Source organism: Tinamus guttatus, unplaced genomic scaffold (assembly GCF_059628265.1).
Source record: "Tinamus guttatus ecotype Peru unplaced genomic scaffold, ASM5962826v1 Tinamus_guttatus_pri_ptg000383l, whole genome shotgun sequence".
Taxonomy (NCBI): domain Eukaryota; kingdom Metazoa; phylum Chordata; class Aves; order Tinamiformes; family Tinamidae; genus Tinamus; species Tinamus guttatus.
The window spans coordinates 6,485,888-6,735,637 of record NW_028288917.1 but is presented as its reverse complement, the minus strand read 5'-3'; the positions used below and the strand labels follow the sequence as shown (position 1 = coordinate 6,735,637).

At 41.5% G+C, this 249,750-nt stretch overlaps 4 protein-coding genes across 7 annotated transcripts; 2 read left to right on the top strand and 2 right to left on the bottom strand.

Moving 5' to 3' along the window:
• Positions 1 to 16,351: 16,351 nt before the first annotated feature.
• On the bottom strand, positions 16,352 to 112,691 carry LRRC1 (leucine rich repeat containing 1). 3 transcript variants are annotated; one of them, XM_088530610.1, is made up of 19 exons: positions 112,499 to 112,691; positions 97,995 to 98,112; positions 84,343 to 84,421; positions 81,786 to 81,875; positions 68,996 to 69,052; positions 67,350 to 67,413; positions 66,306 to 66,380; positions 64,453 to 64,597; positions 61,420 to 61,538; positions 60,388 to 60,471; positions 51,007 to 51,122; positions 50,157 to 50,329; positions 48,571 to 48,707; positions 35,274 to 35,480; positions 32,483 to 32,707; positions 30,192 to 30,281; positions 29,438 to 29,515; positions 27,470 to 27,565; positions 16,352 to 16,523 (listed from the first exon to the last, which is right to left on the bottom strand). In XM_088530610.1, exons 1-19 carry the CDS (start codon positions 112,655 to 112,657, stop codon positions 16,371 to 16,373), a joined length of 2,265 nt encoding a protein of 754 aa, XP_088386736.1. In that variant the 5' UTR covers positions 112,658 to 112,691; the 3' UTR covers positions 16,352 to 16,370. The 3 variants fall into 3 exon arrangements, with proteins under 3 accessions (XP_088386736.1, XP_088386737.1, XP_088386738.1); XM_088530611.1 differs by lacking the exon at positions 30,192 to 30,281; XM_088530612.1 differs by lacking the exons at positions 16,352 to 16,523; positions 27,470 to 27,565; positions 29,438 to 29,515; ... (1 more) ...; positions 32,483 to 32,707; positions 35,274 to 35,480 and adding an exon at positions 44,964 to 46,255.
• A 22,539-nt stretch (positions 112,692 to 135,230) lies between these two features.
• Positions 135,231 to 152,741, bottom strand: LOC104568061 (elongin-A-like). The gene is made up of 11 exons (XM_088530551.1): positions 152,664 to 152,741; positions 146,434 to 146,490; positions 144,045 to 144,157; positions 142,323 to 142,977; positions 140,782 to 140,881; positions 139,801 to 139,965; positions 139,379 to 139,476; positions 138,634 to 138,814; positions 138,113 to 138,236; positions 135,485 to 135,603; positions 135,231 to 135,354 (listed from the first exon to the last, which is right to left on the bottom strand). Exons 1-11 carry the CDS (start codon positions 152,739 to 152,741, stop codon positions 135,293 to 135,295), a joined length of 1,752 nt encoding a protein of 583 aa, XP_088386677.1. The 3' UTR covers positions 135,231 to 135,292.
• An 11,508-nt stretch (positions 152,742 to 164,249) lies between these two features.
• On the top strand, positions 164,250 to 168,004 carry KLHL31 (kelch like family member 31). Its single transcript, XM_010214940.2, has 2 exons — positions 164,250 to 165,421; positions 167,272 to 168,004. Exons 1-2 carry the CDS (start codon positions 164,250 to 164,252, stop codon positions 168,002 to 168,004), a joined length of 1,905 nt encoding a protein of 634 aa, XP_010213242.1.
• Positions 168,005 to 194,636: 26,632 nt separating this feature from the next.
• Positions 194,637 to 226,925, top strand: GCLC (glutamate-cysteine ligase catalytic subunit). 2 transcript variants are annotated; one of them, XM_088530608.1, is made up of 16 exons: positions 194,637 to 194,797; positions 207,357 to 207,469; positions 208,426 to 208,613; positions 211,510 to 211,618; positions 212,349 to 212,407; positions 212,485 to 212,621; positions 215,773 to 215,847; positions 216,715 to 216,831; positions 217,733 to 217,871; positions 218,400 to 218,512; positions 219,200 to 219,292; positions 220,027 to 220,131; positions 223,102 to 223,183; positions 223,271 to 223,368; positions 223,470 to 223,590; positions 226,332 to 226,925. In XM_088530608.1, exons 1-16 carry the CDS (start codon positions 194,648 to 194,650, stop codon positions 226,535 to 226,537), a joined length of 1,905 nt encoding a protein of 634 aa, XP_088386734.1. In that variant the 5' UTR covers positions 194,637 to 194,647; the 3' UTR covers positions 226,538 to 226,925. The 2 variants fall into 2 exon arrangements, with proteins under 2 accessions (XP_088386734.1, XP_088386735.1); XM_088530609.1 differs by lacking the exons at positions 217,733 to 217,871; positions 218,400 to 218,512.
• The last annotated feature ends 22,825 nt before the right edge of the window (positions 226,926 to 249,750 follow it).

Here is a 249,750-nt window from a genome sequence, read left to right as displayed (position 1 = left end):
TTTTCATCTAAATTCAGCAAATCTACTTTTGTCTCTTTCATTAAGATGGGTCTTAATTAGTTCAACTTATATTTAATTAATCCTTTTAAGCCTATCAGAAAGGAGGATAGGGAAGAACACAGTGAAAAAGCACCATTAGAAAGTATATTGCAGTACGTACTGCCTATCACCATCAGCTCTTTGCTACCAGTTAGCACTCAAGAATGAAATATTTAATGTGGAAAGGTTTTCAGAAGAACCATTACATTCAGACAGTCAATCTTGCCTTACAGCCTTAAGGCAAGGCTAGGTCTTGCCTTGACCTAGTCTGAAATCTGATTACGCTGCTATATGATGCAGTTTTTGCTACTGAATAGGACATCTGATAGTTTGGCCAGTTGTCTCATGATAAAATAAACACACAAAAAAAAATTGAACAAAAAATTCTGACCAAAACTCAGGAGTATCATGGAAAGTTTGCTTTTTCTGAATAGACTTTGGCCTGCAGATTTGGCTATGCAATATGCTCGTATGATTTTTGCAGAGTGCTTACTACAGCATTTACCTTGCAATATAGAGGGTTGATAAGCTAGCACATCTTTTTCTTCTTGTCATACATAGCCTCTGGACAGCTTTCTGATCAAAGCCACAAAGCCAGCGTCAGTCAAACTGAAAAAATAAGTGTCTTTGCAATATTTTTGAAAAAAAGAAAAAAAGAACATTCACTGGAACCTGCTGTGTCAGTGAAGTCACCATTTTGCTTGAACTCATGCAAGTTTCTATGCTAACTTCACAAGAAGAAAAGGGGAGGCTTTCCTCTGTTTTGTCTTTTGCAGAAGGCAAGGAGACAAAGAAACCGTGCAGGTCCAGTTCCATGTTCTGCTCCATTCTGCAATGACCAGAAGTGATGATCTTTTTCCTTCATGCGGCTATATGCTAGACACCTTGCACCACAGGTGGCTTCACTACAGCACTCACACTTAGTTTCAGCCTGAATCATCTCTTTGCAATCACAGAGGTGAAAATATTGTGTTTTTTTTTTTTAACTGATGTTGACATTCTTGCAGTATTAAGTGATTCTAGGATGTATAATACCGTAACAGATACCTGTGTTACAGGGATGACAGGGATGATGTTACTGGCCTATAGAAGACCATCCTAACAGTACTATGGGTTGATAATAGCACAAAAAGAGAATGACAGTACTTGCCTTTTTGCTCAATTTTTATGCTTTAATTCACAGATAATAAATTAGTAATGGCTATATAATGACATCCTATTACAGACTCTGATTCAGCTGCAAGGACAACCGCAAAAGCATAACAACATTCCCTAGGCTTTCTTCAAATTTTCATCCAAGCAAAAGATCATAACTTCCTCATCAGTGAATAGAATGGCCTCCACAGCAGATGTCTAACAGACCACTCAGGAAAGAGGAGATATGATTCTGCTCGCTTCATACAGCAGAATTTAGGCAATGAGAGTAGTGCCCACTCACTGTGTGGAGAAACTACAGTGGTCAAAGGTCTTAGATTGGCCGAGCAACTGAGAACTACCAGAAGTTGCTGTACTTGTAATCCTGCTAGGAGGTGGTGGGTACTTGGACAGGGTCTCATTAGTGGCCTCGTAATTTGTCAGCAGCCCGAACACATTCCACACACAGGTCGTGTTTCTCTAACAGAAATGTGCAGCAGCATAGTACAACTGCTGGACAAACAAATCAGTTTACTTGCTTTTCTCTCCTCATCTGATAGAATCCTCTTCTTATGAAGAGATGGGAAAAAAGACAAGCATTACCTAGCAGAGATTTGATGCATTATTCAGAGTTCCTTTAATAGTTGTCAATACAATGTGAGGAAAAAAAAAACAAAAAAACAAACAAAAAATTACTCACTGCCTTCCTTGGGAGATTTGTCATAGACTTTCTTGGTAAAGTTAATCCATTCACTTTTTGGAGAAACATCAATCAAGTTACTGCATCACCACTGCCACAAAATCAGCATTACTTCAGAGACAACCAGAAAAAAGAGAAAAAAAAAAAAACAGATGCCTTGATATTTCAATCTTTTACTTCTAGAAAAGACTTCATTTTCTCAAAAAGTCAGTCCATAAGGAGTTTAGACTCACATTCTAAAATTAATTTAGAAAACTTATTTTGAGAAGTAGTCATTAACTCTTGGTCTTTAAAGATAATCTAATGCTGTCTTGTCTATCCAAAGAGCACAATATGGGCAAAATGGACTGAAATATTACACATCTCACAGTTGATACAAAGTAAACATGAAAATATCTTTATTTCTCATCTGCTTTTTGCCCTTGTAGTTCATTTAAGGCCCACCTTCTTTCTCCCTTTCTCATTAATCACGACTTTCCTTTTCTCTTGTTCGTTGTCAACTAGCTCTGTTTCCAAGAATCCATATAAAAATAGCACACCTAATGCCACTGCTGTACTGCTCAGTGCTTTTAGAATTCAAAGGGCAGCAAATTGAAGGCAGCAGCTTTTTTAAGAAAGAAAGAGAAATGATGTATCAATGTTAAATATGTTGAAAGGATCTTGCAGATAGAAAAAGGGACTTGCCATCTTTCTTATGAAATGCAGTAGTTCAGCTTGAAAGTCAAAGAATGGCAGAAAATTTGATTGGAAGGTTGTCCTCTGGAGGTGCAATATGCCACATAAAGGAAGACTCTATCCACCATAAGGTCATCTATGGCCTTCTCTAGCTGAGTCTGAAAACCTCCAAGAAAGGAGATTCCAGAAATTCCCTGGTTGTTCCAATGTTCCACTATTCTTCTCATGAAAAAGTTTTTCCTACTGTCCCACTTGAGCTTAAGTGTAATTATCATCAGCGGATCTTCCCAAGCATCACTTATACCTCCCTCTCACACAGCTGAGGAATATCTTTTGAAACTACTTTTTTTTTCTCTATAAAGGTATCTGTATCCAGACTGATTCCTGGGAAGTGTATCTGGCCCCTCAAATTCTCAAATGACACCTGAGTAAAATCTAGGCAAGCACCAAATCAGTGTCATGCTACAGATCGCTCTTACAATTTAACTGGAAACAAGAGAGCTACAGCTCCTGAAAACATTCTCCAGAACTGTTGTAATTCATCAGCACAGCAAAGACTGATACTTATCCCTTTGCCACCTCTCCCAGAATGGAGTCATTTGAATTGTTCTGCATAGCTTTGCTGCAGGAGATGACACAGATTTTATGGTGACTCTAATCCTTCTTTACCTAAAAGAGTTAAAATTTGCAACTGTTACTTGTTCCTAAAAAGTCTCTTTTGCTATCACATACAATTCCCCGTAAGGATCTGCTGCTCTCCCCTTTTGAATCATTGTATAATATTAGGTAGCAATGTTTCAAATAACCTCCTGCCAAAAATATGGCAATGACATCTCTCCAAAATATCTTTTTGACTGGAACAACTGAAAACTACCTCAAACATCACAACAAAACAAGAGCTATGTGTGACAGTTTTTAGGTTAAAGAAGAGTTAGCATAAACTCAGGTGAGGCAAGAAGTGATGGGGAACAAAAAGGAGGCCAAAAGGAGGACCACTTGCAGTGATCCTGTTTAATGTTACATCAATAGTAATACAAATACTCTGCTACTTGCAGCTTCCTTGCAGCTTCCAAGTTTATTCCTCCCTCTTTGGTGATCTTATCAGTCCCTTCCTGTAGCCGCTACAAAGAGATCACTTCAGTCCTGATCTTCAAAGCCCAGGGATATTTGAAAGTGACTCTTATGGCATTTCTTTTTAATTTAGACTGTGTAATTTAGAACAAAGTAGTTCAAAAAGCCTTCAGTATAGGAAGAGATTTCAGTTGTATAACAAAAGCTCCCAAGTAAGGTCATGTTTAGAACAAGAAACCAAGTTTCCCTCTTATGTAAACAGGAATTATTTAAACCGATATACACACAAAACCTTCTCTGATCCTGTAGTACACACTCATTTAGTTTCACATACTATGCTGGAGGTAGGCATGATGCTTATGCTTAACTAAAACTATCAAACTGAGGACCAGATATAGGCAGGCAGCACATTTCTAGGAACTTCTCTGTCCCAGAAGATAGGCATAGAAAGGTCAGAGAAAAAAAATGAACCACCTAAGAAGGAGGATTTCAACAATTTCCTCACTTTATGTCTCACCTTTACCCTCTTATCTGAATTTCAGCAGTAGCCAGCCTGTCCCCTCATAGGGGAGAGAGACCAGATGAAGGGCGCAAAGGTTTTGTATGTGATAACCTGTTTCACATGCTATAGCACCTATGTGTTCTACACTGCCAGCTATATTTCTGTATGTATAATGAAATACATTCTGAATCTTTGCCATTTGCAGAGATTTTCCCGTCATGGGAAAAAGCCTGGGCCTAGCTGACCTCAGCAGTGCTGCTCTGTGATTTTACGTTCATCTTACATAGTCATCCAGACCAGACAAGCACAAGCATATAGGCCCAGAACCAAACACATCCATGAGACACCTAATACACAAGGGAGCCACGGGCCTGTCCCTCTTACTGACTCAAAACTATCTGCTTTCTTGGAGCAGCAATCCCCTCCCTCCTGTCCTGACTTTCCCAGCCTGGCTTCCCCAGCTGTCACCGTGGTCCCAAAGGGTGGTTATTTGCTGATACCTGCCAAGAGAGGCTCCAAGGCTGGAATTACGCACTAAAGGCACGACTCCTCTCTAGCACTGTGGCCTGGAGTTCCTCTCTACTCTGTGGAAGACACTACTGCTGTTGTCTAAGGTGATTCTGCTGTCTCGGCACCCTGAGTCCATGGGGTTAGTTTGGAAAAGGACTTCTCTGAGCATCAAAAAAACACATAAAAGTAGCTGTGCTGGGACTGCTCGGGATCAGTCACTAGCTGTGGGCAAGAGTCCTTCCCTCCACACATGGTCCTTTCCCTCTACTTTGTACCAAGAGCTTTCACTGTGTGTCTTCAAGCTGTGCTGTTGCCCCATTGCTCACTAGGTTGCCTGTCATCACCGTATAATCCCCTCCTTATTTACCATTCTTTCTGCAGTTTGGGTTCCTTTAGGTGACAGACTTCAGAAAATGGGTTGCCTTTTCAGAGTAATTTGTCACAGCACTTACTGCAGGGCCTCACCTTGACAGGAGCCTTGATCTTACTACCACTGAGGAAAGATGAATCATTGTTTTACTTTGGTGGGTTTGACTTCAGCTGTCTCAATTTGTATGAGCTGGCTTCCACAAATTATTTGCGAACAGCAAACAGTAATTCCCTGAATTAAATCCTGCAGTGCTTTCTTACAGAGTACATCCTGTCATCTGAAAATTATTCTCAATACCATTTCAATCAATACACAGCATTTTTTTCTGACCCATATGTTCATTTGGTTTAATTTATTTTCTCTTGATGACTGTTCTTTACCATTATTTCATGCAACAAGAAAGTAAAAATACCTTATAATACTAACCAAAGCAAGAGACTGAGCATTCCTGATAAAGATACCAATGTAAAATTACTTTAAATGCCATGCTTCATGTGCTGTATTTTCCTACAAAACAGAGGAGAGCAGAGATCAAATAGGAAAAAGACATGTACGAAATATAATAAAAAATATTTCAACCAACAGAGGCAATAGCATCAGTGAATGAAGACTTCAGAACATAAACACCCTATTTTGAGCACAGCCATCATTTCAATAAGGAAATGTTAGAAATACAGTCTCCTTCTGAGCTCTTCTAAAATCAAAACTATAAAAAGAAAATTCTGCTTAGTTCAATCTATTTTATATTAAGAGTAATTTTTTTTTTCCATCACAAAATGGGACCTCCATTATCTTCCATTTCTACAACCGGCTCAACAGAAAGCACTTTTAGAGGATTCTTAACACCAGAAAGTCTTACTTCAATAAGCAAAGACAAGGATTTTTTATTAGTAAATTTGACAACATTTAAGTGAAATATCCTGATGTGCTAGAGAATTTTTTATTACTTAACCAACATTAAGCAGTGAACTTAGGGAAGCATACAGTACCTTCTGCCAACAAGACTGCTAGTGAGGATATAACTTGAGCGTGAATGGTCTCTATTTAATGAGACAAACAGAATGTTTCCAGAATTTCACAGGCTGGGTGAGAACACATGAGTCAAGGTCAGAGAACAGACTAGTGCCGATGGCATTATGGCATTATGGCATTATGGTTAAAGGTTGTTACAAAGCACTGGAATAAGGAAGTAGATGAAATTTTCTTCAAATAGCTCAAAGCTTCTGGGTCACAAACCTGATTCTAATAGGAGACTTTAATCTCCCTGACATATACTGGTAGGGCAACATAGTAATAGAGATTTCTGTCAGGAATTGCCTTTTGATACAGGTGATACATTAGTCACAAAAATAGGAAGAAGTGCCTGAGGATGTGATAGTGGCAGACTTGACTGTACTGACCACAAAATAGCAGAAATGCAAATACTGTGAGGTGTGAGGAAGGCAAGTACCACAGTATGAATCCTGGACTTCAGGAGAACAAAATTTGGCTTATCAAGGAGCTGGAATCCCGTGGGAAGCAGCTCTGAGGGGCAAAGGAGCACAGTAGAGCTGGCATATCTGTAAGTATAAACTCCTCCAACCACAAAGATTCTCTATCCTGATATTCAGGAGACCAGCAGACTTATATGGAGACCATCTTGGATAAACAAACAGTTCATGACTGAGCTCCAGCATGAAAATGCAGTATAGGAGGCAGAAGCAGGGAGAGGTAAAAGAAGGAGGAATTTAGATGCAGAAATGATGGCATTTGCAAAGCTCACCTAAAGCTATTGTGTTCAAGGGATGTTCAAGGGCGACAAAAGATTTTTCCGCAACTTTAGTAAAGACTTGACAAGGAAAAAGTGGGTCCTTTGCCAAATGATTATCAAGGCATCATTTAGTGATGCAAGGCCATGATTTAGCATCAGCAGGCACAGATAAGGCTGTTGGCCATCTTCGCCTCAGTCTTCACCAACAAAATCTTCCAGGTCTCTGCTAGTGGCAAGCATCAAACAGGAGGAGAATGAGCAAGAGTGTGTAAGGTTCAAGGCAGAAATGACTTGAGGGAACATGACCCATACACATCCATGGGACCAGATGGGCTGCATCTGAGGGAGAGAGTTAGCTCAAGCCCGTACAACCAAATGCATTTTTGGCACACCGAAGAGAAGGGTAACTCATAACCGACCAACCTAATCGCCTTTTATGATAAAATGACTGGTTTTGGGAAGGAGGGGAGGGCAGTTAATGTCATTTATCTTGATTTACCTTGATTCCATAATACTCTTGTACCCAACTTAAGACTTTACAGCCTGAGTGTCTGGACAAGTAGGTTGTTAAAAAGCTGACTGGACTCAGAGAGTCATGGTTAAGGGATTATGCTCTACTTGGAGGACTGTAACAAGTGGCGTACTGCAGGGCTCTGTCCTGGGATCAATCCTGTTTAACATCTTCATCAATGACCTGAGGAGAGCACTCTCCTCGGCTGTTCGGGTGACATCAAACTAGGAGGAACAATTGACCTGTTTGAGGGCAGGGGTGTCATTCAGAGGGACCTAGACAGGCTGGAGGAAACAACAGGGTCTACAGAAAACACGAGAAACAACAAAAAAACAAGAAAAATATGGAGTCCTGCATGTGGGAGCTAAAAATTGACACTTCTCCCATATAATATTTAAATACTGAACTGACCAGCACATAGCAAAAAGGTCGTGACTTAAAAAGGCAAAGCAGTGTAAAAGAAAGAGGGAATGGAGGCCAGGATAAAATTAGGACAAAAGGAGACAAAGGCGCCGATAGCACAAGCATGGCCACTGAGACTGGCATGGGACAAAGCTGTCAGAGCCACAGCAATCATCCACTGTCACCGGAGAGCTGCAAAACCCACCAAAGACTGAGCACATCTCCTCCATGCCAAATCCACCTGTGGAAGCGGCCTGTACCGCTCTCAGCGGTCTCTCAGCTCCATAGGTTACAAGTTTTGAAGCAACTGACCAACTCCAAGGGTGACCTGGCATGGTTGCTGATATGGATCCAACCAGTGGAGTTCCTGTTTTCTCCAGTTTTCTGTTCTAAATTCAGAAAATTACACATACACAGAGATCTCATGGTCCCAAATGAAGTGCTCTGCATTTTGGGTAAAACCTTAATTAACATTGCACACTCAGTTCTTAATGCAGTCTCCAATTACATAGTCATACTATTTAATGACATTGTTATGCATTTTCCCCATGCAGGAACTAGAACAAAACTTCAAAGATTTTTTTTGACACTTTTCTTTAAGCCTTATTGAATAATTGCTGTTACTTTTGACAAGTTTTTCTTATATTTTACCTATCCGCCACAAATTAATTCAGAACAAGATCTTTTTCATTGTCTGAAGAACTAATTTATTAATGAGAATATGAACACATAAAATGTTAGATAACATTCACTTTATGACTCCATGCTGAAGCTTAAGCAATACTGTCTCAGATTGTTCTTTAAATAAATACATCCTTTCTTAAAAGAGAAAAAGTATTTTAAGACCAACTCTTTTTTGTTGTTGCTATTTCAGAACTTCTTGGAGTTCCTTCCTAAAGCACATAACCTTAGCTGGTTATATTTAAAACTATTATCTAACACATAAGCTTCCCAAAAGCGTCGCTTAAATGAGGCTACTAGTGTTATATGCCACCACTCTACAAGAGTAAATGCCACAAAACCAAAACAATGCAGTTACACCATTACTTAAGATAAGTGCTAAAAATATCAATGCTAATTTGTTTCTTAACAAAAATGATGGTCACCTTTCCACACAGCTTTGCAAAGTCAAGACTAAACTGCTCTTTGCACAATGTAAGTAAAATAACCTTGTTATTTAACGTAAGGCACATCAGAAATTCTGTTTCAAGCCTATGTTAATTACTAATAAGCTTGCTTGACTGCTTTCATTTTCTGTTAATAACATGGTATGGTTACATCTATTTTCAGTGAGTTCCAAACACTGGGCAAATAATTTCCAAGGGTGATCTTCTGTTTCCTGATTTAAACTTATGAAAAATAAGGTACAAGGACACAAACACTCCCTCAAAATAAACCAAGGAAAATACAGACTATTAGCTAGAGATCAGGGTAATGATTAAAAAAACGCCATTGAACTGGATCTTTCCTTTTGCATTTCATATGTACATAAATTTAACAAAATTCTGTCATTTCCACTGAAAGATATCACTATAATTAATTTAACATACATGAATGAAGTGTTAATCTTCAAGGTCACTGGTTAAAGGAAGTATGGAAATATTCTTATAAGGTGCTCAGCTGATGTGCCCTTCCTTCTTATCATAAAATTAATAAAAGAAGTCTAACATTTCTCAGCATATCTTACCGTTTGCTCTTCTTTTATGCCTTCTCTTCCTGAGACTTTTACTTGGTGTTTTCCTAACTCCATTTCCCAAGGGAACAAAAAAATATCCCTCAAGTCCTGCGCAGAAGTGATTTAATCTGGCTACATGTTAGATATCACTGTACTTTTCACGTTGTGAGGCAGAAGTGTCAGGCAGGGCTGGTGATAATTTCTGGTTAGCTTGTGTTTCCATTTATAGCCCTCGAAAACTCACAAATAGAAGCCTGGAAAGAAGGCAGGCAGCTGGCCTCAGATAACAATAAACCTTATTTTGGCATCAAAGCAAATTGTTTAATATGGATTTTGTTACTGCCTTCCTGCCGCCACCCCCGTTTCCCCCGCCTCCAAAAAGTTGTGTTTTAAAACTCCATGAAAAGTAATAGCCAACTATCACCTGTGGCTATGTCACGTTTGCACTAACCCATGTTCAGAGAGGTTATTAAGCAAGAGAAGTGGTTTAGTTTGTACCACCTGACATTACACAGACAGAAAACACACTGAACACTATTTTAAAATAGATATTGATCTTTCTCTGTCGAGGGTTTGGAACTGAACAATCCGAATTTATCCTCAAGCAGTGTATAGTCTCCTTTTCTAAAACAGGACGTCATATTTCAGTATGTTTTGCTCTTTTTCTTTTTTTTCTCTTCAAATATTGAAAGAATTGCAAAGCTTCCAGTCAGTGGAAGCACCCATAAAAAACAGAAGTGACCACGGGGCACCTAAAATGCAACTACAAGCCGCAAAGACGATGGTTGCGACGTTTGGCTGTTAGTTACCCGCAGAAGAATAACCCATCTCTGGCTCGTAAGATAAAGTCAGGCATCCCGTATTAGCAACCACAGCGGGAGGGAGCCGCTCCTGGCCCGGCTGCAAATTCCAGGCTTGTTTCCCACCCACTGGTGCCACCTCCACTGGACAATGTTATCCTAGGAGTGATTCGCACACACGGCGCCTTCTGTGCTTACCAGCAAGGCACAGGAAAAAGCTCACTACGGAATTACACAGAAAACATCTGCTACTCTTAAATGACAAGTGCTCTTTTCTCCATCTCTTCAGGCTATTGCTCAGTTTATTATGAAATGCATATTCATTTAGAAAGCTGGCAGCTTAAGCATCTTGTTAAACCCCAGAAAATTTCCCCCGCTCCTAAAGACACTCCCCTTCCCTCTCTTCCTCCCAGCACACTGGGACTTTTTCATTTATTGTTTTTCAACTGCATATGGAAATGACAGTCCAAACTAGGCACACTCCTTTCTGCTCCACATGGCTTTTTGATAAACACTCCACTCAGGTGATCTTCACAGCCCCAAAGAGGAAGAAAAAGTAACTGAAGATGCCATCATACAACAGCCAAAGCAATTTATATATGAAAAGCTGACGAAAAACAAACATCTTGTGTTGCCCCTACTGGGACTTTGCTTAGAACAAAGAAAAAGTTACTCCAGGGATGATGTTTTTTTTTCCTTGGCCTCTGTTCTGCCTCTCTTTGTAACAATTTAAATCAGACAGCAGAAGAGAGGAGTGGCAAATATAAAGAACCAGTCAAATCTACAAGGGCTGCAATAGCAGAAGTAATAAAAATGTGTTTGATGTCACAAGAGGAAAAAGGCAGCTCACTGAGTCTCCTAGAAATGTTGCAGAAAAAAAAAAAAAAAAGAAAAAAAAAAAGAAAAGAAAAGAAACAAGAAAAGGGACATAATACCCAGAGGAAAGGTACAGCACTACTTTGCTCTTCAGTAGGGACCTAAACAGTAGTAAGAAGTTCCTATCTCCAAAATGTCCCGAGAGGCTGAAATATACCCGTGCAGTGAGGGGGGAAGGCTTACATAATGCCTTTGTACCATTGTGCTCTCAAAATCTGTCTGAAGTGGGATTCAAGCAGCAGCTTACATTGCCCTGCTGCCCAGGGTGAGCGGCATTAGCCCTGCGGCTTCCCCGAGGGGGTGCGAGAACAAAGATGTCCCCTGTTCTCCTCCAAGCCCTCCCGCACCCTAAGCAGGCACAAACCAGGAGGATTAGGAACGTGTGCCACCTGGTTGTTGACGATTAGTATAGCGCTCCTGTGAAACCAGAGCGCTAGCGAAAACCTGCTGCTTCTGCAGCCGTTTTAAATTGCCAGAAAGCACTAAAATGCCTTGGGTGGAAACACACAGCTGTGTTGCACGGAAAATGAATGTGTAGCAATTTACTATAAGATCTTCCTGAGACTGGAATTGACCATGCTGCAGCATTCTCAGTATTGCAGTGGAAGCTAGGAACGCGTTCAAAACCCAACCTGTCTGCATATGGAGATAGCATGAATTGATAGAGACAGAAAGGCTGACACCCTTCTGCTGCTCCCCACACCTTACACAGCATGACACTTGAACATGAAACCTGAAGGAAGACCACAGTACTAACCATATGAGAATATGGGATTAAATCATTTTAGGAGGACACTTTTTATTCCCACACAGAATTAATGAAGGTTATTTTATTCAGAGGACCCTCTAGTACATTGTTTGTAACTTTTTATTTGCTATTTTATTTTGCAAGGAAAAAAAAAACATAGTAAATGAATGCTAAGTAAAATACATGCTATAAACAGTTCATTGCCGAAGCTACTGTGCTATTTTCAATGATTTCCTCATATTACAGGCACTGGTCTCTTCACACCTGTTTTTCTTTTCAGAGCAAGACCTAACAAGAGGCCAAGAGATGAAGTCAATAGGGGGATTGTTTTGCAATTTTTTTCAGTAAGTAGAAAGTGTTGAAAATCCAAAATAGTAGCTTGTGTAAAGAAGTAATTAAGCAGATATATTTTCTATGCGCATTTAGCCTCCTATCCTTGCAAAAAAAAGAAACAAGCAATAGCATAAAGGTTGTGGGTTACTCTAAGATATTTTTTCACTCACGCTACTGCAATTCTTTAGCTTCACACATTTTCATTCTCAAAATGATATCGCTGTAACCCTAGCTGACATATCACGTGATAGATCCACACTGCCTCTCTGTTAAGTCAGTATCTTTCATTTGCTCAGTGTCAAACAATTCATAAGTACTAAAGAGAAGTTGGGCATACAAATTCTGAACATGAGGTCTTCAACTTTAGTTTACTCAGTTGAAAGCCACCTACTTAAATCACAGGTATCAATTAAAAGGACTATGACCACTACAGAAATTACACCTGTAATACTTTTCTGTCACATATGTGAAAGAACAAATGAAAAAAAAAAAGATTTTTTTTTTAAAAAAAGAAGAGCCCAGAAGATGCAGGGTCTCTCACTGCTTTGTAACTGCCAGCCATGAAGAAAATACAGGTTAAGTTTTCCAGCTTCTCTCTGATGCCCACCCTTATCTCAGCCCCAGAACGACAAACCAGCCAGGCCCTGAGCGCTACTCCAGCACATCTCTCCAAGGTCACCTGCACATGTCTGGAAACGTCAGGACTTCAGCAGCTTTTCTAGCTGATATTTCAGAGCATGTTCAGAGCAGAAACGAAAAGCATGCTGGAATCGCTGCCCTTATGTCTTAAGATCGCTTACCTCTCAAACGACACGGATCTGGGAGTGGGAAGCTGATCCCGTCGGGAGGTCAGTCCACATTCCTGCTGCGGCGCCCAGCAGCTGCTGCTGTCACTTCTGGGTCCACCCAGCTTACCCGGTAAATACGCGAGGAGCAGGAGATTACAGGCGTGGAAAAGAGGGAAACGTTACATCAGGGCAAGCTGCTGCTTAGTATAACGGGCAGCAATTATCCAAGGCCTATATGACATGTACTGGCACAGGAGTTTCCTGCACAAACCTTCCAGATGGACAACTTTGAATGCATTAATTGCAGGACAACCCAAGGAAAGTCATTTTTAGCATTATGCTATGATACTGGCACCCTCTCTGACATTGAATTTCATGGAAATTGCAAGCAGTTTCTTCTTTTAAGGGTCTTTTCAGTCAACTGCATTGTGCTGGCAAGATGGAAGATCTGCTATTCTCCACCAGTAAAGACAGCTTGGGTGCAACTGAAGTCTTATTTTGCTCTTGCTAAATATCTATTCCTTCAAGCATATAAATATGTTATGTCCCTAGAATAATCCTGCTATACTTTAGTAATCCACATTATTCCATAGTGTAATTTATATTTCAATAGACACACCACAAAACAATCTCCACTCCCATCTTCAGTGGTGCTGTCTACCTTGCCTTCCTCCACAGTCGTGAATTCATGACAATGATTTCTGGATAAGGACACACAATCTCAGGAAAGCATTAAATGCCCTTTTAACACTTGTGGGTTTTTTTCTTTTTTTTTTTTTTTTAAATGTGGTGGCTGTGAACAAGAAGGCAATTTCTCACAGAAATCAAATAACTTCTCCACAGTCAATGGGCCATTTCTAGGTATCTCTACATGAGTCACCTGGGAGATAAAAGAACAGGATTTGATTTATGGCTAATAGAGCAACTCCCATAGTGCCTTTATTCAAATTCTGTCTCTGGCCATTCCTATCTATATATGTACAAAAAAAAAATAAAGAAAAAAAAATAAAGAGGCATTACTCAGCACAGATAAGGGCATCAGAACATGACTTCCACCTACGTCACCCTTGTGACGAGCAAACATGAAACGTCATCATGGACACAAGGAACATGCATTGAAATAGGCAGAATTAGTTGTCCGTGTAAAGCTGTAACGTGAACATAAGTTTAGTAGAGCATTTAGGTGATATATTTTGTAGAAGGGCATGCCCTTCTATGGAGGTACTCAATAAAAACAAACCACTGTTATTTTTTCCGCTGTCCAGGGTTCATTTGTCAACTCGTGTTAATGGCCTTTTGCCTCTACACAATTTATTTGCTGTTAATACACAGCAAAATCTCTATTTTGCAATATGAATTTTGTTTTTAAAACAAAATCGTTTGAAATGGACAGATAGGGATCTAAATTTTAAAAACTTTTCTGAATACTGACTGCATTCAGTTAGGAGCGCACATTTTTGACAGCAAAGTTCTGAATTCCACGACACACACCGAAAGCTCCAAACCAACAGATACAGGCTTGCCAAGTAGCTCTAAAAGCAACAATTAAACTCTAAAGCCTCATCAAAACATGACTAGACACATGCAATATACTTTAACACAGCCCTGTGTCTCTTCTCAAGAATTTTGGAAGCTAAGAGATTACCTAATGAAGAACCTAAAACTCACCATATTCATACATGAAATGGAAAAAGAACTAAAATCTAAAGTTCTCAATAGTATTGTTACTTTATTTCACTTTAAGTCTCAACTATAACTTATTCTGTAACCAATGACTGGTTTACTGGTTTTCTGCTATCTAGTAAGAGATAATTCAGTGTTAAAGAACTGCATATAATACTACTGCTGGATTGCCAAGGCATTTAAGGGTTGAGCTTGATAATACTTTTGCAGTATTCATTGACCTAACATTATGATGGGGAAACATTGTTCATTTTGGAGGAGGAGAAAGGATGGGAAGCATATTTTCTTAACGGAAGTCTTTTATTGATGTCATCTAAGAGAATTCAGACTGGAATGTTTACACACGTAACAGTCTATTATGATAGCAATAAAACATTCTAAAGTAATGTTAATTTTGCAAAATGAATGAAAATTAGTCTAATCATTTTCTCCAATTAAGTGAAGGAAAAAGCTACGGCAGACACAGTTGAATCAAGAAAAATCTTGATATCATCAAGTGTTATTGCAAACCTTCCCTCCCTTTCCCCCAAAACCAAAATCTCCCTTTTATCTGTAAGAGATACTGCTCCAACTATGTGACAACTACACTCTCCCAGGGGCTTCCTAATTACTGACAAGCCAGTTACCATCATTCAGTTAAGTCATACGTGAATGATTATCTGAGAAATCACTCAGAATTTGAATAATGAGATGAGGCTCCCCTCCTACCCCCCCCCCCAAGATTATTAAATTTTATTATATTTACAGGGAAAGATACACATGGCAAAAAAAAGAAAAAAGTAATCATCTCCCAGTCTAGCAGGACAAGACTCTCTATGAACTAAGGCAGAAATGTAAAACCCCAAATAAAGTCCAAAATGCTATTCTGAAGTACCTTAAAAGATGTTAGAATCCAAAAGAGCAGTGAAAAGAACTAACGGTTTTATTGAACATGTAAGAACATTTGCTCTTAAAATCCTTAGCTTCGGTATATATTTATACATGAAATATTGATATGTCCCAGTAAGGCAGTTAAGGTGTTCTGTTTAATTCAAGTCAGGAGGAGAAATAAAAATGCTTCAGACAACAACTGAGTATAAGAAATAACTTCTCACCTCATTCTCAGGTGCCTAGCTACATAAGATGCCGTCTGCATCTTAGTAGTTTGGATCTAATCAAATGTAACTTACAAGCCCTATTCCAATTCAGCTGATGCTTGCAGAACTTGTTCCTTACTACACAGAACTGTGTAGCTCATTCCAATGTAAACAGTATTTCTCAGTGGAAAAAAAAAATACCAGAACGATTTATAAGACAGAAAAGGAATTTTTATTCTGATAGAAAACATAATGAAATGGAGCAATTCAAAGGAAGCCACCAGTAGAACAAAGGGTAGGCTCTATTGACAAAACATGGACACCAGATTAAAAAAAAAAAAAAAAAGGAGATCTTGTAAAATTGTTTTCACCATGGTGCCAAATGGGTAGAGTACCCTCTGAAAAAAGAAAGAAAAAAAAAAAAGAAAAAAATTGTTTCCTCCATCATTGCATTTAGCTGCTGTAAAATGCACTTAAGAGTGGATATTAAACCATTTGATGACATTCTCAGAACATTGCATTTCAAGTGCACAAGGTGAAGGAAAGCTCAAGGCAAATTAATGTGATCATGGGTTCTGTTCCCCTCACCCCCCCATTCAAAATGCATCCTCTGTGTAATAGTTTTTACCTACAAATAAGGCATAGTGGTTCAAGGACTATATTAAATTTAATTGAACAGAAGAAAAAGAATAACAAAAAAAAAACCTCTTTCCAGAAATGTACTTTATTAAGGAGGGTAAAAAGCATTGTTCAGACAGTCCAAATAGGCAGGGCCCTCTGCGCTGTCGGCTTCCTCGGGTTCGAAGTCCTCTGGATCTGGTGGCAACTGGTCAGTATCTTCATCGGAAGTTGATGGGCGTGTGAGGATTATTCGAGGTATCTTTGGGAAGATGTAAGAAATTGCAGAGACAAGACCGAGGTCAAGAATAGGAAGTGTTTAAAAAAAGTATTTTGAAGGCACAGAGAAAGCAGACAAAAGTAAAAGCATGCAATGGATGTAACACTAAAGAGCCTTCAACCAGGTGAACTGCTCTATACCAAAAAATATATCGCTAATTAAACCAAGATTTAAACAATCTGCTTTCCTCCTTATTAGCTAAACTGTTTAAAACTTGCATAGCTTTTAAAACTCACAAAATATAACGAAAATATTTAACAAAATAAAGACAAGTAAATATGGAAAATATACACATTATACAAGTACCATTTTTTTTAAGTAAGTTCACTATTTACAAAATGCATGCCCTTTAAAGAGACACAAATTAATTGAGGACCATAAAACCTCAGCACTTAAGGAAGTGCAAACAGCATTTACGATAGCATAATAATTACTTGGCTCTGAAAATGATAGATTTTAGCCTTGCTATGCTATTGACCAAATGTTTTAAAATGAAATGTTAAGAAAAAAGATCAATGTTTCAATTCATTAGCTTAATAAATATTCTGCATGGAGTTGATTAATACGATCAATGTCTTTGCCAGGACCTTTGTATTCTTTGGGAATTATGTTGCAGTGTCCTTAAACTAATACAAAGTTGTAAATGATAAAAGAACAGAATGTCAGCATACTAAAATAATGCAGCAAGAAGGATTTGCATTGGCCAGTGACTTACTGCAAATTTAACTCTGATGTGCAAGTCCTACTTTTCCCAATACTCTCAAATCTAGGACATAACAATAGTAATAATAATAATAATAATAAATTGATATATCTAACAAGTACATAGCGACATGCAACAGACAGTCCATTTTCCTAGCAGTTTGAAAAAAATAAAGAAAAATGGTATTTCTTATGTACTAGAGATAATGGTGTTTTGTTGTATTTCTTCAGCTTTTTAAGAATGTTTAACGTTGACACCATACAAATCAATTGCTTATAATACTGTTTCCTTGTTTCAAGTTGCTTGATTTTGGGAGTAATACAAATGCAGGGGGATGTTTCCTAGTTGCTCAGCCAGCCAGCCACTAAGTTTCTACACTTAAGTATCCTCCAGGCTCCCCAGACAAAATAAGGTAAAACTCCATTGATCAGAAGGGGAGCCCAAACCCTAGATCACAGGGGGTGAAGATGTTCAGGCTCCATGAAGATATTGACAGGAAGGTGTCAGTCTGCAGCTGATTCTCACACCCAAAAAACTGTAATCTTTTAAAATGAGGATTAAAAAAAAAAAAGCTTAACAAGCTTAACAAATAGACATTGTTAGAAGCTTTAGATAGGCTATATTGGAAGTACTGGCCAGACTAATGTTTCTGTCCTGCACACCTGACTATTTTTATGCTCTCCACACATCAGATCTTTATCTGAACTCCATTCATTGCTAAAGACGCCTCTATCTTAACCGCAGCCATCAGAGAAGTGCTTTGTACTGCAGCAAATGCATATATTGTACATATAAGCAGAACTTCAAAACACTACCTGTCACAACTACAACCTGAAAAGATGGAACTGAGGTCTCTGCCCTACCTCAAGTTTCTTGCAAAAATAACCGGGCCAAGTTTCGCATCGCTTTGAGCTAGCTTCAAAGCTGAAGGAAGGTCTGTCCTGGCACTTCCCAAGCCTGCCGTGTGTTTCATTACAGGCTCTGAAGGAAGATCTTCTGGTGCCTGGCCCTTAGCCATTCTGACTGTCAGTTACTGAAATGCTCTGTATGAGCATGGTTTGTACTCCCCAGCCATCCCACTTGCAAGGGATCAAATCTGATTTTCTAACAGAGCTTTTATTTAAAAAAATAACTGCTTTTGAAACCATTTTCTTGCAGTTTCATGATCAACTTGTCATCCAAAGATTCACATTGCCTGACCTTCCACGCTGCCACAAACGGAGAGAAACCTACACGGTAAGACCAGTTTGCCTTCTACAGCCCAGACTGAACAGCTGCTTTCATCATGGCTGCCTCAGAGGTGTCACTGAATTGACAATTCTTGCTTGTGGACGGGGCCACCTACACAACAGCTAATTGAGGGCAAACACAATTCAGAAACGGAGTTTGCATTTTCCAAGATCTGTTACAGGGAAAGGAGACTCAAGCCTCTACTTTTCAGGAAGTTACTGTTTATGTCAAAAAAAAAAAGAAAAAAAAAAAAGTGAAGACCGTGATAGAGAGTACTGGATTGTTAAGGGAGAGTGAATAAGGAAAGATGCTCTAGTTAGAACTATGATGTGCACGTTTCTTCCATTCCATTCCTTTCATGACTGTCTTCATATTGAGATTGGTTGCAAGAAAATCAGCATTTAGGTTTTGCTGACTTTTTTTCATGTTCCATGTTCCCCCTTTTTTTCATCCCAAACAAGAAAACTCAACATCTCTGAATTTCCATTATGTTCTTTTGTCTGTTCCACAGTTGCTCAGCCCTTATCTGCACTTTCTGATTTTTATGTTTATCGTTATTGTCCACAGCTATGTAATAGGTGAGTCCTTTTGGAGTACTTTTCAGGATACATATTTGAATCCATACTGCTCAAATAAAACAAGTCACAGCAAAGAGTAAACTATATTCATAGCCTAACATGCATGGGGCAAAAAAGAGACACTTCGTATGGAAATCATAGAATCATAGAATTGTTAAGGTTGGAAAGGACCTCTGGAGATCATATCGTCCAACCCCCCTGCACACGCAGGGTCACCTAGAGCACGTGGCACAGGACTGCGTCCAAGCAGGTTTTGAAGATCTCCAGAGAAGGAGACTCCACAACCTCTCTGGGCAGCCTGTTCCAGGGCTCTGTCACCCTCACTGTTAAAAAAAATTTCCTTAAGTTCCTGTGGAACTTTTGGTGCTTCAGTTTGTGGCCATTTCCTCTAGTTCTGTTGGTGGTCACCACTGAAAAGAGGTCGGCCCCATCCTCTTCACTCCCTCCCTTAAGGTATTTATATACACTGATTAGTTCCCCTCTCAGCGTTCTCCAGGCTGAACAGGTCTTTCTCTACAGAGCTGCTCTCCAGATGGTCAGTCCCCAGCCTGTACTGGTGTCTGGGGTTATTCCTCCCCAGGTGCAGGACCTTGCACTTGGCCGTGTTGAATTTCATGAGGTTTTTCACCGCCCAGTCGTCCAGTCTGTCCAGGTCCCTCTGGATGGCAGCGCAGCCCTCTGGGGTATCAGCTACTCCTCCCAGTTTGGTGTCATCAGCAAACTTGCTGAGGGAGCACTCTGTGCCTTCATCCAGGTCATTGATGAATAAATTGAACAGGACTGGACCAAGGACTGACCCCTGGGGGAGCCTGCTAGCTACAGGCCTCCAACTAGACTCTGCACGGCTGATCACCACTCTCTGAGCTCTGCCATCCAGCCAGTTCCTAATCCACCTCACTCATCTGTCCCACACTTCCGGAGCTTGCTCAGGAGGATGTTGTGAGGGATGGTGTCAAAAGCCTTGGTGAAGTCGAGATAGACGACATCCACCGCTCTCCCCTCATCTATCCAGTCGGTCATTCCATCATAGAAGGCTATCAGGTTAGTCAAGCATGATTTCCCCTTGGTGAATCCATGCTGACTACTTGAGCACGTTCTTATCTTGTTTGGAGACAAACAAGAAGAAGAAATAAAAAAGAAGAAATAAGAAGAAGAAATAAGAAAAGTCTTTCTAACATGGGCAGCTGAGCTCTAGAACAGTGTTCCTAAACAATGTGTGGGTTTTCCTTCTACCAGCTACTTTTTTAGAAATGTTCATTTCAGTGTAGGAGGACAGATTATTTAGGACTCTGTGTTGCTTCATGCTAATACTTTACTACATCAGTTTTAAAAAATAATGTCTAAACTTTGTTGAAATTCCAGAGTCCTCCTACTCACTTTCCATCATCAGGAAGTCATTATTAAAATAACACCCAAAGCATCAGTCAATATAAAACCATCAAAATATGTTTTTTTTTTCAGAAAAATGATAATATATAATCTGAAATAGGTTATTATTTTCCCTTTTCACTGAGAATATATTTTCAATGCTTAAAACAACCTTTAAAAAAACCTTTAAAATTTTCTTTAGTACAAGAATTTCCCTTATTATTCTATTTGCTTATTTCTTACATTTTGTCATCATAAACACTAAGACATCAAATAGTAAAAAGAGATCTATTTCATTTCTGTTTATAATTTGGCATAGCTATAAATCAGATGATTTCAGAGCACCCCATTTTATAGTTATCCCCCTCCTTTGAAAACCGAAGTCCTTCAGCTGAAGCATAGTCCCGGGCTGTGTGCACGTCTGGTCCACCAAGGGCAGTAAAACTAACTAGGCGATACCTTGTTAAAACATGGTAATTGAAATGACCTGCAAATATGCTAAAATTTGCTTAGTTTTTAACTTCTAACTGTGCATGTGCACTTTCTTTTTCTGCTTCTAATTAAATGTTTGTCCAAAAGGTTACAGAACAGTCCATAAATCCAGTTCACGGGCTTTTTCTAATCTTTAAGAAACAAAATAGAACAAAGCTCCTCATCTTTATTCTCTTTCAGAAGCCTGCTTTCCTCTGACCTCCTCCTCCAGGTTTCCATACTCCAGTCTTAGCAGGATGAAAAAGCCACAAAGACAAGGGTCACGGCCAAAACACAAGTCTCACATGAAAGATTTAATCAGAAGTGATAGGTCAAGGAAAAGCAGAGAGCCAGGCCAGCCTTTGGGGAGACACGCTACAAATTGCAAAGTGGCAGGTCATATGAAGGGCTAAAATTTGGAAGTACAGGGGCAAGGAAAAGGGATTCGGATTAGCCTTTTGAAAGAAAAACAGGCGTACTTTTAACCCAAGTTCAAAGAGATCACTTTTTAAAGAAAATATCCCCCAGCTAGGAAACAGCTCTAGGAAGAAAATCTGCTTAGCTGGACTCCAGATGTTTAAACAGTATAATATTTTTAAACTTTGGATCAACAACAGATCTTCCCTGACACCAATGTACAGTCAGGCTGTGATTTCTATATTTCAGCTAATGAAAACAGCTCCCCCCTCCCCCCCCCCCCCCCCCACAAAAAAAAAGCTGCCTAGCTGAGAGTATTTGTAGGGATTTGTATGAACCTCATGAATTACTTTGCTATTTCATACCTAAATTATTACTACTACTACTATTCTTTACAATCACTGGTGACAACAATAGTGTTTTAGACTTTAAGGGAAGGAAATTTGGATTTCTCACTAAACAGAGAAAACATGTCATTGCTGGATGTAAAAGGTTGCTTCTGATAGTGACTATATTTATAAGAGGAACTCTCTAAATCAGATTTCCTTCCTTGGCTCTCAGTGAAGGACAGCATTTAGTCATTTTTAAAAAACAATACACAAAGTTGGATTTTTAAATAAGAGTTTTAAAAGATGCCAAAATATATCCAGTAAGAAAAGCAGAAAAGAGGCTAATCATCACACTTTCGCTCTGTTTAGACAAATTTACAATCTGCTGTTTTCTTAATTAAAGAAATACAGTGCTTTGTTAATGAAGATAGAGACATCATTGTGTGCACGAAAGCAGCCTTCTCTGCAAAAGAAAGCATTAGGGAATAACAACGAAAGACGAAATAAAGATCTAACTAATGCATTTTTGAATTTGTTACTCCGCAGTAATTTCACCTTCCCAACTGAAACAGGTAAGAAAATGGCTGCAGCAGAAAATACAGTGGCTAGAGCAGACCAGCCCGACACCTGCTGCCTTCCAGATAATGAAAACCAGCTAATGTGCAACTGGGTTTACAAAACCATATGAATTTGCAAATGTAATCTATGCATCCAACACAGCCTCCCTTTCATATAGTGTTATTGAGAACACTATGCTCAAGCATGGCTCTGGCCCTGTATTTTTGAGCTCGCTATATCGTTTTTGCTTGAGCAGGCTGGTGAGGGCCCCATGCAGATGCTGTGGCGTGAACCTGTCCCTCTTCCATGAGCCCATCCTTCACCCCACACTGTGCTTGATGCTTTGCTCTAAAATCTAATTTAGCTCAGCATGGTTTCCTGTAGGGCTGATGCACCAGACAAGTGCTCACTCCAGTTCACTTTCCCCTAAAATTTACTCTGTGGGAATTTTCTAAAGATCGATATCTCTTAGAGCCCAGTTTCAGAAGGCGACTATTTTCTTCACTTGTTATTGGGATAGTAAGAGAACACTTTGAATGTTTTATCTATCTCTCAGTGTGAGTGTCACATTATTTGGGCCTGCCATATTTAAAGCTAAGCTCCTTTCTCTTCTTTTTCTATGGTATTCTAGTGCCTCCCAAGGGCAAAAGACAAAGAAGTGAAGTCAAAGTTACCATCACATTCTGCAACAGACAAAAATGAAAGAAAGATGCATCATTGTAGCTCTACTTCCCTTGGACACAAAAGACCTCTATTTTTCTCAAACTGAAAACTGTCCTCATTCCATTTCTTTCATCTTTTGGTGTGCCACTGCATGCTGACTTCTCTGATAAATAGGAAAAAAAAAAGTCAAGTTCCAAAGGATTACATTTACTTGCTTCCCATATAAACATTTATGGACAGGTGCTGTAAAAATCTTTAAGAAAATTCATAGCCCTGACCACACTAGGAGACCAAGTAACTGAAAAGATACTGCCTACATGAGCAATGATACATTCGAACCCATATCCCAAGTTACCAATTCTTCTGTTTTTGAAGATAAGGTTATCAACACAGTGGAGCAAGGTTGTCACACCTGAACATCTGCAGCAACTCATCAACAGTCTCTTTTCCTGCTGAATTCCCACAAAATCCATGAAGACAACTAGTACAAAATCGTCCATTTTTCAAGAAGGGAGATACTGCTAATCATTTGTGTTAGTGTGGTAGGTCAAACAGCTACATGTGTATGTCCTATTTTATTCTCAAATCATATGCTAAGTCCTACCACATCAGTCTTGGTGCCCTGCTGAGTCTGTTTATCTCTTATCTCTGTTTTTGCTTATATTGCCTTCTATGTGATAATTTCATTTTGTACATCTTTTTACCTGTAATACTTACATATGCAAATATGGCATCTTGAAAAGATCAGTTAATGATTTTTTAAAAAGGGTATGCTATTTGGCTAGCATATTCAGTTATATAAAAGTAGAACTTCAATGGCAGGAGAAATTGAGAATGACATCACATATCAAGTAGAAGGGTGACATCAGAACTGAGATGGCATTGCTCATTCCTCCTACTCCAAACTTATTAGTTTAGACAGCAGATAATTATGATTTTAGAAAACCAGTGTTATTTTAGCACCATATTTAAATCTCCTGAAGTTTACATCATCAGAGCAGGTTTAGCTCAACCACAAAGGTTCCACATCGGCTACTTAGCATGAAGGTAGCACAAGGTAGATACTTAGCAAGAAGGTTTGCACAAGGTGCAAGGCAATGGGGAATCCCACACCAACTTCTAAAACTACTTTACTAAAACAAGATGGAAAAAAACCTTATCTGACAAAATCAAGAGTACTACCTGTAAACATTTTTTATTGTTTGAACGGTTTTAGCAAGAAATCTGTCTAATCTGTCTTTTAAGATGACATAGACAACTGTCTTCTCTTACAATGTTTCTCTGAGCTATTATTCTACTATTTTGCTTTCATATTCAAATGGGATAAGACAATAACTAACGAAAGAAGATGATTTATCACCTTCTATATGATCAGAACTTATGATCACTATAAACTACATGATCAAAATTTTCTGATATGGCTAGAACAAAAATACTCAGCTGCATAGAGAAAGGTTTTGATACTTACATTGCAGAAGATTCTTAACTGGAAGAAATGCACCAGACTTTTTCCCTGGAAAGCCTATGTCAACTGGGAATTAAGATGATATATCTATTTTGATTCTCACCCATTTAAGGTCTTTCATGACTTGCATCTAAACCATGAAGGCAGAAAAGTGCCTGCCTATTTATTCTGGGGTTACAGTGTTTGCTTATCAATCTACTGCAGACACTGGGACATTTCACTGCACAAACTTTCATATATATTATAGGTTCTGTTAGTGCTGAAGTATTTCTTCTGTTTTTTTTTTTTTTTTTTTTTTTTCTCACCAGAATCAGGAAAACTTCATAGCTCTGTACTTTCAACATCAGAACGAAACAATTTGCTTTGTAGTTTGAAGAAATTCTTCAGATTGTTAATTACAGTGCAGCTGTGCTACACATTCAGTTTTCATTGATAACTCTTTGTTTAAGCATCCTTTAAAAAGTCTGCATAAGGAAATTCACAGGTTAAAGACACAAAATTACAGGAACTAGTATGATGGTAAGACTTAAGGTGAACTATTATATTATTTAATAGATGCCTAATTTCCTTGTGATATCTATAGGCCCAAAACAGATCAGAGAAGATGTAATGATACATTTCATGAAGTGATAGGAGATGGAGAAACATGCTGACACCCTCCACTCAATACTGGATGAAGTCCACGAGGAATCCAAGTTTATAGCTGGAAATACTAATCAGCAGATCCTGGTGGAAGAGTCAGAGCTTTAAACAAATAACAAATGGAGAAGGGTTGTATCTGGGCAGTTCTACGTTTGAAAAGAAGAGCAGGAAATAACAAGGAGAGGGCAGAATAATAGAAAAAATGAGAACTTGCAATAGACTCCAAAATCCAAGGTAGAGTAACATGTTAAAGTCAACACAAGGCGCTAAGAATAACATTCAGTTGTCCGCATTTTAAACTTTTTTTTCTTCAGTTAGACATAAAAGACAAAACAATGAATATAAATAGCTATACCTGTTTTCGCTTTAGTCCCTTCTATTTTGATGCATGTCTTTATGTAAATACTCTAATTTTTAAGATTATCATTTTAAAATCTAAAGACTACCTTTAAATCTAAATGATTTTATTTTGAAAGAAGAAGTTGCAGGCTATATACACTGATGCTGACATGTGACTAATATAACTGGCATAAGTCTGTAAAATATGATAATTAGAATATATGTAATTACAGTTAAGAGTTTTGGGTCCTTTGCATTCCAATAAATGCTCAGCCATAATTAAAAGTGAGGGTGATTCTAATTTTTCCCTTGTAAAACAATGACTTGGACTGAAAGAATTTTTCCTTATTTGTCCAACTAATTACTGCTCATTCAAACTGTCATGAAATCTTCATGAAACCTTAAGGCTGGCACAAAGGATCAGGATTTTGATTTAGCTGGACTAATTAACAATTCAAATGAGGCTTTCAAAGGGATCTGGAGCAATCAGGCCTGTGAAAACAGAGAAGAAAACCAAAATAAGGCAGCGACATCATCCTCTGACACCACTTGGAGACAGTATGACCCAGGGCAAAAGCTGGCTAGAGGTCCATGGCTGGCAAGTAAGAGAGAAATCATCGCAAATAGCACGTGCAAAGAAGATGTTTATTAAAATTCAATAAAAATAAATAGATGAAGAAAGATTCCCTGGAAGGAATCATGAGATGGAAGAGGGGAGAAGGAAGATGCGCACTGCAGCACACAGTTCAGCTTGTGCAGGAAGCAGAAATCAGACACCTCCTTTTCCATCATGCCTTCCTCCTGCCCTTCCCACTCTCCCTTCAGGCAGATGCACCCACCTTCTCCTGAAGTCTAGTCAGAAGTATAAATTAAACTATTTTTCTAGATTTTTAGTAAAGGAGAAAATTCTGTCCTGCAAATAAATTCTTGTTAAAAACAGAAAAACAAACAAACAAACAAAAAACACTCTATTTTTGTATTTTTGCACTGGCTCCTGTCAACGCTTGAAACCTTCAGCCACTTGATGCCATCTCTATGTCTTGCTCAAGGTAACATTCGCTTGGTCTGATCTGTCTCCTTCTCACAGCTGAAGAGATTTGGAGGGAGGCAGGGAAACCAGCTGCCTTAATCTGCAAGAATACCTCATAGAAAATGGTCATTTCCTCTTTTTGGAAGGAAAACACCAGAAGTCAGATACTCAAGCAAAAGATTCAGGCTCCTAGAACTAGTACTAATCAACCTTTTCAACAGCAGTCCACCTGTGGGAAGCCTCATGTTTCCTGAAATATGGCTCAAAATCATAAAGAAAACAAAGTAGAACAAAATGAAATAGGAAAAAAAAAAAAAAAAGAAATCAATTGAGTCATTTTCAACAGGAAAATTCAGCTTATCAAAATGGTTCACAAGAGGGTGTTGGTGACCAGAGGTCTCAAAAACAAGTTTACTTAAGCTTCATGCAAATAAGTAATTGGCTAGAGAAAAACATTATTAATCTCCCACTTGGAAAAAAACCTGCAGCTTAATTCCCCCCTTCTTAAACAGCAACCCACAAGGTACAACGTCACAGGAAATTAGACTCACATGGTCACTTGCTTGTTTTCAGTTAACTAACCAATCATATTATTTTTTAAAAAACAGATGGTTAAAAGAAACCGAATGTGGTCTTACAATTAAAGCCATACAACATACACTAATGTATTGAACCTTCATTTTTTGCCATTGAGTTGTGAGTGACTATTCTTGGAAAATTAAAACTGTCCCAACTGCCTGGTACACCTGCCAGAACTGCAGATGTGCAGGCAGACACCCATGACTGGGGCAGATCTTGGGAAAGTTTCTTTTTACAGAAGCACATAGAGGTGGACCAGCATTCTTAAAAATACTCTGCAAGTTCAGCCACTGCCTTTTACAACCTCTATGTGAGGCTTCACCTTGTCTGACATCAGTCACCTATAGCATGGATGTGCCTTTTTAGCCTGTCATGGCCCTTCCCTCCCAAGTCAAAAGGAAAAGACTATCACTCCCAGATAGCAGTTCACACCTTCAAACCCTCCATCCTAAAAGATATGTCCATTAGCTGAGTGCTCTTCGAAAGATGTGAGGTCCTAGACTGGTGCAGGATACAGCTAGGAATGACTCCTTACGTGCTTGGCCATCTTACTTACCGTTATGGCATGGCTTGCTGTCGGGAAGGTGCTGCTCTTAGGGGAAGCTTCAGCAGGACCAGCATCAGGGATGTTTGGTTCTGAAATGAGGGACCCCTTTAAAAACAAAGGAGCATAAGTGCTTTTTTTTTGCTTATTCAGAATACTGCTTTAAAAAAGAAAAGAAAAGAAAAGAAAAGAAAAGAAAAGAAAAGAAAAGAAAAGAAAAGAAAAGAAAAGAAAAGAAAAGAAAAGAAAAGAAAAGAAAAGAAAAGAAAAGAAAAGAAAAGAAAAGAAAAGAAAAGAAAAGAAAAGAAAAGAAAAGGAGAGAGAAAGAGCGATTCTCTCCCTCTTAGGTGAGTTGAATGAATGTCTAGCCCTATTGCTGTATAAGGTTGCATGAGGTGGCAGCAAACAGACAGCTGCTCCTCTCCCTGTTCCTCATTTTTGCCAAATACAGTGTGTATTTAAACTGTTGAAATTGTCCGTTCTGGAATAAGAACTCATAATACTTAATATCTAGGGATGATAATGGTTATTTGTACACAGATCAGTCCTATGGTCCAAGCACCAAAGCTCCTGCCGCCCATCTGAGCGCAGTAGTTCCTCCTCAGCCCCCAGCCATACACCTGCACCCGCGGCTTCCACATCCTTTCAGTAGATGAATGATTCTGCCATCTTGTGGGAGAAGGAAAAAACAGATCTATTCCCTGGCAACAACAGCATGACTGAACAGTCCCGAAATTTGTTCTCTTTTTACTTTTCTCACATATTTGTTAAACTAACGGCCCCTAGCAGCAAATATTTTTCAGATAACTCTAGAAACAGGAATAAATTGCAGTTTCATGAGAGAGCACAGGAGCAAATTGTTTGATTTCTGAGATACCGCTCAACAACCAGAAATCCTGACTTTTTATTTAGTTTTTGCAGATAATCTAGTGATATGAAATATTTAATGTCTCCCTTACATTTGTTAAAAAAAGGTATCTGTCGGCCTTTATTAAAAGGAAAAAAGTAAAATCCTACATAATTTAATGAGTAATTACCCTTTCTTTTTTAAAAAATTAACTTGCATATGTGAATGTAGGTTCATAATCCTTTTTTATTATGTCTATAGCAGAGTTTAAAAAAAGTTATTCAATTATAGCGAATTTGGCTTTGTCCAAAATATGCTACAAGAAGTATGCCAGAGTAAATGTCATTAATTCTAACAGAGCGACAGTTTAAGAGAACAAGAGCTGGACAGAAAAAAAACAATTATTGACCCATTTCATCTCCAAATAAATGTAAAGGCTCTCCTCCCATTTTACCTTTTCCAGTAGGTGAAAAACAAACGAACAACAACAAACAGTCAAAGAGTAGGTCACAGGGGCACAAAGCCACCTGTGATCTCCACAGCTGCAGAGAACCTCTTGGGAACCATCAGACTCACTGGGAAGGATCGTGCTGGAAGACATTAGGTCTGTAGTGGAATAGCACAAGAGACCCCTTTGTTCCTTGGCACTGTAAGCCTCCATCCAAGTGGATTTATGCTGAGCTGTTCCTTCCCTTACCAAAATTATCTTGGAGAAACAAGCTGATGGAATTCATATTTCTTTGTAACAGCTGCAATGAGCTTGTCTAGTAAATCTAAGGCAATGCCACAGGTCACCTTCCTTGACCAAATACAGCCAAGTTATTGCTTGCAGAACTGCTTACTAAGACCATTATTTTCATTTATAAACCAGACATTAAAGTGCAGGCTATTTTAAAAAGCACTTTAAAAAAGATCTGAAAACCGGAATATAATAAAAAAAGAATACAAAGATTTAATGTCACTGTATTTTATATATATATTTATACAGAGGGAGAGAGAGAGAAAACGAATGTGGTTTGGTAACTATCTAAATAGCTAAGCTTAAATATAGATCCCAGACTCCAAACATCTCAAATTTGGATGAAAGATTTTAATGAGGAAACAGACTTTGTGTTAACAGACAAAGCACCCACCTCCACGCCTCTGTCTCCTGCTTGTACCCCAGCCAAGTCTGTGGGGCCATCCCTCGGTAGCCGTGCAATCAAAATCCCCTGGAAACATAAAACACAAGCTGCAGACCTAACGCAGTTTCTGTTATTGTCCTCAGATGTAAAAAGCACAGGGGAAGTAATTAAGTTTCAAAACTTGTTGTTCTGCTGCCTCTATTAAAATAAAAATTAAGCGTCTTAGCACATTAGCAGGAGAAAGGGCCCCTTGGCTGACTGACACGTACAACAATGACCATAAGCCATTAATTGTTTACACTGTGCCATAGGGAGCAGACTGGGAAATAAGGTTTTATTTAAAGGATAATTAAAGGAGAAGATGTGAGAAATGCTTCCTGCAAGTCCAGTGAGCTCCTGGGAATGAGCAAATGGGACAGAAGGGGCATGAGGATTGTGAGGACTGAAAATGGAGTGACCTTGAATGCAGGTGGAAAATGAAAGCTAGCCAGTGGTGCTTCAGCCACACAGCTGTCGCTGGGAAATCATCTGGTTTGCTTTTCAAAATCATTCCTTGAGGAGCTTCTCCATTAAAATCTACTGCCAATATCTATTTTGGGAAATAAGGTACCCATTTTTCTCCCTTGCAACTCTATTAGTAATGCAGTGACATTACATTGAGGACAACCTCAAAAAGAAAACAACAAAGCATAATATCCTCAAAGAACTGCTCGTCAGTCTCTGTCTAATGGTTACTAGATAAGTTTTGAGTAATGAAATGCACCTCATCATTGTCTTTATATGGAGATGAGCCCTTTCCACCAGCAATGCTAATACCAAGACTCCCCATTTGACTGCACACAGTAATGGTTATCTGGAAGAGAATTATAATAAATGGGCTGATTAATCAACATGAGTAACGAAAGTCTATCTCCCGTTCTGAACACCAGCACATTTTCCCCCTATACAGCTCACACAGAGAAAAACAGTGCTATTCTTAAATACTACGGCATGCAAGACTAGGCTTTACTCTTTGCTAACAGTTAGAATGCACTTTTTCTAAACTACAGGTTTTATAGTCATGCCAAAGCTCTAAAAGGCTGTTTATCATGTGCACTTTATTTTGCCCAACTTCCTCTTCCTGAGTTTTGCCTCTGACCAGCTTCATTGTTTTTAAAGGAAACAAACTGGGAGCCAGCTACTACCAGTGGGTGTATTCAAGCCATAAGGCAGTGGCAAAACTCCAGCTAGACCCAGCAATGTCACCACTCCAGCCAGTGCCACAGAACCTCCTGGCTCCACACTGGCAGCACCAAGTGCATATGCTGGAAAAATAAGTGAACAAATCAGATAGATAGTTCATAAAACCCATCGTTAACTGAGCATTTGTCACGGCAAAACCAGTATACATCAGGAGTGAAAAGCAATTATTTTTGGATAAGCTTAGTACATTTGTTTTCAAACTTCAGGAAGAACTTTTTTAAGACCAGATAGCTGAACTTGCGCAACATTATAGTAGCTTTTTTAAAAAAACACTTTTTACAATTTTTTATTTCTGTCTCTGCGTATGCACTGCTCTGTCAAAACACTTGACAGCACTGCAACCATTGACTTAAGAGTAAAAAAGCCAGGAAGTCTTTTTAAAAAAAATAAATAGAAATTGGAAGCCATCTAATTTGTTTTCTTTACTAGTATTGCCAAAAATTTAGTTCATCTGCTCAGCATCTTGGATAATCCTTTGAATTTACATACTGTATAGCATAAGCAAACTGAAATTATTTTCAAGTTCTGAAGAAGGTTTACATTTAAGAATTTTTTAATATATATTCTTACTCTTTTCTTACATTATTTATATATTTTTATTTCTTATATTCTTGTTATATTCTTGCTATTAAATTTAACTAATTTGCAAATACATAAAATAATAATCACACAGAATTTAAGGAACATGTTGCAGTGCAGTTATATTTGAATGCAAAGCACATTTCATGTGATCACATAAGGAAAATGCTGTTACTTTTATTGATTTGGTTCACATCTCTAAGATTATTCATGTCTGAATAACTTTGGATATTTTCCATTAAGAACATTTTGGTATGGCTGGTGTTTCACAACCTGACAAATACCTGCAGTTACTCTTAGCACATTGATCCGAAATTCCTGATTTCTATATAGGCATGAAAATACCGTATTACCCAAATGAAAACTACTGCAAAATTTAGCTTATATTTAACATTACCTGCAAGCCAAAGAATTCACAGGCCTGTTCTTACAAGCAGTGCTTTAGTGACAGGGTCCCAGCACGGGTGCCACGCCAGGTGAGCCATCCCCTCCCATGCAGTACCCCAAGCAAGCCACACAACTTGGCATTTCTGCTCTTCTCTCTCTCTAAACACGCTAATGATGGAGCCTGTCCAAACACTCCCTGCCTGCCCCACTGCTGGCCACTTGCACAGAGATGTGAACTGGGATTTGCTACTGGTGTGGACCAGGGCTCTGGGGAGCCCGCCCGTAAGGCACATTTCACCATGTGCTGCAAAGTGTACCAGGATGTGATTTATCCATCGAATTCAGGGAGTAGCTTCCTTTTAAAAACTCATTCCAAATCCTGCAATTCTCACTAATAAATTTTCACCTGAACATTCATTTTCATTGAGCTTTTTCTTGAGCTCTAAGGCCATACATATGATGATACATATGATAATACGACTAAAGGCCATAGTCCTAAATCACAACTTACACATTTATATGTAGAAACTGAGTGCCCTCCTGCATAGATTTTTGGTGAACTTTATGACCTTCCAAAGCCCAGTACAGCAAACAAGAAAAAAATGAAAGGAAACAGCTAACAAGAGGTGTCTTTTTTGTTTTTTTTTCCCCCTTAAGGAGCAAATTCTATTTCTATTTCCATAGAAGCCAGTGGGGCAGGGACAACCCTCATCTTGCGTTCTGTAACATTAAATCCCATAACAGCTACTGTGTGATGTTCTCCTTTATATCTTTTATAAATTGCCCTGCACGAGAGGCAGAATTTCTCATAAGCATGCAGATCTCATGTGCGTGGTGTTTCATTACCTTCAGCGGGGGCTGCACCACATCTGCAGCTCTTGTGTCCTCCGGAAACCTATTGGTCTCTGTCGCAGTGGAGACAGGTGGCTGCATCCTACTGTTCATCCTTGGGAAAGTTTTCCCTTTCACTGCTGCTTTGTGCTTTTCTTGAAGGACTGCTCTAATATTTCTTTGATCCCTTATGTTCTCATCAGTATCAAAAAGACTGCCAGAAAACTTGGAAATAGGTTCCTAGGGGTTAAAGATAGGAAAGGTAAACAAGGCAATGGCAATCAGAATATCTATACGACACTTTGTGCCGTAAATTGATTTGTTTCTCTCTAACAAACCGCTATATATTAGGATTTATTTCACTCAAGACACTGGACCAATCTGCAATGTGAAACCATATGTACAAAATAATATTAACTTTTTTAATAGTTCTTTCTCTGGCATGGACTATCACAGTGGTGGCGATTCATGGGAACAGGGAGAGCCTTGGGATGTGGTATAGCCTTCCTCTATGTCCCCTGACACGCACAAGCACTTCTAACACTCATCCCCATCTTTCTTCACAGAATACCACGATATCCTGTGACTTTGCATGGAGTGTGGAATGAGGTTGTTTTGGACAATCGGTAGTAGCTCAGTGGCACTGAATTCACCATCTTAGGGAAGGGAAGGGAACCTTACACATTTGGCAAAGGAAAGGGCTTCCCATGTAGAAAATAATACTATTGTCATGCTTTCTTAAGGATGATCTATACTTGGGAGCTTGGGTGTAAGATGGAAAGCTAGCCCCTACTTCATACACATATGTCTAAGAGAAGATTTCATTTAAGTATTTTATTGAAAAAAAATAATTTGACTTTATTTAGCTGCAAGTGGCAGCAAGAGGAGACTTGCAAACTTCATAACAATCTCATGGTTTTGAGGTTCACTGGAACTGGAGACTCAGAGGTGGCATGTCCTTAACAGTAGTCTGAAGCCTGGTCTAAGATTCACAAGAATCCATGTAGTTATTCAGTAGATAGGCAGTTCTGGGTTCCTCAGTACAAAAGGGATGTGGAACTTCAAGAGAGGGTCCAGCGTAGAGCAACAAAGATGATTAAGGGACTGGAGCATCTATCTTATGAGGAGAGACTAAGCTGGGCCTGTTTAGCCTGGAGAAGATTGATTGGATTGAGAGAGGATCTGATCAATATGTATAAATACCAGAGGGGAGAATGTAAAGAGAATGGGAGTAAAGTGTTCTTGGTCATGGCCAGTGACAGGACAAGGAGTAATGGGTACAAATTGAAACACAGTAAGTTCCATCTCCATGTGAGGAAGAACTTCTTTCCTGTGAGGGTGACAGAGCCCTGGAACAGGCTGCCCAGAGAGGTTGTGGAGTCTCCTTCTCTGGAGATCTTCCAAGCTTGCCTGGACACCACCCTGTGCCATGTGGTCTGGGTGTCCCTGCTGGAGCAGGGGCGTTGGAGTAGATGATTTCTACAGGTCCCTTCCAACCTCAACCATTTTGTGATATAGGGGGCACAGGGAGTGACAGTGTGTCACCTTATTCTTAGCTAACTCAAAGGGCTTGTGAAGAGAAATATGGAATTAACACATCTACCAAATAATCTGAGCTTCAGAAGGGTTTGACTGTAAAACAAAAAGACTTTTCCGGTTTCCATTTTTGCTTGGCAGAATGGTTAAATGAAACTCAGCCATGATCTCTCCTAAATCTACTAGTACTTTATGGAGCTGCTTTTTTTCCTCTTTAATTTGGTATGAAAGGTTGAATCAAAGCAAATCTTCTAATCTTTTATCTTCTGTTGGCAGTAAAATGATGCATCAAACAAAGGTCAGCGCCTTGGAATATAAACCCTATAAATGTCTTCTCAAAGCCTGGAAGTCTAATAGCAATAATACAAAAGCAATGGCTGTTATTATGAACAGCTGTCCAGAAATCCCATGGGACACTTTGTTTTTAAGATTAAATTGGAGCTTCTTCACAATCTCTCTCTGGTGGAGATGGAAAGAAGCATCCAGGGAGAGCAAACAAGCCACGATTGCCTTCTATTCTCATTTAAAATTAAAGGGGAATTTAACTAGCAACAAATTATAACCCAATCCCAGACAATTAACCTCCCTGGCTGAGGAGCAATGAGCAAGAATAACTGCCTTAGTGCACAGGTCATAAAAAGCAAACGTGCCCAGGGAGGCACAGCAAAGAGCAGCCTCGCCCTAAACAGAACCATACTGCAAATCCTATAAACACCGCAGAACAGATAGCAAGGGCACATATGGATTTTAAAAGTGAGCAACTCCCCAGATTCTCATATCCTCAGAGTGGCAAAGCAGAGGCCTAGCCATGTGATGGGGACTATTAAATTCACATTAGGCACGAGTGCTGCTGCAGGCCTGGCGAGTTCTACAAAGCCTGAAGTTGGTGTTAGAGCCACCATTTGCTCAGTTCACAGCTTTTGGAGCCGGTTGCGCCAGCTACGCACTGGGATTTGCGTCACCCCGTCAATGGGGACGTTCGCTGTCCCTCGCTGTCCAAGAGGCCAGTCTCCGTAATAGCTCATCCTCCTCAATTTGACTCATCCTTGTGGATTAGCCGGGGGGCACAGGGCCCAGCTCGGGCAGGTCCCCGAGGAGGCCACAGTCCTCGCAGCCAGCGCTGGGCAGGCGCCGAGCTCTGGGTCTGCTGACAAACCACTTACCTGAACGTGCGCGAGAGATGTTGCTCGTTGGAGGTAGGAGAAGTAAAAATAAAAATAATAATGATTAAACCACATTGTCTCTCCTGGCTGCAAAGGAAACTACCTACGTCCTCATCAGGATCCTCCAGCTCTTCTGCCTCTTGCTCAGGGCTGATCCTTCCTTCCCTCCACTTTCCATTAGCGGAGCTGAGCTTGAAGAGGTGGCCACTGTGGAAACCTTCCTTCCCTTTTAACGAGGCCCAGCGAGAGCCCTGTGAGCCCCACGCATGGCCACCATACAGTTTGGGAGACTTGGGAAGCCACTTAACAGAGTCCTGAGAAGAAGATGACAAAAAAAAAAAAAAAATAGTAGGCAATGATTTTAAGTAAGTGCATGAAGTACATACATGCTGAATTTGCCTGGCAAGTTCTGCAAGGTTTTTTATCACCTCAAAAATACAGGGATTCCCCATTTTACCTTGGGAGGTACCTTTATTCCCAGAGAGGCATTTTGCTAGTTAATGGACAGACGACGCAAAGCACGTGCTAAGATGCTGAAGTTAATGGGAATCTTCAGCAAGATTTGCGCTCGGAAGCGACGCCGCCTTGGAGGAAGGAGCCTGGCCAGCTACCATCTTCATTAATGATCTACTCAGTGCTATTAAGAAAATAACCACGAGCACTTAGACTTGGTGACTGTTTCATGTCACATCTTGAATTAAATAACCTATCAATAATTACTTCTGCATTTTCGTTATTCTTTGCACAGTATTTTCTGCTGAATGGTACTGATATAATCTACAATGCTAAATTACAGATTACAATTTGATAAATTGATCTTTTAAGGGTTTGCTGATTTTCAAAACAGGAAGAAAAAGGTAAGACTGGAGAAAAGAGTAATTTACTGCATTTTATCTTCCTGCATGCAATTATAGTCCAATTTTCTCAAAGTGTCTGTTACTTATTTACATCTGAAAAACAAACAAACAAAAATCCCTACCTCTCCCCCTTCACACATAGAGCTTATGCATTTCTGAGAGCCTTTCAGGTAAACAAAACACAAGATATTTAAAAAAATATCACAAGTAAAGAGGAGAGGTCCACGGGCTGTTGTTAACCTCTGTTTCTTTGAATGAACTCTTCATAGTATTATTACTGATTTGATGCTGCAAAGGACAAAAGCTTGTGAACAATGCAAGACTGTTATCGAGATTTGATGAAGGGCTTCAGGACTGGATCCCCCACCCCTACTGCCTTCTTTGCCAGAACCTGTAACAATTCATAATCAACATTTCATTATAAGGGAGCTAAAATCTAGATTAACCCAAAAGCAAAAACAAACAAACAAACAAAAAGCAAAGGACTATTTCCAGAAGTGATGTGCAACTTCTGGATAAACAACCTGAGACATGCAAAGGCTGCCAATATCAAGAGCACAGGGACTGAGCATTTTCTGGATATCACTCCAGATACTCATCTTGAGACAGCATATATTTCCGAATAGAAGGTAGAGCAAAAATACCTCTAAACTTTTTCAAGAAACGTCCAACATCCCATGCTCCCAAACCCATAAGAGTGCACTACAGAATTAAGCTGGTACATTCAACATACATGGTTAAAAGCAAAATGTCTTATGAAGCAAAATCACCTAACATTCAAATTCTTCTGTTATTCTTCAATTACCTGCAGCTTCAAATAATCTTGCTCAAATATACCCATTACCAGGCAAGATTACCCACAGTACTTTCACACATAGTACCAATATTTTCTATTTATCATTTCACTGTTTCTCACTTATCTTTTTCTCTGTATACCGTATTTTACCATTCTGCTTAGTAAGATCTTAATTTGCTTCAGACACAGGAAGAAGGAATTTTCAGAAACTTGATTCAAGGTTGTGGGTATACCTTAGCTACAGTGAACCTCAGGGGTCATTTTGCACAGTAATCTTTCTTTCAAGCTTTCTTTTAAACTTGCTTTTAAAATTTCCTAAGGTGATGTAAAACCAAGAGCACAAAACAGTCTTATATCAATAGGTATGTTAAGGCACATGATCCGGCAAGCAAAGAGAATGGAGAAACAAAGAAACGAACAAAAAGTATCATCAAACTTACAGTGGACCCATCAGCAGCTCATTCACATGGTTTAAACATACGTTTGATTTTGATTTTGTAATTCTTTAATCCTATGTTTTCCCTTTTAATGAGAAACGGTTACGTTCACATCAACGCACAAAGTTCCCACTAGTGTTAACACCAAAGGTATCAGCGCCCCATTAAATCTAAAGATGAGAAAGACAGGAAGATCAGACAAGCTTGCACAGGCTGCCAGTCTCTTGTTCCTGAAGCAGGTCCCCTTGGGATTCTTCATTTGCTTTATTTATTTATTTAAAGTATGGTTGAACAGACTGGAAATGTGCAAGGATTATTTCAGTACCTTTCTGTGAGTTTTAAAAAGATCATAGCTCACAGTATAATTTGTATGTAGAATATATGCTTTGTCTCTGTAAGAAGTCAGCTGTTAAATCACATTTTGAACCGCACTGAGAGTCACCAGCGCCACCAGCTGCTGTTAAACAGCCAGGATTTCTGGTTGCTCTAAACCATGTATCTCAGTCCACTCATGCTGCCTGTAGGTTCGGTTCATCAACAAACTGAATGCAAAAGCAGCACAAACATTAAACGTTGCATTAGTGGTTCCCATTCCCGAGAGCTCACGAAGCAGAAGGCGGGATAGGGCTTGGTACTTCCATGCTACTTCCCTCCAGTAAGGAAATACAGGCACTCTCTGAAACTTCGCTTCCTATTCAGGGTTAACTAAGAAGATAAAAATTCTAATCAACATGCTATCTAAAATTGCTTTTGATTGTTTTATTTTGGATAGCTGATATGCTGGGTGGTCTCCCAGCATTCAGGCTTTTTCCGTATGTGGTTCAAATCCTTCTCACTATATAAACTCAGTAGAAACTCACTCTATAAATATCCATAGATACATTTAGCTTTTACCAAGGAATTGCCTCATCCCGTTTGACCCTGAGCTTCAACCCTAAGCAACAGCCTCCCAAACACAGTTTGACCAATTCTTGTCCCATAAGACAAGAGGCTATAAGACAAGACAGAAACAGCATGACAATTCTGAGTAAGAATTGTCACCTTCTCATTAGGTCTACACTATATGTAACCAAATAGTGAAACTGCTTTTATAAGAGCCCCCTATACAGGGGAGCCAGAGTGTTAGGGAACCAGGGTCCTACAATCCTCTCTGAGAAGGCAATATGCAAAGATTGTGCTAAAATGTAGGTAAAAGGTTCAGGTTTATTGTTTGCTGGGCTAGAATATAAAGCAAACAATCATTCTGTTTATTCAATTCATACATATATATTAAAAAAACATTATTCTGACTTACCACTGAAACTATTAACTTGTGCATCATTTGCCCATGGCCACTGACAGTGTTAAAACCTGAGGTCATCCCTCGTAGTAGAAACTACCACAGTTCAGCTAACAAGCAGTAGATTTGTGCTCTTTATAAAGCCATCCTAAAAAGCCTCCAGTAATTTGTTAACTCACGTCTCATTAGGCTCAATATGCTAGGACCATACTCTCAAAGACAAAAAGGTTGACTGGAAAATATATTCGAAGGGATAAATCTGTCCTCCTTACAAAATTTTGCAGACAATATGATTGTTGTCTTACTATTGTGAGGTAGGTAGAAAGGGTTTTTTCTGTGTTCTATGCATGGCAAAGCTGAAATGCAAAAAGATTAACATGGTCCATGTTATTAGTAGCAAACACAGAGTGTCTAAAGACTGTTTAAAATATCTGGAATAAAATAAAGAGAGAAGGGGGAATTCAGTGCTTTTTAAAACTGGACATTTGCACTCGTGATTCCACTGTTTTGTAGGTATAGAAGAAATCTTTGGGAAAAAAGTATTTATAGGCCTCAACATTTGTTAAGTTGCATGGAAATACACTTTTCATCTCCATTAACAGTGATCCCATCTCACAGGTAAACAGATTGTTTTCCTTTGATACTTCACCAACACGTCAGGTAGGCTCCCTTTTTACGTCCTTCCAATCTATTTTTCATGTTTTCAAAGGCACTCTCTTCAGAGCAGAAATACTCTTCTGTATCATAGCCCTGTATGTTAAGAGGACAAATTGTTCTCATAAAGTACAAGGTGTCTATTCTGATAAGATCTCACTAATAAATCCTCTACAGAATGAATTTCCTTCAGGCAACAAAGGTTTGCAAATGCTGTGTATCTCCCTAGATAGTTCTGGCAAATGAAAAAGAAACCAAAAAGCTCAAACACTAAAAGCTAAGAATGAAAACCACTCATGTTTCTTGAGTTACCGTACTGAAACCCTACTGCGACACCACAACACAGCACTTAAGCGATACGTGGTAACCATCGGCACATCCAAGCCAAGGTAAAACTGGCAAATTTCCGGTTACCTAGAATACTTCGTTTGCAATATTCCTGCTGCAATATTACCTAGCTCAAACTCACAAATGCACATTCTAGTCGATTTGCTTACTAAAAAGGTATTTAATAGCTGATGTGATTAGTAAATAAGGGAACTACAAAATGTCTTTAAAAAGGTATTTCCTAGGATAGAAACGCTCCCTTTTATGAACAGTCATTCATAACATGGTGTTCTATCAGCTGCAAATTGTTTCGGACTCATTCCCTTCTGAAAGAACAAAGAGCTTTCTTTGAAAGAGCTTTGCATGATTCACATGAAATAGGAATGAAAGCTAAACAAAACGCTGCAAAAACAAAGGCATACTTGAAGACGCTTTCACTTCAGAAGCAGCAGCATAAAAGTTGCCTGAACAGATTATTGAAGCAAGTTTCCCACAGGGAAGGTTTGCTAGTGGTAAATACATGACTTAATTTTAAACTTTGATGTTCAAGTATTAATTGGCCAGAATACATTTTTTGAATTTTCCAAATATACGATTTTAGAAAAAATCTGAAAGGTTGGGTTAAAATCATCCATTGTGCGAATGCTCTTCCAACTTGCTCTTTTCTCACCTTCTGATTGGAAAAAGACCAACAGTAGCATTCAAATAAGCAGTCTTTTGTTAGTTTCTTTAAATTTTGTTTTGGAGTTGCTTGCTGGAAGCACACGATATCATCAACAAGCTATAGAGAGAGATAAATTCAGTGATTTCCATAGGCAAGTAGTACTTTGTTTAATCTTCCAGAAACATAGGACAATCATATCTGCTATAAGCTATTTTGAAAGTTTAATGGAACTCATTTATTCTGGGTTTGGGTAAAACTGTCAAAGAACTGGGAGAGATCTGTACCAGAAACTGTTTGGTTCATTAGAGTACATTGCAGGAATATGCTAGAGTGCCTCAGAACCAAAGGAAGCTAGTTAAGAGCTCTGGTCTGATATAAAATTAATTTACAGGAGTTCAGCACTATATCTGCCTTCTTTTATGGATACTTACAAAACTAAATCCAAGATCACAGAATCACAGAATGGTTGAGGTTGGAAGGGACCCCTGGAGATCATCTAGTCCAACCCCCTGGAGCATGTGGCACAGGTGGCATCCAGGCAGGTTTGGAAGATCTCCAGGGAAGGATATTGTTTATTTGGCTGTATTTGCAAACTGTGCTCCTCGCCATGGATTTTGTAGAAAGGTATCACATTCAGTGCTTGTCTACTGCCAAGAGCGTTGCTAACATTTTGATGATGTCTGTTACAATGCCCACAGCTGCAAATCCAGAGATTTGGGTCAGGACAACATTTCATAACAACAGATGATCACTAAGAGAAAAGTGTCAAAGGTTACTGGACATGAGTTGTAAACTTCCTAGTATTAACAGCAAGATGCAATATGCGTAATCCTGTCTCTGAAGCACCAGTGAACTGCTGCAGCCCACGGTAAGGACAGCACCAATGCGGAGCCGTGAGGAGAGGACAAGTCTCTATGAAGGTCTCAGTTAACACTGATGGCGTTACTCTATTAAGAAGCAAACTGCAAGAAGCAACAAGTTCCTGATTCCAAACCAGAAGGCTACGATTCCTTGCTCTTCAGGTCATCCGAGTGCCAGCCCAGGCACATGCACTCAGCTCTTCCCAAGGGATGCAAAAGTTGTGCTTCTGTGGCCATAAAACCACACAACAGGCCGTAAGATGCCCAGTCTCCCCAGCATCCATCAACAGCTCCTGCAAAAGAGCCCACAAAGCTGTCCTGACATTATATACCTGCTCCCCAGTCCCAAATCACACTTTTCAATGATAACTTTTGTTTTGGATGAAGCGGGAAGGCAACATCTCCCTGAAAATTTCACAAACCGTTCAGAAGGAAGGAAACACCCAAAACATTTATTGATAGCCAAGACCAGCCCACTGTGTTTTTCTTTTTCATCTCCTCTCATGCCCCGCTAACTATTGAAACAGCCTACTGGGTTTGACAGGAACTGGAGATAGGAGACAACATACCAAGCCAACTGAAAAATACATATAACTCATGCACTTGAGACTGTACTTCAAAACTTAAATTCTTGGGGTCACTGCTGTCTTCTCAAACTTTCAAGCCCTTTCAAGCAGCAAGTAGTGAAATGTGTTAAGCAGCAAAACAGCTAAAATGCCTCATCCAGTTCTGTTTAAAGCACTTAATGATAAACAAAAAGACAGCCTGACCAGCTTGTCTTGGAAAACAAACAAGTCAGTTGTAGGCTGGAAAGTACAGGCACATGCAAGTTTCCAGCACTCGTTTTCCCACAACACACTGATTACCAGAAAAATGGCATTCAAACCAGAAAAATAGTCTCAATGTATCATTTATGTGAGGAACTAGAAAAAGCCTATAGCAATAGAGGGAAAAAAAATCTGTTGCTAGCAATGACACAAAGATAGTGCTTTTGTTCCCCCTCTGAGACTACAGAACTGTGACTTTCCGTAAGTCAATCCACATGTAGTAACTGAGCTGTTAATATTAAATCTACTCCCTGACTGTGGTCAATTGGTTTTCCCTGGTTACCTGTCAGCTATTAAGCCATGGGCAAGTGTTTCCTTGGCCTGCATCATAACCATGCCCAAAGAGAGTTACAGAGGAATTAAAGAAAGCAGAAAAACTTGAAAGAGAAAGAAAAAGTTACACTTTAAAAACCCCAGTTATATTCATTACTCAGGCTCCTCAAAGCATCACACAAAGTAAAGGAGCCAAAACAGAGGCTGGGAAGAAAAGCTCATGCTCTCATGTGTGAGGTGCATGTTGCTTCAGCGTAATAAACAACTGGCTTTTTTTCTGCCTGTAGAATCGAGTTAAAATTACCTGGACCCTTATCAGCACTGTTAGGATAACAAGGGTACCCAAAGCAGCCAAAAAGAGCAAGCCCAGGGGCTGCAGCCATTAAGACGGTCACTTTTTGTCACCTCATTTACTGTAATTCTCACAAATCAAAACAAGTCCTGCTAGCAACCATGACTTTACAAATGGTTACCACCACTTTCCAAGGGAAGCATCTAGGTATTTCTCCCCAGAATTCATGGTGGGCATCTTTCAGGTTGCTTCTGCAGCTCTCAGGTGAGAGCTCAGGACTGTTTTTCGGCAGCTGCAGTTTTGATAAGCTGGAGTGACATGTAAAGCACCTCTTTCACGGCAGAGGCTGTGGAGCAAACACTCAGGATTTAGGGGAGAGGCTGTGGAGCAAACACTCAGGATTTAGGGGAGAGAGAGGGTAGCCACCTTGTCACTGTTTGAACATGGGCTATCCATGAGAATAAATGACATCCCGACTGCTATTTCTCCACACTTCCAGTAGCTGTTGCTCAAGTTTTTATTAGCCTGGAAAAAACGTACAGACTGCCAGTTTCTCCAAACATTCTTCATCAGATAGGTTAAACCGCTGAACTACTGGTAGTGCTGGTAGAGCAGCACCTCAAACTGCCTTACACCAGGAGTATAAACAAGACTTACCAAGACAAAGTGCGATAGTTTTAGCTTAGATGAAAAAATACACTTCTTCCTCAGATCCTCATTAAAGAAAAATAATGAACATTCAGACTTTCATCACACAGATTCACACAATGAGGACAGACTTCTAAATGCACGAAAATTTGGGAACTGTCTCTCAGGGACAGCAGCAGGACGCTCTGGTAAGGCACTTCCCCAGTCTCCAGTCACACAAACGCTGGATTCCTTTCTGAATTTAGTTACTTTCTTCTAGGAAGCAAGAGAGAGAAATAGATGTCTTCAATAAGCAATTCAAGCCTCTTCTCTTAGGCTAGGGTTTCTACAGTCTAAACCAGCCACCCAGCTTCTACAGGGCTAGGGTGAAAGGCCGTGCAAGGGAACAGTGCTCCCGCACAGCTTCCATGCCAGGACCAAAACACACATTCCTCACACTGTGAAATCAAAAGTTGATTTCTTGGCAACCGTTTCATGTCAACATTGATGCAACTGGTGTATATTGGTATAGATGCCTGTCTTAGGACTTGTGTTTGGTCTCCTCCACAGTTCCTGCAAGCTTGCCTGTGGGTAAAAAACACAACTGCTTAATGACAAAGCACCCACCATAAAGCTACAACAGGTTATGGATTGAGTTCAGCAGGGTGGAATAAGTGCACAAGGACAGTTAATTATTCTCTTTTCATGACAGGGTCAAAATCCAAGCTTCACACATTCCCTTCACGCTACTGCTTGATCTCACTTATTTAGTTCTTGAGCACACGCACCCACACCCCAACTGGCAAACACTGTAGTCGTCACTGCAGAGCGCACAGTCTTGCTGTCTTTGCTTCAATCTGCCTTCTCTGAAGGACTCATTTTCATCTCAGATGGATTTACTGACATTTATTTGTGCTCTAGTTATACAGTCCAAGTACTTTCCACTTTTATTTGTGAGTACTTTAAAGGAAAATTCTACTCAAGGTTACAGTCAACTATACCAAAATCTCATCTTATTTCTGGTTTTATTTTAATAGCAGCTTACCAAGTACAACTAGGAAAAGTCTACTTTGGAAAGAGTGAAATTCATTATCCTAAACTAACATAATACCTATCGAACTGCATCTGTTCCAGGTAAGTCTCAAAGTTTACATCAGGATGAGAAATATTTGGCAGTGCTTTAAATTACCTACTAGTTCAATGCCAAAAAGACAGCAATAGTTTTTGTTACAGCTTCACAAAGACATAAACTGAAAATTTATAATCTTCAGCATTTGATAATTTTAACAAAGAAATTATTAGTGTTCCGCAACCTCCTCCTTCCCCATCATCTCCCAGAATCCCCCATAAAACCAACATATACTGGAGAAAATACTAAGCGCAAGGAAGGAAGTGGTTAGGTCCATCATAGAGGCAGAAGTGTTGTGGTCTTTCACTTTATGGAAGCTTGGGTTAATTGCATCAGCTCACACTACATATTTCAAATCTTTGCTCTGAAGTGAGGCTGCTCAGGACCTACATGGAAAGAGTCAGTGGTCTCTGCACACACAGCATCCCGAGACACCAAAGAGTCATTAATTTTTCAAGTCTCAGAAGCAGCCTCTGCATCAGGAGCCTATGGATAGAGCCTATGGATAGAGTGGATGTGACACCACTTTCTCCACCTCCCTCCTCCCAGGCCAGACCACGGGCAGGAGCAATACAGGACACTTCTCAGTGCAACTCTGCATTGCATTACCTATGCCTTAAAACAGTTTTTGTCAACCCTTTTCACAACAGTTATTTACTGAATTAATCTCAGATAAGGGTTACCCTTATAAGCAAACCAGAACTCAAAGATTTAATAACGGCCTGAAATCCACACTGAACCACTGGAAGTGCAACTCAGTAACACTGATAATGGATTTCAGCATTATTCCATACGCACTTTAATTGCTATTATAATGATACAATAGATCTAGTGAGGGTTTTAAAGGGTTTTTTTTTTCTTTATTTTGGTTTTATATACTTATATAAAACCACCAAAGCACTTTAAAGAATCATGCTTTCTTGTGTTATACATAAAACTAGTTTTATACTGTGCTTTTGAAAGTCTATTGTGCTGTTTTTCAAGTTATTTGACAGATGGCACATTTAAAAACATGGAAGCATGAATTTCTATTGACTGCAATTCAACACCACATCCAAAACAAGACATTTCATTACAGCTAAGTTAAAGTGTGAGTGCATTATGTAATAAACAATAGCAGTTTGGTCTTTTTATCTTAACCCTGTATACAACAAAACTAACATTTGTGCTTCACAAACTAAAATCCCATGCTATAAACATAAGTTCTGTTGTGTGAAAGTCCCAACAAATTTATGTCTGAAATTTAGACCATATCTAAACCAGGACACCAAGTTTAAATCTACTCAAATTTCTCAAGGTTTGATAGTTCTCTTAAGACTAATACAACATATAAAACACATTAAGGCACAATGGGTGGTACAAATAAATGAATACAGTTGTCCATGTAATCTGTTCTCTTCCACAAATACTAAAATATGTACCGCTTAAGACAAATTTTCTCTTAAAAATGAAATACACCATTTTGTTATGAAACTCCTATACAAAATTTTAAAATTTACACCATCTGAGCTGCCAAAAAAATAAAAAACTGTATCAATTTTCCACAAAACTATATTTCTCACCAGCACATCCAGCCACTGGGAAAAGGGTATCCCAGCACTCTGAAAAGAAAAGCATTATTTCCCCAGTACTTGAGACAAAAATAATGTATTCTGTTTACAGTAGTGTGCTATACTTTTTTAAAAAAACCTAGCACTATTAAAATTACAATATTGATTTGGAAATTACTGGTTCACTGCCTGGATGAAATAAGGCACTTCCTTCCAGCGGGCAGCACTGTTCACATACATGGAGACGATGAATCGGATTCTGGTTAAAGACAAGAGGGGCTCAGTGAGGTCCCAGAAGGTGACAGGAACATTTCAACAGCAGGGGAAGACACAGGAGGTAAAACCTGGAGATGAAATTCTACACAGAAGTGGTCACTCTGTCAATGGCATTATTGACCTCGTTTTTGTTTGAATCCAGTCCTTTAGCAGCATTCATATCATTCCGTAAATTCTCCACTGTCTTTTTCATGTTCTTTAATTCTCCAGGGTGTGGAGTGGCTCGCCTTAGAAGTGTTCTCTAAAAATAAACAGCGCAATGAGTGGTTTTGCCTTCATCTCTTTGAAAAACAACACACTTTCAAGGCTTTAGCATTTACATACAGAATATTAGCTGTCAATTGCATTTTTTCCCTTTTCCTTTTTAAGCTATGTTTTATTTTGGATGTTATTTCATAGCTGCTTGTTGATGAAGACAGTGAAAGATGTTTTAAGAACTGCCTAGAAGTAAAATTTCTCCTTGCTTGACTACCAGTCTGAAAACCACTCCAGTGAAGTAAAATTACAGGTTACAAAGTAAAGATTCTTTCATAAATATAGCCGGGTTTGGCTTTTTTTTTTTTTTCCCAAACCCATGCAAGTGATTTAAGATCACATTTCAAAACAAAACAAAATCCATCTGTCTTTGAAAGTATCCCTCAAGATCTCTCTCTCAAGTCAATTACATGTTTGTATGGAAATCTATGTGCCTTCCAGCCCCACCAGACAGTTTGATTCTCTCGTCAATTGAAAGCAAAGATCTTGAAGGGAAGGAGAGGGAGCATTTTTATTGCATATTAGATACAAGGATGTAACATCATTTTGTTGAGACCTTTGAGGAAAACAAAAATTATAAAAACTTCAGATTAGAGGCCATTAGTTCACTAAGAATAATTGCACAAATATGCATCGGTGTTATATATATATATACATATATATATATATATATATATATATATATGCAATCATTTTTTAGTGTTACACATTTAAATTATTTAGATTACAGTGGAACTGATGACCCAGAAATGGGAATAGCGATCAAGACCACTTTAAAAATTTCCCTCTCCCTCCACTAGGATTATAGGCTTCTGTTTTCCTCCCAAAAACAGTTCTTGCCTCAATTCAGGATGTAATATCATGACTTCAAGCAGCCATGATGCTGCATGAGCCCTGGTAACTTACTGGACATTCCCAGTCTGGCACAGGTCTTAGGAAGCATCAGCATTTGGGAGCTATGGGGACTCACAGTACACCCCAGCCAAAGGCCAAGTGCAGCTGACGAGTAACAGGCTGTTACATCCCTGAATCTTGTGGCCATATCCAAAGGAGATGGGAATGGAGAGGCACGAGGAAGGAGAGGAGGATAAAACAACTACAAATTCCCATTCAAATGCTCTGGTTTTCAGCTAAGAAGCCCCATTACCTTAAAAGGTCTATTTCTGCATCACTGTAGATGGAATCAACAAGGCAGAAAAAGTTAGGAATATATTTGGCTACAGAGGCTTTGCACTTTTTTCATTTGGAAAACATTAAAATAAGTTTTATTCTGGCAAACTGTGAACATGAAACCTCCCTATAAAAAGAGAGAGGGTTCTTGGAATTCTGGATTCTGTTTTTTAAATGTTCAGATCTCAAACTGTCATTAGTACCCTATATATATACATCACACAAAGTAAGTGAACAGACCACATTCTATCTGTGCAAAGACTATTTACTGAGCCTACACTAGCACGGCCCTGTTGCAGTTCGCTGACAGTAACCAAGCGGACACACGGAGCCCATACCTAGAGGCTAGACCCCCTTGTTAGGCTATCAGGCTTCACCAAAACTTAGTTTCTAACCTGCTGAAAATCTTATTCAAGCAGTCTTATACTTTAGAACACTGTTTAGTTGTTAATGAAAGTTGGAGAAGTTAAGTTAAATAAGTAGAATATCAAAATGCAACTCGGTCTTTAAGTGTCCAACTTAATGGAGGTCTTATAAATACCGTGACAGATGTTCCCACATTCTTTCCTCATGTAGGAAACTAATGAGCAACATTCTTGCTGTTCATGGACACTATGGTTGTTTCCATGCAAATAGTGAAAAAAAAAAAAAAAAAAAAAAAAAAAAAAAGAAGGAAAAGAAAGACAGAATGGAAAAGGAAGCAAGACAAACTCTGTAACAGCGTAGCAAACTTAATAGAGACACATGCCAGAGTGCTGCAATTCTATGTTAGGCCCTATCTAGTTTCACGCAGTAAAGCTTCACAGACGCAGGAGGAAGATCCTATCTGGTTTCTGGAAAGCTGGAAGGAAAACATCTTAAGGAGACCCAGGAAAACAATGCAAAGCAAACATTTGTCTTGCATCAGAACTGAAAAATATGTTCAGAGAAGAAAAAAAACAGAAGAAAAGACATTTTAAGTCAATATGAAAAGTTTTGGCAGGTAATAAGAAAAGTTTCTGCTATAAACATGCATATAAGAAGTGTGCAGTCACAGCTGAAATGTTTATAGAAAGACAGCTCAGACATTTTTTTACACTTTTGCAAGAAGGAGACAGTGTCTGTGGGTGTCGAACGGCTTGCAAAACGTACCATTTCATTATCCTCTTCATCTTTTTCATCTTCTAAGAAGCGAATTGCACTGACTCTATTTACTGCCCGCTCATTCCATGTCTCATCTGACATTTCATTTACCAAGCTCTCCAATGCACCACATCGTGGCAGGTTATCTGTTAGAACAGCAAACACGACTGAAGATTTACAGAAAGTCTAAACCCTCAAAACATTTATTTTTATTAATTGTAATAACCAAACAACCACTCATCTGGGTTTACAATAGCCTAGTTCTGTATTTTGGAAAGAAAGCAGAACTAGTGTTAATTTTCTGTTACCAAGCATACACATTCAGTCACAGTTCCTACATAAATGAGAAGTTTTTGTATTTGTACAGTTTTGGGTTTGCTGAAGTTTTAATGATATGATGATTTAACAATATAATTTAATATATTTGCCAAAAATACATGCTCTTCTTTCAAATTAGAGATGCAATGGAGGGATGCTAGGGAGGCCAGTTCCCTAGATGACATCCCCCCAACCCACTATCACTGCTTTTACTAACATCATCCTTCTACTACTGCTAACTCAAGGGCTCCTACTCTTGAAGCCATGAGATTCATCGGGGAAGAGGGTACCACTCTTGAGCTAGTTTTGTTTTCTTCTGTTAAATCTTATGAGTTAATTACTTATTTAATATAAACTGTATTCTCTTAAAATCCAGAAACTGACACAGAACTGAATCGGTCCTACTGTTCCTAATGGTTTCTATCCCCTGCTTTGCTCCAGCTTGTTAGAACCTGCAAACAGAACTACACTGACCTCCACAGTGAGTGGAGAGCAATCCCTAGGGACTCTTTGCAAGGGCTGTCCTGGGAGGGGAAGAATTACTCCCCAGTGATTACAGAGTGAGTTTAAATGATCAGCTCAGATAAATCACCTTGAACAAACTGCTGTAAAAGCTCTGGGGAGATAAATAGTACCCAGAAGTTACTGGAGCATCAGGCCAGCAACTGAAGAACAAGAGTTTAAGGTTTGAGCTAAGACAAGTTTAGGCACAAAGGATAAAAACACCCTCCCCTAGTGCAGCTCTAAAATTACTGTACAGCATCTATGCTTGAAAGAAGTATAATGTGCTAAAAAGTTAAGTGCTTACTGCTTAATATCGGCTATTCAATTGTTTTTCCAGTAAAGAGATTGTAGTTGGAAAGGCACCAGTTGTCACCACATATATCTACTTTAAATGTACACAAATATGTACATGAATTGTACACAAATATGGGCACCACTACTCAACCCAGTGGAAAACTTCCTATGATGACACAATTATGCGCTCTTTTTCCAGCTCTTCATGCATTTCATCTATTGTATTTGGCTTTGCATATTCAGTAGTACTTACAGCCATATTTTGAAAAGTTCTGAAAGCTAGCATGTTTAAATATATATATGTGTGTGTGTGTGTGTGTGTGTATATATTTTTTTATTAGGTAAAAATGTGAAAAAACAGAGCTCTGCTTATTAGGGCTAACGCACAGGTTTCAAAAACCTGTTAACCAACTTTTAGGTAACAGGCAACACACTAAAGGAAGAAGTATTTATATGGAAAGCAAAACTAAAGTATTTACCTTGGCAACCAGGCTCAGAAGGCATTTGAGGAAGTAATACACACGTTAAAATTTTTTCCCCTGTTTCAGGGTCTGTATCAGTCTGAAACGTCAGCAAAGGTTGGGACTGGTTATCAGACAACCACAGAGCCTTCAGCTTTAAGGTAGTCAGTGAGAGGGGAAGATACATCAACCTAGATGAAAAAAAGAAAAGATGCAGGCAAATATCTAGGAGGCTTAAGAGTCAACTTCATGAGCATTTGTTCAGCATAGATTGCTGAGTGGGAACCAACAGAGAAGTGGTGTCAGCAAACAAGGCATTGTGGTATCCATCAACTCAAGCTATTCCAGTCTTATAAGAACCTGCAGCTTAACTTTATATCATAAGTGCACGTAGCAGTGGGTACCAGATAAAGCAAGGCTGATAAAATAATGTTTCTTCAACTGCAGTTAATTATGCTAGAAGATTGACTGCTCTTTCTTCCTTATGGCTTTGTATGTACAATTGCCAGAACAGAAGCATGTAAGTGCTTATGAAAGAATTACACTGCATAAATTGGATGCCCTGTGCTTTTCCTCTAGTTGTTCACATTACCTTATGTAACGTTACGTTATTTTGATTTCTGAACCACATCAGTTAAGATTCATGAAAACAACACAAAGTCAGAGTTACAATATTCATTACTTGCATTATATTTTGCCAAGATAAGGTACTTAGTACTAAAATTTTTATTTCACAGTCAACTTCTGCTGTGAAGTTATTTTTCATTAAGGCAGATAGCTTCAAGTGAAGTTATACCTGAAGTTTTTGTTGTTAAGAGAGAATTAAGTAAAACCAGGAGAAGGATGTGACAATACAAAAATCTCCTACCTGTTTCCAGCAACATCCAGAACATGAAGTTCAGTGGCTTGTGAAATTTCAGGGGGAATTCGAGATAATCTGTTGTCACGTACAGAAAAGACGTTGAGACTGCAGCACCCCCCGATCTACATTAGAAAAGAGAGAAAAAAAAAAGAAAAAAGAAAAAACCCCAAGGTCTATTTTTGTTGCAGTACTATAACCCAAGCAAAGGCATGCAGTGCAGGTCACACAATATGTCAGAGCACATCCAAGTTACAACAGCCACAAGACACTTCACCCTTCTGGGCACAGTCTGCAAACGAGTGTTAACTTAAATGGAGCCTGGCCTGAAGCGAGAGCTGTAGTAGCTTCCTGAACAGCTTTAGTTGTGAATAACATATAGGTTTTCATAAAGAAGGCAAGTTCTACCTACCTTTTACAACCTCCAAAGCTAGGAAGAGATGAGTAACCTTATACAGATGTCACTTTGTAGACCTCTCTCAAAGTACTATTTTTAACTTCCAATATTCTGTATTTATATATTAATCCTTCCCCCTCCCTTCCATACTAACCATATAGAAACAAGTTCAATGGGGCCTCATGCAACACAAAATGCTGAATAAACCAATTAACTCCTGACATTTATCAAATTAGCAAAGAGTAATGAAGGGATAACAAAAAGTAAAAGACTTTATGAGCAACGTCTTTGGTGTCCTGATTTATTAGAAGCATCTGATTTCATAATGATTCCCATCTCAGGGGCCAATTTAACCTAATATTCTCTCACATTTTAACCAAATATGAGCATCTGCTTTCCCAAACTAGTTTCTGGGTACAACAGATGAGATTTTTCAGGCCAGGTACATATTTTCAGAAAAATAAAACCCCTACATTTAATTAAAGAATCATTCAGCTTTTTGTTCCAGATGGCAATTACTACTCCTATAAACACTGAGATTATTAATTTTAACAACTTGTAAGCTGCTTCAAGTAACTCTTTGTTCCCAGTCACAAAAGAAGTTTGCCTTTGCCTGCTTATCTTATGTAGGTTCAAAAAGCACTGCTGCTTGCTTTCCAATTCCCAAACTCACCATGAGAGACAAACAAACAAAAAACAACAACAATACAAGAAAAAAAAAAAACACGCTTTCTTCCCTTACTCCAAATATTAGGGGCAAAATATCTTCTGAAGTTTTCAAGTTAAGCACACTTAGAATTGAACTGCATTCAGCAAACCTACTGAAAATTAGTAGTTCAAAGACAGGACTTCTAAACTTACACATATGTAAATATGCAAACAAAATATTTCATACATCTATACTTCCAGATAAACGCATATAATTCTATTATAGCTGATGCTTCTTTAAGCATCACTTACAACAGAATTGTATGCATTTATATCTTCATATATATCTTCAGAGGAGTTAAAAATGTGTCTCTGCCACAAGCTATATCAACTACTGAAAGGACAACTCCCTTTTAAGGAGGAATGCTCTTTTACCATGACATAGCCAACATCTCTCACTTAACCTTGCTCAAAAGTCCCCAAATCCAAACAGAAATTACTTCCTTATGTGTTCTAGTTAACTGTCAGTTCTGAAGTCAATCAAAATGTAACAAAAACATCCAGAACTTTGACCATTTAACCCACACCATTTTCCAAGGAGAAGGGGATTTCAGAAAGGATGCAACTATGACTTTGAAAACAAACCAAGCAAATGGAACACCCACTCACCTTCCTCTGTATTACACAGGCATCTTAACAGAAGACAGCAGCTATCAGCATCAGCTGCTCAAGGCTTCTGATTCACAAGCTATTTACAGTGCAAAGTTACATCACAGCTTTATGTTGACAAAGCAAAATGTGGGATGGTTTCCCATAAATCACTGAACTCACTGCAAGCTGCAGCTGCTTCACAAAAGCGTGAGCTTTTCAGGCCCTGGGTGTACACCAGGACCTGCACTCTCGTTGGTCACTTTAGCTCATGAATCAAAGGCCCCAGAAATTTGCATTCAAACCATAAGTGAACATTTTTAGGACAATAATTCTGCTAAGCACTTTAAAGTATATCTAGATGCTTAAATAATGTGCCTCGACATGTTCACAGAATATGGAGTGCCATATCAAAAAATATATATATATACACACACACACACACTAAGTGTCTAGTTGGTGCATCTAACATGAGGCGGCGTGAGAAGCAAGAGATACAGTTAGTGAATGTTGGATGAACTGGCAAGTGATGCCCTACCTGTACACAAAGTGTCTGTTTTTCTAGGAATGAAGTTCAAGTTCTCCAGTCTCGGAGCACAGAGATCCACACAGTTTAGGCAGACAGACGAGGCAAGCCATGCAGCCCTGATGAGACCGAGACCTCCACGCTTTGGGCAATGAAAAATGCAGCAGCGGAAGCAGCCAGCTTCAGTCATCATGCACTTAAAGCAGTTTAATGAAAGGTAAGAGTGGAGCTGTGGACTGAAGAATACTTACAGGGTTGCCAATTTACCTGACCCATAATTTTCCAAGCGGCTAACAATTAAGAAAATATAAGAGATGTTCAATTTATTTTTCTTTATCCACACTGGACAAGAGCATGCCAACAAATGGAGACAGAACATACATTCTTTTACTGCTACAAAGAACTCCTATGTTGTTGCTATCAATTATTTTAACTTTGCAGTTTCAGTCAACAAATAATGGTTAAAAGTTGTGTTTGAATTCAGAGGTAAATAAGACTTTTGAAAGAAGGGACTGGGGGAAGATATCAGAGAAGATATAAAAATCTCTTTATAAAACTGTCTTTATAAAATGCAGGCAGCCTCTATCAAGCAGTTCACATCAGGTGAGACATCACAGAAAAACAGATAAGCTGGCAGTTACAAAAAAATAAAAACTGCGTCATTTCAAAAAAGATTACACCCATCCAGCGCTAGACAGACATTTGGTCCAACATCTGGAAAAACCTCAGCACAAAGGGGTACCAGTGAGGCAAATGGCATGCTGAAAGAAAACGGTCATTGCAACCAGCTGTGAAGTTCTAACCCCACCAGAACTTTGCTGGTTTGGCCGAGAGTCACTAAGTGAGGAAGCGCCAGGTGCTCTGCTCATGCGTTCCCTGGGGTTGCTCACATGCTTACACCAGGCCTTGCCAAACCACCACATATGCACCAAGGACACGTTTCAGACTGCAAGCCCATTTAACAGGTAAGCACACAGGTCATTTTGAGCACAGAGTTCAGTTAACAGGACAAGCATGTGCTTAGTTGTAGGCACATGGATAACTGTTCCAAAGACTCTGGGCTTAAAGCCCTCCTCACATTCTTCTTTAACAAGACAGACAGCAGGAAAATGTCTCAACTCAAAAATGAGGTGTGTATGTGTAAGTCATACACAACACTTCTGAGACTTATTTTATTCCAGCAATTTTAAGTTAGAAGTTATTCACTTGCCTGATCTCACCACCCCCCAAAATAACCAGCCCAGATTAAACAAAAGCCATTAGTCAGAATGAATCCGAGGAGAAAAACAATTCCTACAAGCTATTCATTTTGAGATCAGCAATTCTACAGCTGTAACAGCTGAAAAAAATTGTTTATTTGTAGGTGGACTTGCATCAGAGTATGGGTGTCATCGAGATTCCTCTAGGTTTCATATAAACGTCTACCCTTACAGAGTCTTCTTGCTCTTCAGTCTCAGACTGAGACTGCTCTTTCTAAGAGCTTCCTCATTCTGGAGAGAGGGCAAGACTTGGGTGTGCACCGAGAACGTGCCAACCTGGCTGCTAAAAGTTCCCTCTATGACCATGTCCACTCCTTCAGCCTTCCACTCTTCGGATACCCACCCAGACCGTGCCAGTCCACCTTGAACAGCCTTCCCGAACTGTCAGCCTTATCACAACACTTCTCTGCTGATGTTTCCCATGAATCCTCTTCGCTCCTGCAGACAGACTGTGGTTTTGAGGCCTGCATCAGCTCCATATTTTTGATCACCTGACCCTTACTGCATTTCTCCTCTGTTAGGATAGCCTCGTGCTTGCCATTCGCTTCTTCCTTTCCTGCTGTTGATTCCTCCACAGCTGAACTCCTGCAGCTCTGCAGATTAACTCAAGAGGAATGCACAAATTCACCCCTCTTCCCATTTAGATTCCTCCCGAAGATTCGCTTGTACTTCCTCTTGAGATCAACTACCAGTTACGGGAAGCATCATCAGCATCACTGACTGGGCTTCCCTGATAACACTGAGACATCTGCTCATGCTATCATTGCTCGAGAACACAAATTTAAGGTGGGAAATTTAAAAGACCTTAAAATTACTTTAGTTGAATAACAGATTATGAGACCAAAAAAAAATTTAAATGCACAAAAACTACTGATCAACTCTACTTTGTTAGCAACTTTCATGCACATAGAAGCTACGCAAAAATATGAAATTGTGATAAATACTAACCATAATTACTCTTTAGTACGTCAGTAGTTCAACTGAAGAACTAGTGACACCTCTTAACGCAAGTTTCAGTGCAGCTGTCACTACCAAGAACTCTTAATAGGCTCATACAATTCACATTAATAAACAGGAAATTAAAACATAGTTCCTATTTTGTTGTGAAGCCTTTTTTCAGGGCATCATAACCAGAATTCTGGTTGGATTCAGAGCAGATAAAGTCAGAATTTCCCTTGCCCCTAGATAATACGCATTTAATCCTTTATCTTCAAGGACAGAACATATTTAGAGATGGAAGAAACCGTCCAACTAAACTTTAAATGAACTAGTTTCTATAAATTCACTGCAACATCCCTGCACCACTGCTGAACAGCACAGAAGGGGCACAGCACCCCAGCTTCTCTTCCAGCTGGCTCAAGTTGTCCTGTGTTTTTCCTTTCTGTTTTCCCTTCTGCCTCCCTCAAGACACACACACACTTTTACACGCACGAGAAAGGGGAAGGGACAAAGGAAGTGAAAGCCAGAAAGAGCAGGAAATAACAAAGTGGACTAAAATTGTTTTTTTTTTTTTTTTTTAAAAAAAAGCTAAAAAGCACAGTTATACCCAAACAAACCTACAGCTTCACCTACTGCAGTAATATTCTCAGCACAATACACAGCAGAGCCAGGAAGGACACGTTACCAGATCTCTGCAAGTTGTAGGGACTCATTAACCAAAGCGCATGAACTGGAAAACATTCTAAGGAGGTTATTTATATAAGTGCCAAAATCAACACACGAGTTTCACCAGAGCTCCAGTGCCAGGGTGGGATTTCAAGACTAAAGAGTCACCGGGCAGGTCTTTCAAGTTTGAAGGGAAAAACATTTGTAACTCTGAGCAGGTTTAGACATACTTGGTTCTTGCTGAAATCTGTTTCGCCATTCGCTTCATTTAGAGAGGGATCAAGCTCTATGACGAGATACTGAAGAAAAAACCTGCCAGTGACTCAACTCTTTGTCAGACATTCAGCTGTTTCAGATCTACCTTATATACCGAAACCAGATACAGAAGAGCATGTGAACCAGGAAACTTTGAAGAGGTACTGCATTCAAACTGCTCAGTAATCTCAAGAAATTTTACAGCAGAAGGTAGAGACTCGTTTTACAGGTCTGCACAGAAACCATCTGCTAATGTAAGGGTAACCCAAAATCCAATCCAATCCTGGTAAACTGCTAACCAAAGGAAAAAAAAAAAAAGAGAGAGAGAAAAGAATTTGTAAGTTAACTCACCAGGCTATATTATAACAGACACACAGTTTCTGATACTGCATCTATAAATACTCTCTTTGCTGCCAGGAGCAGCCTGGAGGTAGGGGCAGATACACAAGTATGTAGATATATGACACGGTAGAGATATTCTCTTCTTCAGCATAAGGTCCCCCTTTTCCTATACACCATGTTGCTAGACTCTACAGTACTTTCCCCTCCAACAGAAGTCCTGAGGTGGGAAAGCAAAAAGCTTGTCTTGCACCCGGTTCTTAGGGATGAAGGTCACCATCTCACAGCTGATCCTGTAGTTTTGTTGGCCAGAGAAAGGAGCAGAAAAAGCAGGATGGAGAAGGAAGAAAGGCATCAAGCAAGAATATTGGCAGCACATGGTCTACTCCCACCTTTTTGCCTCTGTGTACAAAGGCGAATACCGATTGCCATGCAAAGGGCTGAGACCACAATCTTCCCCTGCTATCTCAAGAGTCATCTTGAGCAACCCACAGCAGGCAGCGGTGTTGAAAATGCCTGGTGCCAGAAGCTTGTGACCGACTAAGTATTCATTAGTCAGCTTGAAAGGAAAATAAATGCAAAAAAAAAAAAAAAAGGGATGATGTTTCATCTTTTCTTCATTTTTTTTCTTTTTGCTGTTGTTTCTCCAAAGTCAAAAACAAGGAGAGCAGAAACTGAACATCAAGACACCAAGTTCTTCCTGCCATTTACAGCAATCATTGGCATAGTCTTTGCCATTATCAACACTCCTGAAGTTGTTCCTGTGCATAGTTTGCATTGCAGCAAACAGCACTTGATATACCTGTGCACTGTCTCCGCATAGAGTATTTTCCTTTCAGAGCTATAAAGTGTGACTGCTGAATTCCTCTGGATTCTAACTAGAAAACTTGAACTACAGAACTGCTCATGTTTGGTTTAAAGCAAAAGGCTAGAGGTTAAGAAGAATGCTACACAAGGAAAAGGAAGCACCAGAAGCAAACATGAGCAGAGAACTGTCTATTCAAAACTAGCATTTCAGCATTTTTAAAAAGCAATCTAAAGACTTGAGGGAAAAATATATTCTCGCACTGCCTAAGCATATGGATTTGAAATTGAAAGTCTGTGTGGCTAGATAGTTGGTCCTGCAATGCACAGACACAAAGAAGATTATACAGACAAGCCATTACATAAGCTGTTTATGGATTCAGGAGCAACTTACTTTTCACTTGTTACCACTGCTAGCTCTGAATTCGGATCTAGAAGGTAGAAACTACCTCCTGTTAGAGGAGGACTCATTTCTTTAAATTTCAAGGGATTCTAAAACAAATTCCACAGAGGAAAAAAATATATATATTTTAATGAAACATTTGGGAAACCTTATGCTAGATGTAATTTCAAAGTGTTTCCTCTAATAAGAAAGATACACAAGCGGAGACCTTTACAGAAAAAGAAGTCAATTTCAAAGAAGTAGATACCAAGGAGGTCTCCACACTCATCAGCTTCCCCGCCACACTCCCTGTGAAGTGACTCCATATGTGTCTTCTGGACTTCCTACAACCCTCCAGCTCACCTTGTTTCAGGCAACATTTCTACTTCCTCATCATCCCCGTTCCCCAAACACACTCACCCTTTACTTTATGTCACCCCTTGTACAATAGTGTCCCTCCCTCCCATGTTGCTGGCCAGAAGCCCTGCGTGCAGTAACATCCTCCGTGCAGGTTTTTCTTTGCTTCAACACCGCTGGCACCCTCCCTGTTCTGGCCCCAGTCCCTGGCTTCTTCAGCATCAATACCTTCTCCTGCACCAAATCCTTGCTTCTTTTATTTCCCTAGACACACACACACACACACATTAATGCCACTTTACTTTCTCCTGACTCCAAGCCACCTTCTCTCACCCTTGTCCTTGGTCCTCCCAAGCCTCAGTGCTCCCCCTCTCTATCTCCCCCACTTGCTACAGGCTTCCTACAGCATCTCCAAGTACCCAGGAACAGCCTGTTTACAGATCTTGCACATCCTACGTAGGCCAATAAGCTACTGCTTTTGTTTGTGCAGGTTGATGATAGACTGTTTTCCCTGTGATGTTTGACAGACAGGGCATTCCACTTTTCCCCAACCTGCCCCAATACACAAAAATTATTTGTGAGATTTCCCCTTTTCCAGTACTATGGACATCCTGAGCTAGGGGCACTTAATACTACATGAGCTATGAATGATGAATCTGGAAATACAGTGCGCCCATAAAACCTCACATGCTGTAACATACTCAGAGCAGTTCTGCTTCAAGGTGAACTTAGGCGCGACATTATATAGGCTCAAGCACAAAGGCTCAAGTAAAAATCCTTTAACACATTCCATGGGTGTTTTAAGTTCTTCATAGAAGCAAAGAAAATCTTCTACTGAGGGAGAACAAGATCAAAAATATCATCCAACACCCAACTCCGAAAGCTGTTTTTCCTGGGATCCTCTCTTGCTCTCATTTATGCAGTCAGTTAGGGTCCACTGGCAGCAATTTTTGGTTCAGAACTAGCAGCACCTCTGTGGAGAGCAAACTGTCCTGCCTGAGGAGCTTCAGTGCCCACGTCATGTTCCCCCTCCCACCACCTACCCCAACAGGCATTTAGAAGCCACTGGGCTGGACAGGGATACCTAAGAGCTCCTGTGGAGCCCCTTCTCTGCAACCGACCTGGCAACCTCTTCCCACTCTTGAAACCACTGTGTTTTCACCCCCTCTTTCTTCTTCTCCCCCTCCAGGATCTCTTCCCATCTCCTGGTTCCCACTTTGCTTCTTCCTCAAGACGTCACGGCTCCATAAGCCGCAAGGCCGAAGAGGAAGTGGGTGCTAGTTAGCACCCAGCCTTGATACTTCTCAGGTCCCATCACCATCTGCCACCTGACAAGCCCTTTTGCTCCCGGATTTTTGGAAGTGACAATGTGCTATACGAGAGCCACTACTCAGGAGTCACATGTTCATTACAGGTAGGAAAACAAAGAGGAAGAATTACCTAAAATGATTACAAAAGAGTAGTGCTAACAAAAGCAACTCTATCTGATCCCTCTGTGACAGTATAATGATTCCCCTTTTCAAAACAACCAAACAAATCTCTTTCTGAAACTTATTCCTGCACTACACTAAGGCCATCATTATATTTAATTTTATATCATAAATTCTAGCCTCATTTTACTCGATATATAGTTATGACAGAGAAGTCCCAGCTATCAAAGCTGTAAGACTTGAGATATGAGTGATTTTGGTCACTTCAGGTCCACGTGTTTAAAGTAATCTGATATCTCCAAATAAACTATCAAACTAATGCTAAAAAATGTGTTTTGTTGCTTTTTCAGAATCTGAAACCTGCATTTCAGCCCTACACACAAGAGCGAGGTTACAAAAACTCCTGTTTGTATTTCTGTGTTATCTATAGCACATCTGTGTTTAAATGGATTACCTAAAACAGAATTTCTAGTCTTCAGACAGTGCTGGACCTGACATCCACACTAGGAATCACTAATTACAAGCTAATTAGATTTGGGCCTTTTTGTTCAAAGTCATTTTGACCTTTCAAGCTACACCACTACAACTGCTGTTCAGAACTGATGGACAAGTTCTTGGTTGCAATCTCTTTCAGAGGAACAGAGTAGACCAACGCTCCCTGTTAATTCCTGTAGGTATCTTAAATCAGAGTTTTGTATTTGTACATTCCCATATGTAACAGTTAATAGCACAAGACTTACCTCTTTGGGCAAAGAAGTTAATTTGTTTCTATCAACATTTAAATTGTTCAGCTTCTTTAGTTTGCCAATGCTCTTCGGCAACGTCTGCACCAACGAAAACAAAACAATGGACAAATTAGTACTGCAAACTCACAAAGTCAGAACAAAACTTCTCACTTTAAAAAGAAATTATGAGACTGATCCATTTTTAAAATAGAGTTTAGGTATCTTTGGTTATCACCATGCCTTCCAAGGGAGTTTAAAGGTATTGCAGAAAAAAATCTGCACAAGATTTCAAATTCTAACACAAACCAATTTTCTGCATTTAGATGACAGATGCATGACAGCTGTTAAGAGAAGCATGTATGCAGAATGCCCATGGTATCTAACTTGAGGATTCCTAAATAGTTAACCGAGGAAGAGAAGTTTCCAAGTTAGCTGGCTGGAGATGTGTCCTTCCAAAAGGCACTCAAACAGGCAATAGGCTTAACCAAGCACCAGCCTAAAAGTTAAATGTTCAAAGCTAAATTTCTATACATACTCTCCATTTCAAGTGTCAGTGTTATGCGAATGCAGCTTAAAAATAATGGAAGCAAATGCCTAACAGAAGTTTCAAATTTTATTTTAAATAATAAATATCATAAATGCCTGTCTGAAGCAGATCAGGAGAGCCTGAGATAGTACAACAGCAGCTCTGAAGCACATGGGGCATCTATTCAGTTCTAACAAGCCTCATCGAGGTAATACAAAGCAGGAACTGGCAATGCCACACAAGCTCCACATTAAAAAGGCAATGAAGTGAATGACACCTGCACCTCAGGCTCTCCAATTTCCTTAATGATCATGAAAAATTCAAAGGTGAATATATAATTGCTTAAGCCTTTGGAATGTAACTACACCTAATTCAATCTTCAGCAGTCATTTAACAGTCAGAAAGAGGGTGCCTTTAAAGGAAAGTCATTGCCTGGCAGTAGCAACGGCGAGTGGCCTCACAAGCCAAGTGAAACAGGCCTAATTACCATCAGCCATGTGAGCAGTGAGGACCAGACTTACCAGCAGCTGATTTTCAGTTAGAACTAATTCAGTAAGGCTTTCACAGTCTCCAATTGCATCTGTTAGCTGAATAAGTCTGTTCTGATCAACCTTCAAGATGGACAGCCTCTTCAGTTTTCCTGCACAGAAAGGACACCACACTTGTTTGGCACCTGTCCTCAGATATCTGCTTTTAGTCAAAAGAAAATTTTGTGCAACAGAATTTTTAGGAATTTGCTAGTACAAGGAAATCTTCCTTTGTTTTTCAAGTAAAAAAAAGAATCCACACATCCATACACTGTTTTTGTTGCTGCTTACACCACACTTTGTGCAAGTTTACCAGGCTATTGAATTCATATGCAATGTTGGTATCATATTCAATACTTATGCATGTTACATTGTACTAAAAATGCAATATGAATGAAATCCCAGGTGAAAGTCAAGCAGCTAAAAATTACATATCTGCCCAAAGGCCTATACATGTACTCATGAAAAACACAACTATTATATAAAGAGAAGTGTAAGTAAAGGGCTGATCAGGAGACACCGGAGACTTATGCCAGCTCAACCAAGAAAATCTTATACTGAAGAGACAGCCAAATCCCAACAAGGGCAAGGATCAAGGTGTCCTTGTCCTAAAATACCATCTAGTTAGAAAAGCATGGAGTGCAAAGCTACTTTTTCGCAATAGACACCAAAACTTTGAAGAATTTCTCCTCAGAAAGACCAAAATACTTTTCAGAGCAGAAAGCCCACCTTGTTCTGCTGCTTTGAGCCAGAAAGATCTTTGCTGAACAATGATAAATAAAGCTAAGACCAGCAAAATCCAAGAGAGCGAAATGAGGAGCAATCACTAGTTGCTATGGACAAAATTTCCTCCCTGTGCACCCGCATGCCATCCGGAATAGCTGCAATATGTGGGCAGATCAAATCTGCCGATAACGCTAAGTCATGAGGAGATGCCTCATACCCTGAAAGACCGCAAACTAAACAGAAATCAAATGAAGCTCAGCAATGAGAAGTACAAAGCCTTGCACTTGGGCAGAAAAACAAAGCATGCATCTGTAGAGGTTGGCAAGACCCTGGCTGTACAACAGCCCTGCTGAGGAAGGCTTGGGGGTACGGTGGGTGACAGGCTGGAGATGAACCAACTCACCACAAATAAAGCAAACCACCACCAGGCTACTTGAGGAGAGACATAGATCAAGGGAAGTTGTTATATCCCCATCTACTTAGCACAGCGAGGCCCCACATGCAATATGGTGCTCGGTGTGCCCTCCCTCCACCTCCGAGTTCAAAGAGTTACTGGGGATCAAATATAAGGCTACCAAGACAGCCAAGGGCACCTGTGTTCTGAGGCTGAGGGAGCCGGGCTGGTTTAAAGAAAGATAGCTAGGGAGGCATTTAGGAGCAGCCTGCAACATCTTGAAGGAGAGAGACAGACATGACAAAGCCAAATGCCTTTCTGCAGTAGCAGGCAAGACAGCAACGGACAAGAAAAGTGGCTTGGGAAGTTTCAAATGAACCCTAGGGAAGACTTCCTCGCTAGGCATCAGAGCAGCACTGAAATGGGCTGCTTAGAGACATGTCAGATCCACCATTCTCAGGGGCTTTTGGGACTTGGCCAGACAGAGCCACATGCCGTTGGTGACAGCCCTCTCTAGCCTGGCTCTGAGCAGGAGCTCAACCAGATGGCGTCTATGAGTCCAACAATGCTCCTGGCCCAACCCTCAGCTAAGCGTCTCCCAGAGCTCCCGCACAGACCTGGGATGTTCACTCCAACTCCAGTGCTCAATTTCACATACAAACAAAGTTTCAGTTTTTCACAGAAAGAATAAGTACAGTAGCCCTACTCACTCTTCTAGACACGAGTAAACTATTCTATATAAGTGGCATTTTTCTTCATTTGAAACAAAACACATCCAAAGATAGTACCAAATACACATGCAAACCAGGCCTGGTCTGCAATGGCGTGGCCCTTTGCAATCACCTTCCCCAACAAAGGACCTTCATTTAACAGGCTTCTCAGGAACAAGCAGTTCTTGGTCACCTACTGGTGTTACAGACAAAGTCCCCTCTTCTAAGTTCTGTGGTCTATATCCTTTCAGAAAGTACGGCTACATTTTTTACCTACAAAACAGTACTGGCCAGCTTGTGTCAGCAGAATGGACTGCTGGTACTCTTTACCAAACACACACTATTCAACTATAGACAGTACGCGCCCCCCCAAATCCCAGATTTAATTTCTAGAAAAATATTTACCTTTCCATAGGCTCATAAGGCATATGGAGTGGGAGGGAATGTCCATTCTATAACACATTTTTCCAGTTCTGCAGTTAAGCCACATTCAGAGATCCTCCCTCCCCCACATCTTCATATTTCTGAGAAAAACCCTGGCAAACAGAGGGCCTACCCCTTCTGCTGGAAACAACTGTTGATGAGTTACACAGAGGAATCTCTTGACTGCTCTTCATAACTACTGTAAGGGTAAAAATATTTGCCTCAAAGAAACACTGTTCACAAAACCTTCCTCAGCTGTTAAACCTACATTAAGGGGTCCTACCCAGAACGGTTGCATCTTGGTACCTCTAGGGTGAAGATGAGCAGCTTTCCCCAGGCTTAGTACAGGATTAACCACACTGTTCAGCTCGAGGTTAATTATACTTTCCCCACTAAAAAGGATGCCTTTTGTAGTGGTTCCATCAACCAGTTTTATCAAGTGACCTACAGTAAGTTACAAGTTAGGATTTTCTAATGTTAAAGAGTTATGACTGGGACTTGGACACAGCAGGGACATATTAACTCATATTTTGTTTGGGTGGATATCAAATACAAGCCTAAAACAGGATTAAGAGGTAGTCACCATGCAGACAATTAAAATGCAAAGTCAACAGAGCTATGTATTTTAAACTAAGAAAAAAAAAAAAAAAGAAAAGAAAAACCTGAGCCAAGCACATCTCTTACATGAGAAGAGATTTCAAGAAACTTGAAAACAACTTCCAGGTTACATCCGATTAAATGGCTCCATGTGATAACATTCACCTTTGTACTTACCAATGCCATCAGGTAAGACCTGAAGTAAATTCTGAGAAACAAGCAAGTCTGTTAAAGAAGCCAGACCATTAATTTCTTCGGGAAGGCATTCCAATTTATTTTCAGAAACATCCAGACAAAGCAGGTTTTTCAGGTTTCCTACTTCCTGCGATACAAGACAAAGTGTAAGTCATGCCCAAACATGTAACAAAGCAATTTGAAAAATGCCTAATCACAGCGAAATTTCATAAGGGAAAAGAACTCTTTGTGTGACCTATAAATGCTGAAAAAGTAAGTAATTCTGATTTATGTGATATGTCAAGTGACTCAAGTGACTCGATTACAATTTCTTACTTCAAATATTCAGTTGGCTTCAGTAGTAAGAAGAGCTACACTGAGCACACCGAGGCAAACAGCAGCCAAAACTAAAGATTTCCTTAGGTGAAGACTGCAAAGCTGTTTTTCAGAACTACAGATTATCAGCCTCCATGTAATTAAAGCCTGCCTCTCCCAGCTAACCCAAGGCAATTTAGGATTAGTTTCTCCTGGCTGATACAACAACACACCACGACATTTAGGGATTTCTTATCTTTCTATCTCCCAATTGCAACAAAAGTAGAAAAAGGAATAAGGAGTGCTAGTCTAGCAAGCATATTAAATTTTCCAAGTTATAGTGCCATCTGTACAATTACCAATTATTACTTGCTTTTTCACAGGGGTAATCTGCCAATTAGCTTAAGAGTCTGAGTGTGATACCTTCTTCCTAGGAGCCATCAGAGCACCCTCCTATTCCCAGTGTGGAGGACCTCATATTTTAGAGGTACTCCAAATCATCCTCAGGGCAGAATGGCTGGGGAGAAAATGGGGGACTGTCCCTTATTTTTAATACACATAAAATTTTCATATAGGGACAACCTGAATCCAAGGTTCCTACAAGCTCAGTCCTTTTACTTAGGAAAAGCTTCTCTCTCAAAAGACTCTTTCATTAAATGCAGGTACGCTCAAAAAAAACCTTTAACCTATCAGTTTAAGAAAAATCCATAATTGAGGCCAGCTTCAATAAAAATGACCACTGAAGTCATACTTGACCTTTTATGAGTGATTATCAGGATTTAAATATATCTACTTAAAAAATTCTTCACTCTAGCCAATAACAACAAAGTCAAAGCCCACTGAACTGTAACCAGCTTCCAAGTTAGTGTTGACAGTGGGTTCAATATAGCAAATAACACCAGAGTGCACAAAGAAGGGGAAAACAGGCTTTGACTTGGCTCTAAGGCAGAAATGGCAAAAAAAAAAAAAAAAAAAACCCTCCTGCACTTCACTAATGCTCTGAAGAAACAGAACTTAATGTATTGAATGCTAAGGCCTCTCATTTTATGATTGTTGCTAGATGGAGCATTTGCCTGCATTGATCAAAATTTCTATTTATAGGAACAGTTCCATCATTACACTTCTCTCAAGCACTGTTCTTGCACAGCAGTTGACCATAATTCATCCTCAAGACTGTCAAAACTACAGCTTAGATGGATACAAAAGGCCAGGGCTAGTTCAGGTTCCCTCATCTCTGGACCGGGATCATAAACAGAGGATATTTCATCCCATGAGGTGAACACTTTGTGTACTCCCAACAATTCCTTTGTCAAAATTCTAAAACAATATTTGACAACACAGAACAACATTTACAGTCTCCTATAAAAACTGTTTTTAAGAGACAGTTGTTAAACATCCAAAACCTAACTCAGGCAAAATAAACTGGAGAAAAACATTAAAAAATACAAAAGAGTATGAGATTGTCTCACTCCTTTTCAGTATTAAAGAATGTTTTCTTTTAAAAGCAGCTTCAAACCAGTGTAAGTAGAGCTCATCTTTACCTGAGGTATTTCAGCTAATTGGTTTCCATCCAACCAGAGGTCTTTAAGATTGAAAAGTGCACCAATTGTTTCTGGCTACAAAAGAAGTAATAATGTTAGGTAGCGTAGGAGCTACAAGTGAACACCCAAGAGCCAGCCCATAATTATAATCCAAGGAAACCTTGTTCCCAGCACTATTCAGAAGTACGACAGTTCATGCAGCAGGGTGGCATGAACTCCATCACACAACTTAGTTACTGCAGTTACTTACATGAATTAATAAATTTAATTAATTAATTTACTTAAATTTACTTAAATAAATTAATTACTGAAAGTCACCATACTTCATAAGTATACAGTCACAAATTGCATGTACACTCTGAACCACTGCAAATACAGCACAGAAACGCCAAAAGTTCCACAGGAACTTAAAGAAAAATGTATAAGCAGTTAGGGTGACAGAGCACTGGAACAGACTGCTTAGAGAGGTTGTGGAGTCTCCTTCTCTGGAGATCTTCAAAACCCACTTCGATGCAGTCCTGTGCCATGTGCTCTAGGTGACCCTGTGTATGCAGGGGGGTTGGACTAGATGATCTCTAGAGGTCCTTTCCAACCTTAAGCATTCCATGACTCTAATTTAAATAACTAAAGGAAGACAGCAGGTATCTTCTGGCAGATCCAGCTGCCACAACCTGAGCCTCTGCCTCACGCTGTTCCCAGAGGCTCCCATCACCTCTGGAAACAGGAGAGCATGTCCAGCTCTGGTATGTCCAGCATGTCCAGGTCAGGTACTAACCACTTGTTTTTTTTGGTTCCGAATTAGAATTGATCTGTGGATCTCTTATTCTGGAGAACAGCTATAGAAATTTCTCAGGTAAGACAATATTGTACTGAACAGGACTAGGTAGATATAGGAAGCACACCAGCAACAACTCAGACTAACATTTATTTGTATATATAAAAGACACTTCATGCATTTTTCTTCCTTCAATTTTGGACATCCTATGGCTATTTAGTTTAAACCATCTGTGTGACTAATACGTGGTAAGCAGCATGTTCTCTTACCAAGTGATAAAGTTCATTGTTTCCTAAATCAAGTTCTTCTAGTCGCTGTAGCTGGGCAAGCGATCTGTGAGATAAGTTAAAACAAAACCACATCAGACTAAACCAACAGAAACCCCAGGTATTTGAATGATGAGCTCATTTTACTGAAACTTGTATTTCGAACTACAACAGATTCTTGACAGACAGTTATTTTCCTGGGCATACACTATTTGCATTAATGTGCTACTGAAAAAAGAAGTATTTGGTTTGTCAGTACAGCTGTATGCCCTTGAAACATAAAGCTTCGCACAGGCAATCAAATCACTGCCCATAGTTTAATTGCCAGTCTTTCGGTGTGGACAAAAGTTTAGCACATCTGCTAAGATTTATTTTGGGGTGATTTAAAATTATCAGGGGAAATCAAAAACAATCAGGGGAAAAAAAAAAACCCACACCCACATGTTGTCATCCCATTCCATGGGGCACAAAACAAGCATTAAGCCAAGACTCAGTAAGTCATCATTTGTCTCCTCTGAGCTCAACTATCCATTTCTAAGGAGTTTCAGGGTGGCTTTGGGAATGAAGGTTAACAGATAACAGAGGATCATCTTCATTCCTCAAAAACAGCCTGTTCCAGATTTTCTGCTTACCTTCCCCAAGCTGCAGAAGCAAGAAAACCAGAGACTTGTGGGCTTCATTACTGACACTTAGAATTTTCAAGTAGCAATAAAATTGTCAACATTTATAGCATCTTCGTTCTGACATTTCACAGAGAAACCGAGCCAGCAATTCAGAGCTTCCAATTGCTGACATTTAAAGTTCCTTGTGGCTCACAACTACAAATGGCTGATCCTGAGTAGATGGGAAGGAAAGGCACCCAAAAACAACTGGGGAACAGGTTCTAATTCTGGAGAACAGATTCTGATTAGACTAACTTGGCTCTATTATACTTTAAAAAATCAGAATAGAATTCACCAAAATCCTTGAAAGCAACAGCCAGATAACGAGGGAAAGAAAATACTTAACATAGACAAAGAATAAGCCACCTCTTAGCAGCCAAAAAGGATGCCAAATTGTAAGATATATGCTGAATCTCACTGACACCCTCTGCCAGATTGTAGAGGGTATAGAGTCACCTAGATTTCCCCCTTCAGTACACTGGGGTAGATTAGGACTTGAGACATCCCTAGGCCTATTTTTTAGCTAGGATATCTAGGTTTTTGAAGCTTTTAGCTTCCAGTCTTTAACACAAGTGCTCTTTAAATGTTACAATGGTTCACACAGCAATGCTGAAACCTCTAAGATTCTATTGCCACAGTTATGGTTTATAGTTATGAAACTGCATTGTGAGAGCAAACCAAACCACCACTCCCCTTGATGATGCATTCGTTGAATGTGTGGAGGAAGATACGTTTTGTGAAGAAGCATTTTATACAGAATAGTTATATCAAGCAAAAGCAATCTGCACAGCCTGCAGACTCCTGCTCCTAATTATGAGTCACAGATGTAACTCGCTGCTGTTAAAACAAAGCTGTATCTCATAAATGTTCTTTGTCAATCCATAGTGAATACTTTTTTAGCTGTTACTCAGTTTCAGACATTTGCAAATGTTAAGAGCAAGAACATATGTTGCGTTAATACCATCAAGCACATGAAACGTCACTTACTCGGGTAAATATGTCAGCAAATTTTCTCTAAGTTCCAGCGAAGCCAGGTTATAAAGGCTAAAAGGAAAGAAAAAACACAATTTACTTTTTACATATTACACTTTCAGAGGAAGAAAATTCATGGTTTACGCAGCTTAAAGCTAAATTACTGTAAGTTGATTTTTTTTTTTTTTTATTCTAGCAAATCATCATCCGAAATGAAGCACACACAGAGTGGAAGTTTTGCTTGTTCCTCTGTGACAGTGAAAAAATATTAGAGTTAGAAAGTAAACAGACAAAATATAAAGGTACATTTCCATTCGCTGTGAGGTCAGTCATTGCAAGGTACTAAACAGCATATTCATATGAATTTAATTTTGTAATCTGCTTTCAGAACCTGATGCAGGCTACGAAAGTTAGAGAGCAGCAGCTGAACTCGGGTGCTGTTTATAACTGCAGCGTGCTCATTACTCTAAGTGACATTAGGCTTCTAAGCCGCTCACTTACTCCGCATCCCGGGCTTTTACTAACATCACCATGGCAACATTCAGATTTTTCAGGGTTTTATTTATGACTAAATGGAACACGAGGAGTCAGACATTATCCCAACACCATAATCTGCTCTAATCCTCTAGCGTCTCGGGGAAACATAAAAATCAGATATGGTACCTACAAATAAGCAGCTTCCTGCAATATAGTAAGTTCTGCCTTAGAGTGCAGAGAGAGGGAGAGGCAAGTAGCCTGGGCCTTAAATAAAATTTAATGAAAATAACGAAAAAAAAAAAAAAAAGGATTTCACTAAATTCAAAACACCTATGCAACCCAAATGATTTTTTACATATATACCTTACAAAAAGCCTGGTAAGGCCACCTAAAATTGAAACATTTGCTTTCACTACAAGCAACGCAAATTTAAGAGATGGCCAGACCAGTAGTTGGCCAGTAGTCAAAACGTACCCCAGAGATATTGTAGAAGTCTACTACAAATGCAACTGAAAAATAAGTGAGAATAAGTTATACTGCCGCAACCCAAATTATTTGACAGAAACTAAGTAGTGAGGAAGTCCTCTTTCCAATGAGAGGCAACAGGCTCATCTAAAAATTACAACACTGAAGAATGAATTTAAAAGAGATGAGGCAGCCCACACCTTCACATAAACTGAGGCAATAAAGGAGAAGGGGGGAAGCAAGAGGATGGAAAATTGCTTCTCCCCAGCACCATCAGAGTCTCCCGTGGCAACACAGGCTGCTCCCTCTCAGTCTGACCTCCTCGGACTGCGGCCACTTTGTCTTCATGGAGGTTTTCCAAAAAACTTACTCCAACCTTTCTTCAAACTTTGCACCTTCTCTTCAAGCAGATTCCCTTTTGCCAAAAGACTCCAATAAGAATGCACACATCACCAAGTCACCTTGTCATCTGGTATTCACATCTTATCCAGTGCATACTTAACTCGTTTCCCAACACATTAAATTGTCTCTGAGTAAAATGGTGCAATCTCTTAATTTCTTATCTTACATCAGCTACCACTTGAGCTGTGGTTGAACACAAGTCTTTGTCAGCAAAACCAAGTGCCATTTCATGGGACCAGTGAAGCAGCTCAGAAAACCAATTCTGCCTGAAAATAGCCCAGCAAAAAAGAGCAACACAGATCCCCAGTCACCACTTCAGCACATAAGAGAATAAAAGTGTTAGAATGGTTCAAAAAGAGAAGAAGCATCTGTAGTGCTGAAGCCACCAGTGCTATGAGAGATCTCTAGGTAAGTGTGGTTTGTGGACACTCTCTCTCAGCTGCATCTGGGTCCAGCTATAATCATGTATTGCAGAGCCTAATGGAGGCTGATAACAGTCCCAAGTTGGGATCCTTTTGCAGCCAGATACCTATGGGTTATGTTTTCATCTCTAAGGTCATGAGCTTTATCCAGGAGAAAATTCTTTACAGATATTTTTACTCAAATCATGCTTAAAATTATAATTTCATAGAATCACAGAATGGTTGAGGTTGGAAGGGACCTCTAAGGATCATTCAGTCAAACCCCCCTGCTCCAGCAGGGTCACCTAGAGCACGTGGCACAGGACTGCATCCAGGTGGGTTTTGAAGATCTCCAGAGAAGGAGACTCCACAACCTCTCTGGGCAGCCTGTTCCAGGGCTATGTCATCCTCACAGGAAAGAACTTCGAACTTCACCAAAAAAAGAAAAAAAAGAAAAAAAAGAAAAACACACCCCCACACCCAGTAACATAAAATAGTTTACATCCAGCTCATCAAGAGCTGCTCCACTACACTGCAGGGTTTTCTCGTTTGTTTTGTTTGTTTTTAAATAGAAAGTGACAGTAGCAAGGTCTGCACAGACACAAGACACGAGTCCACCTGTGGCCGCTCACCAGGCTCGCACCGCAGCACAAACGCTCCGTGCACCCCAGCACAGAGCGAACGATGCTAGGACAGAGCTCACCCCCCACAAAAGCTGCACGCATGAAAACACGGCATAAGGGAACAAACAGCCTGAATACTTTCTAAAAATGATTATGGTGAGAAGCCATTCACGGATATACGTAAAGGCTTTAGCTCCGTAACTGCACTCACCACAAAAGGTCCCACACACGCGGAGAATCGCCCAGCACAAGGCAAGAGCAAAAGCAGCCTGAGGACGTGGGAGCTGGATGCAACCAAGTTAGATTTAAGGGTATGGCGTGGCTAAAAATACCACTTTCAATAGAACCCCAATATAGTTATTTAGGGTTGTAGCTAAACTAGCTTTAGATGCACCTATTGATTACCTCAGCTAGAAGAATGCAAAGCAGAAATGCGAAATCAATATCTGAGAGTAGAATTAACAGCAACTAGCAGTGTAGAAATCCTGAAAAAAATTCTCTCCTGGCCTTCCCTGTCATGACTTACAAGGCAAGCTCACAGTCCAACATGTTTCACAGAAAAGCATCTACTGCAAGAACCCAGCAAATATTCCTTCAAGTCAACCACAAGGGTCTCCTCCAAAATAAAGATGACACTAGACAAAATTAAAACAAGTTCTTATAAACCAAGCCTATTTTGCTTTGGATTAATTGGGAAGAGGTTATATTTGATAAAACATGACTCTCTGTACAACAGCAATTCACTGCAATACATAAAACAGCATCAACGGCTACTAAAAATAATAGTAAAGAAAAGAAGAATATATTCTGAAATATCCTGAATATTCTAAAAAATTCTGTGTTGTTTTCACACACGCACAACAGCACGGGGAATACTCCAGGTGGAACAGCAAAGACTCCTGAGACAAGAACTAAGCAGCACTGTGCCAAGCACACTTCAAAGAGACACATGGAAAATGATAGGAAAAAAATGAAGAGGAAAGATAAAAGGACAAATATAAAAGCTAAAGCTGCTTGGTCAATAAAAAAAAACGAACAAAAACCCTCTCTACTTCATTAACAAAAGCCTCAAATTTTGATCAAGGGAGCACCACAGTGGATCATACACAACAAGAAGTCAGACTTTGGGAAATAATGGAATAGCGTTGCAAGATGAGGAATTTAAACACTTACAGAAATGCTTTATTTGCTCTCTTTCCAGGGAGTTTCAGTGGGTACAGGGAATGCAAAGTCTAAAATACAGGTTTGGTAACAACCACCTATAGAGTAGTCTTTCTGTCCCACTGCAATCCCAGCATCACTGTACAACATTTGTAAAACAGCAAAGAGAAGCTCCGTAGAGCAACACAGGTTGTGTATAAATAAAGGGTTTCACTAGAGCTTAAACAGCAGAGAGATTTCAGTACTCCTGCTGCCAGACTCACACAAAAACACTGCAGCCAGAGGCAGAGAGCAGCACACGTGCAGATGAAGCCAGAGTTTCTTCTCCAATCGCAACAGTGTCATACAAGGGGCTATTTTATCCAGGAAAGTTTTCTAAGAAAAGTTGAGGTGGAAAACTCTGCTCTTCCTCAGCTAGGGTCAGAACACAGTATGGACTCAGTATTTGGTCTGGCTTTGTGGGTTTTTTTATGCACAAGTAGCCATGGTTACAGGACACAGCCTAAGGATTCACCATGCACAGATGTGATACTAAGTCTGTATTCTGGCTACCTCCACCGCTTCCAAAGGATTTCAGCTCCCTGGGCTAGCACCTATAGCTCACTGTTGCTGTGAAGGGCCCTCCCTCTGGATCTCTCCATTGAGTACACAGCCCTGGAAACATTCAGCCTGACACTAGCCTGGGAAGGAGGGCAAGCAGTTTCAAGTCAGTAACTCATTCTCTTTTTCTGTGCAAATAAGGAACACGCAGGTCTTCCTGCCCAGCGGGGTCTTCCAAGAGACAGGAGTGCAACTGGGGTGCTCAGACAGCAGCAAGCAAATCATATGAAATGAATCATATTTAAATACATAGCAGCCTGTTCCCACTGTCCAAATAAAACTCCCAGTAACCTTTATGAGCCTCCCCCAGGACACAGCAATTAAGTAACTAGTCACCTGACAGGATCCTATTAGGCTCCTTCCATCCCACAAGGCTTCTAGCTGCAGACTGACAACTCAGTCAAAACCTGACATTTAACTGCTTTTTTTTTTCTTCTTTCCTCCAAATAAATGACAGGATTAATTAGTCACTAGCCAGCTCTCAAAATGCTGTTTACTCAGCACACAAGTATTTCAGAGTACAGCACATACTTCTGAGATAGGTTCCTCATCCAAGTCATGCCCTGAAGAAGCCTCTTTCTCTCTCCCTCTCCCCGCTGACTGTGGAAAGAACCTGAAAAGACCACTCTGAGCTCCTGCATCTAAATGAGGTGCTGAAATTCAGGTGGTTTCAAGAGCTTCGGTAGCACCTCTTCCTCTTTCCAGGATCAACTACAACCTCAGTTCTTCCTTGACTCTCCGACTGTCACCTGAGCGCTCTCCACGGTCACTACCTGCCCGCACCAGCTGCTTAGCTCTTCCCAGAATGTCTGAAAGACCAGCTCCATTTGGACTTTTGCTGCAAGATTTCCTATACAACAAAAACAATATTAGCATTCTAGGGAATTATAGGGAAGAATTATTCTTCTTGAATTTCCTGAGTTCCATGAATATATAACCATGTAATTTGTGGTTTAAATTCTGCTAGTACGCATTTTACCCCCCCTTTTTAAAAGGCTGAACACTGCACACTTCTTTGGCTTCCAAGTACTGCTTAATGTTGGCATATAATTAGGCAAAGTTATCATGAAAGATCCTCAACATTCATATCCATTATATGGTATTCTACAAATAGCACAAAATTGCAGCGAGTTTCCTTTCCTCAATGAACTTACTTTTCCATAAACACTAGCTTAAACTCTTTTCCCAATGTCTGTTTTAACTGGTCTCCCCTCTCTTTCTCAACTCTCTTTCCATCAGGTAAACCTGTTCCACAGTATCTGAGGCAAAAAGCAGCATAAATGAATTTCTCTAAGAATAATCCTATAGAATTTAAAGAGGGCTCTTAAGCCAACATCATATAATAGCGTACAGAATGTTTTCTTTGAAATTCTTAATTGCTGAATTGTACAAAATCCTAAGCAAGTCAGAAATTAAAGGAAGCAGTAATTTCCTACATGCAGGCACTGATGCATTCAAAGCACACGCTATCTTTGTGCATGTGAATTCCTATGGTTCTACCTCTGAATATATGTGATGCTGTAAAAACAATGCTGCAAAGAGAGGTAACTAGATTTGATGAAATTGTTATAATATCTTCTCATCAGCAAAGATTATTTTTTCAATGATCATGTCTGAGAGTAGTTTTGTCCCCTGTCTGGACACAGGCAAAATTTAAGACTGTAGAAAAGTTCTCTTCATGACCCAGCGTTTCCCTGAATACAAAGCTGAGGAAGCCTAACCCACTAACAAGGACTGGTTTTTCCACATAAGCTTGGATTTCAAGTTGCTGAAGTCAGTTATTCTTGGCCTGTTTCTCTCTCCCATAAGCCAGGTCCAAATAGGACCTTCCAAAGGTAAATTAAACAGATTTATTGATCTTTTAATAGTTTTATTTATAAATCTGTTAAGGGATTCATAATTATGGAATTTATAATTAATTATATTTATCATAATTATTGAACTGCTATAACTGCACATTTTACAATTTTGCTTATCAAGGTAACAGAAACAGGTTGCGGAGTCTAAACCAATTCATTATTTCAACAGGAACTAATTTTCAAAGTATATCCTATTCCACTTACACAACATCAGTCTTCCACTCCCTAAATTTATACATATATTAAATAGTGGTATAAGTAACATATATAGAAATATGTATATATATATATATTTCTAAGTATTTTATACATGTATATAAACTTAACTATATATTTTATATATGTATACATATAGTTACATCCTAAATGCATGCTCAGTATTTCTTCCTTGTGTAACGTAAGATGTTACATTTCTTATTTAAATGCCAGATGGCACTGCATTCATTAACTATTAAATTGTTAAACAGTATTCTTGAAAGCTATTTCTTTAATATTCAGTTTTGTTATTTAACAAACAGCTGTGACTAACAGTGATGCTCTACCTACCTTAACTCTGTAAATATTACTTGTCAAGCTAAATAGAGATAAGGCAGACTAAAATTTTAGTATATATTAATTATATATAAATTATAGCAGCCTACAATATGTCCTACAAAGAGTTCTTGTCCCATGCATTTGTAAGGTAAGTCTCTCCCTCGCTTGCGTTTTATCCTGCACATCTGTATTTTAAGTGGTCATTATTATGCTACATCTTAAAAACGTACTGTATAGTATTGCCCCACATAGCTTCTTCCGTTCTGCACACTCTAATCTATAGGTGCAATATTCTTGTATACACAGACAAAGTACAAAGTCTGGCCCCAAAATCCGTGACTGAAAATAAGCACGTCGTTCTGAGCTCCATCTCCTTCCGGTGCATCACCCTTACTGAAGAGTGGAAGAGAGGAAGAGAGTGAAGAGAGGAAGTTACTGAAAACTTCCAAATCTCCAGAATTAACAAAAAGTCACCATGCTCAGTGACTTTGTTTCCCTAACACAACATCTCTGGATATTTGTATTTCCATGACTCTTGAAAAACATATGTTGGCATGTCTATGACATCCTTCTGCAAGACAATACTCTTAACTGCAGTAACACCTGCTCTATTATGTTCATTACCTTCATTTTCACTACGAAATGCATATTTCATCACTCTGTCTGCTTGCTGCAGATGTAAAGAGGAAAATGTCTCTGCTTACCTGGTAATTCCCTCTCAGTAGCAAGGTCCACAGATCCATTCAGCCTGCTTGCAGCTTGGGGGTAAACCAGACTCATCAGTCACTGGAATCAGAAGGACGCCACTCCCTCTAGAGAAATTCACCCCTTCCCATTTGTAAAGCTGCTAACGCCAACACAAAACCATCTAGTTCTTTGCATGACAGGTTGTACAGTCCTCTGAGTGGGAAGAAGGGTAGGGCAATCATGGGGATACTAAAAATCAAGGGTGAAACATCCTTTGCTGAATCTTAGGATTTGGAGAGGATCTCCAAGGAGACCACCTGTAAGTTCTGGGGTATGAGGAAGATTTAGATCATAGAGGAAAGATTTTTATTATTTCTTGTGCCATACTAGGGTCCAGACAGGTATTCTAGGGGAAATTTCATAGCAGACTGCCTGCCAGAGAGGAACAATCTCATGCTTTAAACCTTAACATTCAGAACACAAGAAATCTTTACTTTTTCCTTCACAATGAGGCACTGAAAATACTAGTGGAAAAAAAAAAAAAAACAACTGATGAATGCTAAAGATTAGATAAAGGCTGGATTTTTATGTTTGCTGAGCAGCAGCAAGACCTAAATGATAGCTTACAGCAAAGTAGTCCAGCTACGTGTTTTGACTTAGCTAAGTTATACTTGTTGAATTTCTTTCCCACATAGTTTGGCAAATAAGCACCCTGTTTAAATACGTATTTCACACTGGAAGGATTGATTTTTGTCTAGAGCAGGTTCCATGTGAACACACATCTGAAAGGTCAATGCTAGGTGAAACGGAGACGCACATGAAAAGGTTTCCGAAGAAGAAATCTGGACTTCATTCAAGCCTAAGAACTACAACAAACCCCAAAACAAAATAACAACAGAAAAACATGTCATGCTATTCTGACATGACTTTTCCTTTACTCTCTTTCCAGATCTTCAACCATCACAACGATCTAATTTCCCAACTATCTGCTGGCAAAAAGCCAATAATATGGCAATATAGTGGAGAAAAAAAGAAGGACTAACCCTGAAGACAATGCTACAAAATGGTCACATGAGGACAGAAGATGTGTAAGTGATTCATACCAGTGCGAGGGATGCTCTAAGAACACTTATAGACAGAAGGGCACAAACCTCTGGTTTTCCCATTTCAGGAAAGGGCAGCACCCTGTGTTTTGCGTGTTGTAGATGGAAGGAACCATCAAAGAACAACCCTAGACCCAAATTCCCAAAGGTTATCCATGCTGGGAGGAACAGACTGTTCTTGCTAGTCAGTCCCACAACAACACACAGGGTCCTGCAGATTAATCAAGAAAACTAGACCTTCTCATTAAACTAAGAACACTAAAAGAGATACTCCCATTCACAGCTTAAATCTTGTAATTTGTTTCCATGAATGGTTTAACTAGATGACAGGAGGACAGCTCCCGTTCCTGCATTCACCCAATTATTAGCTACAGTATCTTCCCTGCATTAGCAGCCCCTGCTTTACTCCAGATAGCATCTGCTCCCTAAGACAAAGATTAAGAATCACAAGAATGTGACACCAGAAGTGCCATGGTATCTAGTCCGTCATCAAGTTCTAGGTCATATTAAAAAGACGAGATACACTAAAAAGATATATAAGCCCAAAGCTTGCAAGAGCAAGGTGTTATCTAGCAAGGGAAAACTTGGAGAAGCAGAAAGAAGTGATTACATGGAAGAAAAAGAAAATTGAGATACACTGAGCACATGCAAGCAAAAGTAAAGACAAAAGGGAATATTGGAGTTTGTGCCTATGTTCTTAAAACATCCAGTTGGGACACTTATTGGCAACTCAAAGGCAAATAGGAAATGCTGATGCAGAAGAATTCTAAATGGCATATAAGCTGCAACTTTACACATCAATAGCTGGAAAAGGTTACGGTGCCAGTCTGGAACAGGGATGCTGATCCCTGGTCTTCACCTGATATGTTAGACCATGGGAAACCCGGATTAGGTAACTGTTCCTAAAGGTTCCTCATTATGGAAATCTAAGTGTTATCTATGATTGGAGAAACTTCCTAAATAACTTTAAATGGATTGTTGTTTGAAAAAATATTAACCATAACAGCAGGGCAAATTTGTAGTGTCATAAGACTATAAGAAAGCCATTAAAAAAAACGCCATCCCATACATACAGATCACTTCACTGCGTTTAGACAAACTAAGAGACTTCACTGAACTGCATTAGGCAGCTTCTTTAACCATATCTTAAGACCTTAAGAATATAGGATGTGTTTCCCTAAGTCTCTAAATAGTCTTGTGGCTGGAAGACCTGTAACAAGCACACCAATTTCAAGTTTTTTCCTCTAAACAAGCACAACTGTAGTAGATCACTTCACCACAAACATTTATCAGCTCACCCTTTGACCCATCTCATACACAGTGCAAGGTTATTTCATCAAATAAAAACATGGATTACAGAAAGCAAACAGAAACCCCAATAAAATAATTGCAAAATATTTATCTTTAGCCTGGAAGACACAAGTAGCATCACCTTCTAATTCCTAGCATTTCTCTGGGTTCCAATGCAGATGGAAGGGAAGAGAGAAGGACCTGAATTCTGTGAGTGCACAGCTATGCTACCTCTGGAGAAAGCAGAGTCCTTCACTGCTTTCATCAAACACAAGCTGCTCCATGGTATCATCACTCACAATTTAGGATGCAACTTTTGTGTGCATTTGTCAGTAGCCAGATTGCAAGAATAGCTATTATTTATAGACAGAAGAGTATTCCAAGATTCTCATTAAATTTCCTGTCTCTCAGCAATAAATGACTTGTTCGGACTAAAACAGACTAACTGAAACAGACCTCTCAGTCACTTCCAACTATAATTAGACAGAACCCCTTTCTGTTGGGATTCTCAGCCTACACTGTTGGTTGAGATTCACCAATGTGAAAGAGAGAAAAGGAGAAGGATCCCTCTGGCTTTGTTAATGGTCTTAAGCTTTCTTATGCATCTCCCTTAGTGTATGAGGTGGAATTTAAGACACTTCAATACATCGCATGAAGATTAACAGAGATGAAGTTTCTGAGCTGGAAAGCAGGCATCTTTAATCCAAGCTAAATCTCCCCAATTCCCATATCCCTAAATTTCTGATGCGCCAAAGACGGTAACATAACACATTTGTCTCTGCTTCTTTAAGTATGAATCTGATCAGTAGAAATTTCGGGTAAAGATTAAAATATTTTTGTATAAGGACAATGCTTATATTCTTAAAGAGACCCTAGGAGCATCTGCCAGATCAAAGCAAGCAAATCATATTTGAATAGAAGTCTAGACATCCATGGGCACTCATTAGGAACTGGAAGACAAGCAGGTGGCTCTTCCTGAACCAGCTGAAGATGCATTTTTAGCTTCAGAACAGGGAATCAGACACAAACTTTGAGGAAGGATGGGTTACATTGCTCTGATCTCAAGCAGCTCACACAGAGTTGAGTATCACAGCATTTCCCCAGACTACTTAGGATCAATAGGAAAACAGCCTACACTTGCATAGTTTCACATATCATTATCTATGAAAACATCTGGTATCTTCACTTTAACCAGTGTTGTTTCCAGAATAGAGCAAATCAGAGTGTCGGGGCAGACAGTGACCTTCTGCCCACGAAGCAGCAAGCCACCTTATTCTTCAGGAATTGTTCCAGCTCGTCATGCTTTTTGCATTTGCTTGCAATAATCAGGTAGGATGCAAAACTTTAGCCCTAGGTTTTCAGCAACTTACAGTCTGAACAGCCTGTTCTTAGCTGACAGTCCTAGGAAAAGCTGCATGAAGAGTTGTGCTTTTTTAAAAAAATCACTTCTGGATGACTCCACTATTTAGAAGCTCTTTTTTTTTTTTTTTTAATTGTTAGGGCTGATACTGACTCTAAAGAATCTAAGTTAAAAACATCTCACTTTATGAAAGGATATTCATGAATAACAGGCTACACTGCTACACATGACTCAACATCTGAGTTGTTCTTCCTGTGTTACTGTGGCTTTCTGAACAAAAGAGGAGACAGAAGCGGTTCAAGTGCATGGCAGTTTAGATCAACAATATCACAGAAGGGTTGAGGGTGGAAGGGACCTCTAGAGATCATCTACCCTCCTGCTCAAGCAGGGATACCTAGAGCATGTGGCACAGGGTGGCATCCAGGTGGGTTTGGAAGATCTCCAGAAAAGGAGACTCCACAACCTCTCTGGGCAGCCTGTTCCAAATACAGGCACAGTAACCACAAAAGCAGAACTATCAAGCACTGCAGGAAAGTTTTCTCTCATTCTCTCCATTTTATGTGGCACGTTTCTCAGCAAAAGTGGCAAGCTAACTTTTATGAGTTACTGTTCTGAAGGGAACAATAAGCTAGATCCTTCAGGCTGGAAAAAAATGCCTGTGGGGATATGGCGGAAGGCTACGAAGAGCATAAGGAGTAGCTGCTCACTGCCTCTTCCTGCAGGGACTGGGGACCACAAGAGTAAGCGAGGAGGAGTCAAGCTCAAGGAAAGCAAGTGACTGCACACAGTGGGTAACAGATCTGTACAAGTATTTCAGTAGCTGGATGAAGCTGTGGAGGAGTTTGCATTTCTATTACAGGCTACCAATTAGACAAATCAGAATTCAAAGCCCAGGAAACCCTCTGACCTGGAAATAGAGGATGGTATGAGGAGTAAGCAAACGTGCTTTTCTTCTTCCTCCTCATTAGGCACCAGTTTATGGCAACTGAGGTAAGTACAGGGCTAGATGGGCCCTTCAGCTAAACCAGCACAGCCCCTCTCACATGTTTAAGGGAGGAGATCGAGAATTACCTTTTTTCCTTCAATGGGGAAGAGTTACTTTTCCCTTCCTTAAGAGTAGAGACAGTCCCATCTGTGAATGGGGATGTTCAGTGCAGTTAAAATGAGACAGATCCACAACATTTATTTTACTTTTCATATGTCTCCACTCTGAAAGTTGGTCCTTGCAACTCTGCTTTAATCTGCTATCAAACCTTAAAAGCTCATCAAGTTGCATCTTAAAAAATGTTGCATGGGTTTTCATCTCCCCATTTCCCACTGGAAATTTTCCTCAGAACCTGACTGCTGCTATGGTTAGGAACCTTCTAATTTCCATCCAGATGCTTTAATCATGGCCAGCCTTTCCCCATTTGTTCCTGTGCCAACATTGTCTGGTTTTGAGCTAAGCTGCAAGCTGGCTGACATGTAAACAGCAATGGATCAATGACCTTTAATACAATGAAGAACAGTAACAAGTCAGTTTTGCATCATAAAATACTTTTTGTAATTTTGCACACAAAAATTCAAGTTACTCCAAATCTCTGAAAACAAAGCCTAAGCATAAACACATTTTTTTTTTTTCGGATTTTGTAGTAGCCTTCTAGTGGTAAATGGAAATAATAATAAAGGATCCCTCTCAGACTAAGAGAAGTGCAGACTAGTAAACAGGTCTTTTATATGATTATATTTGTAATTTATATAACAAGCATAGTAATAAAGAGTGAAAATAAACTAAGAACATATGTATAAGAACATATGTATAACAGAGCTTAAACAAACAAACAAATAAACAAAACAAACTTACTTCCCAATGTTTTCAGGTAGTGCTTGCAGAGAGATGTCATTTACTGAAAGACACGTTAGATTCTGTAGTTCAGGAAAGCTTTCAGGCAACCTAAGGAGATATTAATTCATATCAAGGATTTCTAGCATATATATTCACATTAAATTACTATGTTAATGCATAGCGAAAAAGAGAATGTGTAGTAGAAAATAAAAGTCTATTTTGCAAAAATGTACTGGGAGGTATGACTAAATTCTAGCAGGTTCCTGAGAAATTTTAACTATTTATAAGAATCATAGTAAGGAAAAAAAATAATGCTTAGAGTCTCTACAATTTCTTCTGTGTCAAAGTGTGGGTACTATCCCTCTCTTTTGACCTCTCTAATGCACAGCCCCAATTTGCAACTTAAAAATACTACAGGACTTGGAAATTTATTCAGCATTTAACAAAAAAAAAAAAAACACTCTAGTATTTTTGATTACAAAAGGTAAAAAAAAATTACGTTTTTACTGGCATTTTCTTACATTACCTAGATGTCAAAATGATTAAATAAGCTATTTTTATTCATGCTTCACTTGCACGCATGCTTATGGAATGGCCATTTTGTATTAGCTATCAGATTGCTCTTCAACTGCTGGTTTGGTGTTGGTTTTTTTTGAAGAAGAAGGTTTATTTACTCACAAGATGATGTTCCACAGTTAGAGCCTTCCACATTTACACGTTCACAACACCAACATGAAAACCTTCTCTCCTTACTACAGCCTGAAACCTATACTTCTAGTTTGTCAAAACACCCACCCTACAGTAAACCTGCTTTTTATTTAAATAAGCCTGGCGTCAACTGAAAACAGCTGGAAAAACAGGCTGAGAGAGACACTTAGAACTGTGGCTTTATCGACAACCAAGTTTGACAACAAGGCAACGCAGTGGCAGGACAGTGACTGGGAGAAAAGCACGAATCAATGGCTAAAAGAAGACCTAGGATATCACACAGAAAAGGAAACCACTATTAGAATTTCCCAGTCTGTCTAGACAAATGGGTACAAATATCCTCCTGCTACAGAGGTAAGACTGAAATTCCTGACACCAGGCAACCATGTAAACAGATTCTGCTACCTGTGGTTTATAACTAACTAAACTGTTTGAAGTGATGCATTCCAGGACAAACATATACTTTAGAGCCATTTTATCACATTTTTTAAAAATTCTCCTACAACTGCCAACAGAGAGTTAGGAGGCCTGTTCCAGTCCCAGTGAAAAGTCCTCTAGCTCTGTGGTTGGCAACTGCAGCTGCACATTAGCACTGCTGCTGAAGGGGATGTGCTACCCAGGCCCCAGGTCTTGCCCAGAGCACAAAAGGGAGAATTACAAACTACCTAACACTTGTTTGTAGCTTGTTTCAGTACTGAGAGGTTAAGAAGCTCTGTGCTCAATGTCCTGGCAAAAGGCTGTTCTACAACCCCGATCGTGCTCTGAACTAACCACTAGTTCAGCTTCAGTTCACTTTATGAGTCCCTGTGGTGTTATTATCCTCCCTGTGGATATGGGCTACTGGGATACAGGGATCAAGGTCACCAGTGGCCCTTTAAAGCTTTCAGATTTGGCTTGCCAGAGACCTGGGAATGCATCACTAAAAAATTCCCCATGTTGGGGAAGCCATCTTGCAAAACCACTGCAGCAGCCTAAGGTACCACAGGCCTGAGCCACTGGTGACCGCTCGGGGCTCTCCAGGCAGCCAGCGAGTCACGCTGGTGCCTCTAGCGCCGCCTCAGAGCGCAGCAAAGCTGGCACGTGAGGACCCACCATGACTACTCTGGCTGATGTGACCTGCTCATGTCACCAAGGAGGTCTGGGGAACAGGCTGCTTTAGAAGACGGTTCTCCATGTAGTATTGAAAGGCTTTCACTAGCAGTTCACCCCTTCTCCTACCAGCTCTAGTCTCTTTTTGCTACATAAATTCCAAATTCTTCAGCGAGTGGGGCAGGGAAATGTAAACAAAACCCCTCTTTTACAACAAATGTTCATTTAATCCCCAAACTACAGACCCTCAGAACACAACCTGGGAGCCGGAGCAGCAGCCACTGACACATGCAGTGCGTTTCTGCCACATGTTTCTGCACACCAGCATGTCCCAATTGATGGGAGACTGATCAAACCCTAGTCCAAACTTTAATCATTAGGAAAAGCCATTATCTGCATTGGCCGCTCTAAAGTCTACTTCAAATTACCAGGCACCTGGGTTTGGCCCAAAGCCCTCATCGCAGCCATTGCTTTCTCCCCCCAAGTAGAGGTTGGTGGTAAAGTTTTCCACTGATTTAGGAAGAGCAATGGAAAATTACTCAGGACAAATTTGAATTTATGTCTTTTTCTGGGTAGCCAACAAATTTCATCCACATCCTGTAAGGATTTACATTACTTTTAAAATCTGAAATTTGCTAAAACCCCTGCCAGAGACAGGCACTTTTGGTAAGATTTCATAGAGATCCAAGATCACATTTTTAAGGGCTTATTTAAAATTGTAATTGTTACAGTACAATTGTAATTCTGGTATGGCAAGTATTAAGAAGGTCAAAGTTACCTAGTCAGTGGATTCCCACTGAAATCTGCTACCTGTAGTGCTTTGCAGAATGAGATGCTTTCTGGTATTTCAGGAATATCTGCAGAAGAAGAAAAAAAGAAATCATCAACAGCTGTACTGCTCCTCCCCTGAAAGGACTGCCTCATGACACTCAAGAGGTTGCTGCTGCAAGCAGTTGCCTTGGTATCTCGGTATGTTCCAACGTGCAAGGCTGCTTCAAGTCCTGGTGCTTCAAATGAGAACAAGAACTGCTACTGGGGAAGAACCATTTTGTGCCTTTTCATACCCCATTTCCCTCTCCTGTTGGGCAGCCCTTCTTCACAATCCTAGGCTACTCACCTGTCTTTTGAGTGATGTTACTTGGGCAACAAAATCAGATTCAGCTACATTCTAGGATTGTCCTAAAGCATCAATTAAAATCTGAACGTCCTGTGACATGATCCCTATGGTGTGTCCATAATTGTGCTGGCAAGAAGTACATAGGGAAAGAAAACAGGAGCAGAAGAGTCTCTCAGTATAAACTCATGAGAACAGAACCACTCACCCTCACACAAGAGCCAAGTAACTTGAAAATATTACTCAAATCAACAGATCCCAAATAAGTGCTAGCATATTACTTCAGATTTCAAGAAAGTAAGCAGAGATATTTGTCTGCAGAAATAGATTTTTTTCAAGCATCTTATTACACATGTATAGGCTGTGAAGTTAGGCATGCCATCTTAAAAAGAAAAATGTTTCCTGGACCTCTCACTTCTACTTTTATTTCCATGAGCAAGGTATGAGTCCTTTGCATAACTTCTTGTTTACTATTATCAAGACCCAGCAAAAACCAAACAAGTACATCTGGCTTCCTTGTTTAACAACTTAAGATTTCCATGATTTATTTTGAAAGGAATTCAAAAGGAAAAAGCAAATTGTAAAATTAAAAGCACACCTGTCTCCCTACGTTTCTCTTACTCTAATTTTTACTACACAATACCACAACCATTCCACTTCCCACCCCCATAGCCCTCTACAGAGAATTCTTCAGAAAACGTCTTCTTAAGTCTTCCTCACACAAAGAGCACTTCAGAAGCCATCAGTGATCTACAGATGCTGAAAAAAATATTTTGAACTTGGGTCTATTCCTGCCTACTGCAGTAACACCGAACTGAATTCTAGATATTTCCCTTAGCTCTTCTGCCCATCACTCGTGTGGTGTGGACAGGACTATGGGGTCACACTGCTCAGCACCTTCCACCTCCCACAGCTTAAAAATACACCCCAAGTGAGTTTCACTGCATCCCAGACAGTTTTTCCACCACGATCTTTGGAAGCAGGCCCGAAGCTTTGGGGAGCCACCAGGCTCCTACATTTAAGTTAAGGACACTTGAAAAGCAATCTATTGCCAAGTGCCATATTCTTAACAACCTCGGCTGACCTCACTTCAGGAGTCAGAACCTCCCAGGTAGGAACTTTGCAACAGGTAAACAACAGTTTTTCCTATAAGAAAAAAAAAAAGGCATCATTAACTTTGCCTGATTAAATGGCATGCTTAGAAGTGCTAAATTCTAAATGCTAAACACATATGGAGTGCTAAAAGCATTTATCTGTCACGAATACTCCAGGAAGCAAAAGCACTGAAGTCATTGTAGGGACAGAGCTCAGTATTACCGATCAGATGGCAATTATATACTTCCCCTTTCCCTATATTAATGTAAAGGCATGCACTTTTAAAAGGCTCTTTTAAGGAATACTGACCCTACACAGAACTGGAAACCATCCCCTTCTTTACACAGAAGCATACATGAAGTCAAAACATAACCAAAATTACACTTATAGCCAGCAAAACCAGTGTTTTTATCCACTCCAGCCCTCTCTATGAGTATTGGCTATAGAGGGCTGAATTTACACTACGGGACTGTTGAGAAGTCCTGCATAGCTGTATATGCTTCACAGCAATAGGAAACACTTCTTAACTGAGCTTTGCTAACCAGCAAGAAGTAGAGAAATGGGTCATCCTCTGGCTACTCTTCATCTCCTATTTGGATAACCAGCTGGAAAGCAAACAGAAAAGCAGTAACTTTGCTTCACCCATTTATCAAACCTCTATCTCAACACAGCAGAAGTTTTTTCTGAGGTCTCAAAAAGCAACTAATTTCTTTAGAAGCAAGACAGTGTTCACACCTTCACACACACATACTTTTGCATATAAACATACACGCAGTTTGTGTTTGTATGCATGTGTGAATCACTCTCCTTCACAAGAAAAACAAAATAATAATCATCCTGGGTTTTTTGTTTGTTTGTTTTGTTTTGAAGAAGTCTATGAACAGACTATATAGGCAGGAGATAAACTTTGAATCCTCAAAGTCAACATGAAGTTTCTGAAATGACTCATGCCGGCAATTTTCCCTACCAATCATTACTGCCCTTGAAATAAATTCTCTTCTACTTTTTTATGATGGAATACACAAATAACAGATCATCTCAGGTGAAAATACTTTCAAAAGCCCTTTCAGTAACAAAATTTAGGTATTACCTGTAAAAGTCAGGCAACTTTGCTGACTAAACAAGAATTACTCCAATATATGATACTGTTTTCTTTAAAACAGTGTTGGCACTGCTTACAGCCTTGAGGTATTTGCAAATTACAAAAATCTGTCACCACAGCAGCATCACAGAATGGTTAGAGTTGGAAGGCACCTCTAGAGATCATCTAGTCCAACCCCTCTGCTCAAGCAGGGACACCTAGAGCACGTGGCACAGGGCGGCATCCAGGCAGGTTCGGAAGGTCTCCAGAGAAGGAGACTCCACAACCTCTCTAGGTAAAGGCTTTCCTGATGGCATAGAGAGTGGGTGGTTGTTGATGGAGGCTTTTCCTTATGCATTTGGTCATAAATGTAAAACATTCCTTCCCAGACTATTTATTCCAGATTATAAAAATCACTATGTGGACAAAAGTCCTCAATAAGAAATGAGAATCCTCAATAAGAATGGGAAGATACAAGCCCAGGAAAGGAACTTCCATTTCTGTGTTCAGCCTTTGCACGTCGAGTGCATTTTCCTCACCAAATTAATAATTTCACTGTTCGCTTTTCTACTCTACCTATCTAGACAAAATCCCGAAAGAAGTTCAGTGCCAGTCTGCAAAATGAGGATATTTATCCTTTCAGTAAGTTAAATAAAGTAGAGTTGCCAGGCTGCATCTAGAAAGGATTTTTCAGGTAAAACACAACTTGGAGCAGATACTTTAACGTCACATGTGAAGCCTACAGAAACATTGCTGTGAATAATCTCAGAAAAGCAAGGCACATTGAAGTATTTAACAGAAATCCCAAGTAATTATTAGTAGAGGAGATTATGTCAGTGCTGCTGTTATGAACCGTTATCAGTTGAAATGTAACATGTGCAGAAGGATATTAAAATAAAGAAGCCCTTCTGTACTTTAATGGACTATGCAGCCCTTGCCATTTTTGTTTGCTCCTTGATTCTATTACAGCCATCAACACAAACATCTCTGATAATAGCAGCACTAAAGTAGAATATTGTCCTATTGAGCTGGAAAAACAACCCCAATCCTACTTAAATGCCCGGGACTCTGCTAACGCCGCGCGCCGACGAAGGCTCCGTGCGCGCGATGCCCCAGATGTTCTGGCACACAGGAGCACGAGCCCTGCGATGTGTGACGACATGAACATGATGGCAGCAGGAGGAGGTAGTGCCAGGAGGAGCCTGGCAGCCACGTGCGTAGCAGGGTACGTGTTTGCTTTTCCAGGGCGAGATGCCTCTTCACGTGTTTATTGTTCTGGTTTGCACAAGAGCGGGTGATTAAAGCTAACAACCCAGCAGGCCACATACAGGTGACTTAAGAGGCAAGTTTGATCCTGAAGAATTCTGTAATGTCTAAATGGGAAAAAAAAAGTTACATATTACACAAAAGTGACATCTCTCAACCTCACTTTCTCAGCTTTACATTTTCTGATATCTGGGAAGGAGGTTGAAAAGACTGCTTGTTTTAAAAGCAGTAAAACCTTTTATATACCATATTTTGCAACATTTGATATCAAATTTCAAGAACTGGTGACATTCTTTTGCTTACCCAAAGGCTACACTGTCATCCATTTCCAGTATTCAATCTATACCAATAGCACAACAGCTGGGAGATCCTGACCTGCACCAAGGCTGATAGATCAGCACTGCTCACACAGAGGACGGGAGCTCAAGGTCAGAAGTGTCTTTGCAAAAAGCCTTGCTAAAGTTTCAAACATGAGAGATTCTCCATGTTCCTGAGGTGGGGTTTATAGTGGGAAAGAGTCTTTCAGGCCGCAACCACTGTTGTATTCTCCAGCCATGAAGAAGGCAACACTACTTTAGGAGTGCTAATGCTGACACACTGTGTGTACTCCACCAAAAGTGAACAGTCAAGATATAAACAGTCAAGACTAAGGGTTCTCTACCAGGTATATACAATATTGCCCAAATGCTTTCATTTAGTCAGCTCTGGAAATTTACTATTAAGCAGTTGATAAATTTATGCCCAATTTACACCACTAGCCCATGTCAGGCCCAAGGTGTGTGAATCCACGCAGCATTACCCCTCAGCAGGAGGCAGATAACCAGAGAGCAGGCAGATCTCATCCATCAACTCCATACACCAAATTTTCCCCTGCCTCTTCCCCCATATACTATACTACATACTGTAGAGTACGCCAAATAAGCACACTAGTGGCCTAGCCAACCTGTCACACCATGCAGCACTGCAGTGAATGAAGGATTTGGGAGGTTCTCCTCCTGTTTCCAAGGAGGTTCTTGTTTCCCTTGCCTGTGAAGCCCACCTTGACACCTGCCTTGGGAAGAGCTCTCCCCCCTGCTATCTCACCTCGGCCTTCCAACCTCGGCACAGGAGCTCTCCACATAGTCAGACAGCTCGTGGTGAGGAAGTTGTGCTGCAGGTAGTGATTTGCCTTCGCAAAGGGCTCTTCAGCTGAGAAGCCCACTCGAGTCAGCGACATCAGGTCCCTCCTGCTGCTCCCAGACCTTCTGTTTCCTTCACAGGGAGGAATAGAGGGAGAAGAGTCCCCTACTCCATTTCCACATTAAGGTGACAAAACACACAGCGATCTGACAAGCTCAAAGGTTTTGCTGCTAGGCCACAGGCTGAAATAATCCATGTCTTTCAGTCAAGTGTCACAGTTTCTGGGACGGAGGGTGACAGGAGTCACTCTGTTCCTGCAAGGTGTATGGAGAGTAAGTGCTGCCGCACTGATGTAATATTTCCCTCCTCAAGCTCTCAGGCTGAGGATGTACAAAATACAGAAGAATTTGACACAATACAAAAGATGCTCCAAAAAGCATCATCTTGATAGCTTTATGGAAAGCCCACCAACAGATTCAGGTTGTTTTATTTCCCAGGCAAATTCCTTGCTGTATAATGAACAAGAAACTGGAGCCAGGTAAGCATACCCTGTGCCCTACCGCTCTTACATAGCCCCCCTTCTCCAGGGAGAATAGGGACAGGGGGAGAAAGTTCACAAAACTGCATTTCATGGATACATGGACATTAGCAATTTTACTTTAAAGAAAACTGAGCCATGACTGAAGAACAAGCTACTTTTTGACCAGATGATATGTGGTAGATCAACACTGTCACTTGCAGCTGTAGAAAGAACCAGCAACCTGGGATCATGAATTGTAAATTGTAAACACAAGATGGGGGGAAAAAGATCAGAGATTAGATTAAAAGGAAACAACAGTCCCTGGTGAATTAAGTGGAACTGCCCGAGTTAGGAAGGTCTTTTACACTTCCTACCAAGTGCCAATGAAGAGTTAAAAAAGGCTGTGAGCATTTTGATACCAACTTCTCTGTCAGATTTCAAGGTTTCAGGAGTGAAATGCTTTTAGTCTGAGAAGTAAGGAAATATAGATATAGATGTAAAAATTAGTATTCTACCCAAAAAGCTGTGGATGATAGATGTTTCTAAATGTTGTAACAGCGAAAGTTACAGATCTATTGAATTAACACTTTAATCAGGGTCAACTCATGCCATCTTCTTGAAGAAAAATCCAAAGCAGCTCCATGGACACGAGAACTAGCAAAACCTGTTTACTCTAGCAGATTGGCATCTCCTCAGCTGTAAGCTAGATTTTCCTGAAACTAGAGCATTTCTGTTATGTCACGGCCATATGGAATGCCTGTTGTTTAACACTTGAGCTGATAGTTCAAGTGGGCCAAATTTTCTCCCCAATCTGTCCCATTTCTTTTGAAAACAAAACAAAACAAAAGCCTTCAAAGAATGCAAGGATTAAGAAACAAAAATAAAACTAAAAAAAAAAAGGCAAAAAAATCCTTCTCTGGAATTTGGATGAAATTAGCCATTGGGATCAAAGTTACTAGATACAAGTAGATAAGCATAGTTTCTTTAGAAAAAGAAGTACAATCTAGCTGAATACTCTGATGGAAAGCTGTGTTAGCAAACAATCCACTTTCCTGTGATCCATTTAAGAACAACACCTTCTGAACTTCTCTAATTAGATTATTCCATCACGAGATCTCACTTATCTTCTCCTGGCCAGTCACAGCCCATGCTCCGTTTTGCTTTCCTGCCCTCGCCAATCAGCCTTGCTCACTGCTGAGGTAGAGTCTCCTCTCTCTCATCCTGCTGCTGCTGCAGGTAAAACTGAATGATCTCCTCCTCAATCTTGCAAAGATCCAAAGTGTTTGAATTGGAGCAACAGTTTCCCCAACTGACCTTCATATCATTTTGTTAAAGTGAGCAAGAATTTCTAGAAGGACGTGGGATTCGGCAGGGCTTCAGAATCTAAAAGCAACTGAAATGCAGACTTCCTATGTCCCTAATACTTCAAACTGTACAGGGATCCCCAAAACCTCATGTTTAGGACACAAAATGCAGGACTTTTAACCTCAACAGAGGAACAAGACCAAAAAAGTACATACCATTGCAGAAACCCAAAGGGTCCAAGAAAGTGCCACCAAGCACTTGAAAGGGGCAAAAGTCAAAAACTCTATTCTCTGCTAGTCTGCAACAAGGGAGTTTTGGTTTCACTAGGCCAAAATAAAACAAAAATACATTCCTGTTCTGATTTACCTAAGGTCACCAGAGTTACTACTGGAGGCAATAGCTTCACACCTACCTCGTGCTAGTCAAGTAGCCACTAGCCTGATCTGGGCTCAACGGAACATCATCTCTAGTAGTGCTCTCCAGTTATATAAATCCCAATAATCTCTGGCGGCATTTCCTTTCTTTTTTTAGATGTTTATGAAAATAGGCCATTGTGAGTACAGCCCCAGAATGCTGTCTGTGTCAGATTTGCAGTGACCATGGCAGGAAGAGGAAAGCAATGCCTTTTGTAAGGAAGAGCTCATCTGGATGTAAAGCAATTCTGAACAAAGGCAAACATCACCCAGCAGTTAAATATTTTACCAAAAAGTTCAGTTTGCAAACCATTTTGCTTCACAGTACGTCTTGCTGGCTTCTTCTTCTTTCTTTTTCACTGACCAAGAAAGTCCCAGTTCTCACGTAATTCCCAGAATTACTGGTCATAGTCTTTAAAACCACCAGAAAATGTGTCAGGGCAGTTGGAGCTGTGCTGAGAGGAAGAGGATGACACGAAGGATATCTCTATTCAGATGCTGTGGAAGTGCAGCAGAAATGGATGGAGAAATCTGAGTTAGCTGGCAGGCCAAAGGGAGCAGCTGTTAGACAACGGAGAAGAGCCCAAGTGGAACCGCGGGATAGGATTAGAAGATTTGCAAGGTTTCTGCCTGATTAGCTTATGTTCTCTCTGCAAAATAGCTGGGTCACCAGCCCAGGCTGAGCTGAGCTGAAATGAGAGTTTAAACTTCCCTCTCAGTCAGCATTTCCAGTTGGAAAACACACTACGTACCCAGTGTTTGGTGGGGGGCGAGAGAGGGGACAACACAGCTACTCTGTGGGCAGAACAGCAGTAGTTCTGGAGTAAGGATGACAGTATGTCTTGCATGGAGGAGCTGGATCAAATAGGAAATTGCATGCCCCAATACGAGCAATACAGTGTGAAGCAAAGATTATAAACTACTCTTCTTTTCCATGAGCTTACCTTCTATAAATGGCAGAAAGCAGGCGCTAATGCATCACCCCCTGTGTGTTCACTGAATCATTCCAAGGAAGTCTTCAAATGCTTCTTTGAATAAAATGTACACATCGTGCAATAAGTAATGAATGTGGCATTCTGAGAACGCCTAGGACCTGTAAACAGACCTTTAACTTGGTTGGAGAGCAACTGAAAAATACTTCACATTAAAAGCAGTAATATCGACTGCTTGGAACTCGTAGAACAGTTAAGTATTGTTGCTGTTCATTTCTGAAACTACTCTGATAAAGGCTGACAAAACAAGATAGAAAATTTAGTCTGCAAGTATAATCCATTCTGCAAGCATGGAAAAAGGTAAAAATGAGGCTCAGAGAGCATTCAGGACACTAGCCTGCAGCTGCCAGAAATTGACCTCAAAGATTTTGGACACTGCTCAGCCTTTGGCAGCAGTCATCCGCCCCTGAAACTACAGTGTTACTACTGTTAGGTGCTCCTGTGAGACTATCACTACTTAAGGGTAACCCCAAAACAACAGATTTATCTTAAAAAAAAAAAACACTTCTTTATTTTCACACAAATGATAGCATAATGTACCATCATAATGCATTCCAACATAATTTTGGAAGGAAAATCCTGATGTCGTGACACTTTCACCGAAAACTAAATGTTTATTTTAACCAGATATCAGTTAATATGTCAGTTTAAGCAGAAATTAAAAAATTAACAGTACCCAATCAATAACGTATATCTACAGCAGGTCTCAAACTGCATACCTAAACCTGTAACATTTTTAAGCGCTGATATCAAAGGAAATGCCATTCTGGGGTTTTCACATCAAGCACTGTGTGGTGGTGATGGTGGTGGTGGTCACCATCAGGGGCGGTGCGGTGAAGTCTGCCCACGCGTAGCTTTCCTGAGTAGTGGTTGCAGCTCCGTTCCCAGAGCCAAGAGCCCCAGCTCTGCAAGGAAGGAGTCACCAGCAGCACCCACGTCACCCACCCACCCGGGTCGCCACGAGCCGTTTCGTTCCTGCACAACACACACTTGCACCTTCTCTGCTTTTGGGACTCGCGGTTCGGGCCCAGGAGCAACCTGCAAGGTCACAGGGTGTTTCTACAGAGGGAAAACTTAACGTTTCCCACAGAGGGATCCCTCTATTTGCTGCAAGCCCGACGGCACATGCGGGCACTGAGCACAAAATCTGCTGGCGTACAGCAAATGTAACCTTGATGCTACGGGCTCGCACGCCCACCGCGAGGTCAGCATGTTTAGTGGAAACAAAAGGAGCATCAGAAGAGAAGCCTGCTGGGCTGTTAGCACAGCAAGCAAGCACACACCCGAGCAAGGAAGGCTTCTCCCCACCTGCAAAAAGGCTGGAGTTCACCACCGAGGGACGTGGACAGTGGGCCCATCCAAATGCAGCTCCTGCATCTGCAAAGAGACTCACCTCGAGTTTAGAAAGGCCGAATCAGTTCCTATTATCCAGTAGCCCCTGCTCAGTGGGAAAGCACACAAGGATTTTATTCTTACTATGCTAACAGCTGGGTGAAGCAAGCTGCTCAAAAATCTGTCAGAGGCTGGAAAGGGCACAGAACGACGCAAGCGAAAACCCCCAAAATCTGCACCACATAAGTTACCGAAAGAAAGGCTGTGTGGGTAGCAATTTCTTTCAGAAAAAAAAAAAAAAAAAGCAGCAATTAAGTCAGTTAACAACTTCAGGGCATTTTAAGGCACATATGGTATCATGACAGAAACATTAATCCTCCAAACTCCACTGACATAATCCTTACCAAAGGCAAACAAAGACCTTCTTCTTGGAGAAGTGTGGAACTAAAAGGCAGAGCACTGAGCCTGCTAAAATGTACAGAATCCCAAACATCAGCATGTATTAAATTAACTACAGAGAGCTTATGCATTACCCCTCCTGTCTGGAAGAAGCTACAGAACAAGAAAGTCATTAACATTTTAATGAGGCTGGAATGGCAGGGCCCTAAGCTGGAAAAATTTAGCTTCCAGGGGATGTGCAGAGAAAGGGGAGTGGAAGGGGACAAAGTAACTCCAGGAAATCTCTGTGAGATGAACAGCCTGGCTAGAAGCCTTCTCAAATTCCTTGGGTTTTCAAATAAGAAAGGGCTTTGAAGGGAAGGAAGCTTAAGAGCCCTGCCAGCCAAGACTCAAGGAAACAAACTGCAGAAATTTGAGCACATCTTCCTTGCTTCTTTTCTGAATCATAGGCTTGCTAAAACTGAGAGCCTGTCCCAGAAAGCGCCCGAGTGCTGTGGGAAGGCGCAGAGCACAGGGGCACTGCTCGTTGTCCCTGGGGCAGAGCTGCGCAGCAGAATCCTGCGTCTCGGGCACCCCGGCCAGCACCCCTGGAGCTCACACGCGCGGGGAGCACATCCCAGGAGCCTGTTTCCTGCTGTTTCCAGAAGGGGGAGCACAGCCAGGCCTGTTACCTCAGCTCTTTGAACAACCTTGGAGGAGGGGACATCTGGAAACCGCCCTGCCACATAACCTTCCAAGTGCTCAGCACTGCTACGCTGTTGTCTTAGCTCAGCTTTTCTGCCCTCTGATATTCCCATCCTTGATTCACTCCTTCAGCCTTCGCTCAAACAACAGGCTCTTCCAGATTGGAAGAGCACTGCCAGGAATGCTTCTGATGAAAGCCACAGGAAGGCACAGCCTTGCCGAGGAATAAAGAAAACCAGCATCAACATGCACACAATCCAAGAAAAGTTCAGGATTATACGGCTCCCTACCTTCCCCAAATCTTTCCTCCTCTGTATCAGTAAGAGTCTCTTACCTTACCCCCACCAAACTTCTCTAAGCGCTCCAGTGAAAGGCATGAAAAGAAAAACACTGAGTTTATAGCTAATGAAAATTTTACAGGTTTGCTTAAAAGCATTTTCATAGTCCTATATTCATTTACTAACAAAAAGCTTCTTATAACAAGCTTCTACATAGTATATTGCTAAAATACACTATCTTGGGCATTTTCAAAATACAGAGAATTTAGGAAAGCCCCATTCCAGAGTCCCCCTGTTTGCTCCTTTCCAAGAGCCACAAGCTGGAGATAAACAGCCGTAGCACCCAACACTGCATGTGCACAGGCATCCCACGCCGGAGGTCCTGCCAGAGGGGATCCCACCCCCAGAGGTGACACTTACCACTGCCCAAAATGTGGCTGGTCCGGGAGGACACCGCCAATACAGACGGTAATGGGAAAGAAAGAATAACAGGGAAATGGAAGCACTTCATTTCAACCCCCTTCATCCTCCTGTGAGGAGATGTTAAAATATAAAGGGCTGCTCCTGCACACGGGTCCCTACACGAATTAATCTCTGGAGGAAGGAGAATGCCCAGAACTGAAGGAAATTCGTGCACTAGGCAATTCAGCAGCTAAAACAGCAGCAAAGGGAGAACAATGAGCTCCTATTTCCCCGTTCAGATGGCACCACTGCGCCTTCCCAGTCGTGCAGCCTGAAGAGCTGCGCTGTTTTGCTGTGTCTGAAAGGAGCACAAAGGTTCCTAGTTACTGCTAAGCTGTTTGTTCCCTGGAAAAACAACAACAAGCACAAACCAGGGAACAGGAGAAACCTTTGGAAAGTTCGAATCTAATGTACTGGGATCAAAGCACAGAGCTAAGAACCAAAAACGGCAAATGCCCCAAATTCCACGTGAGAATTTCCCCTGCAGCACTCCATATGGTGTGCTCTTTTGCTTTTCATTTGGAGAGCCAAATGAGTTGTAGACAAGCAAAACATGATTAAACAGAGGAAAGAAATCAGTCATCTTCCCTAATGGACCCACTGTGTCCCCTCATGGGGCATGTGTCTTTGTGTTTAATTTGAAGAGTCAACGTCGTACAACAACTGTGACAGGATTAAGCAGAGCAGAGCACTATCAGTCACCTTCTGCAGTGAACCACAGAGAAGAGAAAATAATGCAATAAAATGGGTGATTAACACTGAACCTTGGATCTAGGAAAGAAATTGCTTCCTGAAACTCGTGTTAGTCCAAGGCATCACTTTAGAAAACACTTCCTTGTGCAGTAACTTCTAATGACACACATGCACCTTACCCAAGCACAAGCGTTCACACCATCTGTTCTTGCTCCAGTTGAACTCTCACGTCAACCTTCAAGTCAGGCTGACAATAATTCATATGGCTCTGATCCATCGGCTCTTTTGCAGCTAGTTATTCATTTGCAAAGAGAATTACTGAGCCAACATAGTATTTCCCACTGTACAAGGTCTGTCACAGACGGCACCGATCTCAGCCAAAGTGAGTAGCCAAAACACTGCATCAGTTAATACTTGTTATTGCTGAAGTGATTTAACTCATGTGTTTATTCTGTCTCTCAGATTGTTTCTCTTCACTTTTCTTCTCTTACAATGTTTTGTAAATGTGTATAAAATTATATGGTTCACAAAAATCTTTAAACAACTGCCTAGAGACTTGTTACACTTCAGCAATTACTCCATCAGATAAAGACGGCATTAAAACCATTAGACAAATAAAGGAAAGATGCAAAATTCAGATCGTTACAGGACAGCGAAGTGGCTCCGGAATATTCTTCAGTGGCAAGGAGTCAAGGAGAAGCTAAACCACAAATAAGACGAGACTTCCAGTTGAACTGTTTTTGTTTTTCTTCCAATATTCTGGTCCATCCTTCTTCTATTGACAGACGAACACAACCCATCTCCCTCTGCCCACTGCCCACCCATTTTGTGCCTATCCACTGAATGTAAGACAAAAAATAGCTGGCACTTGCTCCACTTTGGTAATGCTGATTTGCTGTTCCTAGACCACTGGATCATAAGGCTACTTAAAGGTGACCCACCAGGCTCTGAATATTCTTCAAAACTGCTAAGTTCACCAGACCACAGAAAACAGCAAGAACCAAGAGACTTTCACTCCATCTCTGCTTGGAACAATATAAGCGGTGGCAACTGAAGCAAACATTACAACAAAACGACAAATCCGTGCGGTTTCCAACAGTAATTTTTACAGTGCAATTACTTCCAGCCTTCTTTTCTGAACTGACTTCTGCAAGAGGCAATAGGAACAATTCCTCTTCTGAAAGCACAACTAGGAATTACCGACCGGCCCCAAGCATGACCAACTAAATCCCTACAAAGGAAGAAGGCATACCAAGCTGGACCTCTGGCCCCTGGGCAGCTCTTTCTGGACAGAAAGGAGCTTTCTCCTCTCAATATTTATTTCTTGACTTCTAGACATTTAAGAGAGCTTGGAGAAAGAAATCTCCACATGACAAATGCACTTGTAGCGACATACACACATATAAAAACAGGATTTAAAGTGGTCTTTATATTGGAAAATAAAAGAGCCTCTCAGGCAGACAAGAGCCGAACAATACTTTGTTACTGTATTTCTATCACTGGTTCTCCTCTTTCTTCTCCCCTCCTCTAGAACTACAAGCAAACCCATGCAGAACCCAGAAGAGCATTCTGCAGGACGCATATCACAACTTCAGACACAGAAAGACTCTACTAACTCAGTTTTAAAGATCATGCCATTCAGCAGCATAGGATCAAGCATATTAACCTTTAGCTTACCATTTCGAGATAAATCAAGTTCCACCAGCTGCATGAAATTTGCTATTTCTGGAGGCAGTCGCTGGATTTCATTATCACTAAGTCCTAGTTTCCGTAACTTTACAAGCTGGAAGAAAGGCTGAAAGGAAAAAAAAGAGAAAGAAAGAAAGAATCCACATCAGAAAATTTTCATATAACTCACATATAATTATAATAAAAGATAAACAACAATACAATGTAAAAATTCAACTAGAGGCTGATTTCAAGATCTGGGCTAACTGAAGTTCCTGTTTGGAAGCAGTTATACAGACCTCTTTCAAAACTGCATCAAAACAGAAACAACATTTTGTTTTAATTTTTACTGGCATACAGACTATCATCTGTATTTTGCATAAAATGAAAATTTATTTTAAAAGATAAACTGATAACTCTGCCAAGTTATCAGTTAAGGATCACACTAGATGCATACTAGTGAAATCCAGAGTATTTGCTCAAATCCATTAATCAGCAGGGAAATTAAAAGCATCCTAATTACACACCTGGGCTCATTATGAAGTTAATGCAGATAGAGACTTATAAAGGATGATCCAGAAAAGCCACACTGAGGGGCTGTCAATGTTTTCTTTTTCATAAGTGAGTGCAATAGCCAATTAGGTTATAGAGCCAGTTTCCCTCAGGACTTTTCTTTCCTGGCCTCATAAATCTCATATTCCTGTCTGGGGGATGTCCCAGTTTTGGGAGGACTAGTAAAAGTGGGACACAAAATTTCATGTCTCCCCAGCTTGAAGAGGAACCAAACCCAGCCGTGTCTACAGACAGGTTCTCTGGCCTCTTCTCTTCTCTGGCGAGGGGAAGGGAGCCCCGAGAGGGGCTGCACAGAGACCTCGGCGGATCCCGGCCTAGCACACAGGGCACGTTGGAGCTGCGAGGCAGCCGCAAAGCACTCCAGCACTGCTCTGAGTATCTCCAGAGGGGACTCCACAGCCTCTCTGGGCAGCCTGCTCCAGGGCTCTGTCACCCGCACGGTCAAGAAGCTTTTCCTCACACCTGACTGTACAGGCATTTGGTGCTACATGGAGACCCTGTGCATGTCATTCACTAGAGGCCCCTGGGAGAGCGTGATCCCCAAAGCTTCTTCCTCAGAAAGCTTTCAGGGCAACAAGAGGGTGATAGTAAGTCTGGGACATCTGATAGGAACCCTTTCTTGGAATTTAGCACCTTTGTCCTTTTTTCACAGAATCACAGAATGGTTAAGGTTGGAAGGGAACTCTAGAGATCATCTAGTCCAACTCATCTGCTCTGTTATTTTACCGCACGTGTTAGAATCTGTGCTCTGAATGTCATTCACGTCTGTGCGAGATGGGTGTGAAAAGGGGCAATAAGAGAAACATCTTACTGGGGCATGAGGCAAAAACCATGTCTTATGAATCTGTGTTATGACACAGGTTTTGCCTTGACTTGCGTGTCTTATGCCCAAGATTACACAGTTTTAAGCACAAGATCCTGCAACTGCAGAACCATTTTTTGGCAATATATATTGACATTCCTTGCCACAGAAAAGTAAAACATAACTAAAATAATGTGTTCTCTCTCAAAAAAAAAACATAGATTCTTTGTGGTAAATAAAAAGGATAGAACTCTGAAGAGTTTATAAACATTCATCAGATAAAAAAGGCACTTTTTTGGAACAGACTGGCCAGAGAGGTTGTGGAGTCTCCTTCTCTGGAGATCTTCAAAACCCGCTTGGATGCCACCCTATGCCACGTGCTCTAGGTGACCCTGCGTGTGCAGAGGGGTTGGACTAGATGACCTCTAGAGGTCCCTACCAACCTTAAGCATTCTATGATTCTATGAGTCAGAATGGCACCCCCTCACTGCCCCTGCAACATATCGAAGGCCTCTGAGAAGAGTTGACCTTGTTGGACTAGACGATCTACAGAGGTCTCTTCCTCAACCAGTCTGTGTTTCAGTGATTTAACTGTTAATATGATTAAGCTAAGATCCATTAGAAGCTTAAAAAAAAATGTAAAAATACTTTTTTTTTTAATGTCCAGTAGGAGTTCACTCCAGAGAAAAAAAAACGTGGCAATCTGCCTGCCAACACTATCCAAAATAAACATTGGACAAAAAGTGTTGAAAAGCTATCTCGCTGCACAGTTTTCCTCTGTCAGTTTTGGCTGCTAAACTATAAGACAGTTATAAATATTGATGTTCTAATACAAATCTTTTCATAAGCAAGAGATGTCTTTGCCAGAGACACTTTACAACAGCAAATGAGAAGAGATGGCAGGAACATGTTGGAAAGACAAAATGATCATGTAAAAGCTGTTAAGACATGAGCATCCCAAGGAAGGCGTGCGAGTCCTCGCCTCACCCTGCGTCAGCGTTATATGTATTTGCTGAATGTGCAACACAGCTGTGTGCCACAAACAAGAAAACAAATCACGCAATATTTAAAGACATTCCAGTTACTGTAACAGACTACTTAAAAGAAAAAAAAAAAATCTTTCTTTCTTTATCCAAGGCACACTACCAGAGTCAGTCAACAACTCCTTTTGCCCCACTTGTCTTACCTCTCAGAGAGACCGCAGAGTATGTGGAGTGCAAGAGCATATGGAATAGAGTGCAACAACGGTAAACATATATACCAATATATGTTATGCTGTGAATACACATTAAGCATAAACATGTTGCTAATGTATCAGAGATAGGCCAGTTGCTCTTTGAAAACTCTCACAGGAATCAGCTGCCCAAAGAGGTTGTGGAATCTCCTCCTTTAAGATCTCTTCTCTGGAGATCTTAAAACCCGCCTGGCTGCCACCCTGTGCCACGTGCTCTACATGTCCCTGCTTGAGCAGGGGGGTTGGACTAGATGGTCTCTAGAGGTCCCTTCCAACCTCAACCAGTCTGTGATTGTTTGAACCCAAGCGCAATCCAGCTGCCGCTGAGCCCAACCGAGGCTGGAGTAGAACATCCCACTCAGCGTGCTGTAATAGCAGGTTTCAAATGCAGACCCAATTTGTCTGCAAGTATTTTGGCAGCACTTTTAATGTTGCTCAGTCTATCTGGGCTAATTAACAGTGCTTCAATGAGACAAGTAATTCCATGAGCATCAGCACTAAGGAAACCTACAGCCTTCTATTTACTGGCAATTTGACTTGCACGTCTCAAAATGAAGCTTTCCTGCAATCAAAGAATTTATAAAGGTGTCTCATATGTGATTTTTCTAAATCACATCTTGAAATACAGCCTTCTTCTCTTCGCAAAACAAATTAAGTTACACTCTTCTACCCAACTACCTATTTTTAAAAATCTTCGATCTGTCAAAACTGAGTTGATGCTGGCTAATGGAAGGAAAGGGATGGGTGAACAACCTCCTGAAAAGCACAGACAGACAACATGATCCAAAATTTATTTTATTTTTTCTTTTTTGATATTGTTGTTGGATCAATAGAACTCAAAATTTTTTAGCTGTACAAGTGGCCAAATCAGTACAACAGGCAACCAGAATAAAAAACACAGGAATCTTGAAAATACATAAATTTGGCAAATACCTGCAAATAAAGCTGTTTTCAAGGGACAACCACGGATATGTCAAAGTCTCAGCTTTTAAGAACTGCACAGGAAAAATCAGTATTATATCTAAACAGTTGTCAGTAAGTTTCAAGATGCAGTTCACTACCTAGTCCTGACTCTTCATCATCATCTCTAATTGTTTCACTCATTTTCCAAATGTCTAACTTGACCTCTAACTTGATAAAGTGACAAACAGTAATTTAATTTGACTTTAACTCCTTATTTGCATTCCTGATTCAAATCTTGCTTGAGGCTTCATTTTCTTCTACACCATAAACAAAATCAATGGGAAAGCCTTCACTTCTTCATTTCCATTTACCTGCCTTATCTCAGTACCTGGGTAACTGAAGACACTAAATCAGTCTCTCCTTTTAGATTGCCTCAGAAGGACTTCAGAGAAAGTCAGAAGTGTTTAATAACGATGGTTATACCCTGGATACACACATACCTTGTGATTATGAGAACAGAAAATGCAAAGAGGGCAGGGGAAACATTTCCCCATTCCTCATCACTCTCCCCCCACCACCCTTAAAAAAAAAATAGGAGGGGAAAGTCATTTACAGTCCACTCTTGGAAAGAATATCCACAGTATCCACAGGAGAGATTGAGCACCAGGGCTTCTAAGAGAAGAGGCGTTTAAATGCCACTTTGCCCAATGATTCTGATGAGATTTCAGATATTTTTCCAACTCTTAATTTAGCCACCACTCTTAACAGTCTGGAGTTACCCAGCAGCGGCCCGCCACAACCACAGCCATTTTTACCCTCAGAGTGAGCTAGAACAGAGTTTGCCTTCCACTCGAGCACTAGGGCACAAGGGCTGCAAATAACTTAAACGAAACATCCTTGCTGGGATGCAGTGCTGTTCGTCGCTGCCTCAGCACGCGCGCGGTGCCTCCGGTCGGCAACGCGAGCAGGAGCAGTGAGGGAAGTGGGCATGCGGGGCGCATGGGGCCCGCGCTCCTTCCTCGAGGCAAGTGATCGCCGGTTAATGAAATACTTGCGAAGCAGCGTCCTACTGTGGATTTATGAAGTGTGAAATGAATTCCAAGTAGACTCCAGCGACGTTCAGTTTGGCCTCTATGAGCATGGCATCGAGAAAGCCCCTCATCAACATCAGGATCCCTCGAGTCACTCAACCCCCCGCTTTCAAGAACAGCTCAGCAGAGGAACAGGGTTTTGCAAACACTGATCCTTCCTAGTCCTTCAGTTAAATCATCTTTTTAGATACAAAATACCAAGAGCTTTTTGAGGGCAGGAACTAATCAACAGCGCAGTACCCAGGGTCATAATGCAGCTGATGCCTCTAGCCCCTCGTCTGAGAAGCAGTTACTGGTTTTCCTTTCCAGGATGGAGGATCACTGCAGTACAGAAACCACAGTACACAGCAGGCTGTCTGTTTCTTACACAGAAAGCCAGCAAAAATACAATCACCCTACTCATCCATTCTGCATTTTCTGTGTGTTTCATCGCAAAATCAGAACCCATTTCAGATTTCTGGCATGACGAAAGATAGTTTGAAATTGTAGTTTGAAATAGGCTGAAACTGTACTTTGGTCTTGATCCTTTCATCAAGTTTGTCGTCATGAATAGCAGTGGAAGACAGCATCAGGCAGACATTCAACCGGGAACAGTCCCACTTGAACCCATATGAAACATTAATGAAACGACTACATTTCAGGACAGCAGAAAGGATTAATGAAAGATCACAGTTCACGATGCAAATCTTGCAGGCATTGGATCTGAAAGACATATCTGACAAAGACGAGAACCGGCCTTTGCACTGCTCTCTCCCCTCCAATGGATGCTTTAAAGCTTTATGTGAAGGATCAGTTAGGCAGAAGGGAAGAGTGGGAAAGGGTCTGCAGGAGACAGCAAAGATTATAGCTGATGCTTCACAGAAGCTACTAGCCAACATCCACCCGCTTTGTTTCTGGCCTCTGTTTTCAGAGCTGTTTTCTGAACTACAATCAATGGCAGCCCAATTCCAGGTCTAGCTCTAGGCTGCTTTACTGTTCCTGTTTGTTTTTAAAAACAAGGGAATACTTTAGAAAAAGAAGATACTACAGCATGACTCACAGTGCTGCTCTGCCGAGCAATGCACTGATCAGGCTGCCTCATGCTGTTTTCTGGTAGGGAAGGATTTACTTTTACGTCAATTAATCAGAAGCAATAAAGGTGAAAAGAGTATCTGATGCCACAGTCATCAGAGCATAGCGGAGGGAGGGAATAACTCCACCTTTATGAGAGGCTAGAAAGCATGTGCAGATTCATTGCAGTTAAATGCACTTGGTGTTTGGATAAAGAAAGTATTTTCCCTAATAATAATAAGCATCTAGCCTGCATTTTTTCAGTACACAAAATAAGGCTGTTGGCAAAAGGTAACTTTTTTTTTAAGAACAACTGATAAAACTGGACAAAACCTCTATGAACACCATAAAAATTTTAGAACTACAGATGCATAATCACTGCCCATGAGCCTTGTATTGTCTGTGCCTGTACATCGTGCAAAGGAGGGGATGCTGTCATTCTGCTGCAGCAATAAATCCTTCACAAGAAAAAAAATAAAAGAGACATAAACACCTCATTACCTTCTTCCTAAATGAGTAAATCTCAACTATTACTAAGCAGGATGATCTGACCACAAAAATTCGCTGTTGGAAAATATATTGGATCAAGCAGATCTCCAAGGAAAGCAACAAAATCTTCTGAACAGTCTCATGGCCATTGACAGGGAAATTTGATTCTGTAAAGGACAAGAGAATAATTTCTTCCCCTGCTCCAGTTTGAGGTCTTCCAAATCCGACACCAAAAGGCATAGTGTTTTCTTCAAGGTTTAAGCAGTATAAGAGAAAAATATGAAAGTTAGCAGAAAAACTAAGATATTCATCTAATAAAGAGCCTATCTTCTCTAGAGCCTTTGGCACAGTGTTCTGTATTTACAGGGATGTTATCATAGTGAACCAATGACAGTTTTCAACAAAACATAATTTATTTTAATAATTCTCATTCAAGCCCATACATTACAGACTTATAATAATTGCCTATGTTCACAAATGGCTTTATAAGAGAGAAACATTCCTAAGACACTGAAAAGTGGCAGATTTTTTTAAAAAATCTGTATTTTACATAATAATTGTCATCCTGAAAAGCATTACTTAATCAAACTTCAAGTAAAATTACCTTCTGTTGACATAGCCTTACTGCTTGTGCATACTGTCTACATGGACTTCAGTTTCACAGTTACATAATTAACTTTATGATATTAACTAAAAACACAAGCCTGATCAACTCTTACAGAGAGAATTTCTTCAAGCACTTACAGCAAGATGTGCAGAAACACCATGACAGTGTCAACACTGCAAGCAAAAATTCAGCTTCTGCAGGTGCACAGAGGGTGAAAAACATGACTTAATTCTATTTGTAGCATTGAAGACATTAACTGCTGAAGACAAGTGAAATCCTTGAAATGCTGGCTTATGGTCAAAGTGTTGTCCACTAGGAATCCTACACACCATTCTGCAAAGCTGCTTTCCAAAGCTGCTGGTTGGCCCCTGCCTCAGGGCAAGACTTTGCCCTTTCCTTTGTCAAACTTCATGGATTTCCTCTCTGCTCTTGTCTCTGGCCTCTCTAGGTCCCTCTGAACGGCAATCATGTAGTGCACCAGCCACTCCTCCCAGTTTTGTAGCAGCTACAAACTTGCGAAAGGTGCATTTGGTCCCATCATCCAGGTAATTAATGAAGATGCTAAGCAGCATGGGAACCAGTACTGACCCCTGGAGTGCTCCACTACTCACTGGCCTCCAATAGACTTCATGCCACTGATCACAACCTTCCACGCCCCGCGGTTCCATCAGTTTTCAATCCACCCAACTGTCCACCTAGAGAGGCTTCACTTGAGCAGTCTGTCCAAGGCAATGTGGCAGGAGACAGTGTGAAAAGTATTACTCAAGGTGAGATAAATGGTGTCTACTGCTCTCCCCTCACTCACCAACCAGTCATCACAGAAGGCAGGCTGGTCAAACACAGTTTCACACTTCTGCTTTGTAAATCCAGGCTCACTACTCCCAGTAACCTTCTTGTCCTCGCATGTTTAGAACTACAGACAAGATCATTTGCTCCATCACCTCCCAAGGGTACAGTGCGAAGCTGACTGGCCTGTAGTTCCCAAGTCCTCCTCCTCGCCTTTTTTGAAGGCTGCAGTGACATTTGTTTTCTTCCATTCCTCAGGAGCCTCCCCCAATGGCCATGATCTTGCAAATATTATCGAGAGTGGCCTCAGAGTGACGTGAGTCAGCTCGCTTAGCACTCTTTAATGTTGCCATCAGGTCCCATGAACCTCTGTACATCCAGTTTGTTTAAATGGTCCCTAAGGAGATCCTCCTCCACCAAGGGTAGGTCTTCCTTGCTCCAGTGTCTTCTTGCGTGCTCCTCAATCACCTGTGTCAGGAAGTTGCCATCAAAGCACTCCAGAAACTTTCTGTTTGCTTGTGCCCTGTTGTATTGTCCATCCAGCAAGTTTTGGGACAACTGAAGTCCCCTGTGAGGACCATGCCCAATGAAGGTGAGACTTTTTCCATTTGTCTGAGGTCTTATCTACTTCTTGATCATGCTGTCTACAGCTGACATCCACTACAACATCATCCATGTCCTTCTGCCCACTAATTCTAGCCCACAACCTGTCGGCCTCCACAGCCACAGCTCCGTGCATTCCAGCTGCTCTATCTCCCTTCCCTGCTTTCCTGGCCCATCCTTCCTAAAGAGCCCTTACCCATCCGCTCCAGCACTCCAGTAATGGGTGCTATCCCACCATGTTTCTGTCATCCCAATGAGATCTAAATTTACAAAAGGAAATAAAATTTCTAGAAGTGTATATCTTAAAAAGGGAAGGTTACAACTTGCAAGTGCAAATTGGACGGTATTATATTGTTTCTTTCTACAGGAGATTGCTGGACATCGACCAAGTAGGTATCTTGCAGAGTTATATTCCATCAGGACAGGAACTATAATAGAACACACATTTTTTTACCTAAATTACTAAGAGAAGAGGTGTGGAAGAACAAAGAGGCCTTTTCTTAAGGAGCTTTCACAAGATTTCAGTTCTGACAATTGCACCTTTGATCTCAACACCATACATAATAAAGAGATAGAGATTCTGCTTAAGTGGATTCTGCACAGGGTGCAGCAGCTCCCTGTTGGCCTCTTTGGTAGAAACTGGGACACAAGAGGTAGTCGGTGCTTAACCAGGTCTCTTGGGGAAGTGGTCGCAGATCCACCATGGAACTTGAAAGAGAAGCATTAGCATTTAACACCAAAAAAGAAAATCACAGATGACAGATATGATTATGGGAAAGCTCAAATAGAGAAGTGAAATGATTCGAAGTCACATCAGATTAAGAGTACAATGCTGCATGGAAATAATTGCCAAAAAAAGAAAAAGTTCTGCAGACTTTTAAGCTTAACTAAGTGCATCAACAAAATCTTGCATTGTTTTGTGCCATTTGGAGTTTTTACGTAAACAAAGCCTGCTCCAAATCTCTCACAGGAAAGCAGCCTTCATCTTTTGAGCAAAACGAATAGCACAGCAAGACAAAACAGCAGCAAGGCAAGAGTTATAAGCTATTTCCACTCCTCACCAATGCAGAGAACACTAATTATTTCGTGCAGAAGCTGAAATATAATATTGCATTCAAAGGTTGGTAAGAAATTACTGTTTTCCACAAAAAAAAGGGAATGCAGAGATCCTGTTTGCTACTGCAAATCCACGCAGAGAGAAACTAAGCTGACAGGATATATTGGCCTTAAATTATAATGTACAGGAGTAGCAGACTACATTTAACCAGCTAGAGACTGATCTATTGATTTGAAAGCATCTCTTTTTTTTTTTTTTTTTTTTTTTTTAACTCTGACACTTTTCACTAGGAAAGCTATTGAAATACATCAGTGCAGAACGTGTTGTTTTCTTGTGTCAAAGCAATTTTCCAGAAAGCCTAATCTTCAGCAAGGTATAGCTTTTAACCTATAACAAATTATATGTTACACACTCCAATGTGAGTTGAAAAAACTTTCAAGTCTTCACTCATTCCTATTAGGAATTTAAGAAAAAAAAAAGCCCAGGTTTTGAAAAAGCACAAATTATATATTTAAGTCAGTGTGTGTGAACATTGCCGTGAACATGTACTGGGTTTTTTCCAATCGAATGATATACACCAAATATTCAATAGAAACAACTAGGCTATTTCACATCCAAAGGAAGAGGAGCAACTCTTAAGCAAGAGTCACACTCTACGCCTGGCACTATCCACATCCTTCCTTTTGAGACTGCAGAGTTCAGCCTTTCAGTTTGTCTTGTCAAGTAGAAGTGGAGAAACATCCCCAGACAGCTAGAGATTGCTGTTCTGTGGGAAAACAGCTGCATCTGCCAGGAAGGGAGACTGAAGTTTCCACAATCTTGTGGAAAACCAGCAAGCTTTGCAGCCCTGCCTGCTCCTGTAGCACCTCCCAGCATCCTGCCCCATCCTGCAGGAAGGTGAAGAGGAGAGGACGGAATCAAGAAGGCAGCAGAAAGGAAGGGGAATGAGCAGCGCGCCAAGGAGGAAGGGTCCATGAGGGCGGTCAAGAACCTGTCACAGAAAGAACAGCAGAGGAAGTAAAGGATCAAAAATACAAGGCACAAGAAGCTGTTTGGGTTGGAGAAAGCAAGCAAGGTTCTGGGACATCAAGGATGAGGCAGGAGGGGAAAGCACTTATGTGGAGCACAAGAACTCTGAGATGCTCGTGGTGGAAGGACCCCTGACAGCATAAGTGCAAGTTTCTATTGAGGTTTTCTGTCACTTAATTGGAGAAGGAAGGAAACAGACCTGGGGGTTAGGTCAAAGTGTTTAAGGAGGCCTGTGAGAAGAATCGAAGTACTGAAATGGGAAATCAAAATGACCACTGTGTGGTAGCAAATGAATATTAATACATATATAAAAAAACAAAAAACTTGTAAGCTAGTGTGCAAAGAAAATGAGTAACCTGTATTCCTGAGAGGCTAAAAAGTATAGATTAGGAAAATACATATATTTGAAGGGAAAAGGACTGAGCTATCCCATGTCCATGTGTGTGTGTTAAGGCATGAGAGCAAGATGAGGGGAACAGCTACTCTAAGGGGTAGCAAGGCTTTATCTTTCTCTGCTTTGTGGCCATCTCTTTTCAAATGGTCTCTCTCCTTTACCCTTCTCCCCTTGCATTCATACCACATGTTTTTTGTCACTCAACACAATAACAAAAACAAGGTTATTCTTTCAAAATAATTCAAGACTATTCTTTGTTTCTCCTCTTCTAGGAAAGGTTCAGATGACTCAGATAATGTACAATAGATAATGCACAGCAATATTGCTTAGCTGTGTCTTTCTGCCAGTTCTTTCCAATCCATGCAGCAATGTTTTAAGTTGTTGGCGTTTTTTCGAAAACATTTATTCTGTGCTCTACTGTCACACCAGAAGAGTAAGGATTTTATGTTAGCAATGACTGAAGATAAAACTAAGTTAAGACCTTAAAATATTTCAAATAGCTTAATAGGCAGCAGTTGAATTAAGCAATGACACAGTTTAATTAATCAACAACAATTCTTAAGAATAGCACGAGCATTTCTAGGTAGGACAGTCCTGGACTATACAGGGAGCTTTTAAGTAAACACGAGGGTTTCAAACCCAGCTGGGAGTTCTGTGTGACCAATAAAAGCATCTCTAGATCTGTTTTATGTCTGTTTTTATTTCACTGCAAGCCTATACATCCATTCCCAAATTTTAAAACTGTCCTGCTTTTAAGTAATTAGAACTACTTTTTTACTGGTATACTGGGCAAACTCATCAGAGAACATGCTTTCTTTGCTACTTGTTAGAATTGGAGGTATGGAGAAGCAGATGAGAAAGGGGGAAATGTATATGCCCAAAAGAATTTGCCCCACCGACCTGATGGAAATCAGCTGAATCTTTCTGCGATGATTCCCTTCCCCAGATCCTGCTAGTTCCCACCGCCAGGACAGGAGCTCCTTCTCAGCCCTAGGGAACGTGTTATGGCCCCGGAACAGCCAAGGGATCATTCAGCACAATCAGCACAGGTCACAGTGAAGTTTGGCATTTCCCCAAGTGTGAGAAAGCTTCTAACCAACGCCATTGGTATTAAACATGTCCCCACAATGTCCCCTAAACTTACCCTAACAGCGGTTAAATTCTGTGTTATCACCTTTATGTGTCTAGAGAAGAAACTTAATCAATAGACGTTCAATAAGACTAATATAAAGCACAGCACTAGATCCACATCCTAATGACTGTTTGGAGCTTTGCTGTCCTAAGAATTTGTTATCAGCCCCTCTTGAGGTCTCCCTAGGGTTTCCTGTGTATCTCCACCTGCAGGATTTATTTCCAATCCTGTTTCTGTACTTTGCATCGCATTGTCCTTTTAATATTAAGGAGAACAAACACTCTGTCCTGTAGAAAACCTAGAACCAGAGAACTTTCATTACTCTCCTGAGCCAGACTCCCACAGCAGAAAGATTTAAAAAAAAAAAAAAAAGCTAGCAGAAATTTTAAATATTTTTTAATGAAATTGTGATGTCTGTCTCCAGCTTCAAAAGTTTAGAGAAGTGGTGCATCATATGCAGGACTGCATCTGTATGTTCATTTGGGGGGGACTGTATGTTTGTTTTGTACCAGGAATATCTACAGATGCAAAACTTATCTGAGCTGAAGACACAGTTTCCCATTCATCAGAAATCATTAATGAGGAACTGAGAAGGCAAGGCATAGGTCAGTGCATGAAGCCCCAGTAAAAATGCCTTGCTGAGTTCCTGACAAGGCAGCACGCACTGCAAGTATGTTTCTGCAGTCGTGTTTCATTGCACTCCTCCAAGCCCAGCTAAAAATCCACAAATATATTCCTCCAGTATATTTAGGCATTCCTGTAATCTGATCCATTCACATGATCCATTCACAGGAAAACCTTTCTTTTTTTGCTTCAACTTTTGCTTGTTTCTACTCCAATGCCAAGGAGACTTTTTTTTTCTTAGCTATTTGCTACATGTGTGGGACTTAATATATATTCATATATAAGTAATGAAAAAAGATAAACTTCTCAGTCATCACTGGACAGGTGAAAAGGGCTACTTCATAAAATGCAATTCAGTGAAGAGAAACAGTGAATAACTGTACTCCATTTACAGTAATAAATAGTTCATAATGTCCCAAATAACAGATATCTGCATTCATTGCCTACATTTGTATACGGCAACCATTTTCTCTGGAGTGGGGGTAAGGATTGGGGGGAAGTGGAAGGGGGTTGTGACTCAGGGAGCCCTAGGTCTCAATGGGATTTAGGTCAAAAGCTCATTCAACATGCCTGAAATAAAAAGCCTGAAAGCCAACAATGAGAAAAAAGAGCTGTACAAAAAAAGACTCGAGCGTCTAGTCTTTGCACCAAGCCAGTTGAAACTGCTGGAAGTAAAACCAGCACCCACACTAAGGCAACGTAAATTAGTTTTTCTCTACTTCAGAAGGATACAGAGCTTACGACAAGATGCAAACCTTTTCCTAGGTTTTTCAAAAGAAAAAAAATGGTAAATCATTTCAGCTGAACATCTTTACTAGTCTCTACTTTTCCATCATGATTACTCATATTATCTAGGGTGAAAAACAGAGTTTATAGGACAAAACTGAGTGGGGCAGGGGGAAATATCACACGGTTTAACTTTCAGTGTTAACAGACCAACTTTGATTCAGGAAGAAACAAAAATGCTTTTGATTTTTTTTTTCTAGGTAGCAAGTTCAACTGCTTAGATTCCAACTTCTGGAATTCTGGATTCTTCCAAATGTAGTTCCCACATTTTTAGGGTGCAGCTTCTAGTTACACTTCCCCTTTAGCGTTCAAGCCACCGACCACCACTGCTGGAGGCTTCCAAGGGGTTCAGATCCAATGCAAATCACTGAAAAATACTGCTGGGTGATGGAGTCAGAGGCCAGTGGTGCCTCCTGCTCGCATAGGACAGTCCCTCACCAGAACTGCTCCGTGCTGGAGTTTCTGCTGCCTTTGGGAATCCCCCAGTGCCAGCCTGGTCACACTGGTCACCTACACCTTTCCAAAGGGATTAACGCTGCGAAGTGTGACTGGATGCAAAGCCACCTCTGACAGCAGTATCAAAAAGAATGTACTACAGGCAAAAATCTGTGTTTCGTGAAGGAAACGAAACACCAGCAGCCTTGCGGGATTAACTCCGATAAGAAGCAGCAGCTTTTTGGTCTCCTGTGTTTTACGTAACAAAGTTTCCAGAAGTTGAGGGCAGAGATGGGAATGCGGTTATCTCCGAGAGGAACTTTTTTCCCTTGTACAGAGCAGATAGCATCTACCGAAGGGGAAGGGGGAGTGTTTAATGCCCTCCAAGGTCTCGCAATTCCACTGACGTGAAAGTTAGTCAGTCACAACACATATGCACATCCTGCAACTCCAGGCCTAACCCTTACACCCTCGAAACAGCAGTTCTGCCCCGGTAACCCTGGGGTTGTGAGACCTCCCTCCCAAAAGGCCTCCTTCTCACACTCAGCTTAAACTATGATGAAACACTAAACGCTAACGCACGGCCGGGGCTTTTCGCTGAACACTGGAGCCGACGGCGCTCGCGGCCGGCTGGCTGGGCTGGGGTGCGGGGCCGACCTCGACCCGAACTCCCCCGGGGCCGCGGGCAGAGCCCTGCGCGCCGGGGGCCGCCGCGGGGAGCCCCGCGGCTGTGCAGCAGCAACAACAACGCCAAGAACCGTCTCAGCGGCGGCTCCGCGCGGCCGCCGCACACGCGGGCAGGGGCGGCGCCGCGGGGCGCCCGGGGCTCCCGGAGGGCGGCCCGGGCTGGGGGCACCTGCCGGGCGGCCCCGCGCGGTTTCGGCGCGGCTGCAGGAGCAGAGTCCGCTCCGCGCTCACCTTGGGCAGCTCGCGGAGCTGGTTGGCGTCCAGCAGCAGCTCCTCGAGGCTGCGGCTGTAGCGGTAGATCTCCTCGGGCACGGCGGCCAGCGAGCAGTGCCGCTTGTCGATGGCCTCCACATGGCGGTTGCACCGCCAGAGCGGGATGCAGTGGAACATCGCCGGGGCCGCTCCGCCTCGCAGCGCGCCGCGGGCCGGCGGCCGGGCGCGGGCGCGGGCACGGGCGCGGGCAGGGGCGGCGCGGGCGCTGGCGCGGCTCGGCGGCCCGCGGCGCTCCGCCCGCCGCTCGGCTCCTGGCGGCCGCCGCTCGGCTCCTGGCGCCCGCCGCGCATTCCCGCGCCTCACCCGGAACACGGGCGCCCTCCCCGTCCCGGCTGACATCAGCAACGCCCGGCCCGGCCCGGCCCGGCCCTGCCTCCTGCCCGGCCCGGCCCGGCCCGGCCCCGCTCCCGCCGCCGGGAAGCGTTTCCCGTGGCCGCAGCTCGGCCTTCCCGCCGCGTGTTGGCCAACAGCGGCCAAGTTCCCTCCCGGAGAGCCCGCGGCCCAGAGCAGTTCCTTGTGAGGTGCGTGTGGATGGAGCGCGACGCGGGGGACACTGCGCGCCGTCCGTCCAGCTGCCCATGCAGTGGGAATTCCCGTGGCATAAACCAACACACTGTCCTCAAAGCTTCCCCGAATAAGATTTTTAAATTCTCCTTAAAAAAAAATAAAAATAAAAAAAGACCTGGGGTCCGAAGGGTTAGTCCAGGTGGATACTCGTTGCATGGGGTGAGGCCCCGTGGGCGACAGCGCAGCCCGTGAGGCGCTCGCCTGCCGGGTTGTGTAACACCAATTTTGTAATAATCCATGCAGTGACATTAAATACTTGTGAAAACAGTCACCCAACATCAGAACTGCTCTTGAAATATTATATTCTTGCATAAATATAATTAGTGCAAGTGCTGGAGTGGGAGGTAAGGACGTTGACGCCTGTGGTCAGGACCCCTGGCTAATTCCTGATTCATACGAGCACACTTAGTCTGATAAAATTGCAGTGTATGTGATGTTTTCCATCTTAAATCAGGTGATAAACCCAGCAAATTACACTTGCTTAATTGCTACAGAAATTTCAGTCATCTTCATTCACTAATTTTAGTTAATAAAGGACATTTTAGAACTTGGGGTACTAACACTACTTGCTGGCCCACAGAATCAGAGACACAGAAAATTTGCCAATTTCTCATAAACACCTAAAAAAAAATCTAGTGCAGTGCATCAAACTGCTGCTAGCGCTCTGGTCCACTGCAAACACAAGGAGCTAAAACATGATATGGAAATAAGTTATCAGGCAGGCGAAGAGGCAAAGCAGTGTCTTTGCTGAGGAAATAGTATTGTCACAGCAAAGCCCATCCTGAACTTCAAATAAACCTGCTCAGCTTCAGTAAGTGTAGGGAGTTACCATCCTCCGTCTTTCCTTGGCACTAAGGAATAGCAGCAAGCAAAAACCTTTCCCTAAAACAAGAAGGGCCCGATACCGTATCCTGTGTGGCCAGAAGAGAAGCAGCTTCATGTTGAGGCAAGCTTTTGTGGGAGAGGTCCTTGAAAAGGGATGGGAAATGTGGAATGGGATATAATAAAGAGAGTAATTAGCAGCTCTAACCACGCGCTCCGGATAAGTTATGTGCCTTGGTGAGTGAGCAGATGAGGGTAGCAAATTGTCTGGATTTGCTATGCCAGTAAGGATCTCAGATCTAAGGATCTCAGAAAGGGAAGTGTACTAAGGAGGGAAAGCTCGATTTATCTTACGGGTTATCCTCAAAGTTATTTGAAATAAGTAAGAGTCAGGCTGCTGCTATCTCCTCCTCAGCGCAGAAGATGTCTGACAGAACTACTTCCTAGTTTCTTCAAAAGAAAGCCCTAATTTGTTGTCAACTGAAGCAAAAACCATTGAATTTTAAGTTTAAGCAAGAATAAACATGGGGATGGGAGGGGAGGAGATCGGTGCAGCTACAGAGAGAGCACTGGTTCAGGATCAGAACCTGGGAGTAAAGTACGTTTTGGTACAGAGAGAGAAAAGGACGGAGGACACCCGCTTTAGCATTAGCGTGGTTTAAGTGGTTCATAAAGTTTATAGTAAAAGGCTTCTTCAGTGAGCACTAGGAAAAAAAGAAAAGCAAAACCAAGCCAATTTCCCAAAGCCTTTTCTGCAGTAGCAACTTCTTCCCTCCCCCAGCCAGATTTCCCCAGTGTCATTAGAGAAAAAGGTGCAATTAAAGAGTACAGAGAGGCGAGGGAGGGGGGTGAACAGGAAGAGGAGGAGGAAAAAAGAAAGAATCAAATACTAAGGGCAGTGGGAAAGGTCTCCTGATAATAATCTAACCGTGTCAATACGAAGGGTTTGATTGTCACTGGGAGAGGAGTTACCACCCCCTGCAAACGAATTAAACAGGAATATGCCTGAGCGAATATCAAATATAAAGCCTTGAGGGTTGTTGAAAGCCAGCCTTGGCACTGTGCTGCAGTTAATTAGCACTGGCATACCTCTCATTTCTCCCTATTGCTATCCAACCACGTTTACCCTTCAGTTTTTATTTAAATTGTTTCACAGTGCTATAAAAGCAGCAGGTAGGTATAAATATGGAACATTCCCATTTTAATTATGAGGCTATACGCACAGTTACAAATTTTTCTTAGACTGCCCTAAGTCCTAAAAAGTTTTTTATGTAAGAAATAATCAATGAGGAAAAATATTCATACACCCATATGAATATTAATATTCAATATATTAGCAGTATAAAAATACATAAAGAGCTACAATAAATTTTTACACCTGCAATGCAAAGCCTAAGTGGCATGTGCCAGTAACAGTACAATTAAAATGTTTGGTGTGTTTTGCAGTGTTATAAATAGTAATCATTTTGAGCAAGAGCTATAGCATCTCTTCTCTGCATGCCCACCCCCAAACAAATTGCTCACAATTAACGTCAGCTTTTATTTGAACACAATGAGCTGTAATCACATGAGTTATTACTCTCATTTAATCCTATTTCCTCCAGTTTGGTTGTAAGGAGTGACTAGGAATATGTGGTTGCATTGTATCCCACGGCTTCCTCTTTCGACATCAGCCTTCAAGGACTGACACCCGTCGTGTGACCAGAGGAAAAAGCTATAGGTTCTGGCAGGTAAGGAGAGGAGATACTTCTGGTGGCTTGCAAGGGCTTTTTCTTTTCTTTCTTTTTTTTCTTTTCTTTTTTTTTTCTTTTTTTCTTACTCTTTTCTTTGCAGTTGCTGAGCTGGCTGTCACGCCTGCAGGACAGATTCTGAGCCCCAAACACATTTTCATTTTTTCCAACTATATTCCTCTGGTCTGAAGAGAGGTTTGACCTCTCACAGCAAACTGCTTCCCCAACCACCATGCAGAGAACGAATAGAGACATTCAGGTCAGACAAGGGGGGAGTGGTTTGGTTTTGTTTTTCTAATCGACATAATAAATCAGCTAAATGCCTCCTCCCTGTGTGTAGCTGGGTTCTGGTTTCCCACATGAAACAGTCGCAGCGTAGCTGCTACGCTTGGCGTTGTGTGGATCTCAGCAGGAGGTAAGTCACCCTCCCCATCAGACCTGCCAGAGGAGCGGGGATTTTTGGTAGTCACGAAGCTGCACCTTAATTTCGTGCCATTTCACTACTGACAATGTTCCCTGCCGGAGAAGGAACTGCAGTGGCAGCGGGATCAGCCTGGATGAAGCCGGCGCTGCGAGGCCAGAGGAGACCCCGTCTCTGCTGACGGCGACGGCAGCTCCCAGGGCAGCTGAGCTGGGCCTGGGTTGTTTCAGTACAGCAATGAGCATCCCTGGGGACGAGCATCCCTCCGCGTGCCCACAGCTCCTACCAGGAGCAGCCTTGCAACTCAGCATTTCGGGTCCTGAGTCACAGCAAATTGGATGGCAATGAAAAATGTTTGAACTGGCTCATAATTCTCTCAAACTTTTGTATGTGCATGTGTGGTTCCCGGCTTCCTTCTTCCTCTCATCTTAGCTGCAAAGGAAGTATAATGCCTTTAGAGTGATCAAATGGGGTCTTATCTACAATTTCACATGTACAATCCCATACTTTGTATTCATAAAGGCAAGTCCTAGTATTGATTCTTCTTTTCCCTCATCTCCTGTATACTATTGTATTAAGCTCATATAATATGGATTAATTAAAGCACTATATTTAAATGGCTTTTACCACAGAGGAAAATAACTCATATTTTCTGAATAATAAAATATATTTTTAGAAAAGTATAATCTATGTTCTGTAAAAAGAATGATAAAAGTTTCTTCTTAGAGAAAGAAGAACAGATAAATCAGGAAGTTTTATGATTTAAGAAATCAGATCCAGCATAAAGGAGTTTTACCTGGAGTTCATTTGGAGTGCCCAATGGAAAACATAACATAAGCAGCTGCAGTAGGTAACATATTTTTGCCACCTTTAAATTATTTTGGTCACAGTAACAATAGGAGTTAAAAGCAGAAGTCTGAATTCAGTGAGATATTAGGTATTTCATGACAGGAGAGCAGAATTTTCTTTAGAATTAAATACTTTTCGAGGCAAAATGATGCTGAATATCAAAAGGTAAATTAAAAACATAAGGAGATAAATGTAGGTAGTAAAAGACAACTCAATTCCCTTGTTGAGAAAAAAAATAGAAAAAGCAGCTAACTTTCAAATACAAAATAAAATAGAAAAATAACTAACTGTAGTGTTGACAATAAAATGGCACAGCTTGCATGTCCAGGTCACAGCATTGATTAACCAGTTGTCTGGTTCTGTAAAACCTGTGCTACGATTGTCACAAGTGATTGTTTTCAAAAGAATTTAGGTCATGGAAATAGTTGGCAAACAGGCGTACTAGGGGAGATCCCGGAATTTGTGTAGGCACCTAGGAAGTTCTCTGGGGCAACAGAAGAAGTAAATGACAAGCAAAATTGGCAGGTGGGCTGAAGTGTGACCCTGGCATGCCTCTAATGAGCTCCAGAGGCAGCTGGCAAAAACTCCCTCAGTCTTCGGCTTGTTTGTGAGCGAAGAGTTTCTTCAGGTACCAGTGTGCTCCGTTAAGACTGCTTTCTGTTTGAAGAAAGTATTGAAACTAATTTGATTATCTGCATATCTGCGTCGATTGCAAACATTTGAAAATGCCTGTTGGGGAAACGCATCTCATGATTCTGTTGCAGACAAACCTAGCCGTCTTCTTTCAGATCGTTATCAGCAGTGCAACAGACATCTAGAGTCTTGCCCCTTGTTCTTCCACTAAGTGTAGTGGCTATTCCTCAGTTTTCAGTATGGAATACTCTATTTATCCACTCAGTGGGCAAACACAGATCTGAAGCCTGCAAACTTTATTCAGTGTTTTCATTTTTTTACTTATATTTTATATTCCTTGCATTTCATCCAGACACTCCACAGACACGTAGGCTAATAGGAGGCCAGACTAGGGCGAAAGTGAAACCCAGCTGACTTCCTAGCATGGGCTCGTTGCATCCACATAGTTGGCAAGAGCAAGCTTGTAATTTTGCTGCCTACACATCCCCGCAGTGCCTTGTTGCGCAGACCTGCGGGCTCCCTTGGTAGGAGCTCCACCAGCTTCTTCTCCCAGCATTGGCCGTTTGTGTCACGCCAAGATAAGCAGGGCCGTGGGATGGAGGAAACCGCTGGACAGGCCGGGTGCCCCAGGCTGCCTCCGCAGCCAGGTGTGTGTGCTGGAGTCCCACTGTCCCCAGGGACCTCGGGGCCGCCTCAGCCCATGGCAGGACTACATCCCGATCCGGGGGCACGAGGCAGGACAGGACACGCTGGGAATCACAGAATGGTTGAGTTGGGCAGGGAGTTCTAGAGATCATCTAGTCCAAACCCCCTGCTCAAGCAGGGACACCTACAGCACGTGACACACGGTGGCGTCCAGGCGGGTTTGGAAGATCTCCAGAGAAGGTAACTCCAGAGCCTCTCTGGGCAGCCTGTTCCAGGGCTCTGTCACCCTCACAGGAAAGAAGTTCTTCCTCACATGGAGATAGAACTTCCTGTGTTTCAAGCGAGCACTGGTCACTCCATAGAAGCGCATCTCTGTTTACGGCAGTACCCTGATGAGAAGCATGGAGTCCTTGACCTAAAGATCTCCAAAGCCAAGCAGAGCAAATCACGGGCAAATGACAAAAGGAAATGAGAGTTGGCAACTTGCCTTATGTCAGATAGTAATCACTTGCCTAGGGAAGGACCAAATCAAAATCCTTTTGTTCAAATGCACCAGCAATTCCACCAAGTTAGGAGATGCTGGTACTTTTGAACAAACAGATTTGAATTCTCTTCAGCTTAAAATCACATTCATTTTAGTGGTCTTCCCTGTTTTAGGCCTTCACATTAAGTAGGTTTAGGACTGGAGCAAACGTGGGGCTCACTTTCGTGTTTTCCCTGTGTAGAAACACTGAGCGAATAGAAACGCAGCTGCGATGTGGCTCCCCCCCACATCCTGAGCCCGCCCTGTGACTTCCTCACAATACTTTACCTTTCCAAAACCACCATGTTCATCCCGCGGCCAAATGCTCCCAGCAGGAAGTACAAACGATCCTTGAGCGACATCTGAGGTGAAATCCGAATCCAGGATATGCCTGTTGGGCCTGCCACAGATTTTGGCTGATAACATAGTTTTGTGTCATTCTTTCCTCTATGTCTTGCTCCATGTTCTTCTCTTACAGGATTCCTGTGAGATAAAAACATTTCTGGGGAACTCTACACCAAAGTCTGCAGTAATCTCAGGCTGAAAGCAGAAAAGAGGGAAAGGGAAGAGGAGACAACAACTGTAAATTATGCTAGAAATAGAAGTATTTTGCACTTTCTAGCTTCTGGAGAAGCACATCCAATACAAAAAAGCAGCACATTTGTTTCTCTGCCTGCTTCCCCTCTAAACTGCCACTGCCTAAATTCCTGCAGACTGGAAACAAAACCCCCTCACATTTCGAAACCTTCCTAGGAAGCAGAAGGGCACCTTTTCTCTTCCATCATCACAAGTGATGGGAAAAGCTGATAATCGCTATAGTTGGCTTACCCAGCACTTCCTTTTGTAAGATCTAGTTTCTACTTGCTTACAGCTTTGCCAGACTCTTAACTGTTGGGATACTGTTTTTTTACCTGGTGCATCTGACTCAGATTCAGGTATTTTAAAGAAAGCTGCAGCTAAAATTTCATTTTGAGTTTTTTCTGACAACAGGGTTACAGGAAAACACATTGTGCCACACATTAAAAAGATGCCGAGTAATTTTGCTGCCATGAGGCATTTCTTTGAGAAAAGGGTCTTTTTAACAGAACAGGTCACTTAACAGAAACATTAGCCTCCCATAACAAATGTGTCTTTTGCTGCCGTGGTGATGAAATTTGTCCAAGGTTTCTCTGTGAAAAGAAAAAAAAAGAAAACTCCAGTTTGCAGGCGCTGAGCAGCCTGTGTACCTAAGAAACCAAGTACTTAGCATCTGAAAATCTCCCACGAACTCAAGCACCTCTCCCGCATGCTGCTGGGGCTGTCGACACGTCCCCAAAGAGATGAGCGGGGCTGCGGACCCGACTCGCCGACCCGCAGGCCCAGGGTGGCAAGGACTCTGGCTAAAGGGAGATACTTGTTCATCAGCCAGCTGCAGTAGAATGAAATTCCTTCTAAATCTGTTGTAACACAGCAGGATTTTTTATCTATACAGGGAATAAAGGCATGTGACTTGTAGCCTGATATGGCTGCCCATGCCCTGTGACACAGAGCACAGAGCAGGGGAGAATCACAGCATGCTCCCTCAGCCCCAGACCTTAGCCAGGAGGAAAAAAAAAAAAAGTTCATTTTCATAGGAGCTGCATGTTTTGAGGCATATTTTTTGCCCATGCATGTACTTGGTTTGGGGACTGCTACCGCTTTTCAACAGGAAGATCCTGGTTGCACCACGGGCTTTAAAGGCCTATGTACTTACCTAATGAGCTGCGCAGCAGTTCAGCAGCTTCCATTTATCTTCTCCTACCTCGTCTGTCTTACTAGTAGCCATCAGAAAAGTTGCCCCCAGCTCATTTCTAGAAGGGACCTAACATTGTCTAGTTTGTGAGCAGATGTATTTGTAGGCAGCCTGAGTGGAGGCTGCTTAAAAGGAAAATGTGCACACGAGGACAGGGTTTCCCAGCGTACGCAAATGTAAATGTAAATGTATCTGTAAATGGATGTAGATCAATTATTGATTTTCATTTGAGCTGCATCTGGGTTCTTATACTGAGAAAAAAAAGTGCTCTGTGTTCACTGTAAATCTAGGGTTAGCTGCTTGTAAAACCTTTAATCTCTTTCCAGCATGCCAAATCAAATCTCCAATTTTGCAACTGCTGAAAGCAGTGCCCACATTATCCAGAGAAATATTCAAAAGTCACAGGAAGAAAAAGTAGATTCCTCCCCCCAAATCATAATCAGCTTTAGTTCTATCGAGATGACCATGATTTTGAGAGGAAAAAGTTCTAGTTTGTCCAATTTCTGATCTCACACCCCAGGTGTTAGTCTCCTGCTCTGTTTCTCCTTCCCTTGTATTCACCACTGTCAGCATTGCCCAAAATGCCTTTTAAACAATAGAAAAAGAGTGCTAAATTTGCTCCTTTAATGGCACAAAGTATGAGCATTTCAAATGCTGTCACTATTTCTGCCATAATTTAGAAACAAAAGTTTCTGAAAGCCAGTGTTTCAGACAACCCTGCAGTGCCGTTAGGCAAAGGCAAGTGAATCTCCCAGTTTCTAGACCAGGGACATGATACTTCCTTGGCTGCCCCCAGGCTGGTTAGTGCACAGCGGCTGCAGGCTGAAGGTGGCCAGACAGCTCGGCTGCAGCTAATGGGAGCGCCCGGATTCTGCACTGGGTTGTCAGCAACTACGTCTCCTGGAGGCCCCATTCCTTAGGGAGGTTCTTACTGAAGTTGCTGCTCATTATTCTGTGTCCGCAGAGCCATGCTCTTCTGCCACTCAGCTAGCTTCACTGTAATGGAAACATCAATGTGTCCTTGGGGTTAAGGCAGCGAGTATGACAGGCATCACGTCACCCAGATCTGTCATGCCTGTTTCCTCTTTATTCTCTGTATTTTCTAGTCTTGCAACCCTTCCTCCTCAGTTACAGGCCCTTTATTGCAAGCTGGAGTACAGTCATGAAGAGCCACTTTGCAGACTAAGGTCTGGCACATACTAAAAAAAAAACACGGAAGGAGAAAACAGTACTTTGCATGACTTCTATTTATTGTCCGAGGCCCAGAGCATTTAGGTAATTTACGTCTGGAATCACTAGCCAAGTTATATTTACTGAATGTTACATTTGTTTAGAGTCTCGAAAATGGCATAGTTATTAATCTGGAAATAGATCCTAGGATTTGGAGTCCTGTGCAGTGCACCTGGCTTTCTGCCCACGTGGGATACTCCCACAGTACACAGCACGTGTATGGGGTGCATGAGTTTCCATGAGGATTTACCAGTCCTGCAGGGATGGCAGCAAGAATACGACAGGCTTTTATTTTGTATCTCTTTTTCTGAAACAGTCATCAAACCACTAGAAAGAGACATCACCAAGTAGAAAAGAAAATGGACACCTGGACCCAGCCACATTAGGAAACTTCAGCAGTTACAGCGACTGATTCTCACTGGAGATTACCTGAGAGGTACATTCTCATTCCTACCATGCTGGTACATGAAGCATACATCTCTCGCAAAGATGTGTTTGTTTATACTAGAAGGAGAGTTTCCTTTATAAGGGAGAAAAATCTAGCCTTAATTTTCTGCTCAGTTTGTCCTCTGGCAAAACTTACTTTCACCCATTTCAAACAAGTATCTTCAGTGTTTACATAGCACAAGCTTCCCCATTGTTGGAAAGACAGGACACTTAACAGTGAATTAAATTAGAGATATTAAAAGGTAGAAAACTAAGAGTTTTTTCTTTTTAATCCTGAAACCTAAGACTTAACCAACAAATGTCTTCACAAACGTGTTTGTCCCATTTCATGAACAAATGTGAAACTCAAGAGCAGCAGCTGATAGGCCTTTGCCAAGTTTTCTCCCAGGTTGGATCGTTGCTGGAGTGCCTGACAAGTGATGCTTCCTTAATAACCAGAAGACAGGAATGTTTGGCAAAGAGGATGGTTCTGTTGAGCTGTAAAGGCAGTAGGTAGGAAAGAGAAACAGTAGTTTGGATGAGTGCTTTAGCTGCAGGGGAAGTGCAGGCTGAGAGCACCCTGTGTGATACTGTAGGCACTGGAGCCTGCAGCACAGAAGAGGTGGGTAGCAGTGTCTCATAACCTGCAGGGGAAACTGGGCCTTCTTCTGCCAGAGAGAGGCCAGCCCTGCAAGTGAGCGCGGCGGCAGCGCTCCCCACGAGGAGCGCGAGGCCGGGATTCTCTCTCGCTGACAGACGCCGCGGTGGGATGAGCGCAGGGCTGTCTGCAGCCGCTGGGCCTGTGGCTCCTGCCTGTCGCCAGCAGCAGTGACTCCTGCAAGCAGAGGGATGTATCTTTGGAAATAGGTGGGGTAATAACTTGGAAAATCAAGCCGCAATCAGAATCCAGAGTAAAAGCTGCAATAAACTCCAGTGAATGTAGCACTGTGGGAAGAAAGAAATGGCATGAGCTTGTGTGTTTAGGCATGGCAGAGCCCTGAGGAGCAAGCTTGCACATAAGGAGCAGCTCAGCAGTCAAAAGAGCAGTGAGAGAGAGAAAGGAGCAGGCTGAATATAAGCTATGCATACAGTAGGAGTTTAATAACCTTGAGGGGTGGAACTGATCCTATTGCTTTATGTGTGGTAAGCTGGGAGTTTGGCAATATGCAATGCGCATAATATTTTTATGTAATGCTCTGCAAACTGGCAAAGAAATCTGTGTTTCCAGCTGATCAACCTCCGTAGACCTTTGATAATGAGGACATCCAGTGGCTGAATGTTACAACAGTGATTTTCCAACACAATTAACATTTGCGGCAGAACTCCACTATTTATGATAAATTTGTGCACTTTCACACAGACCTAAAGTAGGCTGCGTGTGGAATAAAGGCTTTTACACAGCCCTTTGCTCTGGGGTAAATTCTGCCTGAAAAAGGGCTCACAGTTCTAACACTGCCTGAGGCAGTCTCACTAAGTCTTACCCTGTGCCCTGTCAAAAATATTACTGCACCCTTCCTCCTCCGCTTCCCCATGATCATATTCTCATGCTCTTGTTTATTTTATATATATATACACATATATTTCCCATTGCAATTCTAGTTTGTTTGATAATATTCTTATTTAGAAATCCCTAGTACCAAAAAAACAGGGCTAGTACCTGAGCACTCCCCCTGGAACCACTCAGTGCAGCGTGTGCTCCATGCCTCTCAAAACAGATGCAGCAGCCTAGCTTTGGATGCACAGGTTTGACTCTCTACACCTAACTCCTACTGCTGCCATATTTATAATCCAACTGTTGCAATTAATCACATTTCTAAATGCCTGCTATAGGAGAGAAAGCAAATATGAATGCATCGAATCCCACTTCCCATTGGTAATTCCAGAGCAGACTGCACAGTACAGGTCAGATGGCACAACTCTGCGGTTGTATCACGCCCACCTTCTCCCAGTCCTTTCTCATCTCCTCCCACCAAAGGAGGCTGGCCGTGGTTACATGATTAGGGCACTCCACTCAAACTTCTGGACTCATGCTGGCTATGAAGTTTTCTTGCAGTTTATAGCCTAAATCTGGGTTGCTGTAGCCTTGGCCTCTTCTCTCCAGCCTGAGTCCCTACCCCCTTTCTTGTGCCAGCAATAATGCCCATGCAGCCGCAAATGTAACCACTTGAGGCAAAACAGTTCAACTGAAAATACATCCATCAATTATTTTTAGTTGTGAGCTGGATCAGCTCTCTGAACCAGTTCAGTTTTCATCCAGCTTCCTTGCCACAAAACAGTGCCAGCTTAAAACATAGGGCAATGTGAGACCCCACAGGCTCACAGGCTCCATTTCAGGTCCATTCCTACTGCAACACAAACATAAGGCAAAAGCCAGTAGCAATGACATCTGAGTGCCGTTAGGCTTTTGTGACCAAGCACAATCTCTTAAATTTCTGCCCAAAACTAAGAAGAATTTATGTCGACACTTGTGATGTGACAGACTTCCCCCCCCTCCCTTAATCACTCCTGAAAATCAACCTTTGTAGCAGCACTCAAGACTGCTATGAAGAACTTGGTAACTACAGGTGGATCTTACGATAGGCTACAGAGATTTCTTGACTGCTATTTCCTATATTGTCCTATAGCTAGCAGTGTCCCCCATGTCCCTCAAAGGGCTGCTAAGATAGTTACGTCCAGGGACTAGAGCATCTCCCCTGTGAGGAAAGACTGAGAGAGCTGGACCTGTTCAGCCTGGAGAAAAGAAGACCAAATGGGGATCTTATTAATGTGTCTAAGTATCTGAAGGGAGGGCTTAAAGAGGATGGGCCCAGACTCTTCTCAGTGGTGGCCAGTGATAAGACAAAAGGAGATTGGTGCAACTGAAACACAAGCAGTTCTGCCTGAACATGAGGAAAAGCTTATTGACTGTGTGCGTGACAGAGTACTAGAACAGGTTGCCCAGAGAGAACGTGGATTCTCCTTCTCTGGAGAAGTTCAAATGCCTTCTGGATACAAGCCCATGCAACGTGCTCTAGGTGGCCCTGCTTGTGCAGGGCGGGGTTCACTGGATGATCTCCAGAGCTCTCTTCCAAGCTCAACCACTCTGGGTTTCATTTAAGTATCTGCTAACATCCTCTATTTCCATTTTCTCTTGATGCCTTCTTCCCTCAAAGCAGTATCTGTTTTATGAGCTGTGGGCTTTTAAGACTCTGAGGATAAAGCTTCAGTTTGCAATTAATTCACTACGTAATCAATTAAGTTAGGCTTAAACAACTGTTTCAGAAACCTAACACAATGCCCTTGTGTTGTGCCCAGAGAAAAGTGTAGCCCCAAAGCTCCCCAGCACAGAGAGACTCTCTTTTGCTTTGCCAGTTCTCTCACAGTACAGGCTGGAACATGTCTCAGAAGCGTCAAGTCATTTTTGGCCATCCTAAACTCCTCTTCAGCCTAAACCTCTCTAGTTGCAGGTTGCTGCTGTAAAAAATGGTCTTCTCGATCTCCTATTCCCCAAATTTTCTGTGTATTTGTTGCATAAATAGGGTGAGATCTACTTGCTGATCCAGTAGGCAACCAAACCAGTATGAAAAATACAAAATGGACAGTTTTTGTATTCACTGACTTTGAAAGATGAACCAACATAATCTATATTACATGGGCACCTGATCTGATGCAAGAAAGGAGGTGAAAGTATTTGGTCAGCAGTTTAGGAGACTATTTTTACCAATTTGACTCACTGCTAAATCAGAAAAACATTCAACTTGATGCATTTAGTGTGGAAGCAAAGAGCATTAGAGAGAAATTCTGGCTATTTTTCCTATTACTACTGCTGTTCTCTGCCTAATTTCTAGACCCTTAGAGTCAAACACAGCTATTCCTCTAATTATTGACTTGATTTTACTCATTGGCAAAAGCTACATTGTTTTGGGGATAGACATGTAAAATAGTATGCTAAGCAAAGTTGAGTCAAAGTTCCAGTCAAACTGAACACCTGACTTCTTTCCTTCTCTGCAAATGTGATTTTAATTACATATACTTCTTAGGGCAGCTCATGAAGAGTAGCTAAATTACAGACAGAAGGCAGGAAGAGGAAGGAGAAAGTGGCTTGAAGCTCTGAGCAGTATTGCAGCTGATGCTGTAAGGTAAGACACTGGCAAATGTCTTAATATCATCAATATCAGGAGTTCCATGGCTCTTTTCTTTGTTATGGTGGCACTGCAATAGTGGTAAGTTTTTGACATAAAGCTCCTGACAGGCAACAAGAACTTTATCCTGAAATTACAGAGAGCTTTTCCATTAACATAATTTTGTGGCTAGATTGTTCTGTCTTTATACAATCTGCATTTGATTGAATTCATTATGAATACGACCAAGAAACATGTATTGATTTCTCAGAAGGCTGCCTAAGATTACATGCTGGCAAATTGTATAGTGATAGATTGTAGGATGACAAAGAATTTGTCCTTCCATTCATTACACCAATCTATCAAAGACAGTAACCCTACTGCACATAGCCTGAAAATGACGAAACCACTGCATTAGTTCCTTCTCATATGTTTAATTGACTTTCAAATGCCTGTTTTAAACTTCAAGGCGTAAGGGTGAAAATTTTCTTTGTCTACTAGAAGTGTAAAGAGAAAAAAAAAGTTTATTGCATAACTACTGTAAGTAAAAAACAATAGATACATATTTTCATATTCTCGGTATTATACAACTCACCTAGCTCCAGAAGAGTAAAATTCATGTCTCTGTGGAGATAAGCAAATGCTCCTCCCTCCCACCCTTCTGTAAGTCATTTTTCTTCCCGAACTTAAAAGTTTAAAAAATTATGTAGTACTGATGCATCATCCTCCTGAGGTAGAAAAAAAAATCCCTTTAAAATACAGTAGATGTAACAATAGTATCTTCTCTGCATCAGCCTGACCTGGTGACTTGGATAAAAAACAGCTGTCTGTAATAAGACAAAGTATAAGACAGAGAATTGCTCACTGTTTGCTGCTAAGGTTTGAAAAGAATGGGGCCATGTATGCTGTGTTTTGAAATCAATAATCTAAGTTTTACCCAGTGCCTTGGGGTTTGGAAGTCCTATTAAATCCAACTATTTTACTGCATTGAAAAATAATAATTTGCATCATGGAGTTTTGTTTCTCCTAAACACTGTCGATATTGCAACTGAGCAAGTCATCTGGTGGTCTGAATGGATACTGCCATTCCTCTACTTCTGAAGTTCCAGTTTAATTTTATAAGAATAACCCCCAAACACTGAATATTAGCACAAATCTCAATGGTTTGACTACACCGTTACTAACCACTGACTGTGTATTCAGGCAGCGTCCGTAGCCAACCTATGCAACTGTCAGGGTTACTCATCCAGTAATATTCAGCCTGCCGAGACACACAAACTGCACAGGCATTCGTAAAGACATCTTATCTTGGCACAATACTCAGAAAACAGATTTCGAGGGGATTATACTACAAATGGAAAATTACTTTTTAACAGGTTCAATCCTACATGCCCTCCACCACCAGTCCACTGCAATGTTCAAGAGTCAACATCTTCCCTCAGCTTCTCCAGTCATAGTCTAGCGGATTTAAGTGGAAAACTCCTTTCAACATTCTTATAAAGCCAACATTACTGCATCTGTGTCCTGGGAACATCTGGTTTTTATAAACTTCCTAAACACTTATTTTGCATCATCTCAGGCAAACGAGATTTTTAAATGATATTTTCTAATGAAAGCCAGTAAAAAGATGGGGCGCATAAAGAGCCAATGTTGCTCCCCATGAAGAGAAGCAGACAGTCTTCTCTTCTGAAGACAAACGTGCTGTGGCGTGCGTGGAAAGCTCTGTCATGGCCTCTCAGCTTTGTGTGCGTGCTCTCGCACAAATGGTAAGCGGCAGCCCGTCCCAGCACACCGTTATGAGCGAGCCGCTAGCTCGCCCCTAATGAAATCTGCAGGTTTTCTGCCTGCTGTAGCCTCACCGCAAACTACAGGTCTGTACAACGGGACCCAGTGTGACAAGGAGGCGTATCCTACATACACAAGATCAAGAAAAAAAAAACTCTACAAGTACCTCAAGGGAGGCAGTGAGGAGGATGGTGCTGGCCTCTTTTCAGTGGTGGCCACTGACAGAACTAGAGGAAATGGCCACAAACTGAAGCACCAAAAGTTCCACAGGAACTTAAGGAACAATTTCTTATCAGTGAGGGTGACAGAGCACTGGAACAGGCTGCCCAGAGAGGTTGTGGAGTCTCCTTCTCTGGAGATCTTCAAAACCCACTTGGACGCAGTCCTGTGCCACGTGCTCTAGGTGACCCTGCGTGTGCAGGGGGGTTGGACTAGATGACCCCTAGAGGTCCCTTCCAGCCTTAAGCATTCTATGATTCTATGATCCTATGATGGGGGTCCCAGGAGGCATTCGAGGAAGTCTTCCATTTGGTAAATCTGCCTTTTTTTTTTTTTAACAGATACAAGCAAGTGATCCAGGAAGAGGCCTGCACGATAGCTGATTAATGATGCCAGTTCAGATGTCTGGTCCTAGAGACTGCTACAGGCATGGAAAGGAGCACACAAAAGCCACCAATCCTTCAGACAACTGACCTCCAAGTGTTTTGTGTGAAGACCAGCACAGCTACTGCTGCTCAAAAGTAGCCTCTCTTCACTATATAAAACAGCACAGAAAGGGAAAACAAAAAAGAAAAAAAGTCATTTTTTTCAGAGGCCACAAAGAGACACCACAGCCCAGGTTACATAAGTACGTCGCATTGTGCTTATCTGCTCACTTCAAAAGAGGCCCAGCCCCCTGGTTGCATGAGGCTGCACAGCGAGCAGAGGATGAGCAAAACATGCATGTTCTGGCCCAGGCAAGGGGGCAGCGGCCATGGGGCCTCCCCGGGAGCAGTGGATGGCGGCAAAGCTGCCACTGTGAGTCTCTCTGCTCCTACCCTGAGCCATCGTGGGGCAAGGGAAGTGAGGGAGGCCCAGTGCTCCTCTTACCGCCAGGACACCCCTGCCTCACAACCCCACTTGGCTGCCCCGCTCGGTCTTGCTGCCCCACCTGCACACGATTCCGCCCACACTTCAGCCTCCTCAAGCAGGCTTCAGAGGAAAAGTCCCATTTTCAAACATACACACACAGGCTGGATTCGCTAAACCGGAATTTTTGAGCTCTACAGCTGCTTTCAGGAACATAAGCACCTATTTCACACTTAACGACAAATCAGCAAGTCGAAGCGTGAAGAAAACTGATTTAGTGCACTGAAAAGTAGCAGAAAACACATCTTGATTCTTGAGCAAGTCAACAGTATCCTGATTATTTTGGGATACATTATGCAACAAGCAGCTGAGTCTCTGAAACTAGCAAGCTTTAATTTCCTGTGTTAGCATTCAGAAAAATGCCATCAGAAATTCATTTAAAAATATCCAAGTTAGGATATTTCAACATGGGAACAAAGGTGACAATCCTGAAAATGAGCAAAAAGAAAAGCATGCGTATGCAACAGGAAAGAGGTGAAATATATGCTAGAACATCTTGTAAAGATTGTGCTTCAGGTAGCATTGCACGGCCAGCTCCAACAGGAGCTGGAGGAGGATGGATTATAGTCAAAGGGAGAGGCAGGTACATGGACTGCTAGAACTGCGTTGAACGATGAGGTGTCAGCCCAGGGTTAGGGACACAGTGGAGGACTTTGCTCTTAAGGAGGGGCAGGAAACAGCAACAGGCATTGAAAAGAACAAGATGACCTTAGTCAGTATTATGGGAACAGCTGGCAACACTAACAGTCATATTAATATTCTGGATAACTAATCAAAATAAAAACAATAGTGTTTTACTTTAAATCTCATAATTGGGGATTAAACTTTCTTAAGGTTGTTCATGCTTGTAGCTTGGCATCCATCTTGAGAATGCACTTCTAAACTGCATGCAGGCATGTGCTAAAATAAGTCATTTTAGAGGAAATGATCTGGGCCATGATTGTCATTAACAGTCCAGGGGAGTTAGAGTCAAACTTTACTGAATTTCTGGGGGAAATTGTTGAAATGCTCAGACAGAATACAAACACTTAGGCCTTGCTCATCCACTAAAACATCCACTTGAAGCCCGTGAATTTTGAACAGCCTGTACATAAGCATCAGCCCCGGACACAGGGCAGCCATCAGGAAGGAAGAGTGACTGGAGACAGGAAGGGCACTTAGAAGCTGTGTTTAACAAAGCGTGGGAGGCAGGATACCTGGAACCAGCTCAACTACTCAGCATCCTCAGAACTGCACTCATGTGGGTGAAACAGCTTATCTTTTCACTGCCGTAATTCTCACCAACTTCTATTGCTTGACAACCACAGTATAACAACTCTATTAAAGCCAAGTTGCCTTTAACCTTAGCTTTTTTTTTTTTTTTTTTTTTTTTTTTTCTCCCCTGAGACTGAGTTGCTCAGCTGTAGGGAAGGAACAGGCAGCCAGCATGTTGTCTCCCACTCATTAACAGCTTCATCTTCACCCCTACAGTCATGCACAAGAAGCTTTAAGGTGGTGGCAGTCAGGGACTACAAGTGACAAATGAGTGAGTGCTGCTCTTTGAGAATTACACTAATTTATTCCCATAAGAAAGGTGCGTTGTGTTATTATTCAACAGATCATTGGATAAAGAATGAAACCTCCCCTTCTGGAGCAAGTAGAAAGGTTGGTAGGAAGAGTGGAAGAGTCTTGTCCTCTGAAAACTCAGCACCCTAGAGTAACTAAAACTAGAGAGTTTTAGTTACTAAGAACAAAGTACTTCAAACCCTGCATTAGTCAGAACAACACAAAATATGTGGTCTGACACATAACTGATTTTCTCCTAAATCCTCAGAATATCTTTTCTGTGCTGTAAGTGCCATAATTTTGAGAAAATTATACCATGTTTTTCAACATTTAATACCGATTTAAATGGAAAATATAGCTCAGACTTATTCAAACAACTGAGACATGCTTAATGCATTATGCATGAGTTCTTCCACTCAAAACTCGTGGTACAAATAAGAAAGAACCAGAACACGCTATAACCTTAGGGTTGAAAGTTTTGCTAACATTGGAGAATTAAATAACTTCATAGTAGACCCAAACTAGGGTTTTTGTCAGGAAACTCTTGTTTTCCTCAAGATTTGCAGATGCCTTGACATTTCTAGTTTCTGCTTATTATAAAAGTATTTGACACTGGAAAAACAGAGATTTCAAAAAGCCTGGATGGGTCTAGTTCATCAGGCCCAAAGAGAGGAGTAGATGTTTCCTCACATAGTCCTTTGTTTCTTAAAGCACTTAATCAGTTGTGCTATGATCATAAAGTTCAATTGTCAGGGACATATAATGCCCCTTATAAAAGGAAGGGATCTGAAAAGATGCCAGCTTAATCACTGGCCAGTGATCAAAACCCAGATAACAAGAGAACCTTGTGGCATAGGCCTGGTAGTTCCTTTTTATAACGGCACTGATAAAGAGCAAAATGAATTTCGGATCTATACCAAGTATCATTCTTCTTCCTTATGAAGATAGACATTCTGCACTTAGGGCCAGAGCCTGTATTGTTTATTCCTCACTTGGAGAAATAGGTTATTTACTTCAGCTAGCTTTCCTCTTGAGCAGTTTCAGATTTCCAGGAAACCTGGAGAAGCCTTTTTGTGCACACACCCTTTGAGACTTCTATATGCCATTTAATTCCCTCCTTGATTTTCTAAATGTCTAAGCCTGTAACTCGCTGTCAGCACCACTCTAGCATGATACTAATGCTCTAAAAAGTCATACTTTAATGTGCCACTTTAGTGTTTATCTATAGATCAGACAGACTAATTATCTAACTCTCAGACAGAAAGGTCTGAAAGCACCGAGAAGCACACCAGCATAGGTAACTAGGAGAAATGCAGTTTGTAGAGAGCTGGCTACAGCACATCTGTGCGAGAAAAGAGCTGAGCGCTCACTGGGGTGTCATGGAGAGCTATAAGTAGAGGAAGTGCCTTGACTGGTGAAAGAGTCATCTGAAAGTTAAAGAACAAAGTAGCAGGAAGACAAGGACTTAACTTTTTCCCTTTTTTGAGAGGTCAGCATCTAAAAAAAAAAAAAAAAAAAAAAAAAAAAAAAAAAACCACCAAGGAATTCTGCTTTCCAGTCAGGTTTCAACAACCTGAAAACCCCATTAGTTCAGGAGCTTTTCCCCCTTTTACATGTTAGACTTCCATGTCAGAGACAAAAGGAAGCTCATTTTGTCTCTGCCCGGAAAGCTCATTTTCCTGCTTTTACAGGCTCTGGCAAACACTCTCTACTTCTGCAGGCTCAAAGCCAAAGATAAAAATTGGAGAAGTGGAAAGAGTTTTCCCTGCCACTTAGATACCCACTTGCAGTTCTGCAGGACAACAGCTACATAAAATTTTTCCATAGCTCTTCAGCCCTCTCCTTGAGGAAGTGCCATTTATAGATCTGTCCTCAGGGAGATGAAGATACTTCCCTGTAAATGGAGTACACAAAATACTGCTTGCACTGGCACCTCCTACAGTGTTGTTTAGAGTTTTATTTCTAAGGATGACATTAGTATCCCTAATTTTGCAAGGAAGGAAAGGGCAGTGAACTTCCCCCTCAGTCTTGCTCTCAATAGTTTTCTTTTTCAGAGGCACTAGATTTCAGGGCCTGAAAATATTTGGTAATCTCTTGAACACTCAGTGCTAAATTCTTGAAAAACTGACAGTTTCAATGTATTTTATTCTACAGTCCTGACAAGCATGCCTATTTTAATGTTTTTGTCTAGGACCACACAAGAGAGAATGGCTTCTAGAATGCTTCATTTCAGAGAATGGTTTCTGCTCATCTTTCTCCCAGGTCACTGGAAACTTGGTCTTTACATGACCATCTGCAGAAATCTTCTGGGGTTGATGCATTCATCTGATCACTTGAAAATAGTTATTCTTCATGTTTTGTTATTTTGCATCCCAAATCTCCACAAGTTTCATCGATAAACACAATTCCATGTGTAAAATATGCACAGAAACTACACTTCCAAAGATTACTATACATAAAGGTAAATGTTTTAAAATACTTGTCAGCATTATTTCAGAGAAATGAAAAACATGTTGAATGAAAATGAAAAACAGAATAGTCTTTAGCTTTTGAAAACAGTAAGACACATGTGAGCAAGATAAAGTCACCCCAATAGCAAAGATAGCCTTCCATAACAATACATATTTAAGCTACTTTTTTCCCCCCCTCTCACTCAAGTTTATTTTTTTATTGCTGGAACTGAAGAAACTGAATTGCAGAACTGGTCCTTCCATTACCTCAGCTGAGAAAAATCCAGTCCTTGTCCATCCTCAGCTGACAAGAGAAAGCTTGGTGTGCAGCCTAGTCTTGCGTTTCATCTCTTGAACTGTTTTATGTTTTGCCATTGTCATCAAAAGTGAACAAGGCAAAGAGATACTTTACATTATCACATTATTTAATAACATAGCTAGATGCACGTTTATTGGTAGTGTTAGGAAACATTTAGCTCCCTAGTTGGTCCAGTACTCTAGCTGCAGATGACTGCTGTCCTCCCCCACAGTAAGAGGTTACCTGTCCAGTATTGCTTTATTCCCTGCTATTTTGGATGTTATGTTGCTTTTTGAATGCTGTGAAACCAACCTACAAACCAGAGCCAGCAATTTGAGCTGATCAGGAAAGGCCCATCCCAGAAGCAGTGTACACAGTCAGAGGAAAGGCCTTGTGAGACATTCTTCATAGTTGCCAGAAGTCTCCTATGACAGATTCAGACACCTCTCAGCCTCAGATGTACCGCACACAGGATGCAACTATTATTTGGAGGTTATATCACTTGAAGGCCTCAAGCCTTCATTTACCTTTCGGTCTTCAAGAGCATACTCCACAGCAGCTCAAGTGCTAGAACAGATGCTTTTTCTAGCTCATTTGTAAACTTAAATGACAGACATTCACTACCCTTCCTACTAGCCAATGCCTGTTTTTAATCAGAGACAGAAAAAGCTCCATCTGAAGTTTCTACATCATCATGCCTGTTCTCATCTTTCTTTTTAACATACCCATAATCCACACGGAAATCTGTCCCCCTGCTCTCCTTCCTCAAATAAATGAAAAGACAGTAGCACACCTGCTAACTTCCCAAAATTCCTCTATAAACACTGAGTGTTTGCACAAGCTGTTATATATGAATGACTAAGAGTCTGGCTGATAAGAGCCAGATTTTGTAGCAGTATTACTGGGGTTCACACACAGGACATGGAAGAGATTCATGGATCTCTTGAGTAAGAGAAACCACCTGCTGATGTCATGATGATCTCAGCCTGGGCTTCAGGAGAATTTCAGAGTACTACAGAAGGAAGGAAGAAGAAACATCTACCTCGAAGGCAGCACACAGAAGTACCTCTCTGCAGTAGCAAGCAAACTACTTTTCTAGTTGCTTCATCAAAAGTGCCTTATTTCTAAAAGAAGGCCCACTCAGACCAATCTCAAATTGCAGCAGCCATGACCTCTTGAAAAGGACAGCTATTCCAGATCTGATAGCTTTTCACCTTAAATGCAAAGGATCCATTCTCAAGTTTGTGGGCTGGGCCTTTTCACAGCAGGCTCAAATCAAGTACAGCACCAGTTTTAAAGCTCTTTCCAGCTTTAGAGGGATTATTCTGAGGTCTGTATGATGCCTTCAAGATGATCATAACATCAAGGTGATGACATTCTTGGGTTCTGTTTATTCCCAAAATATTCCATGTCCAACACAAGGCCTTAATGCCTTTAGCTGGTACCACACAATGACAGGTCTGTTTTTAGTTATTGTTATTGTCTAGTCATTGCACTAAAGCTTAAGTGCTTCCATCAGAAACTTATGCAACAGGAACATGAACTGAGGAAGATGGCATCTTCTGTACAGGTCTACATCAAATCATTTGTCACTAGTCTGTACTGACCACATTTCAATTCAGTTTTCCGCATTTGTGAATCAGAGGGAAGCAGAAATATGAGTCAGGGGGAGGAGGAGAAGAGTGATTTTTATTGCAAATCACTTGCTCCTGAAATAATTCATCACTATTTTTAACAAAGGCAAATTGAATGAGATTTACATTAACTAAATTTCATTAGTTGTAGCATGATACAAGTATTTACATAAGCTTCAAATACATAACCTGGTTTTATCGCCGCCCAGCTCTATTCTTCAGTGCTTTCAAAGTCTTCCTCATAATTGGTGCAATTCCTTCAACAACAACAACGACGACGTTAGGATTATAGCCAAGTGACTTATGGTGACATTAGCATAAATACTAAATGTAATAACTCTCTTATTAAGATATGCTTATTTTGATAATATTAAGAAATTAATTTACTTTTTACAGTTTTCTTCCCATCCTGAGTCACTCCGCTTGAGCTGGCGTTTCCACTGTTGGTAGTAGAGCTGGGATTTGATGAAGTGCTATTTCTGTCTCTGATCTCTGGAACCCTTGTTCTTTTAAAATATGAAAAGGGGAAAAATAGCTTTTTGTATCAAATAATGATTTGCTCTAGTTCATTATAAAAAACAGAAGCTATTCAACACAAAATTTGAGACTTTTATGAATACATTGAGGACAGTAATCTTCTCTATCTTGCCTGTCTTGTGATCAGTGGTACATTTGGAATCAGAGCAGAAGGTCACTTAGTCTTTTCTTCCACAAATATTCCTCTTATTAAATTTGATGAGTCTCATGTCTTAAATAATCTGAATTTGTGACAAGCCAACAAATTGCTTGGCAATACCACCGTGATTCATAAGGTATTCTCTTACAACCTGTGTTTCTTCTTTGCATGTTTATTTTTCTTTTTGAACACAGCTGAATTGACAGCTAAGGAAACTCTCTGCCAAAAATGTCAGCCCACAGTGCAAAGAGGAATCTTTTCTTTTTTATGGCAATACGACCACTGACCGAAATTCACTTTTACATTCTCCAGAACATGTGTTTTTAGATTGAAGTTAATCTGCACCGTAGGAATACAAAGCCATATAAAGAAACCAATTTATCCCCCAACTTTTCTCCCAACGTGAAAATACAAAATAGCTATTGATTAGCTTCTACGTCATTTACCCCTCAAGGACAAATTTACACAATGAGCTTTTTATGTTTTTTATAATTAGGAACATAGCATTTAACTGTCTCAGTATCACACCACCGACCAGGACAGCCTTGTGCACCTCAGAATCAGTCCCTAACATTTGCAGCCAATTAACACATGCTGGATAAATACATTTAGCTGCATTTTGATCTGCAAAAACGACTACCTTCAACTAGAGACCTGCAGGTGTGCCCAGGACCTTTTTTGCTTCTATGAAACCAACAAGATAAAGGAATTCAGCTGTTCTACAACCTACAAAACTGACAGAAGGTTTGCAGAAAGTACAGTACAAAGATATGCCCTCCCAAAAGACAACTGAGAGCAAAGGCTAGCGTGAAGGTTAACGCTTTTCTGAAATCTTTTCACTGATAATAGCAATAACCTGGAAAAAAGCCTCGTAACTTAATCACCTAAAGGTGTTTCTATAAAAACTATGCTGTACAGGTTGATTTCAAGAAGTTCCTGTATTCAGGCTCTCATTCCTGCCCTTCTAGTATCACTTACAACCCCCTCATCTTGTCCAATAAAGAAAGCTGTTAGACTAAGTGAAGTTCCTGAAATATAGGCAGATTTTTCTTAAATACACTTTCCAAGGCTTTGTCTTTCCCCCCAGTAAACATAGGCCAGTTCTAGTTTATCTAGTTTGTAGTAGAGTGCACATGAACAGTTACTCAGCACAACTACAGGCCTTGCAGTGTGAAGACAGAAGCTCCTTAAGGTGACTTTGCTGACATTTTCAACCATACTAGTCAGTCTTGCATCATTTTTATGACAACTAAGTTTTATCATCCTCCTTCCCAGCTGTCAGCTCACATGTTTGCCAGCCTGCATAACTGTTCCCTAATTCAATTCAAAGTAAGCCAGACTAATGCTATTTTCTCCAGAAGGCATCCTTTGAACTGAGCTAAGCTGTGCAGTGGTTATGCCAACATGAGCACCACTGCAGGCTATGGGGAAAAGGGAGAAGGGCACCATGCTCAGCAGCAGACATAGCAGGAGTGACCACAGCTCAAGACGCCCGTATGGAGGCAGGCTGAAACTCCCCACAACCCTTCTGGTCCAGCTGCTGGCACAGGGACCCATCAACCCACAGCACATACTAAACCCAACCACCCACTTTCCCCTCTGCTGAAGGCAGCTTATACAAACAGTAATAAACTGCACTTTTCCCTACACAGGTGCAAAGGGAAGGAAGGAGGAGCAAAAGCTGATGCCTTACTATGGAGGCCACCTCCTAGACACAGAATCATTATGTCTGTAGGGACTGCAGGATACAACTCAGATTCAGCTTTGAATCTCCTTACTGTTGAACTATCCCGAAGTAATCTGTCACAAGGAAAACATGTACTTGTGCTGTACAAATAAAACATCTGGGGAATCAGATTTTTTCCTTCAGTGGTAAGTGTTGACTATCACTACTGACTATTCTTGACTCTCCGTCAAGCTGCCAAGCAGGAACTCACAATCAAGTTCCCAACACTCACTCAGGACAGCTGATGGTGATTTTGCAAAATCAGGAGAGCATGCAAGACTACTACTCAGGGTTATAGATATAGAACACGCAACTGGAGTGTCTCTAGGATGTTGAGTGGCATTAACATGATCTGGAGATCACTCTGGAAGAATGAATTCAGCACTGGCAATTGAGAAGTATGATTACACATACAGAAAAGCATGCAAGACAAAAGGCAGATTAGTTTCTAGCCTTTATAAACACACACACACACACACACACAAAAAAAAAAACACCACACCACACAACAGTAAGGAGAGCTACCAGCCACCTCAAAACTAGTCTGTCAGCAAGCTTTTGTGCTGACAAAGTCATCCAATCTTAAGTTAAAAGCACCAGAGGGAACACTTACTTGTGCTTCTCCACGGGATGAAGTTGAATGACAGATCCTGCTGTCCCATGGATTTCTTGCTGCCGGCGAACGTTCCTGGGTGGCTTGGCCACACTGTTTATGTAAGCCATCTTCACTTGGCGGCCTAATGCAGGAGAGGAGCGTGTTCTTTACTCGGAAAACTAGAATCTAGTACTAATGTAGTAACTGAAAAATGGCAATTTTGTATACAGGCTTTATATTAACTAGTCTGGGTATTTACTATAGCAACAATATAAAAGTGCAATACAGAATCCTTAGCCTAAACCACCAAGCTCAGATTTGTCTACAGTATGCTGTGTGCATTAGTTATTGTGTTAGTGTATGTGCTTATTCGGTGTGGAAATTTTAATTTAAAAAAGCAGCGTGCTTGTATAATGACTCCTATAATCACAGCTTCATTTCTCAGTGCAAGCAAAACACTAAATCCCATATAGTAAGCATCAAGAATAGCACAAAAAACTGGGTTTGGAAAATTGAAGACCTTGATTATTACATTATACCTTTGGGTTTCTCAGACTGAGCGGAGAGGATGTTTTTTGTAAGCATCTTCAGTTTTTCTTCTCTTTGATTAAAGAGCCTCAAGTACATTTCACGCCAAGACTCATATTCCAGGAGGCTCTCATTCTTAAAATCCCGCTGACAGTGTTTCTTCCACAAGTGGTCTGACTCCTCTGTGAACGTCTTCGTTTGAACACAAGATATTTTAAAAATGAAAGATTTAAAAGTAATAAGTCTCAGGAGCACTTAGCTGATAGACAAAGCCCAACCACCCAGGTGCAGAACAGAAGTACAGCACGTGCTGGCTCTCAGCAATACAGCCACGAGGACCACAGCAATGCCATGCAGAGGTGCTGCCTGCAGCCTAGAAACTGAGCAGTTTCAGAGGGCAGACTTCTTTGCCCGAGGTAACGAGCCAACCTTACAGGCTAGACTGGTTTCTGGGACAGGCCCAGGGCACAGCAGCTCTCAATTTACCCATGTAGAGAAGTGGGCAGCTTGCACTGAGGGCCATCACATGCTCAGGACCTCAGTGCTGAAAGACACTGCGGAGATGGAAGTCCTAACACTGTTGTTAGGAGGCCCTCCACATGCATGAAATCTCACCAAAACCATTTCCTGATTTGCCTTAACAGCTTATTTGAAAACAAATTGGTTCTCCATGTGCAAAGAAGGAGTGCAAAGAAGGCAGAAAAAAAGGTGCTCAGTGTCCTTCGTGCTGCCCTCAGTTTAACACGGACAAGTTACCGGGTTACTCTCCTCTATTCGAAACAACTGCTGTGGTGTGCAACGTGTTAGCACAGGCTCAAGAATTTCAAAGGGCACACCTCCTACCTCATGCAGAGCTATAAAGAGGGACAGCAATTTCAGCATCCTGTTTTATTCAATGGGTAAAACCACTTAGCTAATGCTTCAAGGATAATAAAGATACAGTTTTATTTTAGCAAACACGCAACAGAACATATGTTCTGAAGTCATGGGATAAAAAAAAGCTTTCAAGTCAGCAATTGCATATTGACTAACAGTGATATTTCACGAAGGAGAAAGCCTCCTTAAATTGTTATTTTCTCATCACACTAATATTTATTCCTCCCCTCTCTCGTGATCCAGGGGAATAAACAATTTCCTGATCACTGAGGCCAACCTGTTAAAGCACTTAAAGTACTCACAATCAATATTATTTTGAAGCACGCGGATGCACTGTTCATACAGTGTAAGCATCTTTGAAAGACACACTGTTTTAGAGCCAGAATAAACTTGCATTTTAGAGTTCAGTCTCCGTCCCGTGAATTGAATTGTCTCTCTGACTTGCTGGGGTGCTTCTACCACAGGTGCTAGAGAAGTTACAAGCAAAATATCAGATAGGGCTTTTTACATCTGAAAATTTTAAAATGCTTTACATTTTCAGCTTTGAAAAACACAGTTGGTATGACACACGCATATGAGCTTTCTTTCAAAGTTACTGAATCAGTTCTGGACTTAAGTTGCAGAAGTTCATTCATCATTTTCTATCAGCAGGACAGTACCTAAAGCACAAATAAACTGTACCTACCAAGCCAGCCTTACGTGAGTTAATTCAGAGCTACCCAAGTTGGACTACTATCTAGATCAGACCCTTAGCTACCAGTCTGCAGCATATTACTGCTGCTACCAAGTTATCCTAGAGCAGCTTAAAGTTGCCTTGCAGTGATTCTTTCAAGATCAGAGTGGGGTCAAACCACTGCAACCTCACCCGAGCTTCAGGTGGAATCCCTTTGGCACCTACATGTACGGATGCTAATAACATCATTGTGCTGAAGCTGCCCTTGCAGCTTGCTGCCTATCTTTTACCTAAACAAATTCTACTAATGCTACCTCTGCTACAAGATGCAGAGAGAAGTAAAGCTCAAAGAGCCTGTAGGAGGGTACCTTGTCTGTGGCTTTGGCAACCTTGCAAAGCATTTTCACATTTAGCGGATCATAAGAGGAAGCATTTTTAATTCTCTCAAGATCCAGAATATCTACACAGGAGCAGGTGAAAGACAGATATTCCTTTATAACGAATAGATGAGCTTATATATATTTTAGGAAAGAGGATAAAGCTGTAAAAAAAATAGAGCTGTAGAAACTACATTGTATTTAGTATTTAATTAGTCTTGCATACTACTTACCTTTAAATTCAGCAGCATATGGTAGAGAAGAGACTGAGATGTCCGGCAGAAATTTAGGCAGTGGAATATTCAGAAGATCTTGGAGGGATGCCACCTTGGCCTGTACAGTCAAGGAAACATTACTTGAACATTCCAAATTTGAGTTTACTGAGTCTTAAAAATACTACAATACATAACTTTTTTGGATTTGGTTACCTAGGATAACCAGAATTATTGCTTTTCTACACTAATATTTACTCATTGGATTACTTTTTGGTGCATCCTTTCATTTGCTACTTAACAAAGCCACATCACAAAGGGAACTTTATGGGATATCCACAATCCAGGCACAAGAGGGGATTAAGAAACAGCTGACAGGCTTTCAGCTAAACCATCCCTGAGGTTACAGGTGTGCAGTGAACAAGACCAAACTGAAAGATGGCAAAACAAGAGTTAGATGTTTAAAGGCAGGAAAGGCAGGCTAGATGCCACAATAGATGGGGGGTTGTTAGCAAACAGCTTTATAGCTGTTTCTCACAGGTCTTCTGTTTTGTGTTACACTTCACAGAAATATCAACTGTTTCCTTTAGGAAAAAAATAATCTAGGATTAGCAAGTGCGATAAATTCAGGTGACTGCAGATGTTCAGCACTATGTGCAAGATATAAATTGGAAGACATCCAGACACTTAATATCCAATTTAAGGCAAGTACATGCAAGTTTTGGACTTTATCTCCCTGAAATTCATTTCTGTATCCTTAAAATCCTGAATACTGACTCATCCAAGACATCATTTGTTCAGTTTATGCTAAAAATCACTGAATAAACCTCTACCTCTATTTCTCCCTCTATTTCTCAATTTGGGACAGAAGGTATCACATTCATATTGTACATGTTCCACAATAAATAAAGTTTGGAGTAAGGATAAAATATATTTAAGATAATTCTAATTGAAGTTTAATAAATGTGCTTAGATCTGTCTCAGTTCAGAAGAGCCACTTAAGCTTTTAGGATACTTCACTTGAAAAACAGGCATAAGCTATTTTTTATAAGCAATACTGTGCTTTATTTTAACACATTAGGAGAAAACAAATCTGTTTTTTCCCCTGCCCTTCCATGACAGACATTATTGACTGCCAAAATCCCACATCTGACAAAATGCTTGTACGATACAGTCAAACAGCTGCTATACTCACAAACCAAACTAGTCAGGAATGAAGTTTTCCATATTTAAGGACTTTATAGGTAAAAAGCAGTTTAGCTGATATTGATCAGCTTAGTACAGATAACTGGGCACAAGAATGATTACTGCAAACCAGCAGTATCCAATTTGCCACATCCCAAATCATCTTAGTATACATGATAAATATAATACATTGCTGGCTTGCAGTAATCATTTTTATCCCCAGTTATCTGTAATTATTAGCAATCACCATGCAGCTGATGTGTCAGAACAATCTGTTGCTTGCAACAAATACAGTTGGATTTAATTGAAAACAGTGGAAGAGAGAGCATATTTGTCTGCTGTTTATTTGCTATCAGCCCAGATATGCAACAGCCTACCTTTTTACTGGGAGTTTCTGACTGATCATCCTCAGATTGCTGTATACCTTCTCCTGCTTTTGCACCAGGATCTTTTGAAGTGGTTTGTGTTAAGGAACTGCTCTTCTGTTCACTGGGCTTCTTTGGCTGTTTACTTGAGGCAGCCTTCCTCTTTCTTTTATTTGTAACCTGATCATAATTAAGATAAGATTCAAAAGACATAGTTGGGGGCTCAAATTCCTCATCACTAGATAATTCAGCTTTATTTCTCATGGCAAGTTTTTGTTTTGGTTTCTCCACACACTCAGGATTTTTTTGCTTGGAAGCACCTTTACTAGTCTTTTCCTTTGGGTGAGATAAGTCTTTATTGGCTACTACATGAGAATGCTGTTTCTCTGAATTTTTTTTGCCATCTGTGGAGGCACAGACAGCATGCTTGGACCCACTGCTGTTACCTTCTTTACTATCACATGCCTTTTGTGACTCAAAATCTCTACTTCTGTGTTTGTTTTCCATACAAGAATGCTCCTTATTCAGCTTTTGAGAAACAGGAGAGCTTTTGGAGGCTGTTAGAGATGCTTTGGACTTCTCTGAAGGCTTATTCTCCTTGGAAATGGAAGACTTCTTGGTCTCATGCTTTTCTTTTTCGGTATTTTGTTTTTTGCCTCTGTGATCCCTACAATACAGAAAGGAAGAAAACAGTCCTCTTATTAAATCTGAGGGTTATTTCTTGGTGAAGAATCAATCTTTTTACCTACATTATAGTCAAACTAAAAACACTAAACCAATGTGGCAAAGATTTAGTCTCCTGTGCTCTTACTGTTCTTGGATGCTCCCTGCTAGAAAGGGGTGGGCAAAAACAAGAATCAGAAGGAGAAATACTTGGCATAGTATTATTTGTTCAAAATCTTGAACTTTGCCTTGCTCCACTGTTTTTACACAAGTTTCCCTGCATAAACTATAACTGAAATGGTACATGAAATGGCTAGGAGGCATAGAAGTTAGAGTGCTGTGCAGGTGATATAGGTTGTGTCAGGCACTACACTTTGCTTATCACAGGTTCTGGGATTTCACTTTCCTATTGTTTGGACACCACTGGATTTACAGTGCACTTCTAAAGTTAATCTAATCCATGCCTGCCTTAGCTCAGCTGCCTCATCTTATCAAGAGGACTGCAAAACATCTAGAGCACAGTCAGCCTGCTGATCACAGAACCACAGAATGGTTGATGTTGGAAGGGACCTCTAGAGATCATCTAGTCCAACCCCTCTGCTCCAGCAGGGACAGCTAAAGCACGTGGCACAGGGTGGCATCCAGGCTGGTTTCAAAGATCTCCAAAGGAGACTCAAAGAAGGATGATGGCAGCGGGGGCTGTTTCATTATGAGATGAAATCTCATCTGTTCAGTGCAACAGCTGCAATATGGAAAGCACCCTATAATACACAGAAATATTACCCAAGACTCATATATAAGCAAATCACTCGAGACCTCAAGTAAGCAGGTCTCGAAAGCAAGCAGGTAAAGCCTGAGTGGTCACTGGTAACTGACCCATACAGAATACCCTGATTCATTTTCCAGTAGTTGTATTAAAGATTCACATCATCCATTCATTTTATGCATTTGTTATAATGCATAGTTGCCCTTGCAAACACTTTACAAAAGACAACATGGAAAAGTTAGGAAAATTATAATACAATAAAATTAAGGGGGAGGTGAAGGGAAATAAAGTAAGCTCACACCTACCTTTCACTTCCTGGAGGAAGAAGTTTTTTCCATTGGTTTACCAGAGATTTAGCTACCTTTCCAGCAGTGGCATGTTTCCTGAAACTGTTAACTGTTTTGCCTATACCAGTTTCCTATTGAAGACAGTGAAAGATAGATAGGGGAATAAATCACGACTAATATCTCAAATAAAGCTTTTAAACAGCTACAAACAGTATTAGCATAGTAGTCAGGGAAGTCTTAATACAGCTAATGAGATTACAAACATTCTCTGCTTCAAACACACACAACTGAAAGATACGCATGTATACATACGTACATGTGCATGCATATAAAATTAACCTATTCAGCACAAAATGTTAATTTACAAAAATATGAAGTTATTTCCCCTCAAGTAAATGCATGTATTTCACTAGTTTCATTTGTCTTGAACATTCAATTTCACAAAAGTAGGGCTTAAAAATGCATGCTTGCTGAAGCGATTACACTGATTTAGATTATACCTGCATAAGCCTAAAGGGAACTTGAATGGACTGGTTTAGCATGTTAGAGCACCTCTGGGCTGGCTGTACTGCCTATAAAATGCATCCAGGGTCGATATGGTAAGAGGGATCACAGAAATGGAGCTCATATGATGAAACAGTTTCAGCCATAGATAGAATCTTATTTTTTAAAAAAAACTTTTAAGCTTGATATTTAAAACTTGTCACATGCATTTTCTGCTTTCCCTAGCTCTATTTTTGCATTATTCTCATGTCTTTAAGCCTTGTTTTATTAAGTAGTGTGTCCTACAGACTTCATAGGTACATAAATATCACAGGTGAATTTTAAAAATCTGTTTAAAAAAGCTTTATAACCTGTAAGTATCTGATCTAGAAACTCACACTTCTAAGATACATACAACTCGAGGAATTAGAGTAAGTCCAGAGCAACTTATTCATGTTCTTGCCGAGCAGCAAAAGATTCCTGTGAGCACTTTAGGGCCTTGAACAAATATTTTCATTTTAAGGAAATCTAGCTTCCATGTAATTTTAGGAATACTTGTTTGTATTTGAAATAGATGCAAGAACACTGGTGGAAGGTTTTCTTAAAACTATTCATGAAATATAGTCAATTTATGTTCTTAAAAAATGCATTAAAATTATGTTGAACTCAATTTCTGAACATCTGTCTTTCCTGTACCTCACTGGAAAGCTTCCATCAGTCTGTCACATCACAACATGCAGATCTGCTGGGAACATTAATTACCTGTCATTTACACAACTAATTGCAATATAAAATTACTTCATTCTCTAATAAAAGCATAGAAGCATTGAGAGATTCCCATAAAACTGAGATTAGGCAGACAAATGACATTGCCAGAGTACGCTGGCCACAATACCTTGGTTGACACATTTTTCTCTTCGTCTCTAAAGAACTACCCACTAGAAAAGCCATTTTGTTTCATTCTAAAACACCCACATTTCCAACAATAACAAAAATGCTTCCCAAAGTGCAGGAACTTTTAATAGAAGATTTGATAACATACAGCTTGGGTGATGATGTCAGCAAGTCATATATTATCTATGTATAATTCAGAATGCCTGCTCTTTAGATATAAAACTATTTTAAACTGCTGACACAGACAGAAGATTTAGTCACTGACCTAAATGGATAATCTGTATTTATTTTGCCTTTAACTGACTCAAAAGCAAGAAGAAACCAACCTTGAGAAGCAGCGTGCTCCCCCATGTTCAGATCCCTCTTCAGCACTATCACTGTTAGTGCTGTATTTGCCAAGTTGTGGGCCCAGCTTCCAGCTGCCTTGTGGAAAAGGCTTCAAAAATCACAGAACGGTGGAGCATGGAGGGGGCCTCTAGAGATCATCTAGTCCAACCCCCTTGCTCCAGCAGGGCCACCTAGAGCACATGACACAGGGTGGCATCCAAGCGGGTTTGGAAGATCTCCAGAGAAGGAGACTCCACAGCCTCTCTGGGCAGCCTGTTCCAGGGCTCTGTCACCCTCACAGTAAAGTTGTTCTTCCTCACATGGCGATTGCACTTCCTGTGTTTCAACTTGTACCCATTACCCCTTGTCCTATCACTCGCCACCACCGAGAAGAGTTTGGCCCCATCCTCCCCACATTCTCCCCTCAGGTATCTATACATATTGATCAGATTCCCTTTCAGTCTTCTCTTCTCCAGGCTAAACAGGCCCAGCTCGCTGTGTCTTTCCTCATAAGGTAGATGCTCCAGTCCCTTATTCCTTTTCATTGCTCTACACTGAACCCTCTCTAGAAGTTCCTTATACAGAGCTTTGAGTGAACCCTTGTAAGAGTCAAAATTGCAAAATGCAGCAGTTCTCACTGCTTCTGGGACTGCAGAACACAATTTTGCACTAAGGAAGAGTTAACTGATCAGTCATCACTTACCATTAGAATATCCAGTGTCATATCCAAATCCTGTAGTCCTTTAAGTGCTTTTATAATCTGGAAGGAAACATTATATATGTATTTTTGAACAACTATTCATAAATTCTACCCATTTTTTCCCCCCATTCTCATTCACATCTCTAATCCAAACACTCAGAGGTTGAGTAACATCCAGTAATTTGGGAAAAATGTAAGCATTCCTTCACTGCATTTAATGGTAGTGCTGGAAACTGGTGCTGGAATTCAAACCAGCTCTCTTTTACCCAGATTTCCATAATACCAGAGACTACAGAGATGTTAAACTCATAACACAGTCTGTGCATAAGCCTCCAACCTGGCCTACCAGCAACCACTGTTGGACACAGAACTACTTCAAAAGTGACATTATGCAAAAGCAGCACCATGTAAAAGCAGCAAAACTCCAATCCCTCAGTTACGGCCAAGAAGGACAAAGCAGCCTTGGGGAAGTCTGTTTACAACAATCAAAGATAGAAGTTGAAGTCCTGGAACATTATTTGTACATTAACAAAAACAAATCAAGGCAGAACAGCTACTTTGTTTTATCCTGACAGCAAACAGACATGATAAAAAGACACACACATACCAGAAAAGTATTTTTTCTAACACAGAACAGCTCAAATTCTTATGAAAAGCATTTTGCCACTACAAAAAAATCTTATTTATAAATAGGTATGAGTTTTTCCGGCAATCTGACAGTACACAGCACAGGAATTTCTCTGGCAACTGCACACGAGCAATTCCCCCCATCTTTCAAAGTTCTTTTCTCAGTTGCTATGTAGATGATAGAATTAATGTGTAAAGAAAAAGCATCTCTTAGGGCTTTAACAAATTCTGGAATGTTACTGTAATTCTTCAGATCATTACCATTTCTAAATGTAATGACTGAGACTTGCCAGGAAGCAAAAAAGATTAGCCAGATATTTATTTTTCTTAAGCTATAACACCTATTATACCTTAACAGATTAACCGTCTTACTATGCTAGATTTGGCTTCTGAGATAGTGTTGCAGAAGGTAGAAGAGGCATAAATAACTGAGCAGCAAGCTTGAAGAAACAATTGACAAATAGCATTAAGGGGACATTTTTTTCCACTACTGTTCTAAATTTCACTAAGTTCCTATAACACGTTAAAAGCAGAGCCTTGTGCACACAGGGACAGTCAGTGCAAGATGTGGGATTCCACCTACACTTCTGGCATGCAGCTCTTCCTGTAAATCATTCACCCTGCAATAGCATTTCTGTGGTCTGAAGAAATACAGAAGTATTTTGTAGCCTAGGAAAACATAAGAAAAGTTAAAACAGCAAGGCATTCACACAGGACCAGATGTTTTATCTGAAAATCAGCTTTCTTGTGTGCTAAGTATAAAATGGCAGAATTGCTATTAAAGAGAGAACACCTTCCTGAAGAAAATTCTGGACACAGCACAAAAGCAGTGTGAAGTTCTGCTCATCTCCTGTCTGAAAAGTACTGTCTGTCCAAGCAGTAGGACTAACGATGTATAAAGTTAAAACTTGGTTTGCATCTCAAGAGATCTACTCTTCCTCCTGAGCATAACACAGCATAAAACATCTAACCTGTACCAGTCGTTCCACAGACCCAGACTACAGGTTGTAACCTGAAGACCTTTTCATACATAACTCCCGTAAGAAAAAAAGTCATCATGCTTAGAAAAGTAAGAAAAAAAACATTTGCCCATAATGTTAGTCACAAGTTTTAGAAACTAAGCTATCAGCATTTTTTTTTTAATTGAAAAAGTCACATCCACATTCATTTATTTTGTAGTCAAAATGGAGTAACTTGCCATGGAGGATGACTGGATACTCAAGCACTGCATACCACAGGGGGCAAACTCCAATGCCCTCTGGGACACATTCCTACACACATGGAATAATTCCTATACACATGGAATAATATTTAAAGATATATTTTGACCAATCTATGAGGAGAACAGGAGATTTCAGTATTTCTTCTCTCCTGTTTTTTGGACTAAGTTGATTTATAGAGCTGAGTTCATTTCAGAAGATTCTCTAAAGCAGGTTCCAGTGCCAAGCAGTAACTCTTCATACAACTTCAAAAAAGGCTAAATTACAAGAGTATCTGGATGACAAGTCAACACATTTTAATGAAAGTCAAAGCTTTCAGAATTTAAGTCAAAGAACACGCTGCTTGCTTTGCTTTATATATTTATTATTATTAAAGAAATATATTGCATTTAGCCAATTAAGACAAGCGAGAGGTTTTCATTAGAAATAAGCTTGAAAGAACTGATTAGGCCCTATGACAATCCTTTCAAGAAAAGCAGTTCTGACCTCTGGAGAGTAGGGAATAAGATAGGCTGCAGTGAGCTCAGGTGCTATGCACATATGGGAGCAGCACAGGATAGAGAGCTCCATTTGCTTTGTACTATCAATGGGAAACGCAAATGCCAGTATCTAGCCTGTCAGGAAGAATTACTGATGTCAGAGTACATAGCATTTGGAAACCACACTTGCAGACACAATTAGGAAACTCGGTTAAACTTAATTTGTGGCAAGCTTCAGTCATAGTTCAGAATTTGCAACACAGGTTTGATTTCTCTGTCAAGGACTGATTTTTAAGTTAAAATACCAAGCTCCAATACCCACCAGACTTTGGTAAAGACAGAGAGGTATGCTGAAGTGAAGTATGGGACATAGTGAAGCTTTTTACTGAAACAAAGCTCCTTGTAAAATCTGAACTTTTAAGGATTTTTCTCTTTCAGGATATTCATATGATGCATCATGTATTGAATGAACTGAGGCAAAAAGAGAAAGTAATTTACACAAAGTCTATCAGCAGGTTTTCAACAAGAGCACGAAGATTGATTGGCTAAGGTGCCTTGCTCTAACTTTTAGCGTGGAAGTTGCAGTCCACTCAGTTCTCCCGCAGCCAATATTTTTTCCTCAAATCTTTCCACACACAAACCTCCACTGCTTTTCTGGTTGTGAGACTTTCATCTCACACACTGTTAGCAACCATACTCTATTGGAAACACTTACAAGAATTTTCTTTAGAATTGTTATTTTGCCCATAAACGGCATTCAAGTCACACCCAAGACACAGGTCTTCACACATTGTAAAGAGCTAACAGAGGTAGACTCGTGTGGTCAAACTGAGTGCAGGCACGTAGGCACTGCTCTGGCATAAAGCAAAGACAGCGATGGACTTGGAGTGAGGTGCAACAACAACAGGAACAGGGAAAAGCAGGCGGACACTTGGAGAGCCGAGTGCAAGAGCAATGAACAGGGCACAAGAAGCATGTAAGCAAATAGGCTTCCAGAGTGCTGACTGGAGTCAGAGTCATGATATCTGTAGGTGCCAGGTTCAGTCTCTTCTCTCAGCTCTAGTGTTGCTGCCTGCTCTTCCCAACTCTTGTACAAGCTCTTAGCAGGAAAAAAAAAAAAAAAAAAGAAATCTCTGGATTTGTTTTCAGCTAATCGATCTCATTATTTCTTTACACTAAACAAAGCAGCCTTCTCCTTTCAAACATCCTATGCAGCACAGGGCTGTTCATGTACTTTACCTCTTGACCATTAAGGTCAAACACACTGACCAAGTTCTTTAGCTGGTCAGAAAATAATAAATAATTCTGGCCAGAACCACAGTCATTTTGTAGCTGAGGAGGAAAAAATAAAAATAAATAAAAATAAAAATAAATCTTTCTAGCCTGTCAGCATTGTTTGCTTTAAAAGATAGTCCCCTGAACAAGACATAATATTCCTGTAATTGTCCCTCTAATACTAGATAGTAGTAATAACATCACCCTGCTAAGCTACCCAAAGACAGCATTTATTCTATAAGCCACTACACTGGGCTGCAATTTCACGGTCAACTGGTAACACATCAGAGCTCCAAATCATTTTCTGAGTCAATGCTTTCCAAAACATAGTCTCCTATCCTGAGTGACCTATATTCATGGCTCCTAGCTGTGACTTTCCACTGAGCCGTAGTAAAATGCATGTTGCTGAAATGAATGTAGCCTACCACATGATCAAGGTTGTTTTCTAGAAAAGTCCTCCTCATTTGACACAAATAACTGTGGTATTTGCAACATTTCCTACAACGCTTGCTTTCTTCTAAATGAAGAAAGACTTCAGTCACATCATCATGTCAAGAACAGATGCATGATCTTCCTCCAGAAACATTCTTTGAGGATTCTCACTTATTTTTGGTGAGCGTATTTTCAGCCTACTCTGTATACTGCATCAGGCCCATACATTGCTTCTGTAATCAGCATCATACAGATTTAAGACTTAACTATGCTTATGACTGTTGCTGACAGCTGAACACAATATAAGATGAATTTTGACATGAAGTCTCACCGAGTAGCATGGGCCACGATACCATTCTTTAGTTCTACACCAGTTACCTTATCTGCACAATTGTGCAGCTGCTCAGTGCATCATTCAGCGTCAGTGACACAGATCATTTCATTTGCCTGAATAAACGCTGTCACTATAGCATTTTTCCAGTTCTGCAACCCCACAAATATCCTGAAATTCATTAAATATCTATGTCATTAATTACGTTAACTCTCTGAAAACTCAATGCAGCAGCTACCAAACCTTACATAATAAGAACCTTTCAACATGAGCAATTGATACTCTGCATCCTCCCTAGCTACTGTCAGATCAGAAAGCATTTAGTAATTATTAATAAAGTAACAGGACTAGACAATGATTATTCTCAAGTAGGCAACAGAAATATACAACATCAATACTTAGCAACATACGGACCTATAATATTTATTATTAACTGTTACACATGTTTAAAATGTTTCTCAGGGTCTTCAAATGCAACCACCACAGAATGCTTTTATTATTATATTTACCTTTTATTAAGAGTGCACTTCAGGTCTGCCAATTTACAACTATCAGTTCTTCCCTTTCCCTTGTTTTCTGTAGCTATTTCTATTCTGCTAGATTCAGCTTTCCCAGAGAGAACAGAAGTGCTGCAGCACCACCATTAGTCCCAATCGATGTAGCACCTGCTCCTGGGCATACCACAGAAGAGCTGTGCATCTTACAGGGCCAGATCTCAAACACAGAATTTGAGTTTTCACTTTTCAATAGGACATGATTTGAAAATTGTTGTTTCGAGTTCACTTAAATAAAGTTACCACCAGAACTGTTTTCCTCTATTCCTTTTTTTTTTTTTTTTTTGGGTTCAGAAGAGCTTTAACACCAACCCCAAATATGTGACAAAAGCTGTAGTGACAAAGCAGCTTTTAGTTTTGCTGAACTGCAAATTAACACATCTGAAAATGTAACAGTTCACAGATATTTGCATTTATGACAAGTATAGGCTACAATGTTGGCATTCGAGAAAATTAAGCATTATCTATATATATATATATATATATATATCTCTATGTGCATGTATACTTTGAAGAAAAACTTTATTTTTGAATGCAATAACCAAGCTTTTCAAGTTTATTAACTACAGAGTACTGTGAATATTAAATCAAACTCTCTGCTTCCAAATGCCTTAAAGTTGCATCAAGTTCCAACATCTCAGAGTAATACCCAAGAGCTGGCATGTCCCGCTTTTTCTGTATGCCAAGAGCAAACAAGAATGCCTATGCCATGAAGGGAAGCTTCTAAGGACCTAAAAATGGGCACCTCAGCAGCTACAAGTTGCATTTCCAGTTCTGGTGACAAGACCTCTCACATAACCAGGACTGCTTGTTACACAGAGGATGGTTCAGATGCACTAACATTACTTCTCCTTTTAGTAACCCATTGCATTGCCACATAATCCTGCACAAGATTTCTTCATTATTGAAGTTTTCAGTGTTAATCCATGTGGAAAATACTGACAGGCCACCTGATATCCAACATCCTCAACCCCTTCCAGGTCACAACCAAGAGGCAAATAAAGAAGAGACCTGTGACCACAGTCAGGTTTCTAAACTGGCTTCACAGAGCACACTGATGAAGGCTGGCAGCCACCCGGAAGAAGAGTCAGGGCTTCATCAAAACACACACTAGCAGCAACTCACTGACATGGCACATCCGATTAGCTCAATTTAGGGAAAAAAAAAATAGAAACCTCAACACATCCCATCATCAAGACCTAAGGAAGCAGCAGCACCTCAGCGAGGCGAGCACCCACGCACACGCTCCCCATGGCCGCGTACACATATACGCGCATATACAAAGCACGGGGGCGCAGGCGGGGCCGCCCGGTACCTCGGCGGGCTCCCGCGCACGGGCGAGACGCGCCTGCAGCCGCCGCGCGCTGCGCGCCGCTCCGCGGCCCTCCGCCATGGCGGCCGCGCAGCGCCGGCCCCGCCCGCCGCCCTCTTGTAGCGGCGGCGCCGGAGGTGGCGCCCCGCGCTGGGCCGGCCCCGCCTGCGGCTGCGCCCGCCCCTCTGCACAGACACGTTTTAGGGGGAGAAAAACGGGCCCGACTCGTGTGCTGCAGGCTCGTCTTGGTGGCGGCTGCAGGCTCGTCTTGGTGGCGCCTGCGCGCCCTGCGCACCTGTGTTCAGAGGAGTCCCCGAGCACCCTCTGCTGCCACAGATCCCTGCGGGGAGGCCGCGGGGCAAGGTGGTGCTTGTTCTCCCTGAGCCACATTCCTGCCCGCCGCCCTCGCCCGCAGCGCACAAGCCACCTCCGATCCCGCCCACAGCCCTGCGCCCAAGGCTGTCCTTGCCAGAGCATCACACTGCTGTGTCCTCCAGGCACAGCACTGCCCCAAACTGACCACTGGGAATGGCCGTCAGCACAAGCTTAAGTTCCCAGCTTTGTCCAGGGATTATTTGATAGCTGAGGCTAAAACCATACCAGGGTCCCTGCTAACAAGCCGTACGGACAGCCACGTCTCATTACCTTACTGGTATAGAGACAGCCTATATGACCTGACCCAGAGTACCTCCTGTCGGAGTGTAATGGTGATAATTGCACTCGACCTAGTTGCTTGCTATCAACCATCAGCAAATAATAACAGAACGTGCTTTTCTTTGTTCTGCCTCCTTCAGTTTTACCTCTATTCAAGTGCTGTGTTTAACAAGCACAGGTATAATTCAGATCTGCCTGTGGAACTGAGTGGGAGGGAAATGAACAGCCTGATCCAAGAAACACCATGGCATTCATTTTTATTCATCAAAGAGCAGCAAGGCAAGTCCATCACTATGGCCATGCCAGCATCATGAGGAGTGTACACAGTCTGTGCCCCGCCAGAAGTACAGCAGATGAGGAACAGGACCGCTGCTGGCATCCATGTCATTTGCTCATCAAAGCTCAGTTACCTGCTGATAATTAGGAGGGCCTAGACTACTTCTCTTGTCTCTTTGGCTGATGAACATAATAACTAGTGTGAGTGCAGGGGGCCAAGCAAACGAGGATGTGACCAGCACACATAGACATACTGCTGCAATTGTATCTCTGCTGTGTAAGCTTCCTGGAAACCTGGGTCTGTATCTGAACTGTTAGTCCACATCTTGCTGTGTTAAAATCAATGCTGACTACATGATGGTTGATATGTGTATTGCCATGGCAATCACAGCAATGTTTGCTGTAGAGAAACTTCCCAAGCTGCATTCACAGTAGCAGCCAGCTGTACCTCTAGGTTACCAACCAGCGTCTGAGAGTTTCCCAATCACTGCAGAGCTTCTTTCAAAAAATATCTCTGAGCTAGATGATTCCTGCTCCAGGAGAGTGCAAAGGTCCAGGTTAACAGATAAATCCCATTACATAAATTTAACTTTATAAAAACTATATATGGTTGGCAACGTCTGTCAAAACACTTCTCCACCACATATGTATTTCACCCTCAGTAGACAGCTATGACAAACTCTCAGAAGTTTTTCTGCATGCCAGTGCCAGATAGCCTTGTATTCACTGTAAAATATGTCAATGGTAGTCACTTTCATTTAAAAAAATCATTAAAATATTGCTGGTAGAACTGTTGTTATCTGTCTTTCATAATAATAACTTGTTAAAACAGTCACTCAGAAATAAGGAGACAAAACTACTACCACTCTGCTGCGTCCAAGTTACAGGTTGCTTGAACTCCTGCCAGTTTGTTGCACTGAAAATCTTGGTATAGGCATATGAAAACATAGGATTTGCAAAGTCAATAGTTTATTGTTAGTCTAATTGAAGTACTGATTAAAGAATCATCAGATCAGTTACAATGATAGCAGCACAGTTCAAATTAAGCCTAGTTAAATTAGTATATATATATATATTTACACACAAACTTTGCAGTATCTACCACATTCCCTCATGTTATGCCCTCCCTTCCATTGTGCCTCTTGGTTTTTAACATCAGTGATTTCATTCTGGGGAGAAGGTAACTGGAAAATCATCAGCTTTCCAAGTCCTTCACCAGGAGGAGGATTTTGCTGATATTAATGGTTTCTTCCTCCTCATTGTAGGGCTCTAGTTGGGGTCATTTTTATGTTTGCTAACAGGCTCTATACCTTGCTCTTATTTTTCCTGGGTTTATAATCATAGAATGCTTAAGGTTGGAAGGGACCTCCAGAGGTCATCTAGTCCAATCCCCCTGCACATCTAGTCCAATCCCCCTGCTGCTCCCCTTGAGCAGCAGTAGCTGTGTTGGTCTTCACACAAAACACTTGGAGGTCAGTTGTCTGAAGGCTTGGTGGCTTTTGTGTGCTCCTTTCCATGCCTGTAGCAGTCTCTAGGACCAGACATCTGAACTGGCATCGTTAATCAGCTATCATGCAGGCCTCTTCCTGGATCACTTGCTTGTATCTGTTAAAAAAAAAAGGCAGATTTACCAAATGGAAGACTTCCTCGAATGCCTCCTGGGACCCCCATCATAGGATCATAGAATCATAGAATGCTTAAGGTTGGAAGGGACCTCTACGGGTCATCTAGTCCAACCCCCCTGCACACGCAGGGTCACCTAGAGCACGTGGCACAGGACTGCGTCCAAGCGCGTTTTGAAGATCTCCAGAGAAGGAGACTCCACAACGTCTCTGGGCAGCCTGTTCCAGTGCTCTGTCACCCTCACTGTTAAGAAATTTTTCCTTAAGTTCCTGTGGAACTTTTGGTGCTTCAGTTTGTGGCCATTCCCTCTAGTTCTGTCAGTGGCCACCACTGAAAAGAGACCAGCATCATCCTCTTCACTCCCTCTCTTGAGGTACTTATAGACACTGACCAGGTCCCCTCTCAGCCTTCTCTTCTCCAGGCTGAACAGGCCCAGCTCCCTCAGCCTCTCCTCATAGGGCAGGTGTTCCAGGCCCCTGATCATCCTTGTGGCCCTGCACTGGACTCTCTCCAGCAGTTCCACATCCCTCTTAAGCTGTGGAGCCCAGAACTGGACACAATACTCCAGAAACTGGGCACAATACTCCAAAAAGAGCAACTCCACCACCTCGCCTTCCCATCCTGCCCTTCCTAAAGAGCACATAGCCTTCCATGGCAGCGCTCCAGTCGTGTGAGCTATCCCACCACGTCTCTGTGATTCCAATGAGATCATGACGCTCGGACCGCACACAGATCTCCAGTTCGTCCTGCTTATTCCCCATGCTTCGCACATTGGTGTACAGGCATTTCAGGGAAGTAATCGAGCCTGCAGGTTCCCCAGGAGGGGTGAAAGAGGACCCTGTGTGATCATTTCCTATCCTCACCTCCCCACTAGCATACTCCTGCTGGAAGCCATCTGACCTTGGCTGCGTGGTACTGTTTGCCGTGTCTGTGTGACACTCGCCTTCCCCCTTCTCGCCCTTCTAACCAGGTTGGCCAGCCTTTTGGCAAAGAGACATGTGCCTCTCTTGCTGAGATGGATCCCATCATTCCCCACTAGCTGGTGCTCGTAAATAGAGTCCCATGGTCATAGAAGTCAAAACCCTACCTAATATCCAAATTCATTATATAAGGGATGTTCAGCATACACTGAGTGCTTGTGTTTTGCTCTCTTTCTTACCCCTGAGACTGGTTTTACCCAGCTCCCAAGGTTGCATTCTTTCCGTGACTGTTAATTGGCCCTGGCTTAGTTGCTTTTAGCCCTGGAGCCTCCAGTATCACCCAGTGCCTGTACTTCCAAGGCCTCTGCTCTTCCCGTGCCATTACTCCTCCATGCTGCATTTTATTCTGGACTCATAGATAGATCATTCTGAGCAGGAAAACTGCTTGTTATAGAAATCTGTATAACAATAGGTGTTGCATCATATGACTGTACAAAGCAAAGCAAAAATTAAAGTAGTCAGTAGTTACCTGGTCATTAGACAATTGTAGTTACAAGCCAAAACAAATCTGCAAGCAAGACAAGAAGAGTCCAGACAAAGCCTGCCAGCTCCTGATGCCTGTATCATTAGCCCAACATGAAACCTGGTGGCCTGTTGGTAGCAGTGGTACCACACTACTTGCTGCCCTCCATGGTTCGTAAAGCTCCAGGGCATCCTGAGCACAATGATGAGGAGATTTGCAAGGCCGCAGGTCCCACAGTGCAGAAGGGGGAGCCTACCCCGGCTATTCAAAGGGACCTGTTGAAAGGGGTCCAAAATGCAGACAGAAGTGCACCGTGAGCACAAATCAAGCAACTTGACTCTATAAACCACCTCTGAAGAGGGCAAGACTTGTCAGGAATTGGTTTTATATTTTGTAATGATGGCAGCCCTGGTACAGAACACAAGTCTGCATGGGGAGAACCTGACTTTTTATTTTCTTTTTTCCACACTATGGTTGTTTTTGTCCTTTCTGCACAGTACTTGAGCTTTGCTGAAAAGCTTTAGAGGACAGCTTTCTTTTTATTTATTAGTTTTTATTTTTCTTTTTGTTTTCCATCCTGCCTAAATTATAGCCAGACAGCTAATGTATTTTTTAAGGGGCACAACATTTTGAGGTAGTGCAACTTTCAGCTTAGTTCCTTTAAGACTCACATAAGATCACAAAAAAGGCAGGGCAGGGAATCAATCCTTGGTCTCCAGAGTGCTGTGTTTAACTATGTAGCTGAAATAGGGCCTCTGTGTCACGGAGCTTGAAGCTGAATCAATTTCTTTTAAAAAGATATGTGTTTGCCATATTTCTTTGGAAGTCAATACAGATAAAATAGATCAATCAATCAATTGATCGCTTACCACTCTTTAAAATAGTGTGGGGAGGAGGGAGAAGTATTGAAAAGACTGTATCCAATCTAATTGCAGGGAAATTTTAAGAGGGCAAATGAGGATTACCTTTTTATTTGGTATTTGAGTGTTAGGGTTACTGCCCTTGCAAAATATATCTTATTACAGTTTGGAACTGTATATAGCACATTACCAGTGCAGAAACCAAATAGCCAGTAGTGCAACAGTGTACATAGCACACTGTCTGTCGAAGATCCAAATTCAGTTTCCTGCTGCAGACTGGCTCCCTAGTTCCCACGCTTGTGTATGTCTTCTACTTTGTAGGAGTAATTAATTAGTCTCTATTCTTATGGCCTTAAGGGTACGTAATTACTTGTGGAAAGTGGAATTTGTACAGAAAGGAAATCTGGGCAGAGATTTGACCCACAATTGCATTCTGGGTAAAGTCATCTTTGATTAGGGAAAGTGAGGTTCAGATCCTGATATGAATTATGTTTTTGAAGTGGACTTCCCACATGGTGCTTGAAATCCTTAACGGTCAAGGTAGTAGGGCTTGTGGGAGTAGGTACACAGGGAGAATCTCCTCCCTGCATTTCTGCACAATTACTTTAAAAGATCTCAGTTCCATTCCAGGGAAGAGGGAAATACTTGAAATCTCAGAAGCTTTCGTAGGACAAGGAAAATGTTTCTAGCCCACGTCTAATTGCAAAGTTTCTCATATTGCATGTATAACTATTGCAGAGAAAAGGATCCCCCATTTTCTCGGCCCTCCAAACCCGCGTGTTGTTCTGAAATTTGCTCATCTGGCTGCGAGGCGGCACTGCCACCAGGATGAGCACGAGTTGCCACGTGCAGGTCACAGCTGGTAATTGCTGCGTGTGGCTCCCAGCCGGAGAGCTGTACTCTGCTCTCCACTGAGCTCGGCGGCTTGGAAACGCGTATCCCTAGGGTCTGCGCTGCGCCGCACGGCCTGCGGTTTGGGGCTTTCTGAGAGAGCTGTGAAACCAAAAATAGGCTCTGTGTGAGCTACAATCAAGAACTAGGTGATAGTTCCAGGGGTGGCCTGAGAGTTTTGGCTGTTTTTAGACCAAGAGAGTTTTGGCTGAGCAAAGTTAGGCACTGGACTGGGAATGAGTGATCAAGTGTTGTGACAGGTCTGGCTCTTGAGGGAGTTGAGCATGGCTAAGTGAGGGTTGTTTGTTTTGCAAATGCAGATTCATTTCTCTGGGGCACTTTCTTTGAAATCAAGACCTGTGTATTTGATCCCAAGTTTGCATTTATTCAGCAGCCTAAGAAGCAAGAATACTTCATTTCTCTTCAATCTTTGTGTTGAAAAGACTTCAGTTTCCACTGAAATCCAGTCTGTCTTCAATATATCCCAAATATAGAACTTCAGCCTCCCTAAGGGCATTTTGGATGAGATTACCCTATATGTTCAAGTAATGCATTTGAAAAAGGATGAGGTGTTTTTTTGTACAATTTATCACAGTAAACTAAATATGTGTTTTGAGTGCATAGTGTTTGGATAAATGTACAAAAACTCAGAGCAAACTCAGTAGCCATGAGATGAAGCTGAGTCTAAATTTTGTAAAAAATCCTTTAGCTGAGCAAGGCAGATGTCCACAGAGGCATAAACATGATGCTAACATTGCATTAACAAATCAGGAAATGCTGCTTTTAAGGAAAAGGCTTTGCATTTTCCAGAAAGAGCGCAGGAAGGATTCTGCATGGACTAGGAAAGATTAAGGCACCAGGCACTAGGAAGTGCCTTAAGGCCTATCTTTGTTGACAGAAGAACTTTCCTTATTGCTATTTCTGGCTCGAGTGCATGGAGCAGATCATAAAAGCTATTCCTCTTTATTGGGTTAAGAACAGACTTCTAGAGGGTTTTGGAACCTCTTTGCCTTTTTTATTTGTTTTTTTCCTCTTAAGTGTTAAAACATGACTACATGACCTGCTGCACAAATGAATAGTTTTTTCCATAGTCGCTCATACAGATCACTGGCTTGTGCTAGCAAATTATTTTTTTTCCCCCAAGATTACTTATACCTGAAAGGATACATCTTGATAGGAAGTAAGATTAAGATTTTGCCAAAAAAATGTATTATTGCCACTTTCAAATGAGAAAAAAAAATCATAACTTCATTGAAAGAATATATGTCCTCTGTGGCCAATCATACAGAATCACAGAATCACAGAATGGCTGAGGTTGGAAGGAACCTCTAGAGATCATCTAGTCCAACCCCCCTGCTAAAGCAGGGACACCTATTTTAGTAGCTACTAATTATTAAAAATATTTTGATAATTGGCCACAGAGGACATATATTTCCCTTCGTATGGAAGGGATATAAACAGAAAGACAGATTGTTATTTTGAAGATACAAAGAAAACGCTCTTAAGAATATCTGAAAATAAAGAAACATACTAAAAATCTGCACATCATGTTATCATGATTTGCAGGTAATCCTGGTACCTTTTCCTTTGGAAGAGACCTTGTTGTGTGCAAACTGCTGGAAAATGAGAATGGCTATTTAGATCCAAGATCAGCCTGCATGCTGTGCAGTAACCAGTTATACTCTCAGGCACCCTCTGATCTTGCAGACCAAGGAATTAAAGTTTTTGTGGTTTGTCCTAAGGTAAAACTAGAGTTGCAGAACTTCAACTTTCTGCAACCAAAGCTGCAGAACTATGAGGTGTCCGATGATTGTGTCAGCATTAATTTGTAGATTTGTAGAGGCCTGCCCCACACATTGGGTTTCTGTACACTGCACAGCTGAAAGTATGTTCAGTATTTTCTGGAAATCAGAAATGAGTTTGATGTCTTCAGTGGTGGTGTTTCCTCATTACAGTTTTTATGTTTTTTTCAACAGTGAATGATATACATAGGGGTGCTGGAAAGACATATTTAGATATTGAATAAAAATTAAATTTATTTGAAAATATGCTAAAAGATCTTTAAGATATGGTATTAAAATTAGAATAATCTTTCATCTCCATTCTGTATCATAGATATCCCTTTTATTAAAAAAATGAAAAAAATAGAAAAATGGTATTTCATTCTTTCTCTGAAAAGTGTTTATTTCCCTGAACATCATCAAAATTATAAACATTTATAAAAGTCTGAATATGAGTTGTTAGGAAAGGAAATGTGCACTAAGAACCAGTGGTATGTATATGCCTTGGGAGCCTTGTGTTAGAAAATGGTCTGTTCTATCTACAAAAACTATTTTTTTCAATTTCTTAAAACTGATGAAGCATAATGGAGATTACATGCTGTGTGTAAAAAAAAAACTTGGTCAGATTGTAGAAAAACTGATCCTGTTAGTGCAGGGCCTCGAAAAGCTAAATTATAATTGTGCATGTAAGGAGTTTTATGTAGGGAGTGGAAGGGATAAATGCCCTTCCACATATTAAGCTGCTGTTTAAGATAATTGAATAGTATATTTTAGGCTGTAGAAATCTACATGTGAGAAAGACATATAGTATATGGAGGGAAAGTTCCTGAATCGTATCTCTAGATTAGGTTTTGCCTTTTCTTTTTTGTAGCTTGAACCTTCTTTTTTTTTTCTCTCAAGAAAGCTGGTCATCTTCTCACTCTAAAGGGCATTTGACTTCAAAGATGAAGGTAAAATACTTCCGTGTATGCAGAAGTTAATGCAGAAGTGGAGGAACGATGTGAGCCAGTAACCCCCAGAGACAAGTAAGTCCCTAATGCAGCAGTAACCCAACAGCAAGAGATGGAACAAGACCAGGAGGCCCAGGTGGGTCGGCAGCCTCCCCCACTCACACAGCCCGGCACCAAAAGCCTGAGAAAAGTGAAGGAAAGATCTGCCTTTGCCTGCTAGTTATTTCTGAGGTCTCCCCACAGAGCACACAGGCTTTGGCCCAACCTCGCCACCTCCCAGCATCGCTCAGGAGGTCAAGGACCTGATTTGGAGGTGGGGAATCCACCGGTCAGGCCTCCTGTTACCCCTGCTGAATTTCAGCGCTTGTGGGGCTATCATCTTCACCTTCCTCTGCTTTTCTTCCTGGCACCTGGGTATTTTAAGGAGCCAAGTTTGCTCCCCTGATTTCTAAAGGCCAGGCAAGCCGGGGAAATTTAATTCCTTTGGCTGGGCAGCAGCCGGGAGAGAGGCCCGGAGAGGAGGGGTCATTTTAAAGAGCGCCCGAGCGCAGGCTCCAGTCTCTTTTCCTCACCGTGACAGCAAAGGGTCACACTAGAAACCGCAAGCTGGGATTTACCGAGTGGCCTCTCATCTTTCCTCTTAGTTTTACACTTTTTTTTCTCTCCTTTTGTCTTCTCATTTTTCCTAGGAAGAGGCATTTGCATTGACAACTTCTTGGACAGCCCTGGGACAGCATTTTCCTCAGGAGGGTAAGGGTTTTTAATGCCTGGTTTTGATAGTGCTTAGAAGACAAAATTGCCAAGGGGGGAAGGTTGATTGTTTGAGTGCAGTGTTTTAGACCCCAGAGTGTCCTTTGGCAGGAGTTGTTATTAAGCTGAAGTAAATTAGGTAAAGGCATTTTGGCTGTAGGAAACCAATTCATTCAGGGTTTTCAAAGTTCAGAAATTTGATTTATCGCAGGATTGTCTGATTTCTTTCGTATTTCCTTTCATTTATATGCTTATGCAGTAAACTAGGAAGGGAAATTTCTGTTGGTGAAAAAGTTACCTTTCAGGAAAAAAAAAAAAAAGGCAGTTTTAACAAACAGCTTAAAAGTTCATGTTTAAATGAGCTTTATAATGACTTAACACATTAAGTTTCATTCCTGCGCATCGTATGGTGAAAATTCCTAAAAGGTAAGGCTCTCTAAAATACTTAGACCTGAAAATACAGTTGCCAAAAGAGTATTCCCCAGCCAGCTGTAAAGTTGTGGCTGTAAGTTTAAAAAACTGTAAGTAACACAGCAAAGCACATGCAGAAGTTCTGTTTTTATTCCCAGTGAACGAGCGCCCATTAACGCTTGCGATAGCGCCGTTTTTTTGTGAAAAAAAATGTGCTAACCAGCGAAGTATACACAGTGGAATACACCTTGGAAGGGACCTCTCTTAAAATGGCAAGCGGCTGGGCCGATGCTATTCCTGGAGGTGCCTCTGACGGCTCCCAGCAGATGCAGCCCCGGGAATGCGGCTGCGGCGGGGGGAGACGGGCGGCAGCTGCCCCCGTGCTGGCACGGCCTCCGTGGCGGCTCGCGGTGACACTGACGCTTGTGGCACACGTGGCCTTCCCCGCTCACGGTCACCGCCCCGCGCAGGGGGAAGCATCACCCTGCTCGGGGGCAGTGGCCGTTCCTTTCTATAATTGTAACCTCAGTTCCCAACCTCCACGCATGGAGAGGAATGATGTGATGAGGCTGTAGGCTGTACGGAGAAATAAAGGGAGGTGTATTTCTGATTTCGAACTGCTAGATAATCCAGTGTTTTCTCATTAAATGGTATTTCTCCATATTCTGTCTTTTATGAACACAAGGATCCTCCAAAAAATTAGCTTCTGTAATTGGTGCTGTATTCAAATGACACTGCTGTCAGCAATTCTGCTTTTAACTGTGGTGCCAGGGTCAGTGCTTTCCTTCTGATATATTTACACATACTTATTTTATTTTTATTTTATTTTATTTTATTTTATTTTATTTTATTTTATTTTATTTTATTTTATTTTATTTTAAAATTACCTAAAGGCCAAGTCACAGTGCATTTTGACAAAAGCTTAGCTCTTTATTTCAGCAAGGCTTGGAATTTCCCTAGAGCTGATATGTATAATTCAAACATCTATTCTAACAAAACTGTATGGGAATAATTATTTCCATCATGCATAAAGAATGTGTTTAAAATAACACATTCTGGTAGAATTTTCACAAAACCTTTTTCAAGGAAAAGAAGTTGGACATCGCCTCTCCATCCCAAATGTCCTCAAAATCCTAAAAGTTTCAAATGACTGATATGAAAAAGCAAGCAAAGTGTGCTATGAATAGAAGGCATTTGTGAATGTACATGTGGGAAACAAAATATTTTAAGTCTACTAAATTTGAAGTTGCAAACCTAGAAGGACTTTGGATCAGATCCTAAATCTAAAGTCAATGTAACATCATACCTAAACTTTACTTTTCTCCTTTATGTTTTACACTGCTATTTTTTAAAGACTTTCTCCCACTATTAGTATTTCCTGGTCAAATTTTGAGGTATCTTGCCTGTAAATCCATACTAGTACTGGGATAAGGATGAGCAGAGCAGAGGCCTGTATCTTTTTGATGCATCAGACTAACGAAATCAGATCTAGATACTGAATGACTTTATATATTGTTATCATTTTTTTGCACTCTGGCAAAATCATTTACCAATTTTTACACTCTGGCAAGTTTATTTAATATTTAGGGAAAATGAGTTTAGGGAAACTCTTTCAATGTAAAGGGAGGTTAACTTTTTGAGTGGCATACGAATAGAGGAGTGTGATTTTTACAAATATATAATTTAAAGGAATTACTTATAGGTGTATTCTTCATAATTAGGGCATCTCTTGTAATTAATAAACAGTAACACTCAAATGAAAGCCGATATAACTGTTCTTAGAAAGATATATTATATCATGTGTTTTGTTCTTATATATTGATGAAGTTTCTTGCATAAGATGATTTCTTGCATAATCAATCAGATACTATGTTTTGCTGCTGCAATGCAATTCTAAACTTTTTCCTTGTATTTTTAGCAAGCTCTTGGCTGTAATAGTTCATTGCAGCCATGGCACCAAAGAAGAAGAATGTGAAAAAGAACAAAACAGATATCAATGAAATGACCATCATTGTGGAAGATGGCCCCCTAAGTAAACTAAATGGCTTGAATGGACTCTTAGAGGGAGGAAATGGTTTCAGCTGCATCTCATCTGAAGTTTCTGACTCCTCATATAGCCCAAATCTCTTGGAAGGTCTAAGCAGAATGAGACAAGAAAATTTTCTCTGTGACTTGACTATCAGCACCAAAACCAAATCTTTCAATGTTCACAAGGTAGTGATGGCTTCGTGCAGTGACTACTTTCACAACATCTTAAAGAAAGATCCAACCACACAAAGAGTAGACCTCAACGATGTATCCCCGTTGGGTCTAGCTACTGTTATCACCTATGCTTACACTGGTAAACTTACTCTCTCACTTTACACAATAGGTAGTATTATTTCCACAGCAATCTATCTTCAAATTCACACTCTTGTGAAGATGTGCTGTGATTTTCTAATCCAGGAAATCAGTGTTGAGAATTGTATGTACATTGCCAACATTGCAGAAACATACGGACTAAAAACAACCAAAGAAGCAGCACACAAATTTATTAGAGACAACTTCATTGAATTTTCAGAAACGGATCAGTTCTTGAAACTTACTTTTGATCAGATTAATGAACTTCTTGCAGATGATGACTTGCAGTTGCCTTCTGAAATTGTTGCATTCCAGATTGCAATAAAATGGCTAGAATTTGACCAAAAAAGAGTAAAGTTTGCTGCAGATCTTTTAGGTAACATCCGTTTTGGTACCATCTCTGCTCAAGACCTTGTGAATTATGTTCAAACTGTACCGAGAATGATGCAAGATGCAGACTGCCATAAACTGCTAGTGGATGCCATGAATTACCATTTGCTTCCCCATCATCAGAATACATTGCAGTCCAGAAGAACAAGGATTCGGGGAGGTTTCAGAGTGTTAGTTACTGTCGGGGGACGCCCTGCACTAACAGAAAAGTCTCTCAGCCGAGACATCTTATATAGAGATCCTGAAAACGGATGGAAGAAGCTTAGTGAGATGCCTGCCAAGAGTTTTAATCAGTGCGTGACAGTGATGGATGGATTTCTATATGTGGCCGGGGGGGAAGACCAGAATGATGCCAGGAACCAAGCCAAGCACGCAGTCAGCAATTTCTGCAGGTAACCAGTTATCTCTGAGGGATGGAGAGACTGATTCCCCACAATGCAAGGGGATAGACCAGGCTGGACTGGGAAGTGCAGCATGAGCAGTCTGGGCGTATGCACGGGGGACAGGGTAGGGGGAGGTATGGATGCTGTGCTGTGTTAAAGCTTGCATGAAAATGCCACCATGATTATGAAGGCACGATGAGAAGTGAGGAAGACTGAGAAAGCTCACTCCAAGTGGAGGAAATTAAGAACCCCTCTTCAAATATTAAAATTACGGGATGCTGTAAAGTAGCATTAAAATGCATGATACCTGAGTGAGACTTTCCAAATTTCAAGAGTTGCTGATGCTTCACAGAAAATTCTGAAAAAATTGCCTTTACATCTTATAATCTTGCCTTTCTTCTTCACCATCCACCAACTTTTATACTGCATTTCATTTCCTGTAGTTTTTTTATTTCTTAAGAGTAGAAAATGATCTCTTGGTTTCTTGAGGGCTGTATTTTTTCTTCTGTAATGACCCCAAATAATCCCAATTTCTGCAGTATTGCCATTCCCATCCACTGTTATCCAAGAATTGCATTGTTGATTGCAAGATTAGAGGAGGTCAGCCAAGATACTACTGTAGGTTAGGCTATGGGGAACTCCTGCTAGTTTTTAAATAGCTTTGTCTAAAAGCTAGTGGCACTCAGTAGGTTGAAGAAAAGGTGAGAAAACTCAGCATTTTATCTATTAACAGGCAATGAAAAGGCAATGCCAATGTACAGCTATATTCCTAACAGTCTCTCCTCTTCTGCTTCCAGAGGAAACATTCAGATAACTCTCCTGAAGAGACCAATGAACTGATAAAGTTAATGAATAAGGAATGTTCTCTAGATCATTTTGTTGTATAAGGAAATTGTCAGAAGAATATAACATGCAGTGAGATTTCTTTGTTGGGCTCCAACCATTATGCCTTTAGCCTATGCCTCCCCTTCCTATCAGGCTTCTCATGAAGCTTGTAAGGTGTTGAGCGCGAGCCTTGGTCGTGTGGGTGCCGAAGGGATATTTATGGCCAGGCAAGTGTTTGGCTGTAAGGGTTCTGTCCACTGCACTGCCATTAACCCTGGGCAAGTCGCTTTCAGAGCGGACAGGTAGATACTGTATCCAAGCTAACATCATCTTTTTTTTTCTCGTATGATCCTCTAGTCCCCTCAGCATGCAATAGAAGAAATTCATGGGCCTGAGTTATATACTTCACTTACAAACTTACCCTAAGGAATCATATAGTTTTATATTTGCTACTTTAAAATGGTTCATTTGAATGTCAAGGACAGAGAATGTATTTCAGACAGATATGATATTAGGGAATAAAGATTTTTTTTGACATAAATCTAATTTGATATTTATGTCATGGAAAGAAAATATCTAACATTTTAAAAAGTATGCAAGTATAAATCAACACCGAACACTTTAAGAGCTCTTTGAGTAGATTTTGGCATTTTTCCTTTGTAGGTCTTTTGTAGGTAGAAACCACAGAAAAATTTAAAGTTTTCCATTGAATGGTAAAAGAATTACTTCCCAAAATTCTAATGAGGTTCCTCTATAAAATCAAATTACAGGAATAAGTGAGATTTGCTTTATTGAAATAATATTGGTTTCAAATGATCTAAACACATTTTTCAAAAACCAAAAACTAAATTTAGATGGAAATTTAAACAGGACTACCACTTTCATTCCACTCCCTTCTAACAGGCCAGATAAATAACTAAATTAAATAGTGCTTTAGAAACTCCGCAGCTACAGTGACAAGGGGCAGAGGAAGGATTGCAGTGTGTACAGTAGCGATATTTGAGACAGTTACGCTTGTTTTTTAATGCTTTCAGATATGATCCTCGTTTCAACACATGGATTCACCTGGCCAGCATGATTCAGAAGCGCACTCACTTCAGCCTGAACGTGTTCAACGGCCTCCTCTTCGCCGTGGGTGGCCGCAACTCCGAGGGCTGCCTGTCCTCGGTTGAGTGCTACGTGCCCGCGACCAACCAGTGGCAGATGAAGGCGCCTCTGGAGGTGCCGCGGTGCTGCCACGCGAGCGCGGTGGTGGATGGTAGGATCCTGGTCACGGGAGGCTACATAAATAACGCGTATTCCCGGTCAGTGGCTATGTACGACCCCTCCAGTGACAGCTGGCAGGATAAGTCCAGCCTGAGCACTCCGCGGGGCTGGCACTGTGCTGTGTCCCTCCTGGAGAGGGTCTATGTCATGGGCGGCTCGCAGCTGGGCGGGCGAGGGGAGCGGGTGGATGTGCTCCCCGTGGAGTGCTACAGCCCGTACACGGGGCAGTGGAGCTACGCGGCCCCGCTCCAGACCGGCGTCAGCACCGCAGGGGCCTCCACGCTCAATGGCAAAATCTACTTGGTGGGGGGCTGGAATGAAATAGAGAAGAAATATAAGAAGTGCATCCAGTGCTATAACCCAGATATCAATGAGTGGGCTGAGGAAGAAGAGCTGCCTGAAGCCACTGTGGGTGTATCTTGCTGCACAATATCCATGCCCAACACCAAAACAAGGGAGTCCAGGGCTAGCTCGGTCTCCTCTGTGCCGGTCAGTATTTAAATACTGATCTAACCAGAAATAAAGAACGATGTTTACCTGCACAGCACTATGATTAACCCTTTAAGTAGCATTTTTGTGCTTATATGGAAAAAAAAAAAGCATCAGTTTTAACAATGCAAATTGGCCAGTTTTCATGATCTTTAATACAGGTGGTGTGAAACAGCATATTAGAGATAAGATGAATTTTATTAGCAGGAACAGAGAGTTACACCCTAACTGTAATAGGCATTTCATTCTGCTCCAGTTTTGCCACTGATTCACTGTGTTATCTATGGCAAAGCATTTGATTTCTTTGTGCTTTTGTTTCCTTACCTGTAAAATAGAGATGAAACTTGTTTCAGAGGGTTGTTGTGAGGCTTTTCTAATACTGAGTTTTAAATGCTTTCAGAACTCAAAATGAAAGTCAAATATTACTAGTAAAAATGTCAACATATTTTAGAAATGTACCATGTCATCATAAAATTGGTCAGTTTGGGATTTCTTAGGCATTTTATATTAAAAAAAATTAAAAAAAAAGCTTTTGCATATAGCATGTATATACTTTCCCTTTGGGATAGTGATAATCACAGAAGAAAGTTTGTCAAAACATTCTCCTTAAAAAGTTAGAAAGAAGCACCTACTGTCTGCAATGAAAACAGCGGAACTCCCTTATCTAACACTATGACATGGCTTCCAAGAGCCAAATCCACAGAACACATTAGCTGCTCTAACCCTTATGGGTCTGCCCTAAAAGACCTGCCTTTGGTGACAGGTTGTTCTCCGTAGATGTGCCAAGGAGCAGACACAACTCCATGCTCCTCCATAGTCTAGGGACACTCTCCTGTCACTCCAGACAGGGGCAAGAAGGCCACTCCATAGATCTCCTCTTGTTCCTACACTGCCCATCTGTGTAGGGAGGTACCGCAGGTTACATTCTGTCTTCTGAGGAGGCTCTCACCAAGGCGAGGAACCAGAAGCTGCCACAACAGGGGAAAAAAATTGAAGCCAAGTGCATGCCAGGAGGCACCAAGGGTTAATGGCGCCCAAGCATGAGGAAGATGCATAGGAAAGATTTCCTAGACAGTATTTATTCTGACAAGCTTCCAGTGGAGTCAGGAGCAAAGGTTGAAGTCTTTAGACTGTAGGATCTGCCTTTAAGAATAGGAAATATGCGTAGAAAAGCCATGGAGAGAATAGAGTAGGTATAGGTAGCAAAGCTGTGGGAAAACTGGGTGAAATAGAAGACATTTTCCTTACAAGTAACAAAGAGATGTTTTAACACCTTTCTTACCAGGTATGGACACAATGTGACCCAAACTAACCTTTTCCTGGACAAACCACTGTATGCCTCCTTTTGAAGGCACATTGCAGTCTTCTCATAAGTCAGAGTACTTATTCACTAGACTAACGCTGGCCCTGTTGAGGGCTGTGAATTTTTCCCATTGTCTGGAGCCTTAGCTCAACTCATTATCTTCTAAGATTTTTTTTTCTTGGTTTCAGCACGTAGTGGGGAAATTAATCATGAAAACTAATCCTATTCCATTAGTCAAAGGGAAGTGAATCCCATTCACCCTGAGAGTTTGATACCAAATGATTGCCATTAGCAAAGATCATCTACACTCTTCTGTTTGGGAAGGAACAAAACAACGAAAGGAACTAAAATTACTTAATATAACTCAAATGGTAGAATTCTTAAGCAATTCATAGAACCTTCAATGACGTTTTCTCACATTATAGTTGACACCTCCAAGCTAAGTGCGAACTAGAAAGCATAGGCATAGCAGTGTTAACAAGACAGCCATTTTTTTTTAACTCGTTTGCAAGAGGGGAACTCTATAAATTGTCCCTAAGCTCAGACATTGCTGAGGCAAACATTTACAGGACTGTCATAATCTAATTGCTCTTTGTCACAGTTTCATATTGAGAATCAGCAGTGAGCATGACACACTATTAGAGCCAAAGTAGTTCACAGTGTCATCTGGGATTAAACAGTGTGGTATTACATCCTGCTTTTCAATTCTAATTTAGTTCCAGTTCAGGTCTGGCTCCTGATTACACAATTTTAAATCCTGAGTTCTGTTTTTGAGTTACTGCATGTTATTAGAATATACTGCACTACAATGATGCCCAGTCCAAGTCGTGCTGTCATATAGGTTTGACTAATGTAAAGTGTATATTCTTACCCTTTCTTCTCTTTAATTCAGATGAATAATAATTCAGATTCACAGTCACCTAACAAAATACAAAATTCAATAGCAGAGTAAGATTGTTTTGTTTAAAATATGAAAATGCTGTTCTTGCATTCTTCAGTGAGGGAAAACATTTTCTTTGATGAGGGCACAATTTCTCTTTTCCAAATCATGACTAAATATTGCATATGGAAGTATTTAAGAAGGTCTTTGAAAAATACATCTATTCCAATAATTTTTGTAAAATTAAAATACCATTATATGTGTAAAATTAAAATACCATTATATGTAGTTGCTTACCCATCCAGGCCAATAAAACCACACATACACATCTCCAATTATATCTGCATATGCACATGTTAGCGTTTCTAAGGCATCCATTAAATGAGTATCTAGGGAGTGAATAAAAAAACATTTTGGCCTCAGATAAATATGCAATGAGATTGTGTCACACACATGTGCCTCTCTTTCCTGTTAGGAATTCAGTGCTAAAATGATGTGAGCAGCCAGGTGTTGTTGCAAGCTTTCCTCTTTTGTGAGCCAGCATTTCCTGTATGTTACCAATGGTCTTCTGCTTCCCAATAGCTGTTTGTGAAGGACGGGCTAAGTGCAATGAAATACCGTCTACTACTTAAAGGGTTAAAAACTTTGGGGGCCAAGTCCAAGTTCATCTTACCAAAAAAGTCCCATTGACTTCACTGGGATGGTTGCATACGATGGATGGGATTTCACTTTCTTGGTCACATTCTGGCAGAGCAATGCATACAGAAGGCTGCCAAAGCTGCCCATACACAGAACAAGACCCCGCTCTGCTTCCACCGCCCTTTGCCACGAGAAATTGGTAAAAAATAGAGTCCTAGAGCAGGAGTCAAGCCAACCTGGCCACATATTCCTGCCATTGTACAAGTTAGGAGTATGTACTTCAGGCCAAAAATCTTAGGTAAATGAACAAATAGTATTGCTATTCATATAGCATTTGCAGTGTGCCTTCATATTGTTTTCATTATTTTCTTTAAATATCACTTTAGGGTTCAACTATGCATTGAGCAAGGATCTGACCCTTAATATATGTAAATATCTGCTGAACTTAATATTATCTTGATCATACCAATGTGCTGCCCTAGTCGTGACATTTTTATGTACAATGTTGTTTCATTAGAACTGTGAAAAATGGTTTGTATGTTACGTATAATGGAACAGTTTCTAGCTTTGTCCAGCACAGTATTTTCACTCCCCAATTATTTACTAGGAACAGCTCAATCGAACTGGAAGCACTGTGTATCCCCCAAATAAATTTTTAAATGCAGTTTGGAAAGTACTGTCTATGAAAATATTATCAAGTACAGCAGAGAGTTTCCGACTACGCAAGAGACAAATTGTTAAAACAGCATAGGGATCTTCTTTAATGCTATACTAACAGAAAAAAAAAGTATAAAAGTATATGCAGTTATCTTGGAAGTTCCTTATGTCCCTGCATATTGTAGTCCATAACATCTGTGCTTCAATGGGATTCAAATCTGAAAATAATCTTCATTCAGTCTAGGAGTGAAACAGTTAGATAATACTTTGTTTTCTTGTTTCATCATGCTTGTACAGGTGTGTGTGTTATAAAATCATGAGAGAGAAACTTAATGTTGGAAAGGTATGGCATAAGGATTTAGTTCTTATCTAGATGAGCTCTAGAGGAGCTTCCTGGAGTGAACTCATAAGATCATCTGTGATTTAATCAGAGTATGATAAGTGCCAAGTTGTAACTACTCAAAGAGGGAAGTAGACTACTTTAGCATCAACCAAAGCTATGAAATGTTAAGAAGTGTTCCAGGTTCTGATTTTTAAAGGCAGTTTATGCCAAGAAAAGTACATGATGAATGGAATGACTGAATCCTTTATATAATCCATCCTTTATATAATCTTCAAGCTTCACTTAGTTGATTCTGCAGTTCTAAATCCTTCAAAACCTGCTCCTGTTTTAGAGGGAGCTTTGTCCTAGTAAGAGCTGGGTTTGGGGATTTGAGGTGCAGACCCTATCATCACACAAATAATTTTATGAGCATGAATACCTTCTAAAATTCAGTGGGACTTCTTTTATATATAGTCATTCTGATGTGCTTCTTTTTGGAGAATCAAAATCCAAGAAGTAAATACATGGGATGATAAGTGTCAAAGTCCAGTGAAGTCCAACGTGGCCAACAGATCCTCAGTATTCAGCTGCCCACTTACCACAAAGGCCCATGAAAATATTGGAGACTAGATTTCCCTGTCGGGATTACCTCTTAGGCGACAGCTGCCCAGTGAACTCCTCTGTGGGTGCCCAGGCTTCTTGTGCAATACATGTGAGAAAGGGGAAAACAGCCACGCAGCACAGTCAACAGACAAAAGACTTAGCTGCCATTTCTCAAGGATTTGGGGGAAATGTGCACTGGAGGGCAGTATCAGCTTCTACATACAGCCTTCAATAAGCAGCTTTTGCTTTGTGCTAACTGAGCCTCTCTGATGAAAAGCAAGACTCAATTTGCAATTGACTGTACCTGGAATTATGAGCTGCACTGAATTCTCAGTCCATTGTAACCTGGGTTTACCCACGCAGAGACATTTGTTTTGAATTCTGAATGTACATATTTGGAGAATGACCTTGAAACCAATCATCAGCCCTACTACAGTTCCTGACTTTTTGGCAATAAATCTTCCCTTTTTTTTTGTCAAAAACCCTGTATAAATAATCAAAAAGTCTAAAGCAGCCATTTGCACTCCGACTCCACCCTGCTGTCGTCATACTGGACAATTACATAAATGATAAGTTGTCCCTTTTTCAAAACTTTTTCCTTCTCACGTATTGAGCAACTATCCCACGGGCACCAATAAAGATACTGGTGCACAGATTGACACCGTACATAAAGCTCATCTGCAACTTATTTCAAAGTTGTTGGCCACAGTAAAGAGAAGGATAAAGTCTGGAATGCCTGTTGGGAGAAAAGAGTGAAAAATTAGTCATTAGTGCTCCTTAGAAATTGTGGCGCTGCTCAGAACCCTGTTCCCATAAGTTCCTTAAAAAACAAAGGAGAGTACATGGAATTCTATACAGCTCGTATGAGAGAGACAGATAATACCAGAGGATGAGTTTTCCCATGCAAAAGACTAATATGAGTTCATTGTTGTCTCGATGAAAATGTAAAAAAAAAAATCAATAAAAATATAGTTCTTTTGTAAGTGAGCAATTAGTAAATATATGAGGAGTTCTTAGTTGAGTTCTTAGTTGAGTTCTTAGTTAAGAATGGGAACACAAACAAACATAACACTGGATGTTACACTAGTTGATGCCTTGACTGCTGTTGTCACCATGAAAAGTTAAAAATTTAACTTATTTATGTAGAGCATTTTCCCAGTTTGCAAGTGTTAGACATTTTGCTTGTATAAATAGGTTTTCTAATTACACACTCTTAGGATGGAATGCAGTAACACAAGGGAACATATTTCAACCAAAACAAAATCTACAAATATAATGCAAGAATGTAATCTTAAAATATTACGATTTGTAGTGTAGCAGTTTTTAAGAGGATATAATAGCATATTAGCATTTCTTTTGTTGTATGATTTAAATAAAACTGTTAACATACAGCGCAAACAAATTATTCTAAAGTCTGTTTGAAGGTGCATTTCCATATGGCTAAATCCTGATTGCAGTTCAAATATCCTTTTTTTTCTGAGACTCATGCTGAATTTTGCTTTCATATCAACTAATTGGGAATGTCTGTTACACTTTACCTGTCACACCTGTCATACCTTCATAGGAAGATACATAATACGACACTGGAGTCACTTTTATCCTGTCATTCTCATGTTTTTCACAAAGACAATTACTTTCTTTTTAACAAGCAATGCCACTCTTATTTTTAATAATCATGCCTAGTAGAAAGCATGATAGATTAGATTTCTGACAAGCAATTTTATTTACATTTTGATTTTATGAAAAATATTATTGGAATTAAAAACATCTAAATGCCAGGAAAAAAAAAAACACATAGAATTAGTTTTGCCATTAATTTCAGTGAGATCATGACTAGGTCTCTCCACTAGCTGAAGAGCCATTAGCAATTTCTGGTGGCCAGCCCAGCGGACCAGGTGAAGGCATTATATCACTTAGGACTGTGAAATGGAAAGCAAATGACCTATTTCCTCCTATAATATCAATGCCATATTTTTGTGCAATAAGTGCAGAGCTGGAGTTGTTACTGCAGCATCAAGAACTGGCAGAAGGATTGACTGAGTGAGTCATTTTCTATTGTAAAGACTGAGGATGCAAGAGATGTGTAATTAAATGTAATTCATTAGAAATGGAATACAATGGGCTCATTTGTACCTGGGCTTTACAAACAGAAAGAAGATAATATAGACTTAGTGGCAAACCAGTTGCCTCTGAATGCAACTAAGCATTAGTTTTCTTAGGGGAAATAAAAAGTAGATCTACTGTATATTTATGTAAAAACACAAACTCTTGAGGGTAATGTTGTACACAAATGTGGTTGTAGGCATATGCAGCTGCGGGCCCTGAGGTACAGGTAACATGCATGGAGACAATTCACTTCACCTAAACTCACATCAGCTTCAGGAGCTGCTGCATCTCACCATGGAGCGTGGAGGAAACCTAGACAAGCAGACTAGACCAGACATCTAATACACGTGGCTAAAGGTAGGGGAGATGAAACCTACTCTGCATGAGCTACAATCTCAGAAAATACATACAACAAGCACGAGAAAGAAAGCTGCATCAGTTGGTCATTTCAAGAAGTATTTTCTTTCGCAGCAAAACTTTCTGGTCATAAACTGCTGTTCTGTAAGGATGTCATACTAGGCAAATATGGAAGCAATGTTTACTAAATTTTATATTCCACAGACTTGTTTGCTATTCTTTTAAAGGAAATTACGGAAAAGGTTAAACTGTGAATAGTAATGACTTCAGTTCCTAAACACTATCCCTTTGCATACATATTCATTGCATACAAAATCTAACTGTATAAACAAATCCTTTTCTTTTGGAGAGTTTCAATAAATTAGACACCCTTTTGTGCAAGGGCAATATTTCTTTTTTACTTTTTTTCTGATCCCAGTGTCCTAACCAGACAAAGAATTGCCCATTTATCAGCTAGCTTAAACACTGTAATGATAATAAGTCTGTATCCAAAAATATGCAGCATGAAAAAATAATCAAATTAGATGTTTTTCTATAGTATCATCTATTGATGAATACATTCTGATTGATATATTCTTGTTAATTGACATGTAGAGTTGGGTGAGAAAAAGAGAAGAACCCCCCTGCATTGTTAGCATCATTTCTACAAGTAAGTAAAATCCTATTGATAGCACTCAAGCCATTATCCAAGAAGGCCGGCTAAATGTAAGAAACATGAAACAGGATATAATTGATACAACTTACTGTAAATACCTTATGTAAACAATTGTTTTACCAAAATTAACTTTACTGTTCTTGTATTATTCCAAGAACTCATTGCAAGTTCTTGTAGAAAGGTACTCAAGTGCTAAGTACAAGTATTATTTCAACTGGAGGAAAAATCTATTCAAGCAGCAATGTCTGAACTAGTTCTAGATAGCAGCAGCAAATGTTGTCACCTCCTGAAGACTGCCTGAGAATTTATCAGATATAAATAAGATGGAGAAAACAATTCTTAAGGGAAAAGGTTTTCCACAGTTTGCTTTTCTAACCGCTAGGGGTGGGAACCAGAAAGCAAAAACTAGTAGATGCAGAACTTCTGCACAAAGCGTGGAGGTTACATCAGTAAAACATTGCCCAGCCATCTCAGAGGACTTGAATCTTGGATTGTCTTGCACTTCCCTTTGCTGTGAATGATGCCCTGTATTGAGAGCAGATGGCAAGATGATCACCCAGGGCTTATCTGTAAAGAAAAGATAGAAACAAACACTCATGTCACAACAGTTTAAAACTTGTTTCTGAACTGGCAGGTCCATCTCTAGTTCTAGATATAATCTTAAAAACAACCAAGTATCTGAGGTGGAAATAATGTATCTTATTGCCTTACTTGTGAGCCTGAGTGCAATTTCATTAGAAGTTTCGTACCTGAACAAAAAATATAGGGGAAAAAAAAAAAAGGCTGATAGTCTGTAACTCTTATTCATTCACCTAAACTAAAGAACAAATCATTGCTATTTATTCTGTGTATGGAAATGTCATATCTTAAAGAGCAAACAGGTATGCTCTTTATAAGGTATGCTTTTTGATAAGGCTGCAGGATAGCTACTCAGCTACCATGAACACAGTGAATTTCCTGAACTAAAAATGAATGTCTGTCTTTCTCAGTCTAAGTTAAAGGAAGTTGAGTGATTAAATTCTGCTTGCACAAGTAAAAAACAGTTGATCCAAGATAAAGTTATTTTAATCTAAGCGCCACTTTATGTGAATTCAACCTCCCCCCCCCCTTTTTTTTTTTTGGCTGTGATACTTTACTCAGTGTCTGACCCTCAAAGATTTCCAATAAAATATTGCTTACACAATGTGTGCAGGATCTTTTCTTAAGAGACCTGCTCCACGGAGCTGTTACTGACACGCGACGCTGGAGGGCACCAGGAGAACGGAGATGGGAGCTCTCCGGGCCCGCTTTGCCTTCTCCACCTCCTGGGAAGCGGTCGGGCCATCCTGCTGCTATTGAATTAATGTCCCGTTATCCTGAGGGGGTGAGAGGCAGCGGGGAGGCTGCCCCCTTGTCGGGGAACCATATCCTGCCTCTGACGAGACCAGCAGGAGCAGCAGTTGGAGCCGGTCTCCACGTGGCCATGGTGGCCTCAGGGATAGCCAGGTGCTGGAAGAAACCTGAGGACAGGAGGGGGGATTCAACAGTGAGGTGATAAAGCACTTCTTAGGCCAGGAAGACTGGTGGCTGGGCAGCAAGAGAGGAAGTTAAAATAGTTAATAGTTAAAATACGTTTTTTAACAGTGGCCTGACCACTTTCTGTCACCTCATACCTACCTACGGTCTGTTTGGGTTTGGAGGGGAGAAGGCTACAGCTCAGGAGGCTCCTAATAGATTAATAATATGAAAAACGGAGAGTATCATTTAACATGGGTAGGCTGGAAAATCCAGACTGATTGAAAACAAAGTTCATAGTAGTGCATCAGTTTGGCAACATTTTTCCACCAGGAAAAGGCTTTTTGGCTTCAGGATGAATTTCCATCCCCACAGAATTCAATAAAAACACACTCAGCCCTTCCTGGATTGGACTTAGGTCTTTTGCCTTTTCAGTTCAGACCAGGACTGTTATAGGGACATTTCACATACGTGCTCTGACCCCAAAGTATTTCAAAGTGCCTTTTTCTCAGTATCCTCTGTCAGGTCTGTCCCAGTCTGTGCAAATAATTTCACATTTACCACTCCTGGAGAGGCTCATTCGCTACCTCCCAAAGCAATGTCCTAAGTATTAATCACTTGGCTGTTCTGGGACAACACTTGCATGATTTTTTTTTTGCTTTCCCCATTCAGCACAGTGCAACATGGATATATCTTTTAAATTACACAAGTTCAGCACATGGGAAAAATGGTTCTTTCCCATGTTGCTGGGAGAGTGGTGCAGCCAACGGATTTCTGGCCAAGCTGCTGCTCTGAAGCTGTTGCACTGGTCACTGCCCGCACCGGAGGGGTCAGCCCATGAATTACGCCTCGCTGTAATAACGTTCTGGTTTCCATTAGCTCACGCGCGCTGCAACAACACCCAGCGCCCCGGAGCAGCCCGCACCGCCCTCAGGGACATTTCAGGGTCTCTCTGCTTCATTGCTGGCGCCAAACAATTTCTGGCAACAGGACACCTGGGTCGTGGTGTCAGAACCAACTGATCAGTTTTTCTGACAGAGAGACCGAAGCTTCGGGAGAGAGGAATAGCAAAGCATTCCAGTTCCCAAAGAAGCCCTGCAAATATGGAAAGTAACTCAAAGCAGAGACCTATGTATTTATTAAAACTCAATGCAGGGCAGTGCTGTGTTAGTAATAAATAGCACTTCAAGCTTGTTAGCAACATCTTAAATACTTCTTTATCAAACCACCCTTTGAAACAAAAGATATGCATATCTCCTGAACTGAAGTTCTTGCTGAGAGCCATAGAAAACAGATTGTTTCACACAGCAGAAGCAGCATAAATATCCAAGCTGCAAGATATCCAAGTTTGGGTCACACCACCAGAAGTTGGATCCGTTCATATGAGAAACGAGTGCTCGAAGAATTCCCATGTGATCATATCTCTTTGGAAGGACAGACCACTTATGAAAGGCCGGATTAGTCACGCAAGTCACGAAATTGAGTAGTTGCTGGCACTATCTGTTAGGTAACTTAAATGTTTTCATATCTGCCACTGTTCTTATGAAACAAACATGCTGAATGTGATCAGCATTGCCTTTTCTCACACTGAGGGCAACTCAAGGTCAGGACTTTTAAAATTAGCATCTACATATGCACTAGATATTTAAGCTCCAGTTACAGCCAGTGCAGTCTAAGAAGCCTATAAGTGATTTATTTAGTCACCTCGGAGATTCTGCTGTAGGATGAGCTGAGCTGATCTGTATGCTTTACTGACTGTGCTCACATGATTCACACTAAAATGACCAGCCCTGTTTTAGCAGCAGGGGTGTCCTACCTGCCATCTAGCTGCTCCAAAAAGACACCAAGCATATTCGTATATACCTACAGGTAACCAAAGTACTATAAGGGCCTTCATTTTGTACTCGTTTCCCCTCTAGAAATTGTATCTGTCTCTACGCTTGAAGATCTTTTGTCTTGAAGTTTTGCTTTGAGGTTATTGTGTCTATTGCTTGCTGAATCCCACAAGTTCTTTTTTTACCTTTTGCAAGGCAATCTGAAATAACCGTTTAAATTATTAAGCTATAAGCTACAATTATGAAGATATTAAGCTACAAGGCTTAACAAGCCACAAAGTTTGACAAGGAAGAGTAACAGCTGGAAGGGTTATTAAGCCACAAGGCTGGTGCAGAACATGCGCGCAGGTGGCCCACTGCTTCAAAACCCCTTTCAAGCCTTCTTAACTCCAGCTCGCAGCAGAGAGCTGAATACTGGAGCCACTGACATAATCCCAAGTTTTGTAAGGATGGCACTGGAAGGCAACTGAGTGCCCTCCTTCACTGTTCAAAGACGAAAAAATGTTCATAGCTATGGGTGAAGCTGGAATGAAAATATGTGAAAGCCTCAGATGAAGCAAGGGCAAAAGAGCCATTGATGCCGGTAACGAAGGATATGACTGACAGCGAAGGGAGCCGCGGAGGCATGAGCTGCGTGCTCCCTGCTGGCCAGACGGCCGGCACCCCGATGGCAGGCGGGTGGCAGCAGGGCTATGGCGCATCCTGCGCCCGCGCTGCTCTCCACTGCCGCCCCAGGAAGACAGGCTGAGGTACCACCCTGAAAGAGCAACCGCAGCCAACAACCTTTCCTGAGATTCATGGAGAGTGATGTACACAAGACGATGAGCCACAAAAATCACATCACAACAGCAATGTCACTCCTGCTGGGTGTAAGATCCCTGTTGAAGCAACAGTTCAGCATTGCCTGTCAGGATTAACCCAAGAGAAGTGGTGCGGACCCAAGAGCAGCAGTCCTCCATATCACACACAAGGGCTCCCTGACACTTTCAGACCCCTTGAACACACATGTCTTGGTGCTTGTGAGTATGTGGACTCACTTAGAGCTCTCTAAAATAAATTCCCCTCCCCTGCCCCTTCCATGTGGTTTGCACTGTCTTTTTCCTACAGCTGTACCCCATCAAAGAAAATCCTACCTGAACAGGTTCTGACCTCTTAGAGCTTCCTCTTTTTTCTAATATCAAGTGCCCTGAGCTTTGCGAAACTAAGCACAGAAACTACTTACTGATACAGACTTTTTATAGGAATACAGTAACACAACCTGCTCACTCCAACTAAAATTGATAGTGACAAGCATGAGTCTAGAAAAGAGGAAAATGTGGTTTCCACTGTGCAATTTCAGTTTGCTGACAGCCGTCATGGTTTTCCTGTTACGGAGACAATTCATGGCCTGTTGTTAGGCTCCCCTGTCACCCCCATCACAGTGCTTTCAAATCACATCAGCACAGAGCAGAGCAGGGGTTAAATGGTAGTGGGTTAAATGGGTAGTGGTTAAATTCATTAGAACAAAGATTATATGGGAGGGAAGATCACATGGGGGCTGAACTTCCTTCTCCTATTCTACTTAGGCTTTGATCGTTTGGAAATTTACCCCTTTTAATTCACAGACTTCTGCATTTGCTGGTAATCACTTTGTTTTGAACAAGAAAAGAGGATTCAGTGGTCACTGTTTGTCATTCAACAGAAAACCCAACCAAATTCTGAATAGCGTCGATTAGGAATGATTGTTCTGGTGCTTTTGAAGCTTTTCTCCCAGCCTCTATTACTTATTTTGGTTTTCCTGGAATGAAATCTAAACAAGAACAGCTCACCACTGGAAGTGCCATTTCAGTGAGTCACTGACTCACCGGTGGCTCGGAGCAAGCAACAACATCACTCACTATCTCAGCTGTGTGTTCTGAAAAACAGCATTAATGAGTTATGCTTTACTGATAACAAAAAAAGAAGAAAAAAAAAAGTGAACATGAATGGACTTATTTCCAGAAGGTAAACCACAAAACAGTCGTTAATGAGTGATCTTAAGAAGAGAACGTTCTGGTGGGAGCAATTGCTTTTTGACTAAGGCAGTGACCCCAAGTAATGCCTGGGTTTATTAAATGCTGAAAGTCATCATGACAAGGCACAAATCGTTATTAAGGTTATTAAGGTGCTGATGACTCTATTCACTCGCTGACAGGGCAGGGATTAGCAAGGCCTCTGAGAACATGTATGGTCCTTTCAAGGTTATTGTTCCCTCTCACGAGATGCTGTCGCCATGGGCCGCCCCTCCTGCATGCACTGCTCAGTCATGCTCCTCTGGCAGAGCCTCAGTAAAACACCTGCCTAACTGTCACCAGCACTGCAGCAGGTGAAGGACGGCTCAGAAATTCCATGGAAAAGGAGCGTTTTCATAGGGACATTTTCAGAGAAGAGAGTTCCTGTGGGGAAAAACACAAAAATGCTTGTTTGAAAATTAGCAAGTTGGAAAAGGATGTTCACCTTATGAGCTGATCAGAGATAGCTCTGAAGGCTGAAGAGGTTATTTTATGAGCTGTCTTTGCTGCGCAGCATGCAGGGTTGTGATCAGTTCACAGGAATAAGCAATTAATTTTGTCAGCAGTGGATCCAGTGAGTCCTTGCTTCTTACGAATTAGTGTCTCACTTTCTGAATCACCTGGCGCAGCAGCTCTGGCAGCTCCCCCAGCGCTAGTGCTCTGTATGACTTTCTGCTCAGCTCCCCAGCACACTCTTCTTCTTGCCTCCTCTGGGTCCTCGCAGAGTGAAAGCGCCATGTGCTCCCTCAAGTCCCTACCAGGGGACACGCTGGTTGGTGGCCTAACATCTACAGCACGACTGGCCCGCTGCCAAACACAGCAGCTCCTGTTGAGCTCTTACTTCAGCTTTTGCCTTGGTGGAGACAGTATTTTCAATTTCCTTTCTTAACCAGGTCTTACCTTCACAAGTCTTGTAGAAAATTCCACAGTTCCACTGTTCATCACCCCAGCTGATCATCTCTGCTAAGAAATAGAGAAAAGGAGGCACTCAGTCCATGGTTCATCTTATCCCAAAATAGATATCTAAATTAGGTCACTTGAATTATGTTAAAAGTGCCAGCTGATCTCCACTAACTCTGAGGAGAACCAAGGTGACTATCTGGGATGAAGACATCGATACTGTACAAGTCTAAATTTAGGTGAAATTAATCCTACCATAATTCCTTTGAGAATTATGTGTGTCACACTATTACACGATGTTTAACTTTGGCAGCTGGTGTAAAAGTTGTTAGAGCAGGACAGACGAATAGACAGTGTGATTGCCTAAGCCTTTCTTCCCCAGGATCTGAAAAATTAGAAAGTATCACAGAAATGTGAGAAAATAAAAATAGATTTGTGGCTATATCCATAGAGGAAGATGTTAAATTCAATGAATAAATTATTTGTTGTGAATCACTCAATCTGTTTTAGATTCTATGCCTGCTCATCAAGTTTAAATAATTAAGGTCTCACATCATAAATTTCATAAAACTGCACCCAGTTTTTCCTGCATAAAATTCACAAATGCTCATTAAATTAGTTAGAGAGCAAATCAAATATATCATTTTTCTTTGAAAAATTAAAATTCAGAAACGTGCATTTTTTTCTTTAACAGATTAAAAGAGCAGAGTGGCTATATTGCAACTTTCCCACACTTCAGATCATTCTCTGCCTCTCTTTTAAACCCTTTTCACCTACTCATCACCCCTATGTGAGGGCAGACACTAAAGCAAGGCACCCTAGCCGTGGTGTCACCACTGCCTTCCCAGCAGTTTAAACCACTGCAAGCACCACAAAGTTGACTTACTCTATACATATGGACTGCTATTCCCTCTCTTAGTTCACCTATCTTTTTTGTCTTTTGCCAGGTCTTCCAGGAATTAACATATATTCTTCTAGTAACAAAGAGAATGATGAAAGTGAGAGGATGTAAGAGGTCACATGGGAGTATTAAGAAGAAGAGAATATTTAGTTGTTGGATGTTGGAAAATGGAAAAAAAAAAAGCCATTAGCTTGTAAAGGACCTTGGAACTCTCCTCTGTGTGCCCCTTTTTGAGCTCAACCTGGTGAGCTTTGTGCGTGGGAGCCTGGATTTAGCCAGAAGAAGCTACTGGGCAGATACCCAAGTGCACCACAGCACTGCAGGGCATTTAATGAACTTGTTTTTCAACACAAAAAAAAAAAAAAAAAAGAAAAAAAAAGAAAAAAAAGAAAAGAAAAAAATTCACGTTCCTTAACCTCATCATGAAAAGGAGGGCTGAAACACATGGCTATACAATAAATTCCCATGCGTGAAACCTAGTCAGCAGGGCTGGGGGCACCTTCCAGTTTCTCCTCCACATCGCTTTCCACACTCAGCCTGGTTTGTCACACACGCCCCTTCCTGCAGCCATTTACACAACCTGCCCACGAGCTGGCTGCTCGTGTGGGGACCATGTGAGCTTGAGCAAGGAGGGCCGGGCAGGCTTCACCGAGGAAGGTTTTGGTGGAGATGGGCGGGCAAGGAAGGCTGGAGGGTTTTGATGGAGATGGGCATTACTGTGCCTGGGGAACAGCCTCCCACAAGCTTGGCTGTCTCACGCAACCCGCCTCGTGCTAGGGCTTTGTACTGGAGGATGCACAAGGGAGAGGGTGGGAACGCACAGGTCAGGGAGGGAGCTCCGCATCTTTTGGCAGTGATCTGGGTTAACGACAGCGCAACAACATCAGGCGCGACCTCAACTGGCTTCTCGCCCTCCCCAAAGCACCGCCCACAGCTCTCTGCCTCAGGGAAATGGAGGGAGCTTGACTGCTTCAGTGGCTGGGCAAGTCATAGGGGTTGCAAGTGTAATGGCTGCTCTGAGCGAGAATGATGACTAAAAGGCCTGGGACTCCAAAAGTACTTATTCTGCAGAAGTCTCGAGGTTCTTCTCTTGAAGCCACCATCTAAGATTTCTGTTGATGGATGAATGAGGAAGGGGATGAGCCCACAGCACAGATCCCTCTGCCAAAGGAGCCTCCTCCAAAGAAAATGACCTGCAGAAATCCAATTTCAGTCACTGGATCAACCAAGAGTGGCAGAAATCAAGTTTTGTGTCAGTTAAAATTGGAGTATTAAGATAAAGATTTAAGATAGGTCTAAATAGCTAGGAAAATGACAACACTCCTTATATTGCGTTTGAAGGAGATGCAATTCAGTAAAATGAAGGCCTTCTCTAATATATTCAGGACTGTTACTTATTACCCTAGTAAGCAAGTGTCAGCTTTCCTGGGTTGATAGCACGCGAGAGTTGTGCAATGCCAGACTATCCCAGGGCCACATGGCTCCCAGTGGTTCATGCTCAGTATAATGTGCAAATATAAAGTTATTGGATTGCTAGCAAGTTTGCTCATGTGAAACAAGGCCAAGACAGCATGACTGGGCAGAAGTTACAAGGACCTTTCACATTATAGAAGTGCACATGGTACATGACCCACATTGTAACCTATGAAGAAGGACATGCTCCTGGGTGTTTTTACAGAGATTTTAGCATTAACACAAAAATTACCCAAGAGTTTCCAATTTCAGATCACATTACAAAGTCTGTTTCCAAATTTGAATGAAATTCACCCTAAACTTGGAGAGGAGAGGACTCTCTTACATGGTATTTAGAGCTTTTTACTCTTTCAGCTGTTATTTTAATTAGGTTTCAAATTGCTAGTGACTGAGCAACTTGAGAACTTCTCCTTTCCTCCTCTGTGAAATGGATTAGCAGTTTCAGGCAGTAAAGACCAGGACACTCTCCATGCTCACAGGAGCAACCAGAGCAGCCGCTCGGCCTCCAGGGTAGCTCCAGGGCCAGGCAGGCTCTGGTATGGTGAAGTCCTGGGAAACTCCCTGCCACTCTGTCTATTTTGAGGTAGACCTCAGGTGTCTATCTTGAAGGCTCTGACTTTCTCCCCCCAAGCATTAGAAAGACACTGATTTTCCTGTTAGCTAAACTGCTGGAACTACCTTTCGCCTTACACTGTTGTGCAAGCTGTGTTCCCTTCAAGTATTAAACGCCTGTTTACATTTGGATTTTCCACTTGAAGCTTTTAGAAATAATTCACAGTGCACAGGATTAAAATAAACCAACTCACTAGTCAGAAGAAAAAACTTCAGTTGTCACGATTACCCATTTTGGGACCTCACACTCGGTAGGAAAGTGGCAAAGCTTGTGGCAAAGTTGATCCTCAATTCAAACATGGAATTAAAGTCATTTAGGAAGAATAGGGGCCACCTGGAAAATAAGGCAACTTAAAGCTAGTAGGTAGTCATTAAAGGTAGTAATCTATTCACATTCCAGAAGGCTGCCCCTTGTACTCCCCTTGAAATAATACATTAACACCAGGATGAAACGTGGACAGGTTGTGCCAGTGTTTCGCCTAACACTGAATTACAAACTATGGATTTTGAATGAGTGACCTAGTTATTATCACGGTGGAGTAACATGCCATAGTTCAATCACGGAGACATCCAGGTGCAAACAGAATTTCCCCCAGAAGAAAGTCCATATCACTGGGCAAAAGCTAAATCCGTAATGGTAAATAAAACTCACATTTGCAGGAGGGTATTTAAGGTGAATTGTGTATGGCCGAAACTTGCTCTTGTGTTATTTGGGGAACACTGCAACAAAACTGCTTTATCTGCTTGCCACTGCCCCAAAGATCTTGTTTTCTTCTCCTCTTCCTTTGTTTACACCCTGTCCCAGCCATACAGTCCTCTCCCATCCTTTGCATTAGCCCTGCTGCTCTTTAGCACGTCTGAGCCAACTCAGTAACCCGTCAGAAAATGATTCACCTTTCTTCCAAGTTAATTTTGTTTGGATTCCAGTAAACTGAATTGGCTTTGGTGCAGGGTCTGAAAAACACAAGCCACTGCAAGTGAGAGGAGCAGAGGGAAGAGGGCATGAGCTGTGAGGTGATCCCAGGCCCTAACATGTACCTGCAGATGGTCTAACTTTTTATGTGCCCCACGAACTTGTCCTGACAGCCCAGCAGCAAGCACACAGCCTGACTCGGAGCAATTACCTGATATATGGGTATAAGGAACTCAGAGAAAAAAGTCTTCTGGAGATCAGATAGTAAATTAGCCTAAAATGTAAAGTGGTGTCTAGTAGATTGTTTTTTTCCAAAGCAACCAGATATCCATTAAGAGCTGTACATTTACTTACTGTAGCAGCATTGTCTTCAAGAATCCAGTCCTCACCTCCACACATCCTCTTTTCTCATTAGGGGACTTTCCTTCTACAGCAGTGTGAGCAACAAGTCCCAGCAGTGCTTGGGAGCAGGGCTGAAACAGCCCCCTGAGGAGCAGTTCCTAAAACAGTGCGGTTTCACACGGGGAGTAGGGCTATTGCCTTCACATTCTATCCACTCTTTTCAGGACTTGAAGATCTGTCTAAGGAATACAAGCTGCTAAAGAAAAACAGAGGTCAGGTGTAAAACTGGAATATCAGAACCGCTCAGTGGAAGAGAAACACTTCATTTGTTTTTTTTATCTGGTTGCCTTACTTGCTCAGAATGGGAATGGCATGTTGACATTTTAGCTTTGTTAGTATTTGCTGACCACGCTAAGTGGATGTCTTTTCTCTTGAAATGCCTCGAAAATGCTTCACCTTATTAACAAATGTAATCTTCTGTTCTGTGGAGTTGTAAACATGATTATCTCTAGGATTTTTAGTACCTGTTTCATGATTTATAGCCTTTATAAGGCTATAGTTATAGCCTTTTCCTTGTGCCACAAAATTATAGAGCTCTTGTTTGTGAAACACAAAGTTACAGCAGGCTTGTGAATAGAAGTCACGGGAAATTTGATGAGTACAAAGGTTTCTAATGGGATAATTCATATGACCACAAGCTGCAGTACTGTCAACAACTAAAAGCAAGTTATAAGGTGCCATAATTCCTGTATCCAAGCCTAAGAACAAATTAACTTGTACTTGTAAGACGAAATTATTGGGAGGAGTGAGTATTTTGGCTAGCTATTACATCTGGTGTTCCTGCTATATCTCTGGTCCTATGACTGTAGCAGCCCATGCCTTGTCTCCCAGATGTGAGTCTTTCTGCCCCATGGGATCCGTTCACAGCATCTCTGTCCCTTTGCATTCCTTGTGAAATTACACTGTGCACAAGGAGCGTCAGAGACACAGTCTCGGCACCGCTCTCAGCCCTGGACCTACAGGCTGATCCGATGATCCGAGTTTTGGAATGAGCAGTGAATAGCGGCTAATCCCAAGAGCAAAACAGGCGGTAATTCTGGTGTCAGCACTACTGAGCAGGGCAGCACGGCAGGTTGGCAGGGAGACAGGTTCCTTTTTACACAACCGAGCAAAGTACAACTCTTGTGATAAAACATTACAGTACATTACAAATCACATGGGGCAAGGGTTAAATTTCCCCCAGACTTATCTTTGCGTCTGACATATTCTTTGGCAGAAATGAGGATCTGGACAAAGATTAAAAATGATACGGACACGAACAACTAGGTTACTGCATAGACATTGTATTGCTGTTCCTGGCAGTATCCGCAAGGATTAGAATTTAAAGCACATAATCACTTACAGGCATTGAAGAGAAATCAGGCAATTATTTTCTATAAACTTTAAATACTAGAACAATGGAGTCTTTAGGGAGTTAGTAATGCAAAGCACAGTTTGGATTCCAGCTCTTACCTCACCTGCTAAGCTTTAAGTACTTAAAGCAAGAGCCTCTGTGAATGCCACATGAACAGCATATATATATGTATTTATTACAAAACCTGAGCTGAACCAGTGAATACAAACATCTGAAACACAAACATTGAGCAAAGTCAATATGCAAGGTTAGTAGCACATGAGGAATTATGCAGGAGTGTAGAACTGTTTTGAAAGTTATTTCCTTGTCTTAATTATTTTATGATCACAGTTGTAGCATCAGCTGTGGAATGGCACAAAGAACATGGATGTGAGCCCTCCCAAAGGGCTCCTAAATTATTATTCTTGGTATTCAAATCAAGCATCTTGAATGTCTCTGCTCCTTAGTCTCTCTACCTGCAGATACCTATCTATCCAAGTTATTTATGATTATGCCCATTTGGCAGTTCCTCAGAGATACTATAAATAACAACAAAATAGTAAAAAGTGCTGTAACCTTAAGCACGACTTTCTAAATTGTATCAATTACTCTATTTGATTAGAGAAATCCTGGTGGAAAAGGTATAATTATCACTTTCTGTTTATTTATCTTTGAAATACAGTTTCCAAACCATTTCTGATTTCTCTCCACAAGGGAGACCCTGACAGGTATTTGGCTGCTAACAGGAAATACCACAGAGCTATGCGTGGTGACAACAGTTAATTGCATATAACAAATACTCATTTTTTCCTTTCAGGGTTTTTCTCTTCCAAAATTTCTTTTTAACATTTTGATTTTATACTGATCTCTGTCTAGTATTCAAATTCATCAGAGAAAAGAAGAATGCATTTTCAGTAGTTGACATTTTTCAGATTTTCAGTAGAACTTTATACTCAATATAGGTGCCAACACACCACGTAGAATAAGAAGTAGATGAAAATATTTAGTAATTAAAGATTTTGAAATATTTTGAGAACTGCAAAAAGTGTAACTGATGTCTGCAGACTGTTCAGTTTGCTATGGACTGATTTTCTCCACTCCTGGTGTCCAGGTTTCCCGATATATTCTTGAAAAAAAAATCCTTTGGTGTAATATCATATCTGAAAACAGATTACTCAGCACTAGCTATCAAGAGGCCTAGGTCAGACACGGCTAAGATATGGCACTCAGCAGAAGTTTGAGATTGTTTTTCATTAGCTTTATAATGGACGCCATTAAGCCGTTACTAAATAGTATTATTGTACCAAAGCTTTTAAGTTATTCTTGCCATGTGAACAGTGGGTCGGTCTTTAAGGAGACTGATGTCCTGGTTATTAGGAATAGATGTGGAAAGTACCACAGGGTATTTGCTGTTCTGCCTCAGTCTTTCTAACCAGTTGCAGTTCTTGAGATTAAGCTCCTCTCTGGGAGACAATACTCTGGAAAAAACGATCAGTGGTATAAAAAGCGTGCAAACATTTTTGCGTGACCATCCCTTTTTCTGGCTGACAGAGAGATTAGGTGTTCAAAGCAGATCAGTTTTTGAGACCTTAGGCTTACCTAGGGACTTAGAAAGCTTTCACTATAGTGTTTGAATAATTCTTATCAGACCCATACTCTGCTATCTCAGTTTCTTCCTGAAGGTTGCCTTGTTTCCTGTTGCTGTCTTATCTAAGGTATGAGCACCTGTATGCCTGGCCATTTAAAACACAAGAAGGTTATTCCCATCTGGTACCCTGTAACACAAGCAAAAGCCAACGGAATGAACCATCTTGTAAATATTGACTATTTCCACCGCAAATCAATCACCTGTAACCTTAAGCATGGTAACCACATCGAGTGGTTCAAGGAGACAGAACTGTAGCTCACAAAAGGCTGCCATGGCACGAACAAATTTACAAAGGGGAAGTGCTTCAGATGGAAAACTGGTGTAAAAGCCCAGATAAGAGCTGTGCTACTAATGCGTCTTAATTAACACTTCTGCTTCTTTCATTACAGAAATACATTTCATTTCTAGCTGTTAAATTTCTTTCATACAAACTAAACATGATTCAGTTTGCATAGGGTAGGGGGAAAAAAAAGGCAGTTGCTAAAGAAGAAAATAAGATTTGGTTTATCTACTTTTCAGTTGACTGTGAAATGTCTCAACTAATATTCAACTAATAAGTGAGATCCTATAGCTTGTTTTCAGGAGAGAAGTTGATCATGGAGTAGTCAGAACTTCTCGGCGTACCCTCTTTTAGCATACGTACACAGTACCTATGGAATCCTAAGTGCAGATAATCAAAGAATTTGTTTTCTTTATGAAGCTGCACACACCTCTGAAATCAGTCTCCTGTGAAAAGGTGTTACCTGTCAGTAACATCTCCTTTTGCAGATACTGCCTGGTTTGGGTTATGCTTTCTACTGTATCCTTCTGTGGAAGGATAGGAGACCTTCTCAATTGATTCTGATATTCCTTATCAATTAAACGACATGTTAAAGATAATAAATTTGCATGTAGAAAGAATGATGAGTCAGGTCTCTGCTTTGCTCTTGAGCACCCAGCATTCTTTCATTTTATTGTATATTACACAGTTAGGATTTGTTAAGGAAATAGTAAATTTAGGACAGTCCTTTGGAAAAAACAACATGAAGGTGCCCTATAACTCAAATTTTCCAGCTTAGAAGATACTGAAAACAATGTTTGTGATATAGTGGCTCAGCAACCTCCACACACAACTAGTACACACTACAGCTTCTACTATTAACACTAGCCGTATTCATGACACGATTAGGTATGGTAGAAACCATATATTGTACACAGTCACATGAAAGAACACATGAGCTACTAAGAAACTAGAAATACAAGTTCTTTGCAGAATAAACATGCTGATACAGTTTTTGGGGGGGAAAAAGTAATAATTTTCACATAAATGCATTAAACTTTATACACTGAAATGTATAAAACATTCCCATTGAAGCATATAGGCTCTTCCAAACTCAAAGCCAATAGTAGGAATAAATACCCCACAAAAATTAGAAACGTGCGTGCTCTAGGTATCCCTGCTTGAGCAGGGGGGTTGGACTGTGGAGGTCCCTTGCAACCTCAACCATTCCGTAATTCCGTGATGTGCCACTCAGGCTTCTGACTCATTTAATCCTACTGCAGCATTTTCCACACATCAGGTAGAGAAGCAATAGGCTTTGGATCGGAAAAAGAAGAGATTTAAGGCAATATAAGGAAGCCACAACACTATTTCACACACTAATTGACAAGTTAGCTGATAGAGCATTCCGTACCATAGCTTTGATTAAAATCGGTCTTTCTTTAGTCATTTTCCAGGCTGCAGCACAGAAAGGCCAAAACACTCTTTGCTGGAATCTTTTCAATGTTGTGACCTCCTTCAAACAGATTATTAAACGTTTCTAGGAAACACGATTTCTCCATCAATATATAAGTGGCTGAGCCCAGATCTCTCCGGTGCTTCATCAGAAATGTGGAGGCTTCCTAGTCTCAAAAGTGGCAGTCATCACACCCCACTGAGTCATTTATGCTGTACGTTGGTACAGGGCATAAATTACACTTGGAAAAATATAAATTCCATCAGAAAATACAAAATTTTGTGCTTTTTGTTTCTACCAAAGGTAGAAAATCTGAATCTTTGAAAGTGGATTATTCCAACTGAACTCATATGATTTTATTCCCAGAATTATATAACATTCAGAAACGTCAACTCGATAGTCACCTTGAACAATGCTACTCTACACATTTTTTCAATTATTCATGAAGAAAGACAAATCTTTCTTTCTTCCCTGTAACAACCACCTCATCATAAGACATCTACTTTTTACTTGTAATGACAGCCTGTAGAATAAAACACTCTGTAGGAGTAGTCCCACCGCAGTTCTACAGATATTTCATGTTTTCAAGTGGGTATATTCCACATTTGGAGAGCTGCTCAATTTGGATTTAGTGGCAGGTGACTTTAACTGCTTTGCAGATACACAAAAAATAAGGCAGGTTGTTCTCACTGGAGTTGCTAGAAAGGCAGGAACATATATGATCCTTAAGGTCAGACCTTCAGTACTGCAGGTCCATGGCATATATTCTTTTTCCACACACTCAGTGCCACTAGCCTAAAAGTACACAGACTTTTCTCCTTTTGGAAGAAGATATTGGAAAAGCTGTTCCAGATCCCCACTCATCTTCATCTAGTTTTCAATTGACAACACTTTTTTAATGGTTTTCAAAGCAAAAATCTGTACAAAGTCCTGTCATTTTGTAACTTCAGTACAACTTCACTTCTTAAAATAGTTTTGTTGCCTGGCACACATGTTTGTTGGTGTCACCACGAGGTATCAACAGTACCATAAACAAGAAGCTAAATTGCACCTGGCAAAGATTTTATACACAGGATTGCCATGTTACCGTTTGATGCAGACATTTGTGTTCATACTAGGCAAGGCTTCTTCTGTCATGAGAGAGAACTGAGAGCAGGAAAAAAAAAATGAAAAGCTGCATTTGTTTATGTGGATATATAATTAAATTAGAGCTTAATTAAATTAATAGCTTAAATTGAGCACAAAAGAAAAAAAAACAGCTTTAAAATCTAATAAAATCACACTCCCTGATCTAGTTTCCAAAATAAATATTATTTTGCTGTGTGATCAGTAGACACTGCTTCAGGAATCAGTAATAGTCCCTAGTTGGGCCTGAAGAGCAGCTACTCATGAGATGAAGAACTAAGAAAGTGGTAGGGCCTAATTATAAAATAGATCTTGTTGGAGTAAAGTGAGAGCTTAAACGAAGCTTAGATTGCATCTACTCTTATAAAAGCTTCATGTTGCTAAATTCAGGCAAAGGGCAATGCAAATTGTTTTTCTAGCAAAAGATTCTTCTCAAAGATGAAACTAAAAGATTTACCTTTGGACTGTCCAGAGAAAATAGTGAAGTCTCAGGTTTAGAAAGCTGGTATACAGTTAAACTAATTAAACCATTAAATGTACTGCATGCATACTTGGCAATCCTTCTTTCCCACTGAATGGACGGGAAATAATTACATATGATTATGCACATATACACAATATTTGTGCATCCCCTGAAGTCATATTCCATATTATACATAAATGAACCTTTCTACATTTCATGTTGATAGCCTTAGAATGGCTGACACACCTTTTCCATGCCACAGTCCTTTATAAAGAAAGAAAAAAAAAAGCCCAATATATATTCTGGTACTGTCAGAATACATATGTTTAGAACGGAAGGAAGAAAAAAAAGCTTCAGCTGAAGATGGCAAACACCTCATAAACATAACTGACTTGTCACTCTGTTATGCTAAAGACTACGATGTGAGAAGACATAGCCTGATTTTTTATCGGTTCTATTAATAGAGAAGGAAAATATCCTGGGTTTCTATCATCAACAGAGTACTAGTTTTGTAGTTCGTGAGGCTACAAACAAAGTGCATGTGAACTGTAGAAAAGAAAAACAGCAGATAATGGTACTGAAATAACATAAAAACATGTGTAGTATAAATGTGCAGGAAGACAGATACTGAAAAGGCACTTTTAAAGTCCGGGATAAAGAGTACTATGAGTGGCTAGCTCGATGCTACAGATCTCTTAACAGCACCCTGCATTGTAATAAAGCTCATCTTAGTTTGGGGATTTTGTATATTAGGCTGAAAACATACAAAATGGTTATAGTCAACCGCAACACAATAAAAGCAGTGGGATCCTTCCAAAAACCTGTTTCTTTCTCAAGTGTAGTGCTTTCCTTCAGCAATGTAGTGTTCTGTCAGTCCAAGGAAGCACGAGCAAGAATGCTAAATAACCCGGTCAGGCTCTACTAGTGGCATGAGACAACGCAAGATGGCTCTGGTATATTGGTGTTTATATCAAACCAGACTTGACTGTCCCAAGGGGACATGGCAAGGGGCCAACAGAGCTTCTCCAGCAGTATCAGTGCTAACAGAACTGCTTGCAGTCAGACGTTGGCCATGAAAATTTTAGCTGAGGAATCTCAAAAAAGCCATCAGTCCCTAAAAGCAGGACATTACAGAAGAAATCAGCTCGTAATTTTAATTATAGTGCTTGTTCTTGTTATAAAGGCTTTTGTCAAGGCTGCCCTTGCCATATCAACTTAAGCCATCAAACAAAATAACCAAGGTATGGAACATTTTACTTCCAAGTGGTTTTACTTTAATATTTTCAACTAATGCATTTCAGGTTTGTTATTGTAATATGCAGGAAGCTTTCTTTGTCCTTGGGGTACCTCATATCATGGAAGGAGGACGATTGGACAGCTTTTGCCTGCTCAGCTGTTCAGTTAATAAAATATCTAACTCGTCCATAAGCAGGCAATGCCTCAAATCAAATTTTCTGCCAGTCTAACTTTGCTTTTCTACCATGTACTGCCATGCTCCTCACACGGGCCTGTGAGGAACCAGCAAACACAGGTGCTGGGAAAACCAGAGTTTTGGCACCACGAATTTCATGTTGTGCTCTGCAAATCCACCTATGTTCCTCACCTTCCATGTGGTCTTCAAAGGACTCCAGGGAAGCAGGAGCCTTTCTTTGGACCATCTTATTGTGCGTATTGCTCTCCATTCAGAAAACATCTTAAACAGTGCTGCTATTCTTCTACTTTGTACCCAATCTAAACACAACAGTATTTTCCCGCTTCCTCTATTTCTTTTTTGGGCTGAACGCCAGGAGGTTTTTCCTCTCCCAGGCACCTCTCAGGTAACTAATGTATTTCTAACACCCCAAGCCGGAGCCTTTCCTGCTCGCATCCACACACGCTCGTGGCAGCCAGAGCCTCGTGGTGGGACAAAGCAGCCGCACTCCTGCCACTCAAAACATCTGCACTTGCTATTTGGCTGTGTTTCGTTTCGTTTCGTTTCGCTTTCCGCGGACGCCCGCTCCGCATCACGTTACTCCAAGCGCAGCGGCCCCGCTGCGGACCGCGGACCGCGGCCCTCGGCGGGGCCCGGGCAGCGCCGCCCGCGCCGCGACCCCGGCGGGAAGCGGCGGGAAGGGGCGGGAAGCGGGGGGGGTTCCCGGGGCGGGGCCTGGCGGCGGAAAGTGCTGAGTCACGGGCTGACGCCGCCGCCGCCGCCGTCACGTGCGGCCGCGCCGGGCCCCGCTCCCGCCGCAGCGCAGCTCAGCTCAGCGCAGCGCAGGCGGCCGCTCCGCGCTCGCCGCCGCCATCGCCATGGGGCTGCTGTCGCAGGGCTCGCCGCTGAGCTGGGAGGAGACGCGGCGGCACGCGGAGCACGTGCGCACGCACGGCATCCTCCAGTTCCTGCACATCTACCGCGCGCTGCGCGACCGCCACAAGGACGTGCTCAAGTGGGGCGACGAGGTGAGCGCGGCCGCCGCCGGCCTCCCGCGGCGCCGGCACCTGCGCGCGGCCTGCGCGGCGCGGCCCGGGGACCCGCGGGGGGGAAGTGCCGCGCTGCGTGTTTATTATCGTTATTTAATTATTTATTTCTAACGCTACAATAAGTTTCGGTGCCGTCGCCAGCCCCCCGCGGAGCAGCGGTGTCGGAGCCTAAAGGCTCCGGTGGTGGCGACTCGGCGCCACGCGCTCGGCCTGCAGCGGCGGAGCGGGAGCCCCGGGGCCGGGCGGATGCTGCCCACCGGCCCACCCGGGGCTCCGGGCGGCGGGACCGGGCCGCCGCAGCGCGTCCCGGCGCTGCTCCCCGCCTGGCGCGCGGCCCGGGGGCCGCAGGTGCTCGCGGCGGAGCAGCCCGAGTCCGCGCGGGGGATGCGCGCACACGCGTGTACGTGTGCGTGCCCGGGTGTCGCGTCTGTGTCCCGGGAGCTCCGGCCCAGCGAGGTTACCTGTGTGGAAGGGGCAGCGAGCCGCCCTGGCGCGTGTCCCCTGCGTGTGCGCAGCGCGCACGAGGCCACAGCGGCTCCGCAACACGGGGCCCCGTTGGCCCCGTGAAGTCACTTGTGGGCAGAACTAGGGCAGGAAGATAGGGATAGGGATTGCCCCTGTTACTCTGAGACTTGAGAGTTTTCTCAAGAATCTTTGACACAGAGGACTTATTTTTCAGTTTGAGCTTTCCTGCTCAATCCCTGTTTCCTTGCGTGGGATTTCACGATGCGGCTAAGGCTGCTCGACAGTTAGTGGTCAGGCTTCCCTCTCCTTGGCTGAGGCTCGTGGCCTTTCTGCCTGCCTTGCCCTGGGCTCTGGCCACACAGGACCAAGAGGCTAAACCAGCAGGAAACTTTCTCACGTTTTGCCTTTTAGGATGGCCGTTTTTCTCAGCAGAGCTCCCACAGTTTCACCATGGGGTCCAGCGGACTGTGGTGGTAGCGTGGGGAAGGTGACCGGGACGCGTGGAGGACGGGGACAGCAGAACTGGCCTTTGCAGTTGCAAACCGTGCGCTCCGCAGCATTGAGTAACCTTAGCTGTACAGTAACACTGCACCGCAAGAGCCTTGCGCTCCCCTTGGCCTGGGGAGCTTCCCAAAAGCAGCATTTTACACTCAGTAAATGGTGGCACGTTATGTTTAGGAAGAAGCTCGAGGTGGTTTTGTCATGTTTTATTGACCAGGAACAGAATTTTAAGAGCAGCACAGCTCCTTGCCAGACACCAAGAGCTATGTTTGAAATGCCTGTAAATGTTTAGAGGAAGCAAAGTAACTTAGAGTATCTGCCCCTGGTTTTAGCAAATGGTAATAACCTCAGGTGTGGCAACTTGTCTTTATTATGCAATTTCTTAAATAACACAGAACTTAGGAGTATGTTAATGTACCAGATACTTGTTGCCAGTCTGCTCATGTTGTGTGAACAGAAGACATGCCTGTCTCCAGAACTTACTTCAACTGTGGTGTAGATAAACCAGTGGGTAAAAGCAGTGTTTGTTTTCTCCTTTCAAGTAGCTAGTTGTTAGCAAGGCGCATCACACTTCTATGTGATTTAAGATAAATCAAATAGCTGCACAGTTTTCAAGAAAGGCCTTGTGTGCACTCTGACCTTCACAGAGGAAGTCATAGCCTGAGGGATGTGTTATAGCCTGAAAAACTCTTGAAGATAGAAATCAAGAAGGGAGATGAGCCATTACACTAATGTTGGTGATGAAATCAACAGAAATGAAGTTATTGTTTTGCTCAGAAGATGTTTCTGAGAGACCAGGTTTGACTTTTTTTTTTTTTTTTAAAAAAAAGTACAGAAATATAATCTTTCAAGGGATGCATCTGAAGAAAAATGTACTGAGCATGTACTGAGCTTGTCATTCTGGGCAGACTAGCCTGTGACCTGATACAGGTTCCACTCCCCTTCTCCCCTCAATCCCATGCGGGGTCCCCTTCTAAGCTTCAGGTGGCCCCGTGGGCGCTGGTGTCGAGAGCAGCGTGGTGGCCCTTGCTGTGAAGCAGCAGCTGCTAAAGAACTGCAGAAGTCAAAACATGGATTCTGCTGCCTCCTGAGGGAAATAAGCTATCTTCCTGTTTTCAGGATTGGGAGAAGTTGAGGAGATAAATTGCCTTTTTTTTTTTTTTTCTTTTTCCCAGGGCAGTTCTTTAGTGCTCTTTAATTTCCATAACTCTCTCACAGGCAACTGTCAAGGCCTTGCAGTAAAAAGAAGGCCCTCAGATGCCAGTGTAACAGAGTAAGACTTGTCTAGGAGATGTCCTAAAGGACACTTAATTCCTGCATTTGCAGGTAAAGGTCGTGCTTCTTAATCATCCTTCTGCCTTGCTTATTTTCAAGCTGGCAGTTGGCCCCTCTGTACCAGTCTCCTCCTCACTGTGGAGGAGTCGCTCACAGCAGGGCCTCATCGTCCCTCAGCAAAACCCTCCTTGTTATCCTCCTAATTACCCCCAAATTTGTCCAGCTGTTAGATATTCCAGGGAGACATCTCTGTCATCCATACCACTGTCTCGCATTTTCCTTGCATCTTCTCCCAACCAGTGCCGTACGTTCATGTTTGTGTTTTATTTCAGGGTAGGAGTCCTGGAGGTTGTGTGTGTGCAGCAGATGCACAAAAGTGTACCGGTTGTCAGTACTGTGATGGAGGATCATAGCAAAGAGAGCAGGCAGGTAGCTTGTGCCAGGCGGGCAGGTGCTCCGATGTTGGCAGAAGCAGATTTTAGCAGTTTGTGACAGTAAGGCAAAGGCTATTCTGCTGCTTCCTACTTTTTCTCCTGGAAAGCGCTCTCGTGTGCGAGTGTATTGCCAATCTGCCTGCCCGGGCTTCTTGCCTGACGGTTGCATCTTCTGGCTGACAAACTGGAAATAGAAAAAAAAATGAAGGGGATATAATAAAGAACAAGAAACTGCTTCTAGCCATGAAAATGATAGGGAAGGAATAATGGAGAGCTATGTGGAATAAAAAAAATGTGGAAAGCAAGAATAGACAGAACATGGAATTTTTATTTGAAAGTATATGTGAATGAAACAACAATGTGATTTACTCGACCTTGTTTAGGGAAGTTGGACATAGTGATCCTTTTGTTGCCTGCTGGTCTTGCCACAGTCAGTGTTGTGGCGTAGCATACACAGCATAGTGTGTGCAGCTTTTAAAGGGGCTTTTTCCTTCATGGGGGCTTGAAGTGAAGTTTGGACGCCTGGAAAATAGGTTTGACAGCTAATTGTATGAGGCGGTGTGAAATGTGTGCCATGCTGGGTATGAGTCAAAGGAATGAAAGAGTTGGGTTTATGATGAGTTAAAATGAGTATTTGCTGCTCAGCAACTCTTGATGCAAGAAGCAAAGCTGCCCTTCTCGGATGCCGCAAGAAGAGCGGCCGTGGGTTTCTTGTGTGGCCTCTGGTGATGCATGATTCACCCTAAAGCCTTTTCGCCTGTTACCTAATGAAAGGCTGCTCTCTGAAAATCACTCTCCTTTTGCTTGGTTCTTTACAGGGACCGAGCTACCGTGCTCCTGTCTTACTGGTGTTCACAGCCTCTATGTCTTCTTCAGGGCAGCAAGGATAGGAAACTGGTATCAACAGTGAAACCCACATTAGTGTCTGCAGAAATTCAGACTGGTAAAATAATTGTTGCAACTTAAGGAAATTGATCTGGGTTCAAGTGTGTGGTTTGAGGCTTATCTTTAGTGTCTGCTGCTCCTGTAAAACCAGAAACAAAGTCTAGGGTAGCTTGTGACAGTGGTGAGTCCAGCTGACCTGCTTTGTAGCTCCTGTCTGTAAATACCTGGGTGAAATTTTGGCTGCCCCTTCTCGAAAAGATAAGAAAGGGACTGGGAGACAAAAAATGAATGCAAGGGAAAATTTATGTAGCGACGAGAAAAGCCTCATCTTTTATGATAAAAGAAGCACTAAGTTCAGAGGGCATCGTGGTGTAAAGGAAAGTTGTTCATCTTCTTTCTGTAGTGAATTACCCAAGAATTTTGGGTAAGCTAGTGGAAAGGGAAAATAGCAAATCATTTTCTTTCTTTACAAAGTCCAGATGTACCATGGCATAGATTAACCTTTGATGTCTCTAAAGCCAAGACAGACACATGGATGGCAAGAATAGACAGCTTATGTGTGTGTTTCTGTTTTGTTTTTAATCAAAGTGCTTTTAAAACTTTGCATGCTGCAGCCTCTATCCAGGGCACGTAGGCAGACAACTTCAGAGTGGCTTGTCTGGAGTTTCTTTAGCTTCAGCTGGAACTTTCTAACTAGCTTTTAATTGTGTATTTTATAAAATAACTACTTATTTGTTTTCTGTTTTATTTTCCTAGCTGTCACTAATAAGCTGGCTTCAAAAAATTTCAGCCAAGTGACCAGCTACTCATCAATATTATGCTCTGATCATTAGAAATTATTTTGAGTGGGTTGGATAATTAGTATTAACACTTGCCTGCTTTACAGGTTGGGGTTAATCCCAACTTGCCTGGGGCTCATCTCCCTGGCTGCAGTGACAGATTGCTGTGCACAAGTTGCATTTTATTGTTTTTATTTTAGCTTTTCACTGGAAGGCCAAGGTTAGAAAAACACTAATGTAGCTTCGAGTCTTACAGAAGTTTTTTTTTTTTTTTTTTTTTTTTTTTTGCATTTGTGCTCTCATCACTTTAAGGCAGTCACCCTTAGTGTGCGCCCTTCCCCCAATTTCCCCAAACTGAGTGCATTTCTGAGTTTCTGTCATGCAGAAATTCCTCATAAGGGCTCCCTGCCAAATGCAGCATGAGTGACTGCATTTGAATGGTAGCTGTCTTAATCGATGTGTTTGAGAGCAGCACTCCTGAGAGGTCTGGTTATTTGTCACGTGTCTGCGTGCCCCTGAGCTCCGTTTGAATGCAGAAGGGATAGTGACGTTACTTGCTCGCGGGTAGATGTGGTGCTCCCTTCGTGTGTGTGGAGCTGCACCTGCGGGCATCCATGAGTTGGGTTTTGAAGGTGTGATGTTAAGGCATCAGCTGACACCACTTGAAATCTGGGGCCCTCTAAATGAATTCATTGATGCCTGCAAATAAAACTCCTTAGATCTTGGTTTGAACAAGGCAGGTGCCTTTGGTGCATTTTCTCCTATTTCCAGCTGTGCCTTCTCTGGATCCTTTGGCTGGCAATTGTGAAACTGCTTTTTCTACCTGGCTTCTTAAGCCTCTTATTAGAGTTCTAAGGAAAAGCCTAAGCTAAATTACATTTAAGCTTCTACCTCTCAAAACACTTCTGATGTCTTAACCTCCATCCCTAGTGACGTGATTATTTTGCTTTAACTGCCTTCCTCAGTTCTCCTGTGGACAGATCATAAGATATTCATAGACTGTAGTGCAGAAATACCGACCCGCCTTTGGGTAAGTGAACATTGCTGCTGGCTGCAGCTGTAACATGACAGTGCTGAGCACACTGTGGTCTTTATAATCCTGTTGAAAATGTAATGGAAACCTACCCTCAGACTGCTCAGAAATGTGTTCTTTTTTTTTAGGGGGGGGGAAAGAAGGTCCAACAAGCTAAAATTTGTAACAAATAGCAACCTACCCCATGGTATCCATTGATTTCCTCTTCTCCAATATCAGACCTTAATGAGAGCAGAGGAGCTTTCATTATCTACTATTTGAATATTTGGTAGGGAAATATTCTGCTCACAGTGAACTTCTTACCTTCAAGGCGTATCTAATTACTGTAATGTTCTGGTTGGTTTTTTTGTCTTATTTATTTTTATTTATTTATTACTCCAACACGATTCCTCTTTTGCCACAGAATTTCCTCTTCTCCTTGCTGTATAGATACATTATTTCAGTTAACAGTGCTTGAAAGGTTGAGTAGGAAGGATGAGTATAGGAGTGCTTTCTCTCACTTTCTGATGCAAGAGGCTAATTAGAAACAGCATTTTGTTTCACAGTTGAATAATAATAATAAAAAAAGTAACAATTTTAAGCGAGTCTCTTCGACTTCCATAGAAAAGCATGGATTTAACATTATCCTAGCCCTTTTTTAAATAGTATTATCTTTCATGTTACACAGTACAATGCTCAAAGAAGAGATCTGCTGTTCTTTAACGTGCTATACTTTGTTCTTTACAAACATGCAAATGATTATAATAGCTAGATTTAGCTTTCAATAACCCCGCTTCCTGGTTTGTGGTATGTGCTGCACAGGACATCCTTTAGTCAGGCCGTATCACATGCAAAAGAACAAAATCTGCAGTCCTGATGTAGGCAAAAAGGAGGGGGAACGGGCAGGACCGCTTAACTCGGGCTGATTTTGTTAGCAGAGAGCCACAGCAGTCCCTTAATTTTTGTCCTTGTGTACCATGCTCTTTAATAGGACATAAACGTTTTGGTTTTTATAGTTACTGTCAATGTAATAGAAAGCATTAGTTGTGTTCTTTTGGTTTTAGAATGTATTTTTGTAGGACTGTTTAGAGAGAGCTGGAGAACATAAATTCTTTATTGAATCGGCAGCTTTGAATATGTTTGATCAAAATTAAGGAACTTGAGAAATGCATTTAATTCTTGGTTTTGCTATTTGTAGGAGATTTTAAAAAGTTCTTTCTAGGACAGAAAATACCTGTTGTAATATCGCTAGCATAGACATGCTCTGCTTTGTTTGGGGCTTGCTGAAAATGCTTGGGAGGCTGCCTTGTGCTGTGTCTCCACAGTTGTTTTCCTTCTACCCTTGCCTCCCCCAAGGGCCAGACCCCCCTTTTGGGGCTGTTAAACCTGTCATTGAAGCTATGTTATGGACTGTGACTGTTCTACCACAGTAATGCAGAGATAACTGCATTAAAAAGCTGTGACATTACGCTTTACATGTATCCCAAGTACATGTACATGCAAAAAAAATCTGCTTTCCTGTGTTACCGCTGAAGACTTGTAGCAGAGACTCTTTAATGAGCAATCAGATTATTAAGACTTTATTATTGTATAAAACATCAGCTTAATGATTTGTGGCATTTTAATGATATAATAGGTGACCAATAAACGGAAAAAGACTTTTTTGTTTTTGTGTCAGAGCATAATAAAATGATGTTTTTTGGAGGCTCTAAAGTTTACTAGACTTTATATTCTGGTTATGTAAATATATGAGGTATGCTACATGAAAAGATTTGTATCAAGTATTGTGTTGACTTTTGCTAATAATAAACAGAAGCCACATTATCTTGTTTGGTGCTCAAGGAAAATCTTCAGGCTTTCATAAACCTGCAGGTCAAAGGGAAAGTACATAGAAAGAGACCTCCGATAATCGACATTAGGTGATTCCAACTATCGTTCCATTTACTTCCAGCGGTATTTATGCAGTGAAAACACTGGTAGCCGCAGTTATACAAAGGAAATATTAGTAAGATTTTCTTCTGGAAACAGCAGTGGTCCGTGATTCATTGTTGGTCAGGTTTTTTCATCTTGGATGGAAGTCCAAGAGTGTGGTAAAAGAACAGTCTCTGCAGTAGTTTTCTCAGAGGGATAGGTATAGTATACATATATGTGTGCACACTCTTCTCAGATAATAATTCTTATTTTTCTCCGTTACACAATATTAGCCCTTTCAGCACCATAATTCTGTGCTCTTCAAAATGTAAGACAGTACCTTTGCTTGGATTTTTATGTACATAACATGCCACTAAAGCAGAAATACCTCAGGGCAACTACTATGAGTATGTTAAAAGTATTTGCATTAACATGCTGGAGCAGAGGTTTTTCACTCAAATGCTAGACATGTGCTAAATACACCAGGAACAAAATAATGGTTTAAATTGTGTGTGAGGTGGGATTTTCCTACTGGAAGGTAGACCACTAATAACAGCAAGTATTTGGACAGACGTATATGTGTGTTACCTTCATTTACATTCTTGCTTACTGAGGAGTTCTTGACTGAGATTTCCTCAGCTTTGTGTGTCTTATGCAGAAAGAATACATGTAATTATGGTCGAATAAAACAGCATGAACTCTTGAATTCAGATGCAGCTTTAAACATGCTTACCATTTTCCAGAAGACAATTGTCTTTCTCCCTGCTGCCGGGCAAGTTCAGTACAAGTATTAGGCTTAATATGTAAAAAGTAGCTTGGCTCCTCTCCAGCCAAGGGTAATTCAAGGTCTGGCATGCACTTGGACTTAGATTTTGACATTAAAGAATTTTTAGAAGACTTGAATTTCATCTCCAGGCAACCGAAAAATAATCCTGCCAAATGAAATACTGCCATTCTAGGCAGTGTCCTGCCAACAAGCTATTTTGTAACTCTGCTTTCCTAGAAGATATGGCAGTTGAGTGAAAATAATCTGGAAGTGTTATGTAGTTGCAGTACATCGCAGGTCAGTGGTTCAAAGGAAGGAAGACCTGAAATAGAATATTCAAACAATTTCTTAACTAGTATTCTTGCAAAGAATAGTTATTCTTTGTGTTGGCTTATGGGTAAATCACAGAGTGGTTGAGGTTGGGAGGGACCTCTAGAGATCATCTAGTCCAAGCCCCCTGCTCCAGCAGGGACACCTGGAGCATGTGACACAGGGTGGCATCCAGGCGGGTTTGGAAGATCTCCAGAGAAGGAGACTCCACAACCTCTCTGGGCAGCCTGTTCCAGTGCTCTGTCACCCTCACAGCGAAGAAGCTGCCCATGTTTCAGTTTGTGCCCATTGCCTCTTGTCCTATCATTGGCCACCACTGAAAAGTCTGGCCCCATCCTTGTGACAGCCTCCATTAAGATACTAAGATTCTCCCCCCTCAGTCTTCTCTTCTCCAGGCCAAACAGGCCCAGCTCTCTGAGCCTCTCCTCATTGGAGAGATGTTCCAATCTCCTCACTACCTTTATAGCCATATGCTGGACTCTCTCCAGTAGCTGCACCTCCCTCCCGACCTTTGTAGCTCAGCACTGCACACAGTACTGCAGTTGTGGCCTCACCAGAACTGAGTGGAGGGGCAGGATCACCTGCTGGCAGTGCTCTTCCTAATCCACCCCAGAAGCCCACTGGCCTTCTTGCCCACAAGAGCACATTGGTGGCTTGTTTTTCACCAGGACCCCATGGTCCTTCTCCTTCTCTAGAGAGCTGCTTTCCAACCTGCACGTTTCCAAAATGTACTTTTATTTTCTTTTCTTTTTTTTTTTTTTTTCTCTCTCCTCCCTAGGTTCAGAACCCTGCACTTGCCTTTGAACCTCATGAGGTTCCTCACTTTCCAACTCTCCAGCCTGGGCAGTCTGCTGTACTCAAAGTTAGAATCATAGAATGCTTAAGTTCTTTTTGTATAGACTCTTTAAAATGCTTCAAAGTTAAATGCATTCTAGGCTTATTCTGTGTGTGTGTGTGTGTGTGTGTGTGTGTGTGTGTGTGTGTGTGTAGATTTACAGCTTTCATTTTGCAATCTTTCTGGCAAAGCCGTTCCTTCTCCTGGTGAGGCATCCGCAGCATTTTTGCAAGCTCTGGGCAAGCACGTGCTGACCAGCAGGATCTGCTGAGCAAAGATGGCGCTCGCTCGCTCCCCTCTGTGGAGAGAAGTGTCGCAAGGCCGCCGAGGCAGCCCCTTACCCTCACCAGCGTCTCTGTGCGCACCAGGCGGAGGGGGAGGTGAGTGAAAATGAGAGAAAATGCTTTGTTTTGGGGTGAAAATGCCCACTGGATACACCAGGTACAAAGTGATTGCCTTAAAATGGCAGGGTGGGCTTTCTCTGGCAGACTCTTAGCAAGGCTTCTTGTCAGCCCTCCTCATCTGTGATGTGACTTGAACTGTATTTTCCTGCTTTGCTAGGCAGGCTAGTTAAAGTTGGGAAGAAAAGTGAACTATGAAGGAGTTCAGCAAAACGAAGAATTAAAAATGTTGGGTGAAACCCCATATATTTGGTTCTCAGACTCTTGAAATTCTTACTGGTGTATTGATGCTTACAGCTTGGCTGCAGTTCTCGGTCTTTATTGTGGCTAGAAAGCATGCGGGAAGTCTGTGAATGAAGACCTGAAGTTAAATGTAAAAATGTGTGAACTCTGAATGTGCTGCTATCTTTCTAGCTGTAGGCTAAATCTTTTGAAGAGCTTAAATTAAATTCTTTAAGGATGCCCATTCAGACAGCCTCTCTGTTGGCAAGATACTCTGTGGGTTGTTTGGAATTGTTGGCAGCTATGTGAAGTTTTCTTTCTCCTTTTTCATTAAAATTAATGACAGATCTTCTGTGTGTTAAGACAGCTTTGAAGGATTACTCACTGTTTCCAGGGGCAAGAGCTGTAGTTGTTTCTAGAGCTGGATGTGTAAGTGGAAGCTGTTCACTGGTGCATTCAAATGATGAAATATTTTGACTTCCTTGTTTTTACCTCCCTGCCTAAGTGTTTCTTTATGCTTTTGGCATATTTTGTTTAATGTAACTTTTAAACTGTGTAATGTAGTTTATAGAGAAGCACAGTGTTCATACTACTGATTTGTTGTAGTTACGTTTGGAGAGGGATTTCTTTTAAGGTGGTGAGCAAATCTCAGTAACGTGTCACGTCTGTGCCACCCTGGACAAATGTCCACGGGTAGAGTCAGTGAGAATCGTAGCTCCTTGGCCTTTCCTTCTGCTGCCTGCCAACGAAGGTAGCGCTGTGAGGGAGGGCAGGGTGCTGGGGGCTTGGAGGACAGCAGGTTTCACATCTAGTCACGTAGTATCTGCCCCCACAACTTGAAGAGCTGTGTGCTTAATGTACCTTGGGGAGCTTAGACTGGGGTCAAGTGAGGATGAGCTGGCTAAAGCTTTGCTAGAAGAGGAGGAGTCGTATGGGGTAGCTGGAGCGTGTGGAAGAGATACCTCTGCATTGCTAGGGATCACAAGTCAAGTGTTACTTCAGAGTGACTGGTACTAGAGAATAACTGAATTGGCACTTGAATGTGCACGGGCTTTTCTGTCTAGTTACTTCACATTGGTTCTTGTGGCATAATATGCACAAACCATGAAATAAACAACACAAATGCAGTCTTTCACAGAAACTGGAATAACATCATTACTTTTCATTAGGGGATTAAGACTTGATTAAAAAGAGAAAACCTTCAAAACGTGTAATTGTTCAGTGAGTCCCTCAAGTATTTCTATCTAATCAAATTCCGTAGTGTTACAAACATTCCTGGGTAATTCTGTTTCAAAGTGAATTGCAAATCCCGCTGGATGACTGTATCCATTGTCACCATAGCTAGCAGGAACCCGTCCTCCACCACTAGATTGATCACAGCATTAGCAGACTGCACTCTGTGAGTTTCCTGTGTTTTGGAAAACTGTGCACATCTGACCTGTGTACGAGAAGAGTTGCTGTGAGTTACTGCACTGTAACTCCTGGCAAAGTCTTGTTTTGGATTTTATAACTACAACTTGCTGCTTGTGTTGGGTGAGTTGTGGAAGCCCCAGAGGCAGGAGGCAACGCTTGGAGAGCCTCTGGCCAAAGGATTTGTGTGTCACAGTTGGTTCAACTTGGAGTTTGCAAAACCCTGTGTGGCATTTCCATGCACAATTTCTGCTTTTAGTTGATGTGCAAAGCGGTGTACTTTGAAGATGATTTGTCATTCAGAGGACAGCAAAAACAGCAGGACCTGCTAAGTAGGTTTCAGGGTTATAAGTTTGTTAGCATGTATTGAGGTTTTATAAGGCCCAGCCAGCTATTAAGTTGGTATTTTCAATTTGCTCTAGAAGTCTTTCAGGCTTCTGATAGCAAGCATACCCACTAACACTAGAAAGTTGGAAATGAGGGTTTTTCGTGGTGGCTGTTTTCAGGTAGTATCTGTTAGGGGGACAATTTTCTCCAGTGCTGTAACGTGCTATTGGCATCGCTTGCATGAACTGCTGCACTGCAGTCTCTGCTGTGTGGCCCAAAGGGAGGGTGAGGAAGGACATGTGACAAAGCAGAGGCTTTGGGGATGAGGTGAGATCGGGCTAGGGAAAGTGAAGGGAGAAAAGCCATGGCAGTAAAGCTGAATCAGGAATGGGAGGAAACCTCTGTGCTGGATCTAAAGCCAGAGAGCTTAGACAGCAGGACCAGCGCTGTTCCTTAGAGCCATTGGCTTCCTGGGCATAAATGATGATCTGTCGTATAAGTCTTAAATAGCTTCTACAAGTGACTGATATAATGTCTGGATGGCTGTCTTGATATGATGTCTTGTTTGTAGAATTTTTTGCAGCTACTTTAACTCCAGATATATCAGAGGCTTGTAATTAATAGTCTGCATGTTCTGTGTGTGTGTGTCTGAAAAAGAAAGTAACATAGAAGCCAAGAAATTCAGGAGTTTTTCTGTGAAAAATCCTCAGTCAGAAAATGGGAGGAAACATTGTGAAGGCTCTTTTCAGTGAATTTCAGTGAATTTTCGGTGAATTGTTTATTCAAGGAGAAATAAGCATTGGCAGTATGCTACCCTGTTATCCTCTCCTGTGTTTACTGTTAGGTAAACTGCTTTTAAGTAAAGATGGAAGTTCAGCCTGACCTCTAGCATCCCTTTGTACTTAATATTTGAGACTGTGTGTGTGTGTGTATGAACAAAATACTATCTGTTAATTGCTTATTTTGCTTTTATTATTTACAAAAGGTGGAATATATGTTAGTGAAATTTGACCACGAGAATAAGAAGGTTCGCTTGGCGCTATGCGGCGAAGAAGTTCTTCAAACACTGCAAGACAAGGGGGAAAAGGTAAACCCCAAGTAAGTAGCTGTTTCCTGTTTTGTTTTTTTTTTTTCTTCTGTTATGACAATACATATTTTTGTAGAACCGACTTTGCTTTCAGCTCTTTCAGTACTGCTCTCAGTCAAGTTGTAAGGCACTAGTAACAACATTTTCAGATAAAACTAGGGCACAGGGAAGCGAAAGATTACAAACACAGCAGATGGGCCACATACTGTTGCACCTTGGAAAAAAAAATAAGGATATAATGGTGAATTCTTTCTTCCCTTGGAGAAAATGAGGGTTTAAAATGAAAACCAAAATTAGAGAGGTAGTTTCTGCTGCACTTTCTGTTCCTGCTACTGTCTTGTGGAGAACAGACGAGAAGGGCAAACAGGCTGCCTTAGTTGTCAGCAGGGACAACTCAGTGCAGAAGGAAGTCCCTCTGCACATATTCTTTATGCCTGATACTGGGCATCTCAGGAAAAATAGTTTGAGGAAATAATTAGATCATATCACTAGTTAAAATACCCAGAGAACAGTGAATTGCCTTTTAATTGGTGGCAGCAGATCTGTTTTTCCAGGGCAGAGAAATGAGACCAGAGATAGTGGAATGTTTTGGTGCTGAGAAGAGCCAAAAGCAGGTTACAGATTACAAGAAGTCAGAGAAGCATTTCCATAGCAATGATGGGCTTTGTGCCTGGGCCTGTCATCTCCTCTCCACATAGCCTAGCCCTTTGCTGTCCTGTAAGGCTTTCTTACCTTTCTCGCTGCATGTCAGGAAGGGAGAATATTGAAAGCATGAAAGAAAGCATTTCTTTGCTTCTAAACTTTGTGCTTGAAATTACTACCAGCAGGTCTAGTGCTGCAAAATAATCAGCTTTGTTAACAGATGCTATTTTTTATAAGTTGCATTCTTTTGCTGAAATTCATGCTAATAATTCATCTCTTTTTGAAGCTGTGTAAGTATTTAAACTATGCTGTTCTTTTATTTAAGTCACCCAACCCTCTGGCGACCAGAGTATGGAAGCTATATGATTGAAGGGACGCCTGGGCAGCCGTACGGGGGCACCATGTCTGAATTTAATACTGTGCAAGACAACATGAGGAAAAGAAGGCAAGAGGCCGCTTCTGTGCTTAAGGAAAACGAGGCCCTGTGCACTGTGACGTCCTTTCCAAGGTTAGGTTGCTGCTTGCTTGAGAAATGTGAGGCTCTGTAGTGGTGAACATTTACACTGCTCTCCTTATTACAGTATAGTTGCACTGTAAAATGACACTGAGCAGAGCGTGATTCAATTAAAGTTAACTTGAAGCTCTCTTTTCCTTTAAAAAAAAAAAAATTGTCTTCATGAGACAGAAACTAATCAGCATCTTTCACTTTCGTAGGTTACCTTTAGTGTATATGGTTTTGTATTAGAAGTCTTGAAAATAAATTATTGTAAGCTAGCCACACATAGAACTAGCATAATATTGAATTGACATGGCAAGTCATATACAAAAAGCCTTCCTTTATCTATTTTCTAGATTTTCATCTTTATAAATAGCAACTTTGTGAAATGTAATTGACCTGATCTAATTTTTAGCACTAGTTAATCACTAAAGTACAGGCATATAGCTGGTAGCTCCGAGCATGCAGCTGAAGGAGTTTGTTTATCTTTACAAAATGAAAACCTACCACTTCTATAATCCTGTGTTTATTTGGTCTAGAAAGGAGCACCTTTTCCAAGGTCATAGCATCCTGACAAAAGATCGTTTCCCCTTGTCGTTGTTGTAAAAGGGCCTTTTGAGAAATGATGAGATGAGCATGTACTTCATCGCCTGGGTGAAACCATACCCTGTGACCTTTCTTCCAAACGTAATTCTAAGTAGGAATTTAGTATGTTGATTGTTTATAACTTGACCAGTGAAATGAATGAGGATAGTTACGCTTAAAATAGTAAGAAATTGTTCCGTGGTGGAGACAGAAGCTGTTTCAGTTCAGCTGGTTTCACTGTCTGGTTTCTGGTACAGAACAGAATGCAGTGACTCTAAATGCTTGCTCAGAGCATACATGGTACAAAATGTGACTTAGCAGCAAAGTTCATGCTCTTGAACCAAAATGCCTTAGTTTTGCGCTATGAATGCTCCTTTAAGAACACAGACAAAATATATTCCTTCTTAATGCGAGTTGCTGTCCTAATATGAACTTGTATAAAGCAATGTAATAAGAAGCTGTAAATAAATAACAGAACTGTGGGCTGGTTTTGTTTTGTTTTTGCCCTGCAAGCTTAGAAAACTGTTACACAGGCTAATAAGTTTTGTATATAATGATTTCAGATATGCAGGCATGTACTTAATGAAATTATTTATCATATTAGAAATGCATGGGACTTGATTTAGTGAAAGTTGGTAAGTAATAAAATGTACAAGCTGTTTTTATGACTTAAGAATCATCCCAAGTATGGCTTCCTCCTCCCTAGGCAGGTATAAGAAATTAAGTAGCATTTTGCCATTGATCCTCACTTAAAAGTTCCTGTTTGTTTGACTGAAACCTCACTAAATTACTTTTCTGATTTGCTTTTTTATTGTTAAATTGTCTCTATAGTTACCTATATATTATAAGCTTGTCCATTTAAAAGGACAAATTAAAACTTGATAGAATGCTGACAAAGAGGAAAGATAGAGTGGCCTTATTCAAATTAACATAACTAAATAGAGTTTAAAATAAATAAACCCCCCCAGATCCCTGAATATTAAAAATACAGTGGTGGTTGAGCACTGACGTGCCTGTTTTTTCAGTAGCAGAAGTGCTGAATGGTTGGGATTTTCCAGAGATGTCAGAGCAAGTCCCTGTCCGACTCACAAGTTGAATGAGTGCATCCAGTTCTCAAGTTTGTGAACCCTTACTGCAGAACATGCAACCGGTGTTTTCCTAAAAACTGCACTACAGAACTTTAAATAGTTAAAACAGCTTCTTTATGGCTTATTCTATAAGCAATAAAACTAGTTAGGATAACTAACTAATAACTAAAAGGACAACTTTATTTAAACCAGGAAGAAGAGATTGAAAGTGAAACTTATGTTTACCATAAGTAGTATTTTCAGAAATGCAAGCATGTTTCCTGCCATCTCAGACTTGTTTGTGTCTATTATCACCTAACCTGTTTTGGGTGTTGTTGTTGTTGTTGTTAATCCAAATACTGTGGCCTCTCTAGTGCTATATACTATGAATATAGCATATACTAGTCCTATATACTATGTAGCATAGAGAAGTTTGTCTTCTGCAGCTTTGCTTCCCTTTTCTCTGATGTTCTTGTGTTTCAAGTGGACTGCAAGTCTACTTGCTCTCGTTTCCGGCGGCTCTTGAGCTTTTAGCAGAGGTTTCAAAGGGAACTGGGTTACTCCCAAATCTCTCTGTATTTGGGGCCTAATAGTTGTAACTTCTATAAGCAGGGCAAACCTGACAGGCAAGGGAGAGTTTTTTCAAATCGCCAAGTGTGGTGACACTTGCAATGTGTTTAACACTTGAAGTGACTTTGTGAAGCAGATAGGATAGGTCTTTTTAACAGAAGTAGATTGCTGGGAGTGGAACTGGGGAATTGCTTCATGAATCGGTGGTAAGCAGTACTGTCTAGAGAAACAGATGAGGGCACAAAATGATGCTGCACGTCAGTATTACTGATGGGTGCTAACACACTAATATGTGTGTGCATCCTGTGCGCAATGTTGAAGTTCCCTGCTTCAGGCACTTAAAAGATCCAAATTTAGCATCTAATGGTGGACGGATGTTTTAAATATATATATATGTTATATCTATCTATCTATACATATGTATCTGTTCTAACGACCATTAGCAAGTAATGATGGTTTAATGGCAGCTGTCTGAAGACTGCTTGCTGGTAATTCTAGATGGTAAGAGTGTTGAAAAGCACCTCAGAGATAATTAATAAGTACAAAAAAAAAAGAAATGTTTGTACTTTTAATTAAAAAAAAACTTTTTATTCCTTTACCTACTAGAATCCTGATTGGAGATCATCTAGCTTTAAAATCACAGTCTGTGGCTTTGTGACTTGGACTCACATTATTGTATGATACAGGTTAGGGTGTCCTGGATTTACCCTGCCGGAGTATGAGCCAACACCAGTAGAAGAAGGAGCTTCAAAATCCCTGTTTTTTCCAGATGAAGCCATCAATAAACATCCTAGATTTAGGTAAGAGTATTTGGGGAGCGGGAAGGAGAAACTGGATACTTCTGTTTGTATAAACTTAACATATATACCTACCACTTTTTTACATTATTGAAATATTTGCGTGGCTAGTTAGCTGTTCATATCCCAAGGACATGAGGAGGTCTGTGATGAGATGCATTGTCTGTCAAAGTGACTTAAAGTAAACTCTTTAAGTAACTCTACAGAGAAGATCGTGCTGTTATGGGGCTAGTGCTATTAGTTTTGCTACTGCTAAATTGCTTCCTATGTGAAATCCCATTTTTACTACAGCCAGACCACCTTTCTTGGAGATGTCAGGACACATTTTATTCTGGAAATATCACAGTGATATTAAGCTTATTCTACTTACCCTGAAATGTGACATAGTATCAAACTACACATGTAATTCTGGAAGGTTTTTGATTTTAAAATAAGACTTAGGAGAGACAAAATCTTCCAATTTTGAAAACCAGGCATGCCTTTTCTATTGCACCTTTCTTCTTCAGGACTATGACCTTTTAATTCGGCCTGTTGTATCAGCTTAGCACAGTGAAGACCCTCAAAGTAGGACTGACTTTGCTGAAGAAAAATTCCATGTTGTTATAGTCTATTGTAAGCTAAGGAAAGAAAAGCCCTGAGGGAAAATGCTGAAGATTAATCAGACAAGTTGACATCCTGAAAATTACTGAGAAACTAAATGTGAAAATGTTTCAGCAAACTCTCTTTGTTTTAGTACACTGACCAGAAATATTCGGCACCGAAGAGGAGAGAAGGTTGTGATAAATGTACCAAGTGAGTGAATTTCTTTTATTTTTTGCAATGTTCAATCTGATACCCTGGCTTACCGAGTTCTTGTTTTTTCCACACAGTCTTTAAAGATAAGAACACACCATCACCATTTATAGAAACATTTCCAAATGATGATGGAGAAGCAGCGAAAGCAGCTAAACCCGACCATATATATATGGATGCTATGGGTTTTGGAATGGGAAACTGCTGTCTTCAGGTAAAATGCATCTGCTTTTAATGTGTAATGGAGTGTTATCTGACTTAAACTGCCCTTTTATTAGACTTGCCTTTTCTATAAGCTCTTTAGCTTAATTTAGTTCATGAATTTTCAGAGTAGAGAAAAGATGCATAAAACCACAAACTTTTATCTTCCATATGATAATATATTCTTAAAATACAAGCTTGTTTGTTGGCATTATTTTATTTTATGGTAACTTTTAAGTACTTCATGTCTTGCCCAAAGAGTTTCCTTGGTCACCGAACTGGTGAAATTATTTGCTCAGGCACCTTCCCCTGGCTCTCCAGCTCTTTCCAGGAGTGGAAGCTCAGGAGAGAGGATCACTTTTGTCTTGCTTCAGTCTGTAGCTAGGGCCACTGTTGAAGTGGAAGCCGAACTGTCTTGTGCTGCTTTTGTGTGGGGAGATGGATCTGGTTTTGTTGTTGTTTGTTTTTAACTTTCCCTTGCAAAAGCAAGCGATAACAAATCATCTTAAATTGGAACTTCATAAATTGTATGTTGCCTTTAAAAATAAGTAGCTTTCTCCTTCAGTGTAATGTTATATTCCTTATGAACAACGGTTATCTCCTGTATAAAATTCCTTATATTTTGATATTGCTAGCTCTCTGCTATGCAGCTTGCTTCCTGTTGCTTGCCCCCTGAAGCTGTCTCCTGTCAGCATGTGCTGGGAGGCATTTTTTGCTTGTTTTGTACCTTTTAATGTACACGTCCTCCTCATACAGTTCTCATTTCTTTGCCTGAGTTACTAATATCTTGCAGTGCCCTAATTTTAACTTAAAGCTTTGTGATTTGGGAGTGCTTTAATCCTTTCAAAATCAGTTTGTTTTAAATGTTATAGCAACCTGTTAGAGCAAACTTACTCTGGGGGCTGATGGCTTAAGAATCGGCACTGTATTTTGAGTGTTGATAACATCTGCTTGTTGCCACTGCTGGCTTGGAAGCACAACTAGGAAGGAGGATAGTGTGTTAACTCCCTAGGGGATTAAAGGCACTTCTCCAAGCTCTTCTTGTTTCACAACATTGATAAAAATAATCCCCATTGAAAACACTTGACATTAAGAAGCTAAAAAAGCTGAATGAACAAAATGTTCTTGAGAGCAGCAAAGGGCAATTTCTTCTCACTAAGTGTAAACTAGGGAGAATCTGATGAAGTTATAAAATACTGCATGTTTTTAGATGGTATTCATTTTGATATGCCCTATTTCTTATTTTAAAGAATTTCAGCCTTATCTTTAAGTCTTCATATGAATGTATCTAAAATTATGGTTAAGTTCCTGTTTATGAAACAGTAAGTATTCACATCCTCATAATCAGTGGTCAAATTCAGCAGTCATCTTATTGCCAAAGGGAGAAGGAAAATAGAGCTGGTAGGTGCTGTGAGAGCCCGCTCTTGGCAAATGTCTGGGCAAGCCATCATGCTGCTGCCCTTTCCATGCTGAGCCTCATGCTTTCTCTGTGGGCTGCTTCCCGCACCCTCGAGGGGCTCACAGCCCTCTTTTGGGGAGGACTGCTAAATGTTTTAACTAATGGGCTGTTTGGCTTAGAAGGTGACTGATTCAAATCCTGGGGTTAATATGATTTGGAATAAACATAAAGGGGAAGGGGAGGAGCACTTAGCCTTGTTGGGAGGATGTGCAGCCCCAGCCTGAGACTGTCTCCGTCGTTCTGGAAAGCCCAAACGAAGCTTCTCTGCAAGCAAATTATAGTTCCTTTATGAGGAAAGACTAAGCGAGCTGGGCCTGTTTAGCCTGGAGAAGAGAAGACTGAAAGGGAATCTGATCAATATGTATAAACCTAAGGGGTGAATGTAGGGAGGATGGGGCCAAACTCTTCTCAGTGGTGGCCAGTGACAGGACAAGGGGTAATGGGTACAAGTTAAAACACAGGAAATTCCATCTCCCATTCTGTGAAGAACAACTTCTTTCCTGTGAGGGTGACAGAGCACTGGAACAGGCTGCCCATAGAGGTTGTGGAGTCTCCTTCTCTGGAGATCTTCCAAACCGGCCTGGATGCCACCCTGTGCCACGTGCTCTAGGTGTCCCTGTTGGAGCAGGGGGGTTGGGCTAGATGATCTCTAGAGGCCCCTGCCAACCCCAGCAGTTCTGTGATGCTGTAGTTTCAAAGTGGATGTTTTCTGATAGCCAGGTAAAGGGCAGACAGACAAGAAATATTTCCCTTGCCTCACACACTTTTTGCAGTTTTTGTTGTTTTCTCTTGAGGATTATTGGCTAGTTTTCTTAGTGTTAGGTGTGTGTGTGTTCAGCTGGATTTTTCACAAATCAAAAAGCACAGAGCTTTTAGAGCTTAGGCCTGTTGCATGATAGTGGCCTAGAGGTCCCTTCCAACTTGAATTATCCTACGATCTATGAATATGTTAACTGAGAAACCAAAGTTGAGGTGTCTTAATCTGTTTAGTTGCTTTTAACAACTTTGAAGTGTTTGAGTTCCCTGTATTTTTAAAATGAGTGAAATGGTAATTTGGGAAGTCTGATACCACAGGTGTATTTCTGGTTAGATACTGCTCTGAGCAAGTTTCACTTAGGATTTTCACACCAGCAGTGGTGAATCTGCAAGTGCTTCATCTCCACCTTTGCCTAACACAGGCAAAATTGGATTTTCGTTTATTTTATGAAGTTAGGGTAGAGACAAAGCTATTTATTTTTTCTCAAGATTGCAGGATCAGGAAAAGACATCTTGAAATTATGGCAGTTTTACAAAGCAGGATTAACTGCCATGTAAAACAAACATTACATATGCAATACTTTCTGACGGTTGTTTTAAGGGATTTAGTTCCTGGCAAGCTTCCTGAGCTTGCGTTACTAACCCATGAATGTGATGTAGATATTAACTTTCTTTAGTTCTGGTAAATGTTTGTATATTTAGCCTCACAGCACTGTCATCTCAAATGTTTTAATAAACATAGAAATGATAGGGAGAGAAGCTTATGATGTAAATGCTGCTGATAGATGGGGCAAAAGTTTGCTCAAGAATCACAAAAAGATATTCAGAATTCTTGGTATTAAGATCTTTTTACAATATCGTTAATCCTAGTAGAAGCTGAAATTCCAGGAAGGTTAAGCTTATGCTGAGATTATGAAGATTTTAATTGCAATTGTACTTCTTCTAATAGGTAACATTCCAGGCTTGCAGCATTTCTGAAGCAAGATACCTCTATGATCAGCTAGCCACAATCTGTCCAATTGTGGTGAGTGATGCACTTTTGTTCCATGGACTATTAATGTGCAAAAACATTAGAGGTAAAAGGATAGGATCTGTATGAGTGAAGACCTAAGCGCTAAAGACAAATTTAGTATTTCAGAAAAAGTGTGAGTGTGTCTTAGAGCGTTGTCACCTGTCACTGAGTCTTTCTATCCCAGAGAAGTTTCATTCGTCTGAACAGTCACCAGGTGATCATTTATGTGCATGCAGTCTTCAAAAAAGTATACGATATCACAACTGTAAAGGTGCTGGTTTCTTGTCCTCTGTTTCCTGCTTCCCACACAAAGAAGGGGCCTTTAATTAAAAATAAATAAATAAATAAAGGGTTCCTCCTAAGGATTTTTATATTTTCAACACCAATCTGACGTTCTGGAAAATTTCAGCTTAAATAGCTTACATCTATCCCTTTGATAAGCATCTAGGAACAGGTATTACAGAATAGTGTGCACCCCATGGGCTCGAGCTTTGAGTGAGATGTGTTCCAGCCTTACTGATAAGGGGCATGGCCAGTAGACTAAACCAAATTAAACGATGGTGAAATTATTAACTTTTTGGAGTTTGGAGATGTGCAAGTAGAATACTTGTTGCTTCAACACGAAATTACTTCTCTGTGCTTCAACTCTCCATTCCTGAACGGCTGACCCATCGGCACAATAAACTTGGAGAGCGACAAATGCCACTTAAGCAACGCTATCCTTCTAGGTAACTCGTTTGCAGCAATGGCTTTTTGAAAGACTGCAGGCTTTGGCTCTAGGCTAAACTGAAGTATATGTCCCTTTCCTGCGAGAGCAGGAGGCTACTTGTGGCTCCTTGGTTTGTCCTTGGCTTGATGTCAGGCTCTGTTTCATTTCAGATGGCCCTGAGCGCCGCGTCTCCCTTCTACAGAGGCTACGTGTCCGATATTGATTGTCGTTGGGGAGTCATCTCTGCATCTGTGGATGATCGAACGCGAGAAGAGAGGGGTCTAGAGGTAAGTAAGGTTAACTTTCTTCAGTGTTATATTCTGCATCTAGGCATCAGAATCCCTGGTGAGGGAATGTGCATCCTTCGTGGTAAATACCACATAGGAGACAAGGTGTAAACATTCCCTTGGCTGTACAGCTTATGGTAGCAAATCCTATTTTAGTTAGGTCCACTTGGACTCTTCACAGCTTGCTGAAAAAGTGTATCTGTGATGAAACTTTCCATTTTTGAAAATAAAAATTTTCCAACCAAAAGTTGCTTTGTATAAAGTGGCAGGTGATGCTGAGTAAAGGTCTAGTAACTGCATGAAAGGAGCCAGTCATCAGAGCTTGGACTTAAAAAAAAAAAAAAAAAAAAAAAAAAATTCTTTAAGCAGGAATTGACATCCAAGACATCTGCATTTTTAAAAATAATTTTATTTAATAAAGCTACTTGAAGTCATTCTTGAAATGCCCAGTTTAAGAGCATCTAATGAGGTCTGTGTGATGAAAATGTATTGATATGTGTTGCTGTAGGTATAATAACATTTTCCAGATACTTAGGCTTATTTTGAAATGTTGTGTTAAGTCAGGAAAACATTTCCATTTTTAGAGAAGTGTAACCAATGTGTTTTGAAGTGTGGACAGTTTTGTCATTCAGATATAAATCTATGAGCAAAATAGGATGATAGGATGACTTTCTCTCAAGCTAATTTAAGACTTATTCTATTAGGCTGTCTTGCACATGCACATGTCTGTATATCTGGATTTTCCCTTAATTTTGAAGACTCAGTATCTTGAAAAACTTTGAAGCTGTAGTCTTCTTTTTTTTAAACAGGGTAACAATTCTCAGATAAGTGTGATTAGTGAGCAAAAGTTGGGTGACGTTGTTAACAAGCTGTTAAAATATTGTATTCTTAAATTATATAGCCACTGAAGAACAACCATTATAGAATCAGTAAATCCAGATATGATTCCATAGACAGTTATCTATCTGAATGTGGTGAGAAATACAATGACATTGATTTGACAATAGACAAAGATATCTACGAGCACCTGATAAAGGAAGGTAAGTGTCTCGTTCTGAGCAGGTCTAGAATACTGCTTGCAGTGTGTGGGGATATTTTGGTTTAAGTTCTAGTTTGTGTTCATTTCAGTCCTTGTGTATCCTTGAGAGTTGACTCCTGCTTAGGAAGCATCTATATAGCTTGATCCTGAGAGCAAAGATCGTGATTTATAATGGAAATTGTGCCCCTACTTCCAACTCGAGAAGCTCAGTGTTTGATGCACTAATGTCTTATCTTTGAGGAGAGAGCAGAGCTGTCTTAGGAACCAAGATACGCAGCTGCATCAGCAAGCAGGAAGGATGGCAGCTACACCAGTGTCCATCTGCCATTTCCAAACAAGAAGGCTTTCCCTTTCCTCCTTAATCATTTCCTTCCCTCCCCAACTCATCGTTTAAACATTGACAGGATGTGGTGGGTTGAGGTAGCCTTGCACAACTGGATGTTTTCAGTCTTGGCTCTTATAAAACATATTGCTCGCTGAAGCTGTCTTGGCCATCTCTGACCTGTCTCTGTGAATTCTCCTTTTGTAGGTATTGATCACCTCTTGGCACAGCATATTGCACACCTGTTCATTCGAGACCCATTGACTTTGTTTGAGGAGAAAATACACCTAGATGATGCGAATGAATCTGACCATTTTGAGGTTATGTTTGCTTTAGAGCAATTTAATAAATACATACTTAAAAGTGCTTATTCTTCATAGTGCTGCTCAGTTAGAGGATGTCTATATTATCTAATATTGTTCTTTTCCTGTATTTTTTTCACTTACTCTAGTCAGTTCCTTTGAATATGACTTCGCAGTTATAAGCAGCCTTATTTTTGTATATTTCTGTACTGTTTTGTCGTTTATTTAGGAGAAGATGGTGGCTTATGCTTTAAATCTAGTAAAATAGAGCCCGAAGTTTTGTGGACAATTGTTATGGAGAGCTGCCATCTTTTATGGCTTGCTAAAAGTCGTTTTGCTTAATGTATTTATAAAATAGTACATATCTTATGATACAGATTTGTGAAAGAATAACTATGATAAGTATTTATAGATTTGGATGCATCAACCCGTTATAAAAAGGTCAGTTAATCTCTGCCTCCTAGTAATCTTGTATGTAATTCTCAAGCCTTATGAGAAAAGATGATATATTTGTCATACCCTACGTGAGTAGCTAGGCTGTGGCTTTTAGGAAGTCCTGACACTTTATTTGGAATTATTTCTCTAATTTGGTGGACTGCTCTTGGGGAAACTATAAGAGTCTAGTGCTCTGTTTGATTTTCCTAGTTTGTGTTTTAGAATGATGCGTTATCTTGACTGTGACAGATTATTTCATGTGCTTTGCAGAATATTCAGTCCACAAACTGGCAGACAATGAGATTTAAACCACCTCCTCCAAATTCAGACATTGGTTGGCGAGTGGAATTCAGGCCTATGGAGGTAAGAAAGGAGTCAGTTTGCACAAGAGCACAGTTACATGTAAGTGGAAAAACACCAGGCATTCTCCCATGCAGTATCGAACCATTATTACTGATGCTGTGTTTTCTCCCCTCCAAATTGCTTGATGCAAGTGGAGTGGAGAGCAGGGTTTAATCAAACATGGACTGTGGGAATGTAGCTGGCAGGGAGATCTAGTGTAGCATGGTAAAGCTTGAGAATGCACCCGAGGTGGTGGGGCAGGAAAGAGGCTCGTGCCAAAAGTGTTGTAAACAAAGCACGTTTAGTTCCTGGGAACCTTCCTCCTTCACTGCTTTTCTTGGTGCTGAACAATTCTGCTGGCACTGCTTTGTTTTTGCAGGAGTGTTTGTATTTTATAGCTGTCTGTTTCTGAGCTCTCTAAACTCAGTCTCTTTAAAATGGAAATTGAAGAGCTATTATGCATTGTAATTACACAGAGAACCTGGAGGTGCAGGTTATTAGGTAACCTTTTAAACTCAAGTGTGTTTTGGCTTTGGATTAAAGGGTTGTGTGTGTGCTGAAATGTGCATTTGAAGTCGATGTTAATGATTCCAGCACGCACATTACCATCTCTGCTAGTAGAGCACTTGTGAACACACAATTGCAAGTATCTACATGAACCTTTGAGTCAGACTGTTTTTAAACTCTTCCAGATAATTATTTTTGTTAGCATGTTCCAGCTGAAGTAATTTAATCCCAAATCTTTCCATGTCTAGGTCCAGTTAACAGACTTTGAAAACTCTGCTTATGTTGTGTTTGTGGTACTGCTCACCAGAGTGATTCTGTCATATAAACTGGATTTCCTCATTCCTTTGTCCAAGGTAGGTGTGAAAGATCTCATTTTGGGAGCTAAAAGCAAAGCAGTTGAGAATCAAGTTTCATTTTTACCCTCCACATGCTAGGAATTAATATCTGTGCTCTTAACAGAATACTCATTTCTGTCTCTTAGTCAGTTTTCATCTCACTATTTCATCACCATTACTTTACCACCAATTCCAAATCAATGATATTAAACAAATGTTTTACTACTATTCAATAGAATTAAGTTTAGCTGAATGGTAAATTGTCGGTAATTATAAATGGTTAGCTATTTTTATTTGTCTTTCAGAGCTCCATTGAAAATAGCCAATAGACCCGTATTCAGGAATGATCTTTATAGAACTTGATAAAAATCTCATGAAGGCAAAAATGCCTCAGTTTGACTGTTCCTCCTGCAAGCAGTGGAATTGGGCTTCCAGTGATCGCAATGTAAATCTGCCTTCCTATTAGATGCTCCATTTTGTCCGTGTGTATCGAAAGTTACTCAGTGTAAATTACAAAATCAAGTTTTTTCCAGGAGGCCAAACTTCAGCCTTCCATGCACACTAGATTTCCCTCCAAGAGCCACATCTGATACAAAGTTATGCCTCCTCTTCCTTTTTCCACCTACTCCTATTAATATACTTAAATAGATTTGGCATTGTATTGAATTCACTCTCCCAAAGCAAGGGTTTTGTTACAACACGTATAATGTGTATTTGTGACATCCAGTAGGAAAGATCTGTCCTACAACAATAATCAGTGTTGTATTTTGACTGTGGTAAATAAAATAATAATAATAAAAACAGTAATTTACATGGTTTAGCACCAGTAACCAGGTGGTTTAACTCTCCTTGTAAGACAGCAAGATAAACTTAAATGCAGTGCAAGAATAAAAGTTAAGCTCCAGGCAGCTGTTCTTGTGCAGCTCGGTATAAGGGGAAGGAAATAAAAACACTTAAAAGCTGTGGAGAAATGGTACTATAGTTACTAAGTGAAGCAATTCTGTGGAGATTTTATTCATTCTCCTTTTTTACATACGCATTAAGCCATCATCATTGCTGCAATTCATTTCAAGTCTTAAAAGTTCTTTTGCTTTGTTTTTGTGTGCAGCAGCCATTCAATACTTCATTTTTCCTTGTTCAGTGTGAAAACTGACTGAAATCCTCTGAAGCCTTGATTGCTGATTTTTGGGGGGATTTCTTTGTGCTTAATGATGTCTGACTGCTTCAGAAATTATGATGAATCTCATTGTCATAAAACTCTTGAGACTGGCATATTTACAGCATGGGGAAACGAATGGGGAGAATAATCTATAGCAGTAAAGACAAAACCTTACATAGGCATTTATTTAACATGGCTGTGGCTTGTGTTTCATGTTCTTATTTTCCGTTTTGTCTTTATTTGGAGAAGAGGGAAAAGAGAGGTTCGATGTGGTTGGTGTTCAGACTGGATTTGAGTGGAAGCACAGTTGTTGACCCTGGTCACAACTGTGGCTGTTTGGCATTTAAACAGACCAGCAGGGCAAATGATTTCTCGTTAATCTTGTCAGCGCATTGCTGGATGAGATGTCTTTGAATGTCTTCCTGAGGCACCTGGCGGGGAATTTTAGTTAAATTGACAATCCCTGAGTGTACTGATAGTATCCTGATACTATTCTTACTGTTTTTGATTGAAATGGGGAAAAAAAACCACTGAAGTATTATGTATTATATTTGTATATGTTCTTCCGTTTGAAATAATACCGAGCCTAAAGGGAGGAATTCTGTTCTTAATGCCAGAGAGTTCAGACCTCATAAAACGAGCATAACATGTAGCAACTTAGTATTAATGAGTATTCTACTTACACAGTGCACATGGGATGTCTCACAAATAAAGTGCAACTTCTTAAAACTAAAGAATACTGGTTAGGACTGAAAAAGAGATAGAACCTGAATAGAGGAAAAAAATCAAGTTGCTGGAGCCTGCAGAGCCATTTGGCATGCTATGTAGCACAGAGTTGCACAACCATCATCAGTAAACCTGCCTCTGCTGCTTAAAAGGATAAGGGTTTATAGGGCTAATCTCCCCATAATCTCTACTGTCTAATCAACTATGGTTGTACTCCAGCTAGAATGCGTTTAATCTTTCAAAACAACTTGTTGCATTGAACGTTTCATTCTGAATGAGAAGGGGCTTTTGAAAACAAAGCTTGGAAAGCTAAGAATAATAAGGAATTCTTTGCTTTGCACGTAAATGGCACACCAAAGGTTTCAGCAAATCTTAGCCTCTCTGCTTAAGACAAGGTAAATATGTCTTAAGACAAAGACGTGGCGAAGCTTGGCACCTGAAACCTAAACACTGTGCTAAATCTTCCATTCAGACACTTGGTAACACTGCTGTGTATTTTTTTGAAGATATTATAATTCAGAGCTTTTTTTTTTTACTAGCAGTTTCATATAATATCTAGCTACCTGATAGGTATTTGGATTTGGAATAGATAGAGTCCAATACTGTGTTTACTGCAATATCATTTCTGAAGTTTTTTAATGTGGTGGTCACTCTTCTAAAGACTTCTATGATTTTGTCAATGAAAGCAACATGCTATGATTAGGGGAATGCTAGTGCTCTTGTTGTGTGCTCACTGAAATTGGATCTAGACAGCCCTAGAGCAGTTTGCCAGATGGGATGCAACCTGTCCTTCAGGGCTGCTGCTCCCGTTCAAAATTAAAAGATTAGCGTTGCCTGTTCTGACATAGCAGCCTATTAGTAACAGGGTTACCTTCTCTGCTGGTGACCTAATTTTATGGAAAGTCATCACTGTGGTTCTGCACAAGAGCCCTGAGGGGGGAAAAAATAGAAAAAAGAGAAAGCAACCCAAATGTCTCCATAGCTTGGTCCTGTGTGGTGGAAGAGTGGGAAGCACAGTAGATATCCCAACTAATGAGACTAAAATGTGAGATGTTGAAGAAGTGTCTGGTCAGCCCTAATGTGTGAAACCCTTCTTTTATTAGGTGGATGAAAACATGAAGGTGGCCCAGAAAAGAGATGCCGTCCGGCAGGGGATGTTTTACTTCAGGAAGGATATTTGTAAAGGTATCGCACTGGGCAGCCTCACAGCACTGCTCTCACTGGCTTGGGCATCTCTTGCCTCTTCTAACAGCTTCTTTCTCACCCGCCAAGGTGGGAACGCCGTGGTGGACGGATGCGGCTCGGCGCAGAACGGCACGGACGCCGAGGAGTACGGCCTGATGAGCATCGACACCATCATCAACGGGAAGGTGCTGGCCTCTCCTGTCCGCGCGCGCCACTTTTCCCTCTGTCTTGGCCTCCCCAAAATGAGGTCAAGCCTCTCTTGTGCTGACTGTGTTTTCTTACACAGGAAGGATTCTTTCCTGGTTTGATTCCAGTTTTGAATTCTTACCTTGAAAACATGGAAGTGGATGTGGACACAAGATGCACCATCCTAAACTACCTGAAGTTAATAAAAAAGAGAGCATCTGGTATGTCTGACAACTTTGGATAGTGATCTTCCTGTCGTTTTTCTGCTTTGGGATTTATTAGGATACTTTACTAGTTATAAATTGGGTAAAACTGATGGGAATTGCAGCTCTCTGGTTAAGTATTGAAACATTGGGAGCAAATGACTAGAACTTGTTTCCTGGCTTGAAATCTGGTCCTCTTTCTCATCTGAAATGTTCAAGTGATCCATTTGGGAACTTGTTAGGAATAATTAATACAGTTAGTGGATGACTCTCCAATCCAAGCACCACTTAATTTGGCTTTTGCCAGTGTGTTATAAATAAACTAGTCCCTTCTTCCTCTAACCTGAGTGCTCTAAGGGTATGTGAGGGTGGCTCTGATAGCCACTTATTACTGGTGCGACTGCAAAGCCTCCATTTGTAAGATTAAACTGCTGCACTAGAGCATGAGGCCGTGTCCTTAGCTCCCTGATAAGGAAGCCTTTCTGTATGGAGCAAAACTCCTTAAAGCCAAGGCAAACCAGATTTTTCCCTGCCTCTCCCATGTTGCAGTGTTTTTGAAGACAGACAATGTAATAGTTTTCGATGCTGTTTCTTAAAATGCAGCAATATAAGGAAGAAAGGAGGCAGGCAAAACACTTTCAGAATTGGGCACAAAAGTTAGTGAGAGTTTTATATCCTCCTATGTGCAAATCTCCCGTGTGTCTGCCTTGCTGTAAATTTACTTTCAAAAATCAAGACAAATGCTTTTTTAAATGAAATATATTCATAGGTTTTAAGTTAGAAGAGTTGCATTCCTTTTTAATTCTTGAAAATTAAGTGTAGAAGCTTCTAGCTGTAAAGGCATTTAAAGCTGAGGTGAAAACCAGGCCTTTCCCACTGCTGCTGGTTTTCCTGTTTCAGCAGTGCTTCAGCATGGTAGCAGGTGCCCTGGTGGCTGCTGTCACTGAAGAGGCTGCTTGCACCTTCCTGAGCTCGTAGGAGGCTTCAGGTTTCAGCCTCTCGGGCAACACAGACTGGAGATTGGATGTTCTGCTTAGCTGAATGAGCGATGAGAAACAGGCAGGAAGAAAACTTCCCAAAGCACCTTAGCCGCTGCTAACACTGCAGTGTGGGTTTGGACCTTCTGAAGAATGCTGCTCGAAAGGAGTGCATAGCTTCAGTTTGGTGGGGTTTTTTCTTGCACCTTCAAGAGCCAGTTACCTGGGGCTCAGCACAACATGGGCACCGGTCTGATTCCGAAGAACTTCTTTGCTTCACAGTGCAAACAGGAATGTTCAAGTTGCAGTGAGTTGGCTGCAACAGAAATAGCAGAAATCAGCTCTTGTATTTGCAGAGACCTAAGCATACGGGTGAGGTGGGTGGAATCTAGGGCTTGCATCTCTTTGGCTGTGCTGAACTGAAATGACTTAATATGGGAACTCACGGAAGAGGCAGCCCTGGCCACAGCGTCGCTGTGCCGTGGTATTTCTCAGTTGCGCCCTCTGGATTTCTCTGTCGTGCTGTCAGTGCAAATGCAACGTGCCTGAAAGGCAGCCCAGCCAGCACAGGGCAGGTGGTGCCTGCACGGGAGGGTCTTGGTTGAGATCCCCCTCCTCAGAGGGGGGGCAGAGGGCACGGGTGCGCGTGGAACCCACGGCGCCTGGAGCTGCTCGTGGCTTTCATGGGGTTCGTCCAAGCCTTCTTGAAGCAATTATCCTCAGAATGGGCCACGATTTTATTATGTGCTCTGTGGAAGAAAACGTGCCTTTTTGCTTGTTTAAACATTCATTTAATGATACGCCTTCGAGTTCTTGTACTATAAAATGATACTTCTCTGCTTTCGTGATTTTGTAAACTGCTTTGCTCCGTTGTCTCCCAGTCTTGAGACTTCATTCGCACTTTCCTTACTGCGAAGTTGTCTAATACGTATTACCAATTTATAGTCTTTTCCTGGTTTTCCTCTGCAAGCTGCATGCCGTGTCTTTACCTATCCCTTGTAGACCCTCAGCTTCCCTTTCCTGCAGGCTCTTAAGGCATCCCGGCAGTCTGTGCTGATGCCTTATTACCAGCGTTAGCCTTGTTTGTACTGGTCGAAGTTTGTTTACTGTGCAACATTTAGGAAAAAAAGGTTCAGTTGCCTTAAACACTGGTGTCCAGCTGGTCTCCAGTTGCTGCTTCACAAGGATGCAGGTCGTGTGTGTCCCTTGCCAGCCCCGCACAGGTGTCTCGGTGACTCCCCTTAGGTCAGGCTACATCCTGCCTGGGTGAGTAGGTGCCCTGTGTGTGCAAGGAGGGAGCGTGTTCAGGAACCTGCCTGGCCTCTGCAGGGAAGCTGCCAGCAGAGGAAAGTAGCAGAATAACCAGGGTAGACAGACCCAGGAGCTGAGCTGTGTGGATCAGCCACAAAATCATTTAAGATGTATGTAATTATTGTAGAGGTGTCCTAAGTGCTGCTTGGCTTGTCCCAGACAGCATCTCTGTTAGATGCTTAAGACCTTGTGCTATAATGTGTAAGTAGTAATTACTCTTGCTAGTAATTAGGTGTCATACTTCTGTGTGCACTGTCTTGTAACACCTGAAGATTGTTCCAGGCAAGTAGGTATGGGGCAATCTGTGATATGTCTGTTAAATTATGCGTTAAGCTTGCCCACAGTTAAAAAAACGTGCATCTATCTCGTGAAAACAAAGAGTATTTATTAAATGTGTATGCAATATGCAGAATGTTGTGCTGTAAATTAGATGTACAGTCTGTCTAAAGCCTGCCTTGCAACTGCCCACAGGCGAGTTGATGACGGTCGCCCGATGGATGAGGGAGTTTATCGCGCAGCATCCAGACTACAAGCAAGACAGCGTCATAACTGATGAGATGAATTACAGCCTTATCTGGAAATGCAACCAAATTGCACAGGGCCAGGCGGAGTGTCCTGAGCTCCTGGGAGTGGGGTTTAACAAGAAGCCGAGTGGAAACAAGACTGGCTCTTTGTAATGAGCGTGTCTTAATGCAGGAGAAAGTTTTAAGCGTTTTAGCGAAGCGCTAGCAATGGTACTGTGAATCTGGTACAGCTTCATGGTGGGAAGACCAAAACAGGTGATACTGCACTATAAAATGGGCCAATCTGCCTGAATTTTCATTTAAGGCATCCTAATGTGGGCATATTCTTTATTGTTAAGGTTTATACAATGTACATGTAAATAGTAAAATATTTTTATGATTAACATCAATGTATTTTAATAACACTGTATCTAAAGTTATTGTGAATTAGCTTGTAACTTTTATATGCTTATTCTAGAAAGAAAAGAAATCGTCCTGAACAGCTTTGTAAATGTAATGGTACTTGTATATTATATGCATTCCAGTTACTGAATGTTTACTGTAATTTTTCTAACATGGAATGTGCTAAGTAATCTACCTTATTGTGTATTTAAAAAAAAAAAAAAAGGCAAACTAAACTGCCTTGTGGACCTGCCCCATTCATAGAGGCTTCTCCCTTCCATTCTGGCTTTGAAAGTATCTAAGACTCTATAAACGCATGTGCAGTCTCTGTGTTGATGTTTGCAGCAGTGTCCAGCTGCCGCAGGCCCTGCACCCTTTCAGCAGCTGCGAGAAGCTGCTCTGTCCGTGTTCAGGTAGCGTGAGGGCATCTGCCTCCTGATAAATGTAGTCTTAGGAAAGAGTTGCTTTATTCTTTATGTAACCTGCAGTTCCTGCATAAAAAAATAATAAGACTTAACATAAAAGTATGGTCTTCTAGACGGATGCTTGCTCTTTACCCCCTGTCAAGTAAAAATGCAGTCGGAGTTTGAAAAAATGCACAAGTCATGTCTGATCTTTTTAAAAAGAATCAGACAAGGGGGGAAGGAGGAGGGAATGTGAGCTGAGACAAGGATCTCTCCAAGGGAACAGGAGTGATCCGCTCTGCTCTGTGGTGCTCTGGAACTGCTGTTTTGTCCCCGTTGTTGCTGATGAGTAAAAAATGAGAGCAGCACAAAACCAAGGACCCATGGATGCTTTTTGGAGGTTGAATTTCTCCTTCGTCCTTTGTTATTTTAAGTATTTTTGTCAGCAGGGTTGTTTCCTCTAAGGTGCTTGATGTAGAGAGGTGTAGGTAGGGGCAACTTAAGCCCCTCTGAAAAATTGATCATGGAGTGCACTAATCCTTTAGACTGGGAGTCAGTGCTGGGAGTGATTGTAAAGTATTTAAAAGGTAGCCATTGCAACTGTAAATAAAGCAAATTTATGGGGCCTTTTTAATTTAGCTTCTTAAATGACTTCAAAAATGAATTGTGTTATGGGTAGATTATGCAAAGCTTTGTGCAAGCCAAGTATCATATTCATAAGTATCTAAGATGTAATAATTTTTAAAAAGAACTAATGGAGAAACTGCAGTGGAGGTGCATTCAGAGGAAGCTTTTCCGTACTGACATTAGGCTTTGTGCTGTGTTCCCAGGTGTGCGTTAGAGAATAAAAGAATGCTTTCTTCTGCTGTGCTGTGTTTTAATCAAGGTGTAAATGGCACTCATATGCTGATTTAGTTCCTGGAATAAGGAAATTAAAAATAAAATTTGCAGTATGTGTTTGTCAGTATGTGTGCAGTGTGTGTGAGTCCAGTGCCCATTCTCAGCAGTAAGAGGGGAGGGTTGCATCTGTGGCCAGTCCAGCTCACGTTACCCACGCTCACATGTTGTTTCACAGAAGGTTCGAGGTTGGAAGGGACCTCTGAAGATCATCTAGTCCAACCCCCCTGCTCCAGCAGGGACCCCTAGAGCACGTGGCACAAGGTGGCATCCAGGTGGGTTTTGAAGATCTTCAGAGAAGGAGACTCCATAACCTCTCTGGGCAGCCTGTTCCAGGGCTCTGTCATCCTCCTAGTAAAGAAGTTCTTCCTCACATGGAGATGAAACTTCTGTATTTCAATTTGTAGTGGTAGTTCTTAGTAAAACTCCTGGGAAGGACTAATAGTAAATGCTCTACCAGGCTGCAGCGGAAAAGTCCTCGTTCCTGCAGTGTGAGCAGCTCTCTGCCACCAGGTAAGGGTTAGAAGATGCCTTAGAGACCAGATTTCTGCTGGTGCTGAATCACTTTAGATTCTTTTTTTCTCCTTAAACTGATATTAAATCACAATTCCAGGCTGGTAGGTGGCCTCTGTCCTATCCTGTGGGAGAGCAGTTTTTATTTTAAAGCTTAATATGTGGTGTAAGTTTCCTTTACATGTTCTTGTATAGGCATTTCAAGAAAGGATGGGAAGGATCAAGTGCAAACCAGCTCCTTGATGACTAATTAGCGTGTTCGTTGCTGGGGCAGAGCTGAAGTATGTGCCCCAGCCTGGTTTAGATGGTGTGATAGAATCATACACAGGCCAAAGCAGAGTTGCTTTAGGCGAAGGGCAAGTTCTTGCCACCCCAGTGGAGTGGTTATGAGCTTGAACGTACCTTTGAGGTGACTAAACAGGGTAATCTGTGCACCCATGAAACAACACAGTATCTGCGCACCCCAGATGTGCTGCCCAGGCAGGGAACCTTAGCCGGAAGCATGGAAAACTCCCTTGGGCTGAGTTCAGGATTCTTGTTCTTGCAGCCATCAGGTGCTTTCATGGAAATAACGACTTTTCACAAAGCCATGTGAGCAAAGGGAAGGAAAGAACCACCCAGCACCTGAGCTCAAAAGTGATTGATTCCTTGCCCAGCGCGCCCCATAATGCATTAATCACTTCCCCAGCCATCCTCCTGTCCTTGCCCTGATGGCAGTGATTGATCCTCTCCTCGTGCTCCATTTTCAGGCTAAGAGAACCTATGGTTCTTGTTTCGTGAGCCCTCAACGGTCTAGACAGTAACATTCCCCGTTTTTCCTTAATAGGCAAAATACCTCAATGTAAGTGCCTTTTTTCTTCTAAATTGTTTTTGCTATGCTTTTGTTGTGTATTAAGCCTTAAAATGTGGTTCCTTTTGTATGTGCGTGCATCTCTACCAGCGCTTTGCTGTTGCAGGAGTGGTGCACCACAGATGGTAGTTGCCCTTGCTATAGAGTGTACTGGAAGAGTGCAAGCGACTGCAGGGAGGAGCAGTGCTGTTGCATACAAGAGAACAGAAAGAAAAATGCTGAATTAAACTATTGTAGCAGAAACCAGAGATCTCTGCTTTGAAAGGATTTCCTGCAATTTTCTTGTAGCAGAAAGATGTATGAAAAAAATGTAAGAAAACCCTACATTTGGAAGTGGTTAACGTTGCAATGAGCTTATTTGTCCCCACTGATGGAGGGTGGGAGTAGTGCAGCTGCTGCCATAGTGCATGTGGCAAAAACAGGCACAGCTTTGTGATACTCATTGTGAGGACTAAAACAGAAGCACCTCCCCCGCATTGCCAATTTTGCTGCAATGTCTTTGGTGTCCCCCTGAATCAGAGGCCACCAAAGTGCATGCTGTGTAGGGTGTTTTATAGGAATGGGACTGAGTTGAAGTGACACAAGGGCTGATCCACAATCTCTCCTGCTTATAACTCTGAACTACTGAGACTGAAAGGATTTAAGGGGCCCACTTCAAACGCTGGCCAAAAAAAAAAAAAAAAAAGATGCAAAGGGATTAATAAACTATGTTTGATTTCTTCTTCTCTGTAGCTGCCCCTCAGCTGAGGGGACGTGGTGCTTAGCCTTTTTTTATGTAAGACATCATCTAATCAAAATAATGCATTAACACAAAGGAATGGAAACATCCCTATGCCCAGGAATAGCAAAGTGAGTCCTGAATTGTATGAAAAATACAAGGAAGGAGCAAGGGCTGTGAAGCAAAGAGTAGTAGATGCCACTCATTAAAAGTCAAAGACGTCAAGTCCCCAAGTCAGGCAGAATCCCTGCACACTCTCCTGAGAACAGGACGCTGCCCAGAGCGGGAGGTTGGCGTGGGCAGGGAAGGACCCAGGCAGGGGCTGCTGTGGAGCCGCCATGGGGGTGGACCGGCTCGGGGAAGGCTGAGCTGCGGCCCCGACTACCTCAGGGCTGGACAGGGCTATGGCTCACACGGCGCCAGGGGGCTTATTTGGGGCAGCAACTCCGATATGATAATGTGACCTCTTAGGGGGCTCTCTGATTCTTAATGCAACCTTTTCTCCCCCTTCCAGGCGGTAGTCCAGGTATGTAGCTGGAAGTGCAACAGCAATTCCAAGTCCTCCTTACTTTATAGCTACCGCATTGCAAGGCTCAGCCTTCCCTGGGAAGAGGCATTCCACATCTCTGTGTGGCTGCAGAATATTGTGGCAAATGACAAGAATCCCTTTAATTTCTTTTAAAACTCATGTAAGACTATTGCCAGTTTAGGGACCCACCTCATCGCTTTATGCTGAAATAATTTTAAATGTTAGTATTTTAGTTCAAAGTCAGTTTGTACTGGGTAGTATAACAAATGTCAAATGCTTGTGATTGCCATGGTGTTACTTCTATTGACCCCATGGGCTCCTAGCAAGGTTTTCCAGCCTTCCAAGGAGCCTCCCTCCCTCGCTCCCTCCCTTCCTTTCTTCTCTGGTGGGTCCATCCCCTGCAGCGAGGCTCAGGGTGGCCTGGAGGTGGCAGCAGCCCCTCACAGTCGCTCAGAGCTCGGTGCGAGCCCGTGCAGAGCCCAGCCCACCCGCTCTCCTTCCGGGTGTGCTGTGGCTTATTGGGGATTGCGACACCCGTATTAGATAAATGCTGAAAAATCCAACGGCACCAGCTGCGAAGTGGGTCCAGCGAGGAGAGGGGCGGCAGGTGCCACTGCTTCATTTCTGCTGTGATGCTGCCAGGGCCAGTAAGCAGCGCAGAGATGCGGCCCTCCAGGCCTCGAACCACGCTGCCCTGTGAGGGGTCGCTGTCACTTTGTGCAAGCGCAGCCCGTCTTCTGAGAAGGCACTTGAACAGCTGAAGCTCGGATCTAAATTGCTTATGCCATATAAGATAGATATGTATACATGCATACATATATATATATATATATATATATATATATATATATATATATAATAACTATTTACTGGAGCTTTTTAAAATTCTCCTGGGAAAACAAATTCAGGAAGGAACCTGTGAGCCTCTGTGTGTTTTCAGAAGATGGGCATCATTAAGAATATCCTAAAGATATTCTGAAAACTATTCCTGCTGTGCTAACCTAAACGGGGAGGTGTTGTCTGACACTGAGAAGGTGAAAAGGAACACAGCACAGCACAGCAAAATAAGGGTATAACAGAGAAAAAACAAATAACAAAATTCTCAGAATTACAAAGGAAAATGTTGGCTGGTGCATGATGGCTTCTTGTCATTAACTTCTAGGAGTTTGTGTTCCGTTTGGAAAAACGCTAGTTTATAAAATATTAAAACAACAGCTGTTCTTACTCTGGAGATATTCAAGTCTCCTATTAAATGCAATTAGATTCCAAGAAAGCAGATTCTTATGGAGATGAGAGTATAGGTTTTGATGAGGGCAAATAACACCTTGCTATCTGACCATAGGCGTCCATGTGCATGGTGAGGGGCTGTTTAGTGTGTGCTGCTCTTGCCTCTGGGTGATGGAAATTTAATTTTCATTGTCTCCTGAACAGAAAGGAAAGCTTACGTATGGGATTTGTTAATAAATTAGAGGTTTGTTATTTGTAGATGTCCTACAATGATCAGACACTTTTGAGCTCTCTCTATTTCTCCAGCCCTATAATGAAATGATTAAATAAAGATGCTGCCAGATCTCAGTTCTGCCATGCTCACTTTCTGCCACTAAGAGTGCAAACTGAATTTAAAGCAGTGGGAGATTTACTGCTAAATTATCCCTTCTCTGCATGGGAAATCTGTGTTGGCATAAAGTTGCTAGAAATAGCTCTGGGCTGGGATTTTATTTAAGGAGAAGAGCTCATGTTTGGGAGAAGAGTCTAGGAAAAGTGGGGAGCAAAGTGTAAAGAAGTGAAGGCTCTGAGCATCAAGTCCCTGCAAATTTCCCTGCTTTTCCCCACTCTTTGGTCTGTGCTGGAGCTGGCTGGGAAGCAGCTGCACCCAAGATGACCTCACACTCGCTAACGTCTTTCACTTGAGTTTATCCTTTCCCTTGAATCATTTACTAGGTTGGCCCCTGTGCCTCCTAGTCCTTTCCCATACATGCACACACACACAGGGCTGGACATTTAATCCCCGTGAGCTTACTCACAGCACGGGCATTCAGAAGCCAAGAACTTGCAGTATTTTTCTTGGCCATGTAAGGGCTTGGGACTCCCTGCCCAGAGACTGTCATGCAGCCGCCTAATGAGAAACAGGAAAGCATTCCTGAGAAACCTCCGCGCCAAGGGGAAGCGGCACTCGGCATGGCTGGGGCTCCGTGTCCTTCACCCCACCCTTGGGGATCCACGGTGCTCATCCTGCTGGCACCAGCCAAAGCCCATCCCGTCCCAGCAGCTGCCAGACATGGACAGCCATGACCTGTGGAGGCCAAGCCTGGCGCCTTCTCTAAGAGCACAGTCCCTGCTCTGGGCAGTGCCAGAGGCGCCGCTGTTTGGGCGGTGGGTTTGCAGGGGGTGTTTTGTGTTTGGGGCACAATACCCTGCGTGCCTGGGACATGCATCACCACTGTCCAAAGTTTTGTGTCCCAGCGGAATGAGCTGTGAAGGAGCACGTCAAACCCTGAGCTAACGTTGCCAACACAGTGAAAGGCACCCGGAAAGTGCCAAATCTGCCATGGTCCAAACTGTGATGACATGGAAAGGATGAGAGGTGAGAAGCAGCTTGCTAAACCCAGCGCCAGGCCTAGGTGGCCCCCTAAGGCAGGAGGCAACACATGGAGCTGGACAGGGAAAACACAGGGCCTCTCTGGGAACTACTGAGGGGCAAATGAGGCCACCTGAGGTGCCTCAGGCGGTGCCAGCACTGCCCAAGGGCCCTGCAGGCCGAGCAGACCTGACGTGGGCTTCAAGGGGAAGGGAGTACATGGTAGCTGAGGTTGGAAAACAGGCTAGGCCGCCTGTAACGCCTCAGGACTTCAGGACACGGCGTTTCCCAAACAATTGCAAGATGAATAGGAAAGCTCCACTGTGAACTCCAATTAGTTCTTATTCCTAAAAATAAATAGTTCTAGCCAATAAACATCACTCAACTTTTTTTTTTTTTTTTAAACTCTGATTCTACTCAAAAAGTGGTACAAAATAACATATTTCAGAGTTTTGTCTTTTTTGCCCCCTTTGTTTATGGTTAGCCCGACTGGCACAAGTCCCGCCGCCATTTCCAGGGCCGTGTCTGGGACGCCTCGAGCACACAGCCAGGCTGCTGCCTCGTAAAGGCAGGTGCTGCTATCACCCCGCCGTGCTGACCCTGTGCACATCCTGCCCCCAGCTCCCTCCGGAGACACCATCAGCCTCTGCCTTTGCTATGGGAAAAGCTAGAACAAAAAGCTATTTCTCAGCCTACCCTAGAAAAGCAGGATCCAAGAGGCAGAAAGAAAGTGGGGAGGGTGAAGCTGGGCAGCCCAGTACCTGAGGAAAGGCCCTGGCTGACTGCAGTTTTTGACCACATGCCTCGTGTGTTTATGGGTTTTTACAAAGCTTTGTAGTAGTTGTCAACGTAGACAAGGGCAGGCTGCTCTTGGGGGAGAGGAGTGTTTCCTCCAGCAGTCCCAAGCAGTGGATAACGTGCCAGGCTGGACGGGAATCTGCAGATCTGGACTCTCCTCAGTTCTGCCTCCATCCCGGTCCTGGATACCCATTTCTTACCTTTAAGCACAAACAAATACACAGCATGTATAACTTTGGTCTGTACTAGCAGTTTCTTTTTCAACATCTTGTATCGTACTTGCAGTAGTGACTGTGATCAGCCAGCTTTGTGGCTGGTTTGTGTGAGTTCTGTGGACTGTGCCCTGGGACAGGACAGGCAGTGTGTGACTGCCAGCAAAGTGCTGAAAATACTGAAAGCAGGAGATACAAATGCTGCATCTTTGTGGCCTATCTCCAGTCACACAGAGAAGCTGGTATGACAGGTCCTACTATAGCAGCTACTTCCAAAAGCTTTTCTGAGGAGGATAAGAAACACTTACACAACGATTTTTTCAGCTTTGTGAGCAACTTGATGATTTGTCTGGATAGGAAAGGGAAAAAAAAAAAAATAGAGTTCAGGTGTACCCAGGAAATCTCAGCTACTCTGCAGCAGTGCTCCCATGGGCTCCCTGCAGGCAGAGAGATGTAAGGGGACTTGGTCACCATAGTCCAAGAAGTGAAGCTGAACTTCACGCAGAGGACCTGTAAAGGGGATCTGGGGACAGAAAGTTTGCATCAGTATTGGCCTCTGTCCCACAGCCAAGGGGGATTCGCCAACTGAAATCAGTGTGGACAAACCATATCCAAATACTGGTCGGCTCACTCTCCTTTTCCAGGGTGTCTTCCAGGGTTTGTGAACCTACCTGTGATCCCCAGCCCCGCAGCAAAGTGCCTGCAGGTGGCAACCCTGCTCCTCCCCAGACTCCCAGCCCTCCTCTCAACGCACCTCACTATGCTTCAGCTGCTGGGCCTGTCTCCGGTGGTCCTTCCCTCTGGGACTTCTTTGCAAACCCTACCTTCTCTTTCAGGACACCCTCTCTTTATCTCTCTTCCTGTGAAACTGGTCATTTCCACGGCTTGCTTCCCATCCAACTGCTTCTTCAGCCTCCGTGTAAGCTCTGCCTTCTGATCTGACCTTTCCTTCCTCAGCAGAAGGGAGCTGCCTGCTCTTTTCTAGCTGCACGCCAGCAACGCTGCACCCCCAAGGAAGAAAAACAGGAGGCACTGACTGCTTCCCTGCTACCTGAATGATGGAAAAGCCAGAAGAAGTTGCTGTGTCAGACACAGCAGTGACTAGCCCGTAGTCCTCTTAAAATGCCTTGTATTATTTGTCATCATGAGGGAAGACTTTGCAAGTTGTACATCGTCTGGATATGAGGACCTGGGAGGTCAGAGTCACCTGTTTTGGATATTTTTTTTGTCCATGTTGGCGATGGGGAGGAAAGGAGAGGAAAAAAAAAAAATAAAAGGAGATACTGTAGAGCTCCGTTTTGGCCAGACTTCACTTATCTGGCTGACCCATCAAAGAGACAAGTCTGGCATAGAGAAAGATCTGTGAATTGCCTGCAAGAGGACAGGCATTCCAATTCCTATTTTTATGCAGGAAGGCCAGAGAGCAGGAGACCCACAAGCCATACAAAGGGCGCAACACTAAGGAGGACCCACCAGAGGCTGCCTAATAAAGCGATCAGATAGTAAGGAGGGAAACCAAGAGCGTACAGGACAAGAGAAAGCCAGGGAAGATTAGACATCAGGGTCAGTGATTGTGAAGCCTGAGAGTCCAAGAGGGACAAGGCATTACTTGGTATTGAAGGCCTTTTTGCATGCAAATTTTATCTTAAAAAGAAAATTTAAAAACACCTTTAATTTTGAGTCACTCTTTGCAACTTAGAAGTCCCAAAATGAGTGCCAAGAAATGCTTTCACAGTCTTACCTTGTTTGCTTTGGTATGCACAGAGTCAGGCATGTAGCTTCCACATATGTGGTTAAAATGAAACAGGTTTTTGATACATAAACATTAATACTTTTCCAAAAAATTCTAACAGTTCCTCCTCACTAAAAGAAAGCTGAGGCTTCCCTCCTCCATATGTCTTTCTGTGTGATATATGTGAAATGAAAGGGAAAGAAGGAAACGAAGCTTTTGGTCATTTTTAAACTCAGTAAACTGAAAATTATGATCAAAAAATTTGCTGTTGAGAGAAAGGAAACCAAGGCTGGAGAAGTGCTGAGACCACCATGACCAGTGATGAACAGCTAGAGCCCTGGGCAGCTCCAGTCAGTACCCAGTCAGGAATGTCTGTGTCCCAGAGGGACTCAATTTGGCCAGTAAGCAACAGGCAGGGGCAACTTTGGGGCCTCCATGAGTTGCAGTAAGTGACGCTTATATTTTTTAAGATGGACCCATCAAAAAAAAAAAAACCCTCAGTATGAGACCATTGTGGTTAAGGCACTTTCCAGAAAGTGGAAGACCAGATACTAGATGCTGTGCTGCCTAAAAGGGTTCCCATACGCATCGTTTTCTCAGGAAGTGCCTAGATCAGTTCATTAACACGTTTTCTAAAGGGGCTCTGGAAAAGGTTGGATTCCTGCTGTGCTTGGCTACCATAGAGCACTTAGGAGAACATATATTTATATCCCAGTATAAATCTGTAAAGTACTGACATCTTCATTACTGTGCAATGTTCTGGTTACTTAATCTCAAAAAGCATAAAATAGAGCTAGAGACACCCAAGGCCAAAGAGGATGATCACAAAAGTAGATCTCTCATAACAAGGGAGACTTTCTAGGACTCTTACTCTTGGAAAATAGGCATCTGGGAGAGGAATAGGGTAGGGGTACATAAAATTGTATCAGCTAAGTAAATTGTGAAATTGATTACTGGAAGATGTCATGGAGGCCAAATATGAAAGGGTTCAGCAGGGTATTAGATGAAATAATGGAAAAGGTATAACAATAGTAGCTAGATAGTGGCATCGTCACCACTATTATTATCATTATTATCCATTTTTATGCTAAACATTCTGGTTGGCATCATCTGGGTGCCATCTCTGGTCAAGTAAGTCCCCAAAGCGCGGACTGCTGGAACATGAAAAATGTGTTAGGGAAGGGATTTTGTACTGGCTCTTCTCTATCACTAGTGTTGAGAAGTTGTCATCAGATCACACAGCACTGGAAGAATACTATGGGTCCTCTCTGAGTATTTTGGGCTAAAATGTATTAAGGTAAAGAAAGAGAATGGGATCGTCTTCAAGCTGAAGTGTTGCAGGGCCTAAATACAGTCCTGGGAGGTTCGGATACAATGAGAGGAGTGTGTCTTGGTGCTCACAAGCTCTATACCACAAGTGTTCCTCCTCCACGGCATCTCCAAAAGGCCACAGGGCTGGAGCACCTCAGGTCTCTTGGATGCACCAGCAGATTTTCCTTCCTCTGCAGACATAAAGTGGAAAGACTTGTACAAGAGCAAAGAAGGGAAGAGAGAGGAAAGAATCTAAAGGGACATTTTAATAGGGGTCTGAAACTTCCTCAGATAGAGACTGGTTATATCAATGGATGTTTTACATTGACTTCAATTGTGTCAGGTAGTAATTGGGTAGTCACATCAACAATTTTGCTCTAGCAATTTCAGAACAGATCACGTGCCTTTTACGCTCAGTCTGTGATGAGGGATGCTATCACATCTGCCCCATAAGCGCTGCCACTGGTACTTGCTCCCAGCTTCCTGGCAGATGCCTTTTCCCTAGACCATTTGCTGTGCCTGGAGGAACCTTCCTGGTCTCTCGAGCACAACCAAATGTCCCCTCTTCTTTCCAGTTCTCATCTTCCAATGCCAGGTGTGTTTCCAATACTACTGACTTCATGGTTCACTCCTGAGCTTCTACTGGTCATATAGCAGTTAACCAACACAGAGAGCACCTCGAAGCAGGGGTTGTTGCCTGTTGAGGCTCCGCAGAGCATTGCAAATCTTTGATTAATTACCTGATAACAATTGATGCTCACAGTGTTTTATATCAAAATGAGGCAGACAGCCAAATTCTGCTTCTCTAACCTGGACAGCTATAAATGTGCAGTAACAGCACTGAGGTTACCTCGGTGTTGTAGCAACAATAAGTGACAGCAGAAATTCACGTGGCTTTCAAAAGGAGGGTTTTGTAATTAGAATGGGTAAACAGATTACCTTCTGTTATTCTTCTCCGCTTATCCATTCACTGGAAATGTTATATAACATACACCTGTAGTCAAGGCTTTTTTAAACATAAGAACCGAATTTAATTTGTGGACATTTTTTGCATAGCACATTTGCAATGGGAAGGCAGGCCAGTACTGCAGTGTACTTATTTACCTGCTGCCATGTCCCTTCAGCTACAGTGGATATTAGCATTGTATGGATAGGACATATCTATATGTGAGACAGAAGTGTTTGTGAGGAGCATTTTCTCCTTCTGATTATTCAAAAGTGTGCAGAACTGTATATAGCAAGTGCACATTTTACAGGAAAAGGTAAAGTGACGAACAGCTGTATTCTGATAAAAACTCCATCCTTTACTAAATTCAGACACTAGGGTATATAATTTTGCTGCATCTAGATCTTATCCTTAATTGTCCTATTCATGGGAGGTGAGAGAAAATGCCCCATAATTTCAAATTAGAGCAACAGAAGACAGAGGTTATTGTACTAGCATACATCTTCCTGGCAAGGTCAAATAGCCTCTAGTGTATCCACATTTTAAAGCCTTCTCCTATAGCCAGAGGACAAAAAGTGTAATTAGGATGAAGTGCTTTAAGTGGTTTCTCTTAAATTATTCTCTTCGGTGAGTAAGTTAGCAAACAATGCAAGATTTTGAGGTGAGAACTGCTCATTTATGCTCTTTTCACAGCAAGCCCAAAATCATCTCATGCTGCAAACAGTGCAGGCTGCAAGCGGGAGTCAGAAACCAAGCAAGGGGCTGTGCACACAGTACAGCTCATTCTTTTGCTTTCTAAAAAGTCCTCCACGGACCATGAAAACAGATTTGTAGCTACACGTTTCGCTTCTGCAGTTGCAAAAAAGACTGAGTTAGCGTATCTTTTATAGCACTGTAAAAAGTTACAGAATCAGCTGAGGAATATTGCAAAGTTGGTAATACCTTGTGCTTACCTAACAGGCTTGTTCAGCACCCTCATGATAAACACCAAACTTGACAACTGGAAGGGGAAAAGGGGTAGGCAGTTTTAGTGAGAAGTACAGGAGTATTCAGACAGTGCAACAAAGGTCGGTCGGTCTGCCAAGATTGAGGAATGCTCCGTGGACAAAGGCCGGAAGTTCCCCTTCCTTTTTCCCTGAGCAAGGCACTAAAGCTGTTTTTCCCTGCCATGGATGTCACTGTTTTCAAATATACATTGAAAAGAAAAGCTATTTGTTCTTGTGTGTTTAAAAATATACAGCTTCCTTTATATATGGGAGGAATATATCATTTTCCTTTTCTCTGTTAGATGTGGTATTTCTCTCTTGGGGCTCATGGCCATCCGCGTTCAAATCCCAATTGTTTTCCTCGAGTTTTCTTTAAAGCAGCAAAAGTAAATCAGCTTGCATGTGTTCAGAAAGAAAGAAAGGAACAATGAAACATTCATCCTAGCTTGCCCAAACAGATCTTACAAATCTTTTCCTTTTTTTTTTTTTTTTTTCACTTGCAAGGCAATGTACAACAGGAAAACTGAAACTGCGGGAGAGGAGGAGTTCATAGCAGCAACTGAGGCTCTGCCATGAGATTAGGGGCCAGATCCTCCTCTTGTTTTGGCTCCTGAAAGCCGAGTAACTGCCCAAACAGAGACAGGAGAAGAATTTGATCTGTTTTCTTGCACTAGTATTCTGAGGGCAAATTACCATGATTAATGGGTTACTGTTTGTCATCCGAACCGCCGTAACTGGCCATGGGACGATCGCTGGAGGTTGCTCAGCTGTACAAGCAGAACCCAGGCCTGCAGCAAGGGCAGTGAGGACTCTGCTCGTGGGCCTGGGGGATGGAGGAAGAGCAAAGCGGGACCTGGGCCCACGCGCTGAGTGCGCAGATGTTGCACAGAAACCCTATCGGCAAGCAGGGAGCTGCTGCGCTTCGCTTGTGCTAGGAACATGTTCCACCTTGTGTCCCCAGTCTGTTGCCGCTGAGACATAAAACTTATAATTTAAATCTCTGTCGCTAATAAGTTGTGCACAATAACCCCAGAGGCTGACAGCAAATGGACGGTAATGGAGGACAACTGCCACCTGGGAACCTGTCATGGTCTGACTGCCCGCACATATCCTTCCTTAAATGCACTTTGTAATCAGGCAGTTCCAAGAAGGCAACAGGACTGGAAGCACTTGAGTGCTAATAAAGCTGAGACCCCTTTTTGCACACTAAGAGCAATTTCCAATCGTGTAGGCTGAAGGCACTGTGTGAATATTAATCAATTTCCTCTACTAACACAGGAGAAAGTGAGCGAGGCAGCAGGATGGGGGCAGTTTCTTCCCTGCGTGCACCCATCCCTCCAGCCCCAGGTGCGAGGTGGCACACAGGCACACGGCACTGCCTGGGCAGGGAAATGAGGGAAGGGACCCAACTCAGTTTAAGCTGTTGGAGGCAATTGCAGCAGGCCAAATGCAATCACGCAGACTGGAGCAGAGCCAAGGCTCTGATTAGCACCCTGCAAGAAGTCCCGGGGGCTCGCGAGTGACCAGGGCTACTTGATTAGCTGCATTGCTCTCCGCGTGTAGAGTGCTGCATTTTCCATCGTGCTCAGCAGCTCTATCCTTGCACAATCCCCCCCACACACGCAGGGCTAGGGGCACGTTTAACACACCACCTTTTTCTCAGAGGAGGCAAGTGTGGGTGGAGCATGAAGGACTGCCCTTTGCATCGCAGCCTGGCCTGCAGCTCGCTGGAAGTCGTCATGGCCACCCATATCTTTTTGTTTCTTCTCCTTTTTCCCTTCTTTGGGGAGCATTCAGGCATTTGCTGAGGTTTAAGACGTTGTTTTCTCTCAGATGGTTGTGTTGTTGCCACTAGCAAATGTCTCCAGAAAAAAAAAAAAAAAAAAAAGCCCTAAGCTTACAGCTTCTATTACTGTTTTAAAATAACATATTTATGGTTCTGTTTTTATTACTGGCATTTCAAAGAGAAGGTGCTAAAATAAACATGATATGAATGCCTGTACTCTTTAGAGTTTTACAGTTTCGTTAGTTTGTTGAAAACTTCTTTTTCCACGCTGCATATCCTTGCTACCATCTCTTTAAACCTTAATGAATTTCCTTATGCTCCTCAGCTACTGTCCTTCAGATGTCTTTCCTCTGCTCTCTTCACTGTTTCCCCTATGCGGGCTTCTGCGTCAGCTCCACCAGTTTTCAATTTTACTTTCTATGTTTCTTTTTGATCCTTTTTCTCAGCTAACTAAAATGAACTGCCAACAAACATAAATATTTGTGATTTTATATATGATGTAAAAAGAAGGGAGGCACAGGAGGGAAGTAGGTGTTTTTAGAAGAAAAAGAGGATGTTTTTGAAGTACCTGCAGAGAGAGCAGCAGGTACCTGCAGAGAGATCAGCAGGTACTAGCAATGCTGGTAAAGGCATTGGAAGAATTCTGTGGATCAAATGGATGAATGCTTTTAGATTTGGTTTACCTGAAGGGTGAAACCTGGCCTGAAGGAGATCCCGACCACAAAAATCAGTCTCTTCTTAATTTAAGACAACATGATGATGCAAATTCACTGTGAAGAAGGAGATTTCTGTGCTCCTCTGGTGACCTAGTCCCAAGTGCCCCAGTGCTAGACTACAGAGTTACAGTCAATAACCCTGGTTAGAAGAGCATAAACTGACAACATGAATAAGACCTCAGTTAGTGGGGCAATAGGTGGACTTAGAAAATCCAGTGCCGATGCTTGCTAAGACCACCTTGCGCATGGAAGAGACCAGCAGATCAGGTCCCACAGGCAATTCATATTCTCAAACTTCAGGCTAGTTCTCATCCATTCAGCCTCCAGGCACTGTCTTTCCCAACAGGTAGGAGCAAGTCTCCATGGTTAGCCAAGCTGCAGGGTCTCACAAGGGTAGACCCTGAATGTGGCCAAGTCTAGCCCCGGCTTCTAGAGCAGAACAGAAGGATCTGGGGGAAAAAAGATCCAGACTTTTAAACACAAGCAAAGAATTGTAGTTTTCCCACTGACCCAAGTGTCTACCAGCGATGCTTCACTGTATAAATACTGCATCTAGCTGAGAGGTGGGCTCTGAGGAGTACCAATTAATTTCTTTATTCCTAAAGTCCATGATTTGCTTCAGCAGTGCCATAAGATATCCTCTTTCTAGTCCCCATTTTCCTTTGCTGAAACATGTTCAGGATTTTGCCCCTCCCATTTCTTCTCTGTTCTTTACTTCATTCTCAGAGATAGGCTCTTCCTTCCTGTGTCCTGTCTCTGTGTTTTATCTCAAAAAAATGTTCTGTTGTGCTACGGTATCACCCGCCCAGAGGCAGAGCCGGGTACATCCGCATCTCTGCCAAGACAACACAGTGTGGAGAAAGCACTGTGCAAATAATTAGTCTGTATCTACCTCTGTCGTAACCTCTAGGCTTGCACCTCTGATATTATCACTCACTTCAGATGCTCCTGAACCCATTGCTGTGTGGGAGGGTGGCAAAATTGTGCCCTCGGGACATGGTGGGGGGCTGAAGCATGGGGCCAAGCCACTGCTGCCTGCTGAACCGCCTGTCTGTGGTTTTCACCAAGAACTTGTGGCCTAACCGGTGAGGTCTGCCGCAGGGTGCGGCCCCTGCCCACGTATCCTGAGGAAACAAGCCAGGAGACGACACTGACTAACACCATGGGGAACGAAGCGCGGCCTTCCTGGCAACGGGCTGGGCTGCGCGCTGCACACCTGAGGCGCCTCCAAGCGGAAATCAGGCGGGAAGCGCTCTGGAACCGCCCACAGGTCCTGGACACCTCCCTGGTCCCTCCCGCGTTTCCTTCATGCTTAAGTGGGTGTCACCTCAAGCCCTTCTGGTTGCAGCCATGTGCAAGCGATAGACGCTTGGGCTGGATCCTCTGCTTGAAGAGTAAACCAAAGGAAGGAGCATTTCCTGGAGTGGGTAGGGGAGCGCTGCCATCCGACAGCATGGGGACCGTATGGCAGGGACCGGGAATGGGAAATGAGCTCCTGAGATTTCCCGTCAAACCCTACCAACCTAATCTCATGGTTTCAATAAGCTTCTACCTCAGAGAGTTAGGTGGCTGCTGTGTAGCCAGATCATAAATTCCTCTCACCTAAAGGCAATTTAACAGCCTCCTTCACTTTGCAGGGGAGAGCATGTGCCAGCAAACCAAAAAGCTCCAAATTTACACACTCAAATTTACACACTGCAGCTTTTACAAAGGAAGAGCCACCCAACTTTAGTGTTGTCAGGGGGTAGGAGCTTTACAAGTGTTTATTGCAGTATTAGTGGCAGTATTAGTTGCAGTATTATTGCAGTATTCTGTGGCTGCAACTGTCAGTTTAGAAGGAAAACGTCTAAATGCAGGTAAATGAATCACTGTTGTTTTACATGATGAAATTTATAGTCCTCTTTCAATTCATCTCAAAATACAGTGTTACTGAACATAGCCTCAAGAACCTGCACTGAGTAGTGATACTGATGTCTTAGATATAAGGAAGGAGACAAGGGTGGCAGGAAAAGTGCATCTTTTTCAGCTATCAGCTTTCAGCTTTTGGAGCTGGAAAATCCCCGAGCCTGGTGCAAGGTGACCAAGTTCAATAATCTTTTGATTTAGACAACAGAGGCAGAAATGGAAAGCGAAGCAAACACTCAGGACAATGTAGATTTGAACACAGGTGAGACTATGTGCTTTTTGCCACTGAAATGCTTCCACCGGCTTCAGTGGAATTCCTCTGAATTTAGGATGGTCTGAACAAAATCAGAGGAGGGCTTCTGGGCTGGCGGCTGGTCTTTCACAGGAGGGATCGCGAAGAGTTGCATGAGTGCGGCTTGGCAAGCGGCTGTTTGTCATCTGAATTTAAAGAACTGCCTGAGGCCACGTTCATGGTCTGGTCCAGGAGGAGTTTCAAAAACAGATGTTTTACTGGGCACGTGGGCACATTTTGCAATTTGTCTAGTAAGCACTAACTTATAAAGCTCAGGTGACTCTACTTGCTAGTCATCATTTGTGGGATCTGTAATTTCACTTTGTTACTTGCGTTTTTACAGAATGCAGAAGTATTGTTCCATAGTTTAAAAAGTTCACATATACAGATATTTTTTTACTTCACAAGAGATTAGTAAAGATACAAGAGCATTTAAAAGGGGGATGTGCTAAATATACATGGGGTTTAAGAGCTTTTACCCAAAATGATGCAATTTGTGATGATCCATTTGCTACATGAAATCCATTTTTCTGTTGTTTCCTAAATCAATGTGAGGCTCATTCCCACTGCTGTTGAATCATTGGCAATTTCCGGAAAAAAAAAAAAAAAAAAAAAAAGTGGGGGCTTGGTTCTGTGAAAATGTAATCCGGATAATTCCCTCTCAGTCCTGCTCTTGTTTAAGAAAACCAGCAAAATTTCACTGTTAGGTTTCACTCTGTTCTAAATGTATGTTTCTTAAGATAATTTCAAGAATATTTGAATCTTTTTGACTCAAATGTTTCCTTTATCTCATATTATCCATATAGCTGGAGCTGTGGCAACTGTATGTGAATTTTCCAAAGCATGTAGGACTGTAGAGCTTTAGCATAGGTGGTGAGTGCTTTTTGTAGCTGTGTGACTTTGAGGGCTCCTGCCCAGGACATCCCAACCAACTTCCAGAGCGTTTCTGGGCCCCTGCTGCTGCAGGGCTGCTTCCTTCAGCTTATTCGTACCAGATCTGGCAGCATGGCTTTCTTACTGCTTGCCAAAGCAGAAGGAGATAAAGAAGAAAAATAAACCTCTGGGGGAAAAAATACAAAATGACAAAATTTGAAAAAGTGCCTATTTTTGAGAGACTGCAAGCAATTGATGTGGGAAAAGAAGTCGGTATTTGTGAAAGCCTGCTTGAAATGAGAGATGAGATAGGTCTAGTCATGGTAATTTCTAGCAAAGGAAACCAGCAGGAACAAATTGCAGCAAGTGTCCCTAGCACCCACACCTTTGACTGACATCGTAGTTTCATGATCCCTTAATCCAAGTATTTCCTTGATGAGCAAAGGGCAGCTGTGCCTTCCCCCCACTGCCAGCTCTCACTCCTCTCCTCTTCTTTGCACCCATTCAGATGTTCACACAGCTGTATGGACCATGCCTGTGCAGCAGTGCCAGGAAATGGTGCTGTGCCCTGGAACTTGGGCATCTGTGCTTAAATAATTTGGATAGTGCCTGTGTCATTTTTGGCCATCTCTCAGAACAGTTTCTGGGCAGGATTTTGGTCATCTCCCAGAATCACTTCTGGGCAGGATTTGGAGGTTAGTGCAACGAGGCACCACTTTCAACAGAGAGCACACGTGCGGACGCACTGGTCTGGGTGGTCAGAGAACAGCTTGGGGTGAGTTCAATTCCGTAATCTAGATGTGATCTTTCTGCAAATCTCTCTTTTTTTCAGATGGGTTAGATTCCAGCCAACACTTACCCTATGAATGGCAATAGAACACTTGGCGTCAGAAAATGACAGGCAGTGTGCCAGGAAGTGCTGTGGACGTGGGCCGGACAAAGCTCACTGTGGCACCATAGCTTGAAAACGGATGAGTGTTATCTACAAGCAGCCCCAAAGCCCTTCAAAGAGACCCTCCACATGGGGACGAAGGCCAAGGCTTTGCAGGAGGTCACACCACAGCTATAAATCTACCGTCACCTACTGCAGCCCTTCCATAGTCCTTAGTTATCAGGATGTCTATTCGAGTTGATGACAATTTCAAGGGGAGGGGTCTTATTTATCCATGGCCTGCATGGTGTGTTCTGGGATTTCAAAGGGATGAAAATTACACACATGCAGTACAACAAGCAAAAAATGACTTTAAATAGCTAAACTTCACTTACCTAGAAGCCTTTACCCACTGTTTGAGCCCAAATGTGACCAGGACAGCACATAGATGTCTTTACTGTGGGCTACCTGGAGGCTGTTGTATGTGCATTAGTAGATATGTTGTACTATAACATTTAGCCAAGGAAGCACATTTTACAGTTACATTATGCATGTAATTCATTTGGGAAGCATTACTTTACCTACTAGTTCATGACAAAATCCACACTACATTTTGCAAAGCATTATGGTGTAGTAAGAAGCACTGGTTTATGTACACATTAAACACAGGAGCAAGCCTGCAGTGCTAATATACACACAGCAGAGTTCAAAGGCTTTCAGCATCTGTGTGGCCCATCCTGTCATCTCTGAGGACAGATATCCCTTAAAGCTCCCGTTCTGGGAACATTAAGCCTCCTTGTCAAAGAGATCAGCGTACATGAAATCAAATGGCTGCAGCTTTTGGCTCAGGCTGGGAGATGAGGGTTGAGGAAAGGGCAGAGGAAAGGCATACACTCTGTCTTCAGATAAACGCACCATCTATGTCCAGCAAAGCTGCCTGCCCAAAGCAGCAGGGGCGGCTAACGATCCTGCTCACAGCTCACGGCCCACAGGAGCTCCCTGGGGACGGAGCAGGACCTCTCTGGAACACACTGACTGCCAACACACAGCACTGACCACGCTTATGTGTCAGCAACTTGCCACACCAGGAGTCACTAAAGCCCCCCTTCCTGATTTCCTTTAAGGAAGACAAGCCTCCATCATGAAACACGCGGGTTATGCTCAGTTAGTCTGTAATTCTGATCTCCCTAATGGGCTTCATGCTGTTGCCATTATTAGACAAGTCTTTATTATGTGGGTGGAAACAGAAAACTTGCCAAGAGTTAGAAAACAAGCAAGATACTATTTGAAGAGTGGGAATTTCTGATGAGAGCCTTTGATGATGAATTCACAGCTACTACACGCACAAGAACTGGGCCTGAAATCTAAACTCTGAGCTTTTCTTTAAGGTCAGTCTTCTTGCTACAGAGTTACAGCAAAAATGTGATTTTCATAAAAAAAGACACGATCAATGATCCATACGAGCAATGTAACAAGGCAAAAGAGAGTAGGAGGAGGAGGGAGCAGTTACAGCAAAAAGCAAATGGGTCTCAGTGATGCTTTTTTCATATAAAAGTAGGCTGAAGAAACCAAGATACATTGAAGCTGACAGTTTATTGAATTTGGCAGCAGTTCAAAGCTAGAACCTCTTGTTCATGCTGTCCTGAACTCGCTCCTGCTATGTGTAATAGGTAAAGGATCAGGAGCTCAGGCTTCTCACACAGAGCAAAGGGATGAGCCCGTTATTCCTTCCTAGCTTCAGAGAATGCTCTGCACAGCCTGTGACACAGAAAATAAACATATTCAGTAGCCATGTGTGGGGAATGGCAACAGGAGCTGGCTATAGGAAGCACGTGAAGTAGAGAATTTCATTTAGTATTCAAACTAAATGGGCAAAATCCTATCACTTAAAGCTGACAGGTCTTAAGAAATAATTAAATTAAAGGAATTAAATTATTTAAAACATAGACTCCAGTGAAGCGCTAATGCTTCTCCTGGTATATAATAAAAAGTCAACAAATGCTGTTTACAAAGACCATCCATGCATGTTAAGTCTATACAAAAAGCTCTGTTCAAGTGAAAGAGGAGGAGGGTGTGAGGATACTGCCTGTGCTGCAGCCAAAGCTTCAGCTTCACGTTTTTTTTTTTTTTTTTCTGAGCAACGACTGTATCTGGGATTTAGAGTGTTTCAGCAATAAGTAGGAGCTCAGACAATTTTCACCATGTCTAATTATAGCCTGGTAGTAGTGATACTATAATTATGAGTACATAGGCACTCTCATATACATACCAAAAAGAGTTTCTGGTGCCAGGGAGAGCTGTTAGCAGATAGGGGTGCCACCCATATGGGCAGAGCTGATTCAGTTCTCATCAAAATGTATGCAAGGGCTCAGACACCTACGTGAATCACTGCAGCCAAGCAGGCTCAAGAGCATGAGCAGTAACTGCAAGCTCTTTGTCCACAGCAGAAGCGAAGTGGCCTCCAGCTCACCAAAGGAGACTAACATGCTCATTTCTCATTTCCAGCAGGAAGCAAGAGCATAAACAATTTATTTCCGTGGCTGAAATGATCCCTGGTAACTCATTAAACTGCAATAACTTGGCATTTCCGACTCCCAGCTGTCTCCTCCGGCCACGGAGAAGCCCTCCTGGAGATGAAAAGATCCAGGGGACATCCGAGAGCGGCGCTTCCCACGCTGAGACTGGAGGCCGCAGCGAAGAAGCCGCAGTGGCTGCTCAGAAACTTTTCCCCTCACCGTGTTTTGATGAAATGTGTGGTGACGAGGGTGCCTTACAAGGCCAACGAGCGTCAGTTGTTCAAAAAGTCTGGGATCACTGACCAAGAATGAAGCAAACCTAACGATAGTTAATATCTTCCTTCTTTTAGTAAAAATCTTTAAACGTTAGAGATATAATGGTTGTGAGTCTTCATTTTTGTCACATACAGGAGTCAATTTCACTAAATACAAGCCATTTGCCTTGTATTAATGCAAAATTTTAAAACCAGTCAATTTTAAAATCAATCAACTTTCCAAAGGATGGCAAATCACTCTTGGTTTCTGTTTCAGACAGAAGAGTAATCTGAGGTGGGATATGTGCTCCTGTGGCTTTCAATTTCAAGAAAAATTCAATGCAGCTATTAAGCATTGATATAGGCAAATCAGAAAAAGAGACTAAGTTCAGTGTGAATGTTAAAATGAGAACCTGCCATCACAAAAATGACTGAAAAGATTAACCTTAAGTGGAAGAGACAAAACTGTAACAGGACATGAAAAGGGGAATTTGTGTCACTTAAAATGGAATTATACAAGAGAAATAAGGACAGACAGAAAACATGGACTGATTTTATAATTCTATTATTCTCATAAAAGTGGTTACTTGAATGTGTAGCTCCACTAACCTTCCTCTCTGGAAAGGCCTCTCACCCGACTCCCACAAGCTTAAATAAAAAGGTAAACACAAGAAACCTTGTTGATAGTGAGACTGTTTAAGTAGTAAAATTTATATTTGTGTCAAAGGAATAGAAACCAAGATTGTAGGGCCCTCTTTTAAGGGGGATATACGGGAAAAATGGACAGGTTCTAACAGGCTAGTGCTTGGAAACTTTACAAATGTAGAAAAATACTTGACCAAGTTGAATGTACAAAATACATGTGAAGTTGAAATTAAGAATAGAGATTAAATTCTGTACCAGTGGCATGGGACAAATGTTACTTGTCATCAAAATAAACGTGTAAGGCGTAATGAAAACTCAGGCAGAAACAACTACATCACTAGTTGATTCACTCAACTGTGATGCCATCAGCTGATGGACTCAACTGACCAAGCTGTTTGTCTCAAAGCCCACCACTGGGTCCCCTTGGTGTTGAGATGAAGTCAGCTTGCTGTGCAACAGTTGTCCTCAGCCACCCCGAATCTCCGAGCTTCGCACGTGGTCCTGGTCCACCTCCTCAGAGCCTTCTTCCATTGTAGGGATTTACTGCCTAGGGTCTCATCACAGTCCTATTGATGCCTGCAGTGAGGTTGGAAAAGCCATCATCAGCCAATACATGGGTGGTTCAACCTCCAGTTGCACGTCTTCAAAGAGTC

What these genes read in the sequence shown, in the direction of transcription:
- LOC104568061 (XM_088530551.1), bottom strand. Translation starts at nt 152,741, where the DNA reads ATGGCGGAGGGCCGCGGAGCGGCGCGCAGCGCGCGGCGGCTGCAGGCG. An exon ending in TCAGTCTGAGAAACCCAAAG is followed by an intron (nt 138,237 to 138,633) that starts GTATAATGTAAT and finishes CTCCTGCATTAG; the next exon opens with GCCGCCAAGTGAAGATGGCT. An exon ending in CATCCCGTGGAGAAGCACAA is followed by an intron (nt 135,604 to 138,112) that starts GTAAGTGTTCCC and finishes ATATTTTAAAAG; the next exon opens with AACAAGGGTTCCAGAGATCA.
- LRRC1 (XM_088530610.1), bottom strand. Translation starts at nt 112,657, where the DNA reads ATGTTCCACTGCATCCCGCTCTGGCGGTGCAACCGCCATGTGGAGGCC. An exon ending in ACTTGATTTATCTCGAAATG is followed by an intron (nt 84,422 to 97,994) that starts GTAAGCTAAAGG and finishes CTTCTTCTGCAG; the next exon opens with ATATTCCTGAAATACCAGAA. An exon ending in CTACCTGAAAACATTGGGAA is followed by an intron (nt 69,053 to 81,785) that starts GTAAGTTTGTTT and finishes CTTTCCTTTTAG; the next exon opens with CCTTTATAACCTGGCTTCGC.
- KLHL31 (XM_010214940.2), top strand. Translation starts at nt 164,250, where the DNA reads ATGGCACCAAAGAAGAAGAATGTGAAAAAGAACAAAACAGATATCAAT. An exon ending in GCAGTCAGCAATTTCTGCAG is followed by an intron (nt 165,422 to 167,271) that starts GTAACCAGTTAT and finishes TAATGCTTTCAG; the next exon opens with ATATGATCCTCGTTTCAACA.
- GCLC (XM_088530608.1), top strand. Translation starts at nt 194,648, where the DNA reads ATGGGGCTGCTGTCGCAGGGCTCGCCGCTGAGCTGGGAGGAGACGCGG. An exon ending in CCACAATCTGTCCAATTGTG is followed by an intron (nt 215,848 to 216,714) that starts GTGAGTGATGCA and finishes GTTTCATTTCAG; the next exon opens with ATGGCCCTGAGCGCCGCGTC. An exon ending in ATGAATCTGACCATTTTGAG is followed by an intron (nt 218,513 to 219,199) that starts GTTATGTTTGCT and finishes TGTGCTTTGCAG; the next exon opens with AATATTCAGTCCACAAACTG.